Source organism: Mus musculus, chromosome 16, assembly GCF_000001635.26.
Source record: "Mus musculus strain C57BL/6J chromosome 16, GRCm38.p6 C57BL/6J".
In the NCBI taxonomy this organism is placed as follows: domain Eukaryota; kingdom Metazoa; phylum Chordata; class Mammalia; order Rodentia; family Muridae; genus Mus; species Mus musculus.
The window spans coordinates 52,230,385-52,518,742 of record NC_000082.6 but is presented as its reverse complement, the minus strand read 5'-3'; the positions used below and the strand labels follow the sequence as shown (position 1 = coordinate 52,518,742).

The following is a 288,358-nucleotide window of genomic DNA, read 5'->3' as shown; positions in this document are numbered from 1 at the left end:
TGACAGATATCTACAGAACATTTTTCCCTAAAACAAAAGGATATACCTTCTTCTCAGCACCTCATGGTACCTTCTCCAAAATTGACCACATAATAGGTCACAAATCAGGCCTCAACAGATTCAAAAATATTGAAATTGTCCCATGTATCCTATCAGATCACCATGCACTAAGGCTGATCTTCAATAACAAAATAAATAACAGAAAGCCAACATTCACATGGAAACTGAACAACACTCTTCTCAATGATACCTTGGTCAAGGAAGGAATAAAGAAAGAAATTAAAGACTTTTTAGAGTTTAATGAAAATGAAGCCACAACGTACCCAAACCTTTGGGACACAATGAAAGCATTTCTAAGAGGGAAACTCATAGCTATGAGTGCCTTCAAGAAAAAACGGGAGAGAGCACATACTAGCAGCTTGACAACACATCTAAAAGCTCTAGAAAAAAAGGAAGCAAATTCACCCAAGAGGAGTAGACGGCAGGAAATAATCAAACTCAGAGGTGAAATCAACCAAGTGGAAACAAGAAGAACTATTCAAAGAATTAACCAAACGAGGAGTTGGTTCTTTGAGAAAATCAACAAGATAGATAAACCCTTAGCTAGACTCACTAAAGGGCACAGGGACAAAATCCTAATTAACAAAATCAGAAATGAAAAGGGAGACATAACAACAGATCCTGAAGAAATCCAAAACACCATCAGATCCTTCTACAAAAGGCTATACTCAACAAAACTGGAAAACCTGGACGAAATGGACAAATTTCTGGACAGATACCAGGTACCAAAGTTGAATCAGGATCAAGTTGACCTTCTAAACAGTCCCATATCCCCTAAAGAAATAGAAGCAGTTATTAATAGTCTCCCAGCCAAAAAAAGCCCAGGACCAGACGGGTTTAGTGCAGAGTTCTATCAGACCTTCAAAGAAGATCTAACTCCAGTTCTGCACAAACTTTTTCACAAGATAGAAGTAGAAGGTATTCTACCCAACTCATTTTATGAAGCCACTATTACTCTGATACCTAAACCACAGAAAGATCCAACAAAGATAGAGAACTTCAGACCAATTTCTCTTATGAACATCGATGCAAAAATCCTTAATAAAATTCTCGCTAACCGAATCCAAGAACACATTAAAGCAATCATCCATCCTGACCAAGTAGGTTTTATTCCAGGGATGCAGGGATGGTTTAATATACGAAAATCCATCAATGTAATCCATTATATAAACAAACTCAAAGACAAAAACCACATGATCATCTCGTTAGATGCAGAAAAAGCATTTGACAAGATCCAACACCCATTCATGATAAAAGTTCTGGAAAGATCAGGAATTCAAGGCCAATACCTAAACATGATAAAAGCAATCTACAGCAAACCAGTAGCCAACATCAAAGTAAATGGAGAGAAGCTGGAAGCAATCCCACTAAAATCAGGGACTAGACAAGGCTGCCCACTTTCTCCCTACCTTTTCAACATAGTACTTGAAGTATTAGCCAGAGCAATTCGACAACAAAAGGAGATCAAGGGGATACAAATTGGAAAAGAGGATGTCAAAATATCACTTTTTGCAGATGATATGATAGTATATATAAGTGACCCTAAAAATTCCACCAGAGAACTCCTAAACCTGATAAACAGCTTCGGTGAAGTAGCTGGATATAAAATTAACTCAAACAAGTCAATGGCCTTTCTCTACACAAAGAATAAACAGGCTGAGAAAGAAATTAGGGAAACAACACCCTTCTCAATAGCCACAAATAATATAAAATATCTCGGCGTGACTCTAACGAAGGAAGTGAAAGATCTGTATGATAAAAACTTCAAGTCCCTGAAGAAAGAAATTAAAGAAGATCTCAGAAGATGGAAAGATCTCCCATGCTCATGGATTGGCAGGACCAACATTGTAAAAATGGCTATCTTGCCAAAAGCAATCTACAGATTCAATGCAATCCCCATTAAAATTCCAACTCAATTCTTCAACGAATTAGAAGGAGCAATTTGCAAATTCATCTGGAATAACAAAAAACCAAGGATAGCAAAAACTCTTCTCAAGGATAAAAGAACCTCTGGTGGAATCACCATGCCTGACCTAAAGCTTTACTACAGAGCAATTGTGATAAAAACTGCATGGTACTGGTATAGAGACAGACAAGTGGACCAATGGAATAGAATTGAAGACCCAGAAATGAACCCACACACCTATGGTCACTTGATCTTCGACAAGGGAGCTAAAACCATCCAGTGGAAGAAAGACAGCATTTTCAACAATTGGTGCTGGCACAACTGGTTGTTATCATGTAGAAGAATGCGAATCGATCCATACTTATCTCCTTGTACTAAGGTCAAATCTAAGTGGATCAAGGAACTTCACATAAAACCAGAGACACTGAAACTTATAGAGGAGAAAGTGGGGAAAAGCCTTGAAGATATGGGCACAGGGGAAAAATTCCTGAACAGAACAGCAATGGCTTGTGCTGTAAGATCGAGAATTGACAAATGGGACCTAATGAAACTCCAAAGTTTCTGCAAGGCAAAAGACACTGTCTATAAGACAAAAAGACCACCAACAGACTGGGAAAGGATCTTTACCTATCCTAAATCAGATAGGGGACTAATATCCAACATATATAAAGAACTCAAGAAGGTGGACCTCAGAAAATCAAATAACCCCCTTAAAAAATGGGGCTCAGAACTGAACAAAGAATTCTCACCTGAGGAATACCGAATGGCAGAGAAGCACCTGAAAAAATGTTCAACATCCTTAATCATCAGGGAAATGCAAATCAAAACAACCCTGAGATTCCACCTCACACCAGTGAGAATGGCTAAGATCAAAAATTCAGGTGACAGCAGATGCTGGCGAGGATGTGGAGAAAGAGGAACACTCCTCCATTGTTGGTGGAATTGCAGGCTTGTACAACGACTCTGGAAATCAGTCTGGCGGTTCCTCAGAAAATTGGACATAGTACTACCGGAGGATCCAGCAATACCTCTCCTGGGCATATATCCCGAAGAAGCCCCAACTGGTAAGAAGGACACATGCTCCACTATGTTCATAGCAGCCTTATTTATAATAGCCAGAAACTGGAAAGAACCCAGATGCCCCTCAACAGAGGAATGGATACAGAAAATGTGGTACATCTACACAATGGAGTACTACTCAGCTATTAAAAAGAATGAATTTATGAAATTCCTAGCCAAATGGATGGACCTGGAGAGCATCATCCTGAGTGAGGTAACACAATCCCAAAGGAACTCACACAATATGTACTCACTGATAAGTGGATACTAGCCCAAAACCTAGGATACCCACGATATAAGATACAATTTCCTAAACACATGAAACTCAAAAAAAATGAAGACTGAAGTGTGGACACTATGCCCCTCCTTAGAAGTGGGAACAAAACACCCATGGAAGGAGTTACAGAAACAAAGTTTGGAGCTGAGATGAAAGGATGGACCATGTAGAGACTGCCATATCCAGGGATCCACCCCATAATCAGCATCCAAACGCTGACACCATTGCATATACTAGCAAGATTTTATCGAAAGGACCCAGATGTAGCTGTCTCTTGTGAGACTATGCCGGGGCCTAGCAAACACAGAAGTGGATGCTCACAGTCAGCTAATGGATGGATCACAGGGCTCCCAATGGAGGAGCTAGAGAAAGTACCCAAGGAGCTAAAGGGATCTTCAACCCTATAGGTGGAACAACATTATGAACTAACCAGTACCCCTGAGCTCTTGACTCTAGCTGCATATGTATCAAAAGATGGCCTAGTCGGCCATCACTGGAAAGAGAGGCCCATTGGACACGCAGACTTTGTGTGCCCCGGTACAGGGGAACGCCAGGGCCAAAGGGGGGGAGTGGGTGGGTAGGGGAGTGGGGGTGGGTGGGTAAGGGGGACTTTTGGTATAGCATTGGAAATGTAAATGAGCTAAATACCTAATAAAAAATGGAAAAAAAAAAAAAAAAGAAAAAAAAAAAAGACATAAAACAACCAAGGGCAGGCCAATATATCAGTCATGGGAATTTATGTCAGTATATATCATTTTGGGATCTACACCTAAAGGGATACTGCTGGAAGCTTCAACAGAATAGACTTTTGATCATAGCAATTTAAGATGGTTTCAGATAGGATGTTGGTTCTGGTACCTTCAGACAAGTGTGTACATTAAGTAAATAAATATGCTAAAATTGAACACTGTTGCTGATAGAAGAGAGCTCCAGCGGGCTTTTAAAGTCTTCCAGTACATTTTCTTGTGGGGTGTGTGTGTGAAGTACATTTATTTATAATGTACAAAAGTTGTAGAAAATAATCTCATAGGCCTCCAGCTAGTGACCCTTTGTGGTGCATAGCTGGACTTCAGCCAGCATTCAACAGACTGACTTGTGAGATGGTTTGGTACAGGCATGTAGCAGCATAGTGAGCTAACAAGAAAATACACCCTCCAAACATATTCTAGCTGGGGCAGAATGAAGGGTGATTGAACCAAGTACTTTACAAGTTTAAACAGAGAAGGAGGTGCAGGGAAAACTTTGCAATAGTTGAAAATGAGCATAAGAGATTCCCAGTCCTTTCGACTACTCCAGTAATAAATGTTTTTCAAGTACTGACACGAAAAGAGAAATGTCACTGCTTCCTGCAGGACCACCTCATGTCCCGTCTCTTCCTAGAAAAGAAAAGTCATGTGTCAGACAAAATATATGGTCACTCTGGTGATTGAAAAAATTGCAAAAAAAAAAAATGATTTCAAAAACAAGCAGACAGCTTGTGGCCAAAAAAATTTCTACACATAGAACACTGTTGCATGAATTCCTAACCGAGTCTTGCCTTTTTATACATGATTTGAATCCAAGAAAAGAAAGCATATATCTCTAGACCTATTTTTGAATACAGTGTTTCTTAACTGGTGTTAGGCATGAGAATTACATAAACTGTCTTAAATTTGGAGGCTAATTTTAAAAGTCTAGGATAAAACACAGGCCTGCTTTTCTAGCAAATTCTTGCTCACATTGCTGCTGACCCGGAAATGTAGTTTGAAAAACCATGATATACTTGGCTGTCTGCATTCCATTAGAGTTAGTGGGTTATTATTTTTAGGAAAATACATTGTGCTTTCTTTTTTCATGGAAAAGGAAACAATCAGCCTAATGAAGAGACCAACTGCAGAATATTTGCTAAGTTTACAGCTGACACCAGGCTGAACTTCAAAATATATGAGAAATAACTCAACATAAGAAAACAATTAAACAATAGGTAATGACACTAGACAATAGATAAAAATGGGCATTTCACAAAGTCATGACCATTAATTTGCAAAAACATGAAAGTCTAAATACTGGTAAGACTTTTTTTGTTGTTGTTGGTTTGGTTTGGTTTGGTTTGTTTTGGTTTAAATTTTGTTTTGTTTTGTTTTGCTTTGCTTTGCTTTGCTTTGCTTTGCTTTGCTTTGCTTTGCTTTGCTTTGCTTTGTTTTGTTTTGTTTTGTTTTTTCGAGACAGGGTTTCTCTGTATAGTCCTGGCTGTCCTGGAACTCAATCTGTAGCCCAGGCTGGCCTTGAACTCAGAAATCCTTCTGCCTCTGCCTCTCAAGTGCTGGGATTAAAGGCATGCACCACCACTGTTCGGCATGATATTATTTCATACCAATGAAAATGGCAACTATCCAAAAGACTAAGGAAAACAAGTATGGGTGAAGAGGGGAAGAAAGGGGATCCCCTTTCAAATTGTTGCTGGCCATGTCAGTACCTTTGTTATGAAATGCAGAGTTAAGTCTCCTCCCCAAGTTATCCAGCCATCTTACTACAGGGTATAGAGCCAAAGGAATGCAAGTTATCCAGCCATCTTACTATAGGGTATAGAGCCAAAGGAATGCAAGTTATCCAGCCATCTTACTATAGGGTATAGAGCCAAAGGAATTCAAGTTAGCCAGCCATCTTGCTACAGGTTATAGAGTCAAAGGAATGCAAGGCAGCATGCCACAGATATTTCCATTTTCCTTTTTTATGAAAATTCCAAAGTAGCCACAAAGGTGAAGTGTTCATTAGCTAATGAATGGACAAAGAAAATAGGATATGCATTCACGGTGCCTACATTTTTAGCCATATCAAGAAGATCCCCTCGTTCTTTTTTAAAATATTTTTTATTACATATTTTCCTCAATTACATTTCCAATGCTATCCCAAAAGTCCCCCATACCCTCCCCCCCACTTCCCTACCCACCCATTCCCATTTTTTTGGCCCTGGCGTTCCCCTGTACTGGGGCATATACAGTTTGCGTGTCCAATGGGCCTCTCTTTCCAGTGATGGCTGACTAGGCCATCTTTTGATACATATGCAGCTAGAGTCAAGAGCTCCAGGGTACTGGTTAGTTCATAATGTTGTTCCACCTATAGGGTTGCAGATCCCTTTAGCTCCTTGGGTACTTTCTCTAGCTCCTCCATTGGGAGCCCTGTGATCCATCCAATAGCTGACTGTGAACATCCACTTCTGTGTTTGCTAGGCCCCGGCATAGTCTCACAAGAGACATCTACATCTGAGATCCCCTCATTCTTAATAACAGGAATATTGTTTATGCTAAATGAAGTAGGCCAGGTACAGAGAGATAATCCCTGCATGATCTCCTTCACATGTGGGATATAAAAAGGTCAATCTATAAATGTTAACAGTAGAAGGCATCTGGTTGGGAAGGGTGTACAGAGCTCCGTTCACAGATTAGTTTCTGCTCGATAGAAGCAACATGTTCTACAATCCTCAGTAGATTGTAGGTGACTATAGCATAGAGTATATTTGAAAAAAAATCAACAAAAAATTGAAACCATTCAACATGAATAAGTGGCAAATGTTTGAATTAACAGCCATTCTCCTCTCCAGTGCTGGGCATTTCTGACAAAAGCGGCGGTTCTGCTAACTAATGTCCATGATGATCAGGAAAGGTTATTAGTTTTGTTGTCACCAACTTCAGTTAACTGGATGCTTAATGTTAATCACCTTGGCATTAACACAACAGTGTTGTCACAAGGAAAATTGCTTATGAAATTGACTTCCGAGGTAAACTAGTTACCTTGTTTATCAATAATTCAGTTTACTTGAAGGAAGCATAGATTTACAAATGGTAGTTATTGAGACTGGCATTTGGTAGACATAGTTTCCAAACTAAATAAAATGAGCCCAGCATTTCAATGAAACAACTGACAGTAGTTGTTGGCAAGGACACAATCCGAGCTTCCAAGCAAAAGCAAGAACTTTGGGAAATTTATATCTGTTACAGTTTTGACAGCTTCTCAATACAGACTCCTCTAATGAGATTAACAAATGTTACTATTTAATAATGTATAATAAAACGTTTCAACATTTGGAGGCACTGCATAATTCAGTGGACCAACATTTTCCAAATGGCTGAGGCATGATGTTACAGACTCAAGTATCACTGGATAGACAGAGATGGTCTGAGGACTTTAATGTAGTGTTAATAGAGTGGAAATTTCACCCATATGGTTTCAGTTTCTTCATTGTTACTGCTTTTGAGAAGTAGCTACAAGTAAGGCTTCCGAGTAGCCTGGAAGAGAATGTGTAAAGCCTGCTTGAAAGCCGCTAAGATAGTCCTGCCTCCCTTTTATTACTACTTCTGTTTGGAGCATTGCCACTTTATTGTTAGATTCAAGTGATACACCATGCACCACAAGCAGACAGGAAAACAGATTATTCACATTCAGCTGGCTTCTCCTGAGCCAGGCATTATCATTTTTTTCTTAGAAAAAAAAATGGAAAGTACTATCATAGCTCATGACTTCTTCCTTTGGAAAATCAAGTTGTCTCACAAATGTATTTATATGTTAATATGCAATGTGTTAGTTATTGCTGTTTTTAAATGTTAATAAGTAGTTTAAATTTCAGCGTTAATATCCAGTGCTGTTAGTATAGAGGATTGAATTCTAAATTTAAAGTCCTCCTTATGACAGTCAATTTTTCCTTCAAGGGTCATGAGATCAAAATATCTAATAACTGCTCCAGGAGATACACAGTGTCCTCAACTGTCTATGAATTCTGCACGAGTCCTTGTGTGGTCATCCATCCTTACAATGCCAGGTAGACCATGCGTGAACTTCAAAGACTCCCTTCTATATTTCTTCCTCAAATGCTAAAATAGAAGTTTATTCCTTTTATCCTCCAGATTAACCAGGACTTCTGCTTTCACAGGTAGCAAGAATCTCAAAGAAGAAAGCTTAATCTACTTGCCTTTTCATGGATTAGAGACTGAAAACATACAGCATTTTAAACAACACCCTGAAAGCTAAGTCATAATCTGAAGACACTTTCAAACTGTTCGTCTAGTCCTATTTTGGCCATGAGTAAAATTGTTTCCTCAGCAGAAATGTAAACTCTTAGGCCCATGGTCTGAGCTATGACGTCTGTGAACCAAAAGAGTTGTCTTCAGGTAGACACAGTATCATCAATACAATTATCGTCATGCTTCCATAATTACCACCAGTATCACTGCCTAATGCTTTCATAAGTGCAGCATATATGGCACCTGAAGCTTAAGCCTTGTGTGTATAGTGGCATGTTAATATTTTCAGTAAATTACTTTATGTATAATAGAAAGATGCAACTGTGGTATTATTCCCATGTTAAAACAGAGAGAGAGAGAGAGAGAGAGAGAGAGAGAGAGAGAGAGAGAGAGAGAGAGAGAGAGAGAGAGAGAGACTGAAACTGATTCATTTTAGGGCCCAAGTCAATACTTGATATGATGCAGTGTTAATAAAATCCAAATCACCAGTTTCACTTTGTTCGTGATCTTTGTTCTTCACCAAGTTTATGTAAGGGGGGGGATTAATGGATACAAATCTGAGAGGACTTGCCATCCTTTTTGTTATCATCCACTTTCTACTTTCCTAAAGCATGGAGTAGGAGAGGGGCTTATGTTCAAGTCAGCATTATGACTTAAAGAACCTTACTGGTAGACACCTTGATAAGATGTGATACAGGGACTTTAGTGGGAAAGCATGCTGCTTTCTTCTCATGCCCATTTCTTTGTATACTGTAATGTAAGTGAAATCAAAATCCTACCAAGATTTTAGAAACCAATTCATACAAGTTTGAATTGTAAGTCACTCTTATTCCCCACCCGCCAAAAACTTAAGGAGGTCTTCACTCTGTGAGTTTTGTACAGAGATTTTAGGTTACATGACAGATTATGTCTTCAAATACTATATTTCAAGAATGAAGAAATGTTGTGCACATAGACATTTCTTTTATTGGCTCTCTATAAAACCTCGGAGTTTTAGGGTTAGTTTATTTTTGTAAAGACTGTTCCTGAAAGAAACTAAAGGTAATATCACTCAGGCATGTTATTCCGGCAGGTCTGGCTTGATACAGAGATTCTGTGAGTGGCTTGAAGGACCCAGAGCAATGAATAGTTAATATATTCTTAGCCTCTGTTACCGGTACATCAGCAGAACTGATGGCAACTGCTGGCTCACAGTCAGCTCTTGATTAGACTTCCTGACATTGCCTGAAGAAGTGATATTATGTTTTGTTTATTAGAAAGAAATCCTAACATTGTAGATGCCAAACATGCAGGCAGCTGGCAAATCTGCTTTCAGAATTTTGAAGCCTGTCACATTCTTGGCAAAGGAAACATCCTGAACTATATCTGGGTGGATCGGAACTGTGCACACAGTCTGGACTCACTTTCCCCCTTGCTGAATCTATACAAATTCCTCAGTGGACAAGCATAAACCCTGTCTCTAAGCTGAAACTGGGTGATGGTGGTTCTGAAGGGACAGATTGCAGAAGGAAAGGCTGGGCAGGTCGGTGATACCTTCGAGGAGTAAAACACAACCAAAACAAATACCATGAATAATTCAGTTCACAGTTTACACCGAGAGCAAACGGTTTCCTTATGCTGAGGACAGGGTATCTGGACCAATGGTTCATTTCCATGCCTTCAAGCCTCTGCACCAGCACAAAGTCACTGTTACCCGCAAGTCTGTTCAAAACAAACGTGGATAAAGGCCCCGAGAGGAATGTTTACCTAAACTGCAACTGACATCATCAGAGCTACTCTTTTGTGCTTTCTTCTAAACTTGGGAGAGTAACAATAAATGCATCAGGGTTAGCTTTGGAGAGCTTTTATCTGAGCTTCTTTAAAATGGCACCAGAAGCACAACTCAATGTAGACATGTGAAGAGATACAGAAAATGATTTGTAAATAATATGTTATTAATTCCTTGAGAATTTCATACAATTTATTTTAACCACATTCACCCCTCCTCTGACTTCTCCTTGTTCAACCCCACCTCCTTATGTACACAACTTCCCATCCTTTTTTCTTTTACCCACTAGAACCCAGTATATATTGTCCTTGTATTCTTAGATATATGAACTTCCACCAAAGGTTGCTTAACTTACCAAAGTCACAATCTTTAAAACAGTAGCCTCTCCTTCTCCAAGCAGCTATCCATTAGAAATAGCTCCTTAGCTAATTGTGGGACGTTTTGCCCAGCATCACATCCCCCAAGGCTGGTATTTTGCTTGGCTTTAGCTTGTGCAGGTCTTAATGCAGTTTTCAGCTGCTGTGGGTTCATATAAGTGTCTACTCTGTTGAGTCTGAGAAATACTGTTTTCTTATAGGCATCCACTACATCTGGCTCTTACAATCTTTCCACTTCCACTTCTGAGATCATCTCCAAGCCTTAAGAGAAAAGGGATAATATGGATGTCCCTTTATGGATGAACATTATACAATCTCATAGTCTGTGCTTGTTGACCAGTTATTCCTATCTGTGTTAATCGCAATCTACTGTAAGAGGAATCTTCTCTGATGAGGACTAACAGATGCACATGGGCATACTCCCCAGAGCTCGTGTCTCTAGCTGCATATGTATCAGAAGATGGCCTAGTCGGTCATCAGTGGAAAGAGAGGCCCATTGGTCATGCAAACTTTATCTGCCTCAGTACAGGGGAATGCCAGAGCCAAGAAGTGGGAGTGGGTGAGTGGGTGGGGGAGCGTGTGGGGGACTTTTGGGATAGCATTTGAAATGTAAATGAAATAAATACCTAATAAAAAAAATGTTACCACAAAAAAAAAGAAGTCAGTTTAATGCTATATCCATTTATCAGAATAAACGGATATAGTTTGAGGCAATATATTTGTTATGTGAGGCATCTCTCCTTTTAGGAGCTAAACTAAAATTTTATGTTAATGTTTAAATTGGTATTCATTCATTTTATGTGCATGGATGTTTTCTTCCCTGTGTATGTGCATGCTGTGTGAAGGCCAGAAGAGGGAGTTGGATCCCCTAAGAGTGAAGTAACACATGATTGTGAGCTACTATGTGGGTACTGGGAATTGAACCTGGGTCTTCTAGAAGAACAGTCAGTGTTTCTACCTGTTATGCCATCTCTCCAGCCCAAAATTTACATTAATTTTAAGAGCATAGATAAAATATACATTTAACTTAAAACAAACAGCTAAATCTCTGTCAAGACTGCATATACCAACTAATGGTTAGTCTAACTTTATAATGAATATACTCTTACACTGACAAATTAATTTTAACTTTTTATAGTCCCCCATGTAATTTTGAATACTTCTTGTATATATTTATGTAAAGTATATCAAAAATTAATACTGGATTATACATCAGCACTTTGAAAATGATATATTATTACTTAATTTTAAAATTTATTCACAAAGCTGTGAGCATTGTGTTTTGAGAAAATATCTAGAGTAAAATGCCTTCATATCTGAAAGTAGATAAAATATTTCTCAATATTACTAAGCATATTTTAGTCCGTAGGGAAGTATGTATTTGAAAAGTAAATTACAATAACACAGATATAGTCTTAACAACATGTGTTAAGATACAGAAATCCCTTTTTAAAATATTTATAAGTCTTTTTCAATTTTAATCTTAGGTTTTTTTATGGCTTGAGAATTTTATCCATGCATATAACACTAGCAAAGTTCTACATTTATCTGAGAAACCACTGGCAATTGTTGAGTGCTGGGAGAGGAACAGACTGTTTTCTTGTGGGTGGTGGCCCCTGAAAGGCTATCTGTGTTCTAGTAGATGGTACAACAACCATGTCTATATTGGCAAAGCCAATATTAATTTTTTTAAAGTCAGTGAGATTATTTAAAAAGCAAGAAAGGAAGTCTAGAATTTAGAGAATGCAAATGAATATGTCATCAAACTTTTAAAACCTAGAGGAACAAGACACAAGTCATCACTAGATGATTTTAATCAATCATTCATATTACATATGTACTTCCATGAGTCACAGCATTTTATATTTTGCTACTATTAATGGATTGGACCTGATGGCTAAGTCCTTGCCTTTCCTTGATTAACTCAATTTATAAAGGAATGCGTTATGTTTTAAAGGAATGTAAACTAACACAGTTATGTGTGACTTCATCTGAGTTTCTATAAGGTGTTGTCTCCCAAGTTTTGCCAATTATTTTAATTACATTTTATACTATTTTTTTAGCTTCCTGTAAGTGTTGATTAAAATGTGAGTCTGGGAATCCTGAGTTAGTACAGAGTAGTCAAGATTCATTGAATCTTCCTATCAACCTGTCAACAACTATTTCTAAAAGACAGCCGAGAAGATTTGTCATAGCTGCTTGAACCCAGAACCCTACTGACTGATGATATAAAAGCAAATCTGTCCATGTTTACCTTCATCCATCCTTCAGTGAGACCAAGAGAAAATCAGAGAAAAAGTACATGTAAAGGGATTAGGATTGCTGGCAACAGTGATTACAATCATTTCTAAAATCATACCAACCCCAATAGGTATTTGGTACTAAGAAAAAATGTTAGGCCTTTGTTGGAGATAATCATTTAGCCACATTTCCCAAGTCATAAAATGGTTTTATAGCTAATCTTGCTTATCAATGTAGTACAACTGCTAAGAAGGAGCCTCACTCACATGAAGAATTTCCTATATCATATTGACCTGTGGACATGTCTTTAGTTCTTTTTAAATAATTAAGTTTCTTATTTACATCCCACATGCTGCCCTATTCAAGTTGTGCCCCCCCCCACACACACACATATTCTTCCTGTCCCCTCCCCTTTGCCTCTGAGAGGGTGCCCCTCCCCAGGCATCGAGTTTCTGCAGGATTAGGCACGTCCTCTCCCACTGAGGCCAGACAAGGCAGTTTTCTGATACATATGTGCCAAGTGCCTAGGTGTAGCCTATGTATATTCTTTTTTTGGTGGCTCAGTCTCCGAGAGCTCCCAGGGGTCCAAGTTAGGTGATACTGTTGGCCTTGGTCACCCACATCTATTGGACATTTTCTTAATTGTTAATTCACATAGGAGGGCCCAGTCCATTATAGGCAGTACCATCCATAAGCAGGTAGGACTTGACTGCTTAAAAACCATCTAGAGACTGCCATATCCAAGGATCCATCCCATTATCAGCCTCCAAACACTGACACCATTGCATACACTAGCAAGATTTTGCTGAAAGGAACCTGATATAGCTGTCTCTTGTGAGACTATGCCGGGGCCTAGCAAACACAGAAGTGGATGCTCACAGTCAACTATTGGATGGATAACAGGGCCCCCAGTGGAGGAGCTAGAGAAAGTACCCAAGGAGCTAAAGGGATCTGCAACCCTATTGTTGTTCCTAGAGGGAACAACAATGTGAACTAACCAGTACCCCCTGGAGCTTGTGTCTCTAGCTGCATATGTATCAAAAGATGGCCTAGTTGGCCATCAGAGGAAAGAGAGTCCCATTGGTCATGCAAACTTTATATGCCTCAGTATAGGGGAACGTCAGGGCCAAGAAGTAGGAGTGGGTGGGTAGGGGAGTGGGGTGGGAGGGTATGGGGGACTTTTGGGATAGCACTGGAAATGTAAATGAAGAAAATACCTAATTTTAAAAAAAAGAAAAAAGAAAGTTAGCTAAATCTGAGGATTAAATCAAGCCAGTAATCAGTGTGTCTCCATGGATTCTGTTTCAAGTTTCCGCTTTGGATCCCCCTCAATGGTGGTCTGTTATTTAAAAGAAAAAAAGGCACTTCCTGGTCAGGTTGTTTTCAGTCATATTGTTTTTTTCACAGAAACAAATATCAAATAGACTAGATATTGATACCACTGGAGTAGATGAGGCTTTTCCCAGGATGGACTTACAGTTTTTTGCAAGGATTGTGGAAACATCTGGAACTTTGGACTAGAGAACCATCCAGTACTAGAACTTAATGGTCTGTTCTAGTGGGATCCTGGAGGATAAGATTGCTGAAAAGAATAAAGTGAGGCCTCTATGAGGTCTGTTTTTATGACATTTTAAATAAAGAATCTATGGAAGGAAAATCTTTGATTTCTTGGAAAATTGGAACTCAAGGCACAAATCTGGGAACAATGTTGCTGGTCAGCTGTGGTTAAAGAATAAGCCAGGGCCATCTCTGGAAAGAGAGGCCCATTAGACTTGCAAACTTTATATGCCCCAGTACAGGGGAATGCCAGGGCCAAAAAGTGGGAGTGAGTAGGTAGGGGAGTGGGGGGGGGGGTATGGTGGACTTTTGGGATAGCATTGGAAATGTAAATGAGGAAAATACCTAATTTTAAAAAATTGAAAAAAAAATAAATTCTCAGTGCCAACCAAAAAAAAAAAAAAAAGAATAAGCCGTGGGGTTGGAGAGATGGTTCAGTGGTTAAGAGTACTGACTGCAATTCGAAAGGCCCTGAGATCAATTTCCAGCAACCACAGGGTGGCTCACAACCATCTGTAAAGGGATCTGATATCCTCTTCTGGTATGTCTAGAAATAGCTACAGTGTACTCATATAAATAAAATAAATGTTAAAAAAAAATAAGCTGTGATTAAAGACCAGCACCACTGAGGCAATATCTGGGAACTATTTCCTCAAACCCAGCAGAAGCTCTGTGGTCTAGGGGTCCAAGGCTGCACCTCTAACTGGCAGCTGGATATGGCGACATACAAATCTATGAAGTACATGTTTTGGAGAGAAGAAAGTTTGAGGAATTCATGGGGAACATCTGAGTTCTTACACTGTATGGCAGAACTGGGGGTCCTGAAGAGAAGATGTGGTTTCAGTTGCAATGGAGAACCTAGCTTATTCAGGATGCCAGGGCTATGGGATGGCCATGAAGAGCAGAGGCAGTTGTGGAGTAGAGACAATCTGAGCTACTAGATAAACACTTTATGCAGCTGATAAAAGTATTAAAGGAGCTTCCCAAGTCCTGTGGAGTGGAGGAGATTTTGAGAATTTCCCAGATACAAGATACAGAAATATAGGGTTTGATTTACAGTGGTGGATTTAGGAGGTTGCATTTATCTGATTGTTTTCAGGCTCTGGCACATAATCTGATTTTTTTTCTGTCTGTTTTGTTTTGTTTTGTTTTGTTTTGTTTTGTTTTGTTTTGTTTTGTTTTACAAGACCACAAATATGTGACTTTAATTTTTGAACATAACTAGGACTTTTAAATGAATGAATTTTTTTATTCTTCCTCGGATCCACCTGTCTGGTTTTAAAGCAACCCCATGGGTCCGTATGAGGAAGAAAGGCAGAAACGGCTTGTGTTAGATGAAGGATTGAACCACATCAAGAATTAGCTCTCAATCCCTTGGACCAGAAATGTGCAAGTGACATTAGACTAGAAACCACAGCAGGAGGTTTGTTCTCTTTACCTTTTATTTTATTTGTTTTTTCTTCTTTAGTACGCACTTCCTTATGGGAAAAATAAAGAAGAGCAAGGGTAAGCAAAGGCACATAAATGTGTCAGGTCAGATGAGTAGTCTTCAAAATGCAGGTACAATCGTGCTAATAAAGACATTTGATTTCTTTTAAATTATTTATGTTTTGCTCATTATTTTTACATAGGCATCTAATCACCATCCCTGATTTAAATCTGTACTACAGAGCAGTAGTAACGAAAACTACACGGTTTTGGCAAAAACAAACAAACAAACAAAAAACCTCAAATAGATGAATCAATGGAATCAAATTGAAGACAAAGACAAAAAAATCCACACACCTATTTTTCCTGTTGACAACCTGGTCATATTTGGGGGAGGACTGTGGAAGGATTTTGGAACTTTGGGCTAGATGAGCTATTGGGGATTAAGAGCTTTGTGGGATGTTCTGTAGGAGCCTGGAATATAATGTTAAGAATAGTAAATATATAATAATAATAAAAGAATAGGGCAAACAATAGAGAACTGGATTGTGAAATTTTAGAGGGAAGATTAAAGAATTCTATCAGGGCCATTGCTGTTTTGATTGTGAAGATTCTGTGGTTTTGGTTAGCCAGGCTGAAGAATCAGCTATGATTAACAAGATACCAGAACTACTAAAGTGAAATCTTTGCATTACTAGGACTATGGATGCTGATTATCCTGAACTAAGAAATCTGTGGTGATTAAGAAGAGACCAGCATCATTGAGGTGAAATATTCTGAGAAGTGTTTTCTGAGAGCACAAAAAGGCTGTGTTCCAGAGATAGCCAAGGTTGTACCTTGTGCTGTGGCTGAACTTGGTAATGTGTAGGAGTCACACCAGTGGTACTGGTTTGAAGGCATGAGGGGTCATGAAGAGGAGCTGAGGTGTGGCACTGTGAGAGGCCAAGGAAGGCCATTGGTGAAGGTGCAGCCTCAGTTGCAATTGAATGCCCAGGACTAAAGGGGTCATGCAAAGGAGTTGAGGCTTGGCACCATGAAGAGAACATATGGGAGGCTATCCATGAAGCCTAGATACAACAGAAGACAGCAGTGTTTTGGAGATGTCAGTACCATGAAATGGCCACCAAGAAGAGCAGCAGCCATGGAGTACAGGCAGCTGGAGCTTAGAAGACAAGGTATGTGCTACAAAGGGCAGAGCTAGAGAAGTGATCCAAGCACATGGAGGAGCCCAGAAGATCATGAGTGGATCCCAGACATTGGATGGTTAGAGTTTGATTTTGCTTTTGTGACTGTGCCCTGATATTTTTCCCTCTTGAAGGAAGAAAGTATTTTAATGAAGAGTTAAGAGACTGAATTGTAAAAAGACTTTGAATTTTAAAAGAGATTGAATATTTTAAAGGAATTTAAATTTTAATATATAAAAATTTTAATACGTAAAAATTTGTAAAGCCTGTGGGATGAATAAGAATAAGAATGCAAGGGTTGAGGCTTACTATTGATGTTTGTGTGTCAAGTTGACAAGGGGTCAATTGTACTGGCTGGTTTTGTGGGTCAATTTGACAAGAGCTAGAGTTATCACAGAGAAAGGAGCCTCCCTTGGGGAAATGCCTCCTTGAGATCCAGCTGTAAAGCATTTTCTCAATTAGTGGTCAAGGGGAGAGGGTCCATTGTGAGTGGTGCCATTCCTGGGCTGGTAGTCCCAGAAAGGAGATAACATTTGAAATGTAAATAAAGAAACCATCCATTAAAATAATAATTAAAAAAAAGCCAGCAAGCTTAGCAAGCCATGGGAAGCAAGCCAGTAAAGTAACATCGCTCCATGGCCTCTGCATCAGCTCCTGCTTCCTGACCTGCTTGAGTTCCAATCCTGACTTCCTTTGGTGATGAACAGCAATGTGGAAGTGTAAGCTGAATAAACCCTTTCCTCCCCAACATGATGTTTGTGCAGGAATAGAAACACTGAGTAAGGCACCTATGGATACATGATTTCTGACAAGGAAACCAAAATTATACAATGGACAAAGAAAGCATCTTCAACAAATGGTGCTACTCTAACTTGATGCCAGAATGTAGAAGAATGCAAATAGATTCATATCTATCAACCCACACAAAACTCAAGTCCAAATGGATCAAAGACCTCAACATAAAACTGTATACACTAAATCTAATAGAAATAAAAGTAGGAAAGAACCTTGAATTTATTGGTTCAGGAGACATCTTCTTGAACAGAATACTAATAGCTCAGACATTAAGATTGACTATTAATAAATGGGATCTCATGAAACTGGAAAGCCTCTCCAAAAGTATCTTTACCATCAATAGGACAAAGTGGCAGCCTACAGCATAGGAGAAGATCTTCCCCAAACCCACATCTGGTGGAAGACTACTTTCCAAAATATGTAAAGGACTCAAGAAACTAGATATCAACAAACCAAATGATATGCAGATCTAAATAGAGAATTCTCAGCAAAGAAATATCAACTGGGCAAGAAGCACTTAAAGAAATGTTCAGTATCTTTAGCCATCAGGGAAATGCAAATAAAAAATTACTCTGAGATTTCATCTTATACCTGGTTAAAATCAAAAACACAAGTGAAAGCTCATGCTGATGAAGATGTGGAGCCAGGGAAGCAGCCCTCCATTGCTGGTAAGAATGCAAACAAGTACAACCACTTTGGAAATCAATTTGGTGGTTTCTCATAAAATTGACAATTTATGTTACTCAAGACCCAGTTATACCATTCCTGGTTATATACCCAAAGGACAATCCATTCTACCACAAGGGCACTTGCTCAAGTATGTTCATAGCAGCTTTATTAGTAATAGCCAGAAACAGGAAACAACCTAGAAATCCCTCAACCAAAGAATGGGTAAAGAAAATGTGGCACATGTAGACAATGGAGTATTACAGAGGTGTTAAAAACAACAAAATCATGAAATTTGCAGGCGAATGGATGAAATTAGGAAAAAACAACAACAACAAAAAACAAAAAACAAAAAAACAAAAAACAAAGAATATCCTGAGTGAGGTAACCCAGATCCAGATTCCACATATGGTGGAATTTTTTTTTTAAACCATGGAAATTTTAAAGGTTGACTGTGTCTAATAGAGTAATATTGTTATTAGCATAAGATTTTTAGGGACAGGAGAAGGTAATAATTTAACAGTGATGTTTGTATGTCAAAATGACAAGGGATAGACACCTATTGGCTAATCTTATTGTCATCTTTATTATCCTGGGAAGAGGGAGCCTCAAATGAAGAACTGTCTCCACTATATTGGCCTGCAACATATGACAGAGGCACTTTCTTAACTGTTAATTTTTGTAGGAGGGCTGTCAGTAATACCATCCCTAGGCAAGTAGATCTAGGCTACATAAGAAAGAGAGCTGAAACAGAGAGAGCCTGAGAACAAGCCAAGAACCAGGGCCACGCACTCCATTGGTTGTTGCTTCAAACTTGCACCTTGCACTCCAGTCTTCACATTCCTTGATAATGGACTATAACCTGTAAGAATAAACCATTTTCTCTACAAGTTGCTTTGGGTCATGTAGTTTATCACTTATCTGAGTAATACAACATTTAAGTGAACTTGAAGTACTTGCACAAATGGAAACCTCAAGCAGATGTATATTCCTGACACACAATAAATCTTAAGAAATGATGTCATCCCTATGTGTCACAGAAGAACCATGAAGAGCATATGCATTGAAATTGACCATAATATAAAGTGAGAATGCTGTCTCTCCATGAATCTCTCCTCGTGGATGTTTTACCAAATGTCTTTTCTATAAAGCTCTGGATAGTGTCATTTATCTGAAAGCAAGTGCTGGCATACTCTTTACCACATTGACTTATGCAGTGAATGGGATGAATGTTAGCTACAGAATTAGAACAGAAAGCATCCAGTCCAGTGCCAGACGATTTCATATAAGAGTGTTTCTGTTGCTCACACGTTTCTCAACGTACCATGTCCTCCAGCATCTTCTGTCAAGTCCTCATGCCACTGTCAAAATAAAGTTCATTAGATTGGTCTGAATGAAATGCTCCCATTTGCATTAAACAGTTCTCATTTGTTTATTTTGGCTTGAGGTACTGTGATCATTGAAAAATGCTAATGTCACAGAGACCAGCCAAGTGCTCTCACTCATGCATATTGGATGTGCTAGAATTTTTGCTTATTTTTCACTTCTTTGGAGCTGTAACACTTAACTGTGCATGGTATTATTTACTTATATTGTTCACTAAACCAGACACAAAGGTGAAAGGGGTGATCTTGTTACTGCCAAAGAACAATGTTATGTAGGAGTCAATAAGAAAAATATATAGTTCTCACTGTGCTTTAAGCAAGCAAGAGAGAGCTTGAAAATAAAATAAATTGCACACTGACATTTAATTTGTAAAAATGCAAGTTACGGTGCAAAGGATAGCATTCTTTACCATACTAAATATTCTCCTGTTTGTGGGACTGGAACATGAATGTCTGGGAATTCCCTATTTTTATAGCTTGGCTTCGCTCCTTGTCTACATAGCATGTCCTTCACCCAGGTATGATATGATTAGATGCATATACTAGGGTTGGTAATCTTATGTGAATCTCCACTCATGCCAAGTGTCTCATAGAATCCTGTGTTTTCTGTTGGTGTTCCAATGTACAGCTCACATTTCAAAACAAAATCTAAGTTGTGATGGTAAGATTTCACAAATATGGATTATGTTTATAATCTGACTATAACAAGTATGTTTTAGATGAATAAATGGGCATACATTACATCCTTTCATCCGGATTTCCAAACTGTTTTCCCTCTGATTATATTTGTACATATTTTCCTTTGATTTCTGACTCACTGTGAACTGAAGTCACTGCAGAGTAGTAACAGTAATACAATGCCATAGATTGGAATTCAGCCACCTGAGTCTTCATGGTAAATTATGTCACCTATATTTTTTACTTCTGGACAGCAGGGTTTTTTTTTCAAATACTAGGGAGTGCTTGGGAATGGGAGGTATATGTATTTAGCAACTGAGTGTAACTGTGAAGCTGCAGAGGGCAGTGGACCAGGATAAGTTCTAAATGCAAGTGCATGTGCTCATAGGCTCTTTTATATGTTCCATATCTGCAAGCATAATATGTAACCTTCCTGATATGCAGTTTCTGCATCTCTAATAACAATAAACTAAAAAGTTAGCATATAATGAGAGCTTACTGATAAATGAAATAGAGGAATAGCTAACGTTAGTATTAATAATTGTAACAAAATTTGGAGGTGTGTAAAGTAGTGTAAGTCATGAGTCTGAACTTCAAGTTGATAATCATCTGCTTGAAGACAGTTGACAGGTGTTTCAAAATATGCAAACGTATTTCCTTATTTTATGTTAAATAGACTAGTATGGTGTAGGGGGAAAGTCATTTTCAAAATCATAGGTTTGAATGCCCAATCTATCTTTTATGTTATGGTTTGGGAAAAGCAAATAGTTTCAGAAAAAAATATATAATTATGAGATACTAATGGGGATGTTTGAGAGCTAGAAGAATTTTTTTCTTATATGGTGAATACTAGTACAAAATAGGATAAGGATGAGACAGAATAAATACATGGTGTTTGCCATGTAAGGAAGAACCACTAAAGAAAGCATCATCCTAAAGGCAATGCCAATACTTGATTGTGGCATAACAGGGTTTAACAAAAGGAAATGTGTGGCCAAAATATGGAGGACAATCAATTGAACTTAGATGTCAATGGTCCACTGAAGAAAGTGTATTCAAAGAGAAATGAATATGGTGGATAATTACTAGGAAAAATAAGGTGAGAATTTTAGGTTAGTTGGTTTGCATGTGTGATGTGTTGTTCATTATCAGTGTACACAAAAGGAGCCTATGATGTATGCTAGGTGGTGACAGGGAGCCATTAGATGCAAGAAAAACTAGGAAGCAACAACAATTGCTGTTAAGGTGGAAAGATAAGTATCAGACAAGGGTAACAGCAGTATATCTGAGATACTCCTGGAAGCACCTTAACATAATGTGCTTGTTTACTTCTCTACTTAGTTTGCAAAATTATTTGTATCTCAAAGTAGAATAAAAAGAGCTTTCAAGAACTGACTGAGAACCTAATCAGAGACAGAGAATGATGGTGAGACTGAAGAGTGTGATATTGTCAGCATGGCTATACATCGGTTTTGAGCACATGTACATTGATGCAATACAAGTTTAACTGGCTAATAGGATGATCATATAAGCATAGCAGTATGAATTGAAGGTACTTCATATGTAAAAGTCACAGAAAGTCCAATAAAAGTGTTAGCTTAAAGAATTACTTTTGCATTGAAAAAATATACAACAAAGAATATGTTTCAGAATCATAGAGGTGATGAAACAGAAGGAGATTGAGGGAGAAAAAGAGAAGAGAGGAAAGATGGGAAGGATGAGGAGAGAAAGAAGCAAGAACGAGAATAGAAGAAAGGAGGGGAGGGTGGGAGGGAAGTAATTGAGAGGAAAGAAGAATGGAAAGAAGGAAGAAGATAAGAAAGAGTGCTCTCATTGAAATGGAATGACAGAAGCCCAGTTTGTGTGAGTTGAGCCTTTGTTTCCATCATTCTCTTAAGGATCAGAAATGGATATGGGACTGATACAATTTGCTGAGATGAAAGCCTTACCGTCAGAAACATTATAAAGAGATCTCAGACAAGAAAGACAGACACAATGAAAACAGAAAATACTTCTGGATTCTACAAGAAGGAGGCCACCACAGTCTTGGTGGATGGGGAAAGGCTGAAATCTCACGTAGAAACACTAAAGTGTAACTATGTAATAAAGAGCCTGTTTCTAAGACAACCTGCCTTCATACATGAGAATGGTTCCAGATTGTCCATGAAGCAGAAAACACCTCAGGTAAGAACCCTACCACAGTTCTTCAGAATGCCTTGCTAATATATTACTGTCACAGTCCTTACAGAATGACCAAACGTTCTTAGGATTAAAAAACAACTTTCATGGGGTTGCAGATAGTGGGAAAGATATTAATTGGTGTTGATTTTTTCCAGTTTTTCATTCAGAAGTTACTAATCACCCAGGTCTACCTTTGAAGGCTCCAGCTTTGAGCTGGTTTTACCCACCTCAGTAAGGCAGCTTCAAATGCCCTCAGGGTAAAGGCTAAAAGCCAAATGATGTCTGTACTTATACTTTCCCTAGTGAAAAAAAGGTTGTATGAAAATTTAGCATAATAAAATTCCACATGAAATAATACTTAGACAAAATTAATAGGTTAATTTAAAGAAAATAATTTTATGCTATGATTAAATCTCTTAGTTATAGGTGGTTTCACTTATTTTGTTTAACATTGAATGAAACACTTTTATCATCTCCTTTTCATCTGTTTCTCCCTGTGAGGAATGATTGCTTTTGCACCTCTATGTCACAGGATTAAGTGATGGCCCCAGGCTAACCAATTAGAATATGTTCACCACATCACAGTGAAATCTCCATCAATCAACCTGTCCTTTACTGGTTCAGCACTGTAGACCCCTAGCAGAGATGGATCATTTAGAGAGCTATGAGTATTCTCCTCTTGGAGGAAAGAGATGGGCATTTTTATAACTTTTTAATACTATGTGAGCTATGTCAGCCTTATTACTGGAAGGAAATGGAAATTCAACTGTTAGTACTGAAAAAAGTTATTTAGCAAAGTATATTGTGTTTATAACAGTCTCTGTCATCTTTGATGAGCTGGAAAGATGGCCCTGTGTTTAAGAGCTCTGGTTGCTCTTGCAGAGGACCAGAACTCTATTGCCAGCACCAGATGGTGGATCACAACCATCCACAATCCAGTTCTAGAAAATCCGACCCTCCATCCTCCACAGGCACTAGCATGCATGTGGCCCATATACCTACTTGCATGCAAACCACATAAATAAAGCTTTCAAAGTATTTAAATCATTTTACTCTCCCTGTGTTAGTCAGAGTTACTACTTCTGTGCCCAAACACCATGATCAAAAGCAACTTGGGGAAGAAAGGTTTTATTTGGCTTATCCTTCGGCACCACTGTTTACCATCAAAGAAAACTCATTCAGGAATTGAAACAGGGCAGGGACCTATAGGTAAAAGCTGAGGTCATGGACAGACTGCTTACTGAATTGTTCCTCATGGATTGTCCAGCTTAATTTCTTATAAAACCCAGGACTAACAAGCCAGGAATGACACACACACAATAGGCTGGGTCCTCCCTATCAATCACTAATTAAGAAAATGGCCTACAGGCTTGCCTGCAGCCCAATCTTATGGAGGCATTTTCTTAATTGAGTTCTCTCTTCTCAGATGACTTTAGCTTGTGCCCAGTTGACATGAAACTTTGTCACATTACCTAAGATTGACAAAATATTTGTACATGGAACTCATGATCTGGGCTGTTTTCCCCATTTCCAGTAACACACAGGCAACATTCTGCTTCGGAGAGCCATTAGGCTACTTGACAGTTACTTATGTCAAAGTCTAATGTCTTCAGTGTCAGCGAGATGTGGGATATATATATATTTTCATTTCCAAGCCCAATCTAACAAGAGTGAACTGAATTGATATCTCTAGTGTATGATTTCTACTTTGTGAGTTTGGAAACTGCAAGGGAAAAAAATACAAAATGCAATCCAAGAGTGTAATCCTCTTCTTCTTAGTCCTTCAGAGCCTACGACGTAGCTTCTAAGGTTCTTGCTCTGGGACAGCCCTTTAATTTCTTTTTTTATAAGCTGCTTAATGGTTTTGCATTAATGGTTTCTCAAGAATTGATCTTTTAAAAAGGAGTCTTTCAATGTTATGGTAAGACAACTGGGATTTAAATGAAAATGATGGTGACATTTTCCTTCGTCTGAAAGTTTCTCAGACCCCATGCCATTACTGTACTGATGTTGAGAAGACTGGCCAGTACTGTCCACAGGAGCATCATTGATCTTCTGGGTGGGTTCATCACAGACACAACTTCATTTCTAGTACTGAAAATTAAGCTTAGATGTTTTCCTGTAAATGATAACATAGGGCGGGATATGAAATAAATCAGAGCAGCCAAAAATATCACAATTAATTAACACTAGTTCCAATATAATTTCTATCACTAAAACATGACAGAATGTTCTGGCATAATATTACATATCCTAAGTATTTCCTTTAGAGTGTTTGAAATTAACATCAATTTCTGGTTGATGAAATTATCAATGCTTCATTCATTGTTATTTGCTATGTTATAATTGACATATGTGCTTTATTTTAAAATATAGTACAGTCTTTTAAAAAAAACAAAAACTTTCAAGAGTTACAAAAACTTATTATACGAGGCATCTTTAATAGTATCAAAGATAGGATTCTAAAATCAATTAAACATCTATAGCAAAACAAAATTATAGAATTGTATCTATGGATTTCACTGAGACATTGTTTCAATGGGGAAATTTAGGATAATACATACTTTTATTTTTTGCTCTGGTTCCTAGCAATACGCATATGAAAACAGGGAATGATGTATGAGAGCTTCATTCATTTATTATGATTAATCAAGGTAGATTATCATCAATATAAAAGAATTTTAATTAAAGGTGAACATATATGAGTGAGAGCTATACATTGTTTTGATAAAAATAACTAGTAATTTATAACACAAAATAACTCATCAGAGTAAAATTAGAAAACATGAAACACACCCCGATGTAGGAGGCTGGCTATCCCAATGCCTCTGTCTCATCTTTCTTCTAAATGTATTTTATTCTTTCTCTCTGCAAAACGGGAAATGCCATTGCTGCTACTTTGTTGCCCAAGGTGAAGAAAACACCTATTATCTGATTTTGTTTGTGATTCAGGAAAAAAATGGACTCAATCTCTCACATTGATTATTTCATGCATTTTTGTTTTTTTCCGAGCCTAAGACACTTGTTGTGTAGACGAGTTTGTGATGAGCTTTCTCATTGGCTATCTTTCCAGAGCTACACATCTTTTGCTTTATTGTCTTAGGAAAAAAAATGCATGGATAAATTTACTTTCTGAGTCGTGATAAATAATTAGTATCTTGGTTGATTTCCATTTGTATGATAAAGACATCAGGACTGAAAGCAACTTGGGGGAGAAGAGAGTTTAGTTCACCTCACAGCATATACTCCATCCTGAAGGGAAGTTTGGGCATGGACTTGAGAGAGGAATCTTGGAGCAGAAGTAAAGCAAAGGCCCTGAAGGAACACTGAAGACTGGTTTCTCCCCTTGGCTTCATCAGCCTACATTCTTACAAAACCCAAGACTATCTCCCCAGAAGTGATATATTCCATGGTGTGCTGAGTCCTCTGTTATTAGTTGTTAATAAGGAAAATGCAGTAGAGGACTGTATAAAGGCCAAGCTTAGGGTCCCTCCTTTCCAGATGTCTCTATTATATATAAAAGTGACAAAAAACTAAACAACACCTTTGAGGATTTGGCAACTTGACTCACAAATGTAAACAGTATTAAATCAGTAACTTTTCCTTTCTGAATGATTCCCAAAATCTCATGTAATTATCAAGATCATGATATTAAGATCATTCCAAATTTTACAAGTCCCATAATTTTTTTAAATGATCAATACTTTACCTGTTCATTCTCTTTAAAATATCCAAATTCTCTCTAAAAGTCCAAATCCCTTAACTATGGCTCCTTGTAAAACACAAAAAAAGTTTAAGTTTTCTTATTATAAATAATGAACCAAGCGTAACTTGTGAAAGCAAAGCAAAGCAAAACCAAGCTCTAACTGAAATCTCACTGTCTGCCATCTTAGATTCTCCTATGATGCTCCGGGCTCCATAGGGCTTGGGAAGTTCCACCTCCTGGGCTGTGGTATTTGAAGCACACGCAGCTTGCCTCAGTTTCAAGCCAGCTCCACTCCATGCCTCCTGTTGTCCTTGGTAGTCATCTCTTGGTCCTGGCATCCCCAGGATACTAGAGTCTACACTGTACCTGGGCTGTACTTTAACCACCACCCCCTCCCTAGCTTTCCACTAGGACTCTACCCCTGAAACATGATGCAAAGTTTTTGTGCTCGCCGTCATCTCTTTAGTCCTAGAATTTTCTCCTGCAGTACATGCTGCACCTTCACAATGAGTGGCCTCTCCTGACTTCTCATAGTGCCAAATACAACTAATCCCCCATGACACCTTAAACCTACAGCTTCATGCTGCCAAAACCAGCAACATGTGAGGGATTCTGACATTACCAAGTTCAGCAACTAGCTTGAAATGCAGCCTTGTCTCAACTGTCCCATAGCTTCTGTTTGCTTACCCTGTGGAAAAACTTCCCAGAAGAATTGGCTTCAGTAATGCCAGTCTGTTCTCTACCACAGCTGGTTTTCCACCTCGAGCTAACCAGCATCAACTGTCCCAGCAAAGCAAAAGTTTCACTTCAATGGTGCTGGACATTTCTGAATTACATCTGGTTCTTCAGCTCGAGCTGACCAGAAACCATATACTCTTAATTCAATACAAATGACTCTAATAGTACAGATCTGATTCTTCAGCTTGAGCTGACCAGAAACCGCATATCCTTAACTCAAAGTATCATAAAATAACTCTGATAGTCTTTGAGGGGCTTTCAAACTTCCCTCTGAAATATCACAAGCCAGGCCTCCATCAACTGCCCCCGTCTCAGTATAATCTTTCCATGTTCCCAAGAGTTCTTTAAGCTCTGAACACTCAACCACTTTTCCAACCTAAAGTTTAAACTTTTCTCACAATCTTCTCCCAAACATGGTCAGTTCTATCATAGCAACTCTCAACAATATCTGTCTTGATTTCTTTTCTTTTTTTATTTTATTTTATTTCATTTTATTTTATTTTATTTTATTTTTCATTAGATATTTTCTTTATTTACATTTCAAATGTTATCCCCTTTCCTAGTTTCCCCTCCAAAAACCCCCATCCCCTCCTGCTTCCCCCTGCTCATCAACCCACCCACTCCCACTTCCTGATCCTGGCCTTCCCCTATACTGAGGCATAGAACCTTTACAGGACCTAGGGCCTCTCCTCCCATTGATAACTGACTAGGCCATTCTCTGCTACATATGCAGCTGGAGCCATGAGTCCTACCATGTGTTTTCTTTGGTTTAGTCTCAGGGAGCTCTGCAGATACAGGTTAGTTCACACTGTTGTTCCTTCTACAGGGCTGCAAACCCCTTCAGCTCCCTGGGCATCCATTGGATGGAGCACAGGGTCTCCAATTAACTTGATTTCTATTGCTATAATAAAGACACCGAGAAGAGAAAAGCAATGTGGGGAAGGAAATTGCTTACTTAACTTTACAGCTTAGTTCCCATCACAAGGGGAAGTCAGAGAAGACACTCAAGTCAGGAACATGGAGACAGGAACTAAACAAGAGACCATAAGAAATTCTACTTACTGGCTTTTTGTCTGTGTTTTCTTTCTTATATAATCCAGGGCATTCTACCCAGGAAAGGTACAGTATGCCCCATCAATCATTGATCAAGAAAACTCCCAGAGGCCTGCCTGCTGGTCAATCTGATGGGGCATTTTCTCAGTTGATTTCATTCTTCCAAGATAACCCTAGCTTGTGTCAATTGATAAAAAGCATAATTAGCAATCATAGACATGTAGAATTATTGACTGGCCTTCAAATGTAATGAGCCAGAGACCTTAACTTGCATGAGAGATTCTTTTTAATTTCATTACAATATGCAGTTCATAGTTCTTTTGTTTAGACAATCTAAGGATGTTTTTGGATATTTTTCAACACATCAACAATTCTAAACAATATCTACCTGCTCATTTTGAATTTCCTCTTAACATATGGTCTCAGTCACTCATTCAATTCTGCATCTGTTCTTTATCCAATATACCATGTCCTCAATACCTATACAGAACAACTGGGGCTTAGGTTTAGTAATTATGTGCTGCAGGAAAGAAGCAACTTCTGTTTCAAAATCCTTTTCTTCCTACACAATTATAGTAATCTACTTTCTACAGTTGGGACTTAGACTTTATATAAAGTATTTCAACCAGCTCTGTGTAGCTGAAGGAATATTCAGAGATCATTAACCACATAGGTTTTTTTTTAGAGTATTATATCATTATCCACCTTGAAAGTAATAAATATTATATGATCATATTGTCTATGTATATGTTTTTTACTTGAGGTCATGAGAAAATGTTCAGTTAAAAATGAATAAATAGTTATAAATAGAAGAATGCAAGAAATAGTTAAACTAGTTTTGGCCAAACCACCTGAAAACTCCTAAGATCTTTTGATCTCAGAATCTAAGAAAAATCACCCTTGGTTAACATATTGATGGGAGAAATAGTTAAATTCTGTTGGTATGACCATCTCCCCCAAATCATGTTAAAACTTAGTTCTCACTATACTAGTATTAAGCATAAATGGCTTCAGAAGGTATACTATCTCCATGTTGAAATGGCCAACTTCATGAATGGATTACTGCCTTATAAAAGAAGCTTTATATTGTGTTGGTCTGATTTTTGCCCTCTTTGATAACATGGTGATCAGATCCCATCCTGAACCAAAGATGATGCAATCCTCAGACTCTGGACCTGACATTGATATTGGAAGCCACAGCCTTCATACTATGAGCAATAACCATATTCTATGAGTTAAGACACAACAAAATATAATATACATTGTAAAGTAAGGTCATAGTATATATAAAGAAAAGTTCAAAGAGTAGCAAAAGCATCCTATTATTGTGCCTCTAGTTGAATATTGGTTTTGTTCAAAAAATTGAAAGGTTATGATACAGTTTATAAATAAGACATGCCCATAGACACTGTTCTTGATATTCACCTATAAATCTGTAACTTTTGTGAAAATAAATGACTTATCATGGCATGTCAGTTTTCTGTTAAGTGTAGTGGACATTTTTCAAATATTCTAATTACACGAAACAATACAATTCCTGGAAAAATAATTAAAAGGAATTACAGAAGTTGTTTTATTTTTATACCAATTTCACCCTGTTGCTTTTGGAGCCATCTCCTAAAACATTTACTGAAACCAAGATGAGTGTTGATGGAGTGAGGGACTGGATGAGTAAATGGATAAATGAAAATGGTTCAGTGTAGTAGGCTTGCTTTTCATCCTAGTGAGAGTTGATATTCTCATCAGGTGGGTGAAATGTAAAATTTCCTCTTCAAATGAGTTCTGGTATGAAGAATTCACCTGTTTGTCAATATAGACCAGCATAGCAAGTTTGGGATAGGGTAAGAAAGTAAGATCTTGTTTCAGTAACAAAACTTCTAAAATTACAAACCCTAATCACTAAAATGTACATCTTTAAAAGAATATTTTCAAAGTCCAAATTATATACTCAGTAATACAACTTAGTAAAAAAAATAAGCAAAACATCAAAATATTAAATAATGCTCTCTTCTACTACTTTGTGAACCAGAGGACATAGTGTACTGTGACTGGAGAAAAATTACAGGCCACGACTAAACTTGAGCAAAAGACAGAAGATTGGGAGAAACAAACTTCTGACTATTCTTATTCATATAATGAGTTTTCTAAGGTGTACTTTTCCCACATAACTTCTGTAGAAGACAGGTTATATGCTTTGTGCAACCAAATTAGTTTTCTTGTGAAGCAGTAAACAATGTAGGGAAAAATACCCTTTTATGTCATTTTCCTTCTTCTCTTTCCCACTTGCCTTTCATTCAGTTCTGCCCTGCAATTATAGAAATAAGGTTCTTAATGGATTTGGTGTGGTGGGAAATAACAACTCAGATCAAAGGTAAGAAACCAACCCTTGCCAACAGTTTAATAAGCAAGTGAAAGCTATGACACATAGCTCAATATGTGAGTTAGGTCTGGAGAAGTCCACCCCTTGTGAGCATTCTCAGTGGAGAACTCCACACTAGGCGTGACCAACACCTTCTGAAGAAAGATAAAAGGTTACGCACCATCAGCAGGTTAAACATATTTCAGAAGGAGACATTGGGAGTAAGCTAAAGTAGGGAGGCATTTGCAGGGGAAAAAAATCTTGAACTTAATCATCCCTTATACCTACAGTATGATGCTTGAAATATATTTTTCAGGACCTCTGATGACTAAGTCTGATTGTCAACTTGTTAGGATTTAGAATGATCACTGAAACAAATCTCTGAGCATTTCTATGCAGTATTATCCAGATTAGGCTAATTCAGGTTGTAAGATACATCCTAAATGAAGGCTGTATTGTCCCATGAGTTGGAGTCCTAGACTTAATAAACACAAGAGAGTTAGCTCTTCCTTACCCATGACTGACAATATACAGTAAGACCAGCTGTCTTGAGATTCTACTGCCGTGACTTTCAAACCGTGGTGAACTGTAAGTTCTAAGTCAAAACAAACTCTTCCTTAACTTGATTTTATCTCAGCAATGAAAAAAGTGACGAATACATGACTTTATTTTAGTTATCTCTGAACTGAGAACACTACAGTTTCTATCCTGCAGTACTCCTATGTGAAAGAAAGAACACATGAAGTATGCACAGTTATGGAACTTAGTATCAATGAATGCATCTACAAAACACCCTCACACTTAAGGCTCAGGGAATGTTGAGGAAGAGGGGGTGGAAAGATTGTAAGAGCCAGAGTATCCAGATAGTATCTCCAATAATGTCAGAATTTATACCCACAATGGCTCCCCAACCAGACTGCTCAAACCGGATCTGAATAAGGATGAGACCATTGAACGTGCCAAATGAGGTAGGGAAAAATGTGCGTCTTCAACCTTCCACAAGAGCTACAGGTAATTGAGTAGAGCTGTGGGTGGTAGAGGTGGCCTTCCTCAGGAAAAGCACATCAACTGGTTGTCCACTATCAGATGTTTTGTCCTGAAAACATACATGCAAGTAGCATTATATAAATTAAGTTGGTTATATTTTGGAATATATATGTATATACAAATTCATATATGCATGCAAAAAAGACTGATAAAATGGGGGCCACGAATTTTAAAGAGAATGGGGAGGGATGTGTGGGAGAGTTTAAAGGGAGAAAAGGGAAGGTACAAGTGTTTTAATTAAAATACAATCTGAGAAAAATTTTAAAAGTACTTAGATATATATCTGTCAGATAAGTAGACCTCCCTCTCAACCTTGTTGAATGCCTTAGACATTTTAACAGCCTTATTTTCAAAGAAACTCACCCTATCTAGTTTTTTCCATATTCAAATAAAGTGCATTGCATATTAATAATTTAAAGTGCTTTAATATGCATCTCCATTTAAAACTGACTACTAAACATCTGTTGAACTGCTTGGGAAAGAGACTTTGAGAAATGAACTAATGACTTGATTTTAAAATGTGCAAAGTATCACACAGCTATCAAAATCATGTTTGACATATGTATTCCTCCATTTTTACCTTTTAGTAAAGGGATCATTATTTGTGATTTCTAAAATACTAAAACAAAAACAAAAACAAAACAATTCAATAAATTAGTCTGAAATTATTCTTACCATATACATTTTTTATTTATTTTATAAAATGAAAATGTCAAATTACTATTATTTTGAACTTAAATTTTCTACTTAAAATATTCTTAATGAATTATTATATGTGCATATTTTCTACTGCATTAAACTACATACATCAGCATGAATTAGGAAGATGCTATACTTTCTCTTTTTTTTTAAATCTTCATTACTTTATTCACCAAAATTAACTATGAAGATCAGAGAAAAATATTTTACAAAAATATCCATTGCCCCATATAAATGTCCTGTAGTTTGAAGTATTATAGCCTTATTCAAGAATTTAAATGATATACAGTTGTCTATACAACAATGCAACTAATAATTAAGTAAAAAAGGAATTAATTAAAGTTGAGAATAAGATACAGCAATGGGATGAAGTAAAGAAAGATGAATTATATGTTATGAGCAGATAAATATAGTTATAAAATACTCTATTTGCAAATTAGGAATATGAATATCTATCAGATCTGACTCATTCAATCATATACGGATATATATCCATGTCTGAAGGTGAAACATAATGAAAATATGTACAGGTAAACTAATAATATTATGCAATCCAGCCTGCAATCCCACCAGCAATGGAGGAGTGTTTCTCTTTCTCCACATCCTAGCCAGCATCTGCTGTTTCCTGAGTTTTTCATCTTACCAATTCTGACTGGTGTGAGATGGAATCTTAGGGTCCTTTGGATATTCATTTCGCTGATGATTAAGGATGTTGAACATTTCTTTAGGTGTTTCTGAGCCCTTCGAGATTCCTCAGTTGAGAATTCTCTGTTTAGCTCTGTTTTTCAATTTTTTAAAATTTTAAACAATTTTTTATTAGATATTTTCTTCATTTACATTTCAAATGCTATCCTGAAAGTCCCCTATACCCTCCCTGCGCCCTGCTCCCCCACCCACCCACTCCCACTTCCCGGCCCTGGCATTCCCCTGTACTGTGGCATATAATCTTCACAAGACCAAGGGACTCTCCTCCCAATGATGGCCAACTAGGCCATCTTCTGCTACATATGCAGCTAGAGACATGAGCTCTGGGGGTACTGGTTAGTTCATATTGTTGTTCCTCCTACAGACCCCTTTAGCTCCTTGGCTACTTTCTCTAGCTCCTCCATTTGGGAGCCCTGTGTTCCATCCAATGAATGACTGTGAGCATCAACTTCTGTATTTGCCAGGCACTGGCATAGCCTCACAAGAGACAGCTATATCAGGGTCCTGTCAGCAAAATTTTGCTGGCATATGCAATAGTGTCTGCATTTGGTGGCTGATTATGGGATGGATTTCTGGGTGGGGCAGTGCTGAGTGAGGTAACCCAATCACAAAGGAACTCACATGATATGCACTCAAAGATAAGGGGATATTAGTCAAGAAACTTAGAATGCCCAAGATACAATTTGCAAAACACTTGAAACTCAAGAAGGAAGACCAAAGTGTGGATACTTCGTTCTTCTTTAGAATGGGGAACAAAATACCCACGGAAGGAGTTACAGAGACAAAGTTTGGAGCTGAGACAGAAGGAAGGACCATCCAGAGACTGTTCCCCATATTTAATAGGGTTAGTTGGTTCTCTGGAGTCTAACTTGTTGAATCCTTTGTATAAATTGGATATTAGTCTTCTATTGGATATAAGATTGGTAAAGATCTTTTCCCAATCTGTTGGTTGCTGTTTTGTCCTATTGACAGTGTCCTTTGCCTTACAAGCTTTACAAGTTTATGTGGCTCCATTTATCAATTCTTGACCTTAGATCAGAAGCTATTGGTGCTCTATTCAGGAACTTTTCTCCTATGCCCATGTGTTCGAGACTTTTCCCCACTTTCTCTTCTCTTAGATTCAGTGTATCTGGTTTTATATAGAGGTCCTTCTTCCACTTGGACTTGAGCTTTGTACAGGGATATAAGAATGGATCAATTTGTATTCTTCTACATGTTGACCACCTCTTGAACCAGCAGCATATGTTTAAAATGCTGTCTTTTTTCCACTGGATGGTTTTACCTCCTTTGTCAAAGATTAAGTGACTGTAGGTGTGTGGGTTCATTTCTGGGTCTTCAATTCTATTCCATTGATTTACCTGCCTGTCACCATACCAATACCATGCAGCTTTTATCACTATTGTTCTGTAGTACAGCTTGAGGTCCAAGATGCTGATTCTCCAAGAAGTTCTTTTATTGTTGAGAATATATGTGGCAGAAGATTTCCTTGTTAGACATCAGTGGGAAGAGAGACCCTCGGTCCTGAGGTTATTCCATGCCCCAGTGTAGGGGAATGACAGGGCAGGAAGATGGGAGTCGGTGACTGGGTGGAGGAACACCCTCATAGAGGCAGGAGAGGAGGGATGGGAAAGGGGGCTTCCTAAGGGGTGACCTAGAAAGGGGAAAATATTTGAAATGTAAATAAAGAAACTATCCAAGGATAAAAAGAAAAGAAAACACTAAGCAATCCATGCCACATAAATACTTGAAAATCTTCTGTCTATAGACATTTTACTATTAGTATCTGAAGTTACAGAAAACCAACTAGCATGTTCTTAAATAAATATCGCATTAGAGTTTGTGAGAAAGAATCTGATTTTAAGAATATACTATGTGGTTTAGAATTCATCCTTCGTCTCTTCTTTCCCTCCTAATGTTTATTTCTTATCGCAATACTATAAATAAGAAAAATAAACAATAAATTCAAAATAACCTCTGCTCAATTTTTCAAAAATTAAAACACAGCAATGAAAGTATGATATTTTTCTAACGTGCTTATCTTTACCAGTTATTATAATTAGTATTTCTAAACTAAGTTGCCACCCTTACTCCTAGTTCATAAAAATAGGCTTCTGTAATCATAGCTTGAAAGTTAGGGAAGGGGCTGGAGTGCTCATCAGTTAAGAGCACTGGCTTCTCTTCCAAAGGTCCTGAGTTCAAAACCCAGCAACCACATGTTGGCTCACAACCATCTCTAATGAGATCTAATGTCCTCTTCTGGTGTGTCTGTAGACAGTTACAGTGTACTTAGATATAATAATAAATAAATCTTTTTTTTTAAGTAAAGAAAGGGAAGGATTAATGGGATTTGAATTTCAATGAAAATTAATTTCAGAATATTCTATTTATTAGCTATATTTGACTGGTCTTTATATATTTAGTTTTTGTTTCATTTTTCTTTACTTCTTTTTTCTTTTCTTTAGATAGAATTGACCCCAATTGGTAGACTATATACAGACAGAGAAATTACTTTTTTATCCAGGAGCTCATTGTTCCTTCTCCCTTACTGGCCAGCCTATTGTTCAGGGCTTGAAGATTTGATAAGAAAGATAATTAATGAAATCACGTTGGGATCCTGAATGACCTTGGTGAACTTTATTATTATTTGCTGAATGTTTACAGACTCCTTAACCTCTTAGGTCTCATCTTCATCAGGGAAATGGCCCATGAATTTATATAAAAATGCCATCACATCATGTGACATGGGGCCAGAAAAACTATAGCATCAAATAGATTTTAAACACCATAACTTTCCCCCAGGTATGATTATGCCAAAGCTCCCTTTTATTATAGTGGTTACCTAAAGTAATAAACACCTCACGCAATAAAAAACAATTGTCTTTTATAAGACATTATGAAATATAGCTGAATACCATTAATTTAAGCCATGTTTTTAATATTAATAGAAGCATCATACATTACAAGATTGAAGCTGTCATTTTTTAAACATTATTCAAGCATTAAGTTCTGTTATATTGGAGTACAGAGTTGAAACCAGAATGTAGTAAACAATGTACAAAACTACAAAACACAGGTTGTCTACCATAATTTTTCCAGAGAGGAACAATGGGCATATTCACATACATATTAATTTTGACACTGAAAAGGTTCCAGCTTGCAGTGATTTGATTATGATTTTACTGGCAAAAGTGAGACATATTTAGCATATCAAGATATTCATCATATTTTGAATTTTGACCTTTTTGCAGGCTAGGCAAATATACTCTTGAAACAGTATACCTAGGCAACAGCCATGCCCTTAGTTCCCAATTGTCCTTGTCAATATGGGAATAAGCAAGTGGCACTCTAGAGTGCACTAGATTGCTACCGAGGGCCAATAGGTTAGAGGTAGGAAAGGCACTTTCAATTTACAATATTTGCATCTTATAGGAATTTTATTAGAAAGTAATCTCATTGTGAATAACAAAACATTTGTGGGTCCAGAAAATCTGCAAGAGGATGACCTGTCTTTCAAAATATTTTTGTTTTGTTTTGTTTTGTTTTGTTTTGTTTTGTTTTGTTTTTTTACTAAATTATTGTATTTATTTACATTACAAAAGTTGCCTTTCTTTCTGGTCCTCCACCCCAAGTTCTTCACTCTATCTCCCTACCCCCCACCCTACCTCTGAAAGGGTGCTCCCACCCCTGTCACACACCCCCACCTTACCCTCAGTATCATCCCTCTTCTCTAGGGCATAAGTTTCCACAGGATTAAGCAAGCTTATTCTCTCCTACAAGGCAGTCCTCTGTTACAATGTGCCCAGTGCTAGCAAGCAGCCATGTATGCTCCTTGGTTTTATATTTAGTTTCTGGTAGCTCTAAGGCATCCGGGTTAGTTGACAGCCTTGCTATTCCTGTGAGGTTGCAGTTCCCTTCAGCTCTTTCAGTCCTTCTTCTATTTCTTTCATATTGGTCCCTGACCTCAATCCAATGGTTGGCTGTAAGTATCTGCATTTCTCAGTCGGTTGCTGTTAGAGCCTCTCAGAGTCTCAGAGTCTGAATAATAGTGTCAGGATTTAGTGTGTGCACATGAGATGGATCCCAAGTTGGGCCAGTCACTGGGTGACCTTACTTTCAGTCTCTGCTCTATTTTGTCCTTGGATTTCCTTTAGACAGGAATAATTCTGGGTTAAAAATTTTGAAGATGGATGGGTGGTTGCTGCCTTAACTGGGGGCCATGTCTATCTACTGGATGTGGTCTCTTCTGGTTCCATCTCCCCACAGATGGCATTTAGGCATGTAGTGTCTTCAGATTGAGTCCCGGTAGCCTCTCTGGGACTTTCTAGAGGTTCTAGAGATTCCCCCTCCCCCTCGACCCCTCTATTGCATATTTCAATTTATTCTTATGGCCCTCATGGCTTCTTTTCTGTATCTCCCAATACCTGATCCTGCCCCTCTTCTCTCCAGTCTTCCACCACCCAGTTTTCTCCCTCCCTCTGCCCTCCATGATTATTTTGTTCCCCTTATAAGTTGGTTTCAGGTAGTCACACTCAGGCCTTCCTTCTTGATAAGTTTCCTACAGTCTGTGAGTTGTATCATGGGCACCCTTAACTTTTGTCTAATATCCACTTATCTATGAGTACATACTATGCATGTCCTTTTGGGTCTGGGTTACCTCACTCAGGATGATATTTTCTAGTTCCATACATTTCCCTGCATATTTCATGATGTCCTCATTTATAATATCTGAATGAATAGTATTCCATTGTGTAAATGAACCACATTTTCTGTATCCATTCCTTGTTTGAGGGACATCTGGGTTGTTTCCAGTTTATGGTTATTACAAATAAAGCTGCTATGGACATAGTGGAACATGTATCCTTGGTTTATGGTGAAGTATCTTTTAGGTATTTTCCCAGGAATGGTATAGCTGGGTCTTCAAGTAGAACTATTTACAATTTTCTGAGGTAGTGCCAGATTGCTTTCCAGAGTGGTTGTAGCAGTTTGCAATCCCACCAGCAATGGAGGAGTGTTGCTCTTTCTCCACAACCTCACCAGCATGGACTGTCACTTGAGATTTTGATCTTAGCCATTTGATTGATGTAAGGTGGAATCCCAGGATCATTTCAATTTGCATTTCCCTGATGATTAAGGATGTTGAACATTTCTTTAAGTGCTTCTCAGCCATTCGAGATTCCTCTGTTGAAAATTTACTGTTCAGTTATGTACTCCATTTTTTTTTAAATTGGGTTATTTGGTTTTCTACAGTCTAACTTTTTGAGTTCTTTGTATAATTTGGATAACCCCTCTACCAGATATAGGGTTAGTGAAGATCTTGTCTTATTCGGTAAGTCACCGTTTTGTCCTATTGAGTCTTCTTTGCCTTACAGAAGTTTTTCAGTTTCATGAGGTCCTATTTGTCAATTGCTGATCTTAGAGCATGAGCTATTGCTGATCTATTTTTATAGATATTGTCAATACATGGTTTAAAAATACAGCTGCTACTTTGAGTAGTTAAACCAGTAATCAACTGTGAGTCCTCTTTCTACATATTTTCAAAGCACAAATATGACCAGTCAAAACACTACACTACACCCATTTGTATGTAGGCATCACTGACTAGACTCTGTGGCTCGTTACAAGGAAAAAGCAAAAAAACAAGACTGTGTGAAGTTGGGAAGAATGTGTGGGTTGCGGGGGGGGGGGGTTGGGGAGAGTTGGATGATAGTAGGGGATAAATATGCTCTAAATACAGTGTCCATCTGATACAACTACAGAAGGTTAAGTGAGCACTAGGGTAGGATGAACATTTTGACTCTTTGAGCCAAACCAGATTCTGATGAGTACCTTACATGTCTACCACTCCAACCATCAGTTAGCACAATTACACTCTCTGGGCCAGGTCTGCACATCATTACAGAAAACAAGGAGGTATTTTAGGTGGCATGCATCCAAGATTTTGAAAGTAAGCTTTTTTTTTTTCAACAGAAATAGCAACTCAACACACCAAAGCTGTCATCTGAGAGATGCTCCCTAAAACCTGGCATCCATATTGATGAATTACGGTAGTATTACATCTTGATCACTAAAAACAAAACAGAATTTCTGCAAAGAGCATTGCCTATATCCATGTTTTCTGCTAAATTTGGGAGGCAAGCTCCCACATTACAACTAGATTCCAGTGTGTTTGAGAGGCAGCTAATCCCCTTTTATACAGCGGGATTCAAGAAGGCCTATGAGGTGAGGTTGCTGTTCAGTCAAATCATCCTCTCCTGCCTCTGCTCCTTGTCGACTGTGATGATTTGCTGTTACCTAACACTCCCAGTTCTCCTTGGAAGCCTAAACCGCGCTATCCATTTTGAGGTTGTGCTGTGTTTCTTCCAAGCTGAAGCTATAATCTACAGTGTTAGAGTGATTTACCATATTTCCATTCCTATACCTGACAATAATTATAGCATAAGAGGGTGTGTTGTGAAGCTATGAAAACTTAATCCTTGTGCCCCTCATTTGCAGAGGTCATCTCAAGTCAACATTAAATATTTTATGTATAATCTTCTGTTTTATAATCTTCATAGAGCATCCAATATTACATAAGCCTTAGGGTCCACAAACTCTTCATGCACACTCTGGAAGCAAGTGACATCAGAGTGGTATCAGCCTTGACCTCTCTTCTAAACTGAAAGGAACTCTTCTTTGCTTGGAAGAGTTATACATAGGCAAACAAAAATTAATCCTCCTGGTTTCCAGACCCTGAAATGTGTTATTGCCATATTGTTATCTCAAACATTATAACTGACTCAATGACTTCCTATATAGAGAGAATATTCAGGTCAAAGCAAGAAATTAATTGGCCTCACAATTATATCCAATGCATAAGCAAACTGTCTAGAAATTGATCTCATCAATGCATTATAAGCTTAAATAACAAATAGGTGACTTGGTGTTTAAGACCTTAAGAATTCAATCAAATTTGCAGCAAGCAAAGCCATGGCTTGATTGTTGGAACCATTTCAAGCTCAGTGGTTAAGGGCTGGAACGTTGTCTTTGCCAGGAGCTCAAAGGAGATCCATCTTGAGCAGTATAGCAGCTATTAGAACAGATACTGTGTCTTTACCTCAAAATTTAAGTAATTTTTATTACTTAAATGATAACCAGGAGCCAATTTTTGGTGTGTGTGTGTGTGTGTGTGTGTGTGTGTGTGTGTGTGTGTGTGTGTGTGGTGTTTGACTGTTTCAAATGGAACCATATAGCACCAGTGGATTGAACTCCTAACTCAATGATTTCTTTATTGTGTAACCTAATCTAAATTACTTTAGTCTCTTTAAGCTTTCATTTATTTACCTACAAGTGAGAGGCATAATCTCCCGATTTTGTGGTTAGAATTAAATGTGATCCTTTTAGTAAATATAATGACTAGAACCTGTTTGAAAGACAAAGTGTAGCCACTGCTCTGCCCAGAAGCACGTACACTGAAGTTGTTGACATTTGTGTAGCCCACTCCCATGGTGATCTCCAAAGTATAATCTCTTCCTGATAATTCATACCTTTCTACACACATTTTTCTTTCCGGTGACTAAGGCTTATCTGTTTGCCAATTCAGTGTTAACGAAGCATCTTTATGATTTCTGCAGCTCTGTTACAAATAGCATCACAGCCACCGTCTCAAGCTCTCCAGTTTCTCACTGAGAAGACAGCTAGGTCATGAGGTTTGAGTGGCATGCAGAAAAGACCAAGAGAGGGAAGAACCCAGTCCTCCTCCCATCAACCACTGTGAAGCTGTCAATTATGTGTGTGAAGCACAGTTGAAAGGAAGCATCCAGGCCTCAGACAGAATGGGGGAACAGAAGTTGCTCACCTGTGCCACTCTAAAACCATGACCCACAAAAGTAGAGATAACAAATGTTTGCTTTTCTTTTAAGCAACAATAACAATTAGAGCAATTCTTGTGCACTGATAGGGAGCCTTTCTGCTTTGAGTTTTGTTCCACAGGATTGGTACTCCAAACCATCTGTTGACTAAGCACCAAATGTGTATCCTAACACACAAGGTGACAACTTACATGGTCTTCTTACAACATTATCAATATATATACAAGAGCAACACAATTGCCAAAGATAACAATTTAGTCAGCAATGAACCCTGTGATGAGAAATATGTTGGCCATGGAGCAAAGAAAGGCAAAGGTCTTCCAGGGCCAGAAGAAAAGCTGTTTTGAAATAGTTACCTTTGGCTATGAGGATCGCTAACAAGTATAATGTGAGTTCAAGGATGGATGGGCTGCTGCTAGGCAGACACCTTGGCAAACATGGTTTTTGTTCTTATTTTCCTAGTGTTTACAGTGGTTTCTGTGACAGTTTATGTTTCTGGCAGAGCCTTCTGTGGTAATTTGTGGCATTAGGTACAGTTTCATGATATTCCTGTCCCTCAAAACCTCACACCTTTTTGCCTGTTTGTTAGAGTTTGGCAGACGTCACTCTTTATTCTGACAACTTCCAGAATGTCTATGCGCCATCCTCTTTAGAACAGCAAGCCCATGTTTCATTACAGTGTCATGCAAGGTTCTAATTTACTTCAATGTTGTCTATAAATGTAATATTATCTTTGTTTCCATTTCCTCCTCCTTGTCCACACTAACTTTGAAACCTAGCACTGTGGGATGTTACGGGTATGGTCTGTGGTCTCTCTGTTTTAATGTTCTCCCTCATAGCTTTATAAGGGGCTTTTTCTAGAACACGAGGAAGCTTTTTAACAACAGAGCCCAGAGCTGCATATCATTTACCATTCAGTTCTTGTAAGTTAAAAAGTGAGAATGCAGGAGAGATGGAGTCCTCCAGTCTCCAAACACCACTCTTGTCATGGCTGCCATGAGGCCTCCAGCCAAGTGCTCCAAAATGGTGATGAGTACCCCAGACACTGAGTTCTATACTGAAACAGCTCTCCCTTTATTTGTCATTGACAGGACACAATGCTGTGCCAAATCCTGTGTTAGGCTCATGAACACGGACAATGCTTTGGCTTTCTTCGCCTTCATTTTCTTTTCCTTTTTTCTTTCCTGAAAAGGACAAGAGATACAATTTCAGGTGTATGTAAGGAACAGATAGGGACAAGTGTCACAGCAACCACATATATACCAGCGTTTATGTTTCTGTGCGTTTACTGACTCAACCTCAACATGTTACTACTTCACATCTATAGCTGCCCATCACACTTAGTGTGTAGCAAAACTCTAATGGGCAAGAGACACTAAGGTGGGAGTTTAGTGGCAGATATGAAACAAGCACTGCTATGGGACCAATAAAAATATCAATGAAATTAGTCTAAGTCAGAAAAGCTGAAAATTGTAAAGGTGAATGGACCATAAATACGCAAGTGAATTTGAGAAGTTTTTTTTTTCTTATTATTACATCTGTTGATTTGAATATTCTTTGCTGTGCATCTTATAAACAGCTGGAGGTTTATTTTTCAAATTTTTATCAAACTAGGAAGACCATGTAATGTTCATTGGTGATGCTTTCATATCAATAAATGTGTTGTGATTATTTCACAATGCTTCAGGCTTTCTTCCCTCCCCATGCTGCAATAAAAAAGCATGTGGCTGTTGATAGGAAGCATATTTCAACTCTGTCCCATGGAGCATGTAAGTACACAGAGAGAGGGAGAGGGAGGGGGAGAGGGAGAGGGAGGAGAGGGAGGGGGAGAGGGAGGGGGAGGGGGAGAGGGAGGAGAGGGAGGGGGAGGGGGAGGGGGAGGGAGAAACTGGTTATCCTCAAAAAGCCCCTATTTATTTTAGCCATCTCAGACAGATATAATTGTTTATCTTATCCAAACTACCAATGTGCTTAATGTCCAAACAAGCATTACCAGGGCCATGAAATTGATTGTCATACAATATGCCAGCCTGTGAAGATGTTCAAAATAATTAACAAACTAAATGGCATTGGTATAGACAATCAGATTAGACACTAGCAATAGCACAAAGTATTACCTATGGATTAATCTGGAGCAAGTATCTAGGTAATTTGGATGGACTTATTTAGGGGGATTGAAATGTGTGGCTATTAGTAATGGCCATGGAATTATTTCAATATTTTAGTAATTAAAATGAGTGTGCCATGAGTTGTCAATAGAACTTGATGAAATGATATGAAGCTTTGGCCATTATTTCAAAGCATTTTATTTATTTATTTTTATTTTATGTTTATGAGTGTTTGCTTTAATATGTATCTGTCCACCATATACATGTAATGGCCTTAAAGACCAGAAGAGTGAGTCAGGTTGTCTGGCACAGGAATTATAGACAGTAATAAACTACCATATGGGTGCTGGGAATTGAACCTGATTCCTCTGGGAGAGCAGCTAGTGCTCTTAGCTGCTTTGACATCTCCTCAGCACCATCCCATTATTTAAGAGCTATCCATACTACCCCTATGATGTGTGGAACTCCGATCTGCAAATGCCTTCAGAGACACTTTACAAGCCAGGCAAGAAGTCTCATTAATTTCATCGCAATGTTTTCTTTACCAAAAATGGTCTTATGCAGCTTGCTCACATACATTATTCAACACTGTTGGCTCTGAGAGGTTTTCAGCTATTTCCAAATATCAGACTTAAGCTGCAAGACAAAGACATGTTAAGCATTTATTCTGTAGTCTGGTGCAGCATATAAACCAACTCCAAATGAAGAACAGAAAAAAAAGAGAAAAAAGATTATTGTTTCATTATAGTACTATAAGTTTGTGTGTCGTTATTCCATTTAACTTATACTATTTTAATTTAAACCATTGACCACTTAAGAGTCTGAAATCCAGACAACATTTTCAGAAAAAAATATCCACAGTGCTATTGAGACTGACTATCTCTGTGAGGATAGCCCACCTCATAATTACATCCTCTGACTCTTAATTACTAGACTCATGGATAATAATACATCGAAAGAAAACAGGGACAAAGTTTCCAAATACCTTAAAATAAAAGGAAGCTAAGATTTATTGCATGTCCATTGTAAGCCAAGGCCACCACATGTCAGAACTAGCTTTTGCAAAAATGCAGCAAACTTTGAAAGACTATATTTGGACAGGCAATGTGTTACATTTCTACATGTTTTACTCTTAACCAATTGCTGACTGAAATTTTTCTATCAGTACATGTTTTAAGCTTTTAGAGTTTGTACTATTAAATAAACATGTATGAAATGATTATGTATTATTTTGTTTAACTCCCACAATAACCCCATAAAGTCAATTCTGTTTAAATTTCCACTTTACAGATAAATATTTGGGGTCTCTGTGGTCTTCAGAATCTTAATAATGACGTGAAAGAAGTTAAGGCAGCCTTGCTCTAGGGCTGTACAACTATAGTATATTTAAGGGATTGAATATCTTGACAAAGCTGGCATCGTTAGAGTTGCTCAGTCTAAGTAAACCACAGATGGGTGGTTTCAAACAATTGAAGTTCCTTATTTTCTGCAGAACTGGGTGTCTTGGTGAGGTGAACATGACCAGCCTTAGGATAAAGCTTCCTACTAGCTTCAGACGACATTGTTATTATTTCCTCATACACCAAGAGAGCTTTCCCATGTCCCCTCTTACAGAAGCTCTAATCCTTCTTGAGATGGTTCTCCGCCCATGAACTAATTAAGGCCTCTTTCTCAGATGTAATCCTATTGGGTTTAGATTTTCCTTATGTGAAATTTTGGAGAAAAAGTACTTAGGCAACAAACATGCCATGCCTGCATGCACAGAGGTCAGAGGACATCTTGCAGGAGTCAGTTCTCTCCTTTCCTCATGTGGGGCCTGGTGATTGAACTCAGGTCATCAGGCTTGTCTACATGAACCTGTAACCACTGAGCCATCTCACCAGACCTCTCACCAAACTTTGACCCACTCAACAATAAACCAATGAAGGTACAGCTGAATTCTTTCCCTGTGCCAGCCCCTCCTGTCTTCCTGAAAGTCTGCTCCTTGTTATTTTGACTTGTGTGATTTTATTCCTTTATATTTCTTCAGTTTGCCATTCACACAGGTGTCTCTAAGTATTATATTTTAAGTATTGCCCTTTTTAACTTTATGTAAATGGAGCCATAGGCCTGGTTTCTTTTAGAATATCTGTGCAAATTCAGCTTTGTTGATTATCACTGAGATTTCTTTTCAATTGTTAGCTATATAATACACACACATACATGCACACAATTCACTTATTCTTTTCATTTTTGATGAACTGAATTGCTTGCATTGTTCTTGGTAATTGTTGTTGTCACTAAAACCATGGTGCTATACATCACATGGTCCCCATAAGAAGCACTGGGTCCTCACTTGGAGTAAAGTCACTATGCTAGAGCTTCTGGTGGAGACTCTTCATTCTACTCATTCTTCTCTCTATAGATAGATAGATAGATAGATAGATAGATAGATAGATAGATAGATAGATAGATAGATAGATAGACAGAGAGAGAGAGAGAGAGAGAGAGAGAGAGAGAGAGATGAAGTCCATAGAAAAACATCCCCCAGTCTCCTTGCAGCCACTTGTGACCTTATAGCCACATTCTAGTTGATAAAGTAGAAATGCAAAGTGAATGGAAAAATATACTCTTCTAGCTCCTGATTTCCTAGACACCTGTGCTCTCTGTGCATTTGTTTGTCTTTCCGTACTCTGTGACAGTGATGTGCCTACAGTTAGGCCTGAGGTTCTTGTAGAATTAGAAGAACGCCTAAAATAAGAGACTGACCAAGTCATGAAACAGAACAATCACTGGTCCTTAGATGACCCTGGAGAAGAAGCCATTCACAAAACTGAAACCTTCCCATGACAGTGCATCTGTGAGGCAAATACCACCCACCCACTGCCAGTGCGTTCAGTGTTTGGGCTTCTCTTCGTTAGTATGTTGGGCATGTATGTGTTCCATTTGAGTAGGTGATTCCAGAATGTACTCCAAAGGAGTTCTATCACTCTGCACTCCCACCACAAGTGCACAAAGTTACCATGACGGCACCTCTTAGCTCACTTTTGGTAATGTTAGTCATTTTATTTTTACAGCTCCTGTATGTGCCAAATGCTGTTTCAATGGGGTTCACAACTTTCCACGGCCTGGTTTCTTTTCATGTGATATTTGTTTGACCCAAGTTCTTCTGTGAAGTACATGCTTTTAAGCCTTGTTATCTAATCTTCTAATCTGATTGCCTCTTAACACTTTCCAAGGGGTTTTTATGATTCTGGCAGGTAGACTAGCCTTTGGTAAACCATATAGATTGCTAATAAGTATAAATTTTCATTTTCCTCATGGCATCTTCATAATGTTTCCATGTTATTGAGGGGCCTCTAATTCTTACTTTATTATTTGTGATTTCTTTCTTTCTGGGTACCAAATAAGAAGGTCTTCTCCATCCTGATATCATGGAGCTATTCATCCAGGCTGATATAAAAGCTTCACACTCTGTTGCCTCTTGGATTTAGTCAACCATTTACTTGCTCCCTTTTCTGATGTGCATTTTCATAGATGAGCAAAGAATAGAGGTACAACTGGCTGCTGTGACTCACAAGTCATCACAGGTGTGCCTCTGGGTAATTATACTCCAAATGCATATCATCACTCATGTGTACTGAGAAGGGAGAAAGGTTGAGACTGACTGGCTAAAGACATTGTCTCCAGAAGTTTCCTTGGCAGGATTTCAAAGAAAAAAAAAGTTAAACTTTGCTATTGAGTGCACTCTTGTTTACTTATGTGCAGAACAGGTTGAACCTGATGCAAATCACTCATGAGCAAAAGACAAGGCTTTTTGATGAGTGGTTGGCAAGCTACACATGAACCCAAGTGTTTAAAAAGCTTGCTAAGGAATCTGAGATACTAGCTTCTGTTCATTTGCTAAAGAATGGAAGGGCCAGGTTTTAGGAAGCAAACCCTTTCTGGTTTGATCTCATTAAACAATAAGTGGGTTGTTGGAACTTATTTGGGAGATATTTGGGGGATATCTTAAAGAGGTAATAGGTAAGGCAATGAGATGGTGACTAGATGGGAAAATACCAAAATCCTTAAAAAACACTAAAGAATTTGAGAAACTTAGGTGGAATAGATAAGATATAGATGTTACACCAACATGTGTATTCATCAGAGACAATGACTAGATGCTGGAAAGAAGGTTTTGACTAATTACAAAGGGCCTTCCACCAGTTAGACCATATGTCTTCCCAAGGTACTGTTTCACTAACGAATGCAGAAGTCTCCTTCCCCAGTATTGAGGATGCTGAGATGGAATCTGAAAGATCGTTTATCAGGGAAATTACCAGTAATGGCTAATATCTATTAATGCTACTACTGACAAGGAATTATTCAATGTGCTTTGTCTGCATTTTTCCACTTCATCCTCAAAAAGGCCCTACAAGATGGGAAAGACTTTGTCATTCTCTAATGAAAGGACTGGAACGTGGAGAGGTTAAGTAATTTGCCCAAAGTCATACAATTTGTAAAAGGCAGAAATCACATCTGTCTTCTGTCCAAAGTCTGGATTTTCACCGGCCCAGCTCCTCACTTGTCAGTGCTGGAAAAGGATTTCCTACACAAGCAAAGAAATTCTACTATGGGGCTTTCTAATTCTGAGTCTACTTGGTTCTAACAACTTGAAAATGTATTCCCCCCAGATGCATAAACTAGTACAGGAAAGAAAAAGAGAAAAAAAAAACACAGAGGGAAACAAAAGGTGACCGGTGAAATTTCACGATGGAAGAAAATATCTGGAAAGATCTTAAAGGCAGGGAGGGCATTTATCCAGGAAAAATACATTCCTCACAGTTTGCAGGCAAAGGACACTTCCTGAAGGTTGTTCCTGTAGGAGGTGATGGGAGAGTAGGAAGTGACAAAGACATAAAACATAAAATGTTCCTGCCTAACAGAGGTTTCACATGGTAATCTAAAATGAACTTCCAAGTGTCACATGTTTTCTTGCAAGAAAGAAGGAACTAGAAAAGAATACCATTTATCATCAAGTCTCAAAGGTCCTGTAATGGTTTTATCTCATGATTTCTATTTTTTACTATTAATTAACCTGCCTTCGTTTCGAAATTTAGTATCAAGAACATGGCAATTAGGTCCAATGGAAAATTTTAGGCATTTGTTCATATGAGTGCACTCATGTAAGAAGCCAGGACTGTGTTACTACTGTTCCACTTTTCTAAGAGTCAGGACTAGTAGGGAGACTATTGACCCTCCTTCTCAGAAATCAGTTCTTAGAAGCATTGGTTATATTCTCTACACCAGGAAGGCACACAGGACACATAGTTGTGTAAGATCTAAACTGTGCTAAGATAGTCACAAAAGGAGAAAACAAAGAAGAGGTGAATGCAAATTTGAAACTGATGAACCTCCATAGAAGTTCCACTAAGCATCTGAAGAGGAAAGTAAAGAAAAAATAAGCCATCAAGAAAAGAGGATGTGTTCAAAGCCATGTGGGTGTAGTTCATGCTCATGAGTCATAAGTACCATGAAAGTCTCTCCACAATGTGAAGAGGATGCTGGGCGAGTCACTTCCTTTCCCTTGCCTTCATTTCCTCATCTCTGCAACGTAAACCCTAATATTAGGTTAGCCCTCTTTGTCATCTGAGATAGGACTGGGTTTCAAATGAGTCACTGAACTTGAGCCTGGCCTTCAATAGGTAAAACATGGCATTTCGTTTTACAATAAAATATGATTAATAGTCTCAAAACTCTCTCTAATTGTCTGGACCAATCATACACATGGTCATACACACTGAAATAGACACATACACAAAAATGTAGAGAGAATTCTTCCACAGAGATAGAAGTTCATTAGGTGTAAGGACTTATATGCATTGGTTTTGATCCAACCTTAATTTCATAAAGCCCATCGAGAGAGACTATCAGGCTAAAAGAATAAATAGTCTGTGGTTGAAACTTAAGAACAGTGTACTTAGAAGCTCCCAAGAGCCTGTGAACAGACCTGGACACACATTTCCTCTCCATTCAGTCTCTCTGGATTACTGAAGACAAAGGGATTCTTTCTCATTCACCTCTCCAAATATGGGTTTTCCCTTCTATGTTCAGAAGACTAGCCAACATAGAGCTTGTCAACTCTGCTTATGGTAATAAATCTTTTTCCTGAAATTCTCCTGACATTCTAATGCCTTCCTGAACATAATAAAAAGGTCATTTTCTACCTGAATTCATCTCCTCCAAGCTGCCTTATATTTCTGCAAATCCAAGTTTCAACAAGTTAGATTTCATTCCTTCTCCAGTATTTTATTTGCTTTAACCAAGTCAAAATCCCAACTGCTGCCCGAAGCTCTATTCTAATAGCTGGAATGGGGATTATATTTTATTGTCTGACTGAATAATGCGGATACATTTTGAGAGCTGAACTGCTTCTTTTTTCTTGAGTGACAGAGAATTAAATGCTCCTTTTCAGAATTGCCCAAGGATTTCTTATGATTTTGTTTCCCACATCAGCTCAATAATTTTCTATGTATCAATTATGCCTCAACCCAACAGTTCTCGACTAAATATAAAACAATCCCCCAGAAGCCCTAAGACTGAACACATCTTTCACAAAGTCAGCTCAGCCATAGTGCCTTATGTTTTACAATCCCGTCTCTAGTTTCGCAGAGAGTGGATTCTTATAGCAGCCTTCCAAGAATTTCACATTTCTGCTTCATGAGAAATTTCTTCCAGTGAAAAGTAGGAATAAGTTCCTTCCTTTTCGTTTTTAAACTTCCTTTAGGTAAGTTTGAGAGTTGATTGAAATTTAACGGTCATTTCTAAAAAAGATTATTCAGATGATATGACATTTTTTTTTCTGTTTTGGTTTAGTCTTGTTTTTAATGTGAAGGGTATGACTAGCAAGGACATCTTCAGACAAAAAAATAACTTAAAATCTGGGAAAACCTTGAACTCATTGTCGATGGTGTAGGAAAAAAAAAAAAAGAAAGGGCCTCTACTTGCTTATTTTGATTTGTAGATACGTGAGATTGTTTAAGTAGGTAAATACTTCTACTTCCCTAAAATGATTGGTCAGTGTCCTGTGATCAGTGAAGCATGCTGTGGCCTTTTCCTTGAAGGAAGAAGTCCCAGCATAGGTTGTGTGGTCCATACTATATAACACACTGTCTTCTATACAAGGCACAAGTGATTGGCCCAGTATTCCAAGAAAAGTCATCATTGATAAGAGCAATGCTAAATGCTGCACTCCAGCAACCAGACACTGTGTGATTCAGCCCTGCCCATGACAGCAGCCAAACTCTGTGCTCTCTCTACTTCCTGGGTGAGGTTTAGTGGTCATGATCATCAAGAAGAGGAAGAGGAAGGAGAGGTGAAGACACAGAAAACTGCTCAGAAGTATCAGCTGCCTCTCTTCCTATTGTTGAGACAGCAAGTGACAGGCTGATGGAGAGAAGCCATGGGACCAAAGAAAGTCAAGAAAAGAAGAGAAGAGGCAGGCCAGTTAGTTTGTTTGCCTGTTTGTTAACCTGATGAAATATGACTCTGATCTGCTGAAGAGGAGCTAAGAGCTTCATGGTGCTAAGGGCTTTGGGTAACAAAAGGAAATAAACATCAACAGTAACAAACTTTTGCTTGTAGACTCCGATGCTGAAAAAGGTTACCATTAAGGGAGAGGGCTCAAGAAAAACCAGCAGGGAACTTGTTGTTATTTTGATTTTTTGTTTGTTTTTGTTTTTGCTTTTGTTTTCTTTTACCCTGTGCTAAGCTCCACAGGGAATCAGCCAGAACTGGCCTAGAAAGCATCCAATATGTAATTTCTAAAAAGTTCTCCTTTGAAATTAATGTGATTGCTTTCTTTATCTGCCTGTTCTTGAGTCTGTTTTTCTCTATTTCCCTCTTAGTTCATTCATGGTCTTAACAGATAGAGAAAATTCACCTTAGTTGGTCTGGCTCAGTGATTCTCTTCTGCCCATTGAGTATTCATCTGCACAAATGCTTCATAGTTAGGCTGGTCATGTGAGCATCTATTCTGAAAGGCCCTAGTCCTTCTCTAGGCATCATGTGTGTCCCTTGTGAAGATTATGTCATTCCTTCTTCCCTCCTTCCATAGGATCACAAATTGTCAAGGGCCTATAGCTTCCATTCCTTGACATGACCTAGCTGTTGTTTTGCCTTCAGACTGTCTTAGCACTTCAAAGGAGGCTGGCTTTGAATTTACTTGGACCTAAGTTATTACATATAGTGTGGCTACTCTCAAGACATGAAGCCATACACCAGGGAAAAGAATACTATGTTATTGCCTAGTAATAAAAACAATAAAGAAACCAAGATGTTTAGGCAAAACTATGAAAAAGCAAATCCTGGTCAGTCTTCTACAATTCTAAATAACTCTTCCCATTTCCCCTCCTCTTCCTGCCTCTCTTTCTCACTTTACTTCCTTCTCTCAACCAGCACTTGAGATTCTGACATTCCAAAATGTAATTCAGTGCTGTTGACTCTGATATAGAAAAGGATCTAGTTTTAGTTATTTGGGCTTTGCTGTAAGGTCACTCAAGGTACTACCAAACACTCATTCTATAAGCAACCATCAGACACTTCTTAGGTACCAGACACTGGGAATTAGTCCAGGAGCTAAAAATATAAATGAGATTTCTTTGGCATCACCTTTCTCTTCCCACTGACCTGCTATATCTTCCACCAGTGTCATCATCATCACTTCTATTAATATTCATTAATATATGTCAGGCATTGGATGGGAGCCTTCCGTGTGTGTTGCCATTTTTTTGTTATTAGAAGGATCCCGTGAGAACAGTAGGATATTAGTTCCTTTTTATAGGTGAGAAAACTGGGGATTAAAGAAGCCGAGCAGCTGCCTCAAACTCATATATCTAATGTGTGTTGATGCAGGTGTTGGTAAACGAGACAGTCTGACTCCAGGCTCGCTGCACATCCCTTCTAAGGAGTCACTGTTTCAGTGGAGGAGTCAGACATGTAAACAGATAAATATATCAAAGAGCTAAGTGCCAGAGCTGTAGAAATAAAGAGGCAGCAATGACTAACATCGCCGAAGGGAATCAGGAAGAGCTTAAAAGACAAATTGACATGGGAGGTGGGTTTTGAAATATGAGTAGGAACATCTCAAGCAAACAAAGGCATGAGAGTGGGAGGTATGTTTCAGGTTGAGGGAATAATACACACAATGGCACAGTTGAGAAACACTGCCATGGTATGTTTGGGAAACAGTGAGTTCATGAGAGAATGCTAAGATGCAAAAACAAATGGGGCAGAGATAAAACTATATATATACACGAATGTATGTAATGGTTATATAGCTTGCTTGCTTGTGGGAATCCTAGCAGTGAGAGCGGGGGCTGCTTCTGACTCTGTTGTCTACTTTGGGGGACCTTTTCTTCCAATTGGGTTGCCTCCTCCAGCTTTGCTATGAGGGGAGGTTCCTAGTCTTATTGGAACTTGTTAAGCCATGTTGGGTTAATATCCCTGGGCGGTCTGCTCTTTTCTGAAGGGAAACAGAGAAGGAGTGCATCTAGGGAAGAACATAGTTGGAAATGAGGGGCCACTAGGGGAGAGAAGGGATGGGAAAATGTGGTTGGGAAGTAGTATATGAGAGAAAAAAAAAATTTAAAGGATGGGGAAAAAAAACTAGATGCAGGCATCTAAAAACTTTCACTATATTCACACACTTCCTTTCCCTGGACTCTTTAGGCAAGGTACAGTTGCTCCAGCATGGTTTTCTCTTGTTACAATGAAATGAGCATGTGTGTCTGGTTTTTTGTTTTCCCTTTGTCTGCCCATCTGAAGATGAGCAGAATTCTAGGGAATGGAAAGAGGAATGCAATAGGAGGATAATGATTCTAAGCATCTTGTACAAATGTAGGTAATGATGAAGGTCTAAGATGAAAACAAGAGGAATAAGAAGGATTTTGTTCCCTAAGAATATTGGCATGGAGGCTTCTATCTGTTTCTAAAAGAATGAAAAGCTGGAGTTAACCCCCAGAATTCCTGCAGATTAAGAAAGCACCTTAGGAACACCCAGTGATCCTCTAACTGTTGTTGCAGTGTTGGAGATCTTGCACAGGTTAACCCCTGAGCTACACCACTAACCTGTGTCCTTTAACTTAAAAGGTATAATGTCTCTATGGTCTTTAGGCAAACTGAACACAGGCTCTTAATCACTGAAGAATTACTGAAGTCACCTTCTGTGCTGAGACTACTTGCCACTCATTAGCAGCTTTTAGTATTGTTGACCTTTATCACGACTTTGCAGTTGTCATGCCATGTGCTATGCTTAGAACTTACACATTGGCTGGCTGGAACAACTCAGTTAGTAAGATATCTGTTTTGCAACCATAGAGGCTGGAGTTTAATTTTACCTGCATGTTGGTAAAAGTTGTAATCTCAGCAATGAGGAAGTATAGGCAGGAAGATCTAAAGGGCTCTCTGGCTAGCGAAGGAGACAATTCTCAAGCCACTGAGAGACCCTGTCTCAATAAACAAGGTAGATGGTGCATGAGAAAATTTGACACTTCATATTTCCCTCTGTCTTTACCTACACACCCACACCCATCCCCACACACACACGTGTTTATTTAAAAATAAACATTTTAAATTCCATTCCCAGACAAAGTCAGAAATTAGCATCCCTGGCTGCTATTTCAGGGGGCCCAGGTTTGATTTCCAGTAACCATGTGGTGGCTTACAACCAACTGTAACTCCAGTTCAATGAGATCCAGTGCCTTTTTCTGATCTCTGAAGGTAATACATACAAAGGGTGTACAGATATACATGAAGACAAAGCATGCATATATATATAAAATAAAAATAAATAAATATATTTTTAAAGAAATTAAATACCTTAGGCCTTCCTATTCATTCATAGTCTAGTCTTGTCCTTACTAGTTTCTACTGTCCTTATCTTTGCTCAATACATTCCAACTACTGCTGGCCATGGATTCCTGACTGGTGGCCTACACTAATAAATGGATTTGATGTGGATCCACTAAGAAAGGTAGTATGATGATCACTTTTAAGAGCTAGAGTTTTAGGAAAAAGGACAATAGAAAACATATGTGATAGCCACATGCAACAGATGGTGCAAACTTCCTCTGCAAGGTACAAAAGATCAGAAAGGGGAACCTCCACTGTTGTGGGTTTCCTTGTGCCGTAGGATTCAAATGTTTTCTATTACTGTAGAAGAGTGGTATGCCTAGGTTAAACCAGTCTCTCAGTGTTGCACAGACCCTGAAGGGATGGGTGAAACTTTACCTGACACCTAACTGAGGCTCATAAGTACTGCACTACTGGTCAGAATATAGATCAGTTCCATGAGACCAGGAACAACAACAAACAAGGAACATTTTTAAATACTTGGTAATTTCGATAGGAGAAATTTCCAATTTCTATAGAAGAACAGAATCACTGTACCATGTTGGTCTCCAAGATGCCTGCATGTACGACTTGAAGCAAACCTCTAGCTCTGTGGAGCCACTATCACGTTACGAGATGGAGGAGGAAATACATGAGACTCAGTTTTAGAGGCAAAGTGTCAGAGAACTGGCTTAATATTTATAGAAATAGGAACACCTAGTGAATGCTGGACCAGGGATTCCTTTGTTATTTTAAGGAAGATAGGCAGATGAACCAACCAGTTGTGCTTACATAAAATAGAAAAGTGGGTTTAAGACAATCTAGCTGATACTTCCTCAAGATTACTGTTCTTGAAAGATCAACATTTCTCCAGGAAAAGAAGACAAATAATGACTTATATTAAGAAATTCTGCCAAGTTCTTCTTTTAATGACTATTAAAACTGACAGCATATGAAATTACTCTAATCACGAGTCAAAAAGCTTAGCTCAATATGAATTTCTGTCAGGTTTTGTTTTTATTTTTCTGCTTTTCTCATCCCTTCTGGCAAGGGCAACACCACACTGTTGAAGGTAAAATATTGATTAAAAATGTGCCTTAAGAAAAAAAAAATGAAGCAAATAAAGTTGAAAGGAGTTACTTGGTTCTCAACCTTCCAAAGTTACTTCTTCTGTCAGGCTGAGTGTATTTAGCATTGACCTTGCATGCAGGAGAAAGAACTAGATTTGCAAATACTTTTGTTTTGTAGTTTCATTTCACATGTTGTAGAAAGAGTAACAACACACATTTGATGCATATGACAGTGACAGGGGCAGACAATAGCTGGTACCTGCATATAATGCTTCTCCTCTGCACCATTAATTTAGTGGAAAGGATGTAAGGTAAAAGTAGATTTTCTAGTTGCATAGTGTTTCTGTTTGTGTTTTGTATTGTGTGTGTGTGTGTGTGTGTGTGTGTGTGTGTGTGTTCTCGCTTTTTTGACTTCCTAATCAAAATGCTCTGTTGTACACAATGTGGATGAAGAGGTTTACTGAGCCTAATAATCACTGAAATATAAACAGGACATAAATTTAGTGTATATTATTTCTCCTGGCTGGCACACAGATTGCCATACACTTATTCTTGATACTGTCACATAAATTATTATGGCTTTCTTATTTAACATGACATGCCACCTTCAGAGAACATTGAAAAAAATGGCTTTAAGTTGGAAGGAAAAAAGACAGAAGAGATGTTAATTGCTTTGAAATGAAAAGGGCAAATCAGCATAGGAAATTTTTTTTTTTTGAAATTTCATAGCAGGAATTGGTATGGATGGGAAATGATCGAATAAACTGCTGAGACTTTTCAATTCTGCTCTGAATATCCCGGAATCTACAGAACATAGGTAGTTCAGGAGAAATGAAAATATGTGTCTCAGTACTGAGTGTGGGAAGAAGATCTGAGTGACCCAAATCTATCTTCTTGTCATGCTGAATGGTATGATCTCCTCTACATACTTTTCTCAAGCTTCCCCTGGACAATTCTTTGTCATTACTGGGTGAATTGACGAAATGAATGTCTATTGAGCTCAATATTTGCCTTAGCCTTAAAAATCTCAAGAAATAATAGGGACACTCATAAACACACACACCTTTGAAATATCAAGTCTCAAGAATTTGAGGAGAATATATTTGGAGATGTTCTAGTGTGTTAAATATTGGACAGAACTGTTCATTTTATTATTTGTGAGGTGTCTTTGCTTTGGTCAGCATGACACAAACCAAGACATTACTGGGAAGTCAGAATCTCAGTGGGGAATCAGCTTTCTTAAAAGTATCTTCTGGATAGCCTAGTCGGCCATCATTGGGAAGAGAGGCCTCTTGGTCTTGCAAACTTTATTATTTTTTTTTATTTTATTTTATTTTGATAATTTTTTTCTTTCCATTTTTTATTAGGTATTTAGCTCATTTACATTTCCAATGCTATACCAAAAGTCCCCCATACCCACCCACCCCCACTCCCCTACCCGCCCACTCCCCCTTTTTGGCCCTGGCGTTCCCCTGTTCTGGGGCATATAAAGTTTGCGTGTCCAATGGGCCTCTCTTTCCAGTGATGGCCGACTAGGCCATCTTTTGATATATATCTTGCAAACTTTATATGCCCCAGTACAGGTGAACGCCAGGGCCAAGAAGTGGGAGTGAGTGGGTAGCGGAGCAGGGCAGGGGAGGGTTATAGGGGACTTTCAGGATAGCATTTGAAATGTAAATAAAGAAAATACCTAATAATAAAAGGAGTATTGGAAATGTAAATGAAGAAAATACCTAATTAATAAAAAAAGTTTTTAAAAAAAAGGAGTATCTTCTGGACATTTCTATGTAAGACATTTCTTTGATTGATAATTGAAATAGAAGGACCTGGCCCACTGTGGGCAGTGCTATCACTGGGCATGGACATAAGCTGTATAGGAAAGGTAGCCAAGCAAAGCAGAGAAGGAAGCCAGTAAGGATTATTTCTACCTGACCAGTGTTTTAAGTTTCTGAGCTCCTGCCTTGACTTTCCTTAATGGTAGACTGTAACCTTCAAGCCTATATAGTGTTTGCTCTTCAAGTGGCTTTTGTACAGTGTTTACCAAAGCATCAGAGAAGCAATGACAATAGATGCCATTTCTTATATAACAAGAGAAATCATTCTCAAGCCCAGAGATGTTTTCTATCTAGTGAAAACAAAAACAAACAAACAAACAAACAAAGCCATAATCATTGATCAAAGTTGCTCTACTCTGCTTTCTGTTAGTTAGGTAGACTGAGTAGCTAATTCTACTCATGTCAATGGAAATATGTTCACAATATTCACATCTTTTTCTCCACAGACCTTTTAATATTCACTGCATTTTCTCAAAGCTTCTCACCTTAAGGTACAATCATTAAGTGAATCCCCTGCCCTTACAAAGAAAAGTAAACAGATTAAGTACCTGCAAGAAATCTTGATATGCTGGACAATAAGTTAAATTAAATATTTGTCCAATAGCACTGTGAACCGAATAGGTTATGAGTCATCTATGTTTGTAGAATACATTGCTGAGAATTATAACTGTATCAAGTTTAATCCATATAAAGAAAAAAGAACACTGAGGCTTAGATTCTTTAATGCTGTACTGAGACTGTAGACCTTGCCGTATTGGTACTGAATCCATAATCTTGCCTTAGTGAAATGTTATACTGAATGTTACGCAATGTTTGCTCAAAAAGAGTTTGGCTAAATGTGCTATATTTAAAATTGATAAAGCAGTCTGATAAATATCCTGTTTTTCTTTTATTATACCTGAAATTTTAACTTAAAAGTGACAGGGTGTCTTGTATATTTGCTCTTTCTGAAATAGTTTTACTTGCATTTAAACAGGGATACTCAAAACAATGGAATTTTTGTTATAATTTGACTCTTGAGACCTGTATTACTTTCTCTGTCCTATGATGCAGGTAGAGCCTCTCAATGCTTTTTCTAGCTATTCTGGAAAGCCTTGGAGTGTCTACAAAATAAAGTAAAGCTTTAGGTTACCTACCAAAATTCAGCCAAAAGAGCCACCAGCCAACATTATCTGATTGTTAAGTACCTTGCACGACGATCTATTTGTTCATTCACATATTATTGAATTGATTAATCAAATAGTATCATTAACATACTCTATGTGATCTGTTTAAGACAATAAATGAAACAGAAGCAAACTTCTATCTTAGCTGAGCTTTTACTGTCATAAGAAGAAAGGCAATAACAATCAAAATAGTGCGTAATATACAGATTATCCTATATGATAACAGTCTGTGGGGAAACCCAAACCAGGAAACACAGGAAATCAGTATAGATGGGCTGGGATTAGTTTGGAAATGTTTTTGGTTGTTGTGGGAAAGCTTAAATGAAACGGAAAAATATGAGCAAATCCCTTAAAGGTGGCAATGGAGTGATCTCCATCATCAGCTGGGGAAAAGATGTCCAAGGAGTATAAATATCCAGTGCAAGGACCCTGGGGTATTATATGACTGGTATAATTAGGAGCAAGGAAGAAACCACTGTGGTTTGAATGGACATAGGCTTGATAGGAATGTGGACTCCAAACAAAGTATATTAGGAGGAAAAGCTGTGTTTTAAAATAACTTTAGAAGATTTTAAAATTTCTTGAATGGCCCTAAACAGCATTAAAATGTCAAGGTTTGTACAAGGAACTCCATGCTGCTGCTGACTATCAGGGAAAAAGAAGCTTATTATGCAGTGATATTGATGACTGTGGACCAAAGTAGAGAATAAGAGGCACAGAAGTCTTCTCCTCCAACCTCACCCTCCCCTGGAAAAGGAAAAGGAAAAGGGGAAGGAGAAGGAAGAAGGAGGAGGAGGAGGAGGAGGAGGAGGAGGAGGAGGAGGAGGAGAAGGAGAAGGAGAAGGAGAAGGAGAAGGAGAAGGAGAAGGAGAAGGAGAAGGAGAAGGAGAAGGAGAAGGAGAAGGAGAAGGAGAAGGAGAAGGAGAAAAAGAAGAGAGAAGGGAAAAGGGGAAGGAGAAGGGGAAGAAGAAAGAGGAGGAGGAGGTGAAGCAGGAGGAGGGATGAAAGAAAGAAGGAAAGGAAGGAAGGAAGGAAGGAAGGAAGGAAGGAAGGAAGGAAGGAAGGAAGAAGGGAAGGGAGAAGGAAGGAGAGAGAGACACACACACAGAAGCAGAGAAAGAGCAAGAGCGAGAGATCGAGCGAGAGAGAGAGACAGAGAGAGAACCAAAGAAAGAATCTACAGTCCTATTTGAAGAGGAACTCTTTAAAATTATGATAGGAACTCTGAAGTGTAGCTCTTCACAGTTGAGGATTCTGGCTGGAGTAGGATGAGGTCAAATTCAGTTATCTTGAAGGAGCTGACCACTGGAAGTATGACCATGCTCCAGTTGAGTATACGGGCAACAGAAATTGAACTTGTTTTTGTTGTTGTTGTTGTCCACACCCGCCTCCTTTTTATTTTGTTTTCGGGGAGGTCACAAAGGTGTAGGATGTGCCTGGGAGGACTGGGAAGTGAATGTGATCAGGAAGAATTATGTGAAATTTCCAAATGATCAATAAAAGAATGTTAAAAATAAGAAAACATCACTTGAATTATGTGGCCAATGAGCCTTGATTCAGCATTACCAATCTTGTTTTGATACTTAAAAAGTCTTTGCTATTCAGGAATTTTAAGTTTTTCCAAGAATGGACTTTAATATTTGAATATAAATGCAAATATCTTACTTATTATAAGGAAAACAGAATGGATAACCAAAGTCTGGTGGTGTTAATATGACTTTACACAAGTCCATATGATTTGCTTGCTCTTTTAAAAAGTCCATAGGATTTGCTTGTTCTTTTAAAAAGAAATATAAATGATTATAATATATTTGTATTATCATTTGTCTAACTGATATCACCAAAGTAAGTGACTTTGTGTAATAAAGGAAGCTTTAGCGTATGACGAAAATAGAGGTGACTCCAGTGAGCTTCTTGAACCGAGTTGAAATTTCTCATCAGGTTTCTGCACATGCCCGGAGTTACTTTCTGCAGTCTCAAGTCGAATCGCACTGTTGATCTCAGTGGAAAGTCAAAGTCACCTGGGAACCTTTGAGGAGAAACTCTCACATTGTGTTAAAGTCTTTGAGTCAGTTCTATGTGCTTCCTAAAAAGCACTAATGAGTTATGAGTGTTTAACACACTGCAAGTTTCTGACATTCACTTTATAGGGTGTACGTTCCATGGCCGAGTGGCTCTGCAGAATTCTTTCCCCCATTCCTCATGTCTGAGGCAGGAATGAAAATGACTAAGTGAATTTGTAGTTGCACTGAAATAGCTATTCGTGTCCTTTTGTACCTAGCATTGAACACACTGCAGCCTGCAAAAAGAACTGAATGTTTACCAAAGATTTGAAAGCTTTTGCCTTCCTGTGTTGTTGTGGTATCTTTATTAAGTGCTGAGGCTGTGGACAGCTGTATCTTAGTTGTTTAATGAACAGTGTTACTTTTTAAAAAGTGAAGCGAAGTAAGTAAGTCCATTAGAATATGTCATAGGAAGATAGATACCATTTAATTTCAGTACTTATCTGGAGAAATTTGAGAAACAAATTAAAATTACTTAAAAAAAAACTTAGAGTCCAGAAACAAAGGAGTTTTATGTTGTATGCATAGCCAGTCTTTGTGACTTTTTGAATTTTTATATCTCCTAATGGTTAATATAAACCTAACTTATTCCTATATTACAGTTTTTCACACAGTACATAGTAAGCTCAGCCTCTTTTCTCATCACTTAAAATGATGTACTAATCCAGTATCTGGATTCTTTTGTTTTATTCTTCTTATAATGAACTTTTTTATATTATTATTGAATAGGTAAGATATCCTCATCCAAAGTGCTTAGGACCAACAGGCTTGGATTTGGGAGTACTTTTGTTTGCTTATTTGGTTTTGGAATATTTACATATATAAAGAACTGTCTTGAAGGTCTCAACACAAAATTCATGAATTCATCAAAGTTGATTCAAACTTCACCCATAAGTTCCCCCACACTTGGACCCATCCCAAATGCCCTGCACTCACAGCCTGAAAGAACGTTTAGATAATATTTTTGGTGCTACTGTGTTTTGGCTTTGACTTGCCTTCTGAGGTCAGGTATACAATCTTCTGTATGTTGTTGCATCATTAGCACTTAATGCGGTTCAATGATGAGGCAGGCATTTAGCGTTTTAGATGTCAGGTTAGGAATTATAAGCTTGTATTTCACTGGGCTTCCCTTTATAGTGAGAACTTAGAGCCATCCGTTGTCTGTATTCTGTAAAAAATTCTTCACCACCTGTCATTCATTCACAATTATTTATGGGATGTACAGTCTATTTGTAAAATACAACTTGTCTTAGGTAAGGTTTCCATTGCTGTGATGAAATACCATGACCAAAAGCAACTTGGGATGGGGGACGAATTGTTTATTTCTCTTACATTTCAATATCACAGTTGATCAACCAAGGCAGTCAGGGCAAGAACTCAAACTGGGCAGGAGCCTAAAGACAGGAGCTGATGCAGAGGCCAGGGAGCAGTGCTGCCTATTGGCTTGCACCTCCTGGCCTGTTCAGTCTGATTTCTTATAACACACAGGGCCACTAGCTCAGGCAGGGGTGGCCCAACCCACAAGGGCCCTCCTACTGCAATCACTAATTAAGAAAATACCCTACAAGCTTCCATACAGTCTGGCCTTTTGGAAGCATTTTTTCTTCATTGGGGGTCTTTCTCTCAGATGATCCTAGCCTGTGTCAAGTTGACCAAAAAAAAAAAAAAAAAAAAAAAAAAAAGAAATCAGCTATCACACACTTAAACAAATACACTCACAAATACAGTTTATGCGGATGAGTATCAAATTTGTTGCTTCCTCTTGGGCTGCATACATCTTTGGTAAAAAATAGAAAGACACGCAAACCACTCTGATATACTAGAGTAAGAAATACGTTTCTCCAGCTTTCACATTATCTTTAGTGACATTTCATCTACAGTAAGAAGTTCTGATTAGTTCGAGAGAAAAGTCTCCTCTCTTCTTTAAATACGTACATACTTATCAGAGAATGTTGCCACATAGTGATGGGGTAGGTGGTTTTATAAAGGGAAAAGAGTCTTGGAAGTGGAATGCTGAGTCCTGATCTCAGTAGACCTTAAATAGAGAATGTCTTATTATCAGATCACTTCTTTGAATATACTATCCTGGATGGTGATAAATGATTTTATACCTTAAAATGGAAATGTCTTATGTTTTGGGCAATGTAAACTGTTTAGATCCTGGATAAGTATTATTCATTTTTAACCTCATCCAATAAGGAATATCAATCAGGATACCCTGAGCCAAGACTAAACTCACAATTGTCATTGGAATGTTATATATTTTTGATCTTCACTAAAACATCCTTGATGTTGAGTCAGGTAACAGCTTCCCTCCTTTTAAGAACCAAGAAAAGTGTGTGTGTTGGGGGGATCTCAGCCCCTGTTTCCTAGATTCTGAAAAACAAATGATCTCCTATGATAGTACTAAATTTAATAAAATAATCTTAAAAGAATGTTAAAGAGGGATTTCAGGAAGGCTGGGATTGTCTAGATTAGGTTGCCCTGTGGGCTGTCTAAGAGGGAACTGTTATCCTTGTTAATTGGTGTGGGAAAACCCAGGTTCCTGTGGGCAGCCCTGTTTCATAGGCAGTGTTTCTGAATTATATAAAAAGAGAAATCTAGTTGAGAAAATTTACTAGAGAAAACTAGTGAATATGGATGCATTTATTTTTCACTCTTCTTGACTATAGTTATGATATAATTGGCTTGTACTTGCTTCAAAGTTCTGTTTTGACTTCTAGGCTATCAGAGATCATAATCTGAAATTTTCAGTTGAACCCCTACTCCTTGTTCTGTGTCTGGTGTTTTATCACTACAACATAAATGAAACTAGAACACCAACCTACTGAACCTACTTTGTGGACTTCACATTCCCCTGTTCACTTTTGATTCTTGGTCCTTATTCGTAAATGAACATACTCTCCCTTAGACAAGGTTTCCCTCCCGCACGTCTCAGGAAGGGCTCCCCAGCACAATCACATACTGTTTGACGCCTATTTAATTTCCTCAAAACTGTGTTTGACTGTAGCAGACTTTATTAAAGTTTTTAGAAGATCTAATAATTTATGTTTAAGTGGAGACTCCATATTCCCAAAAGCATAAAGTTACTGTAGCCCAAATGCAATGAGCAAGACGGGCAGCAATTCAATACTAGAGTCAGAGGTTTAGATCTAAAAATCTAGCTTTTTTGTTTGTTTGTTTGTTTGTTTTGTTTTGTTTATGCTATGAATCTTTGTGTAGCCTTGAGAAAGGTACTTCTTACTCTGGCCTTGACTTCCTTATAAGTAAAATACTAATAGGATATTATTGAGGATGAATTCATATAATTCATATAAATTTCATGTAATTGTCTAACATGAGTGGTCAGTAAAAGTTGCTAATTAATTGAAATCATTTTAAGAGACTCGGATCATTTCCAAATCCCAGCAAATATAACATGACTATGTCTCTTCCTATTTTTATTCTCCTACCACATTCTTCTGCAATATTTCTATCTTGATTATATATAGTTTTATTTAATATAGAACAGTGCCCCTATTGCTTTTTGTGGTAGCAGCTATATATGAACCATTTGCCTTTGGAGTTATTATTATTCAATTCCAAGCAGTTTACCAAGACATTTTCCTAAAGTAGAACATATTCCTCTCTAACGGAAACTCTGAAGATAATTGACTATATATTCAAATATCTATGCATAGAATTGTGCTTAGGATGAGGTGCATGCTAATGTCTGTAATTTTTCTTTTATTTTGATGTGCCTTGAACAGTGGTTTGCTAACGCGCCATCACAATTTAATTGTGAGAGGTTGACTTTTGAGCAAGGTCACTCACCGAGTGCAAATCAGTGTTTTCTCTAGGTTCCATTTCCCAAAAGGCCAGCACCTGCTGCTGTGGCTGGCCAGTGACCTAGGAGATCTCATTTACTCAGAATAATCAATCCAATGAGTCCTCAACAACGGATATCCCCTTTCAAAAGTGAAGATAGTGAGTGGGGCTTAGAGAGGCTTAGATATGCTCGTCAGACACTGTAAAAGCCAGGATCTGACATGCCATCTTTGCCATTTATTTATTTATTTATTTAGCAACGATATGCTATGTTAGGTTTCACCTCAAAATAGTCAGATAATCTGAAGATTCAGAAGAAACACAATTAGAGTGATTTATTCCCAAACACTCTATTTTAGGCTGGCTGCAGTTTGAAGAAAAATTCCCTAAAGGAATCTTGTAGGTTCCCATGAGCGTGCCAGCAGTTTAGCTCTGTGCACCAAATGCAGAGTTAACAGGCATTTGCCCCTAGCATTTAGCCTTCCTGTTGATTCATAAGATGCAAATGAAATGTAAATGTTAAAACCATGTGGGAAAAAGGATTTTCGGAGGAAAAATATAAGAGATCTATCCTACAATACTGTAAAAGCGAGGAGAACAAGACAGGGAGGCGCTGGGGGGAAAATCACAGCTGAAGACAGAGTTTAATAATTTCAAGCACGAAAGGAAAGGGATTCAAAGATCCGTGTCTGTGTTTGTCTGTGCGCTTGCGCATTCGTGTGTGTGTGTGTGTGTGTGTGTGTGTGTGTGTGTCTGTACGAAGCTTCTGCCTGCACACTTAGACACCCCCCATATCCACTTGCAAGTAGCTGGTGGTTCCCAATCTTTTGAAGACAAAGTCCCGTGAGGCTAGTTAGCATTCCCTGCTGGAGACTGGCTTCACACAGGGGGTGACCCTGTGATGCACCAAAGACTATTTCATGCCCTTGCGAGGTGGTTCAGGGACCAGGATTTTATTATGCTGAGGGCATTAAGAGTTGTGATCCTGCAATCTTGAGTTAGAGCCACTTACGGTCCCAACAGCTCCACCCTGGTGTTTTAGAGGAAAATATTCCTTTATGCTTTCTGCATGAACTGAAAGCGACACGGCTTCCCGATGCTACGCCTAGGAGGTGGTTCAAGCTTTTGAAATTGCCTGAGAAGCCCCGTCCATCTGCTGGATGCCTGGCTTTCTGGAAAGGACCAGGAGGCGTAGGTTTTTAATCTGAGTAACTCTGGATTTTGTTTTGTAACTTCAAATCGTCACCTAATTAAAAGTAAACGTGACTTTTTTTTTCTTTAAAGAACGTTTTGAAAATCAGTGTGGCGACGTGTGTTATGGTCTAGAGTCCTAATTCTCACCGGGAAGGAGATGGGGGCGAAGGGGGAGCACAAAAATCTCTTCTGCTTTTCGGTACTGGATAGTTGATTAAATGATTTGCTTTGATAAAGTGTACGCCAGCCAGGACTAGGGGAACAGAAGAACGGCGAATTCGAGAAGGAGTAACCTTCTCTTCAAAGTGGGGGAAATTACTCTCAACCACCAGTAGCTGTTTCCGTGAGCCTCCGGGTGGAGAATCTCCATCTTTTCCACCTCCTCAGTCCTAGTCCAAGAGGACCCAAGGTGAGCTCTTCGCCCCAACAACTCTACAGAAGGTGAAGGCGGTACCCTCGTCGAGAAGAAAAATCCCTAAGGAGTGAGCCAGTGGACTGGGCTTCGGAGTGCAAGAAGACAGCTATGTGGCCAGGCTGGGAGGACAGCAAAAGATCTCAGATCCTATGTCTTTGGGGCGCTGAGAATCCCCTGGTAAGAGCCAGACACTGGCGAATCCAGCCCGTCACGCCCCCTACTCTCGATCCCGCTCTTCATTGGCCAGCGTGTCCTGTGGGAGGCGGAGTCGATGTCAGCCCCGCCCACCAGAGCGCGGGGGCTGGGGCATCAGGCTCTTCTCCCACCAGGGGCCGCCAGCTCTGCTCAGTCTCCGACTTGGTCCTGCAGCGCCTCTAGGCTGCGGATCGGCGCTCCAACCACCTGCTCCGCGCTGCCGCCGAGGAAGCTGGGCGGGAGAGAGGAGCGGGAGGAGCAGGAGGAGCGGGAGGAGCGGGAGGAGGAGACAGGCAGCTTACACACGCCTTCCCGTCCTCCACTCAGAGCAGCCGGAGCCCGCGGCCGCCGCCACTGCTCCAGCTGCCGCCGCTACAGCCTCTGCCTCGGCTGCCACCTGAGGAGACCCACCGTCGGGACCCCGCGGCGCTGCCCCGCCGACCCTTCTCTGCTCCCGGTGATCCGTGCACGGTGCAACTCTCATCACTCTTCTTATCCTCTCCTTTGCAAGAAGAGAAACTACTAGAAGACAGCATCCAAAAAGAAACCGCGTCTACCTTGACTGACTACTGAAGCGTCTCCTGGAATAAGAGGGTCGCCCGTCCTGGGAGTAGCTGCCAGAGACACTGAGGAAGGGTGTGGAGGGGGGGAGGGAGGAGTTGCGGGTTCCGCGTGGAGGAAAGTTGCGTGTGGCACAGACCCGACGGCGCAGCGCCACAGTCCCCGGGGGACCGTGTGTCTTGGAAAAAAGTCGCTGTCCCCCTAAGGCGAGACCCACAAGCGAGCGGGCCCCGTGGGCCCGGGGACGACGCCCCCTCCTGCGGCGTGGACTTTGTCGGTGGCCTTCTAGGAGGAGGAATATGGCATCTAAGGTGTCCCCTTCTTGCCGTCTGGTTTTCTGCCTCTTGATCTCCGCCGCGGTCCTCAGACCAGGTAAGCTTTTGGCCTCTGAACAGCCCCACTGTAGTGGTTGTTGCGGACCGGGGGCGGTTCCCCGGGAGGCCTGGGGCTGTGCGCTCTAGCGTGTGCTTAGCAAAGTATGGGAGCCATAAAGGCGCGCGGGGGACACAGATCTGTCCCTGGGAACAGTCACCTGTGTCACACGTTTTAGGCTTGACTGGTCTGCTCAGGTTTGGGCAGCGAGATTGAAAACTAAGCACATCTCCAGGAACTTTGGGTGAGGCTTAGCTTGAGGGTGCAGGACCCCCCCCCCCCCGGCAAGATCTGCTGAACTCTCTCCCCCGCACCGTCCCTCCAGTCTCTTGGTATCAAAGTACAATTCACTGCACTCAGAGCAGTTTCCTTTCGCTGGGCTTTGAGGTGAAATAACTGCTGGCACTTTGTCACGATAAATCCCCTAAGTAACTTCCTCTTGGTCATAATGTGAAGACCTGGGAGGAATGGCAGGGGATAAGGAGGGTTTTGACTATCTTTTTTTTTTTAATAATAATAATACTGAAATAGAAGCTGCATTGTCTAGTGGGTAGCTAGTGTAGGGTTGATGGCAGCCGAGTCACGCAGCGTGGACTGGGTTAGCAGTCAGGTTTGCGAGCCTTAAAGCGAGGGATTTCTTGGTTTCCACACCCAGTGGTAGCGCCTCAGTTCTCACTTCTACAGAGAGTCCTCAAAGAAAAACGACAAAATTCCCACCAACCAGAATATCTTGTGGGGAACCCCTTTTCTCACCCCCAGGGGACATCCCTGGCCCGTGGTCCGCCAGCTGGCCTGCTGGCTGCCATTCCTTGGTCCTGCCCAGCCCGCTATGCGCTCCCAGTCATTCATTCAAGCGGCAGGCACTTTTCCCTGCGGAGCCTGAGGATCTAATCCTTTGAAGTTTTGATTTCCCACTGTGTCCTGGATAGTTGGGGGTTAAACTACTCCTTGTTATTCTGGTTTCTGCCTGTTTTTTCTTCTCTCTCTTTTTAAGTTTTACATTTAGGAGGGGTTAAAACAGGTCTCACTTTCTTTTCCCATCTTTTATTTCTGTACACCCCTTCAGTTGTTGGCGAGTTGAAGCCACAGAGGAGTATTCAAACGCTCGGAATCCTTCCAGGGAAGAGGAGAGAGTAAGGGCAACAGGAGCCTGGGATCCCCAGGGCTTGGGAGCCGCCGCTTTGTGTTGTTGGGGAGAGGGGTGGGTGTCAGAGTGGGAGAAGGTTGATTCTCCATATCTCTATATCAAAGTTACATTTCTGGGTGAGGTAATCAACTCACTGTTTCTGAGGCTGGGAAAAAAATATCAGTGACCAATCTCAGGCTCTGGGGGCGGGGACCCTAAAGCCCGAGTAGAGCTGGATTTTAAGGCAGGTGGGGCAGGGCGAAAACACTCGGGATGTGAGCACCAGGCACCTCTACTCTTGCACAGTGTATGTAGTCTCACTTTTTCTGGAAACCCAGTATAGGATGGGGGAAGGGCACTTTAGAACCCATGGGAAGAGGGCCAGTTTGTGAAATGTGGGAATCCACACGCCCATCTCCGGTGTTGGCTTTAACCCTCTCACACCTGCCTCTGAGGTTGTCATCTACACTTCCACCCCCGGACTGCAGCACATAGCTGTTACCCTTTTCATGCGGTTGCGCTGGAATTTATTTTCAGTTGGCCCCGTCGAAAAACAGGTTTTGCTTCACTCGGAACTGCCAAGAGGGGAGAGGTTCCGCTTTCAGACCTGATGGCGGTTCTTTCAGCACCCCGCAGGCTCTGGTCCAAGCCACCAGCTGGGCGCTTTCCTGCAGGAGCGCGCCTGCTGCTGCAGGGTCTCGCAAGTCACAAACCCTCACATTCGCTTCTCCCCGGAATGATTGCGCTGATGTTGTGCAAACTTCTCCGTGGAATGTCAGTGTGCTTTTAAAGGAAAAGATTGTAGTTCTAAAGGCACGGTGACTGAAGACTCAGCGAATCCTAGGCTGGAAGTGCGCCTCCTGCAGTGCCCTCTCCTCTGCAGAGCAGAGCTTTGGGAGTGAAGGATTACCCAGCTCTATCCATTGGGGCCCATTTCCAGGCTGCCTCCCTTCGTTCCTAGAGCAGTTTTAACAGTCTGTCTCAGTTGCCAGAGGACAGAAGCCGCTCCTCCAGGTCTTTTGACTTGTCGCCCCCACAGCAGTCATTCATGGTTTGGGGCCTCTTGTATAACCTGTTTTGAAAGGAAAGGGAGTCAAGACTTCAACAAAAATCTGAGTATGATAAAGGCAATGAAGTGTGTGCTTAGCATCCTAGGTGGCAAAAATCTCATTCTTCTCGTTGAAAGAGCGTCAGCCTGTGGTGACATTTTGTACTGCTTTAAAGAAAGCTTTCCTTGGTTATTTGCAAGGAGGAGTGGCATGGTTGGTTAACTGCTTCTTTCCCTGAGCCCTCTAAGCACTGCCCTCCCTGAGAACCCCCCCCCCCCATTTCTCAGAATACAAGGTTCACCCTGAGACTTAAGGATACATAATGCTATTCTCAGTGGAGTACTATGTTTCTCAACTCATCTCTACAGGGCTGGGGAAAAGGCAGTCACTCAAATCAAGACCTTTCAGGTTACTCATCCAAGATTATTAAAGTTTATTAATTCCCAACTACAGACCGCTTCATGGCCGCTCTAGGTTGTTGTTGTTGGTGGCTTGATTGATTTGATCTGAGAGCAGTTTATAACATAATGGAGAACTGTTTGCAGCAAATGGCTTTTCTAGGCTTGGCTCAGGACCTGGGTCTACATTCAGGCACTGGAACAAGACAAGAAACCTTTTGGGGCTTCAGCTTTCTTTAAAAAAAAAGAAAGAAAGAAAGAAAGAAAACAAAAATAAGGGGGGACTGGTGAATCTCTTCCTTGAGATTCCCTCCAATTCAGACACTGCTTCTAGTATTAAGGTAAAAATATTTGCCCTGGCAGATTCAATTTTCAAACATTTGTTTCTTATGCTCGCCTTCTGGGCAAAATTCCTTTGAGTTGTATTGCTAGAAAGGTCTCAGTGTGTGTCTCAATTGATAACTTTCCGTACTTTGACTTTTATAAGAGAATTCATGTCAATGTGTTGGGCTTATTTTTCCAGCTCCAATAAGAGCAATATATATAATGTGACAGAAGGAAATTAGTCTTCCATTCATCTAGGAGTGGGAAAGGTTTTAGATCTTAGAAAACCTAGTAGTGTAGCCATGGGCCTCACTGTTTACAGCATGTGTAATTCTAGCATTAGGGATAAATGCTGGCTGTTGCTCCAATGCTCTTGGAACAAAGCTTGCTCTACTCACCCTAACGATGATACTCATATGATACAGGGATTGGAACACACCACCATCGTTCATGTCATTTTTTTAAATAGCTATAGAAATCCAAACTTATTTTGCATTGCTAATGTTTCCAACATTTCTGACATTTTAGGAGATCCAAGCTCACTGTTTTCGTGATGGCAATTCCTGTGTGAAGGCACATTTATTGTCAGCTTGTTAAGAAGTAGGCAGTGAAGCGGAACCGACTCAGTAGTCTTAAGTGCTCTTTATGTGGAAGCTGGTATTCCAGAGTTCCATGCTTACCTGTGCCGTCTAAGACGGCTGTGACCTTGAGAGCTAGTGTGCTGTGTCTGTTTGTTTCCCATCTGCAAAACTCTCCTTTTATGCAAGGCATGGTTCTGATTGTAGGAAGATCAATCATTCCCTAGGACTGCATTTTGGAAATTTTTATGTACTATATATAAAACTTTAACATATTGTTAACAAGGCATTTTAATCTATTCCATTTATCACTTTATCACTCTATTAAAAGGGGCCAAATATGTATCTTTCCATCCTTTTTTCTTAGGCCTTTTTTCCCCCTGAATACCACCAATTCTCATAGCATGAAACCCAGATCTTACAGAAAGCAAGAGTGATCTGAGTTGCCAGCGTGATTTTGGTGTGTAATAGCAGAATTTTTATGGTAGTATTTTGAATGCTTTATGAGCATAGTCCAGACACACCTCTTTCTGTTCTGACCATTTGTTTTGCATCAAACAGGATCAAAGAGGCTCTATAAATCAAGTAGACACATGCCATGAATATCCGAAAAGTAAGGAAGAGAGCCACATAGGTGCCCCATGATAAAAGTCAAAGTGCATGTGTGCTTTTGTATAGGCAAGTAGACACCCTTCAAAGTGTTCATTTTCTTCTTTGTTTTTAAGTTTTCACACAGCTCCATGCCACTGCTGGCACAAGAGTTTTGTGACGTACAAAGCATTACATCATTTATTGAAACAGCAAAAGCTACCAAGAATAGTTTCTTGGGAATGATGATAAATTCATGGTTGTTTGATTATTACTATCAAATTTCAGATCATTTTATTCTCAACAACAATGACTAAAAAGACTGGCAATGTGTCTATTTCTTATTTTACTTACCTTTTTACTAACTTATTTGAGCAGAACTTTCATTTCCCTGTGGATAGCTATGTGATATCTCTCCTCTTTCATATATATATGATATATACGCTATTCTCAGTGGAGTACCATGTTACTCAACTCATCTCTACAGAGCTGGGGAAAAGGTAGTCACTCAAATCAAGTCCTTTCAGGTTACTCACCCAGGATTATTAAAGTTTATCAATTCCCAACTACAGCCGGCTTCATGGCCGCTCTAGGTTGTTGTTGTTGGCTTGATTGATTTGATCTGAGAGCAGTTTATAACATATGTGTGTGTGTGTGTGTGTGTGTGTGTGTGTGTGTGTGTATACACACACACACACATATATATATATATATATATATGACATGCTATTTGACAACATTGTAGTCTACACTTATTCAACTATTCTTATTATATATAAAGGGTTACCTATTTCTAGAGTTATAAATATTTTCATTCAGCTAATTATCTGTTTAAATGGCAAAACTGGCATTCTTTATATTCTTTGTTGTTGAAGAGAACAACATATATTTCAGGAAAAAAAATGGCACCAAAATGCTGTGATTTTCAGTAATTGTTTTACGGTAACCTATTATCATTGCCCATTATTGTAGTGTATGTTCCAAGAATGAAATGAGCTTTTAATGCTTCTTCTTCTTCATCCAGTCAGTTCTCAATTAGCCATTGCATCGAAGGGGAAATCAGAGTTTTAGGCAGTGGGTAACAGTCCTAATGAAAGGATTATTTAATATGACTTTAAGTTGAGGTACTTAATGAGCATGCCAGTATCTGGTCTTCTAAGAACTGATTGTATTGAAAAATAATGAAACCAAAGTATGTGGTGAATTGATAATTCAGAAATTAGATGTCAACTTCTGCCACTGGAGTCTCCTCTTTCCTCTCTGTTGTCTATGTCCCTCCAGAAAGTAATGTGAAATCGTGATCAAAGTAAGATATAAGACTAAATATCATTAGATCTAATTCAGTTTTATGGTCACTTCATATGGTAGAAATACCATGGATTTTTGCCAGATACAAGGAAATTATCCTATGGCCACATTATTTCATTGAATCTTCAACTGTCCAATGATGTGTCACTCACTTAAATGGACAAAGTCATACCTTCCGGATTGGGTAAGATTTTGCCTTCAGAAACTGACCACTTTTTAGCAAGTTTGTTCTGTTATGTTTTATGAGCTTCTATGAATAAATAAAAAGGAAATTTCTTTTTCTTGATCTAAGTTGGCTTGGCAACTTGGTAGATTGATACTTTAAAGGCTATGTGTGTACCTGCTTTTAGTAAAAACAATACTACATGTAGGAGATGTCAAGGTCATTGCAAACAGTGGCCACCAGTAATGTAAAAACATATAACTAGCAGAAGAAATTGAATTAAAGGAGCTTTATACTTACTTTATTGTGATGATATCAAAAGAGAAGTTGTCTAAATTTGCTTTTTAAGATATCAACTGGCATTCCAATTCAATATTTTAGGGGCATACATCCAAAGACAGTCTCACTTCACATTGGTATAAAGAGACTTTTCTTTGGTTCTAAGACTCAAACCACGGCTTTTCATGTTGTGTGCAAGTACTGTACCACTGGGCTGTGCCTAGTCTGATAGAGATTTTTATCCTGTTCAGTAGGGGTAGCTTTCAGGCCTCTGGGTTCTCCCACTAGAACTGTAAATACTTCCATGTAATTTCTGCCTTTCTATGAAACCAGGATTGTCATGACCAAACCCTGTCTTGACATTTCCCTTTCCCAGGACTTGACGTAGATGCAGCCTTTGCCCCATTGTAATAAAATATGTATTTATTACCTGTCTCTTATTTGACCAGGAACTTTTACAATATCACACATTATCCTCTTCTGCAAGCTTCTGAGCTGTTTCTTCCTTCTTTACATGAAAGCCATATACAGAGATTTTTTTTTGATGGGGCATCACCGCCCACTCACGAGTTGAAAATTTTCTTTTCCTGAAGAACTTAGAATTAGAGGTATAGTGTAGCTCCCTGAGTGTTAAACTAGAAAATATAACCATATTGAAAGAGATAGTAGGAGGAAACCATGAAAGCACACAGCTTCTTGAAACACAGTCAACTGGCATTCTCCAGGTAGTTCCTGTTACACCTCTAGATCACACTTTGTGGTCTTTTGTGCTTCCTGTAGTTAAATTTTATTTACCTTTCAGTGTTATTGAGACTGAGACATTTATTACTAATAAGATGTTCATGTCGCCTGGAATAGCCAAGGCAGGATGTACATAGAGTATAGGTGATGCTATATTGGGTACAGTTTTGATTGGCCAATTGATTGATTGACTGACTGACTTTAATATCAGTGTCTCAGATTTTATCTCACTTGTTTTTACCATTGTCCATAAGTATGTACACTGTTAAAGTTAGAAAAGTCATTAGTCATTAGGATTTTGCATCTTTTTTTTTCTTTACTTATGCTGCTGGGAGTGAAACCTTGGGCCCTACGCTTACCAGGCAAGTGCTGTAACACTCAAATTCAGTTGCCACTTTTGAATTCAGGAGTGAAGTTTGGCTAACAAGTCATATGGGCCATATGCTCCATTTGGATGTTGAATACCCTCCAAAAGACTGTGTATAAAAGGTTTTGTTCCTTGGGTGGCAATACTGATAAGTGATGGTGTTTTATAAAAGGAACCCTAATGGAGGCCGGTAAAAATTACTCAAGGCACAAGTATTGAGCAGCTTTCTGGCCTAAGCCCTTTCCCTCCCTGTTTGTTCATTTTTCTCCTTGCCTCGTAAGGCTTGTCCTGTAGTGTCCTCCTGCCACAAAAGTACTGTGTCACCATAGGTCCAAAATAAAGATGTCAGTTGAATTCCAACTAGATCCTCCAGAACCCTGATTGGAAACCTTTTCTCTTTAGAAGTTAATTACCTCAGGTATTTCATTATAGTAACACAGAACTAAGGAAGAAAGCCTGATTATTACTAACTCCTCTGCCTATGCATTTACTCTATGGTACTCAACTCAATATATATATATATTGCCTCTCTGAAAAAGTTCACATTCTTAACCTTTTAAAGTTTAAATGCCAAAGGATATGAGCTTGCTTCTTGTAAATTACAGGAAAGGCAGAGTTGTAGCCTGCTGTTGTAGTGAGCTTGTTCACCTAGATACATGGTCAAGGTATAAAAAGTAACTCTGTGTGTGTGTGTGTGTGTGTGTGTGTGTGTGTGTGTGTGTGTGTGTCAGACACAGAGATTTACCAGTGTTTTTCATTAAAAATAATCTCTTATTTTAAAACTCTTAATCTGAAAATAAGAATCTTGAATATTCTTATATTGAATATTATTAATCTGAAGAATAAGAATATTTCCTGTGGGTAGACAGGAAGAGACAGAGATCAAGGATGTCATGGCAAAGGACTGGCATAGGTTAGTTTGGAATCTGGAAATAAAGAATCTGTTGTTGGTCAAAGTTCACACTGTTGGTCAATCCTAACTTAAAATTCATGTGACTACCGAACAGGTATATTATCCAATAATTTCAGTGTGCAGAGCGAAGCAGCAATGCTTTGGCATTGAAGAAGTAAACTAACTACTCAAGAGGCCACATGCCTGCAAACAGAAGCTTGAGAAATGCTTGTAACCGGAGCTAGAGGAGTTGCTAGGTGCTACAAACATTCAAAAACGGTACAGAGCAGTTTACATAACAACAGCTGGGTCTGCTTGGGGTCAGGATAAACTCGGAAAAAGATTCTAAAGAGGTATCTGAAGCAGTGCTGAGGAGGAACCAAGCAAAACCAGCAGAGTAAGAGAGTAGCTGGAACTAGGAGACTTGGAGAGGGGGAGGCAGGCAGCTCTCACTCCCCGAGGGAAGTGATATCTGCCTCTTTTCAGTAAAGCTAAACAAGCTCTCAGAGTCAACTTGGACACTGAGGGGTTCTTGGGGTTGTTTAATACGTCCCCCAAAACCTGCTAATTTGCTTGCCTGTGTGAGGCTCAGGAAGTCTGCTGTGTGAGGCTCAGAAATTTTGAGTACTCACATAGTGGCAGAGATTTGTGTATACACCCCCCTCCTTTAGGAGTAGCGAGGACTCCTTATATCTAAACATTTGCACATTTCTCTTTTCTTTATCAACACAGTCTAAAGATTAAGAGTCTGTGCTTGGGTCTGCACGTTTGCTCCACCTCACCTGAAACTGAAACAATATGCATTTAGTTATGTTATGACCATCCTACCAGATGCTGTTTTCCATATGAGCAAGTATGTTAGAACTGGAATTGCTGAGTTAAATAATAAATTTATTATTTGAAGAGATATTTTAAAATCATACTTAAAAAGATCATGCTCCTTCTATAATTGTGTTGTTGCCATTTTTTTTTAGCAAAAATAAGGAATTCCATAAATTCAAAATGTATTGGAAAAATAAGGTTGTAAGAGTAATGGACATATAGAAACTATGTACATATAGAGAAGTTACAAATTCTTGCCTAACTTCATTTTACATAGCCAAAACTGATGAAGGGAAACCTGCTTTGTATGATTGTTTTAATCATTGTTCTTTATGTACAATTTGGTACATAACTCCTAGAACACCTAGCTTCAACAATTTAAACTGTAGTTGGCCCAGTCATGTTTTCCTCCATTCATAACTGTAGAATCAGTTTGACTGGCCAGCAAGTAGATTCAGAAGAAACTACACTGTGCTTTTTGAGTATTTGTCACTGTTTTTCCACACGAAAATGGTTTCTAGATATTTGTGTTGATTCATTGTAGATACAACACACTATGGGAGGCCTAATTGATGCCATGTGAGGGACAGAGACTGAGAGACAGAGACAGATAGAGATACAGAGACAGAGTCAGAAGGAGGGGGTTGAAAGAGAGTCTGTTGAGTTTCACAGTATGGTTTTGGAGGTGAGCAAGTTCTAAAACTAATCCAAAATTTCAGAGGGAAAGCATTAGAAGTCCTTGCACTATAACATCCCAGTGTAGGCGATATGATACACACTTCTGTTCTTACCCATTCTGCCTGTTACAGCCAGTGCTGTGCCTTCCACACTGGGTGTCCCTTAAAGAGCTGAAGAGCTGGCGCCCTGGTCAGGCTTTCAGGTGGTTTTCTAGTTTTCTGGTATTTGTTGGTCTTCTCATTTATAAGTTGAGGATGTGGATATTCAAAAAGGTACTGAGTTAGGCTGGCATTTCCTCATGCCTGACACATATTGGCCTCTCAGTTGTTACAAATGATCTGCATTCCATTTACAGGAAGACTATTAAAGCTATAAAAAAAAATTGATCATTTGTCTCCTTTATTACTGGGACTTAACAACCACTTCTAATATTAATAAGGCTTTAATACTCAATTAGTTAACAGGTTTTGTTGTGCATAGCAGATTATCGGAGAAAACTACCACAGGTAGACGATAGGAAGGATACAGTGATGCATGAAGAAGGAGTTGTTTGCTATTGACAAAACTATTGCAGGTCTCACTAATTATCTATGATAAATATTAAATTAGGATATATTTAACTGACTAGTAGGAAATACATTTTTCCTAATTTTCTAGATTTTTACAAGGAAATGGTCTATCCTCACTCTGTGCTCTTATTATTTTATTACTCTTATCCACTCTTTCTTATTTTCTTTAACACTCCCTTAATGTACACACGTACAGCTTTATTTTTTTTTTTTTTGCTCTGTGGATTGGCATCATCCTATCTGTTTATTTACTTTCTAACTGGATTGTAAAGGAAGATATTACATGGTTTGGGGCATGAAACTGTAGATTCTTATTGTCACCTCTAAAATTCAAACATATACTGGACTTCAGTAAGGCACGTGCTTCTATCACTGTGTCTTCCATTATAGGGTAGAATTTCAGAAAGTGGCTTCGGTCAAAAACTCTGCTCTGAAGCTGTTATCTTCCCAGCTGAGTAGTTGGGCGAGTTGCTTCACCCATCCCTAACACAGGCTGCTGTCTTCTAAGGATGATATGCATCCTGAAGTGACTGGACACAATAGAGCAGTCGGAATTGATGATAAAATAGTCCTGCACAGAAAGCTTATTCAATCCTGTTCCTGTCAACGTGTAAGCTCTTAAGAAATGTGGATATTGTTTATATATTTCATATTTAAACTTTTCTGTCCAAATATAATTTATGTGCTCACACTGGTACAGAAAAGAGAAGGCACAGATTATTCAAAACTGTGAGACTGCCGGCTATAGAGTCTTTCCTCTTCACCTTTTCTTCCATACAATAAATGGAATATGCATGTAGGTTCCTTGTTATCATTTATTTGGCAGAACCTTGAGGCTATTCATTGTAGACAAGTCATGTACAAACTCCAAGACTATGCTTTAATTACAATATCATATTCATTATGATAGAGTTCTTATCTGATAATGAAAAAAAATAGTTGTATTGAAAATCTGAAGCAACATTTAAATTTGAATGTAAAATGAAAGCAACAAATAAGACACATTCTAGCCTATTGTTCACAGTGTCTGAGAACAACTGGTTAGGTCATGGGTGTAGGAGTGCTAATCTGTGGATGCACAAAGAATGACTTGGGGTAGCTCCAGTAGATTTACATGGACTACAGTGACATCAATATAAAAGAAACGAAAGAAAACAAACATGGTGTGACTTCAGAGGGATACCAGATTTGAGGGATGTCATATTGTGTAACTGCCTGCTTACAACACATCCCTGGCTTTTCTGTATATTTAGGTTAAAGATGAGCTTTTAGCCTAGCACTTAAGGTTTTTAAGACTTTCTTAAACAGTTTTCTTGGAGTCCATGTTGAAGCAAAACATCTAAGTGTATTATGCCCTTTCCATTCTCTGGGTTGCCTACTCCCATCTCCGGCCTCTTATGCTGCGACACTCCTCCTACGCTCCTATACACCAGCCTTTAACTGACTGAGTTGTGTTTCCAGCTTCAGAAAGGCTGCTGAGGCCTTTCTTCCTCCAAAGAGTCTCCCTGAGCCTCCTGTTCTTGGAAACAGCTCTGAAGTTCATTTCATTGTTGCCTGTTGCCTATTTATTCTTGTTTCTCTTTGTCCAAGAGTCTCCATATTCCTGGAGAGAGGGACTGTGATCTCATAATCTTTCTCTATTCAATGTATCCTGGTATGTATTTCCCCAGTACCTGTACACTGAATAATCGAATAAGAAAAAAATAAAACACATTTTTTTTGTAATAAAGAAGACATATTTTTATGTTTATATTTATTTATCTAGAGGAGAAATCTGGTATCATGGCACACATGGAGTCCAGAGAACAACAGAAAGGAATCAGTTTTCTCTTCATATCATGTAGGTCCTCAATATGGAGTTTTGGTCATCAGACTCGGTGGTGCATTTTCTTACTACCTTATCTATCTTCCACGGGCATATTTTAAATAACAATATATATTCTCATATGAATCAAAGTAACTTTAAATTAAACATAGTTTCTTTGAGAAATTTAGGAAATTTAGAAAAAAAAATTTAAAAAACTTATGAACACTTGGGAGACAGAGATAGTCAGGTCTCTAATACTTTGCAGCCAGCCTGGTCGACATACACATTTATGGGACAGCCAGTGCTACATAGGGAGACCCTGTCTCAAACAAATAATAAGGTAAAATGAAAGCAAAAATCATTGTCCCATTGTAAAATGTGTTAATGATGAGTTAAAACAAATGGCACCTCATTTGTCTGTTTTCAAATATCAATCCAGATTAACAGAATAAACAGCTTAGATAAATAGGCAAATGCTCTTGCAAAAACATTCTTCTGTTTTGCATGGTCTGTTTATTAATGTCAGGTTATTTGTGTCTGTAGGTTTCTGAAAAGTCAAACTAAGTATATTTCTATTTCCGATTAGCAGCACATGACTAGAATTAGCAAAGAATGCCTGAAATTCATTTTTTTCTATTTTTTTAAGTTTTAGTTTATATTTTCTTAGTGTGTGTGTGTGTGTGTGTGTGTGTGTGTGTGTGTGTGCATCTAAATACAAGTGTAGTTGCCTATGAGGACAACTTGCTGGAGTCAGAGATTTCATGAGCAAATTAATCAGTCATGTGGGCACATAAACACATTTACCCCTAAAACTTATCAAATATAGTACAATAAAATATGAGTTGGGAAAAAAAAATCTGATGTTACAATTTGCAAATGAATTGTAATGAAGACTGAAAAGCAAACCTTCAGAAAATACACAAGACTGGACATGTTGGGTAAGGCCTATGGTCCTAACACTGGAGCTGCTGAGGAAGGAACTGGTTTAAGGCCTGTCTGTAAAATAAAAGGTAGGCTATCTCAGTGCACAGAGGCTGCTGCCACCAAGCCTGTCTGGTTAGGAAAGTTGCTTTTTTCTGTTCTGAGTTGACTTCACAGAGGCTCAGGTCGTCCTCAGTGCTTAAACAGAGGCTAGGATCTGGATTTATTCATAAGTAGAACTTAATTAAATCATTTTCAGGAGCTAAGAGCATTACTCCTCACACTGAGTTTTTGTATAGTTTTCTATTTTCTGCACACTTTATTCTTATCTCTTTCCTCTGTTTCCCATGATTCCCCGCGCTAGCCTTTAGACCTTGATTCCTCATCCCAGAGCAAACATCTGTTTGTGTTTCCTTGAGAATGGTGGAGCTTTCTTTTAAAACGCTAGAGTTTCATGTAAACTTAAGTTAGATTCCCCATTACCAAGCTAGAGACACTTGTGGGCACAGTTATGCAGACAAGATAGGTAAGAAATGACACCTTTCTTCTCTTTGTTAAGCTCAGTGGCTACGGTTCCAAATGCTTTCGTTCCAAACTTCATACTTTGACCCGGAAGCAATCAAAGGCAGTCTGAGCAAATTAACCAGTGAACGTTATCTTTTCCAAGTTTCAATCTGCCTGTACTTAAAATCGTATTAATTGATGAAAGTTCAAGCTGATAAAGTGTTAGTTGCCTTCTTATTTTTACCATGGCTCACTTTCTGAAATAGAAGTTTGGTGATCTCTCCATGAGAGGCTAGAATAACTTGGGAGTAATTGTGTTTTCCACAGTGGTAGGCAGTAGTAGTCACTCTGGATGCTTCCAAGTGAGGTTATTACAGGAATGTCAGGAGGAAATAAAAATATAGTAAAGAATTCCATTTTCCTACAAAAAAAAAGGTAGAGAAAAGAGATAAAGAAAGAAAAAGAGAGAGAGAAACTTGAAACAGCTCAAGCACTTGAAATGTAAAGTCCTCTTTGTTTACTTTTTCTTGATTATTTTGCCTTCTGAAAATATTGCCCAATCTGTTAGCTTTTCCGCTTTAGATGTTTCAGGACATCTAAAAGAGTGTACTAGTGACTTAACTGCAGGCTTAGTGTGCATATTCACGAACCCCAAATCTGTATTATTAAAGGGTTTTTTTTCACACGTAATAAAATGAAAAAAAAAACTTAGAAAACTGACCTTATGCAAACATTCCATGTACCTCATTACTCAGTGGCTTAACTAGGAAACACATAAAGTGAATGTTGATTTATCGCTGTTGTGTCTATAATGAATCTGAATCATAGAAGCTTCCTGGCTACTCAGTGATTGATGATATGGTGACAGGAAAGATTGGAGGAGGAACAAAAGACTCGGCTTAGTTCTTGTACTTAGTTGGGTTAGTCACTGTGGTTTTTTTTTTTCTTCTCAAAGTATTGTTCAACAGTGATATTAGACTGTAGCCTAGTTGGCTCTCTTCCATGGTAATTGTGTGATTTTCTTCCTCTGCCATATAAAAATAATCACTTCATCATCTCGGTTCCGTATTATTTGCACTTTATTTGCCCTCATAACTATGTATTATTAAGAGCTAACCATGGAAAGCTTTACAGATTGAGATACGGAGTGAGAGTGGACCATAAATAAAATAATTGAAATATTGAAATAAAAAAAATGTTACAAGCAGAGTGTGAAATTAGATTAGACAAGGAGTGGAGTAAGCTCTTCCTTATACCATACTAAAGCTACATATTTTTAAATGATTTGCCATTTTTCTCTTTAAGACAGGGGCTTGCTATGTAGCCCAGGCTGGCCTGGACAATGCTGTTGCACAATCTCCTTAGAGTTGCAATTACTAGCACGTGCCTCTACTTCTAGCGAAATAATTTTTTCACCATGCTTTACTGCATTTTTCACAATTTAAATAAAGCTGTATACAAGTTGGAGTTGGCTTGCAAAGAAATACTACAACTAATTAAACGTAATACCTGTCTGTAAGGAAGAAAGCCTGGAGAAGGGAGGGAAGGAGAATAACGGGCTGATAACAGCTAAAAATCCATTTGGCAGATGAAAGCAAAAGCTAGTCCTTTGACGTAGTTTGACACTTTTCAAAGAAAGATCAGGCGCCACTATTTTTTTTTATAACACTGCCAAATATGATAGTCACTTTTCTACCTGAAATATTTTCTATTGTAGCATACTCTGGGTAAAAATTTTTATAATTATTTTCAACTTAGGAATTCATATGAAAGAAGAATATCATTGATAAATTTAGTGAGAGTGCCCTTGTATTCCTTAACCATAAAGTAGTTAGAATGGAAGGTTACAATTTTTAGTTCTGCGGATTTGCCTTGATGATTGAGTCGTTGAACCTAAAGGTTCATGACTACAGAAATACTTACTTAAGAAAACATACCAGCACCTGACCAATACAGATGCAGATACTCACAGACAACCATCAGACTGAGCTCGGGAAACCCCAATGGAAAAGCAAGGGGAAGGACTGAAGGAACTGAAGGGGATTGCAACCTCAGAGGAAGAACAATATCACCTAACCGGACCAGAGATCCCAGAGACTAAACTAGGAACCAAGGAGTATACCTGGAGGGATTCATGGCTGCAGATACCTATGTAGCAGAGGATGGCCTTATCTGGCATCAATGGGAGTAAAGGCCCTTGGTCCTGTGGAGGTTTGGTGCTGCAGTGTAGGGGGATACTAGAGTGGTGAGGCGGAAGTGGGTGGGTGGGTGGAGGAACACCCTCATAGAGGCATAGGGAAAGGGGAGAGGGGAGATGGGATGGAGAAGTTGTGTAACAGGGAAGGGGGATATCATTTGAAATGTAAACAAATAAAATGATTACTAAAAACATTAAAAATTATTTTGAATACGGAACCATGTATTTCTTATTTGTTCGTTTTAGCTGTAGAGTGGGTTCATTTCTAACTTTATTCTTAGATTCTAAATGGTTTACACAACACCCTGTGGCTCTTGACTCTTACAGATTTACAAACAAGAGGCTTCATTGGGAAATGTTTTCAAAAGAAAGAAATAAAGAAGGTGTGGAGTTGAGTGAATGGGGGTAATGCAGAGGTTCTAGGGGAAGAAGGAGAAGCAGAAACAGTGATCAGAGTATACTGTATGAAAAATTATTTTCAATAAAAATAGAATTTATATAGTATGAATGAAATGACTCTATTAAGAGAAAAAGAAAGAAAAAAATCTAAAACAAGTTACATAACTGGGCAGGCCCCATGCTGTCTCTAAGTCTATTTTTTTATCTGTACCGAGAAAAGAATAATAGTAATTACTGGAGATGTTTGTTGAAAGACCAAGGTGAGATAATGTTTAGAAAGTGATTAGCAAAGTGAAGGCAAGTAAGACCCGCTTCAGGATGCTGTCTATTGTTGTTTTTACTTCCATTGTTATTAACATCTTTAGTAGAATGTTGTAGTATAATAGGCCTTCTAAGGAGAGGTTAGATATTCAATGTACTCAACCATAATAGGAAAGAAGGGGACTGGTACAAAGTAGAAAATTGTACTGTTATAATTATGTTTGTCCTTAGTTACTAAACTATAAAAAGTAAGAAAAACAGAGTGGCAGAATTATGTGCATTTCTTTGATGATACCAAACAAAGAGTGGAGGACATTCAAAAACAAACTCATTACATGTTTGCCTATACAAATCCCCCACATACACACACACACCACCACCAACACACAAAACAGTTACGTTTACTCATCAAAGGATGCCTGGGAATAAGTATTTCTTAACTCTAAAATATTTCATATCATTGTGATGTTTAAATTTTTCTATTCTTTAAAAAAACTATAAATATCAAAATTATTGTCAAAGTGTTACTACCAAGAGTATAGACAGCAATATTTTCTCCAGGACTAATGTATTTATTTTAAATTAAAAAAAAATCAGGACACATGTAGGTAGAATCCTGTAAATATTTTGATGACAAATCATACACATTTTTGTTACTTCTTTTTCCTTTCTTTCCTAAGACATGTGTTAACATTCTGACTTAAATTTAAAGACAGAATTGAAGTGATTCTTCATTTTCATAAGTATTTAAATATTTAGTCCTGTAAGATGGGGCTGCTTAGATGACTTTTTGATTGGTTAAGAGATTTGTAGATATTTAGCTGACAAGATATCATCAGAGAGAGAGAATAGCAGAACATAGATTCATCAATGTAAGAAGTTCCCCTGTGAGGTGATGTGCAAAGGCACTTGAGAAGAAAATGTAGGAAGTGGGGCTTTAAGCTTTGTATCTATGACTTCTGAGGCTAGTGCCACATTATGCCTAATGGAGTGGATTATTTGACACGTTTTTATCACTTTATTCCTGGAGAGATTTTCACTTAATTCATGCAATATTAATAATTAGACTTTGACCAAATTAACTGGTAGATAGCATGTGCTTACACAACCCAACGATGCTCCAATAAAGTGAGTTTTGACAATTCCCGATTTAAGTAAATTTGCTTAACATTGTTTAATCCTGTGCCTAACTTAAGATATTCTGAGAGCCAGTGTTTGAGAAACACCGTTTGCCGTGAACTATGTTACACAAGAAGATAGAGTGAACAGGTTTAGGGTTAGTTGGTTTCTAGTGTTTGAAGAATTGTATTTCTATATTATCAATTAAAAAAAGTAGAAAATCATATCAGCTAAAAATACAAGAAACCTAGCCTTCATTTCCATAAGAAGCATCTAAAGACTGTTGCATGACTTTTAGTTAAGATTGTCCAAGTCCTAATCATAAGCTCATTCAATCATTAATTTGGGGAAAATATTGCTATTATTGTTACTATCACTGTTATGATAATTGTCTGTTGAGTCAAATATGTTGCCCCACCTAAGTGAAGCCTAGGGTTTTCAAGAATGTACCTCACCACACAGCATACAGAGATATTGTATTGCTAAGCCATTTTTCTCAATCATACACCATTTCAAACCATAGCTATCTATATTATAAAATATTTGTCTTATTCTAACTTACTGTTTAAAGAGATGGAAGAGTGTTGTCTCATTTCTTTGTTGGAGATTCACTGGAGAAGTATTGCTGAGCTAAATACCATGACATCTAAAAATTCTTTTTTTTTAAATCATTTTATTTGTTTACATTTCAAATGATCCTCCTTCTCGGTTACCCCTCCACAACTCTGGAAGCTCTGGGTGGTCCTGTTAGTTGATATTGTTCTTTCTATGAGTCTGCAATCCCCTCAGCTCCTTCATTCCTTCCCCTAGCTCTTCCATTGGAGTCCCTAGGCTAAGTCCAATGGTTGGGTATGTGTATCTGCATCTGTACTGGTCAGGAGCTGGTAGAACCTCTCAGGGAATAGCCATAACAACAATGTTTTTTTGTTTGTTTGTTTTGTTTGTTTATTTTTAAATTCATATGGAATGTATGCATAACTCATCAGATGAAGAGAGACTTCATCTCTGGAACCTTTTAGAAACATAACTTACTAAACGGCTCTCGGATAATAGACAGTCTAAGGAGCCACTTCATTCTTTTTAGAATTTGCTTTAGCATTGAGAGATCCAAATTCCCCTGATTTCCAGACCTTCTTTTATGTCTGACATTTTGTTCACAGGTAAGGAAAATGCTAATCTGAAAGATATTAGACTTTAAAATATATGTCATCATGTTTATTAAGAAACAACCAAGAAACTGGATAAATATACATATATACCTGAAAGAAGGACAGTAAAATTAAGACAAGGTGTAAACTTGTACTTTTTAAAATTTAAAAAGTACAGCAAACACCTGCCTGGAGGTCATCAGCGATCCCAGCGTGCTTTAAGTGACATCACTAAGTCTTGAAACTGGGCTGATTCAAGTGAAAAGGTGCTTCCAAGTTATGAGCTGGGCTGCGTGTGTTCCAAAGCACTGTGGATCTGTTCAAATCACAAAACAAGTCTAACCGCACCTAAGCTAAACGAAATGCCTGTGTTTTTTACAGAACAGGTCAGTGTATTTTCTCAGCAGTACTGTGCCAGTGGCCAGCTGTTGTACTCTCAATGAACAGGCTAAGAGGTTGCCTGTAAAACATACACAGGTGGGAAAAGTCAGATTTATTTCTTAGATAATTGAAGAAACTTAAAAGTAGGGTACTGGGGGGCAGTTGGTTGCTTGTGTGCGTTCCACTGTTTCTCCATGGCTGCCCACGACGCGTGTCTCATTACCTGTGAGTTTATACCTCAGATATTAATTCATAAAATGGATGTGGGCGAGCTTAGGTCAGCTTAGGTGTCCTAAGACTTGAGTCTGCTGCAGAACACACAGTCCCAGCCTGTGAAAACATTGCCCACAGTTCTGGATAAATACCTACTCCCCACGCTTCTCTGAATTCCTCATTCCCCCTTCGGCAGACACATGGGCAGGTCTCTGCTTTGTCGTCACAGTTTACATTTACCGAGGTGTCAGAGAGTTCCTGAGATTCCTTCATGCCGTGCTGATTTATAAACCTGAACTGAAGAGAACGTTTTAGAGCTTGTCGGTATTCAGAGGGAGGAGAGGCCCTTGGTCTTGTGAAGATCATATGCCCCAGTACAGGGGAATGCCAGGGCCAGGAAGTGGGAGTGGGTGGGTTGGGGAGCAGGGCAGGGGGAGAGTACAGGGGGCTTTGGGGATAGCATTTGAAATGTAAATGAAGAAAGTATCTAATTAAAAAAAACACAAGCAAGCAAACAAACAGCACAAAGGAAACATTAAGCAAATTTCACAATGTACCCATAGACATAATGTTTCATACGTCACAGTTATAGGGTGTGCAAAAAGAACCACTCTTGTAGAGCTTCCTCGGCTATGCATGGATTCATTATCAAAGCAGCAGTGGTCTTTCCTTTCCCACCTTAATGTGAATTGTGGCCCTATGAAATCTGCATCAAGCCATTGTCTGTAATCTGGAGACCATTGTCTATAATCTGGAGAATCACCGCGTGCAGTCTGCAGTTTACAGTCGTTGTTTCGCCTGGACCCAACACAATGGCCTTGTCAGAAGTAGTGGTCATCTCATAACTGCTGAGGAAAATACAAATTTGATATGACTGACCATATTCCACGGATTTTGTTTTTGTTATTTCTCACTGTAATTATGATAATGAGAGTGGAAGAAACATACAAGCAAGGGACGCCATGGAAGCTAGAAGTGAGGTCTGGGGACCAAATTAGACCCCGGGGGCAGGAGCAGCATCAGCTTCCTTAGAACCTCCGCTCCCTTTATTTATCTGTCTTCACTCTTCCTGCGTGCGATCCCACCTGATCATACAGGAAAATGAGCTATTCACTTCTAAATTTAGCTTTTTTATTTTCCTTCTTACTTTAGAAAAGTAACCAATACATTTTGTCTGATTCCAAAGGCACAGGGGAAAGATTCTGATTGGCTCAACCTGAGTCAGGTGCTAGGAAAGACCAAACAATTGGAAAGGAAGCAGGGAGAGCTGGCAGGTTGCTATGCAAGTTTAAGAAAACCTGGAGAAGGGACAGCTGGGAAGACAAAATGGTTTAACAGAGTTATGAGGCAGCCACTGCCTGTAACTGCTGTGCTGGATAAAATGAGTGGGACATAGGGTCTGCTTCAAAATATTCAGGAGAACAACAGCCGAAGAAGAAGCCACTGAAGTACAATGCAAATAGAGAACTGGGTGTGGCAGTGTTTAGATTGAGAAGCTAAGAGATTTTTTACTTCTGGAATATTTGAGCGACATCAGTAACAACAAAAAACATGAGTGGGGTGAAAAAGAATGAAGAGGCAAGCTAAAGGGGAAGGGCTGCACTTGGAAATAAATAAAGACTGATTAAGTTTTAAAGTGAAGCAAAAACATGGTGGAAATCGTATCATAGGCTTAGTTGTCAGCAATAAAACCAAATGACACAGAGCACAGTTCAATAGCAGGCAAAGTCAAGTTGAATTCACTTGTGGCAGACGTGAGGAAGTTTTGGGTAATCACCATCAGCAGCAAGTAAGAGTGAAAATGAGATGGACCACAACTTCTCCAAGCACTGAGCTTGTGTATCTGTTTCTTTTCCTCCTTCATTCATAAGCATGGTATCATTCATTATTGACATGGCCTACTCCACAGAGAACATTCAAAGAGAAGAGATTGTACTAATGTCTTAATAGTTTTAGGGTTTCTTTAATAATAGGTGAAGTGGATATATATATATATATATGCATATATAATATACATATCATATAAAATTTTATATGCCTTGAGAGACTATTAAAGAGTTTGTATGGTTTCTGTTTGTGGAGTTTAATCTTACTTTTAATTTATGTCATCAAGTCCCCCATTGTAAATGAATTTTCTTATAATAATGTTTTTGTTAGGTTCTATCAAGTGGTGTGCTAGAGAGGAATCGTAATACTTTGCCCAACCCATTTTCTTCAGAAGATTATAATGCAAGCAAAACTAAAGTGTGTCTCCCAAAGTTGTCCTTTGTGAAATGAGGATAGCCAGCGCATCACCCCTCATGCATTCTAAAGGTTGCTCTTGCTTTTCTTCCAGCATTTAGCTGGAAATGTAAGTAGAGACTTCATAAAGGCACATCCTCGTTCTTTCATTCTCTTTTTTTGCTCATTCTTTATAAACATTGCTTTGGGAAAGTAAACCACAAATTTTGCAGGTTATATCTGTGACATATAAACTGAGCCTATCAAATACTAGAGCTTTTGGTGTAATAAAAATGCATACTATGTTATGTTTGTTGTGTTGAGTTAATAATGGGGAATATCAGCTGTAATATTAAATGACTAACTTTCAAAAGTTATGCCAATCATATAGCATAACAGGCCAATGAAAGAGCATCATAGGGCCCTGAGTTCATGCTTCGTGACTTCTACCTTGTCAAATAACTATCCTATCAATTTTCCAATAATGGCAAAGAGGCCAAAAACACCCATATACAAATTCAATACTATTTATCAAGTTAATTTCTCATAAATAATAATTTTGATAAATTAATTTTTACTCTACCTGTAAATAAAATTCATTCATATTAAAGATTCTAAGGTAGCTGAAAAAATATAAGTTAAATGAATAATCTATCAGTAGCTGAAAATACCTACAACAATGATTGGAATTATCTATTGAGATTGACATGAGGTCAATAGTTTACATATTTTTATTTTTAATTTTTTTTAGTAATTGTTAAGAGTCAGCCAATGTACTGGGGTAGGTGTTATCAAGAAAGGAATGAAAGAATGAAAAACATCACCTACAAAACTCAAAGGATAAAAAAAAGAATGAAGACTATGTTTTTCTAGGCACCTTATGTTTTGGTAGTCTGGGAGGTCTCAAACTTGACCATGCATTAGAATGACCACAAAGCTTACTCAAATCAACTTTTAAGCCCAACTCCTAGAGTTCCAGATTCCCTATTTCTGGCATGGGGGTGTGAAATTTGCATTTCTAGCATTGTCCATATGCTGCAGAGAAGGCTTGCCCTGGACCCACACTGTGCGAGCAGCTGTGTGAGGAGGGGCACTATTCTTTATATGCTGAGACTCTACTAGCCCAAGCCTTCAACAACCACTTCTGTTTAGTTATTGCCAATCAGAGAAATCTAACGTCTACATGTCGTTCAAACTGTATAACTTAGACAAAATTACTGCTAAATTTACAAGGTCAAGTAAATAAAATTTTCAATGACAAAGGTTCCTTGTTTACTCTGTGAAAATATTTCCTCAGATTTATGTCCTAATTTCCAATTTCATCATTGCTTTATTTTAACATAAAGCTTTTCTTTCCAATCTTTGGTGAACATCCAGTTTTCCATAGTCTTTTAACTGTGATGGCCAGTGGTTCATTTATTGCAATAATTAAGATGGATAACAGCATGCCAGCTGGAATGACTGCACTTGTGTTTAGTGTGTAAATTATTTCCCTGGGATGAAAGCCTCTTTTACAACTACTGCTCTGGTCCTGTCTCTTGCATCCTAAGCCATTAGCCACAGCATGTTTCAGAACACTCCTTATAAAGAAGTTGGTCATACTTACCAATTTTTGATAACTATTAATTCATGTCTACATGAATTAATTCTTAGTACTTGGGATTTCCCCTTATATTTCCTCTGCCAAGGAACAGGGTAGAAAAATAAAATAAAAGCCTTCTAAGATCTGTAAACCTAATTTCTTGTTATTTATTTATTTATTTATTTATTTATTTATTTACATTCATATTTTTATTTAGTCCCAGTTCTCAACTCTCTGGTTTATGACTCTAACAAAACCAAGGGCAGTTTACTCTCAATGGGGAAGAGAATGCCAAATGTGAATTTCTTTTAAGATTCATTGGAAAGCCCATTAAAGTAGAGATAAAAAAGATTTGTAAAAATATACTACTTATGGTTGGCTGCTTTTTTTTAAATTATTTCAAAAAAATAAATGTACTTCAAGTTCTAGAAAAGAGATTTATTTAATTATTTAATTATTTATTAATTTCAGTTTAGCTTCAAAGTAAATTGAATGCCTGTTGCCTTTCTGGGTTAGTTAGTCTATGGTTGCTATGCTTACAATATTCATCTTTCCTTTTAAACATTACAGATCTTTAGAAAACTAAATTATACTATAGAATTTGTCAGAGTGTTATTAGTACCCATGTCAATAGCTAGCTAAAATGATTTAGTGACTTAATAAGGAATTTCCACAGGCAGTACATACATACTGTCACATGTACATGCTCTGATTAGCCTACTCACATTCATGGTATGCAATCCTTTCCATTTCTTATTAGGTTTCTCTGAGGCAAACAAACAAATAAGCAATAAACCTAATGAAAGAAGCCAACAGCTGTACTGAAATAGTGTCTGTAATATTTTTTTTCAGCGTTTTGAGATTTAAGAGTAAATCTTGATAGTGGTATGATTTTTGGACTAATGTTTTCGATTGTCTTGTCCCGTTCACCCAAACAGTGCAAAACCTGTCTTCCCTGGAAAATCTAAACGAACTGTTCACACAAAGACAACAAGACTCACTCTGTTTGCAGAACCTTGGCTCCTTTTCAGCATTTGCCTTGGGCTGGAGAACACAGAGCACTCTCACTTACTGGCTAAAATTAACTTGCTTATCAGACAGCCTGCATCCCTTTGTATGAAACTGTTCTGAGAGCAGCTAGACTTGTCCTAGATCTCCACACTCTCGTCCCCACAGCCACTACTTCTCTGTCAATGACTTGTTACTATCTTTATTTTTATTTACTTCCTACTATTGCAGGGCTAGGAATAGAAGCCAAGGCCTGGCCCATTCAAAAATCACTCTGGCAATTAATAGATACTCCAACCCATTTTTGTCTATATTTTTATGATGAATTTACACGTTACTCCTCTTCTTAAACCATAGCAGCTGACTGAAGTAACTACATTGTGTTGCATAAGATAATAAAATACTGTAGGCAAATTTAAATAACCTAAGGACGAATGAGAAACTAAATATTGTTATTTTGGATCCTCACCACTACGATGGACTGTGTTTCTTAGAGTATTTTGGAAGTATTTGAGGCTTTTTATTCTGCCGATATAAAATAGATGTAGGGTTTTCCTTTTGTTGTTTTTGTTGTTTGTTCATTTTTAAAATTAGGTTTTAAAACTTATCTTTGAAAGCCAAATGTCTAAACGTTCTAGGTGTCATTTCATTTCTGAGTAGCAAATTAAAGGATTGCCATTCAAGTATTTTAACTGAATTTTAAATTTTATTGCTTAGGGTGTTAAGGAATCCAGAGAAATGGACTAATCCCACATAATATATCATTTACACTTATATAATGAGTTTACTAATGCCATTTTGAAACAGACATTTGAAGCTATGATACAGATAACAGAAGAATGTTAAAAGATCTTACCCATGTTAGCAGAGTTGGCAAAAGGCTCGGAATGCATAGAGATGCATAGAACGTGTCTATGTGGAGGGGTTGAGGCGTCCATAGTAAAGCAGAGATATTAACTTATTCATTTTAGATACTTTACATAGATTAATGACCAATTTCTGCTCTCACTATCTTTGCCATATGTATTTGAGACATTTGATTGTTGTTGTTGTTTGGTTGGTTGGTTGGTTTCCATCTGTAAAATAGGGAAAGTAATATCTGTCTCACAATGGAGATATTGACTATTCAGAATGTGTGCTATGAAAAGGAAAAGAAAATGACTGAGAGGGTGGTTTAATTTGGGTGATGGGTGAGAAGGTGAGGTGTAGGAGGGGTAGAAAAAGGGAAAACTAACACTAAAGATGAAAGAACCATATGGAAGCCTACTATAAACTTTCTAAATACAAACACACACATACAGACACATATATTTATTCATGGACATGCATATATATGGTATACACACAAACACATACATATATTATAAACATATATACATGTATATGATAAAAACACATCCATACATGCATAGTCATAATACATATATATGACACACACACATCAAAATTATTCAGAATACAGAGAACTGTGCATGAGTATTTGGGCAGCACAATTTGTACTTGCTGGGTTATAAAACATTAGGTAAAGTATAGAGGTGTTAGGTGATATATCTAAGTTAATCAGAGAGAGGGAGGAGTTAGGTTACATATGACCAAAATAAATTGTATGTAGGTATGAAATTCTACAAGAATCAATAACCTCATATTTGAAAACATACTATTTCACAAAGTAGGCAAGAGCTATTATTAAAATTTATTTTTAAAGTTTTTCTCAACATCTATTAATCATAAATAATGATGGGCTTCGTTATCACATATCCACAATTTTTTTTACCATATCCACCTGTCATTACCTTGTCTTGTCGTCTTCCCAAGTTTGCTGAACTCATCGTTGTTCTTCTGAAATTATGTGTTACTTTCTCTCTTCTTCTGTGTGTAAAGAAGTTAGTTCAACTATGATTATTGCCAGGAACATGGATAATGGGTAATTTACAGAATCATGGGAAACTTACAAATGTATTGTGTGCCAGGAAAGAAAATGTGAAGAAGTTTCACACTGATGGCATACTGAACACGTTATAAAATATCGACTAGTATGAGCTGGTGATATGACACAGTAGGAAAAGGTGATTACTGCTTAGCCTAACAACTCCATGGAAGTGTGTGTGTGTGTGTGTGTGTGTGTGTGTGTGTGTATCTGTGTATGTGTGAATATGTATGTGTACATATGAGTGTATGTGTGAGTGTGAGTATGCATATGTGAGTGTGTTTGTGCTATGGGGCAGATATGAAGGTCAAGAGGACAACATTAGACTTGGCTCTCTCCTTTTACTTTGTGGGTACCAGGAAGTATGCCTAGAATGTGTGTGTGTGTGTGTGTGTGTGTGTGTGTGTGTCTGTGTATGTGTGAATATGTATGTGTACATATGAGTGTATGTGTGAGTATGTATATGTGAGTGTGTTTGTGCCATGGGGCAGATATGAAGGTCAAGAGGACAACATTAGACTTGGCTCTCTCCTTTTACTTTGTGGGTACCAGGAAGTATGCCTAGAATTAGAAGAAAGATCCTAGTCACTGACTTCACAGGCCTGGGACTGCCATCTATACTTTTTGGAAGCTTTGGACCAGACTCTGTAGTGTACCTATGACTGAGAAACACTACTTAAATGAGAGAAATAGAGAAATAGTAATGACCATGTGATTCTGTAATGACAAATGTCATGAAAAGCAAGTGACTAAATAAAACTCTGGAACTTTACCAGATTTCCCCATCTCAAGTACAAGATTTACACAGAAGGTGATTAAGAATCTACACTTAGCGTTTCCAATGTCTTCCTTCAGACTCAATGGGAATTTTTCTGTTGAGAAGTATGTCAAGCACTTTGTCACACTGAGAAGAATTCCCTGTCCTTACCACAAAGGACAATTATGTCATGCATTTGTCAGTGGGAACCGTATGAATACAATAAATTTAGATCAGTTTGATCTGTACTTTTAGTAATTTATTTTTTTTTTTTTGGAGGGAAATTTTAAGTTCCCAGAAAGTTGTAATTAGTGGTTCAGGGAGTCATCATAGAGCGTTTGGGACCCTCCCCTGCCACTTTCCCTCACCAGAATGCTGTGGATGCTACAACTCAGGAACCTACATTGAAACATCGCTATCTCCCAGAACTGAGAGAACAGATTGGGTTTCATTCCTAGAGGACATATTCTGGGTGTAGGGAAGGCATAATCACATTGATATGTATTTATAAAATAGAGGAAGCCACATGATTTTCAATCTGATGTTTGTTATCATAAAATGCTGGTATCTTAATAGTCATCTTTGGATATTATGGGGATGCCTGAGTAGCTGTACTACAGGCAAGGTCAGTCTCCAAGACTGCAGATCTGGGTCACCCAGAATTTGTACAATGGGGAAAGCTGGTTGGGCAGGCTGAGACAGAAACCACAAAGACATGCAGTCCTTAGTTGAGGAAAGAGAAAAAAAGTGTGGTGTGACATTTACTATAAAATCTATCAGAGGACTAGGTGGTTCAAAATTAATCAAGGCAGAGAGTTTATGTCAATGTTGAGTGTGTTGTATGTATGTGCAGGGGAGGAGGGAACATGTATGTTTGCCTGCCCACACAATTGATAACAGACTCAGAGCATGATCCACTGCTGAGTCACTAATAAATCTAAATGTTAACTCTTGTATTCTATTTGCCTGTCAGAGACAGACAGGCTTCAATTGGCTTAACAGCATGCTAGCAACTCCTAGCCAGAGAAATCTAATTACATTTTGAGCACTGTTAAACTGCCTTATCGCCATGCTTTAGGTTCATCCCATGTGAAAAACACTAGATCAAGACCCTCTTCACCATGAGGGCTTTCCGTGAGGATTAAATCCTGAAAATGATTGTGGGACACTTTGAAAGTTCAAATTGCTATGAAAAAAAATTTAATTATTTTTCATGCTGTCTATTGACATTTGTACAAAAAATACAGTATTTCTCATTATAGAATTATAAATGGAATTTAACCTTTAATTTAATATTTATCATTACAATTCCCAATATTCAGGTACCCTTCTTTTTCTAACTGAATAATGGGGTTGGTTATCATCATACAATATTGAATGATGTTTCTGTTATATAAGCTTTCAATTATTCATGTTAATGGAAAACTTTAATGCATAGCATCTAATATGACAGCCTGTCAGAAAATGATCTCAAGAAAAAGGAAGGGCCAGAGACCTGAAGCCTCTAGTCTGAATAAATTTGTTGAAGTAGCTTTGTCAAGTGGTTGTCTTAAAGGTTGTGAGAACAAGAAGAATCCAGTTGAACTATACAATTAAGAGGAATTGGGAATCCTGAGGAGGCATCTCACAATTCCAAAAGGTATTCAAAATTCCAGTTCAGTTGGGTGTCTTGCTTGGTGGAAGAAAGTACACTATCTAGAGAATAAATAGAGGCATGTACAGAAGAAGAAGATGAAGAAGAAGAAGAAGAAAAGAAGAAGAAGAAGAAGAAGAAGAAGAAGAAGAAGAAGAAGAAGAAGAAGAAGAAGAAGAAGAAGAAGAAGAAGAAGAAAAGAAGAAGAAGAAGAAGAAGAAGAAGAAGAAGAAGAAGAAGAAGAAGAAGAAGAAGAAGAAGAAGAAGAAGAAGAAGAAGAAGAAGAAGAAGAAGAAATCATAGTACTAATGCTCATAGCAAACTAGTACCAGAGGCAGAGACATCAGGAGCAGCTACATACCATAGATACAGCAGCAGTCTATCACTTTAACTGGATGAGGAGAGATAACAGCAATATCAGAAGCAGTGGATATTTCCGATTAACTGTGTGGCAGGCATCATTCAAACATGTTTGCTTGATAGAATTCTTCTAATTTCCACAATGGTTTCTTTACCATGACACTCTTTATTTTAGGGAATATTATCATTAAGCACATAATTCATCAACATCCACCAACAGGCCAATGGGTAGATGTATGGTGTTTACAGTTTAGAGGTGCTGGTCACACCCTTCTTAGCAGTCTTCAAAGGCTCCTTTGACATCTTCCAGCAGAGACAGCTTCTGTGATACAGAAGAGAACGTAGAGATCACTATGTATTATGGGCTTCACAAACAAAGGCTAGAAGTAGAAGATAAAACAAGAGGACAGTATTTTTCACAGAAAGGTGGAAAGAATAAAAATGGTCTGATTCACATACCAACACCTATATGATGAAACAAGACAAGGGGAAAGTCTACTTGCAGTGAGAACATCTTTATAAACTCAAACAGGTTGCTAAAAAGAAAATGGAATCTTTTTCCCTGGAGAAATTTAATGGCAGAACTAATAGCTTCCACAGCGAACAATAAAGGTAAAGCCTGAAGAATTCGAATAAGCCTCCTGAGTCTTTTTTCACTAAAATCTTATAAAGTAATTTAATTTTTTTTAATATCTCAGAACTGTCTTCAGGAAGAGAGGGAAGAATCTTCATATCCAAATAATTGGAACCTGTGTCCTTGAAGATATATGCCTTAGCGACCTTGAAGACTGTAACATGAAGGTCAAAAAGAATTAGAAGCAAATGCACTTCTCCTTGTTAATAGATATGGTAGATAATGCTTGAACTGAATCATTATAATTAACCAGAAATGCACAGTTCAACATTGATGCAAATATGTTGCTTCTAAGGTTATAGGTAAAATAGAATAGAATATGATTTTTAATTCAACAAGTAAACTTAGTGACTCATAGACATCTGATTTAACGCATGTAAATGTTAATTCTCTGGTATAGCTTGTGTTTAAGAAAGCTACAATTACAATCTGTAATTCAGAATTGGACTTTTGCAAACCCCGAATTGTTTCTTGTCTGAGATGACTGACAATCTTAAATGCTGTTCTCTTCAGGGGCAAAGTGACTTACATATACTGCTGAGGTCATTGTGAGCACAAAGCAAATGGTGCTTGTTGTGTCATTTGAAAAAACAACTCTACTTCAACATGTTGGTAAAATGCTATGAGAAACTGGTAATAAAATTAAGAAATCTATATTCATGTATGTCTGCTATGCTTAAGTTTGCATATTGGGTATCTATCAGTAGGTATGTTAATAAGGTTAATAGTTAAAATTTCTCCAAAAATATATTCCATAGTAAAGGATCATAAATCTCATACTCTTTATCATATGCTAAGAAGCTATAAAGCATTTTGCTAAATTTAGTGTTTCAAATATTTACATTTTGTTGAAGTCTAAGAGTTCATGCACACAGTTAAGAAATCTATCCTGTCTTGAACAAACTTTGTAAATCACAATACTGCTGTTACTTAGCCTGGTGACATGGTTACCCTAGATATGATACCTCTGTTTTGTTTTTTTACTTGTGAAATATGTAAAAGGTATCTCAGTACACTTGTGAGGATGAAATCAATTCATGTATTAAGTGCTACATAGGGTGAACAACATATGATATGCATCAATGAAGATCACATTTTAAATGAGTATTTGACAGCAGTACCCTGTAATTTAGGCTAAGAAAGGCTGAACAGTTATAAAGGAACAAGTATTTCTTTCTAGCATTAATTTCTATCTGGGTTGACTGTTGAATACAGATATGAAATTGTCTATTCATTTGCTTTATATACATTTTCATGTCAGTCCAATCTTGCAGACCTGGGATGTTCTGCCATAATTTAAATTCCGTCAATTCTATAATCAACCATATAATTTTATTTTCTCCTCTGGTACCTAATAGGAGGTTGAATATGTCACTTAATCCACTTCTACCCTTCCCAGTCATCTGTAATATAAGAAAACTGATCTGTAATATAAGAAAACTAATACAGTGCCTGGAATTGTGGATAAAGCCAAGTTAGTGATTGCTATGATTAACACAGAAGAGGCTTGCTATTCACTAAGTAATATGTTCACAGTTCCCCTTTATTGCAATATGTATTTGATCATCATAGGACTCCCTGTAATTACAATCCTTTGTCGAAGGAAAGCAAAAGAAACATGAATTGAACTTAACACACACATATTTTTTATTGAAAATTTGTACTGATTAAAAAATGAAATGGCTTCATAAATCAGTCTATTCATGTACTTATCCCCAAGATGGTATGTCATGCCCTCGAATGTCACTTATCAAATATTATTTAGTTCAATTTAGAAGATGTAATGCCTTCCTTACGCAAAGCACCATGCCCAATATAAGCTAGGGAGAAGAAAAGTGTAAATAAATTAGATACAGTTCTGGTATCTTGTGGCTTAAAATTCTCTGTTTAACAGAAACAGAGCAATGGAAGCCTTTGAAGAGGTGTACATCCAAAGTATTATGAGATTAGAAGAGAAAGATTACTCTAAGTGGGATGAACTAGAGTGGTCCCCGATACAGCTTGAAGCTCTGCTGTTTAGAAAACAGTTTAGATTTGAGGAGGCTTAGAATGCTCTTTACAAACATGAAATTCAGAAAGTTGTTTTCTTACACAATAAAGCTGTTTTTAAAATGTCCATTACCTATGTCAGAACTAGTCCCAAGAAACTTGCTATCAGTGTTTCTTGCTTACCTTTAACTACAGAGAGTTTCTTGTTTTCTTTTAATCACTCCGCAAGCATAGACTGGGTTATGTGTGTAGGAATTACAGATCTCAAGACAAGTCGTACTTCATACTGTGTTTTTTAGAAGTATGAATCCTTAATCGCTGACTGCAGTGATGAAAATGCATGACTCAGTGAAAATGAGCATGGCTTGTTTTGTTATTTTGTTGGTTGCTTTTAGCTGTGTTCATTGTATCCCTGGCCTAGGGCATCATGGTTAAAATTCTTCTCAACATTATAAGAATCACATTTCTGTGTGTTTATTATTAAGCTATATTGATATATTTATATATTGATATAAATTGAGCTATAATTATATATGTATTTTCACATACACACACACACACATACACACACACACACATATATATAGTGTATATATATATATAGTCAGTTTCTGACATGCGTTAATAGTAAAATAATCAGTTATTTATTGAAGTGGAATCACTCACAGGTCATTTGTACCTTGTCTAGCTAGCCATCTTGCTCTCAAGATCCCTCATCTCTGCCTCCACGTCCTGGAGCCACAGGTGGCTATGACATATGTCTTACTTCTTATGTGGGTGATGGGAATCCAAAGTTCAGTTTTTATGTTTGCCCAGCAAGTGCTTTATCCACTGAACCACCTCGCCAGTCACAGGCCACTCTTTTCATAGTGTACTTGTTTGTTTGTATGATTTGGAATTATAATTTAATTATTTTTTTTGTCCTTCCCTTTCCTCCCTTCAAACCCCTTCCAGCTCTCTTTCAAATACGAACCCCCTTTTTTCATTAATTATTATTGCACGCTTATATATTCCCACATTTAAGCTGCTGAGGTCAGGTAACACTAATTGTATGCATTCTATCAGTGGTGAGCATTTGGCTCTGGACAGTTAACCAGCTGGTTAACTGGACTGCTCCCCTCTCTTGCGGATCCTTCCCCCGCTCCTGCATTTACTCAGTTGCCCGTGGTTCTTTGGGTGGAGTTGATGCCTCGTGGACTTCTTGCTGTCCAATTTGGCTCGGTCATTTTTTAAAATAACAGACTCTTTAGTGTTGTTCTTGTTGTTGTTGTTACTCATCTGGATGCCATAGAATCAACCTTTTAATATGTATCGCAGGTTGATTTCACTGTGAACTCTCATTCTTCTGACCTAACCTTCCAAGAGCTGAGAAAAGTATAGACCAGTAGTGTACCTGGCCTTAGACCATCCTCTTAAATTATTTTCCTCTTGCTTCCGTCCATTATGTCCTATCTACACTCATTCAAGAAATTCTGTTTATTTATTTTTTTCTTGCTAACACTTGCATCTCAATATATTTGCTTTTTTTTTTTAATTTGTGTTGCTATCACTCCCTGACCACCCACCATCATTTCTTGAGTTTACTTTTCTGCTCTTCTCTCCATATTTCTCTTCCATCATTTGTAGTTGATAAATATTTCTGGAATTTTAGAAAATTCAAGTCTAATGATATTACTTCTTGCTTAAAATGATTCAGCTGCCTCTTACCTCTACTCTAAAGTATAGAATTATTAACACCAACCATATTAGAACTCCTGGCACTTCTTTCTGCTGAATTTCTTCTTGTTCATCTGTTCTGTGCCATCTCTGTCCTCAAGGCTCAGCTTTTCCCCCACTGTCACCCAGCCTACTCTCTGAATGCCTCTGCCCACCTCACTTCAGCCTGGAAGACATCTTTGAGCTCCTAGCTGCTCTTCACGAGGTCCAAAAACCTTCTCTGAATGTTTTTCTGACACTCCTATGCTCCTCATCCAATCCTATGATCCCACCCTTAAACCCTGTGGCACTCTATAGTCTAACCACCACCCTACACACACCGTGTTGTATTTTCTACCTCAATGGAGGATTCTTTGAAAACTAACTCTTAAGATCTCTGAAGACAGAGACAACTTTATTTTTTTTGCCAGTTTGGACCAAATATAAAGTATGGCTAAAAATGAGTATAAAATAATTATACTCAAAACAGTGTAATTGTTGAATGAACAGAGTGGACTTTAATGAGAAATACTGAATTCTCCCTTCAGACGCCATTTCTTTTTCCAGCCTGACCTCTTCATCACTCTGCTACCTTGAGCTGACCAGTCTCTTTGTTTTTCCTAGGTCAGGAAATAGTGAGATAATTATAGTCCGTTCCACTTTGTTGTGAGAGTTAAATGGGTAAACATGCAAAGCAGTGAACTTTTTCAGAATGTGTTCTCTATAAATGTCACTTCCTCTATTTCCCATCTATATGCAGTTATTCTGTTGAGAAACCTCCATTCTGCCTGGGTGAAAACTTCATGCTACCTCACTGCATATTCTCCTTGGACATACAGATTGTCATTTCTCCCCCCTTTTAATCAGTATTCTATGAAAGACTATTGATGAGTCATTTTAATATTGGCGAGATTGTTATCATGCTTTTCTTCACGGATTTGTTGCTGCTGCTGATATTTGAAATGGTTTAGGGAAATAGTTGACCTACTGGTACCAAGAGACTGCCATTTTCCTGCTTGTGAGGCCAGAGCTGTGTACTGTGTTTGTGCTGACTCATCCTGACATCCTATTACTGTGTGGCTGTGTACATTCTTCCACACACAGTTCAGTGAATTCATCACACGTGACTGCCGATGTAAATCCTGTTTTTAAAGTGTCTCTAACTTGTCTTCTAAAAGGGAAGCACTAGAATAATGAGGTTAAAGGTGTGACTCTTGCTTTTAATACTAAAATACAACCATTACCGGGTATCTATTTTTACATGAGATTTCATTTTCGTGCATGGGGTGTTTTGTGTATTAGCTACCAGCAGTGGAAGAATTTACATGTCCAGAAAGCCTTTGAAGTTAATTCTCTGTTTAGAAACAGCTGAGAGGTTGCCTATGGTACAATGCACTTCTTGAATCTGCAGTCAGGCAAATGTGCTTCTTTCGGTCAGCCTGCACTCGATTCTATAGATGAAAACAAAACAAAAACAACATCATCAACAACAAAAACTAGTTAAAGACAGATCACACTCATTCCATGAAGCCAAGTGTCCTGAGGCAGCATGCCATGGTGGTGAGGAACTGAATTGTGTTTCGCAAGTCTGTGGTTCTATTTGGTTTGCTTTCCTAAGTGAATTCAGTGCCTCGCAGCTCATCCTCTTCACAATGTGACAGGGAGCTGACATTAGGAGGCTAACATCAGAATACAAATGAGGCGCTGAAAGTTGTGATTTTAACAAATAAACTCATGACAAAACCCAATAATATTCCCTATTCCAACTAAAGTAATGTCTGCTTTCTTAGTTACCGAGGTGTTCATACTAGGAAGCAAGAGCTGCTTGCCACAAATGGCACTTTCCCTGGTTCTGTGTTTTGAACAGCAAAGGATAGACTGTTTTTGTTTTTCCTTTCTCATTTACCATTTATCTATCTATTCGGAATATTCTTCTTACTAATAAATATCTCCTTTATTGATTTCTCTACCTTGGTTTCCTTGGAAAATTGATACTTCCTACCTTTTATTCAGATCAAATTCCAGAGCATGCAGTGGGTCTCTGAGTTTTGTAATTATTAGAGAGATTATTATAATGTATTTTATATACGAAACAAATACTTCCTCATTTTTCTCTGAAAGGGGGCACAATGTGACCTTACAGTTTAAAGTTGGTGTTCCTTATTGAACTCCTGGAAACCACAGCGATATCAGAGCCACTGAGTTAAAAAACAACAACAGCCACAACAACAACAAACCACCCACAACATGTGTAAACTTCCCAGCCATGACTTCTGAGTCTCATTCAAGTTGATGCTGTGTATTTTCATGGAGGTACTTGAGTAATTTGATTACTAAGACGAGACTCGATGAGGGATAGCCAAAAGACATGAAGACAAAGAGCAAAGACCAGGGAGACACTCATGAGTCTAGAAGACTAACAGGAAAAAAAAAAAGAGGAAGTGAATCCAGCGAGAACATCGCTGCGTTCACCTTGACAGCCGGTGAAGCCGATGTCCCAGACTACATTATCCAAACCACAATAAGTCAATAATCTTTCAAGGTTCATTTTCACAACCAAAGTCCAGAGGCAAAAAAGGAAATGAATAAAAAGTGCCAGATTTTCTTAAGCCTTAAAGTAGGTAATAATGAAATTTCCTATAGAATTAAAAAAAAAGTTAACAAACTAGAAAACATTAAGTCCCAAGGAAATCTTTTTTCCCAGTTGGAGTGGCTGCTACTAATTTGATTTAACAGAATATTGCAGCAAAGACAAACAAGTAGTTATAAAAAATTAAATATCCCTGGTCTCTACAAAACTAATAATGATAGTGTTAAGTATTCCTAAAGTCACACAGCAATGTCCTCAACATGCTCCAAGAGTGAACACAGGAGCCAAGGCCATTCTTCCGAGGGAACTTTGACTTTCAAATGTAGCTGGATGCCTGACACAGCTCATCAGCTCACTGCCCTAGACATGAATATTAAAGATAGGTATGTCTAAAATGGAGATAAAGTCTCTGACTCTGTATAGGCACAAATATAACTGCCATTCTGGAATTGTTATAGAACTGTAGACAAAAAGATTAGCAGCTATTAAACTCTTACATGTATTTTACTAAAAGGGTAAGCATTCCAAGTTTATCATAGAGAGAGTTTTCTTGTCTTACATCTAAGAAGGAATTTCCCTGGGATTTTTTCATTTCTCTCCCTTTTTCTGTCTCTTCCATCTTTCATTTTCACTTTTATTTTTATTTATTTTTTCATTCATATAAGGACGTTGAAATTACTCACAAAGTTGAGACTTATGTATAAAGAATATTTTGAATATAAGGTAAAAGAAAATTGGTTAGAAAAGAAAGTGGACACTATTAACAAGGACTATGCATGAGACAGTGACTGTCATCATTCACAAAATATATTAAAATAGATATAATATAATTTACAGACCACTGAGCCTTTTAGTAAAGTAAAGCAGGGCCAATCTAATGTCCTTTAGATTGTTTTTGCTATAATATACTGCTAAATCAGATTAGTAGAAGCCATTTCAACTTAAAAATAAGATTTCCTTAAGACTTACATTTTCTAGTTTGTTAATTATTTTAATCCTACAGGAAATTTTATTATTATCCATTTGAATATACTAGTAGAGTATGCTCTACTCCATTATAATAGAATATTATATATATTAAACTATAATAGTATACTGTTATACTAGAGTGGCATTTGATGGCGTCCTAGGATGAATACAAGCTGCTTAGCCATCAGATCTTTCAATAAAGTCATGTCTAAAGCATGGCTAATACAACATACTTTAGCATTAGAATAATAGTTTCATAAAGCAAACATGTACCACATCCTATATAGTCTCCTCCACATGCAAGGCATTTACAATGTTCCCATTCACTATTCTGAACCCAAAAGAAAGAGAATAGCAAGCTGTTTGTACAGCTTCTATCTTTCAAATGTAAATAAAAGAGAATTCAATGTGAAGTTTCTCTTATTTACAATACTTTGAGGAAATGTACTGAGCATAGACTTGTCTGCAGCTGGACACAGAGTTAGCTTCTTTAGGTAATCATGTTTATTTAAATTCTCACAACAACTACAGAACAGTCTATTGGCATGGGACTGATTTTGAGACATCTATAAATAGTTGAAATGCAGTTCCTACGTGATTTTGGTGGTCTGTCTTAATGGAAGTAGAGGGGTATGCTGCGGACTCCACGGACAGGCTGAAGCATCTGTTAATTCTTTGACAAAAAAATTGTGGCACCTGCTCATCTTTCATTTCTGAGGAAAATTTTATTTCCCTATGTCTGAGATGACTCAGTCAAAGGATTTGCAGCAGTCACCAGGGCCTGAGTTCTTTCCCAGAAACCATAGATAAATTGTCTGTAGCAGCACACACTTGCAATTTCAGCACTAGGGAGGCAGAGACAGGAGAATCCCTGGGGATTTCTGAATATCTAGTTCAGCACAATTGATAAGCCTTTTATATAGATTTTTTTCTCAAAATAAAAAAAAAATGGTGTTTGTGTGATGTTTAGGGGTGGCTAATGATTGACCAAGACACTAGATCCTTACTTCTGGCCTCTATGTCCATTAACACACTTTGCATATTCATATACCTATAATACCATATGTATGGACACACACACACCCATGAATGCATAGACAAATTCACTCAAGAATGCATGTACACACACAGCCAATTAGAAAGATTAGTAGACTAGAAAGAAATCAAGTCAAATTAGTCAATATAATGGAGAGTTAAAAGTTGAAGAGCCAGAAGGGAGAGTTCATAGATTTCTGTGGCTGTCTGTCAAATATCATGATCTTTGAGAAGACATGGATAGGAATGGTTTGGGTGTCATGCTTCCTAAGAGATGTAGATATTCTCTCATTGCACAAATCATATGGAACAAATGCAAGGGGGGAAAGACTGCCCTAATGTGGAGTGAATGTTTGCCGTCTGTGTGTGTGTGTGTGTGGTGTGTGTGTGTGTGTGTGTGCGCGCGCGCTCGCATGCGCGCATGCATATAGAAAGCCTATCATCTTTTCTTTCAAAAATACTTATCAAACTGTCAATGTTTAAAAGTTCTCAGTGTTTATATAAATAATGTTGCTAATTTCCTTCTTATATTTTGATGATGAAAACTTGTTTAGAAAAATTATATTTCAATAAAAGAATTTCAAGGACATATTTTGTTCTGGCTTCCACTATTTAAAATTTTACTCTCAGTTTACTTCTGAGGATGTTTTTTTCTCTATATGTATCAGCCAATAGCATCTAACTACAGAGGCTGCAGAGTGAGAAAGAGCACTGGCTGATCTTGAGGGGGATCGGGATTCGCTTCCCAGCACCCACAAGGTGGTTCACAACCACCTGTAATTCTATTGCTAGAGGATCTGATGCCCACCCCTGGCCTCTGCTGGCACCATGCACACAGAGTGCACAGATATCTATGCAGGCAAATGCTCAAATATATATAACAAAAAACAATAAATAAATCTTTTAAAAAAGAAGAGCTAACTATACAATGGAGGTGAATAAATTAATTTACTGGATGTATTATAAGAATTACATATTTGAATTTTGGAAAATACCTGTCCCAGAAGACAACAACTATCTTTGAATGCAATCTATTAAAGTATGTGCCACTCAGAGAGATCCTACCATATTCCACATAAGTACCAGATTATCAAGAGCCTGGAAGAAAGCAAAGCAAATACTTACAAGAGATTGATGGCAGAAAGGGCTTGTTCTGAACTAGTTCTGATGTTCTCTGAGCCTGAGACCCATTGTGGACATACTGATGTCGGAACTGAAATAAGGAAGCAATACGTTTAGGAAGAGAGAGAGACACTACATTTATTTGTTCAAAAGAGGAAGGAAAAGCAAAGAATTTATCCTCTCTGAAGGTATATGAAGGATGGAGAATAGAAGCTTTAGCCACTCTTTGGTTTCATTTTAAGCTGTGAAGTCAATGATGGATTATAGTGACGAATAATAGAGAAATCTCTTTCTAAGATTGATAACTATGAGTAAGTGATCTAAAATATATACATGTGCCTGTTCCTTAGACTCTATGCAAAGCAATGATTACTAGAACTAGAAGTTTTACTTCCATCAGTCATAAAGGTGAGTCCTCTAGGGTAAGAGTTGTTTAATTATAGATGAGGAAATCCTTTCAGAGAGCCTGACTGTGGGGTTCAGCCTTCAATTATTGCCATCAGCTTTGCTGTGTGAATTAAATTGAGGAAAGGGACATATAGAAAAAAGGAGAAAGTTGGTGGTATTGATAAAAAAATGAGAATAGTACCTGTTATGATTTGAAGTCTGCAATATATCAGTTTCAACCTTGTATTGAGCATAGCATTTACAACACCAGATTTCAAAGACACATTTCAAAATGAGGTTCATTGAAAAGTACCAACAACAATAAGATCAATGCATGCCTACTTCTATTTTGGGGGATGATCTCAGTTTTGAACAACTTTAGTTTCTGGAAGATAAACGTACTTTAAAGCAATTACTGATTCCTACATTACTTCTAGTGGTCGTGGCAATTTGTTCAAGCAGGAAGATTGCTTGATTTTTCTGTTTACCTGAGTCAGTGCAACTTTGGGGTAGCAATGAATGAGTCTGCTACTTATGGATGCTTTCTTTTCCATAAGATATTTTGTAGACTTGGACTAAAAGAAAATAGCATCTTCCAGGTCACAAATGATAAATAGAGAAAGTGGTATCTTCCCTGTGTTGTGTGGGCTATAACTGTTATCCTAACATGTTCACTGTGGTAGGTGTTCTCACACTAGTATTATACTGAACATCTTTGGTGCATTACTGGAAGAGAATATTGAACAATGATGAAATAGAACAATCTTTTAAATAACTTATGTTCAAATTACTGTTAATTATGAAATTATGACAGATGTACTTGATTTGTTCTGAAGCCATTTAAAGACTTTTGGGGACATAAAATATTCAAAGAAGAAAAGCATAAATGATAGAAAGGGTGAGCATAGGCCATACACGAGGGAATGACAGCTCAACAGCTGAATATTCCTTTTCAAAATGATTAAATTCATAACTAACAGTTGTACAAGTTATGCTCTGAAAATGTAGTAGCTATTTCTTTTTACAGCATGGTATATAGTTAAGTCGTATAATTTTACTGAAATCTTCTGGTGTAAGTTCTTACTGTTAGCACTGAAAGAAGCAACTGGCCACAAGGGCATTTTCTGAAACAGCAGGATGAGATAGAAATTTCGTAGAAAATGTGCATTCCTATATTAGAGGATGTAATTTAAGTCTCTAGAGTGAGGGTTTTATTGTTATAATTTAGTGAAAACATATAAAAATAACCTTTGTTCTTTCTATAATATTTGTGGGGGTGAATATTGTATTTCCCTTGCCATTGCTGAATAAAAGTAAGTTAAACCTTTTGTGAGGAGATGGCCCAGCAGGTGAAATGATTGCTGCACAAGAATTGAGATTCCCAGAGCTCACAAACAATCTGGGAGTGCGTGGAACTCAACCTGAGATCTCAATTAATAGGAAGGCAAAAGCTGGGACTGATATCTCAGGCTTCAGTGAGAAAGTCTTCCCTCCATGAACGAAGTGGAGAATCATTAAGAGATTCCTCATGTCAATTTCATCTCCACACGCCTGCACACATGAATGCAACATGTTATGTGTGAACACATGGGCATACATCTGCACACATCTGCACCACAAACATAATAAATTAATCATGTGTGTGTGTGTGTGTGTGTGTGTGCGTTTGTGAATGTTATACATAGCATACAGCCATGATAGAGGAAATTAGTTACTTGAGACAACCTAGATGTAACGTGAAGACATTTTATTAAATACAGTAATCCAGTCAGAGAATGATAAATATTAACACATTTATATGTCTTAAAAAGATGATCTCATTAAAAGAGAGATAAGGTACAAAAGGCTGCAGTTGGGAAAAGGACAAGAAATCATGAGGAGGTGTTGATTATGAGCTGAGCGATGCGGTCTGAGTAGAGGCAAACCTTTCAGTAATTAACTGCACTGTCCAGTGACCACAGTTAAGGATAATCAATTTTATGTTTCAGAATTGCTAAAAGAATGAACTTTAAAACACTCTAACATCAAAAATGGTAACTTAGAGATGTAGTAGCTATATTAATTATCTGATGGAGATTTTCCACAATGTATATACTGAACAAAACTTCAGAGAACAATAAGAATATATAGTTATATGTCAAGTAAAAATCAAGACTTTCAGAAGACTATTTTAATGCTTAGTCATTTTATTGGATATTTTATTTATTTACATTTCAAATTTTATCCCCTTTCCCTATCCCCCCCAACAGAAATCCCCTATTCCCATCCTCCCTCCTCCTTCTTCTATGAGGGTGTGCCCCTACCCACCCACCCACCCACTCCCACCTCCCTGCCCTCGCATTTTCCTACACTGGGACATCAAGCTTTACAGGACCAAGGGCCTCTTCTCTAATTGATGCCCGACAAGGTCATTCTCTGCTACATATACCACTGGAGCCATGGGGCCCCTCATGTGTACACCTTGGTTAGTGGTTTAAACCATGGGATCTCTGGTTGGTTGATATTGTTGTTCTTTTCTTTCTTTATTTATTTTATTGTTATTCTTCCTATGGGGTTGCAAACCCCTTCAGCTCCTTCAGTCCTTTTTCTAACTCCTCCATTGGGGACCCAGTGATCAGTTCAATGGTTGGCTGCAAGCATCTGCCTCTGTATTATGTCAGGCTCTAGCAGAGCCTCTCAGGAGACAGCTATATCAGGTTCCTGTCAGCAAGCTCTTCTTGGCATCCACAATAATGTCTGCGTTTGGTGACTGTGTATGGGATGGGTCCTTGGTGGGGCAGTCTCTGGATGGCCTGTCCTTCAGTCTCTGCTCCACACTTTGTCTCCGTATTTGCTCCTGTGAATATTTTGTTACCCCTACTAAGAATGACCGAAGCACCCACACTTTGGTCTTCCTTCTTCTTGAGCTTCATGTGGTCTGTGAATTGTATCTTGGGTATTCTGAGATTTTAGGCTAATATCCACTTATGAGTGAGTACATGTTATGTGTGTTCTTTTGTGATTGAGTTACCTCACTCAGAATATTTTCTATTGTCATTACTTGCATATTTTATTGCCAGAGACTAATAGTTGTTATTGAGAAAGATAGAAAGAAAGAGAAACCTGGGGATAGAAAAGTCCAGGTTTTCCTCAGAATCCATGGCCCTGTACATGTGCCCCTTGGCTTGTCTGACAGTTGCCCGAGGCATAGTCTCTAAGCTCCTGGCCATCCTTGTATGAATAACATGTCCTTTTTCTCTATGATGTTGAAGGCAAGGCCTTGTCTTTTTAGATTCCATCGTTTTTTCATAGTCTTAGATTATGGACTATGGCCTTTGCTTCAACATTCCCTACTTAGAGTCCTTTAGAAGTTTCTTGCTTGGCTTTTCCCCTATAAATCTTCACCAAACTTGATCCTGACTGTACAAGCTCTTCTGAATAACCTCATAACTATGTCCACAAGGCATTATGGGAAAATGAGTAAAAAAGTTATACAAAGTAGTTTCCAGACAAATGCTTTCAAGAAAATCTATACCTTTAAGATAAGATAGTGTAGAAATCAAATACTCAACTAAAATACATATGTTCCCCACACAGGTGACCAGAAAAATTGTTAAAGAAGAAAGTAAATTATTTCAGCTTCTTCATTTGTTATCAAGGCACTTGAATTAAATATCAAAGTGCTAAAAGTTGCCTGGAATAGCTGTGTGAACTTGGGACACTCCTCATCTTATGTTAGCTCCCAGAACTTATTATATATGATAACACAGTCTTCTAATTACATTATTAGTGGTTTGCCTAAAGGTTTTAAAGATCTAAGAAATCATGTTAAAGGGACAGAAAATGTTTCACATAAATTTTAGTGCATCAAAGAAATACACTCTAAAAGAAAACCATGCAGGTATGAAATTCATGATTCTTAACTTTGTTTTTACCTGTTCTTAATTGAAACACTATCTGAAAACCTCTTTTGAGCAATTCTACTTTACAAAGTAATGGGTTATTACTGGGAGAAGTGTTTGGAGTATTCTATAAATATTTTAAATGCATAACACACAATACACACATTATAAGACATATATTGTTTAATTTTATGTTGATATCATTAGTGGGAGAATTAAAAATTAAAAACTGTGCAAAGATAGACATGATAGTCCCAAATGTCAAGTGTCACCACACTGTCACTATGAAAGGTAAATCAAATCGTACCTTCCTACATTTCCTAAATTTAGTGTGTAAAAGTTTATTAGATGTTGATGTAAGGGCCATTCTGAAAAACCAAGGTTATCTAATATGAATATCTGCTAGTTGAAAGAAAAAAAAACTAGAACATGTTAGAAAGGCCATCAGAGAAAACAATATAGTGTTCTACTGCAGTAGAGTTTACCTGTAGCCTAGAGCTGACATATGTATGAGCCCTTAAGAGAAGAAAAAACACTCTTATTTGTATAACTCATCCACATTTCTTCACTTCTGTTACACACACACACACACACACACACACACACACACACACACACCATTGTTGGTAAACTGATGTTGGCATTTATATGATTTAGATAAAATCCCAAAGTAAATGTGACCCACTACATCCTATGGTTAGACTTTGGAAACAGAAATTGTCTGAGCTCATGTAATCCACATAAATCTCAAGGTTTAGTTGTTGATAATCCTAATTCTGCCATGAAAAATGCTATTTATCCTCTTAGAAATTAATATTAGGTTTTAGCCAGAGTTTCTGTTCCATCTTTGGGTTGCCATGTCAGTAGACTCTGATCATCTAAGAATTTCCCTGGAGCAAATACACTCCCGTTCACTGCCAAACAGAGTCCTAGGAAACCAAACAGAGAGTGAGCAAAAAATGAGAGATTTGTTTTATTAAATGTCACCAACACCTGTTTCAGTTATCATTCAGATACGTGTGCCAATGCTTTTTTGATGCCCCAGATTGTCTAAAAGCTACGGAAATAATGAGCAGACTCTTGTTTGGTGGCAATGGTGAAAATTTTCCTTATAATATTAAATGCTAGAAATAATGCCTTAGTATTAAAATAATAATCCACACACACATATACCCATGAAATGTTTCTAGCTAAAAGAGGTTATAGCTGCTAAGAGAATCTGTAGTTTATTAAGCTAGCACAGTAAATACAAAACAGTATTGAAACAGCTGGTGTCTCTGTGATCATACCATTAATCTTCTCCAGAGAGAGTGTGACAAGAAGTGATATTCAATAATAATTTTAGAAATGGTTAGCAAAAGGCAGTTGATGCTGCAATTTGCATGTTATTTCAAAAAAATACTGAATGGGTTCTACTCATTTAAGTGCATCATGGAATTAAACTGATTTAACCTATGAAATTTCTATTATGTTTTAAACTGGAATTTTATTTTATTTACATATAATAATTAGTAGTTCAGTAAATTTATTTTTTACATGCTACAGCTACATAAATCAAATTTTGCAATTTTTAAATGACTCTTGAAAGTATAAATAACCCTATGTAGACACTGAGATTGGCAATAAAGAAATCCAGAGTGAGTAGGAAATTCAGTGAGAGAAATCAGTTTTTTCAAACCTTGAATCCATAGATATTAGTCACTATAAAAATGTATACACTTATCTGTGCATATTGTCATGAACACTATGGTTTCCTTTCAGTTTTGTGTATGTGTGTATGCATGTGTGTACACAAATATGTGTATGCACAACTGTGAGTGTTTGTGGGGAAAGAGCCAGAGATAAAAATCAGAGGTTTTTTGTTTTGTTTTGTTTTTCTACCACTCCCTACCTTAGAATTTGGGGCAGAACGCTTCTCGGCCTTTTGGTTAAGATCAAGTGTAGAATTTGGGGCAGAATTTCTCACTCTGCCTGTAACTCTATGGCTTGGTTAGACTCGTGCGTGGGCCAATGAACTTTGGGGATCTGACTTGTCTCTATCATCCTCTGACTTCTTCAAACAGTACAAATGTGTTCTACCATGCTTTGATTTTACTTGAATCCTGGGTATACAAATTTAAGTTCTTGTGTGCAAGCATCTTACTCACTGAGCCCCACACATTTTAGACACTATATATTTTTTTTAATTTCTAAGGCCTTTTTATTTTTTTTATTTTTAAATTATTATTCTTTAATCTTTTTTTACAGTTCAGTCATTATCCCCTTTCTGGTCCCTCCTCTGACTGTTCCTCATCCCATTCCTCCTCCCCCATCTCCAAGAGGATGTCCCCACCCCTAATCCAGACCCCACCAGACCTCCCCACTCCCTGGGACCTTAAGTCTCTTGACGGTTAGATCATCTTCTCTCATTGAAGTCAGACCAGGTAGTCCTCTGCTACGTATGTGTCAGGGGCCTTATATCAGCTAGTGTATGCTGCCTGGTTGGTGGCTCAGTGTCTGAGAGATCACAGAGGTCCAGGTTAGTTGAAACTGTTGCTCTTCCCAAAGGGACTTCCTCCTCTTCAGCTTCTTCCAGTTTCTCACCAATTCAACCACAGGAGTCTTCGGCTTCTGTCCATTGGTCAGGTATGTCTGCATCTGACTCTTTCAGCTGCTTGTTGGGCCTCTCAGAGGACATCCATGCTAGGTTTCTGTCTGTAAGCACACCATAGCATCACTGAGGAGGTCCAGTGACACGCCCAAATTAGGATCCAGCTCAAGGGGTAGCTCCAAGGCCTGACACTATTACTGATGGACACTGTACTTTTAAACAAAAATTTAACTTGAGAGTATCTTGTGGATTTCTAGAGTAAGAGCATACTTCATTATCCATATCAAGTTTTCATCATTAACAGCATCATTTGCTTATGGTATGTTTGTTACATTTTATGTATAATACTAATACACTATATTAATGAATTAGTATTTTTATTAATTAGCATTAGTAAAATCATATTTATTCACTTTTTATTAATTACAATAAAGATATTTTCCCCAGGGGACATATAATTCTTTGTTCCATTTACTAATCTTGTCACACTAGTTTCTCTTTAGATATAAGACTTACTCAAATGTTTTTGTTTGTTTGTTTGTTTTGTTTTGTTTTTTTTTAGCATCTGTGTCATTTTGAGTGTTACTGGACAAGTGGTTGGTATAATATTCTCTGATTGGAAATTTGTCTAGTGATGATATTGCCCCTAGAGTAATGCTATGTGATGAAGAAAACCACATAGGCTAAAATGATATTCTTGTCACATAATACCCGATGTAGCTACTCTTCCTATCACTGGGTCCCTCACTGTCATTAATGCTAACTTAGATCACCTGGAAAATTAGCGGTTGTCAAAATGCTCCAGTTACTCTTCTGTCTCATGATGTTCTTGCACTTTTTGGGAATGAAATCACCACAAAATGCTAAATATATGGCGGCTGTATTCCAAGCCCACACCTCCTGTCTCAAAAGCTGTTCTGGAGGTCTGCTGCCTTCTGAAGGGAAATGGAAGTGAAGTGGGTGTGGGAGAAAAGGAATGTGTGTGAAGTTTACAGGACAAGTAGAGTGAGGGGAAGCTGCAGTAGGGATGAATTGTATGAGAGGAGAACTTTTTAAAAAAAAGTTGTTCTTTCCAAATGGGAGAATATTCAATATTCATAACCTGCCTCTGTGATGATAGGCCATCTATTATAATTATTTTGTGTGAAAGGTCTATCTGTTCTCCACTTTAAGTTTTAATCATTTATAATGTCGGAGGGAAGGGGTCATGGATATTTAGTTACAGTTAGGATTTCAGTTCACAACTACTATGTTATCTGCTTTCTCAAACATCCAAGTTATTGTTGGAAGGACTTATTCATATGTAAAATTTCTGGCAGAAATTTACAAAAGCATTGTTGATATCCAGTCAATTATCATTTAAAGTCAATCTCCAAGGAGAAATGGGCTTGTGGACTACTTATTAGTTTTAGAAGGAAATCACTATCAAGATTCACTTGATCTTGATAAAGTAAATTGCATTATTTGGAGAGTGCCACTTACACCTGTCATGGGAGTAGAGAGAGCTGTGGGACACACAGTGAGGGAGTGTAAAGCATAAAGACTGCCACAGTCATGTGGGATTACTCACAGCCATCCACCTTGGCTGCAAACCTGAGGATCAACTGATGTGTGCTACATCTGGTTGACCTTGGCTCTTCTAACTCATCTATGTGTAGCAGGCACAAGATGGAGGCTTTGCAGTCAGCTTTGACCAGCTGTTGCTGATTATGCCTTTGGTGACTCAGCTGGGTGGGATGCAGTCGGGACCAGGCTGCCTCTCATCAGGAAGTGCACAGCATGAGCACAGCCTTATAGAGATAGCCATGGGTTGGAGTGAGCAGAGGAAAAGAAAGTGCTATGATAATAGTCATGGTTATCATCAACCCGGTGGGCAAAGCAAGGCAGAGATGATTCCAGATTCAGGACTGCAGTCTGACTTCTGCCACGTGTCTTAAAGGGTAAGAAGAAACACCAAGTCTCATGTCACATGTAGCATATAGGAAAGGAGATCAATGAAGGAAAGTCAATCTACCAAGCATAGTAATGCTAACCTCTCATGGGCATGTTTACACTCTCTGGGATTGCTGGTCACTCTGTTATGTTACTTATTACAACAGTAAGTAGAAAAGCCAGACTTATCATTAAACAATAGTTCAGGAGCAGTTTCATTCCAACTGATGATTAATATAAACCAGTAATTTACTTTTCAATTCCGCACACATAATATGGTGGAATATTACCAAAAGAATACTTAGAATAGGCATCTAAGCCGGGCGTGGTGGTGCACACCTTTAATCCCAGCACTCGGGAGGCAGAGGCAGGCAGATTCCTAAGTTCGAGGCCAGCCTGGTATACAAAATGAGTTCCAGGACAGCCAGGGCTATACAGAGAAACCCTGTCTCGAAAAACCAAAAAAAAAAAAAAAAAAAAAAAAAAGAATAGGCATCTGTTCCCGATATGAGTGAGCTCAAACAACACTTAAAATATAACAATGAACAGGTCTGTAAGGTAGAAGACTCAACCCAGCCATATGAATCTTCTCATGTACTTTTAGACTAAAACAAGACACAGGAGCAATCTATTAATATTCAGAAACAGGGAGACTCTGGCATATAGAAAGCTCTCCAGGGAAATGCTTTTCCAAATAGAATTATGAACGATTGCAGAGAATACAGCTTGCAAAACAGATGTTTTAGAGTTTGAGTGATGCCTCTAAGAATTCAGAATTCGGGCTTATACAAATCTGTGCTTTTTTTTTTTTAAAGTAAAATAACTCAAACTGAAATGTTTTTCTGAAAATAATGTATAAGGTATAATTAAGCATTGCTTAATGTTTATGTTTTATATTCTAAATGCAGTCCCAAACGAAGCAGTGTCTGCTAGAAGGCTCTTAGAAGCAGTGTCTGCTAGAAGGCTCTTAGAAGCAGTGTCTGCTAGAAGGCTCTTAGAAAGCTGCTCAGGACTGAGGTGGTGGTAGGTAGTGAAAGACTCTGCAGCTATAGATTCAGGAAACGTTGGCAGAGATGCCAATTCTCCATCTTATAGAGAGTAAGTTTAGATTCTTTTCCCTCATAAACATTTCAAGCCGTGTCGTTCCTTTATCTGTACGTTAGAAATAATATGTCTATCTCCTAAAATTCTAATGAGAATTAAAAGATGAATGTAATGCTAAACAGCACAGTGGTTGGCATACAACAAACTCCTTACTAATATTTTGACTCCCAGAATACCCACTTTTATTTCCTTATTTAACTTTTCCCCATTTTCTGCCCTTTGCCTTCTAGAATGAAACTAGTCTTTGCATACTAGGAGCACAGGAAGTGATAACCAACAAATTGATTTGCTATCACAAGGATTAACACACCTAGGTTTTTGTTTTGTGTTGTGTTGTTTTAGTTTCTGTTTCATTTTTTTTTTGGCTGGTCTGGAGCTTATGCTATCCTCAAACATCAAGAGATCTGCCTGCCTCTGGCTTCCAAGTGCTGGGATTAAATCCATGTGCCACTATGCCTGGCCAATACACCTAGATGTTAACTAGTTTGATATACACAAATTTTTCAACTAATGTCATCATTAAAAATATCTTCAAGCATATTATTCTGAAGAACTCTGTTCACAGTATTTCAAGGCAGGGTCACACAGGAGAGTGGACATTAAACTGTAGTTTACTTACCATCTTTTCATCTTGCAAAGACAGTGGAAACTTGTACTTATAACTTATAATGACCATGCCAAAGTGTAAGATAAATTTCTACCACTGCTGTGAGTTTAATTCTTCTGAAAACTCAAGATGCTTGTCACAGATATTATGAACAATGACTCAGTCCCCAATGGCAAACTTAAAGATGAAATGTGCTAAATTGGTAAATAGATGTTCACTGTGCTGTTTTTCCATCAAAACATTCCCTGGTTCAAACACTCTAATAATTCAGAATTTGCTTGTCATAAGAGCTTTAAAAGATCACTACAAAGAATGTATTCATACAAACCATGTCCACCAAGTAAAGTCCTCTTTTATCGCTAGCATTGGTTCTAAGGACAAGTCTCAACTTTTAAACAGAGTTCAGCTTTTCCTTCATCAACTCAAAAAAAAATGATATGTATAACATGCAAAAACTGGATGATAGACAATGTCTTTAAGTTGTGTGGTGAACATCTAATGATCCAGTTGCTGACCTTTTCATCCTAGAACAAAAACGGTCTCTCTATAATATGAGCAAAACAAATCCCACAAATCAGTATTATTATAATGATTAATATACACATAAACACACACACACATTTGGTTTTTTCTGACAGGATTTCTCTGTTGGAGTGGGTCTAGAATTAAGACTTGATCCTGTTTACTGTTTCTGCATCTACTGCTAGGGAAGAGATTGAGTAGGAACAATAGAGGTAGCTGGTACTCCATTTCCATCTACCCAACATCAGCTACTTACTCATCTACTAAGTACTGATCAGCACTTCCTTTTCTAAATGAAGTACACAGGGAGCTCTTAATTGTAAGGCTTACTGCCCTTAAATATGAGACTATGGTTACATTCACATGAGGAATTCCTTATAATTCATATCCCCTTTTAAATCCTGTCTAGTTTCTCCATGAAGTGAGCTTCTCTTTAAATTATATGAAATTTGTGGAATTAATAATATGTTGTATTAACACTGAGTCTTTCATCCAGGAAATTTCAAAAGGCTTTTTTTTTTTTTTGACACACACTATGGTTATATAGTATAGCTGCCAATTGTTTTTATGATTAATACCAAACTGAGGAAACATTGAGAAAAACAAAGTGTAATTTGGGGGAAATTTTCAAACACACAGCTTTTCATCTTATTTAGTTCTCTTATCTCTTTAGAGTTTGTGATAAATTAAAAGAAAATGTACTTGCACTTAAAAGCGAGCTAGCCTTTTAACATCTGTTTCTTTCAAATTGGACTTTAACGCAAAATAGCTTGTCTTTATTTTTAAAATATATTGTAGGGAATATTCTGCCTCAGACTTTAGGTTCCCTCAGTAAAAATTTCATATATTAATATATGCAAATATATTCTACATTGGCCTTTTAATCCTCTTGGGCAATTACTAAAGTAATTCATAGACCTGTTCTTACCAGTGAGGAGGGATAAATTAAATTTGTCAGGACACCAAAGCATTAGATAAATTATGTTCCATCAACCTAAAAGATAACTAATTCTATAGAAATGAAGCTGTTTATGACTTAACTCTTGGATTAAGTTTATATTGGATTTTGAGGGTGCTAATGAATCCACTGTTTAGCCAGCTCTTATTTAGTGCAGCACACTTTAAAATTCCTCGCCACTCTGCTCACGCATTATCACAGGGATGGAGAAACTAAATTGGTTTTCCACATGTGACTAGAAATCTAAGATCCAATCGTGTTTTAAAATTCTTTTGTGATTTAAAAACACCTCTGCAAGAAGCGGCATATAGGAACTAATAAAAGTTACAATCTTCCTTGTCATATTAGTGTTTGTCTTTGACACTGTATCAACCTGTCCCTTCACCGTCTTTAATTGTAAAATGAAGGCATGAATGAGTACATTCCAACTCTTCGTGAAATTCATTGTTTTTTCGTTCCTGAAGCATGTCCCTGGTTGTCTTCTATTGGTCAAACAAACTAAGACTTGACCAGAACGAACCTCACTGCCACAGTCAGCAGCACTGAATTAACTCTTGGGACATTACACGGAGATGAAAATATCATCCAAGGCAGTGGGCAAGAAAATGAATGCTCTTCCTTCTTCTGACGTTTAACCTGAGTAAATGAGAATGACAGAAATGATGCAGGTCATTTCAGAGAGAAAACTATGCCTACTGTTATTTCCTTCCAGTTATTATTGCAGGACTCAACATTAGCCTGCTGTTGACTATTATATAGAGGGCCAAAATTATTAGATAAAGTATTAGAAGATTACTGTGTAGGTGGGTTGTTAAATTGGGGGACTCTATTTCAAACCCCAGTATAAATTACTACTACTAGTAGTACTACTAACTAGTACTACTACTAGTACTACTTCTACTTTAATAAATATAAAAGGAGGTCAACTAGTTAATCTTTTTTTAATATAAAGAAAATAAATCAAATTTTTGTTTGGTTTGGTTTCTGTGCATCTATGTGGTGTGTGTGTGTGTGTGTGTGTGTGTGTGTCTACCCACGCACACATTGAAAGGTGAAATTATTGGGTCATGTAACTTCAAAGTAATGGTGAGAAAGGCTTTACCCTAGAATAGAGCTTATAAGAGGGCAAGATGGACTGCTTGCCGCCATCTGGTTAGATTTTCCATTACCTGGACAATGAATCTTTCCACAATATTTTAGAGGGTCAAGCAGAACAAAAATCCCACTGGGCAACTTTATGTAAGCAATGTAAGCAACTTTATATAAGCAACTTTATGTAAGCCTCTTTCTTAACAGTATGCTAAGAAGTTCTTCACCCATCTACTAGGTACAGAATAGGCAACATACTCACATGGATAGCAACATGGGTCATTTTGCATGATGGACTTTACTCTGGAGTTAGCAGAGCTAGAGGGTGCCAATATTCCATCTACCCTGAACTGTACAGGGTGAGTATTAGGAAGAAATTATACTAGACTTCTGATCCCAGCGGTAACAGCTGGGTTGGAACTAGTAGTAGGCAACCTATTCCTAGAAGGAAGAAGAAAAGAACATCAAAAAATGAAGAAGTATTCTTTTTCCTTTTTTCCCTTAATTTTGTGAGAATTCAAACATAAGTTCTTTATTGTATACTATTTAACCCTTTCCTCGCCACCTTTAACTCCTGCTATGCCCCCAAATAATTACCTCTCAAATTATTCACTTCTTAAGTATTGTTCTCTCTCTCTCTCTCTCTCTCTCTCTCTCTCTCTCTCTCTCTCTCTCTCTCTCTCCCTCCCTCCCTCCCTCCCTCCCTCCCTCCCCTTATAAACCTACTAAGTCCTTTTAGTGTTGCTCACATGTATACATATTTAGATGCACTATGCTCTTAACATATTTTAGTACTTCTATTGTCCAATGTACTAAGGACATAAATGTCCTACATAGGCAAAACTCTTGCCCTCACATAGTTTACTGGGCTGGAAAAAGCAGAATCCTGGCTGTATCCTTGCACTATTTGTAATATGTGAATTATCAGACCTACATTTACCTGGAGACTGGCTTTGCTAGATTATTTTATTTTTGTCTTGTAGCAAAAATACTTTTAAGCATTGCTATGGTTTAAATATGCTTGGTCCAGGGAATGACACTATTTGGAGGTGTGGCCTTGTTGGAATAAGTGTATCACTGTGGGCGTCGGCTTTAAGACCCTAAATCTAGCTGCCTGGAGGCCTGAATTTTATTAGCAGCCTTTAGATGAAGATGTAGAACTCCCAGCTCCTCCTGCACCATACCTGCCTGGATGCTGTCATGTTTCCACCTTGATGTTAGTGGACTGAACCTCTGAACCTATAAGCCAGCCCCAACTAAATATTGTCCCTATAAGAGCTGCCTTGGTTATGTTGTCTGTTCACAGAGAAAAACTCAAAGACAAGCATGTATAAAAGTGCTAGATTTTTAAAAAATTCTTCTCACAACTGGATATTTATAACTAAATATTGTCTATATTAGACACCAAATCTCTAAAGGTGGAGTTATAGACTTTTAAAACACTTATGCTATAGATTATCAGTCTTTGAATTTCATCAGAAACGTGGTGATTTCTTGTATGCCTTCTGAAGATTTCTTCAGCTGTTCTTTAGAAACCCTTTCTCACTTTCTTGAATACTAAATGCTTCTATGAGAATAATATGACTTTGTGGCAAAGATAAAATTAGTTTTTATTCTCTTTATCCTCCTACTCCTCCACCACCTCACAGTACTTCACAGTCCCCACGGCCAGAACATTTTAAAAAGAGGATTCCTTGTTGATCTTGTTAGTATCTAGACGGATACATATTTCTGCTTCTCTGAGTGAATAAAAATAAAACAATTTAAAAAAAAATCTTTGAGTCCTTTGTGAAAGAAGTTCTAGCTGTTTCTTAAATGTTAAGTCATCAGGACAATTCATCCACAGTGGTTAAAAAGAAATAAAGTTTTCATGGACAAAGATATTTTGATTAACTCACCTGTAGTTGATGAGCCTTGTACTACTGTCAGGTTATACTACCATTGGTAGACCCTCTGATAAGCTATAAAACTTTAGGAACTAATCTCTTAATAGGTTTACCACCTTCCTAAGATAATAAGCTCTTCTAAAATCTCATTTTGCATTTTCCACTTAGGGGACAAAAAAGGTATATAAATTAACATAAAAAAGATGGTTTCTGCATATGCCCTAAAAATCCATTACAATGCTGGGAGAACATTTTCAAATTGCAGACAAATGTAAAATAGAATTCTTTAAGTATACTCTGCACAGCCAAAGCAGCTTCATTTTACAGATATGTATCTGAATCAGCTCCTAAATGCTCAGCTATTATAGCAGGAAACCGCATCTTTAAAACAATTATTGTTAAATCCAGGTAACGTATAATTTTAAAAGAAAAGGTATGGTCTAAACGTAAAGCCAGTTAGTAAATAAAGATGCCATTCATTCCTTCATACAGTGTGAAGTCAGCTGTATGCCATGGTTTAAAGTATACTTGCCATTTTAAAAAATAAGCAGTCTTCCCCTAAGGCAATGGTTCTCAACCTATTGATCACAAACCCTCTTGTGTGTGTGTGTGGGGGGGGCTAAGAACACTTTTTTATAGGGGTTTCCCAAGATCAACAGAAAAACACAGATATTTAGATTATGCTCCATAACAGTAGCAAAATTGTAGGTATGATGTAGCAAAGAAAATAATTTTATGTTTGGTGGTCATCACAACATGAGGAACTGTATTAAAGGACCACAGCACTAGGAAGGGTTGGAACCCCTGGCCTGAAGGTATGCGCTTCATGTTGGCACTAAGTATCTTTTGCTTTAGAACCTGGTCATCTTTCATCGTTAGAGTCTTACCATGGTTTATGATCAATTTAACACATTTGAGATTTGATGACTTCCACTACTTCTGATATAATTAGCTTTCAACATTATAATGTCATGGCGTTATACTTATCTTTGTATCAAAGAGACATGCAGCATCTTGCTTTATTGTTAATGACACTTTAAAAATGGTTCGGAAATGTGCAGCAAATCTCTGCAAACTCAATAGCATGTGCATGCCATTTCTATGAGAGAAACTTTAATGTGTAAACACTAGAAAGAAAATGTCTTCCTTAGGGATTGGTATCATGACAGTTGAGGGTGAAGAGATGGCTCAGTGGTTAATAGCACTTACTCCTCTTAAGATTCAAGTTCAGTGTCCACCGCCCACCTCAGGCAGCCTAAAAGGGTCTTTGATACCTCTGCCCTTCATAGATATCTGCACTGTGTACACATAGCCATACCCATAGGCAGAAGTAGAAAATAAATTAAATTATTAGCTCTTACATGACTCTGGATTTTAGTATTAAACAAATATAATCTTTATGAGATATAAAGTGTTATTTTCTTTGAAATTCTTACTACTTGAGTATTATCTCAGATACTACAGGTTAGTGTTGAAAAAAAAAGAAATTCATATACTTATTTCTTTGATGAATGATTCAAGTGAGCAAAGATATAGTAGGTGATGACAATGTATAAAATCTTACTGAAATAATCTTATATTATGGTGGAGCAAGGAATGAGAACTGAATATATAATAATTGCAAAGTGGCCATTAACTTTGCTCTCATTGCCTATGTGAAGTAGTTGGAGAGCCATCCACAGTGACCAGCTGAAGGTTAAAAGGAGAACAAATGGCTTTTCACACACTGGTATCTAAGGCCATGACTGGCATTAGGATAAATGGCAGCAATTTCAATTTCATGGTTATTAGGAACCAATAATTTTATAATCATTATTTTAACCTAGGACCATATGTAGACTTCATGTTTTATTTGAATTATAAACATATATTATAGGCTTGTAATTATTACTTGTAATGGTTCAGTTTGGACTGAAATCTCTGTTGAGACAATTACATTTGTGATGGCTTATGGAATTAAAATACACACTAGTTTGTTATCAATAATATAAAATGTAAATAAAAGCTGGGCGTGGTGGCACACACCTTTAATCCCAGCATTCGGGAGGCAGAGGCAGAGGCAGGCAGATTTCTGAGTTCGAGGCCAGCCTGGTCTACAGAGTGAGTTCCAGGACAACCAGGGCTACACAGAGAAACCCTGTCTAGAAAAAGAAACCAAAAAAAAAAAAAAGTAAATAAAATAAGACACACAACAAACACCTTATAAGTGGTGACTTTTTTCAACATATATAGAAAACCATATGGAATGCTCATGCTGTTTAAGTGCTCAATAAATTATAATTACCACTATGGAGATAAAACATAGTTCAATTCTAAAACAGTTTCTGATTCCAATAGGAAGAAAGCAATACCAAGGAGTGGAACCTGAGTATGCGAAGAATTTAGACTTAGGACAGAATTCTGAGGTCCCTGTGTTCTAAAGAGGGAAAGTGGAGCAGTTTTGTTCTAGACTTGCAGAGGTCAGGCGTAGTGAGATCAGGAGGCAAGTGTTCAGGACAGAAGAAACTCAGCACCAGGCAGAGGGAATCATTTCTGTGGCCCATTTCTTCTCAGCTAAACCTCATGACGAAAAAGTTGTTTCAGGAGATCAGACTTCTGTGTCTACAGAACTTCCTATATTTCTTCTTGACTTTATTGATCTTTGATCAAAATTTTGTGGAAATGTGGAAATATCCCAATGTTAATATATGAGAATCCTCAAAAGTCTGGCTACTACATATTAAAACCATTCTGATGCTATAATTTATTTTTCTCAAGTAATATGTAGAGTCATTTCTCAGTATTTCAAGGGAGTTTGTTCTAAAAGGCTTTCAACTTGAATACCAAAATCCATGGATGGTTAAGTCCCTTATGTAAAATGACATGGTATTTGCAAGACCCGTATCAATCCTCCTGTCCAGGAAAAATAATCCCTGGTTTACTTATAGTAGTAAATACAATGAAATGCTATGTAAATGCATTGTTTACTGCTTAGAGAATAATGACAATAACACAGGTCATTCATGTTCAATGTTTTTCTAAAATGTCTCAGATTCCACACAATCCACAAGTGCAAAACTTCACATACAATAGCTGTGTCTTTTCTATGTGTTTGTTAGGCACAGCCTAGCACAAATAGTCCATATGTTTGTGTCTACCAATAATTGTTCTTGATTTTGAGATTGCGTTAAATAAAAATAAGTGAAAATCCCTAGCAATTGTTGTAGACTCCAACCTGCTCTCCTTTTGTCAATTTTCTTTTTTACTTTTTCTGTTTTGGTTAATCATCATCCCAGAATGTATATCAGGAATTATGACTTCATAAGTTAAAGATGTAAATTGAAGTCTAAATTTCTGTGGCTAAGAGCTAATGAGTGTCAGATAATTAAAAAATAAAATTAATTTATCTTTTCCACATTACTTTTTTCCTAATTAATTTTTTAAAAATAAATATGTGGGTGAAAGTCAATCTCATTTTATGCTTTTAAACCTGAAAGCTTAACATGAAAATTCAATATTTGTTTTTAAGTAACCTTTAAAAATCATTTTGACTGACCCACAGCCATCATATGTATTTGTAAGGTACAATGTGATGTGTAGATTTATACATGTAAACATTCATATTCCTATATCTGTTGCATAATGAAAAGAGCCTAGTAGCCAGCATATTACCTTAATATTTATTTGTTCTATAGAAAACATTCAGATCCTCTCTCTTCTATTTGAAAATGCACTGGTTTTTATCCTTCTCACCCTACTGTGCAACATAATGTCTGAATTTATGGCTGGTATTTTGCTGTTAACCTTGTATCTCTTGATAGACCTCTCTGGTCTCTCCTCCCATCCACTTTCCCAGTCATCTGGTCACCTGAGTTCTACCTTCAACTTCTTTGAGGGGAGCATTGTGTAGATTGTTCATGAAAGTGCCTGGCTCCCTTTCTGTACCTGCATTGTGTCACTTAACACAACAATGCCTATGCACATCCATTTGTGCTGCATGAAAGGATTTCAACACTTTATAGGCTCTGGCGCTTTCCTTTGCTGCACATTCACTGTTGGACCTTTAGGGGATGCTTCAGCTTATGTGTTACTAACAGTGCTGTGACAAATTTGGTAGCCACATTGTTTCTGTTTGTTTTGAATAAGTACCCACTAATAAGATTGCTGATCACACATTAGTCTGTGTGCTTGTTTATTTGTTTAATTATTTAGAGAAACCTTCATGCTATCAACAGGTATGGGGATACACCAATATATTTTTGAAAGTTTCTGAAAACACGCCTCTGTGTTTTTTAGTACTTTGAAAAGATTTTTATTTCATTGCCTCAAATCTTTATTATAAAATAATCCAATGAATAATCTTTAAATATGTATGTTATTTCTTTCCTGTTATGACACTACAGATTTAATTCAGAACATAAATCAATACCTTTAGCGAAAATGTCCAACTTGTAGCATTGACAATTATAATAATGATAGTAATTTTCTCTGTTTAGCTGTAGAGTTCAATATAACAAATGAAGCAAACTACTGGGTTTAAAATGTTGACAAATTCTGTCATAAAGTAAAATATATAGAAATAATTTCTTAATTATGTACTTACTGACACTTTAAACCTAGGAGACAATGTTTAATGAATGAAATTCATGAATGACTGAAGGCGGCCCATTGGTTTTATTTGTACATATGAAGAAATTTACAAAAATGTTTTTGTTACAGTATTTGTGAACATAAAATTAATGCATCAGAAATGATTTTCAGCATTTTGTTGAGTTGAAGTTTCAGTAAAATTTGAGAATTTTGTATTATCTTGTACATTCATTTTTGGATCTTATATATTTGGTTATGGCTTCTGACTGGTCGGTCATCTTGTATGCAAAGTCATCTAAAAGTATGGCTGTGTGTTAGGTATTTTTTTATCTCAAAATACTGTAACTTCTGACCTGTAGGAAATTGTCAGTGATTCATTATCTACTTAGCTGTATGTAAAGGCAGCTTGATATGTACAAGAGCTGCATTAGTCAATGAAGATAAAGTTGATGAGAATAATAATACTCTTCAGGGAATACAAAGTAAATAAACACGAAAGTAGAGAAGCTCAACGGGATGAGTGAGAGGGGGAAATAAAATCCATAACCATTGTGTGAAATGAGGGACCAACATATCAAGAAAAAAACCGATCAATTGTGGAGCCCCCTTCTACATGCCCCAATAAGAATACCTGAGACGGGAGAAATAAACAAACCTTGATCAGCCTGAAGTTGAAGAGCAAGTTGCCTACTGTCCGTTCGAGAGTTGCACAGATGAGCTTTTGTGGCTTGTTTTGATTTTGCTTACATTTTAGAATGTTGCTAGAGTGGGTTGGAAGATGCATTCTGAGAAAACAAACCCAAGCTGTAGATTCTCAAAGGCTGAAAAGAAATGCCCCTGGACAGAGGCTGTATCTCAGGAGCAGCAGATTGGAAACTTTCCGTTCAAAGCAAAAGTTAGTATCTTTCCTGGCAACCTTCAAAGGGTAGAGCTTTTGCCTGTTATCTCCAGAATGCCCTGAGGAAGATGTTAGCAAAAAGTACAAGCCCTGCCATCTCCAGTTACTAATCAAGGTCTGTTCATGCTAATAAGCTTCACTTAAAAGCAGAGAGTTAAGTCAATTCACTCGTGCAGTAAATCACCTCCATCAGATAATCAAATTGGTTTTCTTCTTAATTACCTATGCCCTTTTTGTGGTGTGGTATGGGGGTAGTGTGTGTGTGTGTGTGCGTGTGTGTGTGTGTGTGTGTGTGTGTGTGTGTGTAAGAGAGACAGAGAGGTAACAGTTTTCATATTGTGAAGGTTGGATGGAGCTTCTCTTTGGTGTCCTAGTCCTGTAGAATTAGTGAATCTGTTTGGTTGAGAGAATAGAAATGGTTGAGAGCATGCAAACAGAAAGGAAGAGGAAGGTAGAGGAGAGAAGCCAAGACGAAAGACGTCTCTCTTGCTGCCTATGGTATTTTTAACCGTTTCAAGAGTATGCACTATAAATTGTTTTGTTTGAGTTAATGTGAAATAACAAGGTCTGGATTTTTGACTCGGCTCTGTGCCTCAATCATATTCATTACGTTATGAACGGGGGTGCAGAATATCATTGAAACATTTGTAAAAGGTTTATGACACTGACCAGACACAGTAAGAAAGAATCTTTGCATTCACATATCACAGTCTTTTGTAAGTTTTTAAAGTTTTCCCTTAACTCTGAGCTGGGAACTCAATTGGTTTTCTGTTTTTACATATCTTAGCAAACACAGTTAACTAAAAGATCCCAGAGTATTGCTATTATGGCTGAAGTTTCCCATAGACTAAACCATGAGGAAGTACTGAGGTTCTTGCTCTCCTTCTTATAAGAGAAAAGACTGGCTGGAAGAAAGCAAGGCCACCCAATTCATTATGGATAGCTCATCAATTCCTTGTCAACTTCCCCTTGCCTTTAATCCATTGAAGGAAAAAGGCTTTACAGATATTTAGGAAGAAACACTTGGGCAGGCAGTAGTTCTTCAACACTGTTTGGAGATGCTTTTAAAAGTACAGCTGACCTCAACTCTGCATCTTCACCTTGTTGCCTCCCAAACATCCTGTAATCAATAAGAGGAATGGTATTCCACCCCCTCACAGCTCACCCCCTCCTGTCTGTTCTTCCCAAACAACGGTTAGTCATTTCTCAAACATGTTCCCTTCTCAATACACTCCAATCTTTTCTATACATTCATAGAAGAAAGACTTAGCACATCTCATTAGTGAAATATGCCTGTAAAATAATGAACTAATCAAATGAGTCATTTTAAAGGTCTACATGAATGCTCTATTGTTTCCAAGGGATTGCCCTAAGGGAGGATGCATTTATTCAGTGGGTGTTGACTTTCAGTGAGGTTGTTGCTGCTATTGCCTTTGGATTAATACAGCTTAGTATTTATTTTCAAGAATTAAAACAAAATTAACAAACCATGTTTGACAGCACTGTTATATTTTTTTCTGTGTGTGTTTGTGAATATCTTGGGAAGGATGATAAAAATATTGCTAATTAGGTTGGTGCTGAATTTAATACTGTTTATGATTTTATACTATTATATGGGGTTAGAATCCAGCTTGTACTGATCTCTCTTGGGGTTTGTACATTGTTCTATTTCATAGATACAGATGTGAACCATCAGGGAATTTTCCTTTTAGAGATTCTTTGTCTTAAGTAGAATAAGCTTAAAGGTTTGTTATTTTTTTATTTTAAATAATGAAGTGTTGCAAGATGCTAGGCAACTACATTTTTATACATTAATGAAAATATTTTCTCTCTGTTGCTTAGCATAGTTAAGGAGGGTAGGGAGAAGAAGAAATATTTAAAATAAAACAGATTGTTTTTTAAATCAGTAGTTCTCAGGGGTGGGGGATGAACAAATCACGTCTTCATATTGGAAGAGACATCCAATGTATCACAACATTGTTAAAGCAGACTTAGTATCTCTCACCTGTGACTACCACTTGAGAGGCCACAGCAGAATTTCTGGGAATTCCAGAGCAGCCTGAGCTCTATTGTGAGGCCCTGTTTGAAAACACACAAAACCCTCAAATATATCATTATGTAAAGGAGACATTGTAGCCTAATACAAGTGGATTCTCTCCACTTTAAAAAAATTTTTATTCCTTTTTTCAGTGTTACATCCTCAAATATCACACGTAAAATTAGGATGTTTTATGTACTGTTTAGAAAGTGAAATTAAAATATATCCATTTATTTACCAGCTTGCACATGAGGACAAGCACATACGGAAAGTATTTTTTACAACTGTGTTTCTGCCTCAGCCAGTTTTCAAATCCCAGAAGGCTTTTTTTCTTGGCTCTTCCTTTCTACTGTATGAAAAACAAACTTTCTAGTGAACAGGGGTCTGAATGGAGTGTGTTGTTCAAGTGAGTTTTCTCAAAGCTGAAAAATATCGAGAATCATTGACTTCAAATGTAGCTATTTGAAAGTTATTGAATAACAATAACAGATCTACAATAGGATCTAATGATTCATTAATAAAAATATCTATCTGGAGTTTTAAAAGTAGATATTTTAAATAATGAAAGCTGCACCTAATGTGTACAGCTGCTTTTGAAATGATAGCACAAGGGTAAAGACACTTCTGTCTTAAGCACTGGGCCACTCCATTACAAAAGCTCTTTGCTGTTTCAAAGGCAGAGGCAGGTTTCCAATGGGTTTGTTCATATACTTGCTGACAAGCTTACTCTCAAATCAGGCCAGTTATAGTTTTCATTCTTTGAACTAAATTCAAAACTGTTTCTTTCATGGTATTGTAGAGATAAATCAAATATTCCTGTGATGCCAGCTTTCTTTCAATCCATGTTGAGGTTTAACGACTGCCAGCACAATGCCAACAGATGTAGACCGTAAAGAAAACCTAGATAATTTTCATAACACCATCTCAGTGCAATGCCCATGTGATATCTTTCACACAAAACAAAATCATCTTTAGTTTCTGCGAGGACCTCTTAAAGGTTTGACAGAATAGCATGAAACATCTGCCACAGAGCATGAAGCTTCACCTTTTTTAGGTTCAAAATAGAGGAGGTTGTGTTTTTCTTTCGCATTTCATTCACTGTTTTTGTTATGAAACCCAGTGATTACTTCTATAAATGTGCAAAATATTGACCAAATGTAGAAGTGATGGGATGAAGGGCTCAAAAGTCATCCTGTCCCTTTCTCTTCCTTCCCAAATCCTCCCATTCTGAAAAAAAAAAATGTCCCCAATTAAGCCAAAACACCTGATAATTTATTTAAGTTTTAGACCTGTAGAAAGCACCTGTGTTCTGGGTTCTTTATCTCCCAACTCTGGTATCTTGTTAAAGATAAGAAACCTCCCTCCTAGCTAAGCAATCCCTTGTGCAGATTTAAGCCATCATAAATTATAATGCCAACATGCATTCCCTCAACAAATATGAAGTTACTTTGGAAATACTCACAGTGTCCCTTGGAAGAAATCCTATACATGTCTGTCTATGATCATATAAATGTGTAGTGACTTTCTATGCACCATGTAAATACAGGAGACAATCGCCAATTTAAAGTATATCTAACGTATGCGCTATTGATTTAAATGAATGTCTCTTACTTATGTAGCCTGTAGGCTCTAAGATTAAGTCTCAAATATCCTCAGTCTGATTGTATCATAATGTGCTCAGAGAATAATAACTATAAAAGAAATAGAAGAAATCGCACTGAGATCATCAATGGAATCCAGCCATCATGTATTTTCTGATTACTCGGGTCCTGTGAATGTTGATTAACTAACATGTACAGGATATTTTCTCTTCTAAATCTATGAAGGTTATCTAATACGGCAATGCTTTAAAAAATACTATCAATGCAAAAGAGTGTTTCAGAATTCTACGGAGACTATACTTTTTGAAGACAAGTTACCACCTGTAAGGGCAGTTACATTCATGCTTGTGTTGTTTGTTAGTATAATTGGGAAAACTTTAGCATGGTTTTGAAAACTTCTTCGTTTTTGCTAACAAATGATGCTGGTGTTTGACAATAGATGGTCCAGTACTCCTTCTGGTTATCTTTACATTTAAAAAAAGAAGGCCAAAAGAATGCAAGGCTGTAATCTCTCTTCTCTTTTCAATGTCCTAAGAAATATGTCACATATATGGGAAAGAAGACACTAGATGTTTGCTACTTCTGTTCATTTAATGTTTTAAATTCAACTTCTTTATTTGAATGCTCATCTCTAATTTTCCACAACTGTAGTTTTAAGCCATGAAGTCTTTTAATAAAAAACACTGCTCCAAACAAACAAAAAATAACAATAATTAAAGAAAAGGTAGATATGAATTTGAACAAGAGTGGCTGTATCTGAGAGGATTTTGGGAAAGGAATGGGAAGAGTAAATTTATGCAATCATATTGTAATCACAAAACCTTAAAAACAAACAAAGAAATGAAGTTATGACTGTAGTATAAGAGTATGTTATCCAGCTGGAGAGATGGCTCAGTGGTTAAGAGAATGGACTGCTCTTCCAGAGGTCCTGAGTTCAATCCCCAGCAACCACATGGTGGCTCACAACCATCTGTAATGGGATCCAATGTCTTTTCTGGTGTGTCTGAAGACAGCTACAGTGTACTCATAAACTAAATAAAATCTTTTTTTTTTTAAATAGTATGTTATCCTGAATTTAAAAAATTAGTTTTTAGTTATAAAATGTTTATTGGACGCTAACCTGATTATGACCATAAAAGTCATAAAATCATTTCATTTCCATTTAGTGTGTTCCCTTGATCAATTTAGTGTAATTTTCATGTATAGATTTTTACCATATTTACACCATTTATAAAGCCCAAAAGATAAACTTTTCTCTAAAGACAAGAAAGGGTAAAGAGGATGTGAAAAGGAGCAAAGCCCGTAATGTACAGACGTGAATGTGTCACAATGAAGCCCATTGTTTGAATTTTTAAAGTGATAGCACCAGTTAAGTGTGTAATGGAGCGGAGTACCATTGGTTTCTTAGTGCCTTTGTGGAATAGCTTTAAACGAACAAAAATAATACAATCTCCTATATAAATAAAAAGGTCCCTAGAATTTTTTCATATGTAGCAAAGCCCTTAATCTTCTAAATCCTTCGCCACTGACAGCACTATAATATCTTGTCTCTTCACGCCATGTGGCCCTTTAGTCAATTCCAACTTAGAATGATGAGTAGCCATGGCTTCATCCTGTTTTCCACATGAGATCAATGGCTGAGAGGCATTCACAGACCCCATCTCCTAGAGAGCTCTCCCATAGGTAATACTGGAGTTTCTAGAAAAGAGTTAATGACAGGGAATCCACTATAGACTATACATTAAGGCTGGAAGCTGCCAGGACTATGGGGTGGACAAGACAAGATATCTTATCTTTGGGATTCCCTCCACAAGTTATGCTTCTGCAAGCTGGCAGGGAATTCATCTCTGGCAAGAGGGTGGCAGTCCCCCTTTGATGATGAGCACCCACAGACACAGCAGGCAGGCTCTTGCTATCCATCCTGATCCACAGCTGTGGCTATGGCCTTGGGTTAAAGATGGGGGCAGGCTACAGGGTAGGTGAAAGGGAAGACAGTTCCAGATAGAGAGAACGGCTTTAGATTGTGGATTTCTTTCTGCTTGGAAGCCCTGAGATTTAAGGTCTAACCTCTGTGTTACAGAAATTTTTATACTCATGCTGTTCCTTCTCTCTCTGCAAGCTCACATTGAACAAACTTCCAATGGCCATGGTTCACGCTACAAAACATATATTTGTACATATGACTATCTTCATGTTTCTTTTGTGTTGGTAGGTTCATCAAAAGCTGATCTGCCTCTATCTATCTATCTATCTATCTATCTATCTATCTATCTATCTAGATATCTATGTTTCTCTCTCTCTCATTATATTCAATGTACATAAAATAGCCTCTTGACCCATTTTTATTATTAGTCTTCCATGCTCTGCTTGACTTTAGGAGCATCAGTTTGGAAGATTTCTTCAACTGTTTGAGAACTTGGGAATAGAATGTTTACCCATGTAAGGAATGTTCTGTTCAAATCTTGAAAACCATGCAGGCATGTTTTCCAGACATGTTTCAAATGTCATAAAAGGTAATCTATAGCTGGTGGCTATTTTCACCCAGGCAGAACTAAAAGCACACAAGGAGTTAACTCAAGTGTATAAATGAATATGCTAATCAGTGCATAATTTATCTCCAAAGAAACATATTTATTGTGTCCGCTATTTGATTAGATGTCTTCAATGTTCAATTAATCAGTTGCCTTTCAATATCCTCCCTATGCTGTTTAATTAATCTGTTGCTCTGCTGCCCTATTCATCCTCACAGCAGTTTCTCGCCCGGCTTCAAATGACAAAACCCAGGAACTGTGCCACAAAAAAGACTTTATGTCAATGTCAGGTGAAGGTTGATAAGTAGTTGGCATCCTTTCTCTTCATCAGGTTAATCAAACCAATCAGCCTTATAGGATTTACATTTGTCAGAAAATTGTAATGGGCGGAAACTAAAGAGAAATAGAAGAGACAAAGCAACAAGAGAACGTTGGCACTGCTTGGATCCCTCCAGGCAGTGTACAACTTTTTATTAAGCAGGGTGTTTTCTCCTGATTTTCCAGATGAGGAATTTAAAACATACCACTGATTGAACGGAGACCAATTTGTGACCCTGCACTCATTAGAGAGTGAAGTGTGACACAAGCCCCTGTCTCTGAAGAAACCTGTGATCTATGCCTTTACTGCCCTCTGGGAAACACTTAATCCTCCCCTAGTGCCATCAGTAGTTGCAGAACAAGTTCTATGAATGCTTAGCTCCTTGTAGGTTATCTGAATATGAAATAGCCATCTATGATACCTGGGATTTAAATCACAGCTTTATTCCCTCCTGATATCCTGGTTTGATGCTGTTACATTTAGCTATTAAAATAAAGGCCAAAGTCCACAACAATAACAACAACAACAACAGAAACACAAAGGGATGATTATATGTATGTACATTAACTTAGTGTAAAGCGCTTATATGAGACTTAAAATAGGCATATGGAGATTTTTCCAAAGTTTCATTTATATAAGGAACTAGCTATCAGAGATAATAGTTCAAAATATGAAAATCCAATGCAGAAATTGTCGAATTACAAACAAGCATGTATCCATGCAGTGGAATGGCTTTCGGTGTTACAAACTGTCAACAAGATGCAAACTCTCACTATGATGTTATTTACTAAATTGAACTTTAAAAATAATTTCAGTGTGTTTGGTACAATCTTCCTTTCATAACATATTCTATGCATTTCTGAAAAAAAGCATTATCACACGTTTTTAATGATTGTTTATTCCAACCTGAATAAGCACTACCAAGCTATCAAGCTCATATGCACAAGTTTCCTGGACTTCTTTCTCTATTTTCCCTGTGGTTCTATAGGAAACTAGGACATATATTAAGTAAAATTGATAAGATACATGTGGGATAAAATGATATGGTGGGATAGGATATATGATGTGATATGTGATAAGATATGTTGGGAAAAGGCACATATGACCAGTAGCCCAGTAAGTAGGATAGTGTGGTGGGCTTTGTATTTAAAGGTGCAGAAATCAGAACTGGTGCTTTTCCTGCGCCCTCACATCTTCTCACACTTGCACACTCTATTCCTCCTGGATTGCACTCCCCACCCCATTCCCACCACTCAGAAATTCCTTAGGCATTCCTGAAAGATGTTGTAAGGATTTTCTTCTCTGCCATAGGATCAACTGAGTCATGTCGGAATCACCATACTTACATCTCATACCAGGAACATTTGTTGAGTTATTTGGAAATGTTGATGATAGCAGCTGTACGGCATCTACTTATATAGTTCCAAAACCTAGTAGAATTTTAGGAAAAATCACAGTTAAACAATACATATAACTTGAATGAGTGAAAGGATACTAGTAAAATGTAGAAGAAACCTGCTAGACATTATGAATATATAAACAAATATCTTAGAGGTAACTTAAACTTTTTGTACACTGAATTTTCCCATGTATGTACTTGCATGCACACATGAACACACATGCACGCACACATACACATGCACACACACAAGCAAGCACATGTGCACACAAATTTATTTGAACTCACACAGTGTCTTTTTCCAAAATCTCCAACTTAAAGACTTTAATCCTTTTGGAAGGATTGCAGATCATCACTAAGTCCTAGAAGGTATTTCAACACAACACAGAATCTATGTTAGGTCATAAGAAACTTAAGATTTCTATAAACTCTAATAATTGTATGTTACTCCCTAAGTACAAAACAAGAATTTTACCTGTGAGACTGCCTAAATCACTGACTTTTGTCACTGACTTTAAAAAAAAAAAAAGCCAGCCAAGTTTGTCCCCTTATGTGGGCCAAGGTTAGATGCTATTCCAGTAAGTACATATATAAAAATGCCGCTAAGCATGCCAAAAATAAGGATTGCCTTAGATGGTTGTTTTGGTGTTGTATTTTGGGATCAGGTTTTGCTTTGGGGGATAAATCCATCATCCTTCATGTATGTTTTCTAGATAACTATGTACTCAGCATTTTAGTTTCCAATGTGGATTGGATGTGCAAAGTATAACTTACTTTAAAATTAACCTAAATTAAAATAAGCACTATCTGCCTTTGGTCCCTGAGGTTCTTCTAATGAATACATGATAAAGTGAATACTGGGCATGATTTTTTTCCTCTGCATCCATGAAAGTCAGCACTACCTGTTCACAGGCCTCAGAAATTCTTTAATTTCGAGTCTTCTCATGTCTTCTCATATAGCTATCCAACAAGCTACACTTTACTGCTGAAATGGCACTGGTGTGAGATATTCAACTGTCTCTTTAGCTGGAGATCATATCGCGTCTCTGAGAATATTGCTCATATAGACATGCCTTCTCTACGTACCGACTATTAAACCATGGTGCTTGTAAGTTACCTAGGAAACTGGTCAGAATGGGTATCATCTTGCTTATCTCATGTCAGTGATGAACAGCAGATATAAAATTAATGATGTCCACTGAAGAGATGACTGAATGACTCGCTGCTTGCTTTACATCAGTAACTTAGACGATGATCCAAGCCACAATGTTGGTTAGTGGTTAACTGTTTTTTTAGTTTACCTTACAATTCTATCATTAGCTACAGGAGAGATGGTTACCTACCCTGTGCTATATTTTACTTTGTAAGTGTTCTATGCACAACAAGGACTCAGTTTGTAATTATTGAGTATTAAAAAACACATCAGAAATTTTCCTGTACTGTGTTCGAAATTAAAAAAAAATGGTGTCTGACTGTTGTATTATTATTAAGAGCTATGCAGAAAGAATGGGTTAACTTCATAGGAAAGTTTCTCCTCTGAGATGTTCTCTGGCTTATGCAGCGTTCTAATTGATCACTGGGCTTGGACACAAAAGAACAGCAACCTGCGGGGGTAAAAGCGTGCCAGGAAGAAATGCCATTGGCATATTTTAATGGGTTTTCTGATAGAGGGAAGGTTCACAAGAAACGCTTCAGAATGCAGCTCAAGAAGTATCCTGGGTAAGAGGAGACAGACTCAGGACAGCGTGGGAGGAGAGCAGTCGATTGAGGTAACTTTGACAGACAGTGCTGGGCTCTCTCTACGCCGTGACTAATTGAGAATTGATTGGGCATGCAGAAAGGTTATGTTTTATTAAGGGAAACCTTTTTCCCTTTTGTCGTTATGAAATCCGCTCCTCCACAGATGCTATACCCTTCCCATACCAAACCCTCATTAATTTATAATTTACCACATTGCTTTAAAAGTGCCGCACAGATTTCCTGTTTCTCTCGCATGTCCTGCCTCTAATAGAGAAAGTCAAGTAGGATACAGGTCAAAATGCTTCTTGTCTTGAGGGCTGCATGCCAGACATGCTGGTGCCAAAACTCTTCCCCAACCGTCTTTAGATGTTGTAAATGTTTTGAAATGCCATTCTGCAGGCTCCATGGATGTGAGTTGGGCTGTACAGTTCTTTCCCTATTGGCTGCAGATTGACAACAGTTCCCAGCATCTGGAGTCCAAGAGAAACAGCTTCATAGGGAATCTGTGTTAAATTTAGGGACAATAATCCTCATCGTAGGGGGTGGGGCCCAGTGTCACAATTTTATCAAGTACAGATTCTGGGGTCAGAGGCAATAGAAAGGGAGTACAGGAAACAAGCACCCTTTCCCTTCATGGCTCTTCACACTGGCAGTAGACTTGACAGAACCTGGAAATGATCTGGTATCAACATGTAGAAATAGGAGTCAGATGGCTCTCTAGTTACTGCTTGTCCAACCAAAGGGAAAGAAATTCAAGAAGCAGGTTTAGCATCCATGTGCTTTGAATTCTATCTTGGTGATATATAGGAAATGGGAGTCTAAAATGTAAAATATTTTATTATTCTCAAAGACAAAATGCCTAGAAGTATAGACACAGTTCTAAGATCTTTTGAGGGATCTATAATATATTTGAAATATGTATGCATTCATGCTTGTACATATGTTGGTGTGTGAGCATGTATTTTAGTTTACATGTTGTGTGTATACATACATGTGCATTATTTTATTAAAAATAGATTCCTTTTCTATAATTATGTTCTGATTATAGTTAGCTCTCCCTCTACTCCATCCAGTTCCTCCTTACCTCCCCTTCCCTGCAGGTTCACTTTCTTTCTGTCTTATTAGAAAAGAGCAGGTTTCTAAGAGACAGCAACCAGACATGACAATATAGTAAGATGAAGCAAAAACATTTCCCCTCAAAGTTGAACACAGCAAACAAAGAGGAGGAAAAGTGTTCTAAGAGCAGAGAAAAGAGTCAGAGGCTCACTTGTTCTCATAGTCAGGAGTCACAAAAATACTGAATTGATAGCTGTAATACATATGCAGAGGACCTGGTGTGGACCCATATCAGCCCTACACTTGCTTCTTCAGTCTCTGTGAGCCTTTATGCACCTTGCTTAGTTAATGCAGAGGGCCAAGTTTTTCTGGTGTCCTCCATACTCTCCAACCCTAGCAATCATTTTCCTCTACTTCTACAGGATTTCATGAGCACTGAGGGGATGAATTTGAGGGGAGAGATTTGATAGAGTCTTTGATGCTCTCTCTCTCTCTCTCTCTCTCTCTCTCTCTCTCTCTCTCTCTCTCTCTGTGTGTGTGTGTGTGTGTGTGTGTGTGTGTGTGTGTATAATTTCTTGCTATGGGTCTCTGGAACTGGTTCCATATGCTGCCACAGGAATTCTCTGTAATAATGACTGAATAAGGTACTGTGAGTGCAGCACAATATCATTAGGAATAATTTTATTCGTTTGTATTGATTTAAAAAAAACAAACACTAGTATTGTTTGGTTTTAACCTAGGTCTCTGGGCTATCTAGTCTCTTGTTCCTGGCTACTTAAACACTGTCAGTTGTGGGTTCCTTCATGTGGAATGGACTTTAAGTCAATTAAAACATTGGTTGGCTACTTCCACAAGTTCTGTGCCACCATTGCCCTAGCTTATTGTTAAGGCAGGGTAAATTGCAAGTCACAGTTTTCCAGCTAGGTTGGGGTTCATGTTTCTCCTTTGGTAGCCTGCAGAGTACTTTCCTGCACCAAAGAGACTAGAACTTAGAGGAGAAGATTCCATGCAGGCACCAGCTTGACCTCCTCATGTTCAGTGAGTTGTATGGATCTTGTCCTAGGCAATTCAGCTTCATTGTCAGTTTATGTAGAGCAACCTCGGTCTTAGGCTCAACTTGGGTTGTTTGGGGAATTCCATGGGACCTGCTTGGAACTTTATTAAGTGCAACCCAGCCCATTCACTAAAAGCCTTGTCTGGTCATGAGATTGACAGTTGAGATTCTGTATTCCTTGTTACTAGGACTCCTTATTAAAATCACCTTCATAGACTCCAGGAAATTTCAATGCCATGAGCTTCACACACTGCAATGTGTAAACCAATGTTGCTCCACCCCCACCCCCACTTCCATCTGTCTCTGGGCACTCACTCTCCATCCATCTCCCCCTACCTGTTCCCTCTCACTCCCATCCCCAGCCATCTCAGACTTTTCTCTATCAGCTTCCCAGAGAGATTCATAGATCATCCCTACCTCATCTCTCTGGATCTAAGGATTTTAGCTTGGTTATCATTCACTAAACCGCTAATATCCACTCATACATGAATACATGCCACATTTGTCTTTCTGGATCTGTGTTACCTTACTCAGGGTGATTTTTTTTTATTTCTATCCATTTGCCTGAACATTTAATGATGTTATTCAGCCTGACAATACTCCATTGTCTAAGTGTACTATATTTTCTTTATCCATCTTCTGCTAGAGATGTCTAGGATTTTTCCAGTTTCTGGTTATTATTAATAAAGCCTCATTGAACATGACTGTACAAGTGTTCTTGTGGTACAATGGACTGTCCTGTGGGTATATGGACAAGAATGGTATAGCTGAGTCTTGAGATATGTACATGTATATGTCGATATTGGTACATTTGTATGATATATTATGGACAATTAAGTCTCACATCTATACAGAGTGCAAAAGGATAACATAAATAAATGAAGCCAGATGTTGAAAAATAGAAAAATCTCCAGATAAATACTACAGCAACTATTCAATTCAGATTCATAATTGGGTGGTGGTGGTGGTGTTTTCAAGGAAAAACTACAAGAATACTGTTTCCAAAAAAAATCTCATGGGAATATTTCAATTGATTAAGAGTTATGATTGCATGATTATCAAATAAAATATGTATTTAATATAAATTTTTTTGCAGGCTGATAAAACCACTGGGTTGTGGTGTGTAAAAAATTTATAATATGCTAAGTAATTCAGTATATGAGCCATCATGTCATTTGATGCCAAGTGAAATGAAAATGAAAGTCAATAGATGAATTTGTATGTGTGCAGGACTGGAGAGGCAGGCAACGTGGGCAGAGGTTTAGCGCAAGTTCCATGGAGAAGTGGGCACTTCCTTGAAACCAGTTATTCCAGGTTTTTATCAGCTGGAATAAACAAAGAAGAAATAATAGCAATGATAATATAAACAGAGCACATATGGATTACTCTGAGCAGAAGAGTAGCCTGGAAAATTTCTCCTTCACAGCAGGGCATTGTTTAGCCCCCTCCAGTCTCCCATCTGACTCCAATCAAAAGGATATACTGCATGCTTACTTAGAAAATATGCACTAAACACACGTCAGGTGCCCAGCATGGATTCAAACCTCAAGGTAGACATCAGATTGATTTAACGTGCAAGCTATCTCTTACATGCAGACATTGGTTGGATCTCACTTTATTCCACCTTGAGGACATGATCAGCCATTCTCACCATGCTTAACATACTCTAGATGGAGATGAAGTTACGTGAGAATGGCTGGAGTCCTGAAGAAATGAGCTATTAAATGGGTACTCTGTGCCATGTGAAATATTTGTGTCCAACATTCTGAAAGCAGAAGAGAATAAATCCATGTCATGTTTTACATAAATTATGTCAAAGTAGTAGCAACCAAATGCATATTCTATCTTCTTCTGCTGCCATTGAATGGATACTAATCAGAACATATTAAAATCAGCCTGGTAATATGTTAATAATTCACATTCTTGGGTCTTATATACGTTTGTATAGGGAAGCACATGGATATTTGGAAAGATAAGTAGAAAAATAATCTGATTTCAGAAACGCAATACTAGCATACATCAAGAAACACCCTTGTATCTCTATTCGATTTTATAGCAAAATAAATAGCAGCCATGTACCCACGTTTTGAATGGCCTTTCAGCTATATCAAAGGCTTGCAACATCTTTTTAAAAACCTAGCAGTCTGGTTTACAGTCAAGTATATTATATAGTTAAAGGACAATTGATTCACGATCCAGAGTGTGCATCATAATTTGCTTAAAAGGCGATTAGTAAGCTAATGAATGAATGGAGAAATTTGCTTCAAACGTTCACTGATATAGCACAGTAGTCTGCAAAATATGAAGTTAGCAAAACATCTCTGCTGATATCTCAACTCTAGTGTTACTTTTAAAATATGATCAAACAGTTGAAAGTCATGCCAAGAGCTGGAAAGTTTAAGCAACTTAGTATAAAATATGGACTTGCAAAGCTTCCAGTGCACAGCATTCCATTCAAAAACTGCTGCCGCCAGCTTGGGCTTCCTCTCTATTGCTCAGAGCCCTGCAATCCAGGCATACTTCCAAGACACACAGAATATAAGCTGCGCACTCTCTCAATTTAACTTGAAAATCAAGAAGGATCAGATCCATATGTACAAGAAAAATAAGGTGTCAGTGTGAGTGTCCTGAATATTATTTTTCAAAACGGCCTCTTCATAACTGACGTACTACATAACAAAATATAATACAATTTAGACTTATTTTCTTGCCTACCTTTTGAAAACCATACTTCAATCATGAAAAGGGGTAAAAAAAATCAATATTCACTTAATACTTTGATTTAAAAATGTATACCCATAAGGAATTCCAGCCTCTGGATTCCAGTCATATTTCACCTCCTGCAGCCCTGTTTCTACTGTGTCAGCACAACATTATCTCAAGCCACAGCCATTAGCGTGGTTTTCTCTCTGTTGCTGACTCTCTTGCGTTTATTTTACAGCCTGCTCTGATGGAATTTTTATCTTCATGAATTTGCTACCTAATTTGTCTATTTCTGTGCCCTGTAAGCTTTAGTCTATATGCTAAAAATGTAAAGTTACAGACCCTTCGGATTCTAAAACAACATTACATATATGTTGATAATGAGAAACTTCAAGAACTTTTATGAAGGTAGTTTTATGAAATATAAAACATTGTTAATTAGTTTACAATTTCTAAAAATGTGGATTTGAGACTTGTGGGGTAAAAGAGGATTGTTCACAACAAGGGTCAGCTAATAGATTCTTCTTAGAAGTTGAAATGTGTGTTTGCTTTTGTTGACTTCTGGGTATAATGCATATGTCTCCTCCATTTTCACAGTGCATGTGACATAGCCTTTCCCCTAGAGTAGTAAGAGGGTGTGGATTCAAAGGAAGCAATGCTATTCAGAAGTTTTTTGTTTGTTTTGTTTTTGTTTTGTTTATTACTACGTTGTTTCCCCAGGGGCCATTTAGTCATCACTGCAAACATAGGTCCTCAGAGGCTGCAAATGACATTACTTTGATGTGTGACAACTTATAAATTTGTATCCTTTATGAGAAAAGACGTTTTAATGAAAAGATATTTTCATTCACCATACACACAGGAATTTGTCTACAAAATACCTGCTCCTCTCCCCATTTGTTGCCTGTGAACTATGTTGCTCTCAGCAAATTGATCTTGCAACCTTCACAGCAGTGCTAAAGAGTGCATGGAGCAGGCACCAGATTGCACATAGATAATTGAATATGTTTTTCTTTTCCAATTAAATTAGAAAATACTGATAAACTACCTCATTCGTTTCATCAAGATTTTTCAGTGGTACTGCCCATAGGGATGTTTGTCTATGGAAGACAGTATAGTGGAGCAATGTTGAAAATATTAATGTTTGTGTTTTAGTATTATTATGATCTCGATTTCAGAACAGATACACTCTATATGTACAGATTTTATTTGTAGGAGGAAATTTGTGAGAAATTTCAGAAAGCTGAAATTTCTACAGATGCAGAAAAGACTTTTGTTATCCTAAGAGAGGACAATTTCAGTCATAAAAACTAGGTAAGTTTATTGTCTTTGAATGAGGAGACACACAGTTTCTTGATATTTTCTTTCTTGTAACTGTAGGCACATTAGAAACTAACATGACCTTTTGATATGTATATGGCTTAAGAAAAATATGAAATATTTTATTCTTTGGGGGAGTCTGTATGTTACCGATAAAAATATCTGATCATTTATGGAGTAGCTCGCTAAGAGATGACTTCACTTTCTAATAGAATGGGATTTTTAATGTAAGGATTCTTTTTATATTCACAAGCATATGCCTGAGAAGATGGGTAGTTAAAACCCTAACACTGGAAGGTTTTAAAAGCTAATTGGTTGGGAGAGGAAACCATGTTGCCATCAAAGAATATTGCTTGGTAAATAGTTTGCAGTCTTTAAGGAATAGTTGTTTCTGTCACCAAAGGATGGGTTGCTATGAGCTTATAGATGAAATAATTTCACATATGTTGAGAGTCATTGATTGTGAATGAAATGAGAACAAGTAGAGGCACCTAGTAGGAGAGGTAAGGATGACTTTCCCAGAATAAAGGAGGCTGGTCCAAACTGCTAATGAGCACAGTTCAAAGAGGCTGTGGCAAAGAAAGATGTGGAAGGTTCAAAACATGGCACAGGCACTTGGTATGGTTTCAAAGATGAGAAGCATTTCTGAATTGTCAGAAGTGTTCTGAGTGGAAATGTACTTTCACAGAAGTATCAGGCAAAACTATTACATGACTTTCTTCTCCAGAAGATTCCAAGGAGCAAGGGGCTGGATGCAGGGAAATCTGAAGACATAAAGTGGCTGAGATGACTCATGAGCAAATGGGTACAGGAAATGATCACAGTTAGGACAGAGGAAACTGTGGGAAGGGGAGCGCAGACTGGTGAGGACCAAAGGAATGGTCATCTCTGACTCAGACACTGGGTGGTTTTGGATCCATGTGTTTGAATTTATCATTCTTCAGTTCTTGATTTACCTGCAAAGAAAGACTATACTTTTATTAGTTATTGTTCGTACTTCTGGGATAAAAAGCCCTAACAAAAAGCCATTGAAGAGACAAGGAGTTTGTTTTAGCTCACAGCATGCTGAGCACATCATGATTGCAGGTACTTGAGGCAGCTCATCACATCCACAGACTGGAAGAATAGACTGACCAATGCTAGTTCTTAATTCACTGTCTCCTTCAGCTTCACTCCAGGACCCTCAGTCTGAAAGTGATGGAAAGACATTGGAGGGGTTCAAGGGAAGATAACCAGGTGGAATGTGAGAGAAAGAAGAGAAGAGAATGATGCAATTAAATTTCAGCTAGAACTATTAAAATAAATATATTAACGAGATGGTTTTTAGCTCCTTGATTAACCCAATCTTAGATAGTCCTTCACAGGTATCACTAGAGGCTGACATAGCCCAAACTGAACCCTTACAGTTTTGCCTGGAGGCTTGTCTGTCTAGGCTATGTATTATAGATCCTGTAAATCAACATTACTCATCATATTTTTCATCTGAACACATAGGTGATAATCTTCAGTGTGTTCAGGAAATGGTTCAGTATAATTTTTACCCCCAACACTTTTTCTTTTATTATTTCTATTTCTTTAACTTTTGAGGTTATAATCTAATGACAACAGTTCTCTCTTCTCTTTCTTCCTTCCAAACCCTCTCCTTACTACCTTTCAAACTCATGACTTCTTTACTCATTAGTTGTTGCAAACACAAATATGCATATATTTCTAAATATAGCCTATTCAATCTGTATGATGTTACACACACACACACACACACACACTCGCGCACGTGTGTGTGTGTGTGTGTGTGTGTGTGTGTGTGCGTGCGTTTTCAAGACTGAGTATTTGATACTGTATAATCAGTTGATATGCTTGTCCCTGGGATAGACTATGTCTCGAGAATTTCAGCCTTCCTTGGCTGCTTGCAGTTCTATGGGTGGTGCAGAAGCGTCATGTTTTTTTTTTTTCTGTCCACTTGGTACGTCTATTGTTACTTTTCAGCTCATGTTTAGGCTATTCCAACTGTTTTATAGGTAAGCATTTATACTCAGTTGTTAATGAAGCACTTCTAGACATGTGAGATATTTCTGTAGCTTTTTGTTCCGTATAAAAACTCATAGATCTCTGAGAAGACCAGACCAGAATCTTGACTATTGCACATCAACTGAAGTAGATTCCGAGTTTAAATACAAGAGATCAGTGTTTCTTAGAAACTCAGCCTCACAGTGCCTTCACTAACCAAGTAATGCTAGCTAGAAACTGCCATACATTCTGAAAATTTAGGGTTTGCTTTTTCTCATTAATTCAAAGCAGTTCGTGTACAGTTTCAAACATTTTCTTATTAATTTTTACTTTACAATTTATTTCTTGGCAGTGAAGTCCCAGCTCAGAGAATGTGGCAACAGCCGCCTTTTTATTCCTGATCTGGTATTATGCTCTCTTAACTCTTCAACGTTTGGAGGGAACTCTTGTCCTTGTAGGTCAAGATTCCCCTCATTTACAGTACTCTCTCTATCTAATAAGGGCATTTCTGGTCAACTTGAACACTTTCCAAGGAAGCATGGATAAAGAGGCCTGGGTGGCTATGTTGCTAAGTACAAAGAGCAGACATTTCAGCAATCAGGGGCCAGAGGCCTGGTGAAAGGATTCATTATCATTGCCCATCTTCACATTTTAATTTAATGATTATTCAATTCTTATGGCTTCACTATATTCTGAAGGTGCACAAGAAGTCCTTAAGCACCACCACCCCCTAAAAAATTGCCTTCTCTCCCCAGCTCCTTTAGTTATCAAAGCTATTCTTTTTCTTGTACCACATGAAGTTCAAAGGTGAGCTTGTCCATAGAATTTAATCAAGGGTGGCTGTAATCTCGTGTCCTTAGACATGTGGAATGAAAAGGTTGTGAACTCAGGGTTTTTAGAACATGGTTTCAACGCATATTAATTAGTGGAAAATGACCTGAATTGATTCTGTCTACATCTGGTCAAATGAACAAGTAGATATTTGACTTGCAGTCTCACATGACAGAAGCCTAGTTGTGGTGTTGCCTATCAGAAGTCCTGATGCTGACTCCTAACAGTTTCAAGGAGTTAGAGTTTGTATTTAGCAGGAAAGAGTAAATCTCACATAGGGAGTCGCCTTCGAGGAGTGAATAAAACCAACAAGCTCATCAGAAACAGGCTTGTTGAGATAAATGCAATTATATCAGTTTGCAGGTAAAACTCTCTAGGGAGAGTTTCCAGGAATTAGCATGAGAACTTCTTATGAAATTCCAGGAAATACAGCATGTGTGTAGCTTCTTCCTCTGGAGCCCTGTGTTTAGAACAAAACATTTCTATAGTAAGCATGGGATGCACTTGTGGTTAGAATCCTTTAGAACATCAGGCTACAGTTTAAATGCTAGATCCTTCTATTGCTGTGGAAGAGACTCCATGGTCACAGCAACTCATAAATGGAAATGTTTATTTCATTTGGGTGTGGCTTTCAGTTTCAGGGGTTTAGTGCATTATTGTCATGGTGGCAAACATGGTGACATTCAGGTAGATACGGTGCCAGAGAAGGAGCTGAGAGTTCTAGATCCATATAGGCATGCAACAGAAAGTGACAGACCGCCACTTAGGGTGTGACTTGAGATCTAAATCCTCAAAGGCCACTTCCTCCAACAAAGTCACACCTACTCCAACAAGGCCACACATCTTAATAATGCTACTCCCTGTGGGGCTATGGGACGATATTTATTCAAACCACCACAGGTGACAAACATGGAATTGCACAATATTATTATTCAGAATACATTTAACTAATAGTGGTTAATCTACTTAGGCATGTATCTTTGTAGCTAACTAGTCTTGAACATTTATCTCTTATAGAAATTTGCAAAATGTACAAGCTTTATCCCATAGTTCGTTGTATGTATTTGTCTAACAATATTCTAACTTCTCATATTATGATCAGACTTAGAAGGTGACATTCTTTTTTTTTCCATTTTTTATTAGGTATTTAGCTCATTTACATTTCCAATGCTATTCCAAAAGTCCCCCATAGCCACCCACCCCCACTCCCCTACCCACCCACTCCCCTTTTTTGGCCCTGGCATTCCCCTGTACTGGGGCATAAAAAGTTTGCTTGTCCAATGGGCCTCTCTTTCCAGTGATGGCCGCCTAGGCCATCTTTTGATACATATGCAGCTAGAGTCAAGAGCTCCAGGGTACTGGTTAGTTCATAATGTTGTTCCACCTATAGGGTTGCAGATCCCTTTAGCTTCTTGGGTACTTTCTCTAGCTCCTTCATTGGGGGCCATGTGATCCATCCAATAGCCGACTGTGAGCATCCACTTCTATGTTTGCTAGGCCCAGGTATACTCTGACAAGAGACAGCTATATCAGGGTCCTTTCAGCATAATCTTGCTAGTGTATGCAATGGTGTCAGCATTTGGAAGCTGATTATGGGATGGATCCCCGGATATGGCAGTCTCTACATGGTCCATCTTTTTATCTCAGCTCCAAACTTTGTCTCTGTACCTCCTTCCAAGGGTGTTTTGTTCCCACTTCTAAGGAGGGGCATAGTGTCCACACTTCAGTCTTCATTTTTCTTGAGTTTCATGTGTTTAGGAAATTGTATCTTATATCTTGGATATCCTAGGTTTGGGGCTAATATCCACTTATCAGTGAGTACATATTGTGTGAGTTCCTTTGTGAATGTGTTACCTCACTCAGGATGATGCCCTCCAGGTCCATCCATTTGGCTAGGAATTTCATAAATTCATTCTTTTTAATAGCTGAGTAGTACTCCATTGTGTAGATGTACCACATTTTCTGTATCCATTCCTCTGTTGAGGGGCATCTAGGTTCCTTCCAGCTTCTGGCTATTATAAATAAGGCTGCTATGAACATAGTGGAGCATGTGTCCTTCTTACCAGTTGGGGCATCTTCTGGATATATGCCCAGGAGAGGTATTGCTGGATCCTCCGGTAGTACTATATCCAGTTTTCTGAGGAACCGCCAGACTGATTTCCAGAGTGGTTGTACAAGCCTGCAATCCCACCAACAATGGAGGAGTGTTCCTCTTTCTCCACATCCACGCCAGCATCTGCTGTCACCTGAATTTTTGATCTTAGCCATTCTGACTGGTGTGAGGTGGAATCTCAGGGTTGTTTTGATTTGCATTTCCCTGATGATTAAGGAGGTGACATTCTTAATTTGATTCCTACATTTTTGTGACACATCTCCCCCTCCTCCCCCTCCTCTTCCTCCTTTTGACAGTTTTATCATGGCAGTATTGACTCACTTTGAATTCTGTTATCACCTTTCCTTTCCCATCAATGCCCTTCTTGTACACGATCGAGGAAAATGACATCTCCACAATAGCAATCATTAACAATCAACAGCTCCTTAGTAGAGTTCTGGGTCAGCGTGGTGTGCAGGCATCTGCTACTATTGCATGTCCATAATTTTAACAGACATGTAACAAATATCTACACAACACTGCTTCATGGCTCTCCTCCCCATCCTTTGATTTAAATTTGTCAGGAGTAATTAGATGTGGTTTCTATAACTTTAGTCTCACTTGACTCTTCAAACACTCTGAAGAGAAAGTATGTATTTTGGTGTGGCAAGAGCAATTAAAATTGATGTCATAAACTATTGAAATGAAGTTTCTCACTTTTCTGAGTATCATTGCAACACCTATTGCTACACATCATTGGTATTGCTACCCTGGAGATCCTAGACAAGTTCTTTCTTTGCATTTCATCATTCCCGTTCAGTATTGCTGGGATGATGGGGGCTTAGCAAACACTTTTAAGGGATCTCTTTAATGCTTACTGACTGAAAAAAAAAATAGTGGTAATGTGTAATCTTAGATCACAAGTAGTTTACGTATGGTAGGAGATTCAGGCTTGAGCAACAGTGGTGGACACACTAATTTTATCACTGAATTATGTATGCAGTGTGTGAGAACAAATGGAAAAAGAGAAGGTCTGATTCAAACTGAGCATGGGCCTGAAGTTAGGTCAGAAAGTTTAGCCAGATTTTTTTTTTTTTTTGTATTTTTCTACCATCCTTTCCTGGCACCACATTATGTTATAAAGTGTTTGAAATGATACTAAAAATGCCTTCCAATTTTCCATTTAATATAGCTAGAAAGGAGTTCATCTGGTCAGCCACTGGTTCATTGGTTGAGTTCAGAGTCACACTTTGATCCAATGAATGGTTTTTATTGCTTCATACCTTTCCAGAGAATTATAGTCAGTCTTATGTTTTATTTTCTTGAACTCAGATTGCATCTGAAACTTTGGCTATCATCCATCATCTTAGATGTCATGGAAAAATTCGAAAATAAGCACCATTTTTCAGCCTTCCAGCATAAAACAATAAATAAATAAAATAAAACACCTCACCAATTCATGTATGATTTACCAGGTCATCTCTCTTACCTTTCTAAGAAAAAAAAAAATCCTTATCACTGTACTTGAAAGGGTCCATAAATAATGACAAATCTAAAGTATGTAAAAACAATGATCAGTTTAATTTCATGACATATCTGTATTTAAAATGTGAAGCTGCTTTATCTAGATATATTAATGTTTACTGGGACAAATGTTACTGAAAACCATTAAACATTTGACATTGTATTTTCAGTGTTAGGATTCTATTTGTTTTTTGTTTTTTTAAATTTTTCCGACATCATCTTTTCAGTCATTTTGAATATAAACTTTCTTGTCCTAAGTGTCACTATAGAAGTGCTTTAAAATCATTGCTTGCTTTGCACATCTGCATCCCAGGAAAGATGGTCTCCTTAGGTCATTTTCCTCACTACAGATTTGAGTAGCAATGCTTTTTTTATCCCTCGTGAAGCAATTGTGAATTATATACTAGATTTTGTGAGTCACTGAACAAACATTGGATTGTATTATTTTTATTCAAACAATGTGTGTGTGTGTGTGTGTGTGTGTGTGTGTGTGTGTGTGTGTGGTGTGTGCATGTTTTGTCACAATTCCATATTTACCCCTACCATTGTGGGTCACAACTGAATTTTGTGTTCTGAGCTGAATTATTTTTTTTCTGGATAGTTCAGAATCCTGTAGATTGGCATCACTCATATTTAGCATTTACCCCACCTCTTCTCAGACTCCCCTTCTCAGGGCTTTAGGTCTTTCTCTACACCTGCACAGGATTCCCTATTCTGTTTTGTAAACCATTGACACTAGGGCATTACTTTTATTTACACAACTTGACTGCACTAGAAAGAAAGCAAAGCAAGTAGTTGACAGTCATCAGAAAGTGCAGTGCTAACTGGTTGTTATCGTGTAGAAGAATGCGAATCGATCCATACTTATCTCCTTGTACTAAGGTCAAATCTAAGTGGATCAAGGAACTTCACATAAAACCAGAGACACTGAAACTTATAGAGGAGAAAGTGGGGAAAAGCCTTGAAGATATGGGCACAGGGGAAAAATTCCTGAACAGAACAGCAATGGCTTGTGCTGTAAGATCGAGAATCGACAAATGGGACCTAATGAAACTCCAAAGTTTCTGCAAGGCAAAAGACACCGTCAATAAGACAAAAAGACCACCAACAGATTGGGAAAGGATCTTTACCTATCCTAAATCAGATAGGGGACTAATATCCAACATATATAAAGAACTCAAGAAGGTGGACTTCAGAAAATCAAATAACCCCATTAAAAAATGGGGCTCAGAACTGAACAAAGAATTCTCACCTGAGGAATACCGAATGGCAGAGAAGCACTTGAAAAAATGTTCAACATCCTTAATCATCAGGGAAATGCAAATCAAAACAACCCTGAGATTCCACCTCACACCAGTCAGAATGGCTAAGATCAAAAATTCAGGTGACAGCAGATGCTGGCGAGGATGTGGAGAAAGAGGAACACTCCTCCATTGTTGGTGGGAGTGCAGGCTTGTACAACCACTCTGGAAATCAGTCTGGCGGTTCCTCAGAAAACTGGACATAGTACTACCGGAGGATCCAGCAATACCTCTCCTGGGCATATATCCAGAAGATGCCCCAACAGGTAAGAAGGACACATGCTCCACTATGTTCATAGCAGCCTTATTTATAATAGCCAGAAGCTGGAAGGAACCTAGATGCCCCTCAACAGAGGAATGGATACAGAAAATGTGGTACATCTACACAATGGAGTACTACTCAGCTATTAAAAAGAATGAATTTATGAAATTCCTAGCCAAATGGATGGACCTGGAGGGCATCATCCTGAGTGAGGTAACACATTCACAAAGAAACTCACACAATATGTATTCACTGATAAGTGGATATTAGCCCCAAACCTAGGATACCCAAGATATAAGATATAATTTGCTAAACACATGAAACTCAAGGAGAATGAAGACTGAAGTGTGGACACTATGCCCCTCCTTAGATTTGGGAACAAAACACCCATGGAAGGAGTTACAGAGACGGAGTTTGGAGCTGAGATGAAAGGATGGACCATGTAGAGACTGCCATAGCCAGGGATCCACCCCATAATCAGCATCCAAACGCTGACACCATTGCATACACTAGCAAGATTTTATTGAAAGGACGCAGATGTAGCTGTCTCTTGTGAGACTATGCCGGGGCCCAGCAAACACAGAAGTGGATGCTCACAGTCAGCTAATGGATGGATCATAGGGCTCCCAATGGAGGAGCTAGAGAAAGTAGCCAAGGAGCTAAAGGGATCTGCAACCCTATAGGTGGAACAACATTATGAGCTAACCAGTACCCCGGAGCTCTTGACTCTAGCTGCATATATATCAAAAGATGGCCTAGTCGGCCATCACTGGAAAGAGAGGCCCATTGGACTTGCAAACTTTATATGCCCCAGTACAGGGGAATACCAGGGCCAAAAAGGGGGAGTGGGTGGGCAGGGGAGTGGGGGTGGATGGATATGGGGGACTTTTGGTATAGCATTGGAAATGTAAATGAGTTAAATACCTAATAAAAAATGGAAAAAAAAAAAAAAAAAGAAAGTGCAGTGCTCCGCTTTCCCTCTTTAACATGAACGCGTGCAGATTTCCCAACACAGTGGCTTCCTTCTTCTGCATGTAGGTATCCAAATTTCCCAGCACCACTTTATAAAGAGGCCGTCTCTTTTCCAAAATGTATTTTGGCATCATTGTCAAAGCACTCACCTAGTTGGAACTGTGTGAGTTTATGTGGGTGTCTTTTGTTCAATGGTTCTACATACCTGTTTTTGTTTCAGTACTGTGTTTATTTTTTTTAATTAATACTATATCTCTGTTGTCTAACTAACTTGAAATGTGTTTGGTGGTAGCTTCGCCATTTTCTTCTTTCAATTTTAAATTTTATTTATTGTCACTTTGAGCAAGAAGCATATGCATGCCTGTGGGAGAGTGTACATCAGAACACATCTTATGGGAATTCCAGGCCTAGAAGTTTAGTCCTCAGTTTCTAGGGCAAGTGCTATTACCAACTGAGTCAACTTTTCCTCCCACAGGATTGCATTGACTATCCATGATCTTGTGTGCTTCCAAATGAATATTAGGATTCTCCTTTTCTAATCCTGTGAAGAAAGGCATTGGAAACTTGGTGGGAATCATGTTGAATCTGTAGATAGCTTTTGGGTCCCATGGCCATGTTCTCAGTATTCTTTGTTTCACTACATGATGAGAGGCCTTTGGTCTTCACACCTTTGTTAGCTCCTTGAGTGTATTATAGGTTTCATAGTTAAAGATCTTGTAACTTCCCTAGTTAGATTTATTCCAAGGGTTTTGCTCCTTCTCAAAAGTGAAAGAGGTTGTTTCCTTATTTCTTTCTCATCATGCTTGCTGTTGGTGAATTAGAAGGCTATTGATGTGCGAATGTTAATTTTGCGTCCTGACACTTTGCTGAAAGTGTTTATCAGTTCTGATAGTTTCTATGACATCTGTGTAGGGTCTAATGTGGATAAATCATATCATCTCTACATAAAGATATTGGACTCTTTCCTGATATATCTTTATCTCCTTTATTGTCATCTCAATATTTTAGTCAATACTTCCATTACTATATTGAATGAAAAAAATGTTGCCAGATGGTTAAAAGAAAAATAGAAGCAACCATTTAGTTGATTTTCTGAGTGATCTTCGTCTCATATTGTAACAAACTCTCTACCAAACTTGTCCTTTTTGAACTCATTTTTTATATACATCTACAAATAATGATTCTTATTTCTTAAGGGACAATGAGTAATAATAATAACATGGACATGATATATCATACATGCATGTAGTAAGTCACATATATTTTACGGTTGCTGTGTGACAAATGCTCAGAGAGTGATTTTAAAACTCTGTTCTGCAGTTTTTATTTAAATTGTAAATTCCACTTTGCAGTTGCCATCTAACATTTTAGAAGTATTATCAGAAATTCAAATGTTTAATACACAGTGGGTCACAAATATTACTACCAAAAACCCTGAAAATCTCTATGAGTATGCAGCTTCTCTTACCTCTCCTTGGAGATAGAGATTCATCTTTCATGCATTCTAGATCGAGAAACAGCATAAGCCCTCTTACTGTAAAAATGTCCTCTGAATTTCTCGTCCCGCTCTTGTGTGTGAGCCCATTTTTCATCACTTCAGTGGAAGCCTTGAAGCAGGCTACTTTATAAAGAAAGGACTTTAATTTAGCTTATGATTGTGGGAATTCTAGGGCATGTAACTGGTATTGTCTTATAACAAGTACATTACGAAAAATAGCACCACACTGGTGGGAGCGTTTGTGGGAATCCAGACCACACTGCAGAGTAGGAAGTGTAAGAATAACTCAGCACTCAAGCTGGGGGTATCATTCACAGTAGTTCTCACAGGGGCTAACACAGGATCCCAGAAGAAGGCATTCTCCATAACTCAAAGGCCTCCCTCTAGGCTCTTAAAAGTCCAGTTACATCACCACCACTCTGCAAACTAAGCCTTCCACACAGAAGCCCTTAAAGGACAACTCACACCTGAGTTTTTTTTTTTTTTTCCTTTGCGATTAATGAATTGATAGCTCAAACGGTTGCTCATGGTAAATAGAATTTTTTTCAAAAACAATTTTTTATTAGATATTCTCTTCATTTACATTTCAAATGCTATCCCAAAAGTCCCCTATACCCACCCCTGCCCTGCTCCCCAACTCACCCACTCCTGCTTCCTGGCCCTGGCATTTCCCTGTACTGGGGCATATAATCTTCGCAAGACCAAGGGCCTCTCCTCCAATTAATGGCCTACTAGGCCATCCTTTGCTGCATATACAACTAGAGACAAGAGCCCCGGGGGGGGGGGGGGGGTACTGATGAGTTCATATTGTTGTTCCACCTATAGGATTGCAGACCCCTTCAGCTACTTGGGTACTTTCTCTAGCTCCTCCATTGGGGGCCCTGTGTTCCATCCAATAGATGACTGTGAGCATCCACTTCTGTATTTGCCAGGCGGTAAATGAATTTTTTTTGTGTGTGCAGTGTGTTCTACCTATGTATCAAGAGATGGCTTAATTAATACAGAAAGCGTCTCTCACTGTAAGTTAGAAAATAAATGATTAGTGTTTATGATCAAAATACCTCCTCTCTTGCTAACTGGAAGTTATTTGTTACCTATAAGGTTAGTATGCAGGCTTTCTGAGTACATTTGCTGTCGTCTCCTTTCGTCAGATTTTAAGCCAAGAGAAAAATTACACAAGAAATCAAGTAATAAATAGAGTTTATTTAGAGGGTTGAATATATAAATACAAATGCATCCCACCATCCCCCAAACTCTACAGTAAATGTCTTGCTAATAATGATGATTCTGACTCAGACCGTTTTTCTCTTCAGGAATAGCTGCTCTCTTTTATAGATTCTGCTTCATATACCAAGAAAAAGACTAAATTATTTTCAAAAGATTTTTTTAAAAGAATTAAATTGAAACTATGCTATTTGTTTTTCTTTTGTGTGCCTTAAGCTCATGAGAAAATTCGATGGCCAGAGCATCCCAATCTCTGAAAATTTTAGAATGTACTATTGTACGGAGATTTTTTTTTTCAACCAAAAAGTTGCTGTTTGAAAGGTTTCATTTAATTTTACGCTATATTACTTTCCTGGCAAGAAACTTTTAATTGTCCGACAGAGAATGTAAGGGAAAGAACCACAGGCACATATGTGAGCTGTTCTTGCTTCCACATGTAAGCAGTTTATTGATTTGTGATTTTTTAAAATTAGAATATTGCTTGAATGGACTTGTTATTTAGAAAGAGATGAATTTGATAGTGCAAGGAATAAGATTCTTTATGGTACAGTATGGAAGGCTGGGATTAAATCTAATTTTGCTAATTAGGTTTGCTAACAGAACAGGAAAAAAATCAGAGAAAAATGAAATTTATAGACAGGAAAAGCAGCATTTTTAAAGGACCTCTTGGCTGTAAAAATCCTGATTTCTCTCTTGTGACAAGATCAGCAAACAGAGAGGAGGTCAAAGGGAAGCGAGTCAACCTTAGGAAGGAAAGCATAGTGATGTGTAGAACTTCTGCATGCAGGCTACTTCATTGTAGAATCATCATATCTGGGCTGTTAGGTTGAGCTGATCGCCTGCGAGCTGACGTGAGGCATTTCTCCATGGTTAACAGAATGATTCACTTTGTGCTCTTTTGTAAAATAACTGTATTCGTGAAGAAAAACAACTCTGCCTCTCTGCCTCTGCCTCTCTGCCTCTGCCTCTCTGCCTCTGCCTCTCTGCCTCTGCCTCTCTGCCTCTGCCTCTCTGCCTCTGCCTCTCTGCCTCTGCCTCTCTGCCTCTGCCTCTCTGCCTCTGCCTCTCTGCCTCTGCCTCTCTGCCTCTGCCTCTGCCTCTGCCTCTGCCTCTGCCTCTGCCTCTGCCTCTGCCTCTGCCTCTGCCTCTGCCTCTGCCTCTGCCTCGAGTGCTAGAACTAAAGGCATGTACCACCAAGCTGGCTTTAAATAGGAGTTCTAGAAAGACATTTAATGCAGCTAAGCCACTAAATGTGAGATTTTTTGTAATGAGACATAACAAGATTTTCAAAGCTATGTTGATTGTGATGGTTTGAATAAGAATGGCCTCATAGGCTCATAGACAGGAATAAATGGTCACCAGGGAGTAACACTGTTTGAAAGGAATAGGAGGAAGTGTGTCACTGGGTGTGGACTTTGAGGTTTTTAAAAACCCATTCCAAGCCCAGAGCCATTCTCTTCATGCTGCCTATGGATCCAGATATAGAATTCTCAGCTACTTCCCTAGCACCATGTTTGTCTGTGTACTACCAGGATCTCGCCATGATAACAATGGGCTAAATTTCTGAAACTGTAAACAAGCCCCAGATAAATGCTTTCTTCTATAAGAATTGCTGTGGTCATGGTGTCTTTCCAGAACAATAGAACACTAAGACATTTTCCATCATAAATCTCTACTGCATTCAATTATTCCAAATATTTTGGTCAAGTTTAAAATGACACTTTTAAAGGACAGTGGCTAGATAACTAATAACTCCATCCTCTTGACTATATACCTGTGGACCTATCAGTACCTATAGGTTTGGGAGCATTTAGTTACACTGTCAGTAATTGGGAAACTATCCTTCGGGGTTTTGGCAATTACCCACGGCATGTGCTGTTTTTCCAACAACATCAAATAGATTATGTAGACTTTGTTACAAGAATCTTGATGCTTTTCTGTTACCAACCCCCCCCCATACATTTGAATTAAAGATGTAATTAGGCACTGAACAGACTGGCTGGCATGCACTGTGCATGCCAACTCCTCTCTGTGGTATGCGTGAGACAGCTCCCTGCATTTGTGCATGGGCTCGTTGAACAAAACCATTCTTGCACTGGATGGAGGTATTATGTGGAAAATCTTCTACTAATGTATTTCTCTGGTTACATGGGAGGATGTTAAGGCTGATTTAACTGTTCCTGGAACAAGAGGATAATACTGAAGAGATTTACAGCTACCGTATGTAACTTCATTTATAATTGGCTTAATTTGCTAAGAAACCCTGCTTTCAATGACAAATGAATATTTGCAGATGTCGTCCTTTTCTTGTGAAGAGGTGGGGAGGTAAGAGAAGAAGAGAGAAGCAGCGTTAACCATCTCACATCCATAAGAGATTCATATTTCTGAACATATGAGGTACATTAACTACATTGATAAGAATTTTGAAAGCATTGACAATGGATAAACAGGCATTAAAATATTATTTTTAGAACCCCTCACTATAATTTAGCTATAAGAATTACTGTTTTAAAGCCGGGGAGATGGCTTAGTGGTCCACTGCTGTATAAGTGCAAGGACTTGAGGTTGGATATCCAGAACCCTCATCAAGCTAGGTCCAGCAACATGCATCTGTAGGCCCAGGGATGTAACAACAAGATGGGATTAGCAGACAGAAGAATTCCTACAGAAGCTCATGCAGCAGCCAGTGTTTCAAGCAAAGAACAACAAAGAGTCCCCTTCTAAAATAATGCAGGATGGACACCAGATGCTGTCTGCTAACCTGCACAAGAGCGCTGTGACATTTGTGTGTGTGTCTGTGTGTGTGTGTGTGTGTGTGTGTACCCAGTCACACATAAGCATGCGCGTACGCACACACGCACGTACACACACACACACACTTATCATAAACATACAAATATTTTTAAAATATGCTATTTTATCGCAATGAAATGACTCCTAATGACATTCTGATATACCCATAGATCAGCCCCTTGCTCAGCCATTATCAGAGAAGCTTCCTCCTGCAGCAGATGGGAACCAATACAGAGACGCACAGGCAATGTGCAGGGACTGAGGGAGCTTGGAACATTCAGCCCTAAATGGGATGCATCCATCAAATCTCTCCCCTCAGGATTCTGAGAACTCCACTGAAGGGAAGGCAGCAAGAAAATAAAAGCCATAGGGGCTCAAGGAGATCTTCTCACTCAATGTGTTCAAAGCTCATATTGACTCCCAGAGGCCAAGACAACATGCACAAGGCCTTGCACAGGTCTTCATGGGTCTGAACTATGGGTTTCATCATTGTATCATATTAATTATGTTATATTATAGCATATTAATTATATTATATCATAATCCCTTAGAAGCCTGTTTGTTTTGTAACAGAAGACAGAAAGGGATTAGACCCAGTGGAATGGGAGGTAGGAAGAAATGGGAGGAGTAAAAAGTTTGGAAACTGAAATCAGTATACATTTTGTCTGGAAAAAGCTTTATTTTCAGTAAAAGAAAAAAATAGGGCAAAAGGCCTCTCACTTAAAAAAATATATTACTGTTTTTGAGTCGCATTAGGCTTCCCAGGTTTAGTTAGTTAGTTAGTTAGTGAGTGAGTTAGTTAGTTACATGTTAAATGCTTTAGTGGTTCCAGCCAGTTCATGTATCCATCTGTCAACATAAAGAACATTCCCACAGCAAATGAATTATAGACAATGATATATGACTTTCTAGCCATTCAATGGCTAAGATGCAGTTGGTGCATTCATCTCATCTCAGAAAGTTCTGTGATGTTCTTACAAGCTTAGCCACAATCTCCTCCCTAGTTCTTGCTGTGGCTGTAAGCCCACAAGGTACAGCAGCATCACCTACCTGCCTCTTGGAAGGCATTTGCTTACATGGGCAGGGTGGTTGTTTTGAAGCCTGGGCTTTAATTTCAACCATCAAACAAAGTCTTTTGATGTTTGTCTTTATAGTTTACTGAAATAGTACATTTGAAATGTTACAGATAACTAAATAACACCCTTCAGGTGACTTATGTTTATATACTGGCAAAATTTAAATGAGATTTACAACAACAACAACAACAAAAAATCTGCCTTTTCTGAAATGAAATCATTCAGGTAAGTTTGCAAAAATAAATAGTAAATTGCAATATGTTTTCTGTTCACCCATTTCTGCCGGGTACTTGCTGTAAATGACTTTCAAGCTAAGTTTAGATTATTTTTGTAAAGGCCTTTGCTGAGTTGGATAAAAATATATCCATAACTCGTCGCTAACTGAGGCATAAGTTGTAAATATGGAAGACTTCATCATACACATAATTTGGTAATAAAGTTCTTCAGGATTAAGGATAGCTACTTTTAAATGTCCTGCTCAGCACAACATTTGTTCATGTAGATTTAAGGGGAAAGTACTTTTGCTAAAAATGTTTTTTTTTATTGGATGAACTTGAAGGTGAAATAAGTCAAACTTTCCACAGTCCTTGTTTCTCTGCACCCTCACCCTCTAAACAGGATCCAGGCTGCGTCATCCTTCTTGGAGGTAACTGCCATGAAACTAGTCCCACAGCCTTCCTTCACACCACACTCCTCACATCTACCTTTTCTTCAGGTCAGACACCATGTTGTCAGCCATCTAGAATCATGGCTTCCATATCTTTAGTTTCCATACATACGTCATCTTGAAGGGTTTTTGTTCATTTGCATGTTTCTGTTTCTTTTTGTGCTCAGAGGTGAACTCAGGGCCTCCAATTTAATAAGTATGAAGTCTATCATGATTGCACTCCCTACTACTTGAATCTGCTTTTGTCAACTTTTAGCCCTTCCCAAGACCATCAGCACTGGTCTCTTCAAGCCATTGACACTTTTCCTCCATCTTTGCTTTTCAGGATTTCTCTGTGGATTACAAATGACTGATTGTTGAGCTTTTCCATTGATGCCTGTATTTTTGCCTGCAACAAAATGGGGTCATCTCTTATCCATAGCTTCCTTTGCCAGTCACCCTTAAATATCTAATTTTGAAACAGCCACGTTCTTTGTATCAGTAGCGTTAAAAGTCCTGTATATCATGTACCCACATTGGAAGCAGGCCTAGATATCATGTACCCAAATGGAAATGTAGTAACTGCATGGGAAGCAATTCTGGATATCATGGACCTTCTTGGGAAACTGTCCTTTCGAGGTCCTGAATATTATGTATCACATGACATATTTTGATACTGTTCTTTTCTAGGCATTTACATTCACAAACTTGGCTTCTGTAGATTTTTCCAATTATTTCCAAACATATACCTCTGTATCAAAGAATCTCTCTAACACCCACATCTGTATATTGAGTTGTACACCTAGTCTGTTCCTATGAATGTCTCACACACTCAGATAAGCCCTCTTCCCCCTTTTGCAAGTCTTTATTTTTCCATCTTCTCCAACTCAGTAAGTGACATCACTGTCCCTTGAGTTGACCAAGTAGGATCCTGGGAACCCTTTTACTTACGTCCATTTACTTAGTGTCCATTTACTGAGTGTCTAAATTAAAGAAAATTACATGAATATTGAATGTCTATTAAGTTTTATGCCCCACATCTAAAAGGTTTCAATTTCATATATAGGCATCAAAAAGAAGTACCTTTTATAGTCAACCTCTTAACTACCTTTTCTAATGCCTGCCATTGTCTTCTGAAGTTGTAGCTTATTTGCTAATAGTTCTCCTCAGAAAGGAGAACTGGTAGCCTTTAATTCTATAGAATATTTTTGCTCTCTATTTAATTCTGTCTGAAATGACTTTCTTCCTTTCAATATTTTAAGGATGCTGATTGTCTGTCTTCTTGCACCAGTTGTTTCTAATTAGAAATCAGAAGTCATATGACTCATTGTTCTCCTTCAAGCAACGAATCAATTGCCTCTTGCTTAGTTGAAGATGTTTTCTCCTTGTCTTTAAAATGTTTGATAATGAAGTTTCTAGTTCTCACATTGTATGTTAAATGCCTGGGTTTTCTGGATTTCAGGTTGTCCTGGGCTGAACTCACTCCGTACACCAGACTGGCCTTAAAATCAAAGATCTGCATGCCTCTGCCTTTCAAGTGTTGAAATGAAAACATGAGCCACAATACCTGGCATAGGTTGGTTATATTTCTTAAGGCAGCAAAATTATGTCCTTCTCCCAATTGAGGAAATGTTCAGGCATTATTCTATCTATGCATTCCTCTCTACCATCACTTTCAGATTCCAAAACATTCATGTTAGAACGTTTTATGCTATGCTCACGCTCTTAAAATGCTTTGAGGTCAATTTTTCTCTATGTTTTTAAAATAAAATGAATTGAGATGTGTGTGTGTGTGCATGTGCGTGTGCGTGCGTGTGAGAGAGAGAGAGAGAGAGAGAGAGAGAGAGAGAGAGAGAGAGAGAGAATGTGTGTATGTTGTGAAATCAGAAATGGGTCTGAAGATGTGGTTTGGACAAGAGTAGGATTATGAGCCTTTGACCTAACAGAAAATCACAGCGCTCAGATCCAAATCCTCCCTGAGCCAAGCTTCAGCAGACAGTCATCTGAGATTCTTAAAGGCCATGCTAGGCTAATATATAATAGAAAAAAACTTTGTCAGGGTAAGAACTGTTGCCCGTGCACAGGATAAAGCTTGACTTTAGGTGTTTTCTTCATTTTCTTATTTCACTTTTATAGGCTGGTATTTAAACCCCTTGTGTGTGTGAAATAAAATTTCACATAAAATGTATTTCCTAGGCACGATGTATTCGTGTTGGAAAGTGCTGACTAGAGAGACAAGCTATGCCATTTATTACCTCAGTTTTACAAAGTAATTCAACAGAATTGCTTTTTGGGTGTTCTTTCCCTTGTTTCCACTCTAGTGCAAAGAAGGCACAGGAGAGCAAAGCCCAGTGGTCTGATGGATGAGTCTGTGCTCAGACCATGGCAATGCATCGCTCCTCTTCTGCCCTCTCTCGACCCTCCAGGGAGCCTGAAGCAGCACAACCTTGAGGCATGAGAGATTCGGGATGTTTTCTTTCTTCTTCTGCTAAGACTATTTATAACTGTAGGAAGCATCAGCAGCTGTGAGAGAGAAAAGTGGTATGTGTCTTTTATCCAAAAAGTGAAGGCAAAATTGCTGAATTCTGTTTGCTGGACAAGACCAGAAATGCAAATGATACTAGTTTTTAGAATTTACATACAACACTAAAAACTGTTGATTTCCAACCTTCAAAACTAAATCTATGACAGTAGCCTATGATCTATAATTAGATGTTACCATCTTAGCACAAAGAGGATGAGGCCAGATTTAGATTGCCTATAGCTTACCTTTACTCATTTTCCCATATGAGAAATGACTGTAATTTCATCTTTCACTAATGGAAGCAGTAGTTTACACTCTCTTTGTGTTTGTGTGGAATGTTTACAGTGTTGGTTAGAGGTTACCATGTTAGAGATATAATAACAAGCATTAGGATACTTAAAGATAAGTGGATTGAAGTGGCATTTAGTACTGAATTAGTGGGTTTTCTTTTTCTCTTTTAGGAAGAATAATGCTATAAAAAACTCCATAACCCAGACAGAATTTACATTGTATCTTTGCAAAAAGTTATTCTGAATCAGGGAGTGCTCTCATTTTACAGAATTTCTGCTTGGATTGCATCAGATAAATTAAGACAAAGGGTGAGACATGCATGTGTAAAAATACAATGAAACCCATTACCTTGTAGAACAACTTAAAAATTAATAATGAAATGAAGAAAACAGCAGTATATCTTAATGTACTGAATGCAGAAATGCATACACCAACTCATTTAATAGGAAAGAAATTGGTATTTTTTCATTTAAATTAATTAAAGAGGAGGCCATGAATTTGAAAAGAGCAAGACTGGTATATAAGAGGGTTTGAGGCCAGGTCAGGGGAAAGGGACCTGAAAAGTGATTTAATTATATGATAACCTCGAAAATAGAAGAAAAAGAAAATTGCATGTAACTACACATGAAAGGTGGTTTTTTCACATTTTATGTTTTGTTTTTTTCCAATGCAAGGGATTAATCCCATGACCTAGCAAGCTGGTTACTGACCTATGTCTCCAGACAACAGAGGTGGTTTTCTTGATGGAACAAATATAAAGCTATATTTTCTTTTGTCCTGCTTATTTCTTATTCTTTATAAAATCTTAAAGGTAGTATTGAACCAATTGTCAATATATGAAAGATCAACTGGATCTTTAGATCCTATAGAAGAATTGCCTTAGCTTCTTCAGTACATAGTGAATTATACCTGAGATTTCTGGTTTAAATAAAGTTCTCAAATTCTTTTTCATGGCTATAAACTAATTCTGAAAAGAAGTTTTAATAAAACTTAAGAAAATCTTGCTGAAAGCTTAGTTGCTTTTTTTTCCCAGCATTAATTAACATTATAAAGGAATGTGTTTGTGGATTCTCATGTAAGCACTAATGGAACACAGAGAAGGTGTTTTAGTCAAAGCTGAGCCATTATTATTGTCAGTATATGATTTGTGCCTTTCAGGATAAATATGTAACATTAAGATCATCAAAGGAGCTTGCCCATTTTGAATATAACCACATGGTTGAGACCAGGCCAGAATGGGGGCATAAATCACAATAAATCTGAGATTAAAGTTAAACTGTAGCTTTAGTGTTATATTTATTCAGCCTATATTTCATTTTAAAATATGTGACTCATTTTAATTATATTGTTCTTGCTATGACTTAAAATTGATAGAACAGTGTTATTTGGATTTTTTTCATGAATTATAGCGAAAGTATGTGGTCAGATTCTTTTTCTGTCAGTCATTATTCACAACAAAGCATTGAAGTCCCTGAGGGAAAATCTGAGCTTCAAGAGATGCTAGCTATATATGTTGCAGAGGATGATCTAGTCGATCGTCAATGGGAAGAGAGGCCTTGGTCCTGAAGGCTCTATGCCCCATTATAGGGGAATGTCAGGACCAGGAATGGGAGTGGGTGGGTTGGGGAACAGGCAGATGGGGGAGGCGATAAGGGATTCTCAGAGGGGAAATTAGGAAAGGGGATAACATTTGAAATGTAAATAAAGAAAATATCTATAAATAAATAAATAAATAAATGAAATATAAAACAGAAATACTTTTTTTAAAAAAAAAGAGAGAGATGCTAGCTAACTGGATGAAGAAAAACTAGATTGATCATTTTGGAAATCATTACATTTCTATTGTTTGGGTAGTAAATCTAAAGGTATTCATAGAAAACTAGTTAGAGTATAAATTAAATCGTCCATCTAAGATTTTATCCTTAGATAAAAACCTATATTGAAACTTTAGCTTGAATGAAGACACGCCATTTGTAGACAGGCAGGCACCGCAGCAGAGCCAGCACACATCATGTGACTTGTGTTACAGTGAACAGGGTGAAGATGGGACTAACACTTTAATCATTTAGTCATTTTTTATTTAATTTATTCATCAATAAAATATTTGCTTACTACCTACTACGTGTTAGACATTACAGAGTCTAGTGGGATAATAGGAGAATGACAGAGCACATGATAGGCATCCGTTAAGGATAGTAGAAGTACTTTGAACTTACCACTACTAGAGCTGTTCAGGATGGGCAAATCCATGAATATTCCAACATCCCCTGTTTGCTCGGCCCTATAGATAGATACATTTAGTAATGGACAAGAAAATCTAAAAAGAAAAACCCACTGATGACAGGAGAAGGAAAGTATAAAAGAACATAAAATGTTAGTTCACTTGGGATGCTAGGTTGAGCTTACGATGCCCAGGAACACCCAAGTGAGAGGATGGATAATAAGTGCAGACATGGTTCTAGAGTCCATGAGTACATTTGGTGATGCTCGGGCAGATGGAGAGAGAACCCTGCAGGAAATGATAAAGCCAATGGCATGCCAGGCATGGTACTTAGAAAGGGCAGGGGGCCGGGCCTGAGGATATGGCACAGCCAGTGAAGTATTTGCCTTGACAGCATGAGAACCTGAGCTTAATCTCCACTCCCCATGTGAAAAGGAGAAGTGAAGTGTGGGAGTACACATTAAACCCCATCGCAGGGGAGGAAGAGAGCGCTGGGTGGGTCCTGGATGCTGGGCTGCTACTCCAGCTTACATGGCAAGTTCCAGACTCACGGAGAGACCTTAGTTCAAAATGTTCTCAGAATCTGAGTTATGATACCTGAGGTCATCCAATGGCCTACACACACACACACACACACACACACACACACACACACACACAAATGTACATGTGCCCAGTGCCACAAAGACACATGAACATACACAACTACACCCACAAATGTACATGCTCCCACCACCAACCCCACAAAGATACATGAACAAGTATACACACACACACAGACACACACTCACACAGCAAGAACAGAAGCAAAATGGCGAACATAATTTATGAAGGACAAGCGGGACGTGTGAAAGAAGAACACGTGTAAACAAAGGTTAAATAAAGCCAAAAGAAGATGAGATGGATGACATACAAAATGAAATAAATTTTATTCACTTTATAATTTTCCACATGCTGCCTGACTGCTGTTTGACAAAACTCAGTTCCATTCAGAAGACTATTTTAAGTGATGAATTGTTGAGTCTCTCAGTGACACCCTTTGTTCTTTTCTCCTTACTTCAAGATAAGACTGAGGAGACTTGACGAAATAATGTGAAAGTTCCCTCCACATTCCAATACGTTACATGTGATATTGGAAACAGCAAGGAAGACAGCTCTGATCAGATGCAATCTCAGGAAATAAACAGCCATCAAATATCAAATTCACATTTTGTATAAGAAAAGCAGCCATATAAAAACATGCTCAAACAGCACTATCAGGAAAGCCGAACAAGTACATGTCTTTCTACTAGATGCATGCACTTTGTTCTATAGAAATTGGGAAAATAAATGGAAAAGATCTATAATCGGCACATTGGTACAATTAGTTGCCACACTTAGATTGGAACAAAAAAAAAAGATTAGTCTAATTTGGGATGACAAAATGGTCAATGGATCATGTAACTTATCAATATTAAAACACAATCTGCTGAGGCAAAATAGTCTATATATTTTCTTTGGACACAAAGATTGAAAAGTACATATCCAAGCCAAATTCATAAGCAAAATCTATGTAGGTGACTTTCAGATAGCTATTCTTACCATGAAGACCTGAAGATGATGTAGCTATTAATATCAGGTGAAGGCAATGATGAGAGATGGCAGGAGATGGAAGAGCATTAGACTCTAAGACACTTGTACATGGAAGCAATTATCCCCGGGCGCTCAGGCTAATCTGATTTCAATGGAAGCATGTGAACTAAACAGATGTTGTGGCTATGGCCCCCATAAAGAAGGCCTTGCTCAGCCAGGAAACAATTGGCAGGTTAGTCAACTGGCACCTGCTCACACCTTAGGAAAACAAATATTTTTAACTGAGCCCACAGACAAACATTAAAACCAGAAATGACTGCTTTAAAGGGGGTGGGAATCTTGAAAAGATTCTGAAATCGTCTAAAATTAAAATACAATTACATGCTTTGTTTCCAATGGTTCTGTTTTTACCTAGTAAATCTCGAGTTATTGAAATTAGCTAGATGCTGCTCCACATATGGGCATAGAAGTAAAAACAGATGCATTTTGACAGCACCAAGTTTTGTATTTCTAGTGCTACACGAAGCACAGCTAGGATGGTGTGTACAAACACTACCATCCATGTTTAGGCACACACTGATCCTGGTAGAAAAGCTCTTGTGGTATGCCTTGAGGGTGCTGTTAATAAGTGTTTCAAAGGAAGTGTAGATTAAAGTTGAGAAAAGAATCTCAGTAGATAATCCTTAGTTTTTAGGTGACGATCAAGATGACAACTTATGTGTGTGTTTGGGGCTCGGGGTGTTATTTGGCATCATAGGAGGCAGAGAGGGTGTGTGAGAGAGAGAGTGGAAGAAGATATTACATATAACAAGAAAATTAAAGTGACCAAGTCAAGTCAAGCAAAAAAACAGGCAGGGATGTGAAAGAATGTATGCCTAGCATACAATGGATTGGGTTTGAGCCAAAGCAACACACACACACACACACACACACACACACACACACACACATGTGCGCGCGCGCGCGTGCGAGCAAGCACATGCACACACTTGCACACACACGCATGCACACATGCATGCTAATCAGAAGAAAAGATGGGTAGGTAAAGTGTTATGTCATTTTCCTAGATGTTGTGGTCCACCTAACCTATGCTGTTGAAGGATTATGATATTAATAGAATTAATGGGTTTACTAACCTTGATTTTAGGTAAAGCAATGTGAAGCTACCCACACATGATTATTTTTAAGTGAAAGAGCTACTTTATATTTTTTTAAATAACATTGATTTATCTCTAAGCATGCTAATGATAAATGTTAATTTGATAGCCTAGAAGGGCAACTTAAAGAAAGCAAAAAATTATAATGAACCAAAATAACGCCATGCCGTGTTAAACTGGGGCTCGACTGCATAGATTAGCACAAATTATATCAATTTGCCTAAAAGAATCCCTTCTAAAATCAGACAAGTAAGGGCTTCTCTCTTGAATTTTTACCTACTGCTAGACTGTTACCAAGGTCAAACTTATATTAGAAAATTATTATGTACAAAACTGGGGAGATTTGGAGAACTTTTAACAAGTCCTTAAAATTAAGGGTTTATCTATTTTTAGTAACTTTGAAGCCGTCTAAATTTAAAGTCTTTCGATGAAAGCTTTGATCTTCTCATGCTTCATAAGCCAGCATCCCACGGAGCTGTCATGCCAGTGATAGTCCTACTGGGAGAGACATCAGTCCGCTATATTGAATAGGGAGCTTAGCGGCGTCATGGATACTTCTAAAGCTCGGCTTGATTCCTAAAAAGCATTTTCTGCATAGCACATGCTTACTGCACTCAGCTTTTTGAGGTGCTGTAGCACTTACCAAATTTTCACATGAATTGCTGTTCGGTGAATAAAACTATTGTACTGGTTGATAAAAGCCCTGTATATTTTTACCTTCCAAATGGACATTCGACAAGCTTCAATTGTATCTTCGTGTTAGTCTTACGTGACTCAATCACTCTCCTGAAAGAATGACAGTAAAAAGGGAGCAGGTTGCATGACAAACTTCATATTAAGGGGAATTGAACTTGCTTTTTTTTATTTTTAATAAGGAAAGGGTGTGTTCTACATCATTGTGTGTGACGTGTGTCTGCCTTCATATGCGCGTGTGTACACATATGTGCACCATGATCATGGGCCCAGAAATCAGTATCAACAGCCTTCTCGATCGCTTCCCATCTTACTTTAAGTAAAGATCCTCAACTGTACCTAGGACTAAGGTTTATGTTGGTCTAGGTTGCTGGACCAGGAAGCCTCAGGAATATTCCAGGCTCCAGAGCTGAGATTGAAGTCGTGCCCTGCTACCCTTGACTTTTTACTTGGGTGCTGCAGGTCTGAACCCGGGCCCTTTGTGTTTCACAGAAAGCACTTCACATTTTCTTATGTGTCACTCTGCATCATTGTAAAATCTCATCTTGTGCAGCATAGAGAGTGTGCATCTGTTGTAATTGCATTGTTTTGTAGAATGCGATTTACAGTGGAGCAGGATACATATACCGACAGCTAAATTAATTTTCTGGAAAAGGGGCATTTAGGAAGGTCAGCTTCTGACAGTGAACTAGTCCAAAAGAATTTCTAAAAGTATAGGTGAAAAGCTTGCTTCAGGAAATAACTTCCATGTATCTTTTAATACTTATTTTTTATTAAAATTAGGAGCATAAAATTTAACTTTAAAATGTATAGGTTATATTTTTAAAACTACTTGAATTAAAATTGGGGTATTTTAAATAGGGAATTGCTCATATACTATCTCTCTGAACACAGCATACAACATGCTTACTTATTTATTTATTCAGTTATTATTCTGCTAGGCTAAGACTCAAAGTAGGTTACCAGTGAAGCAAGAGAATTTCTGCCTAGTCTTGCAAGAGTTTTATCTACATGCTCTAAAAATAGGGAAAGCTTTCAATTGGGAGACTAGCTAAGATTCAGGCGTCATGAATTTCAAAGACAAAATAACCAGTTGTGTTTTTAATTATGATTATTTAAATCTATCAATGTGAAATGTCCTTGAGTCCATTGCTGCTTTTCTTCCCCAAGACCTCCCTTCATCCTCTTTCACCTGTATTTGACTCTCAGGTCCTCAGGGAGAAGTCTTTCTCATGGGGCTAGAGATGGCTCAGCAGTTAAGAGCACTGATGGCTATTCCAGAGGTTCTGAGTTCAATTCCCAGCAACCACATGGTTGCTTATAACCATCTGTAATGGGATCCAATGCCCTATTCTGGTGTTTCTGAAGACAGCAACAGTGTAATCTCACATATAAGATAAATAAGTAAAAGAAAAGGAAAGGAAAGATCAGAGATTTCTTGCCAATTGAGATTCCAGATACGTTAATTTTCCTTGTTACAGATGAGTTTAGGTTTAACCTTAAGTCTTATGCAGTCTCTGCCCGAGACAAGCACTGAATCTGCACCAGAGTATATGTCTAAGAGAAGCCTTAGACTGAATTTCAGTTCAGCAGTGCCAGCTTCTTATTTATGGGATAGATATGATTAGGGAATGAAGAATTCCTCTCCTATGTTCCTCTATCTTCTAAACATGTTTCAAGAAAAACAATGCAAAGAGATTAATAGTCTACAAGCAGGAAGAGACCTCATGAAATACATACTGAGAAAAGGATCTCAAGCATGTTTCTTTCACTAGAAGCTATGGCTTCATAACAATTCTACTTCTGCAATAACTAACATTAGGACTTTTTAACAGTAATATGGGACAGGAAGGGTATACAGTGAACTTTTGTTGTTGGTGGTGGTAGTTGTTTGTTTGTTTGGCTGTTTCCTCTTAACCCCAAAGATGTGACTATAAAGATCCAGTTGGAAAACAAAATCCACTCAGGAGAGCTAGTGATAGAGGTAGAAAAGATTGAGTTGAAAGGTTAAAAGAGCGCCTAGTTTAATCCAACAGTGATCAAGGAGTTTGAAAGTCACTTCCAACCTGAGTATAAAAGTCAGTGGAGGCAGAAATGGGAACCAGAAGAACGCAGGGGGAAAACAAACTCTGGTTTACACACTGTTCCTACATCAAAGACAACTAAATATAAGCCAGTAATAAATCAGAACTTTAATAAAGGTGTTGGCAGTGAAAACATGTTGGAAGGAACTTAGACTTAATCCATTAGGCACCATTTACATAGAAGGGAGAAGATAGGATGCAGGAAAAGGGAAGAAGGAATTGAATAACACAATGAATATATAGATCTATAGGAAGAGAACCTAAAACACTGGAATATGTATTATTAATGTGATAAATGAGACACTTGACTTCTCTGGATTTGTTTCCTATTTTGCAGAAAGAAGGGATTGGATTAAAACAGTATGGTCTATAATGACACTTAATGTCTTGAAAACATCTGATTCAAGACAAAAGCAAGCCTAGTAGCAGATGCATTTGGAAACAATTAAAATAGTAGCTTGTTTAAACCACACTTAGCCGCAGAGTATTTTAATGGGGGTGGGAGGCAGGGGCTTTCAGATTCTGAACCACCAATCAAAGAACACACACAGGCTGGACCTAGGCTTCCTCACACATATGTAACAGATGTGCAGCCTGATCTTCTTGTGGGTCCCGAACAACTAGGACATGAACTACCCCAAAAATTGTTTCCTATACATAGGATAGACTGTGGAAGGGAGAAATCCAGGGGTGGGGGTGGGGGGGGGGCAATGAGCAGGATATAAACTGAATAAGTAAAAGAAATAAAATTGAATTTTAAAAAACTCTATGAGAGTGGACTGAAGACTATCAAAAGGAGAAAATGAGATGCAATAAAAGGAAACCATGATGTCGGGTAAAGACAGTCCATCACAGGCAAGCCTTCCGCTTGTGCTTCTGCTGTGTTCTAGTTCACTCTTGACTTGCGTACAAAGCATCTGTGATAGTGCCAACATTCTGATTCAGTAGGACCTGGTGGCAAGAAGTGCTGACGGTTTCATTTCCGACGTGCACCCCTGTGATGTCAATAAGCACCACTGTGCTTTCTTACCGCAGCGCACATTACATTTTGATGACTTAAGGTGAAAAGCAAATCTGTGTGTGTGTACTGTATTGATTGACATTCCAGACATTTGGCATTGGTGAAGACAGTCATCCAGAACTAGCTGTGAATCAAGACACTTGTTCTCAAAAATACAGGACAATAGCGGTTATCCCTCTTGTGAAAAACAGGATAGAGTAGGCTCACCACATTGCCAAGACTGGTGAAGTCAGTGGAGTGTTCAATGACTTTAGAAAAATTGTCACCCAGTGAATGGATGTATGTTAGTTATTTTGAAAATTTACTCCTTCAGAACATTTCATCACCCAGAAAAAATTATAGGTAGATAGATGATAGATAGATAGATAGATAGATAGATAGATGATAGATAGATAGATAGATAGATAGATGATAGATAGATGATAGATAGATAGATAGATAGATAGATAGATAGATAGATAGATGATAGATAGATGATAGATAGATAGATAGATAGATAGATAGATAGATAGATAGATAGATAGATATACAGAGAGATACAGAGATAGATACATGCATACATAGATGCATAGATAGATAGATAGATAGATAGATAGATAGATAGATAGATAGATAGATAGATAGATAGATTTGTTATGCCTTTAGGCATGATTTTATCTGATTTATTGAGATGATGCGAACTTGTTTTTCTTAATGCTGTGCAGAAATAGAGGATACAAACGTCTTACTATTGTTAAAAAGTGGGAGGGTTGGGGAGCAGGGGGAGAGGGAGGGCATAGGAGAGTTTTGGAGGGGAAACTAGGAAAGGGGATAACATTTGAAATGTAAATAAAGAAAATATCTAATAAAAAAGAATAACATAACAGAAAATAGAAAAAGTGGAAAAAACTTCCTTTGTCTGCTCTCTCTGTGTATCACTTGAACTCAAAACTGGGTCACTCCTGGTTTTCACCTGTGTTGCTTATGAAATTCCAGCCATGCCAGTGACACTTTAGAAAGTGACTGAAGTGCTGTTGCCATCATTTACTGCCAATCTGATTGACCAGTGGTGTCTATTTTAGGTATTTTGTTCAGCTACCAAAGCCTTTTAGAGAAATGAGATTTGAAATGGTCCTTTCATTCCCCTTTTCCTTTTTGGAGAGGTTCTTGGTTCCCCACTACTTCCTTACTTAGGCACTGTTGACAAGATTTCATTATCACACATATCCTAGATGCCAAAGCCTTTGAGTTCCTGCATCTCAACCGTTTCTCAAACATTCAGCAGACGCCTTGTACCAGAAGAGTGATGTCAAGTGATCATGATAGAGCAAATTGCCACAAAATAAAGTGTATGCAAGAGCCAGTTCTGCTTAGTATTGTGACACGGCACCCTCTTGACCTGAGTTATCCTTAAAATAGAGCAAAAATGTGATTGTTGAGATACAACTTTCTCTCTCTCTCTCTCTCTCTCTCTCTCTCTCTCTCTCTCTCTCTCTCTGTGTGTGTGTGTGTGTGTGTGTGTGTGTGTGTGTGTGTGTGTGTGTGTGTGTGTGGTGAAGAAAAGTTGAGAAGAGAGTTAGAGATAGATTGGAAGTAAGCACTGTGGTTTATGGATAGACATTATCAAACTGTTATTCAGAAAACACAAAATATTTCAACGGTTCATTTGAACCACTGTAAATTCTTTCTAAAGAAATATTATAGTATTGTATTAGCAATATGGCACTGTGATAAATTAGAAAAGAGATTAAGTGTTCACACCTCGGAGTGCTATTTTTTCTTACTAAGCAATTATATTAATTCAAGACTATGAAAACCAAGGAGGAAAGAAAATAAGAAGCGACAGGAAAAGTAGTATAAAAATTTAGTATTGGGGCTCTAGAATTTTACTTTTCCCTAAATTAAATTCTGACTTTATTTCAAGGATTCTAACAATTAGAAACATTTACCTTAATAGGTTTTAGGATAACTTCTATGTACCGTAAAATTTGAGTATGATTTTTTTCATTGATTATGCAAATTTAATAATCTATCTTGATGTTTTTATATTATCTTTAATTTAACTTTAAACTCTGTAAATATTGGCTATAAATTTTATATCACTATTGTCAGCACTTCAATAAGGAAAACACTACACTTTAACAGGAGCTATGAACTGTGCAAAATCAACATCAACTGGCTGGAAGACCTTCTCTAAAGGGCTTCAAGTCGCTTGCTAGTTGACTATTTATCACAGAAATGTATAGGTGTAAAGTCATTAAATAACACCAATTCTGTAAAAAAAAATCAAGATGTATGTTCACACTTATGCCAATGAAGTAGTAAAAATGATTGTGATACTAACAAGTCACAATTATTTAGCACTCCATGATGATGTTCTAAGAAGCATAATAAAGATTCTCCAGTCATGTCTATGCTTTAGCTTCAAAATTTGTAAGATATAACTTACATACTCAAGAAATGTTGTCATGTGGTTATTGCTAAGGACATTGAGGTAGAGTACTTATCATGGATTATTAGAATAGTTCAACATTACCACCACTTAATAACAGGAAAACATTCTGGCCTCAGTTGAAGAGATACAGACACGAACTTATTACTAGATTAGGGTATGGAGGAATGGAATTAAAAACAACAGATGCAGACAACTTTAAAATGTGGGGTAGAATTAGGGAACAATCTCCTACGAGCCTCAAGAACTAAGGATGAACCACCTGACACCCTGGGCTCACCCGATGTCAGATTTTTGACCCCCATACGCTTCAGGGCTATTACATTACTGTTTTTGCATTACTGTGTATTTTGTCATTTGTTATAGCAACGATAACAATTCCTATACAGTAGACCTTGTGCCAAGTTCGTTACATTAACTCATTTAAGTTTCACAACAACCCTAAGAAACAAATAGCAACATTTCCCACCATTTATATGGAATTAACATTTCAGACTCACAGCTCATAAGTAACAAACCTAGTATTTAATACCTGGACATTTTTCCTAAGGACCATGTGCTTAAAACCTTCCAATATTTCTATGATATTTAAAATTTCCAGCTTCATTTGATTCATTGCAGATAAAAAGGAACTTCTTCTCTAAAAATTGATACCAAAAAGTAAGCAAATTGAAAATAATCCAAAAGGAGGAGGAGGTCATAGGTATTTTTCAAACTAGTCTTATTTTCTAAATTAAAATCACAACCTCTCATTTTTCTCAGGAGCTCAATGATATACAAGTATTTCATGAGAAAAGAGTAAAAGTGATGTCACCAGTCTCTCATTCTCTACACTATAGAAAGTATACCCTATTTCATCAGACTATACTCACCTTTCACCTTCCTGTTTTTGCCTCTCACCTGCCTTCTCCTTTCCCTTTCCCCTTTTCTTCTTTTCATCATATTTTCATAAAATGTATTTTATTATAGTATTTCCTGTTTTCTAATTTTTCGTAGATCCTCCCCAACTCTCTTACTAAGTTCATACATTCTCTTTCTCAAAAAACAAAAATCAAACTAACCAACCAAAACCCCAACACAAAAATTACCTGCCGCCACTTCCCCCAACCCCCCAAAAGAATCCTCCAGAAATAAAACAAAACAAAACCAACATGCAATTTGTGTTGTGCTGGCTAAACACTTCTGAGCATGGGTCCTGCCCTGAAGGGTCACTCCATTGAAGAAAAGTGTTTGCCTTTTCCATCCTCAGTATCAATTCCAGAAACAAAAACTTTGCTTAGGAGTGGGTCTTTGTGTTTTCTTTCCTTTTACTTTCCCTTTCTCTTTTGAGATTTCTCTGGTTTGGACTTGTGCAGGTCTTGTGTATGCTATCACTCTTTGTGAGGTCACATGTGCATCAATCCTCATGTATGAATAGCACTATGTTCTTGGAGTCATTCACCATCTCTTTCTTACAATCTTCCCACTTCCTCTTCCATGTAGGTCCTTCCACTGATCACTGAAGGACAGGTTTTAAAAAGTCATCCAATTTAGTCCTAGTCCTCTGAAGTTTCTCACGCTCTGTGCACTGACCAGTTGTGGATCCCTATGTTAATCACCATCTACTGAAAGAAGTTTCTCTGATGAGAGTTAGTAAAAAGCACTGATCCATGGATATAGATGTATGCCATTAAAAGTCCCATCTATTCTCTTTTTCAGTCTATCATCAATTCATTCCTCAAAGGAAAGAAGAAGCAGGATTTATGTCCCTCTGAGAAAGACATGCATTACTGATTTTCGAGGCTACTGTGCCTCAAATATTTATCTTCCTTGTTCCTTCTTTACCCTCTTTCATGCATTTCCTTCCCATTTACTCACTCAAAATGAGAATACATGTTCCTTACAAGCTCTGAACATCTTATAGCCTTGACACAAAAATAACACCACTCCATCTGTATCATCCAATGTGAAGAGCTGGTGAAAGATACCTGGTCTGTTCCTCACAACATTCCGCATCAGGAAGCTGGAACAGACAAAGAGTGGCCTGGCTCATTGTATTCATCCTTGATGCTAAAACACTTGAAAACACTTGAGGCTACCAGTGTCTTGCATTCTTTGTGAGCGGGATAACCTTTGATAAGAACTGAAGAGCAGAATCATTTTAGCTTGATTACTTGGAGAAAGATCAGGATGAAAGCTGAGTTTTCAGAGAAGATAAGGATGTTTAGAAAAGAGGAATCTTTAAGTTGAATCCTGGTTGAAAAATGGTAGTATCAAGCCCAGGGAATAGAAATGTCAAACTCTAACATTTAGTTTTTATTTAGTTATTTTTCTTTTATAAAAAAATAGATGTTTTCTCATATAACATGTCCTGATTATAGGTTCCCCTTCCTCTACCCCTCCCAGTTCCACCCCAACTCACCGCCTTTCCCGATTCTTTCCCTTTCTGTCTCTCATTAGAAAACAAGCAGACTTCTACAGGACATTAATAAAATAAAACAAAACATATCACAGAAGGAAAAGAGCCCAAGAAAAGGCACAGACAATGGATACAGATGCAGAAACACATTTATTTGCACACTCAGGAATCCCTTAAATACACTAGATTAGAAGCCATAATATATATGCAAAGGACCAAAGGACCTGTAGGAAATATATATATATATATTTATATATATATATATATATACTGCATAATAAATTTTTTAAAAGAAAAAAAATAAACGGGACACAACATTTCAAGACATGAAGCATCCAAAGATGCCATTGAGTTCATTTTAGGTTGGTCATCTACTTCTACTGCGGGCCATGTGCCTACCCTTAAGAGTAACTTGGTTCCCCAGTGACAATCCCTTGGAGAGTAACTAAATTTAATTTGCAAGTGGTTATCATTTGGAGAGAGCTTCTAGGTTAGAAGAGGATACGTGTATCTTCTTACCTTTCACATGTTAGTTCCCTATCTGGTACAGACCCATGATGGCTCTGTGCATGCTGCCTCCTTCTCTGTGCGTTCATAGGTGCTTTGATCCTGTTGATTTGGAGGGCCTAGTTTCCTTGGTTTCCTCCATCTCCTCTGGCTCTTACAATATTTCTACCTCCTTTCCTACAGGGTTCTCTGAACCATTACTGATAGGATTTGATGAAAACCTCCCACTTAGGTTGTACTTAACGTTCTTAAGACAAAGTAGAAGATGTATTATACCATAAGCATTCAATACTGGTTTATATCTAAAATTACCAAATATTAAATTATCATTATGATTGGAAACAAATAATTGCTTGAGAATAGATTTTTGGGTATCTAATCAAAATAAGTGTTGAAGGCATTCAAAATTGTAGTATTGTCTTAAGTTAAATAACACATAACTTTTTACAGAAGTAAAAGTAGGGCTGCTTTTCCTTTCATGTTCTCTCCTAACTTTTAGCGACAGATTGTTGTCAAAGCATAAACACCTTTGTTAATTATAAACTTCAAGTAGTTAGCAGAAGTGATGATAGCTTCCCTTCAGATCTCTTTAGATATCCATATTTTAAAAATAGTCCTTCTTCTCATGTGGGCACTTTCAAGAAGATATATTGAGAAGTGTGATTAGTAAATGGTTTTCTACACACGTACAACACTTCACAAGTCAATGCTCAAGTACATAATGCACTGTGACTCCATTTATCTCATAATATTCATCAAGTAAACTATATGGTAAGTTTACAAGTTAAATAAACAAGGTCATGCCCAAGAGTTTCAGTTTATAGATTAAACTAAAACTCTAGAGTTTCTCCTTGTTATGAAATATCACTTATGTTATTATTTCCAACTCATTCTAAGTGGAAAGGCAGGGCTGGGAATAGAGCTTAAAAGTGGAACAGTTGCAACACACATAGTAGACTGGAGTTTTGACCTTTATTATTACAGAGGAGAGAGATAGACAGATAGAAAGAAAGAAAGAAAGAAAGAAAGAAAGAAAGAAAGAAAGAAAGAAAGAAAGAAAGAAAGAAAGAAAGAAAGGAGAAAGGGAGAAAGAGGAAGGGAGAAAGAGGGAGGGAAAGAGAGACAGACACACACACACAGAGGGGGGGGGGGAACTCCGGAAGAGTCAACTCTATTCTCGGAATTTGCAATGAGCTTTGTGTCTTACTCAATGTATACAAGAAAAGGAAAAACATGAAAGGGATGGAAGGAAATGAAGAGGGAATTTGGTACTATAAACACTAGCACTGAACAGACTTTTCTAAAATCTGTGCAGGTCCACACTGCAGCAGCGTAAATGTTGGTTTCCTATCTCCTCCAGCATCTACAGCTCTATTAGAAGTGGTGTGACACTCGCCACAAGCATCATTTAGTGTGCCTGCTCTGGCTTGCCACTCTCCAAAAGGCCTCTTGACATTCTTGGTATTCAACCCATTATCAGAACAGAGTGACTGAGGTTGATAAAGATTATCTTTAAGTACAATTGTGAGGTCCTTTGTTATCAGAAAAGTTCCATCCAGACAAGATTGATGCTCACTCTGCTCAGAGAACTTAGATATTCTTGTCGTTCATTTAAAACACATCTGCATGACTAGAGAGATAGAGCAGGCAGGGGACTGGGCAACATATGACAGAACTTACAGAAATGAAACCACAAGGAATAATCCAGTAAAGATAAGATTGGCCACAAACAAGGAAAGGCCTGAACAGGATTTTCACCTCTCTACTGTTCCCCTTACACTTTCAAGCTGTTCTTAGTGGCTAAAACTTTAAAGAGAAGAATTTAGATGAAGTGCACTTCTCACCCAGACCGAAGAACACATGAGAGGGTTCTCTCCAAACAACAATGACTCATTCTTGTGAAGAAAGGAGAACTTGGAAACCTCACTGAATATTTTGAGGACGAGAAATGGTTTCTATCTAGACACTCCATGGAAGAGAAACATTCTCCGGATATTCAAGATGCTAAGCCATGTCCGCTAAGTATTTCTGCGTTTACAGGAGAATCTGTATGTATTTCTAAAATTTCCACCACTTCATTTTGTAATAGTTTGAGATCGGGAATGCACATGTTTCCAAAGAAAATATTTCCATACTGGTATTATAGTTTGGAAAGCCTGGTTTTTGTTTTGTTTTGTTTTGTTTTGTTTTGTTTTGTTTTGTTTTGTTTTGTTTTGTTTTGTTTGGGAGAAAACTGCAAGTACCACTAACAAATAAAATCCCATTAAAAACAAATAGTCTTGGCTATCATCCTGTTGTCTACATTTTTTATAACATGGACAATGTTTATCCAAATTACACAGTCAAAATTGCATTCAGATATCTGTCTGCCTGTTGTCATGAGTGTTGTAACATTTCAGTACAAGATTTAATGACTGAACATATGTTGTTGGCCAGCAGAATTTTTGAGTCTTTTTGTTTAAAAGGAAGACAGTGTTATCCCTTGTAAAACAGCTATTGTGTGTAAGAGAGACTAAATTCTTATATTCATCATCTACTTACTGATAACATATAGGTATAGTTACTCTTGTTTTGTACTTTGTGAAGGAGAGAAACAGTGCATAATCTGTGGTTGAGATTATAGACCTGGAAAGTCAAAAGTGTCAGAGTTGTAACCCAGACTTTTTTAATGAAGCATCAGGTTGTGATCATATGATCTATATAACAATCAACTTTACCATCTGTATCTTCTGGACATAAAAATTAAAGTATATAAAATATTAGGTAGTTGTCCAAACATTAGTATGTAGTAGAGTAGTAGTAGTAGTAGTAGTAGTAGTAGTAGTAGTAGTAGTAGTAGTAGTAGTTGTAGTAGTAGTAGTAGTAGTAGTAGTAGTAGTAGTAATAGTAGTAGTAGTTACATGTAGGGAACACAGGAGTCACGTGGTAGAGAAGAGTCACAGTGATGCTTCTCAAAGTTGATAAGCTGGTTGCTATCATGCTATCTATAGCTGCATACTTACCAAATGCCTGTTTTAGTTCTCTCTTCATTATCATAATACATCTTTATTAGTCTTGCCATAATATAGGTCAGTATTATTACCCTTTGGTAAATCCTTATTGTGTGGTGAGATAGGAAGATATCTCATGGGAACCAGAAAAGGGGGTTCTGCAAATAATGGCACTTGCTGCCGAGGCTGACAATCTGAGTTTAATTCTCAGATCCTACATGGTGGAAAGAGACGACTAACTCTTGAAAGTTGTTACCTGATCTTTGCAACTGTGTTATGTCATGCTTGCACAGACTCACAGACTGAATAAATAAATAAATAAATAAATAAATAAATAAATAGGATGTAGCTTATAAAATTATAGGATACCATATATTAGCTTTATCATTTCCCTTTCCCATTTCTCCAACATATTAGACAAATGTTAATACCTGCAAGGATTTCTTTACCTTATGAATCATGCATTGACTTAGTAGTAGAAAACTCGTAATTCTCACTTTTCTTCAGGCAAGCGAATGTTTGCAGAAATTCCAACAACACACTAACACTGCACTACTTCTGAGTTAGTGAAAGTAATTAAAATTCCCCAGGCAAATATAGAGTGTAAATAACCATAAAACTGTAGTGTGAACTGGGGGTGTAGTTCAGGGCTAAAGTGCTTTCTAGCATGTGGTAGGTCCTGGGCTCTATTGTCCTGCAAAGGAAACAACCACAAAAGCAAATTCGTTTTTCCAAGTTACATAGAGTCAAAAGTGCCTTGTCTAACATCTAAGAGATAATAGAAAACCAATTTAAATGTGCATATATTACATATAATTTTAAGTATTTTAAGTAAAAAGAAAAAAATTGATATACATGGTACCAGTAAGATAATTAAAGCATGGTTCAAAGTCAAATTATAATGTCAAATTATAGCTACCAGAGAATATTAAAAGTTTAAGAGGAGAAAGCATCTACAGAATTTTTCCTACCATAGAGTTGATTGACTTAGCAAATGAGCCTAAATTTTTCATTGTTTTCTTTGGAGGGAGTGTTTTCTTAGTTTTTGGTTTTGTTGTTTGCTTATTTTGGGACATGGTTTTATTATGTAGCACTGACTGGCCTGGAACTCTCTGTGTAGACCAGGCTGGATTTGAACTCACAGAGCTGTATCTGCCTCTGACTTCCCAGTACTAGACTTAAAGATATGCATCACAAGTCAGGTATGGTGGTGCTTGCTGCTTTTTCTCAGCACTCAGAGGCGAAGGCAGGCAAGTCTCCGGGTTTCAGGCTAATCTGATCGACAAAGTCAATTCCAGAAAAGTCAGGGTTGTAATCAGAGAAACCTGCTCCTTGCCTTGAAAACAAAAGTATGCATGATTAACCTGGTGGGATATTATTTTTTTTTATTGATTATTTCCAAACTCCTGGTTAAAAAAAAATCTCAGGTAAGTTTAATATAGTATTTATTTCTATATATATATTGATTTCTAAAACACTATATTGTTTAAAACATTTATTTGGTCCTTTAAAAAGGATCTATAATATAAGTCATGTCCATCCTACATACATGTTAATTCCTATTCATTGATTAAAGTCTACACGGAAGATGCTGCAGTTACTCCATACTATTGAGTTTTGTTTTTGTTTTTGTTTTAACGATTTTTTTAAAACTCTTTTGTTAAAGATGTATTTATTTTTCCTATGTAAGACATATCAGAAGGGGGTGTCAGATTCCATTACAGATGGTTGTGAGCCACCATGTGGTTGCTGGGATCACTGGAAGAGCAGTCAGTGCTATTAACCACTGAGCCATCTCTCCAGCCCCAATACTATTGTTTTCTCAGGTATAAATGCAAATGCTTAAGGAGAATGAGCATTAGCAAGAATGGCAAATAAAAGCAAGTGCATCCTTTCATGGTCCTCCTGGCAGAGAGCTGATGTGACTCTAGAAGGCATAGACAGCTTGCCCGGAAGTGCCCACATCCCAACAAGACCCACTCTTTCTTCCATGTTCTACCTCATTCTACATCCAAGCACTTACAAAATCGTCAGGGAAAACAGATTTTACCATGACAGTTTTAGAACTGCTGTAGTCTTAATAGGTTTCGGGCTCTGTAAATTAATACACTTCCTATCAAAAAAAAAAAAAAAAATCCCAATTGCTTTATCTAACAGCTGCTTTGTTTCCAAACCTATTTGCTGAAGGTCAGGGAACTGGGAGCGGCTTTCCCTTGTAGATTCTGTGTAAGGTCTTCATTAATGGCTGTCTGTCCTAGGATTCAGTGCAACTGAAATTTTCTAATTTTCTTTCTAAATATTGTGTGTGGTTTATCACCATGATCTTCACACTATTTCCTGATAGAATTTCATCCTCGTGATTGCCTTCCCAGTAACAAACCATCATGAGCCCGGAATGCATAGGTATGCATTTTTTTTAAGCCAAGTTTTTCGACCCAAGGTGAAAGTAGTTTACTTTTTTTTTTTTAAAGTTTATTTTGTATGCATGGTATGCATTTAACTACATGTTCATATTTGTGTGTCTAGGTGTGGCATACACAGATGTCAATGTCAAATTGCTTCTGAAAGTTGCTCCACCTTCTATTTTGAGACAGGATCTCACTCAATTTACCCATTTGGCAAAATTTGCTGGCTGGCCATTAAAAGCCCAAGGATTCAGTTCTTCCCCAGGGCTGCAATTATAGAAATGGAGTACCAAGGGTATTTTTTTCCACTTAAAAAAAATAAAAATAAAAACATTTAAACATATAAAGCAGAAGCAAAGTTGTTAGATAATAAAATACTAAGCTTATATAAACTAACCTTTTTTTTTATTAGATATTTTCTTTATTTACATTTCAAAGGTTATCCCCTTTCCTGGTAGCCCCTCTGAAACCCCCTATCCCCTCCCCCTGCTCACTAACCCACCCACTCCCACTTCCTCACGCAGGCATTCCCCTTTACTGGGGCATAGAACCTTCACAAGACCAAGGGCCTCTCCTCCCACTGATGATCAACTAGGCCATCTTCTGCTACTTATGCAGCTACAGCCATGGTCACACCATGTAGTTTCTTTGGTTGGTGGTTTAGTCCCTGGAAGCTCTGAAGTTAATAGCTGGTTCACATTGATGTTCCTCCTCTGGGGCTGCATTGATGTTCAGCTCCTTGGGTATTTTCTCTAGCTCCTTCATTGGAGACACTGTGCTCCATCCAGTGGATGACTGTGGGCACCTACTTCTGTGTTTATCAGGCAGTTAAATAACTAAACTTATTTCTTTTTTTTTAATATTTTTTATTACGTATTTTCCTCAATTACATTTCCAATGCTATCCCAAAAGTCCACCATACCCTCCCCCCCACTTCCCTACCCACCCATTCCCATTTTTTGGCCCTGGGGTTCCCCTGTACTGGGGCATATAAAGTTTGCCTGACCAATGGGCCTCTCTTTCCAGTGATGGCCGACTAGGCCATCTTTTGATACATATGCAGCTAGAGTCAAGAGCTCTGGGGTACTGGTTAGTTCATAATGTTGTTCCACCTACAGGGTTACAGTTCCCTTTAGCTCCTTGGGTACTTTCTCTAGCTCCTCCATTGGGGGTCCTGTGATCCATCCAATAGCTGACTGTGAGCATCCACTTCTGTGTTTGCTAGACCCCGGCCTAGTCTCACAAGAGACAGCTATATCAAAAAGTTTCCTCAAGCATAGTTTCAAGCTAGCTGCTCATATGTTCTTTTGCACTCATGGTTGGAATAGACAATAATTCTCATCCTGTTCTCAGCTCCAATAAATAAATTGCACGTGAAATAAGAACAGACCCTCATCTCGACACTGAAATGCCTGCTGATTCTGTTGGTGAATGAAAAGAGCAGTATTAGGAGGAAGGAGCATCAGCTTTGCCATCAAATCACCACTTTACAGCAGATGTAACGTATCTTACTACCCTTTCCTTCCCAGCCAGAAAAGCGATAGAAGCTTCAACCACAAACTAAATCTAGTGATTGGTATGATGGGAGAAGATCTTCACCATTGTATGCACATGATGTCTGGGTTCCTTTCCTGTTGTCTTCTTTGTATTCTTGCTCATCTTCTTTTTTCCCCATTTAGGCTTTGCTATTTTCAAGATCTACATTTTGTGTGAGGTGGATGGTTAGATGAATTTTTTTTTCATCTCAATGTTTTTCTTATTGCTTCTCTATAATTTTAAGATATATGAAGAAAATATTGAGGTGATGTTAACAATTCAGTTGTAAGAAAGGTGATTTTTCCTATACATGCCTCCTTGTGTGTTGTAATGACTGTACTTGAAATGTATTGCCGTAATTACGACATTTTTGCCAAAGATTCAGGACAGTACTCTTTCTTATTCATGGTTTTCAATGTTAGAGTTATTCATGGTCCATGAAAGTTCAACTGCAGCAAATGAAAAATTTCAGGAACAAACAATTCACAGTCTTTTCATCGTATTTGTGATAAAATCTTGAGCCACCTTGCTCCTTCTGTTTCTTGTGCCCAGATGCCCAAGTTGTGCACGGTATTCATACTGTGCAGGATAGCAATAGCCGTCTGAGTCAAATGAATGTCATTTTACAGATGTTTCTGTTCAGTAACACTTAATTTTAACTATACAAGAGTAGTGATGAAGGTTTTATGACAGCATATTGTTATAATTGTTCAAGCAATGCTATCCTTAGATGCTATTGTTAATCTCTTATGGTGCTTGATTTACAATGTAAATTTTATCACCATTATGTGTGTGTGGATATGTACATGGGTGCATGTTTGTGTGTGTGTGTGTGTGTGTGTGTGTGTGTGTGTGTGTGTGTGTGTGTGATTTGCTGTCATCTGAAGATCTATGCATCTCGTAAGAAGTATTAAATACACCTCCAGTTGAGGAGTACTTTTAAAAAATCAAGGCAATATAGAGCATTGCAAAGCAGGAAATATTAATGAAAAGAATATAAGACTAAGAGCTGAAAGATTCATTTTCTTGACTGTGCTCTGACTTCAACACTTAAGATTTTCTAGTCTTCTACATCTTTAATTATACAGTGAGCAACCTACATTAAATAGACTCTAAGTCATGTCTCACTTGAATGTACAATGATTAATTTCCAAACCCTTATGAAAGCACAATAATAAAAATATTTAATAAAGCCAGCATTTTCTTATCATCTACCAACCTCACCCATTCCAGGCACAGCCAAGAGTCCTTGGGAAACACAAATGTCTGAGTAGCCAAAATAAATGCTAATGTTCATGAACTAAGCCTTGTTCTAAGGAAGCTCCAGGGGCCTCTCACTAGGCGTCTGTTTACTCTTTAAATAGCCTCTCTTTTATGTTTGATTATATTGTTTTCAAAGGCCTGGCACTTTAGTGGCAAATTGGAAAGGGACTATGAAGGAACAGACTGGAGAGATATATGGAAACATGCTTTGTAGGCTCGGAACTGCTGTGCAGATGTTTGTGGATGTCATTAGCCGGAGTGACTGGCACCTGGCAGGACCTATGAGAGAAAAGATTAGCCAATCGGGTCAGAAACAGCACAGGAATTCTAAGCTCCTGTTTGGGTGGGCTGCTCAGAACATCAGTGAATAGGTTTACTCACTTTGATCATCTCCAAGGTAGTCCCAGATCTGTAGCCCAGTACACGCTGGTGGAAATGACTGAGTTATCATGGTAAAGCTCCTTCCCAGCCCACATAATATTGGTTGAAGAGATGATGCACTTGGAAATATCCTCATCGTCATGCAGTTTGTCTTGATGTCAGGAAAGCATGTAACCAGCAGCCTGTCCAAACTCAACCTTAAAGAACTAAAGTGCAAGGGACATAAAAGTTTGGACTAAATCATAATTATTTTGGAGATTATATCTACATAGTCCTGAATAGTTAAATATTCCAGGTAGTTTTGAATTGTGAAGTGAATTTTCCGTTATCTCCAGTGAAAGCTATTAAGATAATAATTCATCTTATTACATTTGAGACCTCATGGCCTTCTGCTTGTGGCAGGGTTGTCTCCAACGTGGTTTTACCCTCACAAGCCAATCCATAGGGCTTGCTAGCATCCAAACCATGTGCTATGCTTCAGCAACGGAATAGCATGTTTAATAATTTGTAAGAGAGAGTAATAATCAGTCTGAAGGAAGCAAAATTCACAGCTACAAATGCTTGTCAACAGATGCACAGTCAGGGCCAGTGAGCTGTCTCAGCAGATAAGTGTTCTTGCTGACAAGCTGGATGACCTAAGTTTGCCCCGTAAGACCCATATGGTAGAAGAATAGAACTGAATTCTGCTAGTTGAACTATCACACAATAGTACTCAACACACACACACACACACCTACACACACACACACAGACGTGCGCACACAAATATATATTAAATACAGCCAGTCAGAAATTCAAGCCAAGGTGATTTCAGTGGCATTACTAAGCTGTAACTAGGAAACTCCTATGGTAAATTAAGAAGTCTGACATACTGTCCTCTTTAAGCATTTGTCCACTGAGTTAAGAAAGCAATGAAGTTGCAGATCTCAACAAAATCGACCCTTTACTTTCTTCGTAATGGGGAGTGTGAATCAGAGAACATTTATGCTTTCTGTTCTGTTAGCCAGAAGTTAGGTGTGTTGCAAGAAAGCAAGTATTTAATCATAAACCCTTGATTGTTTGATCTCTTATGCTGGTGTTCTTTCACCTGTAGGCTGACAAGTGATATATCTTGTTGTGTTGCTTAAAAGATTTATTTATTTCTGGTTTTGGTGTGTTCGGGTTTTGTCTGCATGTATGTATGTGGTGTGTGTGTGTGTGTGTGTGTGTGTGTGTGTGTGTGTGTTCATGCTTGTGCATGCCTGCCACCTATTGAAGCCAGCAGAGGGTATGAGATCCCAGGAACTAAAGTTCCGGACAGTTGGGAGCCACCATGAAGGCGCTGAGACTGGAACCCTGGTCCACTGAACGGGCAGCACGTGCTTCTAACCACTGAACCATCATTAAAACACCTGTGGTTGATTTTCAATAAAGATATTTTATCTGTTATTCAACCTCAATGGCAGACATTTCAAAAAGGAATATACACACATGATTGTCAGAGGTGGCCATTCTGGACGCTTGATGCTGTGCTTTGAAAGATCACTTCTCAAAGACAGGGCATCTGAGGAGAGAATACAAAAGTGACTGAGGGGTGAATAGAAGAAAGGCCATCAGTCAGGCAGCTGCAGGTTAGATAGATGGATTGACTTCCAGGCAGACCAGAGCACAGTTTGCTCAATTACCCTTTTGTTCAGCTTGGACAGAGACATCAGAACAGACTAGACTGCTAAGCCTCAGTTACCAGAAACATTCCAAAGACATCGATAAGGATAAAAAAGTAAATCGTTCTATGCTCTCCATACAGGAAATGCACTCTGCGTCATGTTACCCTTGAAGATTTCTAGCAAGTGGCTGGCAACAGTTGTCATTGGCAACTATCTTGGTCATATGTCACCTTGAACTGGTACAGATGCCACACCACTGCAAGGTCTTTACACTTGACACCAGAGACTTGCAGTGTCCTCTGTTGAAACAGAAGTGTTTTCAAAACACTCTGGAGGCGCTAAATTCAGAATTTTCTAGAAAGGAAGAAAAATAAGTATAAATTAAAAGTTTTGACCCCTTGGTCAAAAGCTCCAACTAGTAAACACAAAACTCAAATAAAACAGAGAGGGAATTATTTAAGTTCATCTTTTTCGTTTTTCTCTTTCCATAATCTGAAGCACACAATAAACAGGGCTGGAAAGTGTTAAAGCACTCTACCTTAACAATTTTCATTTAGAAACCCAGGCACCTAACACTGCCTGTGTTAATATTTGCTTTGGACTGTTCTGCGTATTTAGTCTCAAGCTTCCCCAAAGAGCTAACACAAAAGTCCGCATTCCTATTTGCCTAGCTAGTGTGTGATTTCACACACACTCCCACAGAGCCTGTGCATTAGCTGTTCTTCAAGTGAGCAGTGTACTTAGCTATGTTGCGAAATGTGAACTTTGGAGCTTGAGGAGTCAGCAAACGTACTGAAACTCTTATCGATTTTACTTTGGAAACATTCATCCTGTCTCTTTATTTACTATGTCTACCTTTATTTATCCCAACTGCCCTGTTTTCTCACAATTGTATAAGAAATTGGAGTTTCAGGCAGGGTTCTCTAACACTTGGGCTCTCTAACTCTAGCTGTGTTTGGTCCCCATTGCTAGTAACAATAATTATCAACAGCAAAAGCATTTGAACATAACTTCCATCCTCAAAATCACTCACACTTCCCTTTCTTACCTCCACATTCATTGTGGGATAAAAAGCTAAATTCTTTAAGCTTTGCTTCAACCACTTTCTAGATATCTTTCCCTGATTTCTCCCAGCTGTGTTTTCCTCCATTGCTTCTACCTGGACCCAACTCTCAGGCAGCACTGGCTGCACACATGAGAACGTGTGCTCCCAGTTCATTGAGTTTCATCCAGATTTCTTCCACACGACTGAGTTTTCATCTATGAGGACTTAATACAAATGGTCCTTTCAGGGAAATGCCTTCTGCTTCCTATCCATCAGCCCCCTCATCTGCCCTTACAATGCTGGGTGCACTGCTTCTATTACCCTAATAAGTACAAGGCAGGCAGGTGCGGTGGCTAGCATGAGTGAGGACATGGTACCTGACAATTACTTCTTAGCAAAACTTAATGCACAGTTATTTGTTACATTAGTGACAACACTGTGGGATTGATACCATCATTGCCCTTAATTTTATAGCCAGACAATATAAGTACACACTGGTTAACCAACTCCTAGAGATTGTCTGACTTGCTAGGAGGGAAGCTTGGTATAGGCCCACACCATCCTGAGCACATGGACCGTGCTTCAGCTGCTAGTGCAGTCGACTTGTGTTGCCATAGAGAGTGTGTTCATGTGTTTGGAAACTTCCTTCAGATCCTCTCCCCCTCTCTACCCACCCAACTTTTATCTTTTATGAGGTTCCTCCTCACCCTTTCTCTTTCAAACATGCATGTGCGCACACACTAATAATAATAATAATAATAATAATAATAATAATAATAGTGCAAAATGCCCAAATAAGACAAAACAAAAACCTAACTAAATATCATGGAAGTTGGGTTTTTTTGTTTGTTTGTTTGTTTGTTTTCTGTCTGTGTGTGCTGGCCCACTACTTCTGGGTATAGATCCTGATCTAGAGTGTGGCTAATATATCTAGTGACGCCCCATTGAAGAACTGAAGAAAAATGGTTTTCCCTTTGCCTGAAGGTATCAATTTAGGTTAGGGGTGGGACCCTGTGCTCACACCTCTCCTTCTATCTCTGCCTTTGTCTCCATTTCTGGGTCTCTTCCTCTCTCTCTGTTTCTATGTGTCACTCTGTCTCTGTCTTCCCTCCCTCCCTCCCTCCCTCCCTCCCTCCCTCCTTCTCTCCTTCCCTCCTTCACTACCCACCCCTCTCTGCCTCTCTCAGGACTGAAACCTCCTCAGACCTGAACCTGTGAACCAGTGAAAGTCTTGTTTGTGCATGCTACCACACTCTCTGTGAGTTCATCAGCTTGTTGTGTTACCTTGAGTCATCTTTGAGTCATCTTTTACCTCTGGCTCTTAAAATCTTTCCCCCTCTTCTTCCACAGATATCATTGAGCTTTGAGTGCAAGACTTTGAGGATAACATCCCATTTAATACTGAATGCTTCACTTGTTGCATAGTGTCCAGTTGTAGGCCTTTGTGTTAATGTCCACCTACTCTGAGAAGGAGCTTCTCCGATGAAAGTCAAGTATGGTCCTGATCTATGGGAATAGCAGAGTGTCATTAGTAATCATTCCATCGCTTTGTTCCTTTAGTTTAATGGTAGCAGTGGCATTTTCCCTAGTCTCCTGACCTATATAATTCCCAGTTCTTGGACACTTTAGCAGTGTCAGATATGAGTCCAATTTCCTTTAGTGGTCCTTAAATCCAATCAAAACAAAGTTGGTCACTCCCACACCATCTGTGCCATATTACACCAGCATATCTCTGTTCTAGATCTCATGATTTGTATCTGGGTAATATTATTACCTTTCACCTCCAGTAGCATGCATAGAACTTCCCATCACTTGGATGTTCATCAAGAGGAATGAAGCTTCTAGTTGTGCCCCAGAGGGACTTCATCATGTTTAATGACTTATGTAAGTGATGTCTTTAGGAAAAGAGCCATATTGTCAGGTTATGGAAAGCATCTGATAGCCTTGGCAACCACCTATGATGTTTGACGATTCCATGGAACACCCCCTTGGCCAATGACTCAACGGGACATAACTCATCTTGGTACTAGAGGTTTTACTTGGTAGTATAATATATCTAATTGGAATAGTGCCTCGCCTATTATATTGTAGCTCCATTTAGTTTTTTGTCATGTATGAACATGTTTTAGGAAATATAATAGGTTTCCATATGTTTTTCAAAAAGCCTTTAGTCTTTTTGTCCATCCCCCATATTCCCCTCTTTATCCCTTTCTCTCCCCCCCCCCATTCTCATTCAGTCTTTCTTGAACACTATATTCTATTTCTCTTTCCTGGGGAGATCTCTTCCTCGGGTGCCTTACTAGATATTTAACATCTAGAGATGTTTAGAATGTAGTTCACACATCTAAAAGTTAAAAGTTAACATCCATATTTAAAAGAAAATGTATAGTATTTGTCTTTTGGTTCTGGGTTACCTCGTTCGAGATGACTTTTTTCTAGCTCTATTCATAAAACTGCAAATTTCATAATGTCATTTTTCTCAACAGGTGAATAATATTCCACTGTACAGATGTACCCCATTTTCATTATCCATTCACCAGTTGATGGACATCTAGGTTGTTTCCAATTGCTTGCTATTATAAATGAAGCAGTGATTAACATGGATGAAAAGCGTCTCTCTAGTAGTGTGTGCATTAAATTCTCTGAGAATGAAGGACTATTCACCATGACCAATAATAAAACTGTCTTTCATTTCAATGATACGTACTGCAGTATTTTTATAATTTCAACAAATGCCATTAAATTTAAAATACACTTACTGTGTTTTCTTTTTTAGACATTTGTGTGTGTGTGTGTGTGTGTGTGTGTGTGTGTGTGTGTGTGTGTGTGTGTGAGAGAAATTATTTAATGTTACAAAGGTTTAGAAGAAAATTGCAAACTTCTGCAATTATGTGTTTCAGAAATTCAAGTCTATCTGTTATTTTCATAGAACATATTTTCAAAATGACAGCTGTTAGTAGAGATACCGCGCTAGGCATTTCTTCATGGAACATCTCCCAAGCATTCAATTTAGACGACATACGAGGAGGCAGGAAGGGTTTAAGAGTCAGAGGGGCTGGGGAACACCAAGAAAAGAATCTCCAAGAGCAGAACTCATGTGAACTCACAGAGACTACAGCAGCATGCCCAGGCCTGCGAGATTCTGCCTCAGGTCCTCTGTGTATATAATATAGCTTCCAGTTTAGTGTTTTTATGGGATTTCTGAGAGTGCATACCAGTGGGTCTCTGAGTCTGTGCCTTGTCTTAGGCTCTTTTTCTTCATGTGCTTTGTCTTGTCCAACTCAGATGTGTTAGTTTCATTTTATATCATTGTCACTTAGAAGTCTGTTAACTAATGAGACACAGAAAGAAAATGGATTGGGATGGGAGGGGAGGTGGAGAGGAACTGGGAAGAGTAGAAGAAAAGGATGCCTGGAATTTGGATATATTATGTGGGGGTGGGGGGAATCTATTTTCAATAAAAGGAAAAATAAAATTAGAGGCAAAACAGATTTCTACACAAACAAATCTCTGCATACATATTAATGACCTGGAAGACATTTCCTATTTTATGTATGGACAGACATATATCCATTACCAGACTTATATGTTAAGAATTTGCTTATTTCAGAAAATATTTTAAACTATATGAGGGGTGATCTTATCTGTTCTGGATATAGGAGACAATGAGGCAGAATGAAATTTTTGTAGAGTGTAAATGACAGACAGACAGATAGACAGATAGACAGATAGACAGATAGATAGATATGGTAGATAATAGATCTTTTGGGACTCTCATGAGAACACTAACCTGATCGCACCATTGGCTATTTTGCAGAGTGTCAGAGTTCAAGCATCTTCATCTCCTGTGCGTGGTTTGTTTGGTTTGCAGTGAATCATTTCCTGGGGAAAGTTTTAGTTCTTTCCAGATGAGATTTGTAAACAAAACATGCTATTACCTGCAGTCCTTCCTGGAACTCTTAATAGGTCATATCTATAATCTGGCATGCTTTGAGTATGTAAGAAACAGTGAACTTTTATTTAACCTAAACAACACCATTGCCTTTAAAAGCTGTTAAAAATAGCAGTGCCAAAGAGGCAATATTATAATATCCAGTTAGGGGAATTTCAAGTGTCATTATCTCCCTAAGCAGTAACCATGAGTAAATTTGCAAAGACATTGTCTCTTTTAAGTGGAAATCTAAAGTGCATCTATTATCACCTCAGTGGGATAGGTAATATGTAGGAAACCTCCTCATAAAACAGCAGTGGAGAAAGCTGCACTGCCAGGAGGACCCTCCCATCAGAAAGGTGTGGATGCTGTTGGATGGCAACACTCATTGCCTGAAAATTCAGCTGCTAGGACGAGGCTCACCTATGATGAGGGCTCCCTCCCCAGAGTAAAAGAATTGAAGTGAGATTCTCCAAATATACTCGGTCTGAAAAGATAAAGGAATTATGTCCATCATCACTTTTCAACCTGATCAAATATTTTATATAGAAACAGAATGGAAGTGAAGGTTCTCATAAACTTCTTTTAGCCACCCTGCCACTGCCCTCTTTCCTCTCTCATGGTCAGCTTTGTGTGGCACCTTTCATAAAATCTATGACCCAAAGTCCATAACTAAAGTCCATAGTTGATCTCAGGTTTTCCTCATTTTGGACCATTTTGGACCTTTACGTATATTTAGTAACATGCATGCATTTTACAGTGTCAGAAGAATTTTCAGGGTCCTAAAAAATTTTTTCCTGTGCTTGATCCAGTCATTGCTTTCATTCTTCCAGGAACCTACTGATCAACTACCAATCGACTCTTTACTTTCTCCTTAGTTTTGTCTTATCTACGGTGTCGCATGGCAGAATTGTGCAGTAAATAGACAGTCTCTCCAGGTGGCCTCTTTCATTTACCCATGTACATTTCAGGTTGCTCTATGTCTTTTCATAGCATGGCTATCTCTTTTCAGTGCTGAATAATGTACCTCTGGGTAGATGTCACACAGATTGTTTAACACTTCCCTTGTAGAAGGAGACTTGGTTGCTTCCCATTGTCAGAAACTAAAACAAAAGTTTCTATGAAAGATTTGTGCATGTTCATGTGAACACATATAATCTCAAGATCCAGCTCAAGGGAAGATCTGAAGGTCTGATACTATTACTGAGGCTATGGAGAGCTCCCAAAAGGGATCTATCACGACTGCCCCCCGAAAGGCCCAACAAGCAACTGAAAGAGTCAGATGCAGGTATTTGCACCCAGACAATGGACAGAAGCAGCTGACCCCTGTTGTTGAATTAGGGAAGGCTGAAAGAACCTGAGGAGAAGGGAGATCCTGTAGGAGGACCAGCAGTCTCAATCTGGACCTCCAAGTTCTCTCAAACACTGGACCACCAAACAGACAGCATACACCAGCTGATATAAGGCCCCCCAAAACACATACAGTAGAGGACTTCTGGATCTGTGTTCATTCAGAAATGATGCATCTAACCCTCAAGAGACTGGAGGCCCCAGGGTGTTTAGAGGTCAGGTGGAGTAGGGGATGGGGGCGGGTAGGGAGGAGGTGTGGGATGTGGAGCAGACAGAGGATAGATGGGGTGGGCGGGGAATGGAATATGGAGTGTAAAAAATAAATTACAAATACTCACACAATATGTACTCACTGATAAGTGGATATTAGCCTAGAAACTTAGGATACCCAAGATATAAGATACAATTTGCTAAACGCATGAAAATCAAGAGGAGCGAAGACCAAAGTGTGGACACTTTGCCCCTTCTTAGAATTGGGAACCAAACACCCATGGAAGGAGTTACAGAGACAAAGTTTGGAGCTGTGACGAAAGGATGGACCATCTAGAGACTGCCATATCCGGGGATCCATCCCATAATCAGCTTCCAAATGCTGACACCATTGCATACACTAGCAAGATTTTGCTGAAAGGACCCAGATATAGCTGTCTCTTGTGAGACTAGGCCTGGGCCTAGCAAACACAGAAGTGGATGCTCACAGTCAGCTATTGGATGGATCACAGGGCTCCCAGTGGAGGAGCTAGAGAAAGTACCCAAGGAGCTAAAGAGATCTGCAACCCTATAGGTGCAACAACATTATAAACTAACCAGTACCCCGGAGCTCTCGTCTCTAGCTACATATGTATCAAAAGATGGCCTAGTCGGCCATCACTGGAAAGAGAGGCCCATTGGTCGTGCAAACTTTATATGCCCCAGTACAGGGGAACGCCAGGGCCAAAAAGTGGGAGTGGGTGGGTAGGGGAGTGGGGAGGAGGGTATGGGGGACTTTTGGGATAGCATTGGAAATGTAAATGAGGAAAATACCTAATAAAAGTATTTTTAAAAGATTTTTAAAAAAGGCAAAATCATTAACAGTATTTTAGATGCACAGGAAGAGCAGTAGAACTTCTATTTCCAAGTCTACGATGGGTCCTTCAGCATTTTTCCTGGTGATCAGCCATTCCCTCTCTGCTGCTGTAGGTGTAACAAATGCATACATGAAACTTTTGTTCCCTGACCCCATTATCCACATTCCTGTGCCTTATCAGTTCTCTGATTCCTGTTAGGAAGATTTCTAAAGCTTGATCACGTCAGGGTTCTATCTTGTCTTCTAATTAGATGAACGGCTTGTGGCATATATACTCATCCCATTGAGAAATGTGATCACATGAAATAGCTAAATCCCTTTCTAATCTCTTGCATCCCTAGTTTTCAAAGATATCTGGGCATAAGTATGTAAAGTTTGTAAATACCCTTTAAGTTTATAAATGAATTATCCATGACCAAAAATGTACCAATAACATTGAATTATTCTCTGGTAAATATGAGACTTGCATTTTCATTTTGAACCCTAGATATATCATGCCCTGGTTTTATGTAGTTGGTATAATCTTTGGGCTTTGTGTGGTAGATGTTATGCATATTTCTTAATTTTGCAAGCAATTTTGCACATCTCACAGGATTTTTGTGAAGATCAACTCCCTACCCCCTCTAAAATTACAATATTCAAAAACACCCACAGAGAAACAGTGGATGGAGCTTAGGGATTCATATGAGAGAACAAGGGGAAAGTTTACAGAACCAAGGATAGGAACTCCACAGACTCAACTAACCTGGGCCCTTGGGAATCTCAGAAACTGAACCACAAACCAAAGAGCATATGCAGGCTGGGCCTAGACTTCCCTGCACATATGTACTAGGTGTGCACTTGGTCTTCATGTGGGTCCTGAACAAGTAGAGTGGGGGCTGTCCTAAAAGTTGTTATCTGTTCTTGGGCTGCTTTTTCTAGCCTCAGTGGAAGAGGAAGTGTCTAGCCCTGCAGGGACGTGATGTGCAAGAGTGTGAGGGATACCCAGGTTGTACCCCGACCTCCTTAGAGGAGAAGGGGAGGCAGGATGAAGGAACAGTTGTAGGAGGAGATGGCTGGGAAGGGGGCAATTGGCTGGATACAAAGTGAATAAATGAAAATAAATTAATTAATTTATTAGAAAGAGGATACTTCCGGTCTGAGTTCATTAATGCAACTTAATTATCTCAATAATAAATCATAAATAAATAAAATTACAATGCATAAGAATATTACAACTTAGAAAATCTTATAAATTATATATTACTTGTGTAGCTATTATCTTAAGAACCTTAGGATTACTTAATATGTTCTTTCTTGTACATTTTGATACAGCACAATGTTGATACACACACACACACACATACACACACACACACATATATATATATATATATATATATATGAACATTTTTTCAAACCAATGACCATTTGCATCACCTCACATTGTTACTGTTTTGATATGTGTTGAAAATAGACTGATATCTCCTCTATAAATTTTCTCTCTATAAAATACAATTTAAAAAATAATGTTACTAACTATAGTTATCAGTATACTTCATACAGATATGAGTTAATATTTTTTCTAGTGGCTTGATTTTTTAATCTCTCTTCTTTGACACATTAAATACTTTTTCATGTCCCTGAAGGCCATTTATAAGGCTTCTTGTGCGAAAATGCCTATTTCTAGCCTCTTTGCCTCTTTTTATTTACCAGTTCCTCTAATATTATGTACAATGAATGTCTTCTGAATTTTGTTAGGGAATTGTTGGGGTTTTGAGAGAAGCAAATTTTTTTTTAGTTTTGGATATTAATCTTGTACCAAATAACAGTGTTTGGAATATCATCTCCTAAATCTTAGAATTATTTTTTACTACAAAGGTTGTCTCTCTACTGTCTGATTTTTGGTAGAAACTTTATAGTTTGATGTAATCCTGTCTGCTTGTTTACCTGGAATTTGATGTCAAATCCAAAAGCAGTTTGCCAAAATCAACATGAAGGATGTCTCATCTCTGTTTTCTTTATGGGTGTTATGGCTTTGGGTATTAAATTCAAGCCTTCTATCTATTTTGAACTACTTTTGTGAGTGTATTATTTAATTTGAAATTCCACTGATGCATTTTACCCTCACTTCTTTTATACTAAAACTATAATTTTCTAGAATCTGTTAACCTACCTTCCTAACTTCAGCAAAACAACATCATCATCACCATCCTGGTTTCTCCCATGTGCTATTTGAGATGTTTTCCATGGCAGATATCAAATATTGATAACACCTGTGAGAGAATCAAGGAGGAGGGAGTTGATGGCCTTAGAGGAATCATCAGACTACAGTATAAATATAACCCTAGATGGAAAATGAGGAGAAGGCTGTGGGGAAGCCCTCTAAAGTGCTCTGACTGAGGTGTCACGGGGCATTAAAGAGTGAGCTAATGAGTCATAACCATAGGAGAAACCCCCATCTCATGAACTTGCCATCTTAGCATCCTTGTTCTATCCAGCCTTCTGCTGGGAAGAGCTAGATAAAAACGTGCTTTAGCATACATATTCTGTTTAGAGCCATAGCAACTTGGTAAGTTAGCATTTTCTAGTGGTAGAAATTGGAGGTGTATATTTTTATATCAACTACACCCCACAAGTGTACTCTAAATAACAGCAGAAGATATGAATTCTTCATCTTGCCATGTCTTTGACTTGGCTATGTGGCATTAAGAAAGATGACAAGTAATCCATGCCACCCTATACAAAAATCTAGCTAGAGGCAGGCACGCCCTGGTAAACAGAGAGAAATTCATGGATAGGGCTTGATAGCACTGTCCACATGCACAGACTGCAACCACAGTGTGCAGGCTGTTTACTTTCCACATTTCTTCCTTTCTCTACTTTTGCTTTTGTATTTGTGCCTTGTCTGATTTTTCCTGGGAGAGAATATTAAGTCAGTCTGAGATCATAGTATAGATACGTGTGATTTATGAACAAGACCTGGATTCTGGGGCTGGATGATGAAGTTTGAAAAGAGTTAAAACTTTGGAGAATAAGAAAAAGTTTCAAAGCTGGAGGCAACTCCGGGGGCAAATTTTACCCATCTTACAGCATTTCTGTCTTCTGACACCTTTACAAATGATAAAATTACCTTTCAATAGAACTTCGTATATTTCCTATTCTACTCTTCACCTTCCTAAATTATCTTGTTCTTTCCCACTTTTCCTCCCACTCATCAATTAAGAATAATGAGTGTCAGAGAAAATGGAATATATGAAAAGTGATTGCTCAAATATTAATAGATGTCAGCATTATATCTCTTAAGTTCACGCATGCTACTATTATCTGATTGAGCTTTGTAGGAAAGCTACAATGGACATTCTCTCTGCCCTGATTCAGTCCTTGAAGTTACACAAGCTCTCCTAAGACAAAGAAAAAAAAAAAAAACCTTTCAACTACATATAAACTGTCATAATGCATAATCCTGGGATCCTGGGATTTTTTTTTGTCCTTTTTATGTTTTTAATCTTTCTCAAAAACATATATTGGACACACTTTTACACTTTGCGTTCATGCTTTAAGCTGGAAATAATTTGAGTTTAGTTTATCAGGAATAGAAAAAAAAATCCCAGAAATGTGATTTCTTCCTAAGACTTTAACTTATATGGAAAATGCCCTGATACATATTGATTAAAAGCATGTAATTTACACAAATCTTAGTTTTGGGAAACATCCAGCAGGTTCCACCAGCTGTGTTGATCAACTAAATAAATAGCTCTTAACCTTTATGATTTATCGTGTTTGATTACACAGCTCTATAGCCAAGAAAGATATAGGAAATGTGAATTAGGATGCATGAGGAGAAAGCAAGAAAGAGCAATTTTAACCAATGTAGACATTTCTCAAACCAACTCAGATGCTTAATATGAAATAATGCAAAACGCACTATCCCAAACAAGATGGTTCAACCAACCCAGAACAGATATCTACTGAGTTTTTTTGGTACCCCATCAATCCACTTGATAGCCTTGCTACTTCATTAATTGAATAATAAAATAAAATCCTTTATGTCTCTTATTTCAATGGCGTTGAACCTTTCTAAAAATGCTAATGTAATACCACAAAACAAGCTCTTATTAGTGAATGCTGTCTGCAAACAGTGGTGATCTTATTGCTTAAAACTCTTTGGGATATATTTTTCTAAGGCACATTAAGGACTATTACAGTTAATAGAAGTTTGTTGTTTGGGAATTTGACTTAGCTATCAAGGAGACCTTTGACTTTCTCCTATCAAGATGTCCTTTGTTGTCATGGTATTAGAATATTTGAAGAAAACAAAGTTAATAATGTCATAATAGATGTGAACTCTTTCTGAAGACAGACTTGCCTAAATTTCCGAAGTTTCCATTACCTCACATGATGCACTTAAAGTCCTTTGTGAAGCCTTGGGGCTGCTTTCTGCTGCTGGTGGTTATGTGAATACAGTACTGCTATTCTTCTTGCTAAAGTAATTCAACTGTATCCACAATTTCAAATTACTTACATGGTAAACTCTACAGGGTTTCTATCCATTGACATAGCAATGATACTCCTAACTAGTAAAACCTGGAGTTTCCTGCTGAGAAGATGCCTAAATAATTGCATTATTTAAACACTGGAAGTGTTCAAAAATAGGGGTTTTTTTTGTTTGTTTGGGTTTTTTTTTCACTTCTTCTTTAGTACAAGTAGTTCAAAATAAGTCCCCAGGAAAGGAACGATCTAATGTGAAAAATGAATTAAGAGAATGGACAAATTTAAAGTAACATTTTGTTCATTATTTTCACTATATTGGCCAAGTTTCTAACTAGAGAATTCTATTTATGCAGCATCTTAAAGATGTAGCATCAAGTCTAGATAATTAGAAGGATAATAAAATAAATAGCCTGTAACCAGTTCACATAAGTTTCTAAATCACATACATAATTTTTACTTTTATCATGAGTAACATGCAAAAGAAAAGAAAATAGACTTAATCATTTCTCCTATTTGTCTTCATTCATCATGGGAATTTAAATGAAATTTAGATTTCTTACATATAATCTGAATATTTGGGTTCACTGTATACCTCTCCCCACAAAGAAACAGAGCAAGAAGCATTTTTAAGGGTTTAAGCTGGTCAATTATTTAAGAACGTGTGCCTTGGTACACTGGCATGGCTTTTATTGCTTATTCAAAATCCCATCTCTTAGGAATGAGTGATAACTTGTAACACAAGCATGCCATTGTAATACAAGCATCTCAAATCCGTTCTCAGAATAAAGCAATGTGCGGGGTTTCTGGAGGGAAAAAAAAGGCCAAAATATTATAGACATTATTAAATTGCAAACATCTGTTAGGGTTTTTTGTTTGTACATTTTAGTCCATTATATAATCTCCAAGCTAAATTAATTTTATTTAATGTAAGAATTTTACAACAATCCTTTCATATCCCCACTCTTCTCTCCTTTCAAATCATCACAGTCCACCCCTTAATCAACACAGTGCTTCCATCTCCACACTCTAGAGCCAGATTCTCCTTCCAGAGAACAATATATGGACTTCTGGAAGGTTCAACACAGAGAAAAGATGTGGGGTAATTGATGTTACAGACTCTCTCTCAGTTTTGCATAAATGGACTTCAACTTGTACATTATTTGGGGATAGGGTTGAGACTGGGTCTCCTGTAGCCCAGGCTGTCCTAAAACGTGCAGTGTAGCTAGTTTCCTTCTAGATACATTTTCCAAGTTCTTGGATTATACATGTTCAACACCCTGTCGGGATACCTTAAGAATTATGGCAATTATGGCAGTGTTTCTCAACACTTTAGAGTGTTTCAGAAAATTTCAAAATAAAACAGTGGGAATTGCCATCAAATAGCTGTCAGGTTACAAAAAGAACTAAAATTAAAATTTCTCCCTTTCTTAAAGTCCTTTAAAACATAACTCAAACCTTACCTCCAGGGCCCTTGGCACCAAGTGACTGCCCCTTGCTCAATAAATTAATGATTGATTACTATAAATTTTTAAACCAAAATATTTACATAATAAGGAAAAATAGTATATTTGGTATCATTTCTTCCCAAGGTGTTTCATAGATACAATTGTGTAAATAGATGCTCTTTTATATTAATATACATTTATGTTCTTTCATTGTTCGACATTTGCAGTAATGCTGCTATATATGATTGTATATACATGTGCACACTATTGTAGAACAGATTTCCAGTAATGGAAATGCTAGGCATTTGTATGCTTGATATTAGCAAATTTGCTTCTTTAAGTTCTGCTCAGCTTAGAGTGAACTTCAAGTTTCTGCTCTTCACCTGAGTTACTTTTAGCTATTCGGTTTATCCTCTTCCTTAAACTATATATTTTGCTAATACATAATCTAAAATATCTTTAATATTATTTAAGAGGGCTTATAGATGCCTTAAATCTTATTCATGGGTGCCAAAATTAAGAAATTATGACAAGTATAAAAATTTTTTATCTACATCCCAACTGAAAGTCCAGGAGACAACTCTCAATAAAGGAATGGTTCACAAGTTACTTTTTGTATCTTTGTTTGTTTGTTTGTTTGTTTGTTTGTTTGTTTGTGTCTTTCTCTGAGCTTTCTTTAGTTGCCTGGATTTCTTGGTGTATTGGTTGAGGCTTTGAGGTCTTATCTGAGTTCAATTTGTCTTACCTATTGTTATCTGCTCATACTCAGGCAGTCACATTGTTGAAACTTCACGGGTATAGCTCCTGAAATTCCTAGAAAACAGAATTTTACAACAAACTTCCTGAACCTTTGGCTCTTTTTTCCCTCTTCCTCCATGATCCTTCACCTAAGGGTGAAGGAATTGCTTTGTGGGTGTGTTCATTGAGACTGGGTTCCCCAAATCTGCATTTTGATTGGTTGTCGCTTTCTGTAATTGTCTTTGTTTGTTGCAATGAGACATTTCCTCTCAGCTGGGTGTTGACTACTTATCTGTGAGTATAATGTCAAAAAATGGGAGAGTAGTTAAGGATTATGCTGGTTTAGTAAGGTGGTAGCTCTAGGTTCTCCAAGATCCATGACTTCACTTCCCCAGGGAAGAGCATATCCCTTGTTTATCCAATATCAAATGGTTAGCTCTGAAAAAATACACACAAATAACATTATGAGAGTGAGAAGGTCATATTTTGGAGTGTGTGTGTGTGTGTGTGTGTGTGTGTGTGTGTGTGTGTGTGTTATCACATGTAACACCAATTGGTGAAAAGGAGACCATGAATTTGAAGGAGGGTAAGGGAGGATATGTAGAAGGGCTTGGAGGAAGGAAAGGCAAGAAGAAATTATGTAATTATATTATAATCACAAAATGATTTTTAAAATGTTGCTTTTGGATTTTTTTTCCTAAATAAAATTCTTAACCTGCTCTGAATAAAATGTCAGTGCATATGCTGATGACAAAAGAAAGAAGAAAGTAGTGATCTCTACGATCTTGTGTCATTATATTAGAGAAGCCTATGTGATTGTGAATCTGGAAAAGTGCCTGTGCTAGGACATGTTCTTTGTGAAAACTGAATGTCTGCTCTTTAGCAATTAGTAAAAATATTAAGTCTGCCTTAAGAGATGAAGCCGTGTCACCAGCTCTTCTAGATTCCCTGCCTCATGCACCTCTGAGGCAGTCTGTTATCTCCCACTTATGAAAACCTTCTTTCAGTATTCCAGTCCAATGGAATTTCCTCTAAGGAGCTTCAAACAATATCCCCAGGCTCATAGCTGGGATTCCTTTCTCACATTCCTGCAACACTTGCTTTAGTTGTTCTGCACCTACTATTAAGGGAACAACCCCTTTATTTCCATTATATTTCTCCTTCCCAAAGCAAACCTAACACTCTGTCTGAAGCAGATGCTTACTAAACACTTGTTTCAAGACTTAGTAGATGAGTGGACAGACCTTTTAAAGGATGCGTGGAAAATCCGACAGAATGGATGGGGCCAAAAAATGCTGGGAAAAAAATGAAAAAATAAAAAGAGGAAGTGATAGACCAATACCCTTAATAGTGAAAGAATCCCAAATTACCTAGCACTACAGGCCAGTCCCTGTTGGCTTATGATATACATGTACAGGCATATGTAAAAAGGAATGTCAGCACAGCAGTGCAAGTCTCAATACAATTTTTTGAACTTCACTTATGTGGCCCTGTCACATAACAAGGATTATTATGTTGACCTATAATCTGATGAAATGATGACTACTTAGAGTGCTATAAACTACCAATTTTTCAAGTAACAGAAAGAGTACACATCTTAAAATACAATCTCAGGAACTAATGCTAATTTATAGTTTAATGGAACAGTCATTTCCTTCCAAGTATTATTCCACAGTGACCTGATCAAAACACTAAAATGTCTACCATGACACATTTTTAATTACAGGAAGTGGAGAGGAAAGGGAGGAAAAAATTGCTACTTTTCTTATTCATGGGCATAACTCAGTTGTATATGAGTGATAAGACATAACCCCTGTGATAGGCAACACAGAAGGCGAATTTTGAACAAGGGTTCCTGATATCCAAAGACCAAGTCAATATCTAAGTACCCAAGTTATTTGAAGGAAAATTGACAAAAACAATGGAGAAGGGAGGAAAAATTCTTCACTCTGGTTGTCAAAATTACATTAGATTTTATCAAATGTTCTGCACCATCCATCATCCATTGTAAATATACACACATGAACACAAATATATGAGCACACCTGAATACATATGCATGTATATGTATATAGTGACAATTAATGAATATGTGACTGTGTGGAAAATCTTAAACTCTACTCCAATGTGACAAGTTATCAGAGCAGTTCTAAGATGGAAAACTACCAGTGATTGAATCATAAAAATGTAGGGTTGACCAACACATTCAAAATGTGCACTTTACTCTGCCATTAAAACTATGATATTTTGTTATATTAAATAAAAATATATGGGGTGTGTGGTTTATAACTCATTCATGGTATGATCCATACTGTCTATGATTTGTGAATTTAAAAATTTTTTCATTTCTATAAAGAGATTAGAAATCAAGTCCTAAAGTCTGCAATCCACCGTAATGTAATATGAAACATTTAAGTGGGGCCTTCAGTTTGGTGGAAAGTGTTTCTGTATGCAGCTTCTATCTCCATCCCTCTACCTGAATTCAATCATTATTTTGTCCTACAGTAAGATTTTGTTTTAATTAAAAAAAAAAAACAAAAAAAACAAAAAACAAAAAAAAACCAAAAAAAAAAAAAAAAAAAAAAAACCAAAAATCTCTTTCCTGGAAACCAGTTTCACTGGAACTAGTTTTGATGGGTGGAGATAGCACATGTCTATTTTTTCTTTATTAGTTAAGCTATTTATTTACTTTGTATTCCTTCTCCCTTCTCTTCAGAAGGGGGGGGGGGGGGTTGTCCCATGGATATCAACCAGCATTGTCATATCAAGTTGCAGTAAGACTAGGAGTGCCATCTTTTGTTGAGGTGAGACAAGGCAGCCCAAGGGAAAGGGATCTAAAGGCAGACAACTGAGTTAGAGACAGCCTTTGTTCCTGCTTTAGGAATCCCACATGAAGATCCAGCTGCACAACTGTTACATATGTGCAGGGGGCCTAGTTCTGACCCATGAATGCTCCCTCTTAGACAGTTCAATCCCTATGAGTATCTATGTGCCCAAGTTAATTGAATCTGTAGGTTTTCTTGTGGTGTTCTTTACCCTTCTAGCTCCTTGCATCCTTTCTCCTCCTCCTCCTCCTCCTCCTCCTCCTCCTCCTCCTCCTCCTCCTCCTCCTCTTCCTCCTCCTCCTCCTCCTCCTCCTCCTCCTCCTCCTCCTCCTCCTCCTCTTCCACAGGATTCCACAAGCTCCACTTAATGTTTAGCTGTGGGTCTTTGAATATGTTTCCATCTGCTGCTGGAACCTGACACCTCTCAGATGACAGTTCTGCCAGACTCCTATCTACACTCACAGGAGAATATCATTAATGGTGTCAGGGTGGGTTTTCTCATGGCATGGTTCTCAAGTTGGGTCACTCATTGGTTGGGCAGTCCTTCAATTTATGCTTCATTTTTATTCCTGCATGTATTGTAGCCAGCAAAAATTGTAGGTCTAAGGGTTCATGACAGGGTTGGTGTCCCAGTCATTATAAATTTTGCCTGGTTACAGGAGATGGCCAGTTCAGACTCTTTATTCCCCATTGCTAGGAGTATTAGCTAGGGTCACTCTCATAGATTCCTGGGATTTTCCATTGTCCTAGATTTCTAGCTCATCCCAGACATGCCCCCACAATCCAGTTGTCTCTCCCAGTACTGTCTATCTCCATCCTCCCCAGACCTTACCCCTCCTGTACCCATCCCAACCCCTTCCCCATCCAGTCATCTCCCTCCATTTACCCACAGTGTCTAATCTATTTCCCCTGCTTAGTGAGTTGCAAGTGTTCCCTCATTGGTTCCTCACTGTTATTTAGTTTCTTTGGATCTATGAATTATAGCATGGTTATCCTGTACTCTATGACTAATAGCCACTTATAAGTGAGTACATTCCATGTTTGTCTTTCTCGGTCTGGCTTACCTCACAAGAGGAAGATATGCTCAAGTTCCATCTATTTCACTGCAAATTTCATGATGTCATCGTTTTTAATGGCTGATTAATGCTCAATCCTATAAATGTACTACATTTTCTTTATACATTCTTCAATTAAGGGTCATCTAGGTTGCTTCCAGTTTCTGGCTATTACTAATAAAGCTGCTAGGAACATAGTTGTGCAAGTGTCCTTGTGGTATAGTGAAGCATCTTTCGGGTATACGCCTAAGAGTGGTATAGCTGGGACTTGAGGAAGATCTATTCCCAATTTTCTGCGAAACCCTAAATTTTCAAAGTTGTGTAAGTTTGCACTCCTACCAAAAATGGAAGGGTGTTCCCTTGCTCCACATCCTCTCCAGCATGAACTATCTGTTGAATTTTTTTATCTTAGCTATTCTGAGGCATTTAAGATAGAATCTCAAAGCCTCTTTGATTTACATTTTCCTGATGACTAAGGATGTTTGAACATCTCTTAATTGATTTGTGGCCATTAGAGATTTCTCTGTCAAGAATTCTCTGTTTAGATCTGTACCCCATTTTTAAAAATTAGATTATTTGGGTTTTTATGTCAAGAATCTTGAGTTCTTTATTTACTTTGTATATCAGCCCTTTATCAGATGTGGGCTTAGTCAATATCTTTTCCATTCTGTAGGCTGCCATTTTGCCCTATTTATGACATCCTTTGCCTTACAAAACTTTGTCTTTAATCCCAGCACTTGGGAGGCAGAGGCAGGTGGATTGCTGAGTTTTTGGCCATCCTGGTCTACAGAGCAAGTTTCAGGACAACCAAGGCTATACAGAGAGACCCTTTCTCAAACAAACAAACAAACAGACAGACAGACAGAAGACAAAACAGCAGTTTCATAGAATGTAAGAAAACAATAGTTAAGCTTAACCCACTTTCTGAGTGGATAGGGCTTGAGGTAATTTTGCATATGAAATGACAATTATCTCTTCTGAAAGCTTTGAATTTTTATAGAGGGGGAAGAGGGGGACTGTCAGAGATGCCCTAAGAACCTCACAAGAGAGAATCCAGTCCTCTTACAACGAAGGTAACTCCAACCTAAAATGTCAGATGTAACCAACACTGCTATAAACTGATATTACAAAGTATTGACACGTCATATAGACCTGCTCCCATCCTGTTATTAATATGGTAAGGAAGAGCATCAGCTCGGTTTAAGTATCAAAATCAAACAACTAAGCACAAAGGTAGTTCTCAATAACGAACATCTTTCTACCTAACCTCTACACCAGCAATTTGTTCACGTAAGTGTGACATTTCAGTGAAACTGTAATTTAGTTCTTACATCACATGCTCTGAGCCCATTATAATTCAGCTTAACCCTTTCATGGCACCAAAGAGAGCTACAAAGCTTAGTGAGTGCTTCTAAGGACAAAGATGCTATTAAAATAGCAGAGCAATAAACAATAATTATACATACTAAATTACAGCATGCAGAAGTATACTGGGTCTGCGTCTCATTCTGTCTTCTCTACTATTCTGTTTCTGCTTGGAATGTGAGAGAGGAGTCTGAAGTCCATCAATAATATAAAGAGAATCATTACTCTGACCTTTAGAATTCATTTATATAGAAAAGTCATTTGCCACCAATGTGATAAAAATCATTACATTGATAGTTAGTTTTGATGGAAGTCAAAAGTATTCACCTAACTTACAATTTAGTATTTCCCTTTTGATATCTGCTTTAAATTATTTGCTTCAGAAATATACAATTATAATTAGTGGGCACTTTATACTCAGGTTTTGGTTTTGTTTGTTTGTTTTTGAGCTGCTATGTATCAGAATTATCTTGTCAAGAAGTTTTTTAAAAAACTTTGTTTATTACATTTTACTTACTTTCCAGTTCTATTGTTTTGGTTTTGATGATTGTTTGTTTGTTTGTTTGTATGTTTTTCAGATAATAGCACCTTTAAAAAAGTGTTTTGATTATACCCTGCTTCTCAGGCATAAAAAAAATTATGTTATTTTATGTCAGGACATTTTGCAAGCTATTGTGTTCATCAAAGTTTCTTGAATTGGCACATTTCATACAGTTCTAATCCAGTGAAACTGCATGTATATGCAAGACATGGGCTGAGTATACAAGCACATAATGGGTTAGAAATGGGATTGCTGTTGTTACAATGCTTATCCAGCGTGCACGAGAGCCTGAGTTAAGAAGAAACTGGGTACCATGGCTCATATGAGTGTTTGTAGTATCAGCACCAGGAAGGTAGGAATAGATGTATCTCTTGTGCTTCCTGACCATACCTGTTTAGTTTTAGTCCCCTGTGAGATAGTGGCATCGTAAAATGATCAGTGGCACCTGAAGAAAGACACTTGAAATTGTCCTTTATCCTTCAGATATACACATCCATTCGCACAGAGATACAACTGCAGGCACAAATAACATATACACACACGTGGATATGGATGCTCATATACATATTGTGCACATCCACAGTCTACTATGTTATGTTGTAAGTTCAGCATCTTAATGAAATATCTGACAGACAGTTTGTATTTTTAATAGTGCCAAATAATCTGTAGAGCACAAAATTCAATAATTTAGTTAATGACTATTACAGGAAGGAAACTGCGGGAGAATTCTAGTAAGCCAAACTCAATTTTCAGATCTGGTAGTTTAAAGATAAAAGGCTTTTTCTTCTATGAAAGGTGCAAACAGAATCACTCAGGGTGATGGGTTTTTCCCTGTCTTGCTGCCCCTTCTGGACATCTCTAGGCGTTAGGACGCTAATTCATTATCAAATCACCACGGTCTCTATAGTTACTGTATCTCTAGGAGGTTAAACACCTTAGCTCTCCCGCCGAGGCACACCCTGCATCTTTCACACAGATGAAACAGGAAGTCATACGACCTTAGTAGAAGCAAGTTGATGGCTGTAGCCAACTAGAAAATTGATCCCAACATAAGCATTATTATGGCTCATCACATGATCCAATGTACTTATCCTTTTCTGAGTCTGTGGAACAGAGATTCTGTCTCTGACTGTTTGTCTTTCTCTGTTGTCCCTGATTCTGTCATGTGTCTTATTTCCTTTGAATTTCTTCTTTCATTAGAGTCCTGCCCTAGCTGAATTCAATTTGGCATTGTCACTATAAGATGTGACCCCTGAGTTGTCAAAACAGTTGAAGTGTCAACACTTTGCTTTGTGGTCTCACGAGATGCATCATCTGTAAATCAGAGAGCAGAAATAGTTCTTAAACTTGCGGGAGATGGAAGAGAGGCTTCCATGAACTACCATGAAATGTATTTGTTTTCATGTTTTGGTTTTTTTTTCTCCTCAAGACAATAGATAACAACAACAACAACAACAACAACAAAAAATCCATGTTCTCAGCCCATGCAAAATATAATGCTTTTAGAATATGGTGAAGCAATAAGAATACCTCAAAGTTCCATTGCTATAAGTTATTTCTAATTTCCAAATATATTAGATAAGTAAAATGAAAAGGATGTCACCACATTCAAATGATAAACCATTTTACTAAATTTCTTTTTTTTTCCATTTTTTATTAGGTATTTAGCTCATTTACATTTCCAATGCTATTTACTAAATTTCTTAAGTATCAGAATATGGAGTTTAAAAATGCTTGTTGTTTTCTCTGCCACTATTGTGCTCTGATCATGGTAATAATACAAGATATACTTCAGATTCATGCAACTTTAAAATCTGACATAAAATCTGGCATATGTATAGAACATTAATCTTCCATGAGGGTAGAAGAGAAGAATAGTATCTGGGAAGATCAGTGATCAACATTTTGGGAAAGGCCTTTGCTTGCTTACCTTATGAAGGATGGACATCAAGGGATCCTGAGCTCTCTGCAAACTGCATTGCTTGGTCTACCTTGGAATCAGCACCAATTGTCAAAAGAAGGTGTTCTATAAAAACGTGAGCCAATTATCAGGGTGCAACCTGTCACAGATGAAGGTGAAATGCCAATCCACCATCACATGCAAGTGCTTTACTGTAAAAGGTGAGATCACACGTCACCTGTGGCTTTGTTGATCTTCATTATCAATGCTTAGCCACAAATTAAAATACATGCTAAAATTACCACATGCAGGAACCTGATAGAGAAAACCAGAGCTGTGTCCTATTAGAACAGCCTATTCAAGGTTAATATGCCTGTTAGGGATCACACATATAAAAGTCCAGTATTTGGGAGTCAAAGGTGTTGGAAGACACCAAGAGACCAAGGCTCACTGAATCAACTAAGCAGGGGTCACATGGGCCCATGGAGATGAAGCAGCAGGTACGGGGCCTGTGTGAGTTTGCACCAGGTCCTCTGCATGCGTGTTATGGGTGTTTGCTTGGTGGTTTTTTGTGGGACCTCTAACAGTGGAAGCCGGCATACGTCTTTTGCATGCTGTTTGGACTCTTCTGCTCCTATTGACCTGCCTTGTTCAGCCTTGAGATGAGGGCGCTCATCTTGTCTTATTGTATCTTATTTTGTCCAGTTTGGCTGTCGTTTTGGAGGTTTGTTCTTTTCTGAAAAAGAAAAGGAAGGAGAGTGGATCTGGGGGAGGTTGGGGAGGTAGGAGGAATGGAGGGATGGGTAACTGTAATTGGGATGTATTGTATGAAAGAAAAATCTATTTTCAATTTTTTTAAAAAATTATAAAATAGCAAAGAAAGTCCAGTATTAGAGTTGGTGTGCTCATTTGCCTGTATGCCTGAAGCCCTGGGTTTAATCCTCAGCATTGCAAAATATATGAAATAAAAACTAGAGTAAAATACTATTTATTCTTTTATGATCCTCTGATATCCGATGGTTTAATGTCAAAGGGAGTAATAATCTGAGCATGAGGAAAACAAAATTATGGGAAAGTTTTAAGGTTATTTTAACAGATCCTGGGTATACGGTGAACAATTGTATGTATTTTTTCATTTTCAAATACAAAATGGAAATACAGTCTCGTTGCTTCTGCATACTATCCTGTATCTTTACAGTGGTAAAAAGTTCTTGAACAGTTTGTGCTACCCAGTGGCTCCTTCTATTCTTGTTCACAGAGACGTATTTAGAGAGGAAGTAGCCTCTTGAGCATTTGAATTTTAGAATAGGAATTGTGTCACCTCCCTTCCTTAATAACATTAGTGATTTCTATCCCGGTGTAAAGCTCTTATGTATACCGTACAGTGAATGGGTAACCGGGAAAGGTACCGTCTATTCACCCACGGGTGCTCCAGTTCAGAAAGTCCCAAGATGGTTTTATTTATTGTGTGTTGCGGGCTGCCTTAGCTTTGCCCTTGAGCACCACCTGCTGGACGAAATAACCTCTGCTTATGCTTTCCCCCTGCAGATTAGAATAGCCCCTTCATGCTCTCTACCACCTAGGGTATTCCTTACTGGATATCCACCCACGAGCTTCGTAAACCTTAAAGAGCTCTGTAAACCTGAGAAGTTGAGGTGTCTGAGATGTTTCCTTGCTACTATTGGCAATGCAAGTATCAAAGTAGATTTTTTTTTCTTTTTAGTGAGCACATATGAGTTTTGCGTATTTAGAGAGTAGGATGTGATGTGTGTCTACAGGTATACATGCTATGATCTGATGGAATCAGGATAAAGGGCAGTTCTGTTGCTTCATATGGATTCATATTTGTAAGCGGCTCTCATCCAGTTCCTTGTAAAGCATATGGCACACCGCTGGGCTCCTCAGGACTGGATGTTACCCCTCTTATCGGTTGCTTGTTTGTTTTGATCTGTTTATTTTAATCATCCTTCTACCCATCCCTCTTCCTCTTTCTAGGTTATGTAATTACTAATGCATTTTCACACTGACCTTGAAGGAAGACCGTAAAGAGTTTGTTTTTTTCTGTCCGTAAAGTCTTAAAGTTTTTCAAAACTCCAGGATTATAAATAGATACAAAAAATATTTTACGTTCCTAGTCAAAATTATTCTTTTCACATTGTAATTTTTTATTACTTAGCTCATTAAAGGATGAAATGACCCGTTTCTTTTTTTGTGTACCAGACTAACAAACAACATTTTAAATTAGATTGATGCCCTAATGCAGCAGCTAACCACTTTGTGAATAATTCCTTGTGAGAACAGAATTTTTGTACTATAATTTTAGCATATTAATGTTTTATGAAAAGTTAAAATTTAGTAGGAATTTTGTCTATAAAATCAGCTACTTGAGCCAGGCGTGGTGGCACACGCCTTTAATCCCAGCACTCAGGAGGCAGAGGCAGGCAGATTTCTGAGTTCAAGGCCAGCCTGGTCTACAAAGTGAGTTCCAGGGCAGCCAGGGCTACACAGAGAAACCCTGTCTCAAAAAAACAGAAGAAAAAAGAAAAAAAATCAGCTACTTGAATACTAGCATTTCTCCATCTAGATAAAGTTGAAATTTGTTCTAACTTGAGCTATTTTTTTTTAAATCTTGTCACTTAATATTAATTTTCTAAGAGGTAAATTTGATAATCCGTTCCATGAAAATGTATTTCAAGCTATTTTGAGATCTTTGAACATGTTATTTCTGGCACAGCTTCATGTTTCTGTGAAATATATTCCTAGTAAGTACAGTGAAGAACATAATCAGCTTGTAAATTCTCCTGTATTCCTCTGCTATCGCTTCAGGACAATATTCAACATCTCTTTCCCCTTTTGCCCAAAGGCCTTGGATGGTACACTGTCAACTCAGCATATGGAGACACCATTGTCATGCCTTGCCGTCTCGATGTACCTCAGAACCTCATGTTTGGCAAATGGAAATATGTAAGTGTGAGCCTTCTGGGGCTTGGTGAATTGCCTCCAGCTTTTAAAATTCTCTCTCTCTCTTCTCTCTCTCTCTCTCTCTCTCTCTCTCTCTCTCTCTCTCTCTCTCTCTGAGAGTATGTAACACTGACATAATAGTAATATATTTATCTGTGCATACTTATATAGAAAAATGTAATATGTTGAATATGTCAATAAAATTCATGCTTATATAACTAATGCTATTTTAAATGCATCTAATAATTCAACAGTTATAGAAGGATCTGCTTTGTCTGAACCATCTGTCCGTAAGTGTTAGAGGCACAGGGAAAGGCAAAGTTCTGGAATCCTATCAAGAGAGTGTAGAGCACAGTTCTACAGAGATCATTTTCTCTTCACTAGTTTCTGAGTGATGCAGTTACTGCAAAGGCTAGATAGATCTAGCTATCTAGAGAGGCTGGGGAACTTGGATTTCCATGGGAGTTGTCAATCAGCCTTGTCTCTGTTGGGGGTCTTCTCTATGTTGATATTACAGAACAATTGTACATTTAACTGCTGATTTTAGCCATTGCTTACACTTAAGTCGATGGTAGTATGTCAGGTAAAACAATGCAAATAGTTCTGGAAATGGAGAGTAGAGATCCCAGCAAGTGGATGTAGGAGTTGACTTATCAAAGATTAACGCCTCTGTTGAACACTGATCAACAAAAGGTGTCTTTGTGGTACAGTTTCCCAAGGCAAGGCCACAAAAGACTTGCACCAGTGAGCAAGGTTCAAGTACATAGATACTTCCTGGAATACAATAGCATATTTCCCTAGTCCCTGAATACTTGCAGACATTTGCATAAGGAGAACATTGTTGGTTGCCAGATGATTTATTAACTGTTTATTTACGACAACATTTCTCAAAGTAGTAGTTATGTTTAAATGCATTGTGAATTGTGTGAGACCTTAGTTATATTAACTTGTTAGGTTTATTTAACCACAAACTTTTTATGTAAAATATCTCCTATAAAAAATACGTTATACTAAATACACTTTAGCAAAAGTGCCTAAGCTTGCACTCAAGGGATAAACAGGCATGGCTATTTCTAATGTCAGCTCTGAAATTAGACCAATGGAGTCTCAAGTCTTCCATCGACAGGTGAAATAAGCCTATTTTCTTACTATGAAAATGAGATATCTCCCTCACAGTGTTGTTGTGAGGGTTAAGTGATTAATTCATAGCAATATACTTAGCAGTAGCAGTACTTGACTTAAGAAGTACAGACTTAAGAAATCAGCTACTACAACTGTGAGGTTCATCTCCCCAGTCACACTGTGCACATGTGTCAAAAAAAAGAAAGAAATTAGAAAAGTAGGTGATACATCACACTTGTCTTTAGTACGTACTTGTTATCGGGTCACTTGAGGTCATTCTGAACTCTTGTTCTCTGTAAATGCAGAGGATTGCTCTTGAGGAAAGAGTCTATTTGAAACCCTCAAGTTCCAAGTCTTGGAGTCTACCATGTAATGTACTCATGGAACAAACTGACCACCAAAATTAATGGAATCAACTGAAAGAATAATAAACTCGTGTGATAATAACACATCTTAAGAAAAACGTAGGGGGGCAGATTCCACACCAGCTGAATTGACACAATAGTGCTGGAAGCCAATCAATAAGGGCTATTTTCAAATTGTTAGCTAAGCAAAAAAGCTCCAGGAATAAATTAATGAGATGCATTTGAGTGACTCTCAAGTCAGTGTTGATTTGCAGAAACACTGTGCATGCTCTAATTTAATGTAATCAGCTGGAAGAAGAGCAGAAGGTTTGGAAAAATTGAAAGTGAGCATACATAAAGAGAAGAAAGCTAGATTCCCCCATCTCTGTAGACTCCCCATGGGTGGAGGCAAGAGTTGTCACCCCCTCCTAAGTCTACCCTTCTTCATAAGCGCCTGCCACAGTGACTGATACAGAAGAGAAATCTCACCATGCTCAGGATTACTCAAGTGTACTCTAAAGGTACCCATGTTGCTCTCGAATCACTGCACTTTACTGGTGGGGACCTTCGGAAGTCATCCTCCAAAATGCTACCTTCATTGGATAATCTACAAGTGACACTAATACTGTAAATCTAATTTACAAGTTTGTTATGAAAGTTATACCCACTAATCACTTCACAAATAACCCAGAAAAAGCACCTGCCATGTGATTAAGTACTAAAACATTAATGATTATTATCTATTGCAAAGAGAATGAGTATGGAAACCTAAGGTATTCTGATACCATATATCCATATCCGACAGTAAAGAAATAACTTAAGTCAAGGATTTGTACTGTAAAATTGGGATAAGACTAAAAATTTAAGACAAATAGTCTTGATATATTTATATATGTGCATACATACATAAGAAACAAAACATTTTGAATTCCTAAATAAGCTTTGCAATCACAACTAATAGTTACTCAAAAACGAAACCAATCAAACTAATAAGCTCCTATGGAATCTTAATATTTGCTTAGATCTTAACCATGTTCCTTCATATGTTAGGTTCTCAAAACCCTTGTTAGGTAAATAATGGGGGATAGTTGGTCCCTATATTTTTTCCCTTGGGAGTTAAACTTTATTTGCCCTCTATTCAAAATGAAACTTTTACTGAAACTGGTTACAACTTGGTTCCTTTTTTTTTCTTTTTTAATATTTTTTATTAGGTATTTTCCTCATTTACATTTCCAATGCTATCCCCAAAGTCCCACACCCACCCACTCCCACTTTTTAGCCCTGGGGTTCCCCTGTACTGGGGAATATAACGTTTGCATGACCAATGGGCCTCTCTTTTCAGTGATGGCCGACTAGGCCATCTTTTGATACATATGCAGCTAGAGACAAGAGCTCTGGGGTACTGGTTAGTTCATATTGTTCTTCCACCTATAGAGTTGCAGATCCCTTTAGCTCCTTGGGTACTTTCTCTAGCTCCTCCATTGGGAGCCCTGTGATCCATCCAATAGCTGACTGTGAGCATCCACTTCTGTGTTTGCTAGGCCCCAGCATAGTCTCACAAGAGACAGCTATATCAGGGTCCTTTCAGCAAAATCTTGCTAGTGTATGCAATGGTGTCAGCGTTTGGAGGCTGATTATGGGATAGATCCCCAGGTATGGCCATCCTCTGCACATATGCAGCTGTAGCCATGGGTCCTTTTTTGTTTGGTTGGGTTTTTTTGTTTTTGGTTTTGGTTTTTCGAGACAGGGTTTCTCTGTATAGCCCTGGCTGTCCTGGAACTCACTCTGTAGACCAGGCTGGCCTCAAACTCAGAAATCTGCCTGCCTCTGCCTCCCGAGGGAAAAGTCACCATATGGACCAGTGTCTTTGGCACTATTTCCCATGACAGATTATATCTTACATTGATAACATTTTCATGATACCATTCAAAGTAAGTTTTAAACCTTAGGTGCAACACTCAAGGTTTCAGTGCTTCATATCTCAGTCTTGTTTAGTGAAAAGGATGGTTTGCCAGGGGGAATGTTTCTCCTTCATGAAAATTGAGTACATGGTATATGGGGCAACCACATCAATGCTAGTTGTCAGATATGAACACTTAAAGTGTGGGGATTAAAGCAATAAATGTTTCCAATATTGCTACCTGACATTCCTAAGGCCAGATAGCAAGCTCAACTCTGTGACCGACCACTTCAGTGTTTTTTTTTTCCTGAACATTTTCTTTTTATCCTATGTTTGTTTTTTATCTACTTTTTAGATGTATATTAAAGACTACATCACACCCAACAAAACAGCCATTGATGTCCCACAGGTGTGAGTTAAACTCAACCTCAGAGAGCTTGGTCTTTTCATTTCTCCCATTTGTATGAACCTGTGAGAGAACCAACAGATTCATGCCATGTGATTTTTCTTTCTGTAAGCAAAACTTTAAGTGATGCTGGCGCCTAAAAACCATCACGCTTCAATACCACCATCAACAAAATTCTATATAAAATAGCATGACAAAGGGTCAGCATATGATGCTGAAACACATGAATTATGTGTATTTTCAACTTGTTATTTTGACTTTCAGGAAAAGCCCGATGGGTCCCCAGTATTTATTGCATTCCGATCTTCTACGAAGAAAAGTGTGCAGTATGATGATGTCCCAGAGTACAAGGACAGACTGAGCCTCTCAGAAAACTACACTTTGTCTATCGCCAATGCTAAGATCAGTGATGAGAAGAGATTTGTGTGCATGCTAGTGACCGAGGACAATGTGTTTGAAGCACCTACCCTAGTCAAGGTGTTCAGTAAGTAGACTGCAGTAGAGCCGGGAAGTGGGGTTGATGGCTGGTGGTAGGAGGTGTTCTCCAGATGGATGCTTGAGTCTCTGCAATGCCTCTTCACAGGCACTTTCTAGAGCTCTTAATCTACTTGTGCACGCTGCTAGCGAGGAAGATACGTCCAGCATTGATGGGAGATGTGCAGTGAAAAGTTAGAACAATACTCTGTTTTGTTTGCCCTGTCACTTTCCCTCGCTACCAGTGACAACTGGCATATGCCCTCTAACTTCCATTGATTTGTCAAAATAAAGAGTAAACTTTATGCGGATAATAGGACACATACCTACTCATGCATATCATACAAATGTATACAGGGTAGAGTGAATCAAATGAAGTTGTCATTTTAATATATAAAAAGAAAAATACAAATTGAAGGTATTCTATGATCGAGAGATCTAAGAACTTTATTTGTAATATACATATATGTAACGTGTCTCTGTGTGTGTGTGTGTGTGTGTGTGTGTGTGTGTTTGATCTTTTTCTGACCTTCAATGTCTATTGGTTCTGTCTTTAACCTATTCAAATGGTTAATAAATTTTCCCTAAACTAATAATGTGCCCAGCACATTGAGAATGTGAATCAGAATACACCAAAAAAGATAAAGTAGGGTTAGAAGAAAAGAGACTAGTAGAAGAGACTCAACATAATTACTATAGTTACCATGACACAGTAACTTCACCTAATTATATATAGTGAATGTAACTGTGCAAATAGCAAATGAATGCCTTCCAATGTATAATTAAGGGAGATCTTCTTTTAAGATTCAAATAAAAGGTCCCACCTCAGTTACATCATACTGTTTTAGAAATTACAGGAAGAAAAATCAGGTCTCAGATATTTCAGAATATCAGTATTGCTTCATTAGAAAAAAAAAGTTTTACTTTCCCACTTTCCCAATCTTGTTTCTGATGGTTTGACAGTTCCTAGTAATGATTCCAATAAATAGTAAAGAAAGAAACCCTGGAGGCCTCCAACTTGAGCAAGCCACCATGGATTTTTCGTGTTTCTCTTTAATAACCTATGCAGCTAAGTAGGGCTAGCCCTTAAGTATTTATGTAAACATCAAAGCTCCAATGGGTTCACGATGTGGATTCAAAGAGTACTAACACTGTCAGAGGAAACCTTTGTTCTCCAGAAAAGCCTTGTAAATGTATATTACATGTTTCAGTTGATTACCTTTTAGCTTAGAAGGCACTTTCTAGAATCCATCTACACTTCTCTATTATAATTTTATTCAAGCTCAGTCCCAACTGTTTACCAGCCTAGCCTACTTCCATCGGATAGATGAAGAACTGGTGTTCTGAATTTGCCATTGGCCCTGTTGACTTTTTAGTTTTTTTCTCTCTCTCTCTCTCTCTCTTTTAGTTTTCTTCTATTTTGCTTTTATTAGAGAGAAGGACAGTAGATTTGCTAATGGCATTTTCCCCTAAAACCAGAATAACAACAATAAAAACAACAAAATTACCAATAGGCTTTGATATCATAAATATCAAGAATGTAGGTAGGCTAACTCACAATGCTAATCATTATGTAAATGAATTTGCCATTTCAATTTCTGTAAATTGGCTTGAAATTATCAAACATCGCCATAGCGCACAGTCAAGAATATTCCGATTTTTATTTAGAAGAATCATTTGAGACATTTCCCAAGTTTTCTTATTAAAAAAAAAACACACTATGTAAATATCCAAGAGTACAAATTAATGTAATAAAACTTGTAAGCTAATTTAGAGTGCAGAGGCTTTCGGTGATGCTTAAAACAGAGTCACATGCCACATACCTCCAGTACCCCCTCCTCCTGCTCTTTTGAGGAAGCAATTCTAAGAAACGGAATTTGCATTCTAGGACATGGGCCAGAGAGAATTTACATAGCAAGTTACACACTCTTGAAAGTGGCATTGCATGAGAGAAGCCACGAAAGCCCCTCGAAATCTAAGAAAATTAATGACAACCCTGATGATCATGGCAGTCCAGCCATGTTGTGTAGGAACCTCTCTTCTCTTCATTGAATCCTGAACTTACCTCAGGCCACCTTTTTGTGAATCCAGCAGCAGCTGTGGCAGGGAGACTTTCATCCTATGCGTGTATATATTTCAGTCACTTAGGAGTTACTGTGCCCATCAATCAGTCCTCTGTTTCTGTTGAATTACCTAGCAACATGAACCATGTACCACTGCATAAAGTGTGGCTCATGTGAGCCAATCTCAGATCAGCGACTGCGTACTGCCAGCCCCAGGAGCAAAATCCTTTTATTCAGCTTGCTTTTATTCAAGCCAGAGGGCCTGACTGATGATTTTACCTTCAATGTAGGTTTGTTTGTTTTGTTTTAACCTACATCTCTGATGTAAGAAATTATATCTACATGCCAACCCCAGTCCAAGCAAATAACGTGCCTTGTCACCGCTAACCGGCTCGTGAATGGCATCAAAATCAAACTGCCTTCGAATTTAGTGCACATTTGAGAGCAATAAAACTGTTCGGAAGCAAGATTAGACCTTTGAAAGTTCCCAGACATCCATTCAAATGACTGTGCAAAAGGCTCAGAGGTCAAACAGGTGCCAAGAGCACCAAATGGCTGTCATTGATGTGATGGAAAAAAATCTGTGAGCTAGTCACCAGAAGACCTTGCTCTGTCAGGGCTGCCACTAAGCTCTGACCTTGGCAAGTCTCTTCACCTGCTTGGGGTTGAAACAACCTCTTGAGTAAAATGAATGCTTTAGATTTCATGGAAGGATTCTCCTCTACTGCTGTTAGAGCCCTGTCCAGGAACCATGGGGTCTAGCATGCTAAGGAGCTGCTTCTATTCAAGTGGTTAGAATCCTATTCACTGTTTCAGTTATTTGCAATAACTACTCGAGGAAAAGAAAAAGAAAAGGCAGCCTCAGACACTTAGGAGGTCAGATCCAAATTCAGAGTCAGCATGGGAAATATAAAAAGACCCATCTTGATATTTTTTTTTTTAAATCTAAAGTGAAACTTTGGTGAAACTTTGGTCTTAATTTTCCAGTTCTCTGTGCTCTGCTGTGTGCTATGGTATTAGAAGAAAGCCAGTTTCCAGGACTTGGTCCATGTACAGTGGGCCAGATTTCAAAGGGTTGGCCAATGCTGGCTCCACACATAATTTCAGAGGTCCTACTTGGATCTGACTCTTAATGCTTCATCGAATTGGAAAATTGAGAATCTCTCCTCCCTCCAGTAGAAATTGTTAAACCAGAAAATAGTAAAGAAATATGTTCAAGGAGAAAGAAATAGAAAATGATGCATTTAACAAATAAGACCTAAACTGTGTGTTACAATTTCATTCTTCCATTTTTCAGGGGAGGTAAATGAGGGGAGTGGAAACATGGTCACACCCAGCTTAGGCTATTCCACAAACATGTTCTATAGCCAAGGCTGTCCTTGAACTCTTCTTCCTCCTTTCATCTTCCAAGTATTGAAATTATATGTGTATCACTATACTCAAGTCACTCTGATTCTTAAATACTAAAAAAATAATGATAATGATAATAACATTTCCCAACATAGTTAGAAAACATTGTTTCATAGATGCACTAGCTTCCGTGTTCGGTAACTTATTAGGAATCTGATTGAAAACAGGAACTGAGAGTCTCGTCCCTGCACAAACCTGCCAGGGCCCTTGTTTCTTCTTGCTCTCTGACTGAGCTAGTCCGCGTGTGGTCTATAGACTAAGGCAAGGATATCATGTGTGATAAAGTGCAATTTTCTACCCAGAACTATATCTTAATCTGTCTAGTAGAGGGCTGGGCGCCTAAACTATAACTTTTAGTAACGTATTGATTTCTACTTTTTTCTGAAAATCAATATTCATAGAATTCACTAACTATGTAGCCTGAGAGTGAGAATTCGGGTATGTATTTTAGAACATTTATTCCTGCTCAGTCCTTATCTCTGGACCAGTGACTACATCTCCAGAAAAACCTGTTACACAACAAAAAGAAGTGACTGGAAAAGCAAAGCTTCTGTTTCCAAAACACTTGGAATTCTGCAGCCTTTTCTGTCTAGCTTAGCCTTTAGTCATTTGTGGCAAGCCTTCAAAGCATATTAATGCAAACCTGTGATGCCTTTAGTTTAAAAACAAATCATTTCAGGCTTAGAATTATGTTCCATTGTTATAGATACTGCTATATGGCACATGAAGCCAAAACCTACACACACACACATACACACACACACAGATATACACAGGCACACATACTGACACACACAGGTACACACAGACACACACAGGCACACACAAGCACACACATACACACACAGGTACACACAGACACACATAGGCACACACACACACAGAAACCTACACACAGGCACACACACACACACACACACAAACCTACACATGCAGCAAATTGCTGCACTATCTAGGACTTACTATATGATTTGCTTTTAAAAATCTTCCTGTCCTATAATTTTTAATGTACCACCACATTTGTCCCTATATTATACTCCTCGCTACTTCAGTTGAGACAGACAGGCCAGCAAGGAAGAAAAATATGAACTATGACATAATTCTATAATTGATACATGGTCCAGTAAAATATTTTAGAGAGATTAACTCCGGAATGTTCTGAAGCAAACATTGGCCTAATTTTAAATAAGTCAACTTGATTATATGAATGCTATAAACAAATTTGTAGTGTTGCTTTTTCTTTTGATTTTATACTTGGTTATGGATCCTTGAATCATATTAAGACATAATTCACATGAAGTATTCGTTTTACAAAAACACTACTTGGAAATCGATATGCAATTTTTCTAAAATAGTATGTGTCCTTTTAACGGTCCTCCAACTAATATTCATTGATTGTTACAAGCTAATATAAAAGAAAATTACATACAAAAAATGTAGTTAATGCAAAGGATTTGAAGCAAGAATCTATGAGAAAATAACTCAAGGAAATAGAATAGCTACTATTACTTAATTGTCATTAAATCACAAAATTCACAGTGACTCTTCCAAAGAAAAGATGAATAAATTTAAGGACTAAAATTAAGCATCTTTTCACCGGGTCTTCTTTTTCTTCATTTGTTTTCTACAGCTTACATTTGTTAAAACATTGATGAATTTTAGAAATAATTAATGCAAACAAAGTATTTTATAAATTTGGCATGCATGCAGTGTTTGTGATAATGTGCTTATTGATAAAGTATTACCAGGTTTAATTAACCTGGAACCCCCCCCCCCCAGAGCTCTCAGACACTGGACCACCAACCAGTCAGGATGCACCAGCTGATATGAGGCCCCCAACACATACACAGCAGAGGACTGCTGAGTCTGGGTTCAGTCAGAGAAGATGTGCTTAAGTCTCAAGATAGTAGAGGTCCCAGGGAGTTTAGAAGTCTGGTGGGGTAGAGGTGAGTGGTGGGGACATCTTCATAGAGACAGGGGGGCAGGGAGGAGGTATGTGTTGTGGAACAGTCAGAAGGAGGACTGGGAGGGTAGTAGAATCTGGAGTGTAGATAGATAGATAGATAGATAGATAGATAGATAGATAGAGAGAGAGAGAGAGAGAGAGAGAGAGAGAGAGAGAGAGATAGAGAGATAGAGAGATGGATAGATAGAGAGATGGATAGATAGATAGATAGATAGATAGATAGATAGATAGATAGATAGATAGATAGATAATAAAAAGAAATATGAGGTAAACTTGCTGCATAGTAAGAGGAAGCAAATATGAACTTTTTTTGTTTGCTTTACTTAGTGGATTGAAAAATAGTAAAACCTGGCAAAATTACCCAGTAAGTTTTATTCAAAGCCTATATTTGAATTTGCAAAACACCCCATATTTTCCAAACATAGTACTGATGAAGAAATTAAATATCCGTTTTCTTTTCATTCCTCTTAATTTTGACACATTTAAAAAAAATCAAGTAAATTAATTAATGTGCTCTGTCTCTTGAATTTTAAAGGTTGGTGTTGCTTAAGAACTGGCTTCTTGGTCTTGGGAACTTTGGTTTATTTCATTAAGACCCAAGACTTTTCATTTGTTTAAGGATTCTGGGTGCATTCATCTCTCAAATATATTAAATGTTTGTCTTTGATAGCATGGGTTCTAAGCAAAAGTCAATGTTTGATCAATAATTCAGTTTTAATTTGGAATGTTCCATTAAAATGCTGACAGCCTTAAATTGTACTACCATGCAAAAGGATTAAACTTCATACCATGTTTCCCCCACAAACTAGTCACTATTTTGAGGGGAAATTTTGTTAACTTTTTCTAATTTTTAGTCACTTAAACTATGGAATGTAACTTTTTTGTATACATTCTAGTGATAAGTATGTTGTAACTCAAAAGGTTTGTAATTCAAAAGATTTTTATCTTCTATCCCTGTATGGTCTGGTTAGGTAAGTCTTTCAGCTGAAATCCAAACTGAGTAGTAGGTATACAAATATCAATTTAGTTTAGTGTAGCAATCAAAAACATTTGAAAATATAAACATTAAAACCATGAAAGAAAAAGTAATTAGTTTCTTATGTATATAAAATAAAAATAGTTCTACTCTGAAGGATATTGAGTCGATTTATATTTCCTTGAAACTACTTGTGAATTAAAAAGTAGTCAAATTTGACAAAATTACCCAGTAAGTTTTTATTCAGATTAATGTGGATTTGCAAATCATTGTTTCTTGTTTGTTTGCTTTCTTGCTTGTTTGATTTTGAGACAGGGTTTCTCTGTGTAGCCCTACTATCCTGGAACATGCATTGCAAACCAGACTAGCCTTGAACTCAGAGATCTATCTACTACTATCTTCAGAGTAATGGGAATAAAGGCAGGTGCCACCATGCCCAGCTTAGTTTATCTGATTGTAAAGTATAAAAATCATCATTTATAGAAAACTAGAAGAATATAAATCCTATATTGAGACTATATAAAAAGTTAAAAAACTAAGCATACTCACACACACACACACAAACATACCAACTTTAATAATCTAATCGATAACTGGGCAAACGGAATAAACAGTTCTGAGGAGTACAAACTGCCAATAAATATTAGATTAAAAGGTTTTACATTCTTGGCCATGAGGGTATTCAAAGCCAAAACAACATTAAGATTCTCTCCTATCATGGTGAGAATGGCTGTTTTAAAGAAATCAAACGATAAATTCTCATGACTACAAAGAAAGGAAATTTTAAACAAAGCTGATGGGAATACAAATTAGTGCAGTCACTATGACAGATAGAATGATGCATTCTCAAAAAACTGAAAGCAGAACCACTATAGGATGCAACTGTACCATCCTTAGGTGTTCACTCTATGGAAAATTAGAATGCAACAGAGATACCTAACAGCCATTTCTATCACCTCACTATACCCAACACTTAAATTGTAGATTCAACTCAGATTTACACCAATGCATGAGCAGACGTAGGAAATATAGTGTGAGACTAAATGAGTAAATGGCACTACTCTGCCAATTAAAAAAGATTTGTTTTTGCAAAAGTTATGTTTGGAGAAAAATAAAAAAGCTTATGGTCCTTGTATTAAGCAAAATAAGGTAGGCTCAGAAAGATGGGTGCTGTTTTCTCAGATATATGAAATCCACACTTAATAGTATAAGATTTTAAGACGCAGAAGGTACTATTCATTTAGAAAAGGGAAAGTAACCTGTGGGGGCCAGTACAGAGGACGAAATGAGGATGAACAAGCTTGAATTCCGAAATAAAGCTGTGTGTGAATGTCACAAAGGTTCTATCATACTGACCAATGAGTGTATGCTAATCAAAGTAAGATTCGTTAAAATGGTTTGAGAAATCATTGTTGAAATGTTAATCAATCTCATCTGAAGCTCCGTCTAGATTTTTATTTTTTATAGAACTTTTATAAACTCTTCCACCTCAAGTTCCAAATTGGAAAGATTTTCTCCTCCTTTCATAATTTCCCAAGATGAGATAAGAGCTATGCATTGGTTTGTTTGGGAAATTGAGGCATGGACATCACTACATGGCTTTCTCAACCTTTTATAGTCAGGTTTCTTGCACTTCAGTGTGCTTAAGAGTCCCCTCAGAGCTTGTTAAAAAATATAGACCAATGGGATTTTCCCTGGAGATCCTAGAGGCTGCTTTAAGCCTCAGAAATGTGGGCTTCCAAAAAAGGAAATCTTTGTGATTTGGATTCATGCGCCATAACATCCCCAGCTAATGAGTTGGAAGCTTTCTCCCTTAATAAGCAGAAAGTACCCGTGCTTACCAACTAGAAATGATACACCACAATTAGAACACTGGCCTGTGCTTATCATACAAACTATACTCACCTCATAAGACATTTAGAAAATACTGGAGATATTTTATTCAAAGGAGCTACAAACTCTTAAAACAATATTTAAAGTCATAACGCAAATAGTTTACTTCACAGGTTATATGTATCGTGTTGCATAAATCTAGAATACTTGGGAATAATTCGTTCTTTATTGTTCACGCTTTTGTCTTGAGTATATGGATTCTTTTTTTTTTTTTCATACTCATGCATGTCCTTTATCTCTTCCAGTATACTTAACCCTTTTTCTACTTAACTTTAGAGCAACCATCTAAACCTGAAATTGTAAACAAAGCACCCTTTCTTGAAACAGATCAGCTGAAAAAGGTGAGAAGTTGTTTGACTAACTGCTTTACTCCATCTAGGTGCCCCTAGATGTCCAGACAAACAAGTTGAGCTTGCTCTTATGGAGGTTACAATGCTTCATGTTCAATCAGAGAGAGCACAAAGACAAAGTGTGAATAATGTGACCACTCATTTTGATCCTGACAATGGATATGTGGAAGGAGGCACAGTCATTCCTCAAGAGGAGAATCTTTATGATGTAAATGAACCAAATGCTTGCTAGAATTAGTGAAGAATAAGTGGATCCCCTCCAATCCAAACAAGGGGAGGCTTTCTAACTAACTAAAGTCATCTGCTGAGAAGGAGAGTGGTGTGTCTGGTGAACATTAACCTGGGGTATTTCAGAAACTTTAGTCATTAAAATTCAAGGCAAGAGAGAGCCCTGGGAGATGAACATGGAGACATAAAACGTTCTCAGATTAATCAAGACTTGTGTAACATTTAGACTTTATTCTGTTAAAGTGGATCATTGTAAGTTTGAAGTACACAGTGAGAGAGAGCAGATACAATCACATTATCACAGGTCTGAGAAGAAGTGGCGTTAATAGGCAGGCAGAGATGGAGTGCCACAGGTGAGCACATCATCTTCATTAACTAAAATACCTCAATATTCCTTTGTGTTTGTGTAGGGGCATAAGATCAAATTTTTTGAATGCCATTTATTTTTATTACCCAGTATTTGATAAATGTTGAATAATGTAGTTACAAACTCACTTGAAGACTGAACTGAGGACTATCGAATGTGGCAAGTATTTATACTGTGAAATGAAAATGGAATTGGAGAGGTGCCACATTTTAACACTAAGTGATTCTTGCATTTGAAGATCTATGAACCACAGCAATAATCAATATTAATATAGTTATAATGTCATTTAGTTAATATTAAAAATGGATAGCATCAAAATGAATTTGGTAATGCCTTTAAGGGGATGTGATTTTATGCATAGTGGAAAGTTTTATTGTACATTTCAAACTGGGTAAGACTGTAATATTTAAGCATTTATTTTTTATATAAGATTCATAGTGTGATTCTTAGAGTTGGGAAATAAATGGTTGAAGACACTCCATTTGCTAAAGATTTTGTGGGTTCCATGTTGAAATAAGGATGTGAAACTATTTGAAGTGAGGAAATTTTCCCTTACATTTTTCAGTTAGGTGACTGCATTTCAAGAGACAGTTACCCAGATGGCAACATCACATGGTACAGGAATGGCAAAGTGCTGCAACCTGTGGAAGGAGGTGAGTCTGAGGCAGGCAGTGACTTCCTGTGGCCTCTATGATATTATATAGGCTAGTCATCCTATCAACTGTCCAGAATCAAACCAGCTGCCCATGTCTCTATTTACAAGTCTATGTTTCAGTTAAATTAAGTGCCCTTTAACTTATTGGGCAATTTTTTTGGACACCATTTTATCCCTTGTGTAGAAGAGTCAAAAGCAGAATGGAGTATTTCTATATATGGCATGTTCTGGAAGTTAATTAAATTAAGTGGGAGATGGGATTCCAGGATTCTATTTTTGCCTATGTCTCTGATTCACTGTCTTGAATGACATCTTACCTCACTGAGTTTCAACTTTCTCTCCTCCTAAATACAATTAGAAGGACAAACTCATATCTCAAGGGTGTTGATATTTAATTATGGATTGTGATTTTCCAGTGAAAGATATTATCATTGATGTTCTTTACTTTCTTTAGAGGTGGCCATACTTTTTAAAAAGGAAATTGATCCAGGAACTCAGTTGTATACCGTGACTTCCTCCTTGGAGTACAAGACAACCAGATCTGACATACAAATGCCATTCACCTGTTCTGTGACATATTATGGACCCTCCGGCCAGAAAACAATTTATTCCGAACAAGAAATCTTTGATATTTACTGTAAGTACCCAAATTATAATTGTATAGATTTAATGTATTAGAAATAATATTCAAATACCTTAAATCTCCACAAGCCTCATTCAGTTTCTCTTAATATTCTGCTGCCAATCCTTATCACAAAACTCTGATACACAAATAATCTTTTCTTCCTTGGAAAATCTATAGAAAAAAACTGCTCATGACTTAAGAATAGACTCCATTTCCTGCTATCTCATTTACAAATATGTGTTTGGTTCTCTATGGTGTGCTATGTTTCTTATAGATTTGACCTCTAACTTAAACGATTACTTCCAACACTCTCCAGCCATAGCTTATTGCCATGTGTTTTATAGGAATTCCTAATGCCTCCTGACCATTTCCTAAAACAAAATTAGAAAAAGGTGAATATTGCCGTATGCCTGGCTAACTTCCTAAGTTTAGCATTACCAAGGTGTATAAGACTTGTGAAGTTGGCTTCAGAAGGAACTGGTATGTATGTGATTGGCAGGGAGACAGATGGGTTGGTAGATGAATCCTTGGATCCATGAGATTGACACAGCAATGCCACAGGCATGTGGGGAGAGTGTTTGGCAATTAGAAGACAACAAAGGCACTATTGAACTTCTTGATGATGGTACGACACTGCTCATTCAAAGAGGTTATTATTCCAGCTGAGAATCAAGACACTTACATCAGAAGGAATTTGTCAGTGTGGTGTCGCAAGTGATAAATGTCACGGGAACAGAAGGGCTGTTCCTGAAAGGTCAGGTGCCCAAGGACAGTGATTCTGAGACTCTTGAAGACATTAGTGGAATATGAAGGATTTGCTAGAACACAGATTGCTGGACTTTCCTCGAGTAGAACAATCCAGCGCAGGTAAAGAGATGCTGCATAGTGAATTTACTACTAAAAAATAACATAGTAATATTACTGATGATAAATGGAGCCGATGTGGAAAACCACTGCTGTAGAGGGACTTCAGAGGAAAGGTCTAAATGATAGAAGAGGACATTTCAAGGAAGATGGATGGAAGAATTCAAGCCGAGAGAGCCTTAGAGGGACACACTAGTCTTCCCCAGCCTCAATCTTTGTGTTTATCTGATTTCTGTCCCTGGTACTGACTTCACCCCGCCATCCTTGCTGCCAGTGTTTTGGGCAACAATTGGCAAAATGTTATTCGCTACTGCTTACCTCTCTCTGCTCTCCCTAAACAAAGTGCTCCTGAAGCTGCCACCGGAAGTCTCTCTCTACACCCATAGCTTCAGCATTCCTGCAGTGACTGACCTTCACTGACACCTCAGAGCGCTTAGATTCATCTTCCTGTTCCTGGTTGATGTATTCTCAGAGTCTGTTTCAGTCACCCCCATGCACTGCATGTCAACCTTCATCACCACATCTTACACACTTCATCCCTATCTGTTGTTCACATTCCTCTGGGAGAATACAATTCCCATACCTTCCTGTGAGTTCTCTATGCCTTGCCCTTATCATGGAGTCAGCTCCTTCTTAGTCTTTAAAACACAGCTCTTTCAAACAAAGGAATTCATTCCTTTGGACGCTTCTTAGACTCACACATCTGTTTTACTTTTCCTGCAGTATGTAATGTAACAGTATGAATTGTTACAATTGTTTTTCCCATAAATAGAGAAAAATCACTGAAAAGCACAGTATTTCAACTGCATGATCCTTGCACGTTACATTTGTAACATTGATCCTAAACTATCAAGTCTTTAACTGGGTAGAAGGATAAGTAGACAAATAGGAAGAGGAAAAAAATGAATAGAGCATATTGGTAGGGATTCATGTAAAGTGGGAAGATACAACAATCTCACTTGATATACGTTCTAGATAACCATGTGTACTAAAGGAGTATCCATTTCAAATGCTTATGTGTAGGAAAAGTGTGAAGGATTCTGAATAGCATTATAATAGTCAAATAATTGTTTCAGAAAACTAATTTAGAGGGAATAGTTATAGAAGAATAAAAAGCAAAAGGAAGGCACAGGGTGAAAGAGCAAATGAAACTGATGGCAGTGTCTAGGGTATAATAGGTTAATCGAGTCATAGTGTAGGAAAATGCTAAGTGTGACTCAATGGGGAGAATCAAATGTAAAACATACTAAAGGACAAACCACTGAGACTTGGTGCTAGAGCGGGCTAAAGAAGGCATACCAGAAAGTCAGAGTAATGGAAAGAATGATGACTCATTATGAATAAGCAGAGTAAAATCCAAAGTCCAGAAAAAGAGGACCAAAAAGTGATCATCAGTTTTGTTAAGAGTGTGACTACCCAGAATGCTACCATAAAAATGCAAATATGTTACAAGAATCCTGTGACCACATCTTAGTTTCTCACCTCTCTAGTAAAGAACAGATTGAAAAGCAGTGCAGAGATGAAAAGTTGGAGTAGAAGAGGAAGTGAGGCATGTGGTTCTGGCTGTCCTAGTATCAGCCTTGATTGATCAGAGTGTCACAGGTGTCACATTCTGAGAAAGGGCCACATTAAATCTTGAACCTAACACACACAACAGAAAGGCTTAGGGTGGATCCTACTACGTCATACAATGAAAGCAGACAAACAAATAATGGGAAGGAAGAAAGAAAGAGAAGAAAGAAGTGTGGGGAGAAAACCCAGAAATGGCAGCTTTCTGGGCTTGCCAAAAGCAAGCTTTACTCAATTCTTCTGATTCCACTGGAGCCTGCTGGTTGGAGGGCTATCTAATAAACACATGTAAAAAACCCTGATCAGTGGGGGATCCTCACTGATTAGTCTTAGAACTGACAATGCCTAGATGGCCACACAGGGATTAGTGTCGAAGACACAGTCTACAACAATCCTTCTAAATTTTCCTCCGCCATTTAATTGTAGAAGGTAGAAAAATTATTTTTCTCTGCAATTTAATTGTAGGAGGTGCATAGATGATGGCAAGAAATGAAGGGAGCTTCTGAAACCACAACTCATCAGCTTCACGTTATTAGCTAATAATAGGTCTTCGTAGGTAGAGTATTTTGTTCACAAATTTGAAAAGAGGTGGATAAGTGAATCATTATTCATTTTTGTCTTTCCTTCTAAATCAGACAATTTCCAAGTTCACTCTTCATGGCATTAGCCAGCAGTGTAAAGCATGGACATTAGAAAGTCAAACATTTATAAAGTCTTTGCTACCGTTGTTCACTTCCTGTTTACTTGATGATGTCCCACTCTGTGGAACATTTAATTCATTTGGCACTTGACTGTTGAGTAGTAAAGTACATTTTAAAAATGCTCAATATCTCTATTTACTCTGGAAAACAAAAAAAAATTAACTAGAGTGTAATGGAAGTTATATCCTGGTTCATTTAAAAATGCAGGATAAAATTACAAGGTATTTGTGGTGCTGATGACTATATAGCAATTTCAGTCTCAATCTCTGTCCTTCTTTGTCTGTCTGCCTCACTGTCTCTCTGTCTCTCTCTGTCTCTGTCTCTGTCTCTCTCTCTCTCTCTCTCTCTCTCTCTCTCTCTGCATGTGTATGTGTTCATAGATTTATTTTTATCAAATAGATTTATTCTTCAGCATGCCGAAAACACAGCTGGTATTGTTTAGCTCATGTCTCTTCATTTTATTTTTATTTTTGTATAGTAAGAGCACGATTCTATCCAGTAGCTTTAGGGGCTTGGCTACCTGATTTAGACTTTCGAAGCTATAAGATTCATATAACACCATTCAATTTCCTTATAATGAAGTCACACAGCGAGATTGTTCTACTGGTCTTTTACACATAAAATAATTACAGTCATTGCCACCTCAGTTAAAGACATTTTGCTAAGAAGAAATTGATTTTTATGTAACACAGTTCTTTGTAGTTTGCTCTAACCAAGATTAGTACTTGGTATAGCAAGTGGCTATTAACTTCAATCCCTCCATAAAAAGATACATTTAAGTAATTACCATTACTAGCTTCTTGAGAAAATTGTGTATAATTTAGTCATTTACATTGTATGCACAGAGTAATTTGGTACTTGACAAAAATGGTTAACTTCTGCTTGTGACTCTTGCAGATCCTACAGAGCAGGTGACAATACAAGTGCTGCCACCAAAAAATGCCATCAAAGAAGGGGACAACATCACCCTTCAGTGTTTGGGGAATGGCAACCCACCTCCTGAGGAGTTCATGTTTTACTTACCAGTAAGTGCTTAAGCATTAGTGGAACCTGACTACTATCATTTTGTCCTATTGTCTGGCTTCTAACTGACATTAACAATTGTACGCACTTGGGAAGCTTAAGTGAGGAAGAAGAAAAAGTGCTATTCTTGGGAACAGCAAAAGTAAGAAAACACCACCTGGAGAATGTCCATTGAAAGCTTCTGTGGCACCAATCCCCTGGGTTTTTATTTTTATTTTTATTTTTCATCAGTGTTTAGAGAATTCAGAGACAAAGAGGAAAAAGAGGTAACCACAGGAAACCATAATTGCAGAAGCTCAGGGTATAATCATCCAAATAAGACATAAAATCTGCTGTGCAGAAGTAGATCACTGTAGAAGTCAAAAGGGATGCTTGCAAAGGGACTGATGTGGATGAGGGTCTGTCCACAGGGGGTCTCTGAACATGCTAAGATGGTTTGAAGCCAAGACAGTTCTGCTGGGTGAAATAATCATGTGGGCTCTTTATCACTGTACTTATCATCCTTGAAAGAAATGGTCCACGTGCAGGAGACTTTGAGAAATTCCTCTAAATATCTGCATTCCTAGTGATGGGAGAGTGGTCTAACAGGCAGAGCAGTGTTTTCACGGTCCTCTTGCTGAAAAACAAGCTATAATGCTACTAAACAGTGCATTTCCTGCAATCATGGGATTATTGGAGATTTACTCCTAGCATGACTGCTAATATTTCATGGTATCACCCAGGGCATTACTCAGAAGACATGTATAAGAAACAACTTACAAACATAAATGGTGGCAGACAACATTGCTCCCCCTGTCGAATGTACATACTAACATTGTCTTATTTACAATGAAGATTTTTGAAATGGAGTTTTCACTTTGGCCATCCAGGATGACAGAGCCACGCTTGTGTTCCAGCTTTAGAAATACCTTCTGCTGGTTTTCTTTGTTGCTCTGCATGTCTGTATTTGACTTGCTTGCTTTCCTTTCCTTTCTTTGAATTGCTTTCTTCCTTCCTGCTTTTCCTGCTTTGCTGTCTTCTCCACACTTCCTTCATTTCTGTCTAGTATTTCTATTTGGATATATAACTTGATTTCTCATCAGCTTGATTGTTTTTCTCTGTCCTCTCTTCTCTCCCTTTCTCTCCCCTTTTTCTCCTCTCCTGTCTTCTTCACCCCCTCTCTTGTTCTCTCTGTCTCTTTCTGTCTCCCTGTCTGTGACTCTCTCTGACTCTATCTCTGTCTCTTCTTTGACTCTGTCTCTGTCTTCCCCCTCCATTCCTCTCTCTACTCATACTTGGGATGACACCAAGGACCTTGCACATGCTAGGCAGCTCTCTGCCATTAAACTACACTCCTGTTCCGTCGTTCACTATATAGCCTCAATATACAGCTTAGGTTGACCTTAAACTCAATATGCCACCAAGCCGATCCTAAAACAAGCAGTCCTCCTGCTTTCAAATTCTGAGTGCTGCAAGTATGGGGATGTAGCCCAAGACCGAGTTCATGTTTTCTTTTATAATGTCTCAAGTCTTTTAGTCAACGTAGAGAAGACAACAGAAAAAAAATGATAATGGATATTTTAAATACCTGCTTTAAAAATCAAACTCTATACTCTCAGAAAACAGATGTCATCACTACAATATAAATTATCTCTTCAAAATTTAGTTCTAAACTATGAATTGTTTCTCAAATATTTGCAGAACAGATTTTAATCATCCGAGTCTATTCAAAAAGTATGGTTACTTTTTTTTTAAATAGCTGAGAAAATGCCATCTTTCCCCAAGAATTATAAACATTCTCATTGTAGCTACCAAGTGTAACCATCTGACATTTTTCCTCTGTCTAAAGGGACAGCCTGAAGGCATAAGAAGCTCAAACACTTACACACTGACAGATGTGAGACGCAATGCCACAGGGGACTACAAATGCTCACTCATTGACAAAAGGAACATGGCGGCTTCAACGACCATCACAGTTCACTGTAAGTCCCCTCTTCCATGGCTTCAACAGCCATCATGGTTAGTGTAAGTCACCTCCTGGAGACCTGCTTTACCTCAATGTCCTCTAATAATGTAACCTGGCTAACCTTTCTAAGCACAGCCCTATCTTTCATAAATAACTTTGTATGGCTTCAATCTATTAAAACCATCGGAAAAAGTTCTGAACTTTCATGCAGGTAACCATTGTGGTACAGAATCCTTGCATAAGTGTGCGAGCTACAAACTTGTCACTGGTTAAAAACTTTTTTTTCTAAATGTCTTCAGTCAACAGTAACACTAAGTAATTTTCATATGAACCTTAAATAACTCATTATATATTTAAATATATGTATACAGAATATATAAATATATATGTATAATATACATAATTTACTTTATGCAGTTCTGGAGATGGAGCCCAGGGCTTTGTACATGCTAAGCAGGCCTTCTGCCACTGAGCTGTACCCCCAAGCTCATTTTTTATACTGTTGCTATTAACAGGATTTGCATTCTACCACGAAGAAGTTAGATTCTATATCTCATTTGTGAATTACAGAATAATGTTAGCAGCCATTTCAGGCAACACAGAGCTACTACAGATTCAGCACTGGAAGACGAAGTAGAGGTGACTAAAAGCCATTTATTAGTTGAGTTTACACTATGTAAAGGTATAATGAATTGAAGGAAAGAGAACCTCTTCAAAATCACCTTGAGTGACACCTTTTGTTAAATTTTAGTCTGCTTGGAGGACTCCAAAATTAATTTTAGTCTCCAAGAATATGATGGGGGAGCAGTGATGATCCATAAGTACACCCATGTAGGGGACTAAAGAGATGGCTTATTGATTAACAGAACTTGTTCTTGTGGATGACCCAGGTTCAATTCCCAGCACCCATATAGTGGCTCCCAGCTATCTATAATTCTAGTCCCAGAGGATCCAACACTCTTCGGACCTCAGAGGGCACCAAGCACACACACGTTCCATACACATACATGTTGGCAAAACTCTCATCCACACAAAACAATAAAATAAAGCCATCTACCAAAAGGAACAAGAACAGCCAGGAACCTTAAGTTCTCTATTTTGCCAATCATGAAAGCCCATATTATTAACCTATCAGTTGCTTCTTAAAAGTAATGATTTCTTTTTTATTGACATGACCTCCTGGGAAGAATGGAACTAATACGTTGTTTTAGGTAACTGTGAGTCTTATTTGGGGCTGTAGGCTGAATGAACCTTTTATGCAACAGTGCAATCAGAAAGATTTCTCCTAGAAGTGACCAGTTGTAATACAGCAAAAGGTGAGGTGGTTGTTTTCTTTTCTTTTCTTTTCTTTTCTTTTCTTTTTTTTTTCCATTTTTTATTAGGTATTTAACTCATTTACATTTCCAATGCTATACCAAAAGTCCCCCATATCCACCCACCCCCACTCCCCTGCCCACCCACTCCCCCTTTTTGGCCCTGGTATTCCCCTGTACTGGGGCATATAAAGTTTGCAAGTCCAATGGGCCTCTCTTTCCAGTGATGGCCGACTAGGCCATCTTTTGATATATATGCAGCTAGAGTCAAGAGCTCCGGGGTACTGGTTAGCTCATAATGTTGTTCCACCTATAGGGTTGCAGATCCCTTTAGCTCCTTGGCTACTTTCTCTAGCTCCTCCATTGGGAGCCCTATGATCCATCCATTAGCTGACTGTGAGCATCCACTTCTGTGTTTGCTGGGCCCCGGCATAGTCTCACAAGAGACAGCTACATCTGCGTCCTTTCAATAAAATCTTGCTAGTGTATGCAATGGTGTCAGCGTTTGGATGCTGATTATGGGGTGGATCCCTGGATATGGCAGTCTCTACATGGTCCATCCTTTCATCTCAGCTCCAAACTTTGTCTCTGTAACTCCTTCCATGGGTGTTTTGTTCCCAAATCTAAGGAGGGGCATAGTGTCCACACTTCAGTCTTCATTCTCCTTGAGTTTCATGTGTTTAGCAAATTATATCTTATATCTTGGGTATCCTAGGTTTGGGGCTAATATCCACTTATCAGTGAATACATATTGTGTGAGTTTCTTTGTGAATGTGTTACCTCACTCAGGATGATGCCCTCCAGGTCCATCCATTTGGCTAGGAATTTCATAAATTCATTCTTTTTAATAGCTGAGTAGTACTCCATTGTGTAGATGTACCACATTTTCTGTATCCATTCCTCTGTTGAGGGGCATCTAGGTTCTTTCCAGCTTCTGGCTATTATAAATAAGGCTGCTATGAACATAGTGGAGCATGTGTCCTTCTTACCTGTTGGGGCATCTTCTGGATATATGCCCAGGAGAGGTATTGCTGGATCCTCCGGTAGTACTATGTCCAGTTTTCTGAGGAACCGCCAGACTGATTTCCAGAGTGGTTGTACAAGCCTGCACTCCCACCAACAATGGAGGAGTGTTCCTCTTTCTCCACATCCTCACCAGCATCTGCTGTCACCTGAATTTTTGATCTTAGCCATTCTGACTGGTGTGAGGTGGAATCTCAGGGTTGTTTTGATTTGCATTTCCCTGATGATTAAGGATGTTGAACATTTTTTCAAGTGCTTCTCTGCCATTCGGTATTCCTCAGGTGAGAATTCTTTGTTCAGTTCTGAGCCCCATTTTTTAATGGGGTTATTTGATTTTCTGAAGTCCACCTTCTTGAGTTCTTTATATATGTTGGATATTAGTCCCCTATCTGATTTAGGATAGGTAAAGATCCTTTCCCAATCTGTTGGTGGTCTTTTTGTCTTATTGACGGTGTCTTTTGCCTTGCAGAAACTTTGGAGTTTCATTAGGTCCCATTTGTCGATTCTCGATCTTACAGCACAAGCCATTGCTGTTCTGTTCAGGAATTTTTCCCCTGTGCCCATATCTTCAAGGCTTTTCCCCACTTTCTCCTCTATAAGTTTCAGTGTCTCTGGTTTTATGTGAAGTTCCTTGATCCACTTAGATTTGACCTTAGTACAAGGAGATAAGTATGGATCGATTCGCATTCTTCTACACGATAACAACCAGTTGTGCCAGCACCAATTGTTGAAAATGCTGTCTTTCTTCCACTGGATGGTTTTAGCTCCCTTGTCGAAGATCAAGTGACCATAGGTGTGTGGGTTCATTTCTGGATCTTCAATTCTATTCCATTGGTCTACTTGTCTGTCTCTATACCAGTACCATGCAGTTTTTATTACAATTGCTCTGTAGTAAAGCTTTAGGTCAGGCATGGTGATTCCGCCAGAAGTTCTTTTATCCTTGAGAAGACTTTTTGCTATCCTAGGTTTTTTGTTATTCCAGACAAATTTGCAAATTGCTCCTTCCAATTCGTTGAAGAATTGAGTTGGAATTTTGATGGGGATTGCATTGAATCTGTAGATTGCTTTTGGCAAGATAGCCATTTTTACAATGTTGATCCTGCCAATCCATGAGCATGGGAGATCTTTCCATCTTCTGAGATCTTCTTTAATTTCTTTCTTCAGAGATTTGAAGTTTTTATCATACAGATCTTTCACCTCCTTAGTTAGAGTCACGCCAAGATATTTTATATTATTTGTGACTATTGAGAAGGGTGTTGTTTCCCTAATTTCTTTCTCAGCCTGTTTATTCTTTGTATAGAGAAAGGCCATTGACTTGTTTGAGTTTATTTTATATCCAGCTACTTCACCGAAGCTGTTTATCAGGTTTAGGAGTTCTCTGGTAGAATTTTTAGGGTCACTTATATATACTATCATATCATCTGCAAAAAGTGATATTTTGACTTCCTCTTTTCCAATTTGTATCCCCTTGATCTCCTTTTGTTGTCGAATTGCTCTGGCTAATACTTCAAGTACTATGTTGAAAAGGTAGGGAGAAAGTGGGCAGCCTTGTCTAGTCCCTGATTTTAGTGGGATTGCTTCCAGCTTCTCTCCATTTACTTTGATGTTGGCTACTGGTTTGCTGTAGATTGCTTTTATCATGTTTAGGTATGGGCCTTGAATTCCTGATCTTTCCAAAACTTTTATCATGAATGGGTGTTGGATCTTGTCAAATGCTTTTTCTGCATCTAACGAGATGATCATGTGGTTTTTGTCTTTGAGTTTGTTTATATAATGGATTACATTGATGGATTTTCGTATATTAAACCATCCCTGCATCCCTGGAATAAAACCTACTTGGTCAGGATGGATGATTGCTTTAATGTGTTCTTGGATTCGGTTAGCAAGAATTTTATTGAGGATTTTTGCATCGATATTCATAAGAGAAATTGGTCTGAAGTTCTCTATCTTTGTTGGATCTTTCTGTGGTTTAGGTATCAGAGTAATAGTGGCTTCATAAAATGAGTTGGGTAGAGTACCTTCTACTTCTATTTTGTGAAATAGTTTGTGCAGAATTGGAATTAGATCTTCTTTGAAGGTCTGATAGAACTCTGCACTAAACCCATCTGGTCCTGGGCTTTTTTTGGTTGGGAGACTATTAATAACTGCTTCTATTTCTTTAGGTGATATGGGACTGTTTAGATGGTCAACTTGATCCTCATTCAACTTTGGTACCTGGTATCTGTCCAGAAATTTGTCCATTTCGTCCAGGTTTTCCAGTTTTGTTGAGTATAGCCTTTTGTAGAAGGATCTGATGGTGTTTTGGATTTCTTCAGGATCTGTTGTTATGTCTCCCTTTTCATTTCTGATTTTGTTAATTAGGATTTTGTCCCTGTGCCCTTTAGTGAGTGTAGCTAAGGGTTTATCTATCTTGTTGATTTTCTCAAAGAACCAACTCCTCGTTTGGTTAATTCTTTGAATAGTTCTTCTTGTTTCCACTTGGTTGATTTCACCCCTGAGTTTGATTATTTCCTGCCGTCTACTCCTCTTGGGTGAATTTGCTTCCTTTTTTTCTAGGGCTTTTAGATGTGTTGTCAAGCTGCTAGTATGTGCTGTCTCCCGTTTCTTCTTGGAGGCACTCAGCGCTATGAGTTTCCCTCTTAGAAATGCTTTCATTGTGTCCCATAGGTTTGGGTACGTTGTGGCTTCATTTTCATTAAACTCTAAAAAGTCTTTAATTTCTTTCTTTATTCCTTCCTTGACCAAGCTATCATTGAGAAGAGTGTTATTCAGTTTCCACGTGAATGTTGGCTTTCCATTATTTATGTTGTTATTGAAGATCAGTCTTAGGCCATGGTGGTCTGATAGGATACATGGGACAATTTCAATATTTTTGTATCTATTGAGGCCTGTTTTGTGACCAATTATATGGTCAATTTTGGAGAAGGTCCCGTGAGGTGCTGAGAAGAAGGTATATCCTTTTGTTTTAGGATAAAATGTTCTGTAGATATCTGTCAGGTCCATTTGTTTCATAACTTCTGTTAGTTTCACTGTGTCCCTGTTTAGTTTCTGTTTCCACGATCTGTCCTTTGAAGAAAGTGGTGTGTTGAAGTCTCCCACTATTATTGTGTGAGGTGCAATGTATGCTTTGAGCTTTACTAAAGTGTCTCTAATGAATGTGGCTGCCCTTGCATTTGGTGCGTAGATATTCAGAATTGAGAGTTCCTCTTGGAGGATTTTACCTTTGATGAGTATGAAGTGTCCCTCCTTGTCTTTTTTGATAACTTTGGGTTGGAAGTCGATTTTATCCGATATTAAAATGGCTACTCCAGCTTGTTTCTTCAGTCCATTTGCTTGGAAAATTGTTTTCCAGCCTTTCACTCTGAGGTAGTGTCTGTCTTTTTCCCTGAGATGGGTTTCCTGTAAGCAGCAGAATGTTGGGTCCTGTTTGTGTAGCCAGTCTGTTAGTCTATGTCTTTTTATTGGGGAATTGAGTCCATTGATATTAAGAGATATTAAGGAAAAGTAATTGTTGCTCCCTTTTATTTTTGTTGTTAGAGTTGGCATTCTGTTCTTGTGGCTGTCTTCTTTTTGGTTTGTTGAATGATTACTTTCTTGGTTGTTCTAGGGCGTGATTTCCGTCCTTGTATTGCTTCTTTTCTGTTATTATCCTTTGAAGGGCTGGATTCGTGGAAAGATATTGTGTGAACTTGGTTTTGTCGTGGAATACTTTGGTTTCTCCATCTATGGTAATTGAGAGTTTGGCCGGGTATAGTAGCCTGGGCTGGCATTTGTGTTCTCTTAGTGTCTGTATAACATCTGTCCAGGCTCTTCTGGCTTTCATAGTCTCTGGTGAAAAGTCTGGTGTAATTCTGATAGGCCTTCCTTTATATGTTACTTGACCTTTCTCCCTTACTGCTTTTAATATTCTATCTTTATTTAGTGCATTTGTTGTTCTGATTATTATGTGTCGGGAGGAATTTCTTTTCTGGTCCAGTCTATTTGGAGTTCTGTAGGCTTCTTGTATGATCATGGGCATCTCTTTTTTTATGTTTGGGAAGTTTTCTTCTATTATTTTGTTGAAGATATTAGCTGGCCCTTTAAGTTGAAAATCTTCATTCTCATCAATTCCTATTATCCGTAGGTTTGGTCTTCTCATTGTGTCCTGGATTACCTGGATGTTTTGAGTTAGGATCCTTTTGCATTTTGTATTTTCTTTGACTGTTGTGTCGATGTTCTCTATGGAATCTTCTGCACCTGAGATTCTCTCTTCCATTTCTTGTATTCTGTTGCTGATGCTCGCATCTATGGTTCCAGATCTCTTTCCTAGGGTTTCTATCTCCAGCGTTGCCTCGCTTTGGGTTTTCTTTATTGTGTCTACTTCCCCTTTTAGTTCTAGTATGGTTTTGTTCATTTCCATCACCTGTTTGGCTGTGTTTTCCTGCTTTTCTTTAAGAGCCTGTAACTCTTTAGCAGTGCTCTCCTGTAAATCTTTAAGTGACTTATGAAAGTCCTTCTTGATGTCCTCTATCATCATCATGAGAAATGTTTTTAAATCTGGGTCTAGATTTTCGGTTGTGTTGGGGTGCCCAGGACTAGGTGGGGTGGGAGTGCTGCGTTCTGATGATGGTGAGTGGTCTTGATTTCTGTTAGTAGGATTCTTACGTTTGCCTTTCGCCATCTGGTAATCTCTGAAGCTAGCTGTTTTAGTTGTCACTGTTAAGAGCTTGTTCTTCAGGTGACTCTGTTAGCCTCTATGAGCAGACCTGGAGGGTAGCACTCTCCTTAGTTTCAGTGGGCAGAGTATTCTCTGCAGGCAAGCTCTCTTCTTGCAAGGCAGGTACCCAGATATCTGGTGTTCGAACCAGACTCCTGGCAGAAGTTGTGTTCCACTCACTAGAGGTCTTAGGATCACGTGTGGAATCCTGTGTGGGCCCTTGCGGGTGTCAGGCGACTCAGCTGGCAAGGTAGCCGGGGCTCGAGTGGAGTGGAAGGGGTTTGTGCCCCAGATCAAGCCCGGGTAGCCTGCTTCCCTATGTACCGCAGTCTCAAGTTCCACGCGATTGGATTGGGGTAGGCGCTGTGTTCCACTCACCAGAGGTCTTAGGGTCCCGTGGGGAGTCCCGTGTGGGCCCTTGCGGGTGTTGGGCAAGACTCTGCTGTCAAGGTAGCCTGGGGCTCGAGTCTCGAGTCGAGCGGAAGGGACTTGTGCCCCAGATCAGGCCCGGGTAGCCTGCTTCCCTATGTACCGCAGTCTCAAGTTCCGCGCGATTGGATTGGGGCAGGCACTGTGGTCCACTCACCAGAGGTCTTAGGGTCCCGTGGGGAGTCCCGTGTGGACCCTTGCGGGTGTTGGGCAAGACTCTGCTGGCAAGGTAGCCCGGGGCTCGAGTCTCGAGTCGAGCGGAAGGGACTTGTGCCCCAAATCAGGCCCGGGTAGCCTGCTTCCCTATGTACCGCAGTCTCAAGTTCCGCGCGATTGGATTGGGGCAGGCACTGTGGTCCACTCACCAGAGGTCTTAGGGTCCCGTGGGGAGTCCCGTGTGGGCCCTTGTGGGTGTTGGGCAAGACTCTGCTGGCAAGGTAGCCCGGGGCTCGAGTCTCGAGTCGAGCGGAAGGGACTTGTGCCTTCTTTTCTTTTCTTTTCTTTTCTTTTCTTTTCTTTTCTTTTCTTTTCTTTTCTTTCCTTTCCTTTCCTTTCCTTTCCTTTCCTTTCCTCTTCTCTTCTCTTTTCTCTTTTCTTTTCTTTTCTTTTCTTTCCTTATAAATGAGATTAAGCAGTAGTGAAGCAAAGGCCTTGAAAGTCATCAGAGAGAATGGCCTGCGTGGTTTAGTAAAGGATTCTCTGCAGCACAGCGGCTCTGATGAACTGGAACATCCACAAGCTCTAAGCATTGGAACTGGACTATCCATCTTGACCATATCCCCTGAAGACAAACACTGAGCAGTTGTCCAAAAATATCACTAGAGAGCAATACTGGGGACACGGAGCTTCCATACAATCACAGTAAAACTTGATTAGACCAAAGAGAGGAAAGAAATAAGGTCAAAAAGCATTCAAGGAAACTGATTCAAGCACACAGTGCTGTGTTTTCTATCTCAGTGCTTAGGAAGCATGTAGGCAAGGAAGCAAAATTTGGAAGGAGACACAGGAGGGCACAGTGGGCAATAATACAACCAGATGGTTGCTTTTGATTGATGTTCAACATGTACCCTGGGGAGCCCTTTGGAAACAGTGAAGTGTTGAAAACTGTTAACTGCCAAGCCCGTTTTCTGTCTCTTCTGCCCTCATGCTCATGGGTTTGAGTGTGCCTGCCATCAGGCGCTCATTGGGGGGAACACAGTGATGTCTACATAGAACAATAGTGCTATTTTTCTCTTCTGGGGACCAGTTAGTCATGGGACCATTTATCTAACCCTGTTCTAAGAAGGAAAGCAAGGGAATACACCCAACAAATTCATATGTCTGTGCGTCGTCCTCGGATACCCTTGTCTATCGTATCTTGAGGTTAATTACCAGTATTACAGCTCCTTAGACATGTTTTATGTTTAAAAGATGTTAACTATGTGGGGGCTAAAGAGGGAAGAGCTATTCTGTGTATGGTGTGTAGAACATACAGGGATGGCTAGACCACACACTACAAGGAAGAAGACTTGGTGGCAACTACATCATACCTCAATGAGAAGATGTAACAGACAGAAAAATCAAACAAAATAATGGGAAAAGTAACTGAGTTCTGGTTCATTTTAAGTTCCAATGTATTCCGGTTTTGAAAGATTGACTATAACAATGAGTTCTAAAGCCTGCCTGTCTCCTTAAGAGATAATGAATTATAATATTCATCATCATTTTATTCTACGCTAAATACAAACATGAAAATTACATTTTGCCCACTTTCTTTGGCTCCTTGTTTTCCAAAAGCAGAATTTATTTCTGTCTCATAAAAAATTAAGTAAAGTGTAGGTAGAAAAGCCACATCAGTACACACACAGGGATGCAGAGCAGACCTCACAATGTGACCATATTCCTATAGATTCTGAGTTACTGTTGAAACATCTATTATTCTTCTGCCACATCTTACAGACAGATTCATCACCACAGCCTTCAAAGTCCATCTTTATCTTTTAAAATCTTGTGTCTTTCCACGGACAGGGTCTTGAATCCATGAATAAAGGCTTCCAAGTTTCCCTTTTTATAATTTTCATACAAATGTAATTCACATACATGTTCTATTAAAACCTCTTTCTCTACAAGTTGGCACAGCTGCTAATATTAGTGTAAACCATAAAGTATACTTCCTCAATCACTCTTTTAATAACCATGACTCCTCTGAGCCTTGATATGCCAGGTCTTGGGGCTATATCGGAAAAAATCAAGGCGTGGTCATTACTCCCATGACAGTTACTGCTTAACAGTGAAGACAACCACTGAGGGGTGGGGAGATGCCTCAGTCAGTCCTTAGCCTGCTTCACAATTGTGAGAACTTAAATTCTATTCCCTAGTGACCAAGGAAAAAAAAGCCTACATAGGTAGAATTCTGTAACCCCAGAGCTAGAGAGAGCAGGGAGGGAAAATGACATACAGCCAGATATGCAAGGCTCACTGACCAACCAGTACAGCCAAAGTGGTAAGTTTCTGTTACATAATTTTAGGAGGCTTGATACCCCAGAGTAGGGGGATGCTAGAGCAGTGAGTCAAGAGTGGGTAAGTGGGCAGAGGAGCTCCCACACATACATACGATATATATATTTTTTTATTTTTTATTTTTTGTTCTCACACACCTTTAATTCCCTGGATAGGATTTATATACAGTTTTGGGGGTGATTCAGGGTTCTACAGCAGGTACCTCTCATTGGCTTTGACTGAGAGATTGGAGGAAATCTTATTTGCTTGTAGGAAGGCTTGGTGCTACTCCTACATGACATGATTGGACACCTTCTGTCCCATGTAGGTGAAAATAACCACCCATCAAGTCCCCAGGGTTCCAGGCCTTTGCTGACTGGAGAAGAGGCTGTCTGTGTGCAGCCCACTGCCCCACATCCGATGCCCTCTGCCGGTGTGTCTGAAGACAGCAGTAGTGTACTCATATAAATAAAATAAATAAATCTTTTAAAATATTAAAAAAGAAATGCCTAAATGTGCAACAATGTCATTGATAGCATGACAATAATCAACAGCTTTTATATTCTACTTATCACATGCTCAACAGTATGACTAGCATGACTAATCAAACTTAATCAAACAGCCAAAGGTAGTGATTTTATTGATCTTAGGGGAAAATCTATCATTATCTATTCATTAAACCATTATGATTTCTAACTGCGTACTAAGTTCTTCTTTTTATTAGATATTTTCTTTAATTGCTTTTAATATTTTCTTTATTTACATTTCAAATGCTATCCCGAAAGTTCCCTATACACTCCCCGTGCCCTGCTCCCCTACCCACCCACTCCCACTTCTTGGCCCTGGCATTATAATGACACAGAAAATGATGGGTAAGTTGCAACCAAATCATGAAAGAGACAAAAACAAAACAAAACAAAAAACAAAACAAAAACAAAAAACCTGAAAACCTGCTGTCTTGACTTAATTCTATCTCTAGATATACATTCTATGAGTATTGACTAGCAGTACTGGACAATGCAACGTTGAACAGCCTGATGATGAGCACTCTCATTATTTTTTTTATTTTGACCATGTGGAAAAGTTGACCCTAGATTCCCCACCTACCAAAGTACTTAGTTGTCAAGAGGCTCTAACAGTATAGTATCTCTTATACAAAGCCTTTCTGCTTTGAAACTCAGTTTGATCATGTTCTCTCTAATCCTTTAGTCATTGCTTATGCCACTGCTTAGTATTTCAACAAGTAATTAGTGATCTCTGAGCGTATAATAGTTTTGTTACCAGGTTCTGAATTCACGGGTGATAGACTGCTGTGGAGTGCGTGGTACCCCCACACTATCATGTCAAGTCAGCACTCATATACAGATCTTCCTTTAGTGCCCAGAACATAGTTGCTGCATGGCAATATTTGTTCCATTGAGTTGCATTTTCTTCCTACAAATCATACTATAAGTTTATATTTTAAAAATCAATTTTTGCCTGAAAGGCTCTGCATCCTTAGACATAATTATCCTATGTATTTTTTAAAAATATCTGTTGAATGTGTACCCAATAATAGGTCTTATTCAAAATTTCAACTGCACAGAAAATGGAATAGCATTTCAGAAATAATTCAACCATTTGTCAATTTTCTCTGAAGGAGCATCTACACTATCTGATACTTTTTTCCATTTATCACCTGCTGTCTAAATATATGTGATTTTTCTACTGCTATGTCTTATCAACTCTTTTTTTAAATAATATTTATCTACTCATTTTTATTTCCTTCCTGAAGTGAGCTGATTTGTTTTGCTTAAGGTAATAGTTCCCAAAGAAGTACCTCTATGTACCACAAACATCGTTATGTTAACAGAAAATCAAGGCAAAATCAATTAGATCGACCACATGTTTGTCCAAGCTCACTTCAATGCTAAGTTGTAAGGCTCAGCTGAATCTTCTCCAATCTAGTTGCTTCCCTCTCTTAGTCAGTCCGGATATTTCAAGTACAGATGAAAAAGGTGGTTTTGTTTTTATCTCATCCTTTTACATGCAAAATATTTTTACTATCTTGCTTTCTTGTAGTTTTCATTTTAATCATGCTTTTCTGTCTCTCAGACTTGGATTTATCCTTAAACCCAAGTGGGGAGGTGACCAAGCAGATTGGCGATACCCTGCCTGTGTCATGCACAATATCTGCAAGTAGGAACGCGACTGTGGTGTGGATGAAGGTAAGTCCAGGTCTTTTGCTGCTGTCCCTGTTCCTTAGCATGCGTTCTCTGAGCATTCTTGTGTATTTTGTTTTACAACCCAATATGTATATCCAGTCGTGGCTTGTATGATCAAATCCATGTGCCCTTTCACTCCTCCAATCTAGCGTTTGTCAGATCACAGTAATCTGTGGCAGCACTCAGCCACACCATGGCATCGTTAATAGATGGGTGGCAGCATAGCTTGGCGCATTGCTTTACGATTATATAATGAAGAGTGATCCACAAGTGCATGCGCACACACGAGCATATGCAACTAAATGCTTTAAGGACAAACCTTACAGAGTTGATTTTATCTGACATCCTGGCTGTAGCATCTCTGTGAAAATGTAGCTGGTGATTATTTTTCCCATCATTTATAATAAAATCAAGGCAGATGGATCAGAAAAGTAAGACAGAGAGAGGCTCAAGCCCGTGCTCTCTGGAGTATGAATGTTGTTCTGGGGCCGTATGCCTTTTTCTTCCTCTTTGGTGTCCGGACAACTTTTTAGTCTCTAAAAGCTGTTTCTTTGTAATTGTGAGCTCTTTGATGCTAGGGAGATCTGTTCACGTCTAGCCCTGGAACATTCTCAAGTCTTGTTTGGAATCCCCTGCGTAAGCTGATATAGTCATAGAACTCTAAAATAAAGGGAACTTGGGGCCCGATATTTCTACCCTTTTAGAAGGAGGAAGGAGGGTACATAATTGGTGTTTTGAGTCCAGCTTGTCCTTGAAGCAGAAGTCCGTGACCATGAGGTCACCATTTATGTCGTTGGCTAGTGTTTTCTAACACACAGTGTGTATCATGGACAGGAGCAGCAAAATGGGAAAATTGTGGGAAAATAATATCCACGCATCATTTCAAACAGGAGGTCAAATTATCTGTATGATAATCATTCAGAAATTTCTTACTAAGACTTCTTCTAGACAAAATATCATTGTATAATGCAATAATACTACAAATAAAATATAATCACTCTCTTAATATCTGTCTTTGTCTCTGTTTTTGTCTCTCTGCCTCTTCTCCTCTCTGAAACAGGGCCTCACTATATAGCACTCACTAACCTCAGACTAGCTATGTAGACCAGGCTGGCCTCAGGCCTCAGGGTTCTGATGATAAAGTTGTGCACTATCACATGCAGCATCCCCTCAACCTTCGAGCACTTTTCTTTCACTTTCTCTGGTACACACTCTTGCCACAAATGTTCTTCTCCCAAATGATTACAAACATCGCTCTTCCTCGCCCTTAGTTTGTACTATTTCTATACCTAACAGTCAAATAGCTAGACGATCTATAAGCAAGGAGAACAGTCAATGATGGCACAAACACACAAAGGTGTTTTAATTGATAGGTAAGTCTGCTACAGTAAACATGAAGTGCATTGACCTTTATTGGTTGAACCCTAAAGTCAGGACTGCTAAACAATATTCCTCCTCATCATTTGTTGATGGGAAAGTAGACGAAAGAAAATCCTAGTATACAAAGGCCTATGATCATAGAATTCTCTTATTAACTGCTTTTTAACTTAATGCCCTGAAAATATGATCATCCTCTAGAGTCAAGTAACTTTCTAATATACACATATTTTCCCTTTCACTTTTCAAATTCGACCAGTAAGACTTTCTTACTGGTAGTATTTTTTCATACTTTTCTTGTGATTTTATAATGAAACTCCAGTGTTGATATTCAGTCAGCTAAAGTCAATCTTGAGCATTTTGCCCAGCACTGTTTATGTTCCATGGGTGTCTTACAGAATAATGTTAACACAGTAGTCAGACTTGACAATTAAGACTTTCACTCAACATAAAATCATTGCACGACTCATTTAGTTAATCCTCAAAATGATTAGATACAGTAAGAAGATCCTACTTCCCAAATAAAGGAAACTCAGCTTGAGGAAACCATGGACTTGTTCCTAATTACCAGCACTAGAATAGGGGACTCTGAACTACAACTCTACTTTGCCTGACTCCAAAGTATCACAAGGAGAATATTCAGACCCATGTAATAACCTTGGGCTTAATTATTATAGAACACATACATCTGAAGTCACAATTGTGAGGCTGTATATATAGTTCATGGAGAACTCATGTTCTTCACTGAAGACATGAAGACCTGATATAAATTCCCAGCACCCATCAGATATTACATGGAATGTCTGAAACCCCAATATTGGGATCCAGAAGCAGCTCAATCTCAAGAGCTTCTTAGCCAGCCAGCCCAGTCAAAGCGCAAGCTTCTGCTTCAGTGAAAGATCCATCTCAAGACGATAATTGTGCAGATAATAGAGGAAAACACTAGATGACAGACACTAGTCTCCACACCACACTCATGCGCAGGTATAGGCATCCAGACATGTAGGCGCATGTACCACACACATATACTATACACACACACACACACACACACACACACACTGCCATGCATAGTCACTAAAATATAATAAATATGATATTATTGACGTAACTGTGCTCTGCATTTACCAGGATAACATCCGGCTCCGGTCCAGCCCTTCCTTTTCCAGTCTTCATTATCAGGATGCTGGGAACTATGTCTGTGAAACTGCTCTTCAGGAGGTTGAGGGACTGAAGAAAAGGGAGTCGCTGACCCTCATTGTAGAAGGTAGCAAAATGCTTTAGCAGCAATTATCTTGTTCTTCAAGAACTTGATATCAGGCTCCTTTTACTATTTCAATAATGATATTCTAATCATATTAATATTTCAGGGAAACCTCAAATCAAAATGACTAAGAAAACTGACCCCAGTGGACTGTCTAAAACTATAATCTGCCACGTGGAAGGGTTTCCAAAGCCAGCTATACATTGGACCATTACCGGCAGTGGGAGCGTCATAAACCAAGCAAGTATTTTAATTCTTGTTCGGGGTTACCTTTGCTCCCAAGGTGAGTTTTATTTAGATACCAGAAGTGGAGGTTGGTTTGGTTAGAAGATGAAACATAGAATATGCAGTCAAAGTTCAGAGAAAGTGCTTGCTGACATCATAATTTTCTCTGAAGGAGACTAAAACATTTCAATCCAAGACCCACGGAAAATATTTTTAAAATACTGTGTTGTGGTATCTGCTTTTGAAAGAATTAAAATTGAATGTCTCTCCATGGTCATTAATTCCTGAGACACAAGTAATTAAGTCATTAATGGATATACTTTTCTGAACCACAAACTTATACATCAAAGTATAAGTAGCTGTCATTACCTTGCCTCTTTACTGTTTAAAAGATATTCCTTGTTTAAGCTGGGCCCTTTGAGGAACCAGCCTAGTTACTGCTTGGAAACACATGCTTCAGTTTGCTTGTTACAGGGCTAGGGCCAGAACAAGGCCGCCCAAATGTAGTATCTACTTTATCCCCTTCTGGACAGTAGAGGACCATCAATCAAAACTTAATATCTGTAATCTTGGTAAGTTACTTCAGTTGCCACAAAGGATTGCAACTTGCAAATGCTATGAATATTTTGTTCTTAATACAAAGTCAGACGCAGAAAGAGAGAGGAAGACAAATGCATAAAGAAAGAGAAAAATCAGCCGCTTGCTAAGATTTCAGAACTTTGCTCCCTCTAATCAGTGTTTGGTGTACTAATATGACTTTACATTTTTTTTTCTGTAGTGGTCCTCGTGTCTCCTTAGATCAGTAGAACCAGTTAAAGAGTCATAGACATAGAACCAGTAAAGGACATAGCCTCCCTCCTCCCCCCACCCCCATTTAAGGTTTTAACAGGCACATTTAAAGCAAAAAGGTGGCAACTTAATTTTAAGTTGAAAAATCCCACATTCCTCTGTGAAGACATGAACCACTAGTTCAGCTCCTATAAGGTCATTTGCTAAGCACGGTGAATCTGCGCTCTTGCCTGGGATTCATACAAATACATATGCATATGTTCAAGCAAGGAGAGCGCTCAGAGTGGTCCCTCTTGAAGCCAATGACTTGTGACCGGGTTAACTATATTAGAGACACACTGATAAAAAGCCCAAGCTTGGAAAGACAGAGAGGCAAGAAGACAATCAAACCTGAGAAGATGCATGCTTCTTTGTTCGGAATAAAGTCCTGAATTGTTGAAAATGTGCAGAAATACCTTTTAGCACCAAATGCTAAATGATTACAAATGTTTCTTTCCTACACTACTTTTTATGTCTCTCTAGTTAGGGGATAAGTGCCATTGAAAAGAACCTGTAGTTTCTGGAAAGTAGATTAAAAAATAAAAAAGTACACATGTTTCAAATGAATGAATGAATAAAAATGTAAATCAGATGAATGAAAGAATGAATATAAGAATGTAAAAGACCATGCTAGAAATAAGCAGGTATATTTTGAAAAGACTGAAGTAGCAAGCACAAAGACTCGGGGAACATAGCAGTACACTTACCGCAAGGATAGAAATAAGAATGCTATTCTTCATTGTCACAGAGAAGGTTTGAGTCTGACCTGAGGGACGATATGTTATTTTTCTTGTTCTAGGTTTGAGGTGGTCCATCCATAATGTTTTATTTGTTCCCCCTCCAAGGTATGATGAACCTAGTAGTTCACAGCCATGAGGTAGTGCTCAGGGAATAGAGGCTAATGCACACCTAGCCTCAAGATACATACAGTACTGTTAAATACAAAGCCAAGATAGAAAAGACAGAGGATATACCCAAAATAAGTGACCAAGAAGGAGTACGAAGACATAGTTGCTTGGGCTGTGTTGCATTTCTGTCTAAACCTAACAATGACTGAACTACATTGTTTCTTTTATATTTTTTAATTATTTTTAAAAATTTTTCAAGTGATATGTGTACTCCTTTATTTTTTATTTTCATTTACTTTATTGAAAAACTATTTTCATGCAATATGTCCTGATTATTGTTCTACAGTTTATTTACCTCCATCCCCGCTGTAATTCACACTCTTTCTTTCTTGCAATGGAAAACTAACAAGCATTTTTTTTAAATTAAAATGAAATAAGATAAGAAACAAACTGGAATATGACAAAGCAGGGAAAAGAAAAGGCACAAGAAACACATAGACACATATGTTCTCACCTCAGAGATCTTGTAAAAACACAAAAGTGGAAACTATTACATTTATATATATACACATATACATATACACACATATATACACATATATGTATAAATATATATGCAAAAAATCTATAAAGTAAAAAGCAAAAGAACCTCAAAAATTGGGATACAAATCTAGACAGAGAATTCTCAAAAGATTACAAAGAAATAGAAATAGCTGAGCAGCGCTTAAAGAAATATTCCTTGTAGGGAATACAGATCAAAACTATTTACATTGCTTCTTATGTTTGAGTATATCACATCCAGAGATCCTCCAATTTGTGCCTCAGAAAATCTAAAAGCCATCATTGAAAGATCCACCTTTTTTATTGACAAAGAAAAAGTCTGAGAGAAACAAATGGTTTTATTTACCCATGAACAAATTATATATGCATTGGACTTTTATATAACATTTTATGATGAGAGATATGAGATAGGAGAACAGATACCCACTGCAAAGAATTGATATAAGAGAATAGCTGTCTACAGCAAAAAAACAAAAAAACAAAACAAACAAACAAACAAACAAAAACCAAAAAACCACTTACCTCATTCACAAATAAGTTCTAATGTTCACTAAAAGGAAACTGGTGGTTAAAGATGAATAACATGCTTTGAAACAAGTATCATGAAAAAAAGTTTAACAGACACTGAGTATCTATGGGGAGAGGGGGCAGATGGGAGGAAAGAGCCTCATTGATGTGTTAAAATTCCCCAAAGAATCATAGACACAAATGCCATTATTGCTTTATTAATCTCATTTCTGCCCACTGTAAAGCTGTAGATGACCTGGATAGTCCTTATCTATGGTTTCCACACATCCTTAAAACCAGACTGTAGGGCATCACACTTGCCCTGTGTCATCTACCACTATGCTTTCCCAGACTTGTAAAGTGCACCTCCATCTCTAAACTCTTCTTCCTTCTTCTTCCAGACAGAGGAGTCTCCTTATATTAATGGCAGGTATTATAGTAAAATTATCATTTCCCCTGAGGAGAATGTAACATTAACTTGCACAGCAGAAAACCAACTGGAGAGAACAGTAAACTCCCTGAATGTCTCTGCGAGTGAGTATTTCATTTCTGGCATTAAAACCGTAAGAAAATTTGAAGTTATTCTTCATTAGCTTAACATCTTCAGTTCCATCTCCCTGTACTGCATCATGGTAAGTTTCACGCTTTTGTTTGGCATTTTGATATCATCGCCATGAGGTTCCGTTTTCTTTTTTACCTGGTTTCCATTCTTCTACTACCCTTGTCTTCACAGTTTAAGTCACTTCATATATTAGCACTCAGACACTTTTCCCAGGAGAGGAAACCTCCAGAGAGCAAGGGAGAATAAGAAACCAATTGGTCATACTTAATCCATACTATGGATCTAGAGTCAGATAATTCAATGATTATTTTAAAACACTTTTGTAAAAGGTATATACATCTGATAAATTTTTAGTGTGACCAATCCACATTGTCATTGTGGGCCTGTCAGTTTGCATTACAACTTCGTTATATTTTTATTCTACCCCTATTTTATACAGAAATGCCACAAATTTGGCCAATTAACAAATTTGTACTAAAAATGTGAGAATTAATAAAATCAGGTTGCAAAAGTTTTCTTTCTCTCATTGATTTTGAATAATAATGAAAATAGATGAAATCATCTTAGAGAAAATTAAAGTAACTATTAATATTGAAATCCTACCTTATATATTTTTGAGAGAGAGAAAACATTTTGAAAACCATGATTTATTGGAAAATTAGACACCATTTTCAGTCCTGTTACTATGCCCATTGCTATGTTACCATGGCAACCTTAAAATCAGGACTGACCTAGAGTAAGGTTCACTTTTAGACAGGATGTTAGCTGACCTGCTGCCAATTGTTTATTTCTTCATCGGTTGGAATCCTTACATTAGTATGCTTTGAATATAATAGCTGGAAATTTATAGGACAAAACAATTTTCAAAAGATAATGGTCTCTGACTTAAAGGCCCAGTGGATTAGCTAGAGAGAAGAACTAAACAAAATTAACTTTAAAATACAATCACTGACTTCTCACAATGCAATTCAGTGAGTATTGATTTGGAGAGAGAACCTAGAGAGAACCCATCCTTATTCTTCTATTTTAACTGAACAGATTTTTTTTTAAACGCTAACCTGTGGCATGAGATAGTTCAGCTATTTCAATATTTAAAGCAGTCATTTTCAAACTTTGTCCTATCTGAGCACTGGGACTGAATTATCATCTAACACCATGGAGAATTCTGATGCACACTCATGCACGCTGAAGAATGGTTTCTGTAAATTTAGTGATGATCCACAAGAACACTGAGTTTTAACTAGCCTAAAACCATAGCAGAGTCAGCAACCTGGAACATCATATAGGGCCCCATGTAATCTCCTGAGCACCCTGTTTATAACCCCTATCCCAGCTCCTGCCTTGAGGCCATCATTAGTAGCTCTTGACACTAACAAATGGAAATGAATTCTTCTAAATAGAGGCAGGAAAAGTTGAGCACAGGTGAGAAACAGTATTGTAGATTTAATAGGGGCCACTTTCCTCCTAAAAAAGACATTCTAGTGAAAGATACAGACAGTCGGAAATTAATATAGATCTTAGATAAATACTGCAGCTCATTGGTTATAAATTTTCTCCAATACATTAAAACATTTGTATTTTTCACTCCTCTCCTTAAAATAACATTAGTTCCTCTGTACAAACCTTGTAGGGAAGTTTTTGCTCTATAAAGTGTTATTTTTCTTTACCCTTAGAGCTTTAGAATAGCTGTTTTATCTAGGTATTTATTACATCATACTATAATGGTAAAGGTGACTTTCATTTATCAACAGATTTTGTTTTTAATTTCATATTAACATTTTTCATTTCAGTAAGTATTCCAGAGCACGATGAGGCAGACGATATAAGTGGTAGGTACTACGCTGCAGACTCTTCTTCCTTGCCTATCAGCTCAAGATTTATGAAGTGTCCTTGTCTGAGTGACTTTCTTAGCTGTCCAAAATTTGACTTAAATTTCAATACCAAATGAGACAAGATAGTCAAAATTCTAAAAACTTTCCCCTTCAAAAATCACGTTTGCATGTAATCCACAGTAGTGATCTCTTAGCCATCATTAACAATATGTCATAACAACGCCACCTTCCTTTTCAACGCTTTAGCACTGGCTATAGCCGCATGGTCTTTTTCTTCTTTGTTGTAGATGAAAACAGAGAAAAGGTGAATGACCAGGCAAAACTGATTGTGGGAATTGTCGTTGGTCTCCTCCTCGCTGCCCTCGTTGCTGGTGTCGTCTACTGGCTGTACATGAAGAAGTCCAAGTGAGTTGTACAGAAAGGTTCTCGCTCTTCACGGCCTCCGCCTTGAATCAACCCAGCATGCCGAGTGTGCTTACTCCTGCTAGGGATGTCATTTCCAGAATAAGACAAACACTTCACCAAATTGAACACACGGAGGTTTGTCTCACTTCATAGTGAGGACGGGACCAACGTCAAGAATGTGGCCCTGGGTGTGCTCATGTCTCTTTATCATTGTTAGTCAACGTTCCAAGGCCAGTTATTTTTGTTCTTGTTGCTTCCTACCTAGGTAGATTTTTCTAAAGCACACAGGGCCTAGATATAAAATATTTTAAAGTTTCTGTTTGAAGTTGATGAAGATATGAAGATAACTTCATAGAAGGTCCGGGCTCCAGGGCCTGTGAATGACTGAGCAGTGCCTGATCTGGCCAGAAATAAAATTGCCACTGAACTGAGGATATTTTCTATGTTCTACTTAAATGGCTTTATTCCGTGTGGGAACCTAATTAAGAGGTGGAAAAAAATCATTACTTTGGCCTTAATGAAAACATTGATTAGATAAAATACTACAGATGCATTTAAAATGCTTTAGATAAGGGTAGATTAAAAATGATTAGAATCATAAAGCACAGCATGTAGGATGAGCCTTTAAGATCTAACAGGGCTTACACTAAGTCTCTGATGAAGCTGATGATGATTCGCAGTAAGAACATGTTAAGATTTAGATGTCCATGATTTCTGTAAGACAGACGGTTCCCCCACATTAGGCTAGTGACATTTTGTGCGAGTTCATAGTGACTGCATTACCAGCAGAAGGGGAAATGGAATGTGGAATTTTGCATGAGTATTTATTTTGGTGTGGTTTGGTTTGGTTTGGTTTGGTTTGGTTTGCTTTGCTTTGCTTTGCTTTGCTTTGCTTTGCTTTGCTTTGCTTTGCTTTTGTGTGTTTGGTTTGATTTTGAACATTGGAAGTCCCATTGGTGACTCTGGGGCACATTCCTGGTTTCAAACAAGGACTTTAAAATTTACCTCTTCTAAGTAAATAAACTGTTTTCACAACAGAGTGTCTGTAGCTAGTACCAATCTGGAACATAATTTTATGCTTTCATTATGTCTGAATTAATCAGTCTAAAAATATTGAGAAACATATCTTATTAAAAGAGATAAAGTGAGTACCAACCTACATAATCTTAATCTCACCCTGTAAGTGTGTCAGCTCCAGATCCGAGTGAAGCTTCATGACAGGGAGACACAGCTGGGAAAGGTGGAAGTCACAAGGCATGATAACCATGCATTGACCTTTGTTCTTGGCACATCTGTAGACACCAATGATATTCATTATTGTACCTGTGAAAAAAGGTTTGTCATGCTGGCACTATTACTAGGCCTTACCCTATCTCAGGATGCTTTGCTATTCTTTTTCCATACAAAGTTTTCTGTTGTAATTATGATTGATATACATGATATCCATTCCCATTTGGAGAGCACAGTCACCCCTCTTTATATGGTACCTCATTCCTTCTAGATCCATGCTTCTCAACCATTCTAGTGCTGCAGCCGCTTAATATAGTTTTCCTCGTGTTGTGATGACCCCAACCATACATTTATATTTGTAGCTACTGTATAACTGTAATTTTGCTACTGTTATGAGTTGTAATGTAAATATGAAGATGGTCACAGTTGACCCCTGTCCTATAAAGGTGTCATTTGACTCCCAAGGGGATTACAACCCATAGGTTGAAAACCACTGCTTTAGTGCATTTCTCCCAAACAGCTGGTATAATGCTTAGACTACTTTCAGGGAATTTAATGTGTGTGCAGGAACACGTTGAGCAGGAGGCAGGGAATGAAGGAGAAAGAGTGGAGAGGCAGGGGTGGAGAATTACCTTACATCGTCATTGAAGCTACAGTCTCCAGGTCTTGTAAGCAGGAAGCCAGAGAGGTGCATGAGAATGGGTGTCCAGCTCGAGCCTTTGTCCAAAAGTCTGAGGACCAGAACTGGTTGGCTAAGTTTTAATCTAGACTCAATGGGATGGAGAATGTGAAGGGTCAGAGTATCAGCCTGAGCCTAGAGAGTAGTTCCAGCGTAAGTGCTGGGGCTGGAGGTAGTCTTTCTTCCCTGCTAAGCCTTTCCATTCTCCTGGTACCTTTAAGGATCATATGACAAACACACATAAGAGAAAACAAGCTGCTTTATCAAGTCTGATAGCTATGTTCATCACATTTAGAAATACCCCATGACACAATAGAATACTGTTTGATAAATGTCTGAACATAGTATGGCCCAATCAAGTTAATATATAAAATTAACCATTACAGTTGACAGTGAATATTATATATGAACATTTGACCTACAAACATAGCAATACAGTTATGGGACCTATGTAAAATCTAAAGAGGACTGCTTATATCGTGTGAGAAGGAATGCAAAATTGCCAAGAAGTAAGCATTCTAATACAGTAATATCGTAATCTTATACAAATTCACCCTGGATTTGCAAAAGTTTCTTTATGATCAAAAATACACTTTAATTCATAAATGCATGGCGATAAACACATCTGAAAGCTTAGCATCTAGGATCCATTCATTCTACTTGGACTTCTTATTTAAATAATGAAATTAAAATTTCTCTGTGTGAAAACAAAACAAGCTGAGACATAGATGTCGGTCCTCTGTGTTATGGTTAAATGAACTTTAAGTCCTAAGAGAACCTTCCACATATTAACCATTCTCTGTTAATGTCTCATCAGACATTGAATATTCTAAGAATAGAAGAAATGTGTCCTATGTTACAGAAGACAACCAAAATTCCAAATCACAGATAAATAAATGCTGGACACTTTGTTTACTAATGTCATAAGGTTAGGCCTCCAGTATTCCCTTTAAATTAAGAGACAGTCTTAACATGTGACTACTACTTAACGGAAAAGTGTACCAAATTTGATAGGCTTAATATAATTGGTAACCAGTGAAATAAATTTCAGCTGTCATTTTAAGTATCAGGGAGACTTTTATGAAGAATGTGTGGGATGCTTCAGATTTCTAAATGCTTTTAATCCCTTGCCTGAGCCTCTGGAATAAGCTGACATTTGTGCAATATAAGTGAGTGTTTAACCCTTTCAGATACTGGCACAGGAAGTGCTGACTCATTCTTACAGATCTCAGTTCGGAATCTCTAAGACCAGGTTTTGCAATGCACTCAGCAAAGCAATGGAGTTGTCTCAACATTAGAGTGATGTTCTTTGAATTATTTACGGTAAACATCATTGGAAAGATACGAGGAAAAAAATATTGCAAAGTAAAATTGACGAGTACATTCATTTGTATATTTAGTGGTTTTTGCATCCCATATAAATTCATATGCATTCTGTTATCTCAATAGTACTGCTTTTCAATTAAGATCCCTCATCAAATAAAATTTTGTCTCTGAACATTTAGAATCTTGTCATGGGGAGAAACATGCCACAAGGTTAGGGATGGTATGGCCTCTCCATTTGTATTAAAATAAGGGGTTATCCAAGTTGGTCCCCTGCCTTTTTTTCTTCTTCTTCTTCTTCTTATAATTTGGCAAGCATCCAAAAGGGGGGAAATGTTCCATTATTCCCTCAAACCAAAAATTATAAATAATAAAATAAGAGGTAAATAGAATAAAGAGGATATGCTGGCATGTCTTCTTAATTACAGTGCCATTGACACTAAGTGCAGACCCAGGGCTCTGCTCTTCATACTGTTCTGACCTGAAAGATCTCAGAGGAAAGGGCTCACATCAAAATAGAACATTTATATTTTTAAAAGATCATGGTTTGCTTTCTGACGAAAACTATAACTACCTGACCCTGTCATGAGTAACCTTGGGTCTGTGTGTATATAGGAGAAATTGAAATTATTAATATCTCACAAACTCAATTTTTACCTCTGTAGCAAGTAAGAAATATGTGCCTTTTAAGTATTTGTATTGTATGAACTTCTAAATGAAACCCTCAAAAAGGGAAAATTACTGTTGTTTTTGTTATCTTTTCCAAGGTAAGGGAAACATATCTCTCCTTGCCCTGAGCCAGGTTATTCTCTGCATCAGGATTATAATGTTAACAGACACAGAGTCATGCTGTGGAATGCAATAGCATCTTGTTTTCATGGAGACTCAGGGTTTTTATCTTCATTTTCATCCTTCAATATTCTGTTTCCTGTAAGGTGCAAATAGTCACTCTTAGCTAAACTGGAAAGGCTATCTCCTGATTTTTTTCTCTTTTTCTTTTTTTTAAGCAGAAGACATAAGCATTCCTTATTTTAGTGAGGAATTTCTCAGAACAGTCTCAAAGTCTAAGGACAGCAAATGGAAAGTGGTAGCAATAAACCTGACTGTTTGTTCTCCAAGTCAAGAAATTGCTGCCCCCACTCAGCTGGAGTTAGAGCTCTCTCCTCCACCTCTGGTTTTTCATTAATGTTGGCACAAGAGCAGACTCATTCTGCTGACAGCTGTGACCAGGGAAGAGGGGAAAATAAGTATTATCTTGGCTATGCCCCTAATTACCTGCCCAGGATTCAATGGTCAGTCTGCTGGCAGTGTCAATTTTCCACTGCCAAGGTAGCTGTCCTGAAACTCATAGTCCTGACACCTTTATGTAGTATTATTTAGGCACACTATAAAATATAAATCACAGAATTTAACCCTGCAGTCAGGAAGAGTTAACGCATGCCTGTTTTTGAAAACTATAAAATGTGTTAAATAGTTGCAATATAAAGGATTTTGTTTTCCAAATATAAAATTCTGGGGTTATTTATTTATTTATTTATTTATTTATTTCAGTGATACCTTACAACATTGACCTATATTTTTTGAACTTACGTGCTCAAGAACCTTTTTCAGTTGCCCACTGCCCCACCGCCATTAAAATATTGCTAAAATAAAGCCATCTATAGAGGGAAGCAGAGATGACTTCTCTACCTTCTTTCCTAGAGAACTAAAAGCAAGCATATAATCACTTAATGATATCATTGGACAGAGCTACTTGAGAAGTAATACATTCTTGAGAAGTCATTAAAAAACAACTTTAGACCCTTCACAGCACTGCATTTTCAGATGCATAGCTGAGATGTAGATTTAGACTGGCCTGCCTAGTAGTCATGTGGCCTTTGGCAACAGCTCTGTGACCTCAGGTTGTTGGGATCTATTCCTCACCTAGAGATTTCTCCCGAACACTCATGTTGAGCCGCACATTAGCCCTGACTGTTGTTCTTTCCTCTGTTTATAGAGAAGAACATCATTTAGGAGGGAGGGTATGGCCAGGATCTTATAGCTCAAAACTGACATCAATGCTCACTGTCTTTGTTAGGGTTACTATTGCTACAACAGACCACCATGACAAAAGCTACGTGGGTAGGAAGGCATTTATTTGGCTTACATTTACAAGTCACTGCTTTTCATGGAGAGAAGTCAGGACAGGAACTAAACAGGGCAGGAACCTGGAGGTAGGAGCTGATACAGAGTCCATGGAGGGGAACCTCCTTACTGGCTTACTTGCCATGACTCGTTCAGCCTGCTGTTTTACAGAACCCAAGACCCACAGCCCTGGAATGGTATCACCCACAATGGGCTTTGTCCTCCTGCATCAATCACTAATTAAGAAAATGCATCAAATACCAGCTCCAACAATGTGTTCAGTGATCCAAGGAAGGGATGTGGGGTCAGCTATGGTTTAAAGCAGGCACACAGTCACACTCATTTGGTGGATGAAGCATGCTCCAATGGTCAAATTCCAACCACTTTACAAATATACATGCATACAGATACTCATATTTCATGGTTTGAGCAAAATTCTAACCACTTTACCTACATGCATTTGGTGGATAGAGCAAAGTTTCAATGAACAGGCTCCAACTACTTTATTTTTTCTTAAACTTTTTATAGCATCCACAACAATGCTCTCTATGGAAGAAAACAGTTACTTCATAGCCACAGGTTACGCATTCTCTAAAAACAATCACAAAAGCATACACTTCAAAAAAGATTAACATCATTACACAAAAGGAAATTACAACAGGATTATTAATTATGTATTCCTCTTTTGAAACTCATACCTAACTAAACATTTCATCTATCTTGTTCTCCACAAGTTCATCCTAACCTCTGAGCAACAATTCTTTGGTCATTGATTAACAAAGTATAAGTAAGCCAAGTCTATAGTAGCAAATATTTTTCTATGCTTAGCTGACAACAGTTTGTAGTTACTAAGAAATGGATAATCTATCTTATATCATCTTATTTTTGAAGTCTAGTTCAGCTAGACTAATCATCTATTCTCTATGCTGTGCTCAGAATTATTTATTCTTTGTTCATAACTGTGCCAATGGTGCACACCAAAACCTGTGGCCACATGCTGAGATCACAAAATCCAGGAACTCAGACCCAACCTAGAATGAAATTTTTTCTTTGATCATTAACTTGTCCCAAGCCTATTTCCCTCTTCCTAGTACAGTTACGTGATTGCAAGGCATGAATGCTCCTGTACTCCTTTTCTAACCTATGCAACCCTCACTATTCTGCAAAGGAGGGAGCACTTTTTGCTCTTAATTCTAACTTTATTAAATGTTTCTGGCAAAACAACTTCAACTATCTCCTTAAATTTTCTATCAGTTACCCTAACTTCCTAAAAACCAAATCAAATCAAGAGTTCTGTAAAATCATTAATTCATCTAAACAATATTATTTTATGAAAGTTTGTCTTCATATTCATGTGCAGGAAATTTGTCCAAGAGTGGGCTATCTCCAGGAAGTTCACCTACCCACTGCAGTTCCTTCTGCATGGCACCCGCCACTACAGGCTTCCTTACAACCCGTCTTTTCAGTTGACGTTTACTTCATCAGATGACTTTATCTGTGACAAGATGGCATGAAACTAACCAGGACATCCACGAAGCTCAAACCTCCCCTCTCTACCTCACAAGTTACACTTTATGGTTTAACCTAGAGTTTCATTCCACTCCCATCTTCATTTATTAAGATTTTATGATTTCGATTTTCTCTTACAACCTAAGTTATGGAAAACTTACCGATGGAAAAAAATGTTTAATAAAGCAGTGATCATAATTTATAGTTTAATCCATTTATAAAGGACAAATGCTTTATAAGTGCTTTGTCCTTCTAATCAGTTAATATATACTTTGCTAAAGAGAGTGACTTAAAGAAAATCTTATCTTTTTTAGTTGGAAATGGAGTTCTAACCCATGCAATTCTTTCAAATCTCTGGAAACTTTCTGAGATTAAAAGATACATATTCCATAAAATTCTACCTAATGAAAAAAAAAAAAAAGAGGTCATTCGGAGGAGTCAGTGGAATGACTGAAGGAGCTGAAGGGGTTTGTAATCCCATAGGAAAAACAATAATAATCAACCAACCAGATCCTCCAGAGCTCCCAGGGACTAAACCATCAAAAGGACCCATGGTGGCACACGCCTTTAATCCCAGCACTTGGGAGGTATAGGCAGGCAGATTTCTGAGTTCAAGGCCAGCCTGTTCTACTGAGTGAGTCCCAGGGCAGCCAGGGCTACACAGAGAAACCCTGTCTCGAAACCAATCCCCCCCCCCCAAAAAAAGGACCCATGGCAGCCACATATGCGCAGAGGATGGCCTTTTCAGGGCATCAATGGGAGGAGAGGCCCTTGGTCCCGTGAAGGCTTGATGTCCCAGCGTAGGGAAATGCAAGGGCAGTGAGGCGGGAGTGGGTGTGTGGGTGGGAGGCAGGTCATCAAAGCAGGGGAAGAGTGGATAGGTTAGGGGGTTTTTAAGGGAAAACCAAGAAGAGGGATAACATTTGAAATGTAAATAAATAAAATGACCAATTAAAAATTAAAAAAAAAAGAGGCCATGAATTTGAAAAAGAACAAGGAGAGACATTCAGGAATTTTCTAGGGAGGAAAGAGAAAAGGGAAATGATGTAATTATATTATAAACTCAAAAACAAAATAAAAATTGTTGAAGTGAAAGTAAAAGACGAGAGAGAAGTTCTCAATAAAGAGTGTGTGAATCTTACCTGTCCATAAACTCCTCCCAGGTCACTATCAGCCCACCTGACTGTGGTACAGCTTAGCGGAGTTGCACAACTGTGCAGAGCTGTGTGTAGATCCTAGATTCAACGATGCTAGAGTCTGACTCCTGCCCTTGCTACTTGCCAGCCACGTGACTGCAAACAGGCTTAGTGATTTTCTTGTAAAAATGAAATGTGCTAAGAATAAACAGCGCCATGCATGTGAAACACTTGGCCTTCTAAGTGTTAGCGGTGACCGTGTCAGAAAGTGGCATTAAGACAAAAAGGGAGAAAGTCCTTGTTAGCTCTTCCTCTCTTTGCTATTCTTTATTGGTTTGTTTCCTATCCATTTATAAACTTTAAAAGTCATTGGTCCCAAGCTGTCCAACACATATTCCATAAATAGAATGCAAGTTTCGTGCTATAGGTAACAAACCCTTTTCCCATACTGCAAGCAAGGATGGTCCCACCTCTTTTGCCTGGATAGATACACTGAAGGATGCCGGCATTCGTCCTGAGGATTATAATTTCCCTCCAGAAAATTCATTCACCACTCTCATCTTGGCACCTTCCTTTTCTTTTGTATTTTGTGGAATCACATAAATTGCAATGAATTTTCGGGCCGCTGTAATGACCTATAAAGTAAGTAGGATGGAAATTAAAATCCTATTGGATTTGTTGTTGTACCTGCCCCGTTCCTTCAATTTCTTTCTTCTCAAGCATAGATATTTTTTCACTCACTATTGCTTTTATTTGAAATAAAAATAGAGAACATGGATTTTTAAGCTTTTGTGTTTTATACCACAACATTTAAACCACCAATATCACACAGAGTAATGTATCACTTGTTGTTTGTTTTGTTTTTAATTTTTATTTACTTATTTTAAGTATGCGGATACTTTGTTTATGGGTATGTATGTGTACCACATGCGTGCCTGGTGCTCACACAGATCGGGAGATGATGTGAGACTGGAATTATGGATGGTTGTGAGTTACCATGTGTGTACCGGAAAATAAATCCAGGTTCTCTCCAAGAGCTGGCAGTGGTCCTAACCGCCTAGCCTAGCCATCGCGCCTAGCCTAGCCATCGCTCCTGCCCACTACCGTGCTACTTATATTCCATAAACAGCAATATGCTGTGTTTTTCTATTTATTAGGTTCAAAATACTTTTTTAAATTCCTCAGTGTGTTCTTTGTAATCACATGACTAGTGGTCTATTAAATCCCAGATATTTGTCATTTAACTTTAGTTCCTGCTGTTAACACTGTCTGCTCCAGTAAGCATTTTATTCATGAGCTACATCAGGATTTGTTTTATTCAAGTGATTCCTAAGAGCACTTGAAACAAAAGTGCATTTGTGATGGATGGGTGAAGTCTTCTGGAATGATCAGGGTCAAGTGAAAAATAACCATTTAAATCATCTTAGTCCTTTATGTGTCTTCAAATATATGAAATTATATGCTATATAATGTGAGAAATTTGCAGGCATGTACTTTCATGTTTCCAGTACATATTTTTCCACTTAGGATATTTCTTATATTGACATACTTATAATTTTCACGATCTTTTGATTTTTTTTTGTTTTGTTTTGCTCTAACACTTTTTTCCTTTGGTTGTCATTAAAGTAGGATGTCACTGTGTAGCACACACTGGTCTCAGACTAGTCCACTTCTGCCTCAGTATCTCTATTACTGAGATCAAAGCTGTTTACCACCATGCCCAGTGTAGTGTTTCTTAGATCAATGGAGAGTATACTTTTCAATGCACTTGGCCGTTCCTCCTTCTAGAGCTGCAGTTTGTTTGAATGGATCTAAGATGTTTATGACATCACGTCTATGACATTACTTTTCTCTAGTCCATTTGTACGCAAGCTCCTGGTCACCGCACCTCGAATGACCTTCCCATAGGGGCCACATATCACATTCTCAGTATATCAGATATTTACATTATGACTCATAACAGTAGCAAAATTACAGTTATGAGGTAGAAAGAAAATAACTTCATGGATGGGGTCACCACGACCTGAAGAACTATATTAAAGAGTCACAGCATTAGGAAGGTTGAGAACCACTGCTGTAGTCTAAAACCTTTACCTCACTGGTGTGCATGTCTGCTGACAGGAAGTTACATGAGATCGTTTTACAGTCATGATATTCTCCCACTTTCAGTTATCTTGAATATATTCTCTTTTGTATAGATTTTCATGTCTTCAATCTTTGGAATCTTGAGCAATTTAAAGATGTCTCAAGTTCCAGACCAGTGATAGGCTTAGACAGACAGACAGACAGACAGAGGTGGGTGAAACTCCTGTAGAAACATCCAGGTTTTTCTCTAGGCTCCACATGCGTGAGCGCGCATACACACACACACACTACTGTGCACACATACATACATGCACACACACACACATACACACACATGTGCATGCTGAATGCACACACACATGTGTACACATGCATTCACGCACACACATATACACACACATACATGTGCATGCATGCACACACAAACATACACACACACACACACACACACACACACACACACACACACACACACACACATGTGCACACAGGCATGCCCATGCACATCCACAAAACTTTGCTTTTTTGCTTTTAGAATTTATATTGAACTATTTTTATAGTTATATCATTTTTTTAAGTATTTTTCTATCTTAGTGAATGAGGTTTTAATAAACTCATCTGATGAATTACAATGATTTTGCAATTTCTAATTTGTAGTTCTAGGCTCAAGGTATTTGATTTAATTTTAGAATTTCCTGGTTTCCATACATCTTTTTCTTTATAATTTTGCAAACATTTTACTTCCCCTTTTATAAGGCTTGACTGCCGATTTAATTACTTAAGTCTGTATTCACCCAGTTTTCAGGCAGTTAGAATGACATTTGTTCTACTTATTTTCAGTAATATTTTTATTAGTCACTGGGCATTTTGGCGTTATGTTGTTACACACTGATTTCTGTTTCGAGTCACACTTAAACTGCTTATGAATGAGCCTAATACCGTGGAAGGTTCACTTTAAATTTCATTAGGATAGGCATATCCAATGTCATATACAGGCAAAGAATCAAGGAAAGCCTCCTGTGAATTTCCGGTGTTCATCTCTGCAGTTTCATCTGTCTCCAGTAATTCCTCTGACTTCCTTCTGGAACCAAATTGTACTTTTCCTGAGAGTCTGTGCTTTGCTTGCACCGTAATTTTTGAAGCAAACTCCAGAAAGTGCCTACTGGCATGTCGTCTGGATGATCAGAGAGGACAGCTCATCTGATTTTCTTCTCTTAGAAATCACAGACATGTTTTATTCCTATTTCCCACCCCTCAACAGAAAGTGGACGTGTTCATTTTTTTCAAAAAAATATTTTAACGTATCTGTGAGCAGAGAGGTAGCCTGGTACATATTATTTCTGCATGCTCTCACACACTAATTATTCATCGAATGTGTCTGTTGAGTTATTGCGAGAGGTATATTGAATTCTACTCTGTATCTATTCACCCTGTACTTCTGTTAACTTTATATTCTTATTAGGTGAATATCCTTTTAATTGGTATGACGTCTTGATGTATCAAAATTTATTATTGCAGATAAAATGTAACCTACCAATGTGCCTCATTATGAGTTTTAGATTGTCAGACATTAACACAACTATACTAAGCACAAGTATGCAGTTTTCATTTTTTTTTATTTAACTCCATTCAATTATTTAACTCCATGTTTAAGAAGCATCTCATATAGCATAGAACAGAAATGCAATGGGAAAATGATATAATTATATCATGATCCCAAAATATAAAAGCAATACATTTTAGAAGTGATGATGCTGAGATAGAATGTGTTTTCTTGATTGCCATGATTTCTTGGGTGTATAAAAACTATAGTTATTAAAGTATATGAATAGCATCTGATAGGATATCCAGGATGCCCTTCCTGTCTGTGTGATCGCAGCACCTCCTGAAATCGTGGAGTATGGTATCATTCTAGTTACGTCATTGCACTCTAGGAGTTTTAACTTCCCCTACATGTGACAGGAGCAGGATGTGACAGTAGTGTCATAAGGATTAGAAGGTGAAAATTGAGATATAATGTGTTGGGTTGGTCAATGCAGTAGAATAAATGGCTCTGTGCTCCACCCATATTCTATCCAATATGTTATGTTATGGATAAAATATAAGTTAAACATGTCCCTTATTGTCAAGGATCTTTTATTTTATCAAAAACAAAATCTAAGGAGTTTATTCACATGTGATACTATGCATGGCAGATGACTGGAGAGCTCAGGTCAGATGCTGAAGGGAAACATGTCTTTCTCTATATTGCAGGGCAAAAGGAAGGGGTATATGCAGGATCTTGGGATGCCTAAGTGTGCTGTTGCTTAGGAAAGGGACAGACCACAGGTTGAATGAGCCTTATTAAGCTTGCACAGTTGCCAGATCTCCGGATCGCCAGATCTCTGGTAGAAGTACAGTGATTATTCTCTCATCATCTGTATTTAACAACAGAAAGGCTGGGTATTCCCTTGGGAAAACTGCACGTGTGGAGTCAGTACAGGTTGTTTTGTTTTGTTTTGTTTTGTTTTATACAGTGTTAGCATTTTTTTTAAAAAAGTACTGGATAAGCATGAAGTAAATACTGATAGAACCTAGTGGGGAAACCCCCCCCCAATTCCCGATTCGGCGTGCACTCAAAAAATCACGAAGGATCTCTTGATGTAATTACATGAGGACGTTTAATTACGGAGCTCCAGACCGACATGTATCCCACACAGGAGATAACGGATGTCGGCCACGAGACTTGAAAGTTAGGGGTTTTTATGGGGTGAGGGGCTCAGGGGTGTGGAATTCAGCATAGCAACACGCTATTGGCTTATTCAAACATTAACAGAAAGAACACAGGGCATTAGGACTTCGTTCCTGTGGGCTGGGGGCTTATCTTTGTTCACATAGCAACCAGTTGATGTATGACTTTACCCGGCGCCAAGGGGCAATAGACAGAGGGGAGATTCTGGCCAGATGGTATTGACTTAGATAATATAGCCCTGCTGGTCCTTGCATACCTTTTTATCTTTACAGTCAAGATGTTCTTAGGAATGCCTTAACAACAGCCCTGCTCTGGCATGCCTTGGGGCTGTTTTGCTTTGTTCTCAGTTCCCAGGCCGGGCTGTGGGCTCTTAAACTCACAAGTTACAATATTTTATTTTCCTTCATTACATACAATAAATAATCAACAGAAAAATTAGAGAAAGGAAACAAATAACTAGATAATGGACCTGCTACAGCTAGTAAGTAAAAAAGGTAAAATATCTATGAATGTTGTATTAAATATCCAGAAATCAAATGAGGAGAAGCAAGTATGAACATAAGAAACATAACAGTCCCACATGAACCGTCTCAATTACGTGTCTGAAGGCCTAGAAAAACTAAACAGCAAGCAGCCCATACAGGTTCAACCCATATTTCTATTAGGTGCATATACTTTTAATGGGTACTATTTTTACCCATGACCACTGTGGTTCTGCCTCATCTCCGGGGCGTGTGAACTCTGCTCAGGCAGACAAAATGCAGAACGCTAGACTGTATTTTCCCTACGCCACCTTCGGGTGATGGCCTTGAAGGAAATTCCATGTACCACTCAGAGGGTGGGAGAATGCAGCCTAGGATGTGGACCTCAGCCCGGATGAGAAACATGGTAGGCTGAGGCCAAAGAGTCAGCGGTTCCCAAACTCCCGGACATCCAGAAGCTGCCACTGGAAATCTCATGGAGTTGGAAACAGAGGGTGTCCACAGGCTGAGGATGATGAGCCCTGGCTAAGGTAAGGGAGAGCTCCAGCTTAGCGCAGGGAGTGAATTCCAGGAACGTGGAGCGACCTGTGTGGGAGACTTAGGCAGCGCAGCTCTGTAGATGAAGGCTTCCTCCAGACTCTCAATTGAGATTCCCCACGGACAGTCCTGGCTTGTCCATGCTATATATTTACTGTTTATCGTGGTAAACGGACACATACAACTTCCTCGGATACACCAGAGATGACATACCTTTTGCAGGAAGGAATGGCCAGGAAGGGAAGCTCATTGGCTAAACCCTCAGGGCTCACCTAGTTACCTCATTAGCATGGAGAACTCTGTTCCTGGCTACATGACCAGTGCTCATGTTCTTATGTGGAAGTGTGGTCATGCGTTCCAGGCCAGGAATCTGGTCAGGAGTTGGGAAACTCCTACCGTCCTCAGGTGGGTGCCGGAGCTTCTGAACCCACTCAAATTCACCAAGTTCTCTGGCACAGTCATCTACCCGCACAAACTTCTTTGACTTTCACTAAGAAGTCAGATACCAATGAACAGTTGTGCTAGGATTCTATTAGTCGATAAGTTACATGAACAGCTAAAACTATCCCGTGGAAGCTGAGTGTGGGTTACTCTGGGGACGACGGGGGGAATGTAAAGATCTGTCAGTGCTTTATTTTTTGAGGTCAATACTATTTACATTTGTGTAGATAATTTTTCCAAATTCACCAAATTTTTCTCAGATAGGTGCACTAGCTTGAGTGCATATTATTGTTCACTACAGCACTTTTCCAAGGATTCACAGATGTACTGAAAGCCTGAGAAATCATCCAAACTCACCTCCCCACCCTTATATCTATAATTTATAGTAGTCAGACTTGGCGGAGGCATGGAAAATTTTGAGATAAATGAGAAAAGAAGGAAAAAAATCTATTTTGACCCTATAGTTACAGTTTTCATCCATCATTACCTTCGTTCACTGGTTTGGGGTTGTTGAAATTAATGGCAATGCATGTCTATTGAAATAATGAAGAGCCATCAAAATATTTTTTTACACCAAGAATAAAAATCTTATTAGAAATGATAACAATTACTTCTCTGGAAACATGAGGAAAATTAGTTCAACTTATGCCAGAGTGCAACAAAGTTGTACAATCTGGTTTCAAGGTTAGTTAATACTATTCAGCTTAAAGACTCATTTATTTATTTTCCTTTCCACTGTGTTGTTCTCAGCCAATCTCTACAGATCTGTAATTTCCCATCCTAACCCTTACTTTTCAGAAGTATTTTCAAGCTAGAACGTTATTTTTATTTGAGTGACTATGTGATATTTATTTTCTTTCTCTTCTAGAACTGCATCAAAACATGTAAACAAGGACCTTGGTAATATGGAGGAAAATAAAAAGCTGGAAGAAAACAATCACAAAACAGAAGCCTAAGAGAGGAGCGGATTGGATAGCCTGGTAAGTGGACTGGGCGGGTGGCTCTTTGTAGCAGTTACTCCTAAGAAGTGGGGAAGCCCCATGGGGATAAAAGCCAAGCTTGACCTGCAGATGCTTCTTAATTATAGCTCCCCAATGGGCTCTTCCCAGTCTCCTTAACCTGCTCAACATAATTATTATCCATTGAATAATACAACCCACTTCTGAGATTCTTAGCATCTCATTTGCATTTTGTTTTTTAATGCCAAAAATTTTGCTGCATACAAAGAAGCATTATTTTCTAAGATGGTATTTGGGTTCAGTAAGCACAAACTCTAAATTTATTTTTAAAACGCATTAGAATAAATTTTAATATATAAATACTTTAAAGATATGGCATAATTGTGAGTATATTTATACAGCCCTCCCAAGTCATTTTAATGAAAAGACTGACAAGCTAGTATACATACATACACACACACATACACACACAAACTATCTTCTCGAGAGTACTTGTATATTATATTAGTGTATGTATGCATACAAGTACCTACGTGTGCACATAAGTGCACATAATGTATGTGTCAGTGCTATGAAAGTTGCATATATTCACATTTATTAGCTGTACTTATATGATTAAGGCAGCCTCAGAAAGATGTATGACTCAATGGTATTAACAATTATAACTTAACCATTCTTCTTGTGTGCCTCTTGACAGCAACAAAGGCATCCTTTGGATCACCTAGCCTGTGTATCATGGAGGTCACTGCTACTACTAACACCATGTAAAAAGCTCAACTTCAGTGAACTTTAGGTTTAATATAGATTAACCACAAGTTACAGTCTGAATGAATCCTTTGAGTTAATTTCATGCCAAAGATGGAGGGCATGGGAAAGAATTGCCTTTGGAAGGCTGTACTTAGGAGAGAAATATAGGATAATTGAAGTAAGATCAATTTGTAGTCTCTGGCAGAATCATTCTCCTGTTTTGCTCACTGAGATCCAAATACCCAGCAGCAATTTCATGCTTCCTTCTCCACCACTCTACTCTCTTTTCCTCAATTCCTTCTTAACAATCTTTTCATTCTCAACTCTGTTTCCTTCAAAATTGGATTAATTTTCATCTCCGTGTAAAACTGAAGACAAGTCCTCAAATTAGACTGTGATTTATAGGGTTGGATGAATTTTAAATTTTAAGGGAAATGTAATGAACTGTTGTCGTGAAACATCTTTATTCCCCTCTCTTTATCTGAATTAACCATGTCTTACAGAAGGAGGGAGGGGGCAAGGGAGAAAGAATGGAGGGAGGATAAAAGAAATGAAGGAGTAATGAATTCCAAATCTCCATTGTAAAATGAAAAGGGCAGTGTTTACAGGTGAACCATGGATATGAGGTTTCTTTAAACAATCCCTTCTATGATGTAATTATTGTCACTTTTAGTACAAATGATCTGTTGTTGATGAAAAAATGATTGTTATGGTAACTGACGCATCTACTTTATGTCTTTTCATCATTTCAGAGGAAAAAAACATATAAGCAAATTGAAGCATGAACGTGGATTGTATTTAAGACATATACAAAGACAAATGACAGCAATTCATGGTTCAAGTATAAAGCAGTTCATTCTACCAAGCTGTCACAGGATCTTAGAGAATTATCTCAAGTAAAACAGTGAAATAAAGTTATAAAATAAAATTACAAGATTTGGCAGCCATGATAATAGGTCATATGTTGTATTTCGTTTGATTTTTTTTCTGTAAATGTCTGCACTAAGGGTTTCTTTCAGTTTGCCTTTTATGTAAATTTTTTACGTAGCTATTTTTATACACTGTAAGCTTTGTTCTGGGAGTGGCTGTTAATTGGATGTATAATGTAACGTTTTATTTCAATTGTTTATATGGATAGTCTGAGCAGGTACGGTTCTGATTCTGATTGCTATCAATAACACCCCATACTTTCTTTGAACATACTTTGACCTGAAGCTCAAAGGTGGCAGTTGTGAGATTGGGACACATATCTTGCCCAATCAGAAGCTGTTTCTTATCTTGAGAGTTAGGAGCACCATAGGATATGATGGTCTATGTGCTGCCAACAGGCTCCCCGAAGCGAGTCACAAACACATACAGCAACACTACTTGAGAATGGTACTCCCAAACTGACAATTTTTTCTTTTCTGAAAAAGATATACACATAGTGTGTATCACATTTACTTATTGACACTTACTAAGAAATGACATTCTGTTAAAAAAAATTAGGAAAAAAATATGGAAAAAAAATATCAGAGAAAAGTGTCAGAGAAAGTTGGAAGCTCATATCCCCATAGTCGCAGATCACGATGTAAATCACTGTAATTAAAATTGGTGTTAAATCCTTTGGGTTTTCCACTGCCTTAAAATGATACTTATTTCCTTAAAAAAGAAAATAAAATAAGAGATATCAGTCAGAATTGCAGATTTTTAACAGTGGTCATTATTAAAGCTGTGTTATTTTCCACAGAATATAGAATATATATTTTTTTCGTGTGTGTTTTTGTTAACTACGCTACAGATATTGAATGCACCTTGAGATAATTTAGTGTTTTTAACTGGTACATAATTTATCAAGCAGTACATGAAAGTGTAATAATAAAATGTCTATGTATCTTTAGTTACATTCAGATTTGTAACTTTATAAACATGTTTTCTGCCTGAGGTACTTTTTAAGGAGGTAGTGTACATGGGACCTTTTTGAAGTAGACTGGATAAGGGCCAGTAGCGACTTGCGACTAGACTTTAAACTTTGCTCTTTCAGGTGGAGGCTTCGTTTCTGGGATCCCACTGCACCGCCATTTCTTCCCAGATTTATGTGTATAACTTAAACTGGAAAAAAAGAAAAAGAAAAATATGACTATTAGATTTCCAGGTATAGAACTGTGTTCTTTGAGAGGGAAAAGAAATATGGTGTTTCCTTTTAGACACAAACAATAAAATTATTTTGAAGGCAATGAGAAACTAATCAAAGACTAATCTCTGTTGGAGGTTGGGAATAATGTTTTGCCACTTCTGCAGACTGAGAGACGTGTCATTGGACATGTGTAACCATTTGATATCTGAGCAATAGTGTCTCAGTTTAATAAAAGCTTCCTATAGTACATTGGTATGGATTAAATACATAAAATATTCTATTAGACTTCATGCTGTAAAGAGAACATGTTATTTTGCCTCTAAACTTTGATTTATTGAAGTTTTATTTGGCAAGAAAAAAGAAATTGAATCTTGATCAATATTTAAACCAAAGGGAAAAGGGAAAACCAAAACCAAACCAAAGTTCTTTGTTTTGCCTGGTTACGACATTCAGTTTATCTGTGTAAATATTATGATTTTTTTTGTTTTGTTTTCTCTTTAGAATTTTGTTAAAGAAATTCTAAAAGTTTTAAACACCTGCTTTCCACAATAAGCCATGAACACTACAGTGAGATTAGTTCCCTATTAATACTTCATTTTCTTTCTTTCTTTCTTTCTTTCTTTCTTTCTTTCTTTCTTTCTTTCTCTTGTCTCTTCTCTCTCTCTCCTTTTTCTTTTTTCTTTTTCTTTTCTTTTTGTTTTTTGTTTTTTTTTGTGGGAGATCAAAGGTTTAAAGTCTTACTCTTAAGATGTGTTTGCAGAAAGAAGGAACAAGGCATCGGGAGAGCGTTTACTCCTAGTCCTACCAGTAAGGCGTCCACTTGCAATGGTAACTGAGTCCACAAACAGCTGTTAGAACCTAGACAGCAGCATGACTGGCTCAGAGCTCTTGCCCATGAGCAGATGTTTACAAGAGAGGAAAAGATTGCTTGCTACGACTGCATCAGCGTCTGCACCTGCGTAAGGAGGAAGCTCACTCACTCAAGAGCACCTCCATGTACCGCGTCACACTGGAAGGAGGCTAAGTCTCAGTCTTCAAGTTCTGGACTTTCTTCTCTCCAGTGGCACTTGTTGGCAACTAGATACAGGTTTCTAACCGGTTCACGGTTCACCCCCTATATGTAATTATAGGAATTGTATGTGGAAATGGATTAACATACCCCTTTATGCCTAAAAAAAAAATAAAAAAATATGTCTTCACATATCCCTCATAGCTGTCTGCCTCTTGTCTGCAATAGGATGTTCATGTACAAAAGTGGTTTTCTTTAATAAAAGGTGGAAACATTGATGTGATTGTCCATCCCTCTGAAAATGGATGATAAAAGAATAAAACTAGCGGTACTTCTTCCTGTGCAAAGGTACCTTGGGTTTTTACCCAGGAGTTTCTAAAGGTGCCTATCTTCACTCTTAGGGTTACAATACCATTTTACTACCCCTAGCTTTTGATTAAGAGGATACTATTTTTTTTTCATTTATCTTTTACCTTACTTTGTATCACCATTTGGAATTGCACATGATCTTTCACAGAAATGTGCTGTCTTTCATATAAATGAAGCTAGTTATGACATCAGAGGTGAAAATGAATGCTTTGAGAATAGCCAGCTGGCTATGGTGGCTCAAGCATGGAATCCCAGCATTTGGGAGTCTAAGATGGGTGCATGAGAAGTTTCATACTAGCCTGTGCTACATCATGAGTTCCTAGCCAGCCTGCACTACAGAGTAAAATCATATCGCAAAAAAAGTTAAAAAAAAGTTTGGACTATCTTTTTTCAGGCCACTCATTAATCCTTTATTCACCAATCATGAATCATATTACAAGTCTCACATCCCAGCTGGACGCTCAGAGTCGAGTTCCATGGCTCCCAGGAGCACATTTCTGCAAAACTGATGCCTGATGCCTTGGTCTAGGATACTATAGATCTCCGAGTTTCTGGAAACATACTCCTTCAAGATAATGAAATGGGAGGATAGTGATTGAAACATCAGTTGATAGGACCCAAAAGATTGTTTTAAGATGGTTCCATATTGTCAGTATTATGTAATTCTTCACATGTCTATAAGAGAAATGCGCTGGAATGCTTTTTTCTCTTTTATATTATAAGATAATATTTCTCCCTTCCCTTTTATCCTACATATCCCTCTGCACTCTCCTTCAAACTCATTGCCTCTTCTTTTTCACTAATCATTATCATAGGCATATCTGAATATGTATTTACATATATAATCTTAACTATAACTGGTTCAACTTGTATAATGTCACTAGTATGTATGTTTATAGGGTCAATCATTCAACATGCTCTTTTCTGGAGAAGACTATCTCTCCAGCTTCCCATTCAACAATGCATTTTAAGCACACACATTGCTGTCCTGTTTAAGTATCTATAAGACAGACTTGAAGAAGATGTATTATTTTATTATTTATTGGCCTTTTCTCTCACGATCATAATACACATGATGCTATCCTAAACCCACAGATGAAGAGAAACTGAATAAGTTTGCTTACAGTCACAAATGGGTTGGGAGCAGGGTTGACCCACTACTTATTGCCAAGATTCCAAAAGACAGGTTGTACCCATCATATATTTATTATCTTTCTTATGAAAGTATACATCTCTCAGTACTTCTGAAGACTTCCAAAAGGACAGACTAAAATTCAATGCCCACTGTTTCCTCTATTAAATATCAGGCCCTCATTGAAATTAAGACAATAAATAAAAGCTATGCCATTTTCTTCAGAAAGCATAGATTTTTATGTAAAAGATAGTTGCTTATAAGTCGCAAGTCTAAGAATCTGATACTAATGGTGTCTTTACTTTCGAAATGAGTGCAGTATACTTGGCATTATGAACATCCCTCTTTAGCAAAAGAACACAATTCAGTTAAGAGTAGGCTGGCTGACTTATGTGAGCATCGTTATATAAACTATTCCTTAAAATGCACTTTATTAGGAAAACATGAAGGCAGAAACCTGGAGCTCATTTTTCTCTTGGTTCTCTGTCTTCACCAATTCATCATCCTCATTCAAATCCAATTCATTTTCCCCCAAATTGCCTTCCTCATTTTTCCTTCCAAATGCCTTTTACATGCAAAAATATTCTTTAGAAAATGAATGGATGGGCACAGAACTTCAAAAGCACATCGCGTGCTGAGGTTATTCATCTTGTCTCTTTTTTGGTAGCGCTCTCTTGGGAAGGTTTTCCTTTGCAACAGAAGGTCAGCAGAATGAGAAAATGGCTTCAATTACCTATATAGATGCATGAGCATGTATGTGAACACACACAGAGAGAGAAGAGAAGAGAGAGAGGGAGAGGGAACATTTGAATACTATTGTATGGATGAGAAAACAAGATTTGCTTATTTTAAAAAAAGGACTTTTATTTGAAAGATTACAACATAGGAATCAGAAACGGAGTAGAGATAATCATACTACTGTTTTTAAAATAAATGTATATACGTGTGTGTGTGTGTGTGTGTGTGTGTGTGTGTATACACTGTAGGTGTCTTCAGACACCAGAAGAGGGCATCGGATCCCATTACTGATCCCATGTGGTTGCTGGGAATTGAACTCAGGACTCCTGGAAGAGCCCTCAGTGCTCTTAACTGCTGAGCTATCTCTCCAGCCCATCATAATTCTTTAATGGTTGGCATTCCACAATGGCTCAAGGCCACTTGAAGACCAGCAGTTGCAATGAAGTATACATAAGTAAACATATGTGAGTAAGCTCTATAGTATTGGTAGGCATTGAGGACTCAGTATCATTGAGACCTCACAATAAGGTGTTACAATCTTTAAAAATCTTATACTCTAGTCAGCAGGTGTTATGGTGCCCTGAAAGCAAAACTTCTGATAAAAGTATATCCTTGGTGGTTCTTCCCTCTTGCTCTGATGGTCTTTGTCCAATGTCAGCTTTAAAATAGTATTTTAGGGCTGGAGAGATGGCTCTGCCATTAAAGGTTAGGCTCACAACCAAAAATAAAATAGTGTTTTACTTTGCCCCTTCTTAGAAATGGGAACAAAACACCCATGGAAGGAGTTACAGAGACAAAATGTGGAGCTGTGACGAAAGGATGGACCATCTAGTGATTGCCATATCCAGGGATCCATCCCATAATCAGCTTCCAAACGCTGACACCATTGCATACACTAGCAAGATTTTGCTGAAAGGACCCAGATAGAGCTGTCTCTTGTGAGACTATGCCGGGGCCTAGTAAACACAGAAGTGGATGCTCACAGTCAGCTATTGAATGGATCACATGGCCCCCAATGGAGGAGCTAGAGAAATTACCCAAGGAGCTAAAGGGAATTGCAACCCTATAGGTGGAACAACATTATGAACTAGCCAGTACCCCGGAGCTCTTGTCTCTAGCTGCATATGTATCAAAAGATGGCCTAGTCGGCCATCACTGCAAAGAGAGGCCCTTTGGACTTGCAAACTTTATATGCCCCAGTACAGGGGAACCCCAGGGCCAAAAAGGGGGAGTGGGTGGGTAGGGGATTGGTGGGGTGTGTATGGGGGACTTTTGGGATAGCATTGAAAATGTAAACGAGGAAAATACCTAGTAAAAATAAATTTAAAAATATAGTGTTTTATAAGGGAAAAGGGGCATCATTTATTGATACTGATTTCAAGGGAAATAGCTATTATTTTGAATATTTTTGGATTCACTTATACAATAATCTCACTCCCGTTTTTCTTTATCTAGGGGCCCTTGTTTTCATATGTAATCATTATATACACACCATTTACAAAATAATGGGCTTTTCTTCACATTTACAATAGCTTCAGGTAAACAACAAATTCATCTTCCCACATGCTCCTGGTTGCAGAGTCTGTTTTCGAAAAAGGTAACTTAAAGGTTTCCCGCAGTGGCTTTGCTGCTCTTCCATTCGTTTGGGTTTAACTTGAATAAACTGCCTGTATTATCAAAACACCTATTCCAAAATTGTCACCACCACAGTATTATATTCTTGTTTTCCTACAGACAACAATAATAAATATGATTGGTACACAAAGAATTCCACTGATTAAGAAATGTTCAGTACCCAAGGAGCTAAAAGGGTCTGCAACCCTATAGGAGGAACAACAGTATGAACTAAATAGTACCCCCCAGAGCTTGTGTCTCTAGCTGCATATGTAGCAGAAGATGGCCTAGTCGGCCCTCATTGGGAGGAGAAGCCCTTGGTCTTGCAAAGATTATATGACCCAGTACAGGGGAATACCAGGGCCAGGAAGCAGGTTGGGGAGCAGGGCAGGGGGGGTATAGGGAACTTATGGGATAGCATATGAAATATAAATGAAGGTATCTAATAAAAAATAAATAAAAATATAATGAACATTGTAAAGAAATGTTCTTATTTTGTTAGGTTCCTGAAACACAGAAGGTATGATGCTTATATTAGTACCCTCAGGGTGCTTGTCCAGTGTACCCTAACACACAGATAGAGTGGTGTGTGTGGTGTCAGTCTCTTTACAGCAGGATAGAAGCAGGGAACAGATATGTGGCTGTGTGGAGGCAGGATATCAGATTTTCAATTCATAGAGCTTCACTCTTCAACAAAGAACTACGGGGACTAAGGAATGCTCAAATCAGAAGAAATGGTCTTCCCCAGAGATGACCCTTTAATTGATTATTCAGTACCAAATGGTCAGTCCTAAAATCATATACATGCAAGTTACAGTTAGTAAACTGAGCAGGTTGAATTTAATTTGTGTGTGTGTGTGTGTGTGTGTGTGTGTGTGTGTGTGTGTGTGTGTAAAACACAGAAAAAGAGGCCATGATTTGATTTCTGGGAGCAATAGGAGATGCATGGGAGGGGTTGATGGGAAAAAGGGGAAGGGATAAATGGCATAATTATTTTTTAATTGTAATTTTTTTACTTAAAAAAAACTTTTGTTGATTCTTGGTGATTTCACATTATGCACCCCAGACCCATTCATGTTGGGGTGGGCCAACTCAGAGTCCTGGATCATGGGAGCGCTCTGAGTTGATCAGCCCACTAGCTCTTCTGTAACCACACCACCAGGGAGAGCTCTCCCGTGCTGCTCCAGGTAACTTATCCAGTGTCACAAACACCAAGAGGCAGGAGCAGCTCTCCTGCTCTCAAATACTCAGAGCCACTTTGCCACTAGGGACAGCCCTACTGTGCTGCCCAGGTGAGGCGCAGGGCTCATTTTTCTGAGAGCTACAGCCAATGGAAGGCAGAGCTAACTCTCCTGCTCTCAAGACCTTAGGGATAGCTCACCTGCCTGTCCCAGTGTGTGAGGGGTGTTGAAGGGCATCTTTCCCTTGCCCATGCCACCCCATGGTGTATGAGGAGTAGGGCCAGCACTTCAGCTTCCCTGCTGTCAAGGTCAGTTCTATGGTGCTACCCAAGATAGAGACAAGACCAGCTTTACAGATTGTGGTGGCCAATGAGGGGCAGGGACAGTTCAACACAATGCCTGAGGCAGCAGTCCAGACCAGGGTTATCCACAGAGCCTTTGGTGGTAATGCAGGCCTTGGGACATCAAGCTAGAGCCCAGCTGACATAATTCCATGGACCTAGATATGGCTCTCAGCAGCAGCATGAGCCTGGATATGTACGTGGCCTTCTGTGTTCAGGCCATTCAGATCAGCGTTGCCTCCTGAGCAGCAGACCCTCACATATCCACTTGGTGGCAGGCCAGACCACAGATATTTGCTTGGCCCTTGGTGGTAATTTGAGCCACAGACATCTCTGCAGACCCCAACTGCAGCAAGACCGAGGTCCCCAGACATGTCTCTTGGTAGCAACCCAGGCAAGGACCTCGCCATGGCCTCCTCATATCTGCCTGCACCTCACTACCCTTGAGTCTCCAGTTCCACCTTTCTCCAAGTGTATAGACCCCACCCCCACCCCCACTTCTTTCTCTTTCATCTCTCCAAGTTGTACTCCACCTTCCCCATCTCTTCATCATACATATATCCATCCATCACAGTGGTACCTGCAACAGGCGCTTCAGTGTCTTTCTTCCTGCCTACCTACTTGGGTTGGTGTGGCCAGGGTAGATGCTTCAGTGTCTTTCTTCCTGCCTACCTACTTGGGTTGGTGTGGCCAGGGTGGATGCTTGGGTGTCTTTCTTCCAGCTGCCATCTTAACTTTAAATTTTTAATTAAAAGATTCCAATTTTTCATCCAGTGGGGAAATCATATTAGTGCAAATGAAACAAAATGGGCTTTATCAATATACTTTTTTTTGTACCTTATAAATAAAAGACCGGAATGGGGCAACGGAGGTTTAAAGAAATTGAGACTGTTAGGTTATGATTTGAGCTTCACTATCAGCCAGGGATTTTTAGCAATAAATCGTGTGAATTTATAACCACAGGTAGTTGAGATTTTATAAAGGCTGGCCTTCAGGCATGAAGCACACAATTCCAGTGTCATTCCTAGCCTACACAGTCTTTGATGTTTGCGCCTGGTTCAAAATATTTTTTTAGAAAACGCTACCACAGTATTGCTCTTTCTCAACTATACCACTCTGTACAGAATCCATAAGACCCCTTTCCAATTTCAATACTTTTACAAGAAATTCTACTCTGGGTTTGTATGTCCCGTGTGGTACACTAGATGTCCAAACTCATCACACTACAGTGTTCATACCCATTTTTGTTGACTGTATAGTTCCAATTCAGAAGGACTTGAGTCTGTGCTTTTAACCTTGACCAGAGTGATTGCCTCAGCGACTAAAATCATATGAAAGCATGGTTTGCTAGCTGAGTCTAAGTGGCACACCAAGTCTCCTCTTGCTGCTTTGTGCTTCGGTCACTGTGAGAAAGGCCAGCTGAGTCCTTGGGGTTGGAAGAGGCCCAACCAAGGTCTATACCAGGTTACACCCTAACCTACAGCCCCAAGAGAGTTGCACACAAGACCGTCTGAGCCCAGTCCAGATAACCTGACTCACAAATGGCCTACAGATGTGTGTGGTATGTTAATTATTGATTAGTGTTCTGGGTCACTGAGATCTGTGTCTATTGTACTCAGTAATAGCTAACTCAAATCTACTTTCAGGGTCAACTGAGTTTCTGGTTTGCTTATTAGGTCAGGAAACTACCAACACTATATGTTTTACAAACCAGATGTATGTTTAATTGACTCCATATGTTTGAGTCTTTTTGTACTTTGAAAATATTCTCCTCTTCTCTGAACATTCTGAAACCAATACTTAGTGCCATGGCCCTTACCTTAAGTATATTACCCTTCTGAATTAACATTTAAAATCAGTTTTAGTCCTACAAGTTAACTATCTAGAGATCTGTCTACATATACAAGTCTATGATAATAGGGTTTATGTCTTGCCTTTGTCCTTTTCCATTGTTCCAAAGTTCATCACTCAAGATAGTTTTGTGTAATTGCTCTCTTTATCTACCTGCATAATTGCATGCCAATACCTTTCCTCAAATTAGAAATTATACTCAGCTCGGACATTCTGCTGACACCACACTCCTCACTAAATGTCAGTGTCTCGAAAAATATTCTCAGCTCAAAAGGCCTAATTAGGTTTTCAGTAATTCATGCCATTGGTCATTAGAACAATCACACAAGTCAGCAAGCACTCGGGTCCCCAACCACTAAATTCAAACGTGAAGCAAAAAAGACCCTGCAAGAAAATTCCTAATTTCATCCTTGCTTTCATTGACCTTTTCCTTAGGTTTGCACACATCAGGTACCTCTCTCTAGTCCTGTAAACCCTGCAGTGGTAGGTTCGGGAAAGGGGTGGAAATAAATTAGGGTTGCACCGTTTAAAAGGCAAACAGCTGTAAAGGAGCTCCAAAAAAAAAACAAAAAACAAACAAACAAACAAACAAACAAAAAACCAAACAAACAAACAAAAAAAAACAGACATGGGAAAGCTCTCACCAAATGCTCACCAAAGTTCCCAAATGTTCTGCCTTCTTACCTCATCCTAGATATCATAATGGTGGTGATGATGTGGGGGAAACGGAGAGTGGGATTTGTCAGTCCTAATTGGTGAGTCTTCATCAAACCCCTCCACTCATAGATCAGGGAGCTATGCTGAAGAGGAGGCAAATAGATTCAGTGGGGATGGATGACATCAAGGGGACAATCTCTTCCAGACACAAAAGAGCTGATACACATATGCACGGAACCTGCACAGAACCAGCCAGATGGGGTCCCAGCACTAAGAGACTGAAGTAGACAAGATATTCCACCCATAACTAAGAAGCTATTTCAAATTGACAACTGCTTGCAAAGGAAAAGTTAGTTTTCTCCAATAGAGTCTCACTTAAGGGTAGGCCCTATGCCCAGAAGTAGATGGTCAACCCACAACAAACTCCGAGGTACCTTTGGAGATTTTGTTTCATATGCTTTGTTTGGGCATGTTTTACATTACTTATCTTTTGCTTGTAAATAATAGTTTCTATTTTATGTTTCTATAGGCGTTTTTGTTTTGCTTTTATTTTTGCTTGTTTGGGTTTGGGGGACGGTATGTATGTTTCTTGTGCCGTTTTTCTTTTTTAAAGTCCTGGTTTGTTTTCTTTTCTTCCGGAGAGAGGGAAAAAAGGTATTAGATGGGTGAGAGGTGGGGTGTGAAAGGAGATGAGAAAGGGGAACCATGATCAGAAAATAAGCATGAAAGAACATTTTCAATAAAAAAGTATAATTATTGAAAAAGAAAAAGGTTCTCTGATGATGGCCAAGCAAGATGCTGATCTATGGGTACAGAAAAGTGGCTTTGGGAACTCTTTATTTCTATGCTTATTTCTCACTGGAATGTTAATCACATTTCCAGGTAGGCTGTGAGCTCAACAGTTGGTTGATACCTAACGCAAAATAAATTCAGTGTTATTTTGGTAGATGTTTCATTTCAAATTGCTTTGTTTACACATTTTTTTGTCTTATTGGTCTTTTGCTTATATATTTTTGGACTCTCTCTTTGTGGGTGTGTAAGGGGGTGGGTGGCTGGGTGTAGGGCTGTGTGTGTGGGGGGGTTGGTTTGTTTGCTTGTTTTTGCTTTATTTGCTTGTTGGTTCTGTTCATGAAAGAAAGAAAGAAAGAAAGAAAGAAAGAAAGAAAGAAAGAAAGAAAGAAAGAAAGAAAGAAAGGAAGAAAGAAAGGAAGAAAGAAAGAAAGGGCATGGAGTTGGCTGGGTAGGAAAGAGGGAAGCATATGTGGGGAGATGAGGAGGGGTAATCAATGATCAGAATGTGGTTCCTGAAAAGAATCAATAAAAAATAATGCATATGCACACACTGAAGACGAAGTAGCTCTGGAGTTCTCTATGAAGCACAAATTAGGTAACTATGGAAAAAAAATCCCACTTCTAGCAAGAATAGGTTCAAAGCCTCTTTCCCATAGTGGGAGGCAGTGTCAGGGAGCTGCTAATTTGATGGTAGTAACTGGATTAATTCTCTTGCTAATGTAAGCCTAGCTCTTCAAAGATATTCCTGGGAATGATTTCAATATACAGACAACCTTGATTTTAGCTGAAGTCATGCCCAAGGTGCTGTTGGCCAGTAATTTCAAAGTTTGTCATGGATTCCAAAGCATGCACTTCCCCAGAGGTATCAGTCGCATATCTCAGCTCTCCTTTCTGCTGCAGTTAACAATCATGTGGCTAGACGAGGCTCAAAGCAGCTAATATTCATGGGGGAACACGACCGTGACGTTTTGATTTGGTTCTTTCAGTACTACCTTGTGTACTAAATTCTAGGGAAATGTAATTAATTGGATGAAGTAGCTTTAACATTACAGGGCAGGAACCTTGAAGGCATCAGTAACTAGGAATCTCCCTGGCTTTCTTCTCTCTTCCTTCCTCGTTCCTCAGGCTCCCATCACAGAAGACTGAAGCTTCATCAGACACAAAGGAAGGGTGAAATGGGATAGAGAGAACAGTCAAGCTTCCTATGTGTGCCAGACGCCTAGACCAGAACAGACAAAGCAAAGTCTTCCCTTACATTGAAGGTGATGCTGCTGACGAGCACCTGGCCTGGGACTCTTGCTGAAGCAGGCAAAAACTTCAGAATTTCCTGAGACCATAGAGTTTGTACTATCTGTGAGAGATTCCGATGTATGCGTCCAGTCTAGGTTTCCAACCAGAGCAGGAATTCAAAATAAGCCCATCTTCTGTTTAAGTGTCTGTTTCTTTGAAATAAAAGACCAGATATAGACAGTAAGAAGTAAAACAGTTGCTATTTTTATCACATTATTATATTTACAGCTAGACTTAAAAAAAGAAAAAGTGGGTAGTTGAGGTATGTCATCCATAAGAGGCAGCAGATGATTTTTTTTTAAGTCATCATAGAAAAGTGTTGTGCAAAAGATAATCCCTTTCTGGCTTTCTTTTTATTTTTCAGCACATATAACAGCTAGTCAATGACACAAATAATCCAATTAACCTTATAACCTATGAGATAATCTTCGTATTGTGGATGTTACAAATTCTAGTTTGTAAGGGACTCGATCGTCTCTTGTGACTTGATATGTAACTTAGTAACAGCCTTATAAAAATACTGATGCTTAAAGCTACTGATAGTAGATTTAAAGGATTTGTTGTCTCAGTCAGTCTGAGTCGATGCCCGATTTGATTAGAAAACACATTGCAACACAATTCAACTTTTATTGGATCTCCTTCAAAATTAAAATAACACATAGTAAAAATCGCCCTCCTTCAAATGTCTCTTTAATTCCAGACAGTGCATAATTAGCATGCAAGGACAACTATTCCAAATGCAAATATTAATACCAATGACACATCCCTCCCTTAGAAGCTAGCCACTTTAATCCCTTATTATTAATTTGATTAATGCAAACTACTGTATGTGACTGTGGAGGGACAGAGCAAATCAAAGTAAGCATACTGACTCATTTAAATTTAAATTGCTGAGGAATTACATACTCTTTAGCATGTGAGATCAAGCAAAGGAAAAAAGTATTTTTATACAAAATAATAGATTGTTTTTCTCCATAGAAGAATACAGGGAAATACTTCAGAGTTCAAAATGCATTTTTTGTTCTCAAAGGATCTAAGAGAGGAAAAGTAAAATCTATAACACACTTGACTGCCAGTCAAGGTGGCTCAGTTGGCCAAGAAGCCATATGTTAAGTTAAAAGGTTATGTGGGCTACAGACAACACCCTAGAGACATATAACAAAGATAATTATAAGTCTCATTTATGCATTACTTTCTATGTAAATTATCTTTTTATGTTTCTGTGTCATCATCTTAAATAGACATAGCATTTTTCTTTTTCACCTTGAGGGATACAGAATAGTTCATAAACAATGGTTCCCACTGTACTTTGGATTTTAAATGTAGCATGCATGTATATACACACATCAGCTACTTAGATAATACGTGAACACAGGAATTTCTAGAGAAAGTACCCAAGGAGCTAAAGGGATCTGCAACCCTTAGGTGGAACAACATTATGAACTAACCAGTACCCCGGAGCTCTTGACTCTAGCTGCATATGTATCAAAAGATGGCCTAGTCAGCCATCACTGGAAAGAGAGGCCCATTGGTCTTGCAAACTTTATATACCCCAGTACAGGGGAACGCCAGGGCCAAAAAGTGGGAGTGAGTGGGTAGGGGAGTGGGGGGTAGGGTATGGGGGACTTTTGGGATAGCATTGGAAATGTAAATGAGGAAAATACCTAATAAAAATATATAAAAAAAGGAATTTCAAATCAAACATGAATACTATTCTTTCTGAATAGTATAAATCAGTAGTCAAGAAATATTGCATATTTTAACTTGGCAGCTTGTTTGTGTTAGACTGTTTATCTCAAATGTCTTCCACTTCATAGGAATCATTTATATCATTTTAAATCACCTTCTTTCAAAATCCAACACCATGAAAATTTAGTCCTCATCGAATTATATTTTGGATTAACCTGTTATTTTATGTGCGTGCGTGCTTTGCCTGCATGTTTGTACATGTACCACATGAGTACATGTTGTACACAGAGGTCAGCCAGGGCATCAGAGCCTCTAGAACTGGAATTACAGATGGCTGTAAATAGTGCTTGTAATCAAATCCAGGTCCTCTGCAAGATCAATAAAGGCCCTAACCACTAACCAACTCTTCTACCTGTGGACATTGTTTTATTTTATAAGGATCTCCAAACGCTAATACCGGGTTTACAACAGATACTCCACAGAGCATGTGAGGGAGGGGGGTGGATAGGAATGGCAATAAAGCAAGGTGCATCGTGTGGTTCCCAGTTAAAGAGTGTCAGTTGCGCAGACTACTAACATGATTCTATTTCTATGAGCTGATGATAGTTAGCCAATTTTTCTAGCTATAATACTTCAGCAATCTTCAAGCAATCATTTTTCACGCTCCCATCTCATCATCTCTGTAATTGAGACAGTAGTTCTGGTCAACGACCTCTCTCTTTGATGACAGCAACCATGAAAATGCTATCATTTCATATGAAAATATCAAAAGTTCCAGCATTGAAACTTGCAAAATGCAATTTGAGAATGTTGCACATGAAATCGAGGATGCTATTGCCTTGTGCAAGCTGTGTGGAGCTCAAGGGTGAAATACCTCTATTTCATTGCAGAATTCACTGAGGAACCTAGGAGTAATGGACTTCAAATATAGTGTGACCTTTGATAAGACAAGGGACAATGTGCAAAGAAACTCAGACTTTGATGGTTTGCATTGAAAAGCAAGGTAGGAAAATCATAGTTTGGATTATAAAAAAAATGAATTTTTAGGCACCTTATCCTACAACTATGATTTATTTTAAGGAAGATACTGGTATCGTATGTCTAAAGATGAATACCTAACAATGTGAAATAGTACACACTTATATACTATTTCTGGTGCTTGGAAGACAAAGGCATAAAGATTGCTTATGTCTGGAGTTCACAGTTAATCTGTGAAACAAAGAAAAAGTCTCACATTTTGAAAATGGGTGTCTAAGTAATATTAGTGGGGTTCTTTCATAGGATAGGAACCCCATTTTCAAGGGATAAAACAATGTTATAAATTGATTGGCAGTTTTTACTTTCTGGTATATGAAAAATCGTGAGTCTTACAGTTCTTGAAATTTGAATCAATATAGTATGGAGAACAAGCTAAGGACAAATAACAATGAATGAATAATTAGCCAGAGAAATAGAAACAATACTCTTATTGATGAATTTGCTACTCTGCAGGAGAGAAGTCATTGACTTTGGACTTTGGAAATTCTGGGTGCTCCCATGAAGTTCTTAAACTTTCCTGATGCCTTGTGTGCTTTACTTATGAAATGACAAAAGTAATCGATTGCACACAGGTTTCTTGCAGGACACAAGAGAGGCCAGAAACTGAGCACTTGATCTCTGCAAACCACTTATGAACAGTTGAGGGACCATGAAAGGTAGCCTGGTCCCCAGGTGAGCTAAGGCTAGAAGCCCCTGTGACCCTGAAGGATCGGTAGGAGCTTTGCCTGACCCTGGGCACCAGGTCCCTGTCACTAGCCATGATCCCCCGTAGATTGGGGGTCATCAGACATGTAAGGGCAATGCCCCAAACCCTCCAGACGTATATGAGGAAAAGGACTTGACCTGTGGCCACATAGGCTCAAGACAGAGATCGCCATTCTAATGAGATACATAGAGGCCTGGAAGGCTTAGCCAATAAGGTTTCCTTCCCACACATCTCTCCCTGAAAAAGGTATTGAATCTCAGGCCCACCCTGAGATGTGGCCATGAAGAGCCACAGAGATGGCTTTGCCTACAAAATCACTGTCTAATCTTCAATAGAAGGCCTCTCTGCACTCCCAGTCACAACTGCCACCAAGCCAACCTTCAGCAAGCCAAAGACTCTACCAATAGGACTAGCCCGAGCACCACCACCACCCCTGTCCCAGCCTAGATCCAGCCTGCAGGGGCTCAGATTCTGTTCTCAGTTCTTCCATGACTTCCAGCAGTGCCTGGGTGTTCAGAAGCCTGGGAACTCCATGGTCCCAGCCTCTTCACAATCCCGCGGACCCCGGAGCAAGCTCCAGCTGTCCTGCGCCCCAGACTGCTCTTTCCCACCCAGAGCAGTGTCCTGGGGACCAACTCCGGCCCAGTGGGATAAACAGTCAAACTGCCCTCATCAGCCTTGGCAAGTGGTGGAGCCCTAGGCAGACGTGGGCGTGGGACCCACAACCCTACAAGCAGTTGTTGCTATTATTATTATTATTACTATTACTATTATTATTATTGGAATTGTTTGCTATTCCACAGCTTTTGCAGGGCATCCAACATGTAGTATAGATGTGTCAACACAGAAATGACTTCCCTTCTAATCAGCCCTGCACCAGCTTTTCTCATGTCAAACTATAAAGTTCAGCCCAGAGCTATATAGATTCAGCTCATATGTCTCCCTGTTGTCTCTGTGGTCTCTGTAAACTTGCAGGTAGATTTTGACCCTTGAATGGATTTGGGTGTGATGACTCAGACACATGTGCATTATGCCATTGAGGCAGTTGTTTGCTTTGATATGTAAAATAGGCACTTCTGTTGAAACCATATACTGCTTTTGTGCCCTATCAGGAGGCTTGCAATGTCTGATTGTCTTGCTTGTTTAGATATTGCTTTCAAGGTGCTGGCAAATTTATCCTTCCATTAAGATGTTTCCCACCAGTGTTTTTGCAGTTAGCTTCGTGACTATTGGTCATCATTAACCAGATACATTTGTCATTTAGAAATTGAATATTGATGATTTTGTTATTTTTGCTCTACATATTAGAGAAGATTCTTCAAAATAAAAAAGGCACACACACTACTTAATTATCCTTGACAGATTATTTCTCTGCCACAGGTGAAATGAGCCAATCCAAGCCAGGGGTGAGGGCGGAAAAAGAGAAAGGACACACAGGCAGAGAAAAGACAGAAGAAGAGAGATAGACAAAGACCAAAATGTCTGAATTATACAGGGAAGAGGCTCTGGGGAAAGGGCAGCCCAGCTCCTGGACTGAAAAGTTCAGGGTTGGGGACTAGGTATGCCAAGTTGGGACTGAGAGATGCTGGAAGAACCTAGAGGCCAGGTTTGCTTTGATATGTAAAATAGGCACTTCTGTTGAAACCATCCTTAACTTGAGTTTCTACAGAGGAGACCCTAAGGATGTTTGCCTCTTCTTGTATCCATTTCACCAGTAATGAAATCATTATCTCCTGAGCTCCAAACAATGACCGCAGAGTATTTTTTCTATGTGACTCATAGGAACTAATGGTATTATATATATATATATATATATATATATATATATATATATATATATATATATTTGTATTTAACTCCATTACAGCTGTTCATTTGGAAGTTCTAGTTACACTAATTCAGTCAAGATAATGGAGTACTTCCCAGGTAACTTCTGTTTTCTTGTGCTTTATAACTAGTATTCTAGATAAGCCCTTATTTCCTATAATGAAATTATGTCTATATTCTGCTTATGTTTCATTTACTGACCTAGACCTTGCTAGGAATCAGCTGGTTCACCACTATCGTGGGATATTTTATGGAAAAACCATATTTAGAAACCGTATGGGTTTTTATTGCTACTGGAAATTTATATGGACAAAGCTTAAGAGAAAAGGACGAATATACATTCACATTTCAGATCACAACTTTTTGCTTAACTTGGTTAAACAGAGTATGGTCAAGTAATGCAATATCTACTTTTGCTATTTGAATGTATAGGACATATTTCTTAATTTAGTTTCATCTTCTAACTTTTCTTATATTACTAGTAGTTGTATAACTTTTACCCATTTTGGATACTTTCTTAACTTCGTTTTTTGTTTGTTTGGTTTGGCTTGGTTTGGGTTTTGGTTTGTTTGTTTACTTTGTGTTATCTAAGATTTTTGACAGAGATACAGTGTAGATATCAAGATATCTCATTTCCAACATAGTATCACAAGAAGTGGTTGCATCTTTAAGAGGCAGGGCTGAGATTCTGAAGTTATGGTATATGCCCTCATTAGATTGTTGGACCCTAGGTTCACTCTCTGCCTTTCTCTCTCTCTCTCTCTCTCTCTCTCTCTCTCTCTCTCTCTCTCTCTCTCTCTCTCTCTCTCTCTCTCTCTGTTGGCATTCCTTCTAGGCTCTGTCCAATAGTTACCTAGCAAATTCATCAAAGGCTTGTCTTGCTATCAAAGGAGATGTTTGGCCCCTTCTTGTTCTCTCTACCCCTTCTCTTTCTGACTTTTTTTCTCTCCCTGACCCTTTGCTACCTTTCTCCCCTTCTCCCTCCCCTCTCCTCTGCCCGTGTTCCTGAACATTCCGCTGGTACTTCAGGGGGAAGGGAGGCCTCAGTATGGGCACCCCTCCCACCTCACCAAACTGCTCTACAAAACATATCCTAGTCTTTTTTTTTTTAAATAAAACATAACTCTCTCCTTCTCCCTTTATCTCTTCCTTTTTCTCTCCAACTCAGAAGCTTACAGTGTGCACTTTCTGTTTGTTATGTGATACCATCACAATATGCTGCCTCACTAGCAGCAGAGCCAACCAGTGGTACTGGAGCCTCCAACATAAGAAGGTAAAACAAAGCTTGTGTTAATATGATGCTGAGCTCACAGTTTCTGTCATAGCAATCAGTTGCAGGTGTCTTGAGTAGAGAGAAACCATGAAAAGGTTCAAGACCTTCTTGCAGTTGTGGGGACTAGTAGGTTTAAAATCTGTCAAGAATGTCAGCAGGCTGATAATTCAGGTAAGTATCCAATATCTATGGGATGGAAACTGGAACAAGGTTTCTATTTTTTAGTTTCAGGAAGCACTGATTCTTATGCAGAAAAACACCTACCACACAGGCCACACTATGAGGAGAAGCTCACTACTTTCTGGAGTCTGTGTATTTGGGTGGAATTACAGGTATCAAGTACCTTCACAGCAAAGAATGACCACACAATGGAGCCCATACCCTAGTGACATTATTATGTTAACCATCGCATATAACAGAGGTATTTTCCCTATCAACTACCTTTTGGCATTGGCCATTTCAAATCTTGTCTGCAGAAAGTACTCAAATATTTGCTGGGTTTAATTGGCACTTGTTAAACAGCACTCTCCAGTTTTACAGTGGATTCTGAGAACTCCTAAACCTCAGAGTTCTTCCAAAAATGCAATTGGAATAATAATGATTTGTTTAATACTGATAATTTATTAAGTGACTTCTGAAGTTTATACATAATCACACTTCGATTTTTTTTAATCATCATAGAACTGAAGGAAACAAACACTTGCATATTCACAGAAACCTTGGGTGGCATTAGCAAGTATCTGTCATGATGGAACATCTTTTCAACTCTCAAATTAAAAAATATATATATATATATATATGCTACTTCATCTACAGTAAGTATGAATACTTCAAAAATTGAAAGAAAATTCTCACAAAATGTCCCTACGTATGAATTTTGTTCCCATGGAACAATGCTGAACCACTTTTATTATGTTTTCACACTGTTGTGAGCAAACCTAAGACCTGGAGCATAGAATGCAAACAATAGAGTGCTGAACTATATGTTTTTCTGAGGGGTTTGTACTTCCTATTCTACATTGTACAAGAGATCACATCTCTCATGCCAGACACCTTCTGGCCACAATAGATGCTTTCTAATGAGAGAAGGAGTTGTGTACATTTTATGATCTTTTGACTTGGGAAGAGAAAGAAATCAATGTTAGCTTTTCTCTACTATGGATGATATAACTGAGTCAAGGAACCCAATATGAAGAAGCTAATTGTGTAAAAACTACATAGTGCCAAACTCAAGGAAAATAGCAAACTAGTTAGTATTCTTTTTGTTGGTGATTCTAGATCCCCACCACCATCCACCATACCCAAGTTTTTACCTATAGTTTATTTAAATTCCCTTGAGATAACTTTTTCTGGCTCAGGTCTTGTGATTTGCAACATAAGGAATCCTAATATATGCACAAGCACACAAGTTTTATCGATGACTTCGGGGAGTTCATGGGACTCGTGAACTTTCTGATGCAAGTCTTAGTGCAACCCTTAGTTTCAACTTAACTGCTGTGCTTCCATTCTGTGGTCTAATTATCAATAAAAATAGAATCACTGTCAATGCTCCTACTTTGTATTTTTATCCACTTGATCACACTCAGTGTTATGAAATATAGTGATGTAAGGGAGGTATTTTTGGCAAACCCATGCCAAAGAGTGAAGTTATGTGAAGTTGTGAAGTTATGCCATGCAGCCACCCTAGTGTAAGAGAGATTATTGGACCAAGGTACCTGGACATGAATACCTGGAAAGGGATACAGACAGGCAAGTAGACATGTAGACAGGCAGATATACAGGAGAAATGCGATGAAGGCAGAGAGAGGGGGGCAGAAAGAACGGGGTGCAAAGAACATTTGGAACAGACAGAAAGACCTGGAATGGGACCTTTTTAAATCCCACAGCACACACCTATTGCACCTGGCAGCCATGGCAGGTCATGATGTAAGCAAGTGCTATGTCCCTGAGGGCAGGCCAGCAGAATCACCCTTACACTGACTTTCAGTCCTTATCCTGTATTATTATTATTATTATTATTATTATTATTATTATTATTATTATTATTATTAAATACACAGGTTGTAAATGTTAAAAATATTTTATGTTTTATAGAGTGGTATACTAGAATAAGCTGGGACTTTTGCTTTCTATATGGATTTCTTTCTCCTACCTAAGCTGACATTAAGTCTCACTGAATCTGTCAGTGGTTGGTAGTTATTAATTACTTTGAACTTATAACTTTGAAATTAACCTTTAAGTGAGTAAATACAATTTAACTAAAACAGGAAGGTATTCAGTGTTGATAATAAAAACATTTAACAATATTAAATCACGTAAAGTGTAATTTTAAAAAAGAAAGCTTGGTTGCTTATTTTTATATCATTTCAGTTCAGTTTTTTTAATAAATAA

At 38.2% G+C, this 288,358-nt stretch overlaps 1 protein-coding gene and 2 long non-coding RNA genes across 5 annotated transcripts; 2 read left to right on the top strand and 1 right to left on the bottom strand.

Annotated features, from left to right (window-relative positions):
* Window positions 1-65,661: 65,661 nt before the first annotated feature.
* Window positions 65,662-269,747, top strand: Alcam (activated leukocyte cell adhesion molecule). Of its 2 annotated transcripts, NM_009655.3 has the most exons (16): window positions 65,662-66,350; window positions 208,831-208,931; window positions 212,965-213,184; window positions 221,759-221,823; window positions 222,993-223,080; window positions 223,537-223,719; window positions 227,739-227,866; window positions 229,693-229,825; window positions 241,843-241,955; window positions 244,461-244,596; window positions 244,700-244,833; window positions 247,964-248,096; window positions 249,915-249,953; window positions 250,244-250,361; window positions 265,507-265,618; window positions 267,097-269,747. In NM_009655.3, the coding sequence occupies exons 1-15, from the start codon at window positions 66,278-66,280 to the stop codon at window positions 265,592-265,594; spliced, it is 1,752 nt and encodes a 583-aa protein (NP_033785.1). In that variant the 5' UTR covers window positions 65,662-66,277; the 3' UTR covers window positions 265,595-265,618; window positions 267,097-269,747. The 2 variants fall into 2 exon arrangements, with proteins under 2 accessions (NP_033785.1, NP_001318039.1); NM_001331110.1 differs by lacking the exon at window positions 249,915-249,953.
* Gm41461 lies at window positions 145,981-170,941 on the top strand. The gene is made up of 2 exons (XR_876105.3): window positions 145,981-158,689; window positions 159,435-170,941. It is a non-coding gene; the product is annotated as a predicted gene, 41461 (long non-coding RNA).
* Window positions 180,601-187,313, bottom strand: Gm32597. Of its 2 annotated transcripts, XR_003951905.1 has the most exons (6): window positions 187,053-187,313; window positions 186,563-186,784; window positions 184,464-184,587; window positions 184,058-184,130; window positions 182,588-182,793; window positions 180,601-182,485 (listed from the first exon to the last, which is right to left on the bottom strand). It is a non-coding gene; the product is annotated as a predicted gene, 32597 (long non-coding RNA). The 2 variants fall into 2 exon arrangements; XR_003951904.1 differs by having other exon boundaries at window positions 184,058-184,587.
* Window positions 269,748-288,358: the final 18,611 nt, after the last annotated feature.

Bases quoted from the DNA above. Each gene is read 5' to 3' on its own strand.
- Alcam (NM_009655.3), top strand. From the start codon at position 66,278: ATGGCATCTAAGGTGTCCCCTTCTTGCCGTCTGGTTTTCTGCCTCTTG. The intron at 221,824-222,992 runs GTGAGAAGTTGT...TACATTTTTCAG, and splicing joins AAACAGATCAGCTGAAAAAG to TTAGGTGACTGCATTTCAAG. The intron at 250,362-265,506 runs GTGAGTTGTACA...TTTCTCTTCTAG, and splicing joins CTGTACATGAAGAAGTCCAA to AACTGCATCAAAACATGTAA.